This window comes from Andrographis paniculata, unplaced genomic scaffold (assembly GCF_009805555.1).
Source record: "Andrographis paniculata isolate CXL003 unplaced genomic scaffold, ASM980555v1 Contig78END, whole genome shotgun sequence".
Classification (NCBI taxonomy): Eukaryota; Viridiplantae; Streptophyta; class Magnoliopsida; order Lamiales; family Acanthaceae; genus Andrographis; species Andrographis paniculata.
Window position 1 is genome coordinate 4,612,504 of NW_026137615.1, and position 269,649 is coordinate 4,882,152.

Sequence of the window (269,649 nt, forward strand, 5' to 3'; positions counted from 1 at the left end):
AAAATATATCTCCAAGTACCTATCACTTTTTTAATAAAATATTATTTTTGTCTGACCTAAATGAACTAATTTTAATGGATAAAATTGAGTAATAAAATACTTCATCAGTCTCGTAATAGCGTGTCTGCTACACTGTAGATACAGTATTTTATGAGATGTGTAATTAGTAGATAATTAAAAATGTATTAGTAAAAATAATTATCCTATAAGATAACTAATTAGTTTAATTAAAATTAAAAATTAAATAAAATAATTAAAAAGTTTAAAATGAGATTAAAATGTGTAATCATTTTTTTTTTAAAAAAAATAATATGGAATATGTGACGGATAGAAATAACAACGTGGACATGATATGCGGGACGAAGAGAATACTACTTGTATAAGTAATAATGGAATATAAATATATATATATATATTAAATAAAATATATTAAAGACAAGTGTGGTGTGGGTAAAGCAAGAAAAATAATGGGGCATGATTTTACCACCTGAAAGAATCTTGTGTGCAGAGAAGAAGAGGATCTTCTGTACACCACAAATTCATATTTTATTTTCCAGTATTGGATAAGTATTTATATTTTGCTCTTATAATTATTATTATTATTTGTACAGAGGGTTAATTAGGGCTTTGTTTGGAGGCGAGGGAACAGAGCAATCGAGTCGAGTATTTATTTATTGTAATGGGCTTTACACAACTTTTATTTTTGTTTCTGAATTAATTATTTTATTAATATATGTATGTATGTATGTATGTATCCATGCTGTTGCATAATTGAGTTTTGTTCTTTTTATTAAAAAAATTGGGATTAGAGAGAATAGCTTTGGCATTAGTAGAATAGGACTGCCTAAATATTTATATTAATACTTTTGTATTAAGTGAGAGAGACCAAAAACATGATTAGATGCTGCTCATCTATTCTTTTTTTAATTCTTGGATTGTTAAAAAAATAATAAAGAGAATAAATTCTATCACAATAATTCAAAATATCAATCTCCTTTTGGAAATATTTTAAATAATGAATAACAATTAGTAATAAAAAATCGATTTGTCTCTATAAAAATGTTTCAAACATGAAATAATAACAAAAAACAATGTGACATTCAATATCTTGATATTCTAAGTGAGCATCATTTTGTTATAAGAAAATTTATTTACTATAACTATTTTCTTGAAAAAAATAGTAGCTTAATGAATCATGCATCAAATTACAGTTTAAAAATAAAATAAAATAACAAAACAAAACAAAACCCAAACCAAAGTTTTATTACATGATGATGAGTTTGTTTACTCGCTGTCTATTGACGAAAATTTTTTCTATAAATATTATTAAAAAATACAATATATATATATATTAATACAATTTATCAGCTCATAAAAAGTTAATAATTCAATGTAAAATATTATTTTTTATATTAATAATACAAATTGTCATATTAGAAAAAAACATTCATTCAGTGTGTTTGTTTGAATTTTGAGTTAGAAATTTGAATAGTAAAAACTTAAAATTGAAATAATTATACGATATCATATAAATAGTTGTTGATGTGATGTTTTAAATATAAAATTAATTTTTTTTATAATATAGAAAATTAAAAATAAGTGTTTGATGAATAATATCTTTATGGAAAAATCTCTCAAACGTTACACACAGTAAAATTAATTTAAACGGCTGCATAACAAATAATTATACTCGAAAGGCCAATTTCAATTCCAATAAAAAATATCAAAGAAGAGTACAAAATCAACAAGCACTGGCAAATAGTGCTCATTTCATACATTATTATCGTAAAATTGTTTCATGATCCCAAATAAAAGAAGAGACCTGGAATCCACTGATGCGTGATAAGTGCTAAAAATGAAAAAAAAATAAAATAATAACAATAATATAATTTTTTTTAAAAAATAATAATAAATAAAAGAAAAAGAGTGGGGCATGAAAACATGGAGCCATTTTGAACGTGGATTCTCCAACAAAAGCAAGCCACGCCTCCAAAGCTACCATTTTTTAATTAATTAATCCATTAAACAAATCTACCATTATCATAAATAAATGAAAAGTAAAAACTATAAGTTAATCCCCACTTTGTTGCCAGCACTACATCAAGCCTGCATCGTCTTCGTCTTCTTCTTCTTCTTCTTCTTCTACTTTACACACAAATACTACAATACTTATCATATAATATGTATATATTATCACAAAGAAAAAGAAAGCAAAAAAGTGGCAATTCAACTCTTCTTCTTTCCCTTATTATATGGAAGAATGTAATTATTTCACTCCTGACCACTTTCTAAATTAAAGGATCCATTATCAATTTCATTCTTTCTTTTTTGGAACTGCTAACAAAGTGCAACTAATTAAACTGCAAATATTCACAAAAGCAAATATAACTAGAGTTTGTTTATGTTTATAATTAATTAATTTATTTTATTGATAATTATGAGAATTATTCAATTGCATTCATTTAGTTATTGATTGATTTGATCAAAACTCCCATTCTTTAATTTAAATTTTCTGACTATACTAGTCCCGCATGACTGATGAACGATGTCGGGCCCATCCAATTTATTAAAAATGAATATTTTAAATTAATTTGTACATTCTCTTTTGCAAGATTAGAAATTTCAACACAATTTTCCAAATAAATCACCCCAAATGCACAAAATAAAAGGAAATAATAATAATCATAGATTTGTGAGGTTAGAAAACTGAAGAGCTAATCTCCAGAAAATTAAAGAGAGGGAGAGAGATGGATAATAATTAAGGGTTTGTAAATGGGAGTTACCTTGGTTGGGTTTGTGTGTGTTTATTTGTTAAAAATTCAATACAATCATCAATTAATTAATTAATCAATCGCATTAATTATTTGAGTTGAGATAATAAAAAAAATTAATTAATTCGGCTGTTAAATTTAATTAAGGACCGGCGCGTCTGGCTTGTTAAATTTACGAGTTCATTTTATTTTTATTAATATATTACAAATTCATATTTATCTAAATTAATTTTATAATATCAATACTATTAATAATTAGTTAATATTTATTCTCAATTGATATTTTCTCATTTAAAAGTTTTTAAATTATATTTGATATATAATTTGTGGCATAATATTAATTTTTTGCATTCTCATTAAAATTATTGAAACACTTATTTGATAATACAAAAAGATATTATGTACTACAAATATAGTCCATCATCTTACGGTAAAGATAGTTTCTCAGTAATTGATAATATTTGTTCAAGGCATAAGGAAAATGCATGATCTCCATTTTCTGTTAGAAGTTCTTAATTGTAGGATGAAACTTGACAGAAAACAATTGTTGTCAGTTATTTGTTGTAGGTGAAATATAAGTGATTGAATGTATGATTGATTACAAAGAAATCTAGTTGGTATTTTATAAGTTTAATTGGTAACAGTTAATAACTTTTAAAAATATCATTATCGTCCATTTTAATTAGTAGGGAGCTAACGTTCCACACAAATATTTCTACTGTCAGCACAAGTTACCTATCATAACATTTGGAGAGAAAAACGGCGCTCCATATTATTATCAATTAATTATTAAACCCAAAAGCAAAAATCAATATTTTAAAAAAAATACAATAAAAAAACCACACCTAAAAAATCAACGTTTTATTTGGTTTTGATTTCGAATAAGTTTTTTTTTTTTATTATTCAACTTAAATAATTTTCAATAAAAACAAATAATTTTTTCTACAAAATATTAAATTTATTATGTTTTAATTATAACTTATAAGTATTTTAATAAAATTTTTATTTTATTGAAAATATAAACTAACTAATTTTACTTTTAAATCAAAAGTAAGATCATCTTCAATGCAACTTAAAAAATGAGGTTGCAGCTCCAAATATGAAGATTTACCTCTTCAATTCAACTCCATACCTAACACTATTTTTTGTGTTTGTTACAGTGCAACATCAAATTTAGAGTTTTTTAATTTTTGCAAATTATAAATTGGTCTTTATAAGAATTAATCTGTAATTTTTTATATTTTAATTGTATATATTTATATTTTTTAATATAAAAAATTATATAAAATAATATATAAGATAGAATATTTAGGAAATATTCTTTTTGGAGTTGAAAATAGAGTTGTGGATCAGAGTTAAATTAACGTAACAACTGTATATTTAGAATTATAAATGTATAATTGAAGTTGTCCGGTTAGAGATGGTATAAACAAACTTATTAAATCAAATATTAATATTAAAAAATAAATAAATTCAAACTCAAACAAACACCAACCAAATCTAAATGAAGTGCGCAAAGTGACATGATCCGACCAATCTAGATAGACCCATTCATCAACGGTCTACAAGAGCCCAAAATAATTAACCGCGGATTACGAATCACATCCGTCGATTAAACATTAGATCTGACGGTGGATATTTGTTTCCGGTTCCCAGCTTTTCTTTTATATTTCCGCCACCAGTTTCCATCCTCCGCAGTCATCTTTGCTCAGATTGACAATTCACGAGAATCCCATCCAAGTTTCTCATCAGCAGCTCCCAAAAATGTCGGGCCGTGGCAAGGGTGGCAAGGGTTTGGGAAAGGGAGGAGCCAAGCGGCACCGCAAGGTGTTGAGGGATAACATCCAGGGAATCACGAAGCCGGCGATTCGCCGTTTGGCTCGGAGAGGAGGCGTCAAGCGTATCAGCGGTCTTATCTACGAGGAAACTCGCGGCGTCCTCAAGATCTTCCTGGAAAACGTGATTCGTGATGCGGTTACTTACACGGAGCACGCTCGCCGGAAAACCGTCACGGCGATGGATGTCGTCTACGCTCTGAAGAGGCAAGGCCGGACATTGTACGGATTCGGTGGTTAGGTCTTCGTTTGTGGTTCGACCTTTGATTTAGCGCTTCTGAATGTAAATGTCGTGAAAACTTGGTTAGAAGGATTGGGGTTTCAGTTGTCCTTCGATGCACTTGTACTCGGATTTATGTTTTCATGAAAGCAGAATTGGATTCTTCTCACATTAGTTTTGTCTGATTAACCTAATTACTTTGAATTTCACCTCGGTTCTGTTTTATTGACAATATGGATTTACTTATGGGTGATTTGAGAATGAGATTTATCTGGTGAATTTGTACCTGTTACCTATCTGCATTGATGAATTTTGTATGTTCATCACTGTGTTGGTTCCATCAAGGTTTCGTCGATTTCATTGAATTCCATGTCTTGCGTTTTGGTTGCCAATGTAAGATTTCATCCACTGTTTCATTTATGAAGTAATTTTAGATATTATTCTCAATCAGGGAGAGGAATTTCTGTCATTGATTGATTATTGCTTCTGGTCTGTAGAGTGTGATGTTGTTATTCTTCATGGTTACCTTTTTGAAATTTTGCCTCCATTCTTGAACACGGTGCTGGTTACATTCACAGATGCTAAGCTTGATTGATAAGTGCTTCTATCTATGGCATTATGTAAGCAGTTGATGATTTTGCATATTTCACATATATATGCAGAGAAAAGTTTGATTATAGCTGTCTGTATTAATATAATGCAATTATGAACGACTCTTTGATATATGCAGTTGGAATCTGTTTGATTTGATGGATTTATATTGCAATGTGTAGGCATACATATACATAAGTGATTGATGTTGTAGAAATTCCTCTCATACATATACATTCATAACCGACTAAGTGTTTGTGAATGATTGATTCTTCAATTCAATTCTCTTATGCTAATCTCGATCTCATCAATTTCTTTCATGAAAGCACTAAAGCAAAATGTTGCTGCACTCAGACATTGGATGATTCTTTCTGTAAGTTCTTTATCGCACTCACTGTCCCCTTCGTTGTTTATTGCTGCTGCACTGTTTTCTGCGATTGTATTGCTTTGGTTTTCATGATCTTGTACCTTCCCCATCTCAAGGTCCCTGAGCTGATCCGGCTTTCCTTGGGAGTCTTCACTGGATTCAATCGAATTGACCTTCTGCAGATATTGCAATGACAAGGTAATCGTTTCCTCGCATAGTTCCAATTTCCCATTTATGTGTTGGTAGAACTCTTTGATCATGTTGCTGCTCTTTGATTGTTCTGCAAGTAGTTCGAAATTGTGTATGATAAAGTACAATAAATCTGTTGTTTTGGATAATGATCCGGCCAACTTCAGGTAGGAAGAAACCCGGAAAGGCGAATACCAAAAATCAGGCTCGTTCTCTGCATCTGCAATCACTTTTTTTAGTTCATTGACTTGGTAATGAAGGTCTCTGTGCTTCTCTCTCAATTCATTAATTTTTGAAACTGTTTGGTTGCTCTGTGCTAGGCAAGCTCGTGTTTCTTTCGTGCAATTGAGAAGAGAGTTTAGTGTTGTGCAGAGATGATTCTTGGCTAATTCTGCAGCTCGGATTGGCTGCACACAAAGCTCGACCAGAAGGAACGCCGACAGGCCGATGAAAACCTCTGTCACTCGGGCAAGGGCGAATTCATTTGGAGACCCGTAATTCTTTCTGCCTAGGATTAATAATGCTCCTATGGCTGCAGAGATTCCACCGCTTTGGCCGAACATTTTGCTGTATCTGAGAAAACTGGAGAATATGACCCAGGGGAGAATTGCCAAGAACTTCAGTACTTCATAATGAAACAGAAAGCAGCATATGACACCGTAGATTGATCCGATAGCTGTCCCTTGTGCTCGTGTGTTTGCGACCGTAAAGACCGCCTGCTTACCAGTGACAAAGCTGATGGCGATTGTGAGACCTGCCCAGCGTGAATTCCGTCTGTCAAATATCAAACCGAACAGAACTGCCAGGCCCAAAGAAAGCGAGCATTTCAAGGCGAATTCAAGCTTTTCCTTGCTGAGAACTTTCAGAACCGAAGCTTTAAGTGCTGCAACGATGCTAGACTTGGCCTTTCCATTGTGATTCTGTTGTCCTGTTGAGGCTCCAGAATTATCTGCATCGTCTTTCAGCAGCATATCTATGCAGGAGAAGTAAAAAAAGACCCAACCGTGTTTGGCTGTTGGCTGGAATAACTCGCTCGGTAATTGCAGCTTTTCTACCCTTCTTGTTTCGACTTCTTTTGTTGATTGAAATGGTGAAAAGCATCTAATCTGCTCTATTTTCCTTTCAACCTGTGATGATACACTCTTTAGGAAGTCGGAGAGCATTTCTTGATGGATTACTTCAACAGTCGAATCAGAAGTGGAATCCAGGGAATGACCGATTCCTCTCAGCTGTAGATCGATGGCATTCAACTTATCTGCCAAATCTGCTTTGGAATATTGCCTCCAAGCTAGTTTCTCCCACTGCATCCCTTCCTGAAATCGCAAAAGTTCTTCCTTGGCTGTTACAGATTCTCTACTTATGATAATCACTAACCAATATTCTTGAATTCGCAGGATATATTACCTGTAGATTTCTTACACTCTGTAGAATCTTGGCTCCTGCTTCTGCCAACGGCTTGGCTTGAGATAGAAGCTCCCTCTTAGTACGAGTCTCCCGAGCACCTAACGCCCTCAGGTACAAATTCATTCTCTGGGAAGCATTGTTGCCGTATACACGGCCTAGTTTTTGCATCTGCGAGTAAAATACCAAACCATTAAGCAACTAGTAATGGTGTCTTTGCACTTGCAGCATGGCTAGGATCTTAATTCTTGCCGTATATACGATTTTATGATAAAGAACATTTAGAACCTTTTGCTTTAATAATACTACTTCTTGCATCTAGTTGTTGTTCCCTTTAGATTTCGGACTCGGATTTGATGGGACTATACAGTGAACTTAGAGAATCTCTTATAGCAATAATTCAGTTTTAGTAGATAGAAATATCGAAAGTATTATATTTTTGTAATTTTAGAGTTCCGATGGGATCCGGTGCGTTAGATTTCTATGGGTTATGTTAAAAATATTGAACGTTACGAACTTTGAGATTATATCGGATTGTACCTTGTAACAGGTGAGGTCGGGATACGGTATGAGCAACGCCAAGGTTGAAGCCACGGCGCCCAATGCTGTGCTGGCGGCGACGTACACGGGGCGCATGTAAGGAGTGTGGTGCTCGGGGCCGCTCTGCACTGCGTCCGTACACACGATCACGATCTGCCCGAACGCTATCCTCTTGGCTGTGATGTGGGTCGACTCCGGCAGCGCCACCAGGAACGCCGCGATCGCCACCGCCACCGCCGCCCCGCCAATGCCCATCTCCCGCCCGGTCACCGCCCACCGCCCCAGCATCGACAGCGGCACCACCTGCACCGTGGCGATCAACGTGTGCCAGAGGCCCCCCAACGTGTCCCCAAGCGTCGCCCCCGGCAGCACGATGATCACAGCCGTTAGATACGAGAAGGCCGCAAACTTAATCTGGTCTGCGATTGGTTTTGGGCCGTAGATCGCCACTGCCGCCACTATGGCGCATGCCATCGCCGCCCTAAAGGCGGAGTGCACCCGCATCCGCCACGCTATTCGATTCCAGCCCCAGCCCGAGCCCGAGCCCGAACGGTAACTGCTGCAGGTACTGCCATCCATGCTCTAAAAAAAAATGAGTTTAAATGAAAATGAAAGATTGGAGTAATGTAGTGACTAAGTTAGGAAAACACTTGGGAAGTATTTCCAAAGGTTTTGTTGGCATTGCTAAAGGCCATAATATTATGTTATTTATGCTTGGGGGAATTGAGGGAAACAGTAGCCAAAATAAATATTTAAATAAATAAATAAATTATTTCGATGTGGTGCCTACGTAATGAAAGCATTTAATTCCAGAATATATGTATATAAATTTAGATTTTATTATGTGGGTGTGACAGACAGCATTATTCCAGGGACTTAGGGGCATGCATGGATTCATCTAATCGTCTTGTATTATGTATCGACAAATAGTATCCTACTAGTTCATTATTTTTATTATTATTATTATTAGTATTATTTTAAATTTCACTTTTTAGTGTGGCATATATGTGAGATATTTTGTATAACAATATATATTGAAAACTATGGAATTCTATAGTAAAAAAATTAAAACAATTCAATAATAAACCTTGCAATCTTCTCATATTCTCACATTTATAGATAAGTAGAAATATGTGAATAGTGACTGTTTTTGTTGTAAACTTTGTTAATTTATATTCGGGAGATGGTTATTATATACTGTTTCGGTTCAATTTTACTTTTGGTGTGAAATTTAAAAAATAATAGTAGTATTTAATTATAGTAGAAAGTTTTTTTTTTTAAAAAAAAGTAGTATAAAGACAATTTTGTCTTTAATGTAAAAAATAATAATTTGATGGTCAAGTAGGGATACTTAAAAATAAATGAGGTATTTTTGAAATAATTATTTTATAATTGAACAAAAAATAAAAAATAAAAATATTTATACTTTGTAAGTAGACGGAGATAATACTTTTTATATTTATGTAACAAACCAAATGAACAAAATTTTAAATGTTTGTGTTGATTTGTTAATGTTTGCGCACAAAGCTTGTGCTTATTTGTCATTCGAACTTGTTATTTGTAATGTTCGAATTCAGTTCATTAGCCAATTTTATTTTTCGAATGCGTATTAGGTTTGATTAAGCTCGTTGGACCTTGTTTAGATAATATTGATACTAATAATTAAAAATGTACCAAAAGAACACCATAGTATAAAACCCCCGTTTATTTACTCTTACATAATTATCAATCATTTACATATTCATGAACAAATTTTCATTATTATTATTATTCCTAACAACAAAAACAATAGTAATTAAATAAAAAATAAAAATTCGAGAATAGGGTAGATAGATAATCAATCCCATTAATAAAAAGCTTTTATTAAAACGAAATGAAGGCAACAATGCAACCATGGGCGGCACTTAACCCACCTATCATATTGATGACGTGGACACTCTTATTCATTCTAATAAAATATTTTAAACAAAAAATCTTCAAATTTATTCTCCATTGAAAATCCTATTGTAAATATTTTAGATGCCTTGGTTTACAAAAATCTTAATTAAATATTTTACAGTTTACTTTTAATTATGCAATGTCGATAAATAAAATTTTATAATAATAGTATTATTTTATATATAGTATTCATTCTATTAGCTAGAATTATATAAATTTGATTAGGTATATAAATTAAAAAGTTAATAATATTTTAATATTAAAGTAGAACAAATAAAATCATATAAAATTTTATTATATAATTAATAAAAATAGTGACAAATTAATTATTAAATATTTATAAATAAATAAAATTATTTACTATAAATATATTATGTATAAATTTTTAATTTATGATCAAAAGAGAAATAAGGACATAGGGAGGAAAGAAGTACTAATGATCAAGCATGGCTTGAATTTCTATTACATTAATAAATTATTTTAAACAATATATAAATAAATATTATTTCAAATAAAACACAAAAAATCATTAAATTAAATAGTTGACTGATAATAAGTGGCTGACATAATTTTAAATTTAATTTACATCTCAAATCAAGTGTATGTGTGTATAATTAAATATATTGTGATAGAAACATCAATCATTGTAGTGAATAAACTGTCAATCATTGTATGTAAACTTAGTATTAGTAAGATTTCAATATGGAATGCGAGACTAATTAAGAACCAATTAATATATTGTGTAACAAAACTATGAATATATATATCTATTTATACAAAATAAAATAAATTTATATGGTCAGTTATATATTGTTTTTGTGTATGTTCATTCAATCATTTTTTTTTGACACATTTTTCTATTAAATTTACTAAAAAAATACAATATATTCACATAAAATATATAATATATATTTATAAAAAAATCAGTAATTTAATATAAAAATCATTTCTTCTATATTGCCAACATATGTTTTTTTATATTTAACATTAAAAAATATATCAAATAGAAAATTCAAAACAAACAGAGTCTTTATATTTCCATTTTTGCTATTTATTTTTAATATTTATTTTATTTTTCTTTCAAAATATCATTTTCTCGTAAAAACACTCCTAAGTATAACAAAAAACCTTCTTTTTTTATTTCCGATAACAAAAAAAAAAAAAAACTTGTGTGTGTTTAGCCACATATTTTATAGAGTATATTTTATTTGTATACACTACATTTGCTACAAAAATTAATAAGCAAATTACCATTATGTACAGAATCTGCTTAAAAGTCACGTGTGATTAAAAACACAATTCGTCATTATTATTATTATTATTATTATTATTATTATTATTATGTAAAAAGACTTTTTTTTTTTTTTTTTGGGTGGAGGGGGGCATAAATGTGTTAATTTAATTTAACGAATGACTTTATTTAATTAACACTATAACTTTTTAGTGTAGATAAGGAGAAGATAAATAGCATAACAAACTTAGCCTTAAAATTATAATAAATGAGTGGATATATAACTTCATGATATCATGAATTAATTATGCATATTTAAATTTAGGTATACATATCTAATTCATAAAAATTATTATCAATATGTCTTATTGATTCGGTATAACAAAATTTAACTAAATTTAGTAAAATCTTTAGTGTTAATGGTAAAATATCTTGAAATATACTTGACCGTACAATAAATTTAAATTATTGTTCAACGTCAACAATATGTTTGATACGTTTTTTTGTTTTAAAAAAGTTGGTGTGTGTGTGTGTGTGTTTTTTTTTTTTTTTTTTTTTTTTTTAGTAAATTGGTGTTGAAGATGTAGTAATATTTTGTATAATAAAACTATGTATAATTCATTGAAAAATGTTTGAATTGTAAAAAAAATGAGAACAAAAAACTAAATTAAAATAACTCCCATCAATAAACACACTAACACTTTTCCAATTAATGACATTAAAATAAAATTAAAAAAAAAAAAAAAAGAAGAAGAAGTTGTGCATAACTTAACACACTTCCAACAATAATGATATTACATCAACAAAAAAAATTGAAAATGAACTAATTAAGGGTTTGTTTAATTGTGCTTCAACATTGATCTTGTTTTCTACATTATTAATCAAATATTCATTGCCCATGGAAAAGATTATATTAAAATCTAATCCATATTCACCATATTTTACCAAAAACATATTATTAACTCAAAATTTTCACCATTGGGAAACACTAAAATGTCTACAACGCAGATCTAAATTAACAAACCCTAAGTTTGCTATAGAGTCGAGTGGACAAATGAATGCACGCGCATAAATACATACATATATACATATGAATATATAAATGTGGCATGTAGTGTAGGGTTTTCTAGAAATGAATATATATTTGTATAAAGGTGAATTGAGTGTATGTAATATAGGGTTTTCTAGAAATAAATAAGTGATTCATCAAAAATGAATTAGCAGTGAGGGCAATACATGAGGCCTCCCTAGCTTGCCTTCTCTACATGCAAATTATTATTTCCACAAATTAATATATATATATATTTTTAAAAATATAATTAATAAACTTCAAAAATATAATGCAGTACCATTATATATTTATATACACAATCAATTCTGCTATATGTTGCGCAAACGTGCAATGGTTTTTTTGTTTTGAATTGATTTTGAGTTTTCATATTATATATTGAAGTGAAAGTAGTTATTTAATGTGATTTTGAATAAAAATAAATAAGTATTGCATATGACACTTTATTTATTCTATCTTTTTTGCTATTATTTTTAATTTAAGAGGTTTCAAAATTTATATATATATATATAATATTTTTAATTTACGCACAAATTTTCTTGTTTTATCGTTCTATATAAAATTATAAATTCATTTTTTAAAAAATAAGTTGGAGGGATATGTTCAAAAAATAATCAAAATTAAACCATCTAAAATTTTTGTAGAAACGTTGCAAAAATCGTTTGTGGAAAGGATTACTAAAATAAAGGTGTTAGCACAAAAATGATGGATAGGTTTTCAGGGAATGGGTCTGCCAAGATTAGGTTATTTGAAACGGGGCTTTTTGAAAGTTCAAGTATGATTGCAGTAACCGGGTCGGATGAATTTAGAGTCTGATGTTAAGATTAAACCTGGTCGGGTAAATCCCCAAGGTCGGACGGATGATGAGATTGGACCTGGTCGAGACCAAATAGTTCGGACGTTAAAGTCGGACCTAGTCAGGACAAAGTCCGAGGGTCGGATGTAAGAAAGTCGGACGGATGATGAGATTGGATCTGGTCGGGACTAAATAGTTCGAATAGAGAAGTCAGACCTAGTCGGGACAAATTCCAATGGTCGGGCGTAAGAAGGTTGGACATTGAAGTCGGACCAAGTTCAAAGGTCAGGTATTAAAAGTAGTTATCCCGCAGGTCGGATGAAAAGTAGTTTCTGATAGTGAAGGGTAGTTTCAATTGGCGAGCGGTTTTCAAAAGTCGGACTTGATAGGATGGTTCTCATACGTGTCGATAGAAGAGAACTTTTGGGGGAGTTAACAGCGGTTATGGTAACCGACCGGATAGCGGTTCGAACCGTATTTTCAATGGGTTAATGGTTTAGGGGTTTCTAATTCCAGACACTCATCTATCAAATTCGGGGACATTTCTTTATTTTCGAATTTTACTTTTTTATTGTTGAAAAAACGCATCAACAGAATAAATAGAATAATGCAAAAATATATGAAAACAATTAAATACAATACAATTTGTTTATTTTTATTTTCACATTATACCTTTTACAGTAAAATACTAATATAATGCTTAAAATTTATTTTACATTAAAATAAATTCACCATATATTATATATATATAAAAATAATGTTCAAATTAAACTTTTGTTTATTTATAATTTTAACTTTGTGGTCATATTATATATTGATCAATACTTTTTTTTTTTAAATATAAAATTAAATACATAATTCATTCGGTTACAAAAGAATATGCTTACTTCCTTTATGGTTTATAAAAGAAGTTGTATATTTTTATTGGACAATTTTTTTCTTTAAATATTATATATTTTAAATTTTTTATTTAAAAATAATATTGAATACTTATTTACATTTGGTCAAGTATTTATATTTATTAATAATTTAAGACAATCTAATTTAAACACAACCGTATGTTTTTAAAGACATGAACTCACGAGTACGTTGTATTAATTGCAGTCGGAATTTCACAATTACCAACTTGCCAAGTGTATACATATATTTTACACTCGCCACAAACTACTCTATCTATGTCTCCAATTTTAATTAATTGAATTTTTAATAAAACATGTCAGTCTTCCAATTTTATAATCAAACATATATGCACATATTTTTAATAAGAATGAATATATATATATATATATATATGATAAAAAAAAAAGTTACTAAAAGAAAATAAAAATATTTTTATGACAAAAAAATAATAATATAAATTTGCAGAGGAAATTGATAATTTAATTTATATATAGTATATATTTACTTCTAACTTTTTAATCATATTTTATTATTAAATCTCTTAATTTTTATATAAAACTAAATTCAACCATTATTTCCTTTTAAAATTATCAAAATAAAGTATTTGATATGTTAGAAGACATTTATTTTATATATATATATATATGCATTCAATGAATGCTGTGGCGTAAATAAATACATTAAATATATGTGAAATTTCTAAAACATTCTGGAGCATATTTGTTTTTTAATTTATTTTCACAATTCATACTTGTATTGATAAAATATAATATATATTTTTTTACAAATATTTTATCAATAATTTATTATTATTATTTTATTTTATTTTATTTATAAAAACAATATAAATATTAAAGGAAATGTACCATCAATAGATGGTTTCACTGAAATTTATTGTGATATTTTTTCGATATATATATATATATATATATGATTATGTAAGATTACCCACAGAGTAGACATGGATTCCTAGCTTTTTCATTCATATTAAAAGTTATAAAATTACAATATATTTTTATGTAATAATGATTTCTAAACATATTTTTATGTAACAATGATTTATAAGACCTTATAGGTTTTTGGCAAAAAATACTAATAATTCACCCGCGATTTAAAATTTGCATTATATTCCCTCTTACGCTCTTTTATGATTTAAAATTTGCATTATATTCCCTTATTTTTCAAAATATTTTACAAAATTATTTTTAGAAGATTATGTGTAATATTTGTGAAAATATTTAAAAATATTTACGCAATATTTTTTTAAAATATGAAAAAATTTTGTACAATTTTTAAATTATAAAAAAATATGATGTCAACCTTATAAATCACTAAATTATAAGCAAATTTGAGTTACCGAGCCCACAAACAAATAGATCCCAATAAAGTTTTGCAACTTTTGAAAATTTTTAGAAATGATAAAGGTTGAATAAAAAGTGTGTATTCAATGTGATGTAAATACTAGTTGAATATACTATTTTTATATAATATACAAATTATTAATAAAATATTTTACATAAAAATAACTATTTGATGTGATATATATTTTTAACAAATAAGGATTAATAAATACTCTCAAAATTTCTAGAGTGCATTTGTTAAAAAAAAAATTATAAAAAAATAAATAATAGAATATAAATTTATAAAGAAATTGAAAGTTCAATAGAGAATATGAATTAGCTATTCTATTTGATAAAGTAGAAATTCCAATTGAAAAAATATAACATAGAAATGCGACAATATACACTATTCGATATGGATGAGGTAATATTTTGTATTCTAGGAGAGTGAAAACAAATACGATGAATCAGATAAGACAGTTTTAATTGAGTGGAAATTCGTGGAGAAATATCATTTGTTTAGTTTGTAATTTTTTTGCTTTAATTTTTTATTAGATTGTAATTGAAAGTAATATTTTGTTAAAAAAAATAATATTTTTTATAATAAATTTTAAAAATCAAATAGAAGCATAATAATAATAATAATAATAAAATTATCAAATGAACACATTTTACATTTCTAAATTTTCACCTCTCTCTCAATTTCTCTTTGCAAAGAAAAATAATAAAAACCAAAAATAGAACATCATTTATTTTTCAATATTGATAAATAAATAAAAGAATAAAAATATTTTTATTTCTCCATATCAAATGCATCCTTAAAAATGTCTATGTAAATAGAAGTATAATTTTATTATGAATTAATTATACATGGCAAATATATACTTCCTTCGTCCGTACATATTTTCTATTTTTGTCGTCTCAGATAGTTTATTTTTTTTAAAAAAGTAAAAATATAATCATATACTTTAATCACATTTTTAATTTTATAATTTATATATATATTTTTTTAAAATTTTAATTAAAGTATTTAGTTGTCTATCTTATTAATTTATAATTTTTTTTACGAATATACTTATTAACGTATCTTCGTGCACATATTATCTGACATATGAGGGAGTAGTTATTGAAACACAAACAAATACATGTATTTTCTTATTTTAAAATATTGTCTTTAATATTTTAAATTAAAATAATTAATTACTGCTATATATATTTGATGCAATATTTAAAAAATATTACATGCATATTAAATATAAATATAATATAGTAGTACTTTTTAGGGAGAAAAATACTATAATCATTTGTAGGTTTTGAATCCTTGATATTTGTATAGATATAGATAATTAATAACCCAGATTCATTTTTAGGTTTTGAATCCTTGAATATTAATGAGGCGTATCTCGACCACTTGTGAAATTTAAAGCCTAATATTCCATAGTAATTAATGGTTCAACACTTCATTTAATATTCAATGTATAATTAATATAAAATGGGCCTGAGGAATTGGGCTTCAATTTCTTTGGATTGGGCTTTATTTATTTATTCATATTTTGAAATCTGAATTGGCCACGTCATACAACAAATTATTGACAAATACGCCAGCGAAGGAAAACTACCGCCAAATCAAAAAATTAAATAAGCTGTGAACAAAATGCGAGTTGAATCTGCACCGTGTGTGTTTGAGCCAACGGTCGCGGTTCATCTAAGGTATCCGAACGTTCTGGAACCGAAGCCATTTTCTTCTACCGTATAAATACCTGATAACTAACTGGCTAGGTAGAAGCTCGTTGGAGCAATGGAAGGAGAAGAACAAGGTTAAGCGATAGGATATGTCGTCGAACGATCACGTGTTCTCTGGTCCGGAGGTGACGCTGCTAAGAATCAGGTTGCCATGAACCCGAGGAACAGGTTGGGGTAAGATCTGAGCTCCTGGTATTGCATTTTTACATGTTTGTTTGAATGCGTTTTACTTCTGACATTTTGCGTATTTGTTAGATTTCTTAGTAAGGATTACTTTTAGATCTTATAAGTACATTTGTGTTTTCGATGCTTTTTTTGAAAATATGGAAAATCTTCTCATACGCTCTTCCCGTAGGATTGTTAACGAGTTTGTTTCTGCTCTGTGTATCCATCTAGATTTGGGAAAGAGTTGTTAAGACTTATGGCATCGTGTACATTCATTTGGTACTGTTTCCGTTTACTAGTTGTTTAAGATTCATTAATAGTGCTTCTGGATATGCATTCTGAAGCATTTTTATAGGAAGCAGTGAGGTTGTCGATGTCGATGAGCAACACTTCTGTGAATATTCATGAATTTCGGCTTCTTATGAACGCATAAAAATAGATTATGCTGATTTCGGAGGTATCAATAAATTTAAACATGAATCATATTTCTTGCATCACTAGATAGTAGAATGAAAGGTATCTTGTTTCAGTATTTTGGCTATCATTCATATTACATTGAAGTAGCATCACTAGCTAGTAGAATGAGTCATTGTCTCGGTAATTGTTCATATACGTTAGTTTCTGTTCCTATTTATACCTAAGCTGCTGTAATCATATGTCTTCATATGTTGTTATTGGAGTCTCTGGGCTTTCATGGCTAGTTTAGTTTCCGATTCAATGATATGCAATGATCAAATCGCTTTGAGTTATTCAAATCGATAATCGTGATCCTAGTCACATGATTCCATGATAACAGCCATTCTTTGGCCCATACAATAATTCTAGAGAGAGGGGTTGATTATATCCAATCGAACATAATAGAACTTATTGTTCAGTATATGCTCTAAGCAAATACTGTGAAGTTAACTTAAAGGAGAATTTTGGATGCTTCGGTGCCTAGTCATGTCAAGATACGTTTCTTATCGGTTATAGGCAAGGCCCAAAGACTAGTTGATAGTTGTTAACAAAAAGATTGAAGAACACAATTTGGAGCTGAGAAGATCTCATCTCATCCATGGTTTTTAGGAGAGGCGTATCTTGTTTACATCCATATCTTGCTGCCCCAAGCGGTCTAATTTACAAGCTGTGTTTGGTGAGAAGAATTTGTTAATACACTGATTGCATCCCTTCTTCCAAATGTAGGAGGTGTTCTTTTTGAGGTTAAGGCCACTTTAGTGACCCTCAACAAGTCTATGGCCATTAATTGTGTTCAGGAATCTAAAAGTAAGTGTAATAAGAAAGACGTTAAGTGTTAACCCTAGGGTTCTAGAAGGCCGAGAACTTTTGTGAGGGAACTTGGATCATTCTCGTTAGGTTTTGTTGCAGATGTACAGAAATATTAAGATAACACATATTTATGTAGTTCATCAATAACGTGTTTGCTATAAAAACTCACGGAAGTGGTATATTAAGGCAAGTCACACTGGGCGACCCGTGTGTGACAAATAATCTAGAAGCATCGAATGAATTTATGAATTTACGGTCACGAATCCAGTCCACGCCACCGGACCTCTTACTGCATCTTACACTCATAAGGAGTGGTCGAATTGGTATAGGTGTAATTTTAAGATTCACCGATGTCTTGCATGGGTACTATATATAATTTTTTCTTATTTTATTTTTCAACTATCTAATAGAAAAGAAAAGAAAAAATCATAGAGTTTATACTCTCCAGTAACATTTATCTTTTAACATTAAAAATATTTTTATTTTTATATAATTTTTTTTACAAATATCTTTCCATTAATATTATAAGATATTAATAAAAAATATTTTTTGTAATTTTTTTTAATTTGTACTTAAATTTTTTATATAATAATTAATATTTCAAAATCAATACTTAAAAACTAAATTGACCCTTAGAGGCAGTATAAAATTTCACATCTAATATTTATACTTAATTTTCTTTTAAAAAATTAAATTAAAACAATCCAAAAAAAAAAAAAAAAAATTCTCAAACCATAAGTAACACAACCTTGATTATCTATGGTTACAAACAAGATTACCCAATAATTAATGCTATATTTGCAAATATACCTAAAAAAGTTATTGATGTCACTATTTTTATTGCTTATAAACTAAAAATTCAAATCCAATCATTAAAGAAAGACACCCTAAAACTTTCAAAAACTAAATTAAAATCTTAAATAAACACGACCTAAAATTTTTTTTAAGAAAAGCATATTAAATCAAAGATAACCAAGTCAAATTTGCCATCAACTAGATTGCTTCAATTATTGCTTAGTGGCACATTCACACATGCGTGGGGACCCGGCTTTACCAAACCAGGCTTAGATATGTGATTCTATCTGCCCCCACGTATGAGTTTCTCTCGACCGTTGAGTCGATCAAACCCATCTGTCCATGTTTTAACATATTCTATTTCATATCATTATCCAAGTTCATTCCCATAATGGGGAACTCCCACCACCACTGAAAACCACATCACCAAAAGGACACAATAACTGATCACAAAAAAACTTTAAAAAAACGACACGAAGCAAAGCATACATCAATTATATTTCCTTATCATAAAGCTCAAAACACTACAACAAAATAAAATTAAAAAAAAAAAAAGGACAACATTTCAGTACTCCGAATAAGTATTGCACATGAAAGTCTGATATCAATGACAGACAACCTTCCTTCCATTCTTGTAAATCACGTTTTAGGTTAACATAAGATCATTAGCTCCATGGTGAGGGCGGAGGCATACCCGAACTTCGTGCTCTTCGGGTCCTTCTCCCGGTTTCGGCACCAATATTTCGAGCAATGTCCCTTGTCCGTCGTAGTAAGCTTCTATATTAGCATCTTCGGGGATTCGTGTGGAGAGTGGGATCTCTCTGAAGAATTCCCCCGGAGGACAGTGCTCGGATGAAGGATCCGTGAGCTTGAAAGCTCGGTTCTGTCTCGTGATAAATGGCGCGCGTGATGTGCTCACACAAGATACTTTGATGATGCCGTGTGTAGGAGTGTTTCTCCAAGAGACTTTGACCCTCTGAAGATCTACAAAGGGGAGGCTGATTACGATCAGGTAGCCCTGTTCATCCTCGTAGATTGTTTTGGCTGCTGTAACAGGGCCATAAACATTCCGCAGCACCCCACTGAATTCATTTAGCCAGTGTGGCTGCGCGTCTAAGTCAGGGACTCGATCGGGAGCATTCACAGGCAGATAGCAATCATCCTCGTTTCCCTGCGAGAAATAATCTTTTTTTCTCTTGTTGCTGACGGGAGACAGCTCCATTGCATCCCCGTTGCTATGATTGGCCGGCTGAGTCGACAGATTGAGCACCGATCCGTTAAGCAACTTTTTTGAGTGGGAATGTGAATTGCCCTTAACTGCAGCAGGCGGCCTTTCGAGTTCAAACTCAGTGTTTGGCAGATTCCTCCATGAACTGTAGTCGCTAGCGTCGGGTGGAATCGTGAAGTTGAGATCTCTCCCGGTCAGCTCTGCCCATCTTTTCTTGTCTTCTTCGTCAAGACCCACAAGATTGGGGGCTGAAACGACCTCAATGCCATGAACACACTGAGGATTCGAAAGCCCCCTGTAATGCTTCCGTTGCATTCTGTGAGAACGAACAAACCCTTTATCGTTGCTAAAAGGGAAGGGACGTTCTCCTTGACGAGAATGCCCGTTCATATAACTCCTTAGCTGCATCTTCCCCAGAGCATTCTCAGGTCTTTCCTTGAAAACCCACATGTACATATTCTCCATGTCATGTTGAACCATGAACGTGTCGAGCTGCAAGTCAGATTTATCGAAACCGGAAACGCCACTACTGTCGCGTACAATTTTTGCCTTCGACTTCTCATTCAGCACAGGCTTAAAGTAGAAACTGAAGAAGAACCACGCCCCCCATATACTATCAACTCTCTTTGCACACTTCCTCCCAACCTTCGGCGCGCTAAGGAAACTCTCGGTCTCGTACATTTGAGTACTTAGCCCAACATCAAGAATGTCACAATGGTCGGGGTTCCATGGCTGGGGAGGGGGGCTTCGTTCGACCGAAAGGGGTAAGTTGATATCGGGGGGTCGAGTCAAGACAACTTGGCGATTCATTTCGAGGTCCAATTCGTCGTGCGAAGAAGAGGCACTTGAATCCATGGACAATATGGTTGAAGGGTGATGGTTTTCCATTGACAAAGCAGTCAGTAGGCTATCTCCCATCTCAGTAAATAACCCCTTCTTTGGTTGTTCTTCGTTGGGTTAATACAACCATTTCGACATCAATCAAGGTTTAAGAACAACTTCTCATCAAGTCAATCCCAGCAACAAACTCCCACCTCCATCAACACTCTAAACTTATTCATTTCCCCAATTCAGACACTTACAATAAATCCCAATCCCCAAAAAGATTGATTCACAACCACTTAATAGTTAATACCCAACGCACAATACAAGGAAAACAAAATGAATAAGAGCTTAGAACCCTAAAATAAGACATGAACCACATCCAATCCTAACCCAATAATCTTCTTGTACCCAGACCATCGAATCCATATGGTTTCTACAGATTTCTTGTCCTTTCGTTTAGATACAAATACGAAAGTAAAGAAACAGGAACCTAACCAAATTGAACTGAAGGGTAATATATATATATTAGTATTACCAATCTATGAAACCAAGGCCTAAGAAAAGTACCAAATCAGAAGGGATCTTGGAGGAGTACCTTTTGGGATAAGCTTCCACCACCAAAAATCCACATAATCCTGGGCAATCAGAAGAATCAATTGTACTCACAATCCTCATCTTCTTCTTCTTCTGATCTCAATTAACCAATCTATTACCCTTCCAAAAACAAAGAAAAAGAAAAAATAAAAAATAATACCCACCCAAATCTCTTCTTCCTACTGCCAAATCCCTAAACTCATTCTTTTTCGGTGAATTTCCACATAATAGTAGATGAAATCTTTCTACCAAAGAGGGACAAGCAGGGAAAATAATTGTGTATTAAATGCCTGTGAGATAAGAGGAAAGAAAGAAGGATTGATTTGGGATTAGTAGTGCGATTTATAGAAAAAGAGAGATGGCTTTGTATGTATGTATGTATGTCCCCGTGGTTGAAGCCTTCACCAAATCAACCTGCTTTGAAGGGCAACGGTGCTGTTATGTTAAGAGTTCTCTGGGAGTGACGCTCTTGGGATTAATCTTGACCGTTAATTCGAGTGAGCTGTCCATTTTATGGATGGTTACGATTCTTTCCGGAGTTGGGGTCCTGGAGTGTTCAAGAAATGGCTGGGGCTTGGTATGACATGGTTGGGCTGACTTATTGCCACTTGTTTGCTTTAGCCTCTCTTCATACATCAGATCAGATATGAGTATTTAATTTATTTAAGGGACTTTTATTATTACAATGTTTGGTGACCAATGAATTATCGATAAATAAGCTAAACTATCACCATTTAAGTGTGAATACAGAGTTCACATCGTTCTTGCCTGATTACAATTTTCTTATCGCTTTGTTGAAAAGTTGGGAATGATATGAATGAATGACTTGACGCACTGTTTCGTGGGTTTTATTTATTTTTTTCCTGGTCTTCTTTTTGGGATTTATTTATTTATTTATAATTGATTTCACTTTCCAAAGACATTAAAGATTGATGGGTTATGGAAATTGGAGGCTTGTAGTCCGTGGAGATAAGTCAATAAATGTAGGAAATATATTCGGCATGGAAAAGGAACAGAGTTCCCAACAGGACCCGTGATTCCTGTAGGTGAATCTGCACCATTCACTGTGAGTGGAACCCACGTCATCGACGGTGCCGATCAATTCTGGAGTTGGACTACCGGGAGTTGGTGAGCATACCGGCATATTAGGTACTCCTCTAAAACGCGTTTTCTGCTATATATTGGGAAACACGGTTCTTTATTTTAATTAAATTTGAGAGAGAGAAAAGCGCTTGCTTATAATGGTTGATTTTTAACAACCTACTTGAATTATCACTATCAAGCTAAATTAGTTTAGAATATACGGGTGGATTTATTTTTTATTTAAAATCAAAATCAATATTTTCAAGTAGGTATGATTTTAATAAAATATAATATATTTCTTTTAAAAAGTTTATATTAAAATATTATTTAAATCAAAATTTAAATAAAAAAAATTAAATTCAAATCAAAATCAAAGAGACTAAATATATATTATAATATTTGAGATAATATTTTATTTAAAACTTTTTATATTTTTTATGAAAAAACATTAATGTTAATAAATAATATTTCTTTTGTCTCGGCTAAGGTGTTATTTTTACTGTAAACACGAGAATTATGAGAGTTATAAGTAGTATATAATTAGCTTTAAATTAATTACTAAATATTAAAAATAATGATTTTATAATAAAAATAATTTTAGATTTAGATTAAGATAACTAATTAATTTCAAAAAAATTTTAAAAAAATATAAATTAAAAATTTTAAAATAAGATTAAAATGTATAATTTTTTTTTAGAAAAGTATAAGTGACAAAATAAGTGAGACATACGAAAATAAAAATATAAACAAGTGAAATGGGAGTAGTAAAATTTTTAAAAATATGTATTAACAGGGTCTAAATAGTTGACAAAATTATGAATTGTTTGATAATTTTTTTATGAAAGTTAGGCAGAAGTCACAACACACAGTATCAACATTTATGCACGCAAGGAAATATATTTTTTTGCTTGCATTTGGATTTTTTTGCAACCAAGATGGTTCAAGTTATTTGGCGTGTCGGCTCGGATACGGTACAAAAATTTTCGAACCAATTTTTGGAGTATTAATAGGTCGGTACTAATTAATCACAATAATAACTAAAAGAAAATAGTGTTATAATTTAAACATAATATCTCGAATCATTATTTTTTATGGCAACACCACAAAGAAAATATATATTGATTTTATAATAGTAAAAATTTTAAATTCGAATAATTATAATGTGATATAAATATATATTGATGTTATATTTTGAATGTAAAATTAATTTTCAAGTATAATATAAAAATAAAAAATAGGTATTTACTCGAAAAAAAAATTTGATAAATAATAAAATTTAATATTTAATTGGGATATACATATACATTTGTGTTCTTGTGTGAATTTTAACAAATATTTTTATTATTCATATTCTATTTTTCAAAAAATTATCTAAATAAATAATTATATTTTTTAATATTTAAAATATTACATCAAAATTTATGAAAAAAAAAATCACCCGTATTCTCGTAGAACACTCAAAAATTTGATTTTATTTAAATAAATATTTTCTACATTTATGAAAAAATACACCCTTATTCTCGTAAAACCCGCAATTATACTCTACGCATTCGTGGTTGTACCATTCCGTGTATAAAAACCCTAATAAATAAACCATAAGCCATCTTTACTGTTCGCTTGCTATCGAATTCCGATGAACGCACACTCGAATCCGTCCTCATGACCAAGTTCATGCATACTGCACTCTCCACGGCGGCCGCCGCCGTCAGTGGTCAGAGCCATCACCCCGTCGGCCCGCCGATCTCTCTAAAGCAAGAAAGCAAGCCTGCTTGTTCGCACCACGCGGATATCGTGGACCCGTCGCGATCCTCTTCTGCTGGTCCAATTCGCATCGACGGAGTCGAACAGGATATTGCCCTATCCAAATCGGAGTTCCTGACGCAGCCGGAAGTTCTTAATCGCCGTTCCCGCAGGCTCAAACAGCTCGCTCGGATTTACCGCGACCATTATTGGGCATTGATGGAGGAGCTCAAATTGAAACACCGAGAATATTATTGGAAGTATGGAGAAAGTCCATTTGTCAAGGATGAGGAGAATGAAAGGAGAAATTCGACTCGTGGCCGTGGTGATTCCGTTGCTGCCGCTGCGGAGAATGTTAATAATGGGAATTCTGGTGTTAATGGTGCGTGTAGTAATCCTGCTGGTCAGTGCGAGGCTCTTGGGTGCAAGGCCAAGGCCATGGCATTGACACGGTTCTGTCACATGCATATCATGTCCGATACCGAACAGAAGCTCTACAAAACTTGCACTTTCGTCATAAAAGAGTATGTTTTATGCAATTTTTCCTGATCAAAAATATTATTTGTTTGTATAGTATTGATATTAATCACTATGTTAATTGCTTTGCTTCACTCTATTGTGTGGACATTTCTGAACTAGTTTATGTTGCTGTTCCTCTACATATAGCTAGCATGTAGTTAATCATTTTACTCAGTCTGTGTTCCTGGCTGTAACTGATTGGCATCAAATTGTGTGTTTAGGTGGTAATTATCGACTTCCCTTGTAGGAAACATGGGATATATTGCTAGTGGATTATGTTAAGTTGGAATTTGGATTATGTATATATGTTTCTGTAGCTTTGCATGCTACTATTGAAGAACTCTAATTATGTTAATGTTTGACAAGAACTATTTGCCTTTCATAAAAGTGGCTTGTGTTCTAAGAGATTTGATACTGTGCTGTAGACTCTGTAGTTTTTGCTGCATCATATTTAAAATTCTTTGGGGATAGTAGGTTCATCTTTGTGTAATATTGAATGGTTTTTGTTAAGTGATCACACTTTTAGCTTCTTTAGGAAGTTGCGCTTTGACTACTGCCCATAAATGGTGTTGAAAGGATAGGCTGGTTTTTTTTTTTGTCACTTAGTTGAAATTGGATTTTGTGCTCATCTTGGCGATATAGGTAGATTGTTTGTAGCTTTGTTTGGTACTAAACTAGAGCAGAAGTTTCCACTTGTATTAAACTTTGACTAACTAAAATAGCTCCATCAGTTTTGAGTTTCGTTTCATTGAACTTAAGATTCTATTATAGCTTGTGTTGCAAAAGACTAATCATTTGTTGTATTTTAACATAGTTGTATGCGTACTTAAACTAACCCATTTATAATTTTATTCTGTATCAATTTTGAGTCCGTGCTTTAATACTCAGGTGTGGATTCTTTTCTCTCTTATGACTATTTTTGGTTCATTTAGTAGGAGACACTGTTTCTTATCAATAAAAGATCACCGTATAACTTGTTGTGGCGTTGCTATCCTTAAGTCACTCTGTCAGATTCTAACTTTTTTGTGATATTTTAGATTAATTGGTTACATTGAGTAAAGATTAGACTATGGTGTTGCAAGTAGCAACAGAGTGATAGCATCAGTTTGTTGAACTGTCTTGCTTGATTAGACATCATTAGTGATTGGCTTGTAAAAGATCAAAATTAATAGAATCCTTACCTGATATTGATCTATGTGATTAATAGATCCAATTATCACTTTTCCTCAATTACTGAATATATTGCTTCTTAAATGTGATGCTTTTGTTTTTTCTTTAAAGTATCTATGTATTTTATAGTGCAGTCGTCCATTTTCTCTTTAGGTATTTTTGGTATAATATTTTAAGCGGCAGGACCTTTCTTGTGTACAAGGTATATATCCTGAGCTACACTGTCTATAACACCAGAAATATTTGTCTGTATTGCTGTAATTACTAGTAACATTTGGTCTTTTTGCTTATATCGACAGCTTAGCTAGTAATTTAAGTACGTTATCCTTCTCCATTGCTTATCATCCTTGAAGATGAGCTCAAACACCTTATACATGAAGAGGTTTCTTTAGTTTTCTTCCGGAAACTGCTTCTGTGTAGACAATTGGGTTTTGTAATTCTGCTTCCTCGTGGCAATGCCTGCGAAGGATCTTGCTTGAGATAAATTTAATGTGATATTGCTGTTATTTAGTTGTTATTTGGCATTTGAACTTAAATATTAGCAAGACTTTACTTAGTTTTTTATTATTGTATTTGTATGAAATTATTTCTTTTAGATGACTGTATGTCCAAGTTATGCAAATTCGACATCATATAATCATTTCAAAATGATTAATTGTACGGATCATAATCATTTTAAAGTTCTATGAAAAGGCGTAATTTAGTCGGATGATATTGGCCGAGCTTGCTCTTTGCATAGATGGATGTTATTTGTATTGTATAGGTACGTTCCCTAATGTTATGATTAAAGTTTACTTTCCGAAACTTAAATGTCTCCTTCTATGTTTCCACTGCAGTGCTGCTACCTCACCTATATATTGCAGAAAGGTGATACTGAAATCAACGGTCCCTTCTTATTGTAATATTCACTTCCAGAAAGCCGAAAAGCATATGGTACGAGCATTGAAGAAGGGCGGTCTCAATATTTCCTCAACAGTTAAACTCACTCCCAAGCTCCATGTCCTTATTGCCGAGTATGTCAATCAAATCCAACAGCAAAGGAGAGCAGCGCTGATGGCCAATCTGAAAAATGCCAAAGTTATGGAGGAGAAAAAGTGTTGATACATGCTACTTGCTCGATTGTATGAATTCCTTTAGCAAGGTGACACAAAGTTGCAAATTGTACATCAAGAGTTGAACTTTGCTAGGATCTATTGGGTGCATCTACACTACCAAATCAATCAAAAATTTAATGTTGATGATGTGGATATTAGAGGTACAATTTAGTTAACAGTGCAAGTGATAATGCTTAATTTGGCTTTAAGTAAATAAATTTTTTTGTGATGTTAATTCTTTTTGTTAAACTTGACTGTTCAAATGTTAATAATACTAATGTCAGTGGGATTATGGAAACTCGAGTAAAACAACACTAAGGAGATCAATTGGGTATTCACCATGTTGAATTTATAAATAATACATATCTAATTTATTTTTCAAGAAAGTAATTAATTAATTATATTATAATGACAATAAGATTAGTTAGTACATAATAAATAAGAATATTATTATTCTTATTATATTTTTGTTTAAAGAAGATAAAATTTAAGAAACTACTACTTTCTTTCGTTGTAGAAGTCCTAGTATATGTATATATAATAAAAAAATTCTGTACTAATATTAGTAAACGTATTTTAGTATGAACAGATGTAAATATATACATTTTGGCCTAATGATTAAACCAAACAAAAGCAATTATTTATTGGTAGCTAAGTGGAATGCAACTAAGGACCAACAAATGCGGTAACTGAAATTTACTAAAAATATATATTAAGAAAAAAATACAGAAAACAAATTGAAGCGAAAAATAAAGGTGGTTCTCTTCTCCGTCCGCCATCTGTGATTTTGATCCTGTTTCGTCGCATCCATGGGCAGAAGAAATTCAGAATTTGCGGTAATTTTCGCAGCAATCGAGCACTCAGCTCACGATTTTCTCGTTGATTTGAAGCGAATTAAGGTCAGAGTTCGTAAATGATTCGTTATAATTTTTTAAAATTTCTGGAAGCCAAGGCGTGATTTGATGTGATGTGGTGTTAACGACGGAGATTGGGGGAATGTTTCTGGTTTCGGTGATTGTATTCATTCATTGATAAGGTTATCTAATTTGTGGAAGATGTGATTGATGTTTACGGCGAGGATTTGGGGGAATGTCTTCGGTTTGGGTGCTTGGCGAGATTCATTGATAAGGTTAGGTTAGGTTATTTACGGAAGAAATGGGGAAGAGCTTGTATCTTCAAGGATCTCAGTCATCTCCGGACTTGCACAACTCTGGAAAGATGAAAGGAATATTACGCCATTTTCACCACAATCCATGGCATAAAGTGAAGAAGAAACTCCCTCACAAGAAGCACGGTACGGTTCGATCTACATTCTGCTCTACGGCTTTGCAAATTGCTTTCATAATCAATTTATTCTGCTTTAGACTATTAGCAATTTAGCAATGCAGGTTCGTATTTCTGCTGCATCATTTCGTGTTATTCCAGTATAAAAATTCATTTATTTATTTTTATTTATTCATCAAAAATTTTAAAATATATTTTTCTATAATCTATAAATTTATTATTTAATATAATACAAATATTACATACTAATTCTCTTAAAAAAATTTATTTAATATGAAGCAAATAATATATAAAAATAATTAATAATTTTTTATGTTATAAATATTATTTTATAAAAAACAATTAATTTATAGTAGTATATAGTAGTAGAATTTAAAATAAAATTATATACTCCCATTTTTATCCATTGAAAGGTTGTTATTTTTCATTTTCATCTGTCCAATGTTACCGTTTTCTAATTTAGTAATTGTACGTTCAAAAAGTAAACGACAATTTGCACCGGGATGAAGGGAGTATTAATTATTTTACTCTCATAAAAAAATACTGATAAATTAATTATTAAATTAAAAACAGTAAATTATAAGTGTATAAAATTATAACCACTAAAAAAATATGACCTAAGAAATAATTAATATTGAAAATATCATATCAATCATCTATTTATATCATGTTATACAACTGTTTTAATTCAAAATTTTTATAGTTCAAATTTCATCAAAAAAATTTTAATTTTCACACCAGAAGAATCATTCTTCTATTTCTTTTTTAATTTTATTTTCTTTTTTATTGTTAACTTTTATGTGACTTGAAATTCGGAAATTTTCCATGGAAAAGAACCTCCACTGTGGATGGTTTTAGTTTAACACTTTCAGTAGAGAAACGTATTGATATCTATTTTCATTTGATATGTGCGCCAGAATTCCTTTAATGTTTAATGTGGATGGATGGATATTAATTAGGTTTAGAATTTGTTCGACTTTTGTACTGATTGCAGATAAAGAGAACAACAAAACTACTTCGGAAGCTGCTCAAACGCAAAGAAACAGTGATTCCGACGTTGATAACATTGTAGTATGTTTTCTGTTCTTCATTAAGATTTATTAATGTGCATCATATCTTGCTATGCAATTGTTTTGTACTTTCATAGTTTTCATACGTATTTCATGTTCAGTTGAAGTTTTATTATACATGCTGAAAATCTCTTGTAGATTAGCGGTGAAATTGTGAAGAAAACTTCCCCTCGCTATCAGGTTGTGACTAAAGGCATGGAGCTTAGTCGATTAACTAAAAGCTCGATGAAATCTCGACTAAAATCTTTGATTACTGAAGAGATGTATAGAAAGAAGAGCCGCCATCGAAGAACTACATCTTGCCCCGAAAACACAGATCAGGATGAACCCATTCCTGCTGGTAATCGAAAATCCTATGATGCAGAATCAGCTGCTGAGGACAGTAGTACTGATGAGGTATTGAAGAGTAATAATAGGGTGAATCCTGTTGCTTTATTGGATCCTGTCCTTCCTAAAATCGGCAGGAATTACTTGAAGCAAAGTGAGATTCAAAAGATAGTTCGACAACCAGTTAGAGATCATACTCTTCTTAAGGATGAGTCGATATTTGCAATAGAGCCGAGCAAAGATGCTTCGCTTCAAGAATCGAAGCTGTTTATGGATGCTCTGGACTTACTCAACGTGAGAAAAGAAATGTTCCTGAGAATTGTACAAGATCAAAGTTCATCGTTAGCTCAGCAGATGCAGACTGTCCGGAAATCCAATCTCCAGTCTAGTTTAACTAAATCCTCGACATTTCCAATGCCCGGTTCGTCAGCCAGGCAAAATCATGAGCAAGAGAATTCCATCGACAGTCAAGAAAATGGTTCCTCTACAAAAGAGGAGGAGGACAAATTGCAGCAGTCGGAGGAAGATGACAAGCAGTCGACATTGTCTAGAGGTTCGGATGTCGAAAATGGTGTACCCCCACAGGAGCTCAAACCATTGAATAATTGTTCTTCACCTTCATCCAACATGTTAAGGAAAATGCACAATAGTAAAGTTTCCCTCAACCATTTCAAGAAGCTTAGGGCTAAACTGAAGGTTGTGGTTCGGGGTAAAACTCCAAAGAAGGATCATATTGTTTGGGATGCAGTACAGCACAAAGTTCCTTATGGTCAGCACATTGCTCCGGAAGAAACGGCAGAAAAGCTTAGCAAATATGCAGCTGGCATTCGCCAACCAGGTTCTGAATTTGGAAAACCCTCGCTGCGAAGCTTCAGAAGATCATCGTCGTTTAATGAATCAGTCGATAAATATAATCGGCTACTTGACACTAGCTCCGATAGAGATTCACAAGAAGGTAAATCTAGGAAGAATTTGCTCACTTCCAGGGAAGATAACGGATTCTCATCCCTTCCAAAGAGGCTTCCCGCCACTTTGCAAAGGAATCTTTCGCTCCCGACTCTCAGGCCTTCCTTTTCAATGCGAAATCCAGAGAGTGCTCCCGACACAAATGCATCCAGAAACACATTTGATGGTAGTTTTGATGCAACTGAACATAACTCATTATGTGTTGGTTTAGAAGACAAACTTGAACCATCTTCTTTTTCGGAAAGTGAAATCCAACAGGAAGTGCCGGATTTTGGTAAGACATCTTATGATTTGGTTAATTCCATGGCTTGGGAGAGTCCATTGCCCAAGGCCTCCAATGTTGAACACCATCCAGTTTCTCGAAATGATCTTAACTATCAGGAAGGAGAAAGTTGTCGGGACCCTACAGTATTAGCTTCGAAAGGTATGCTTCATAATTTATATATCACCTCCATTTGCATTTGGGTGGAAAGTTATATATCTTCTTGATGGCAGATTTGAAAGAGGATTCTTTAGCCATTCAGGAGGAGGAGGAGGATGATACAGTCGACATTGATGCCATGGAAAGTAAAGTAAAGCAATACTACGGAGATCAATTACGTATTCAGGTGGATGCAAAGAACGAAGCTGAATTTAACTACGTGAAAGAGGTTCTAGAACTGTCGGGGTTCAGCAGGGACGAGATTTTAGGGAAATGGTACTCGGAAGAGTACCCTGTCGATCCAACGGTGTTTGATGAAGTGGCAGGGTGTTTAGTTGATTGGTCTGGGAATGAAGAAGGTGAAATCCGCGATCATATGCTTTTATTCGACCTGATTAACGAAGTCTTATTAAGTATCTACGAACGGTCATGTTGCTACTGGCCAATGCCCCTTACTAGCCTGTCTCTCGTCCGTCAAACCCCTAAAGGCCAACGTGTTCTGGAGGAGGTTTGGTCGGAAATAAACTGGTTATTGTGCTCAAGACTCCACGTTTATGAATCTGTCGAAGATCTTGTCGGCCGTGATATGGCGAAATGGGATGGATGGATGAATCTCCAATTTGATACTGAGTGTGTGGGACTTGAGTTTGAAGATCTCATCCTTGATGATCTTCTTGAAGAGATTGTTTCTACCTAAGCTTCAGGTAATTTTTATTTTTTTGTTATGTTCTGTTCTTGATATGGAATTAGTTGTCTGAAAATGTGTTATGTAGTTTAGAAATTGGTAGCATATAGGAAGTGATGATATATGTATGAATTGAAATCATCAATGATTTTACAAAAAAAAAAAATAATAATAATAATTAAAAAGATACCCTCATTCTTTAACCGGAGATATATCATTGGCTATTTATTTATTATTGTGTGAGAATAATATAGTCAACTAGTGTTTTAGAGATATTTTCATGTACGCAATTATGCATTGTTTGAATATAATTTTGTGTCATGTGTCGATTCTTTCTCTGACTTTATTTTCTCAATGATCTATTGATAGAGCTTTCTTACTCTTCTTTTCATCTTTATACTTTATAAAAAATAAAATAAAATATATTATATAGATAACTCAATTATTGTTGTTCATATCATATCACATGTAAAGGAAGGTGAAGTGGAGGAAGAACAATTTTTTTTGTACATAAAGCTGCTGTCTGTTTGCCACATTAAAAGAGATTTATTCTTCATTCTTTCTTGGCCTTCCATGATGGAGGATGTTCATTCCTTCAAACCCCACCTCTACCGTGCTGCTATTATTTTACTTTCTTTATTATTATTATTATTTCAAAAAAAATTAAAATTGCCAATATTAACTAGTAATAAATAGGTATTAAATGTTGTCTTGAATAAATAATGGATTTTTAAAATATATTTTAAATAAAAGATAAGTATTTAACCTATGTATTTTTAAAAATGACTCTTGCAAATAATTTATAAACAAAATCGAAAATATAAATAAATAGATTCTTATATTTTAAAAAATAAAATCAAATAGGCAGAGCAAGCTCAAATTAATACTATTTATCCGTTTTTAATAAAAGTATATATATATATATATATATAGTTGTGACCTGATTCATTGATTATATATATTCTTAATTTAGGGTTTGTTTTTGTGCTTGTTTATTTATTTTTTATAGTGTGATTTTTATACCAAATATTTAATTTTTTTTTTATTAAAACTTAAATTTAAACATAAAAAATAAAGTACAAAAGAAAATAAACACACACGCACAAATAAACAAATATAATATCCGAACTATTTTATTCATATTGAAAATATGATAAGCCAAAGTATGAAATCTGAATCATGATTTTGCTGATGCAAACTGCATCTCTTTTTACAAAGTCTTGCACCCATTTATTGAATTTAGCCACTATGAAAATTGACATTATGTTGAATGAAGCAAATTAGGGAGAAAAAAAAAAAGTTCAAGTTACAATAAAATTTTGTATGTATTGTTACTTGGAACTTCTCAACACATTCAATCTTGTATTATTACAAGTCAACCAAAAATAGTTTGTGAGGATAAATTCAAACATACAGGAAAATTGTCTATTGTCGCTCAATTATAAATAAATTAATCACATTCTTGTTTCCTACTTAACTAGCGTTATTTTAAAGACAATATTATAAAATGACATATTATATTATATCAAAAATAGGATATATTAGTGACTTAAAAACTCTTCCAAAAAAATCGGACCATTATATTATACTATATTTCCCATTAATCTTCCAGACAAAAAACCTATGCCTTGGTTTCATTTTTTCTTTTTCTTCTTTATATATATATATATATATATATATATTAAAAAATTACCATATAGGCATAAAAAATAGGAAAAGGATGGGAAAATAAATAAATGAAAAATGGAAAGAAAAGAAAAAGTATGGAGTATTGTCTATTTGTGGTGGCATACATAAAGTGTGACCAGTCAATTAAAAGTCCACTTACGATTAATATATGAAAATATACCCAACACTTTTTTCTTCTATGGCCCATTCCCATTTTCAATGGACCAGAATTTACACAAAATCTATGCATTATGATATATTACAAATTAATAATTTATTTAAAATTGCTCAAATATTCTACTATTAAATATTATTTTCATGTACAAAAATATCTTGAATGAAATTTTTATTTTTAATTCCAGTCTAATTTATTTACATCGAATTGTTTTTATATTTATTTATATAAAAAGTCTAAAGAATAGACTTGCAACGGCACATACGTGGCTAAAGACATGGCGTTACAGGCGTGAGCCGAGTGACGAGGACCAACTGCCCCTTGAGATCTTGACACGTGTACGGTGGGATCTCTGCCAGTCTCCACTCCTGCAACCGCTATAAATTCAGGCCATCGCTGCAGTTTCGGGAATCAGAGCCGTCAATTTCGAGATATCACATCGCCGTTTCATCCAGAACTCTCTTCTCGGAAAATGTCTTGCTGTGGTGGAAACTGTGGCTGTGGCGCCGGCTGCAAGTGCGGCAACGGCTGCGGAGGGTAAATCTTCCATTATTTCTTCTCGATTTGCTGATCGATTGCAGTCGCGTTCACTCCGATGTTAATTCTTTAATTTTTTTAATTGTAACCTAATCGAGATGATATCGCTAATTCTCTACCGAATTACCTTCAAGTTTTGTGGCTATTTTCGTGATTTTCCTGCGTAATTGGCACTGATCGTCAATTCTGTCGGAATATGATCTGGATTGCGAAAGTTAATTGCGACAATTGATGATCTGTTTCTAAATTCGTGAAATGATTGTCTCCAGGTGCAAGATGTACCCTGATTTGAGCTACTCGGAGGCCGCCGCCCCCGCCGGAACCGTCGTCCTCGGCGTCGCCCCTCAGAAGACGTATGCATCATCTGTTTTTCAATTTCCTTCTTCTTAACAATTATTTTGCCCAAATTTTCCATCCATCCCATTCAACTCAATATATATGTACAGACACATTGATGGAGGCGAGCATTCTGAGAGCGCTGCAGAGAACGGGTGCAAGTGCGGCGACAACTGCAACTGCAATCCCTGCAATTGCAAATGAATTGGACTAACGGGGCTCCAAAGCAGAGATCGATCCATAAGAAGTTAGTTTTATTATTATAACCGTGTGTGTTGGGTGCAAAATTATGAGACGGCTCCATCTTCAAATGGTGGATTGTCAAAAACTAATTTTGACCCAGTTGCAATAAGAGCAGGCAGCCATGGATGGAATGGTGGCTGCTGCTTTTGGAGTGTGTTTTGTAATGGATTAGTAGCGTTATATGGTATCCATCTCTGCCTCTTCTTCTGGAGTTGTTGTGTTGATTGTAGCAGAAAGAGAGATGAGTTGGGCTTTATATTAATGGAAACTCCTTTCTTTCTTTCTGTGTTATGTTCTGCTGCACTCTTTCTGGTGACATTATAATGTTTTTTATTATAAATTATCATGAACCATAATTGCATCATTTTTAAATAAATTATTAAGTGATTTAGGATGGATTTGGATTGTTTCGGTTTTTTGTTTTTTTATTTAAACAGCGATTTGAATCTTATGATGGATACGAGAAATATTGCTCTATGAGATTTTTACAACATTTTATTATTCATCAAAATTAAAAAATAAATCCAGACGAAATCCGTGTTCTTTGGAGGATTTTTTCCAATTTTTACTCTTCATCAATTTTTCTTTTTCCCTTATGAAATATTAAATTAAATATTTGTTTTCAAAATTTTATATTATATTAAAAATTAATTTTATTATTAAAACAACAAAATAATGTAATTTTCTATATCGAATATAAAAGACACATCAGTCAAGTGAACATACTTATTTAATTATTTTTATTTAAGTTAGAGACGATTTTGATAAGTTCAATAAATTATTTCAAAATTAGTGTATGGTAACATTTTCAATAGAATGGAAACATATTAAATAATGTCAAGGTCTACTTGGCAAGTTTTGTTTTGATGGATAGTTATAATCTTTTACCAATTAATTTTATTCAAGTTAAAGACGATTTTGGTAAATTAAATGAATATCAATAAATTATTTCAAAATATGTGTACGGTAACATTTTCAATAAAATGAAAACATGTTAAATAATCAAGCAAGCCTAATACTACTATTTAACCAAAAATAAGTCTATCCTCCTTCCTATTTGATTAAAGGACTAAAAGCTGGGCTCAGCAAATTGAAAATCTGATCTGGGTCATTGAACAACAATAATACAAATCAATAAAATTTTATTTTAATATAATATAAATTAATAATCAAATTATACTATTATTAATTTTATCAATTAAATTATATACATTTATATTGTTATATTCATTACATTTACAAAATAAACAAACAAACAAACACACCTAATTGATTTATAATAAGACCGAGATTGAGCAATCTAAGATGTTTTTTCAAAAATTTGAACCACCCATGTGGGACTATTCACACAAGGTTTAGTACATATATTTGGTAGATAAGATTGGGAAACATCAAGATTGAATATATATAATTTTACAATTTACGAGTTCATTTCATTCCATATATACATCTTTAATTAATAATAATATAATCTCAATAATACTTAACAACTACACCACTCGACATTCTATATATGTTATTTTGCAATTGAAGTCAATTCATCAAAAATCAATCTTAACCAAAATCAATTTATTTTATCAATCAAACTTGTCTTATGAATTTTAAAAGATTCACAAAGTTGTGACGTGAAGTTAGAATACTCTACCTTATTTTTTTACAAATTATTCTCATTTAATCTTAATCTCAACGGTCAAGCACTTCTTGTAGACGGCTGACCCCATCTACGGCGCACATCGACGGTCTTTGACGTTTCACTCCATCGATCTGGACCGTCCATTCACTTGTACGGCCCGTGCGCCGCGAAAGATCAGCCGACTTGTGGCTCTCAATTTTATTTATTTATTTGATCTTAAATATAGAATTTATTAAGATATAAAATAATATTAAATATAGAATTTATTTTTTAATATTTTTCAAAATATTATATTTTAAATTTATTTTAATTATATATATTACATTGTAAATAAAGAGATTAACAAAACCAAATCGCTAGGGCGTTCGGAGACCTAACGTTCACGTGTTCCGTCATTCGCCGTTAATTGTGATCTCTGTGTTTAAGAACCCTTAAATTAACGGCGCTGTCACTTAACCCTACCATTACTATACGTTACATACAAAAAAATATATGAATACATAAAATAAAATAAAACAAGCGTTCATTTTAGTCTTTCCTCCCTTCCTTCAACGGGCAAAGGTCCTCGCAGCTCGGAATTTTTTCTCCCCCGAATTGGGGGGTTTTTACAGTTTTGGCGCTCGTGATTGATGAGCTCGTTATCTCAATTTGTAAGGTGTGCAGGTAAATCTTGTTTCAGAAGATCCTTGAATAATCGATTATTGTAAAATTTTCGTTTCTTCAACTCGCTATTTGATTGTTTAAGCCCTAATTTTGTCTTTCCTCTCTAGCCTTAAATTAATTGGGAATCTATCTGAGAAAAATTCCTGTTATTTCGTGCTATTGAAGTCGTAGAAGTTAGGGCGCGGTGATTTCGCGGTGTTTTGATTAATTATCGATTGTTTATGAGATCTGGAGTAGTGGTTCTGTATTAGCAGATGTTAGGCCACTAGAAATTGATCTTTACGTGGTGTGTGGATTATTTTGATTTATTGGAATGGGTTTTCAGTTTAGGGATTGATGGATGGGGTGAAATCTAATGCCCGTCACCTGAAGAACGAGGATAATGTTGGTGCGAGCTCTTCTAGTCTGGATCGTAGTCAGACCGTCGCACTAAAATCAACTGGGACAAGTACCCCTTCTAGTATCCGTCCAGCGCCTAGGTATTGCTTTCATTACATGTTCTACTATAAATGTTCACAACAAGTTTGGTGGGCGTTTATTTTGCTCTTCCTGTCAGGATTCAATTTTTATATTTAGGTTTCTGTTATATTTATTATTTGGTTTTAGATGCTTACCTTGTATCATTGTATGTTTTTGTTTATCATGATTGATATGTATTCCATGCTACATCATGTATGTTCAGAAAAGCTTCAAACCACGATAAGAAGGGTGCTCAAATTAGCATGAATTAAAAAGTTTATGCACTTTATTCTTGCTAATCCTGCCCTATCATAGTTATAGTTTGGAGAGAACTGGTATTGAAGTTACAGAGTTTCAAACTGCTATCTATGTGTAGCTGATATGTAGTGGTAAAAACTTGGTATCGTGTGTCTGTTTATGGTTCTTTTGTTGTTTCACAGGGACCCATACTCATCAATTGGACAGAGGATGAAATTGTATTGGACAAATAAATAATAGTATATGTACTTCGAAACTTCACTATGTGCTTAGTGTTGAAACAACCTGGTTTCTTGTATGGCTTGCCTCTAGTTTTGTATGAAGCATACCTCTGGCTTTTATATTACCGGAAGCCAATTGGGAAGGACGTCTTTTGTTTAATTTATCTATTTTCAGAAAGTCCTAAGAATATAAGTTAATGATCTAAAATATTTTGCTACTTTTATGGTTTTACAGGAGAACTTCTGGCCCAATTAGAAGAGCAAAAGGAGGTTGGACCCCAGAAGAGGTAAAAAAATGGATGTTCGTTTATATGGCGCTCAATCTAGATATGTTTTGTGGTTTTTGACCTCATATATGATCTAGAAGAGTAGTGTCTAATTGTTGCCCATAAAAGAATTTGAGTAGTTTAGTGTTACAATTTTTTTGACATTTCTTTATATATTCTGCTGCCAAATATGCAATATGTATGTAATTAACAAGTGTAAATGGGCTTTGCTTCAGGATGCTACATTGAAAAGGGCTGTTGTAGCTTACAGGGGGAAGTGTTGGAAGAAAATAGGTATATTTCAGTCAAAGTATCATCTCATTTATATGATATTTAGTTTTCTTCTGTCTGATTTACTAGACCAGATAGAATGCGGTTGCTTATAAGATCTTTGACTGGAATACTGTTCTTTAAGTTGAAATATGACTTAATAATCCAATTATAACCATTGTTGTGCTTAGTTTGACTTATCTTCTCAAACATTGGCATTGATGCAGCTGAGTTCTGTCCGGAGAGAACAGAAGTTCAATGTTTACATAGATGGCAAAAGGTTCTGAATCCAGATCTTGTTAAAGGTCCTTGGACTCCCGAGGTTGGTTGCTATTTCCTCCAAAAACGTGTATCGATCATTCTAATATTCTAGCATAGCAAATATATGTTTGGTTACACAATTTATGTTCTTACAGGAGGATGAGAAAATAAAAAAACTAGTGGATAAATATGGACCTAAAAAATGGTCTACTATAGCAAAATCATTGCCAGGCAGAATAGGGAAGCAATGCCGTGAAAGGTAACATCACATGCTAACTGACCAAGCAGTGCGTTGTGTTTATTTGGTGACAAATTGATTCTCTCTCTGATGTTTGAGATTGACTAGTAGTTAGCTAATAAAATTGACCTCTATAATTGGTCATGTGGTCACTTTTGTTGTTAGAGAAACCAACGACACAAATTCTTTCAAATTTTGGAACAGTAGATAATTAAAAGTGTCCTTATCGACCACTCTTGCTCTCACCTTATAAATATATATATATTTGTTAATAAAACTAAGGGAGACTTGATGTGAGAAATTGAGAATATTATAGGTAGGTTTGAAAGCCTCATTAGCTTCAGTATCACTATGCATTAACTTTCTTCATTTTATACATTTAAGAATATTTAAGGCTATTTATTCAACATTATTGTGCAAATTTTTTATTAGTATTATATTATTATATTTATATATTTCATATTTAACATGTATTATTAGAGAGATTCTATGGATATAGTGTTCTTTTATTAGACTTCATTCAAATTTTACTATTCATCAAAATTTTTCCACTAAAAACATCAAGTCAAATACCTATTTTTTATTTTTTATATTACACTAAAAATCAATTTTATATTCAAAACGTCACATCAATACATATTTATATTTTATATCACATCATATAATTATTTCAATTCAAATTTTTTACTATTTAAATCCCAAACCCAAAATTCAAACCTTCAAACAAACACACCACCCATAGTGTGTACTTTATTGTATAGAAAAATATTCTTTTCATATTGAAAATGTATTGAGCACTAATTTTGAATGTATTATTATTATTATTTTAACTTTCAGATGGCACAATCATTTGAATCCTAATATTAAGAGGGATGCTTGGACTTTGGAGGAGGAGCTTACTCTTCTTGATGCACATCGGGTTCATGGAAATAAATGGGCCGAGTTAGCTAGGCTCCTACCTGGAAGGTACCTTTCTTCTGTTTATGTCCCAGTCCTCTTCGATATTTTTGAACCTTTTTGCCACATTTTAAACTCATAGGAAAAGTGTGACATATATATTTTGTATTATACTTGTGTGTGGATATATACAAATATGGTTGTTGCTTCTGTAGAGCAAAATAACAAAGCTAAGCTAAGAAGAAAAAGTAATATTGTGGAGGGTACAACACATGATGGGACAAACTCTATGAATATGACATTATTTTATAGATATAAGGTTTCTAGGTTATAACTAGATTCTGAAGGAGAAATATGTGGTCATCCTACTAGTAGATATCATTGACAATAAAACCTGAAATTAGGGACTTTATCATGTTAAGCTCTAAATGATAAGGATGCATGGTCCTGGTTGCTTTGATTGCCTAAAGAGTATATATTCCACAGAAACTGTAATTGTCTTTAATCTATGCAGGACTGATAATGCAATCAAGAATCACTGGAATAGTTCTCTGAAGAAAAAGTTAGAGTTTTATCAGGCTACAGGGAACCTTCCTTCTGTTCCTAGACTTGTCTCCTTAACTGTGAATACCTCCTCAGTAGAAGCACTACATGATGATCAAAAGAAAGGATCAAAGTTAACCAGCTTGGGTTCATGCGAAGCTGCTGATTTGTGTGAAGTTGGAGATAGGAAGGATAGTTCAGAGGATAAGTCCGATGATCATAATACTGCCACCCTTCAGCAGACTGATTCCACCGATATAGGGAGCAGCAATGAGGTGACGATTTCAGAATTAGATACTGTTAATCAAAGCGTGGAATCTGAGTTTGAGAGACTGAAAATAAGTTGTGAGGGTGATCAATATCATCTTATTGGGGCATCAGTGCAGGATGATATGTTAGGAAGGACGCTATCCTATACACCCCATAGTTATGGACAACCACATTTGACCCTTGAAAAGATTTCCTCAATGCAGGATGATACATTAGGAAGGTCGCCATCTTATAAGCCCCACAGTTATGGACAACCACATTTGACCCTCGAAAAGATTTCCTCAATGCAATTTCTGTCAGACACTAGTCCTCCCAGAGTACCTTTGTTTACTCCACCAAGTGTAAGAGGCAGTAGCTTTTCCGAACAATCGCCTGAATCTATACTGAGGGTAGCCGCAAAAAGTTTTCCTAATACTCCATCCATACTAAGGAAAAGGAAGTTGGAAGTGAAGTTTAAGGAAACAGTTGAATCCAACGATGAGAAAAGTCACAAGACTAGTTCTGAGAGTACTGAATTAAATAACAAGAGATTATGTGCAGATCTTACTTCAGATTGCAGAGATGAATCAAGCAGCTCTAAGTCATATGATTCATCTCCTCCTTATCGATTAACATTCAAGAGGAGTTCAGTCCATAAATCTCTTGAAAAGATGCTTGATTTTACTACTACCATGGAGCAAGGATGTTGTGACAACAACAAAATCTCTGAAGACTCTAAGATCAAAAGAACTCTTCCTGTGACAAAGTTCTACACACGTCGAAGGTGGCGGTAATGTCTCACAGCCTATTTCTATGTTTATAATGTTCAGTTGTAGGCAATAATTCTTCCAACGTGTTAGTTTCTTTTCTTTCTTAATGGTAGTGTGCTTTTGGGTTTTGACCACGTGACTTATATTTGGGACTCCTCCTTCATTCTCGATTTGAACACCCATTAATGGTGTGCGTTAGTTTATTTGGAAAAATACTGAATTTCATGCCTCATTTTTCACAAAACATGTACAAGCTTATTCAAATCTTGTCCCAACAAACATCTTTCTGAACATTCATCATCATAACTCATGGATTGCAATGTCATTTCTAGATTATTTAGCTCATAGTTCATGGCTAATAGGATTCTAAGTACTCATATTTACTAGTATTACTTTGCATACTGCCTAAACTCTTTGTTGCCACAAGTTCTTCACTTTATTGTTCTTATCCACACCGCCAACTCTGTTGCTATTTGAAAATATTGCTTAAATCATTATCTTATGGATTGTTCTGTATTTCAGTTCAACATCTTCTTGGGGTACTAAATGTAATTGAAGAGAAGCGGAAAGAACAGAAGAGACCTGCCTCCATCTTTGCATCAGTATCAGGCCAAGGGAGAATATTGTTAGTGGATGCTAGGGTAAATTATTAGTGTTGTGTTTTTTTTATTTATCTATCAAGAGTTGTGCTTTTAATTAAGCTGTGTAACTGAATTGTATAGAGTTCTACATCTACTCGGGCAGAGAATGTTCCCTGTTTTGCTATTATAAAAAAAAAAAAAACAAAAAAAAAAAAAAAAAAAAAAAAGAAAAGGAAAGAGAAGGAAAAGAAAAGAAATTCATTGCAGTTGCTGTTTATTTACAGAACTTATTATTGGTTTGTTGATGATCCCTTTGTAGGAGAAGATGTTGACCAATAAAATGGAATAAATGATCTTCGCAGAGAAGATTACTGTAGTTAGGCATTAGGTAACCTCTTTGTTACATTGAGCCCATAGTATATATATGTAGAGTTACAGTTTAGGCCCGCTTGGATGTTCATCTATGTTTGGGCCGATTAAATTTGCTTGGACTGGAAAAGCCAACATTTTGGCCCATTTATAATGGTCTACACTGATTAGTTTCAAACTGGGCTTACTGAACGTGGGTTGTTGAGTATGGGCCAATGGCACGTGGCCCTGATAATGGGTTTACACTACAAGGGCCCGTTTACTGTTCTTGGGTCGGCATAAGTTTGGCTTATATAGGTCTGACAGCACGTGGGCTTATCTATGGGTTTGTATGGAGAGGGCCTGGAAGCAATTAGGTTTGCTTAAATTCGGCCAAAAGAATATGATCCCACTTATATTGGGCTTCTAAGGTATAACCATGGGTTTTGGTGTTGGGCCGATATGAGGTGAGCCACTTGGATTGGGCCACATTGGTCTGACCGACAGGAAATTGTTGTCAAATCTGGGCCGACAGCAGGCTTAACAGGCCATAGTCTTGTCAAATCTGGGCCGACAGGAGGTCCAACAGATTTATTGTCTTGTCGGCTATGGGTCGACAACTTGGATTGTCTGGCCAGACAGACATTGTCTTGTCGGATCTGGGCCGACAGCAAGAAAGCCACATGTATTGGGCTTCTCAGGTCCAAACAGAATGCAGATGGGTTTGAGTTGGGCCGACAGCAAGCAAGCCACTTGGATTGGGCCAGACCGATTTAGGCCGACAGGAAATTATTTTGTCAGCACTGGGCCAACAGCAGGCCTGCCAGGTCATTGTCTTGTCAAATCTGGGCTGACAGGAGGTCCCACAGATTATTGTCTTGTCGGCTCTGGGTCGACAACTTGGATTGTCTAGGCAGACCGAACATTGTCTTGTCGGCTCTGGGCCGACAGCAAGAAAGCCACATGTATTGGGCTTCTCAGGTCCAAACAGAATGCAGATGGGTTTGAATTGGGCCGACAGCAAGCAAGCCACTTGGATTGGGCCAGACCGATTTGTCAAACCTGTGGCGACAGCGAGGCTTCTCAGGTCGAAAGAATGCACGTGGGCTTTGGCAGTTGGGCCGACAGTAAGCAAGCCACTTTGATTGGGCCAGATCGGATTAGGCCGACAGCATGCGTGCGCTTGTCATTGTTGGGCTGACAGCATGTCCACCCAAAAAGTGAGCCGTTAAGACTATCTGGGTTGCCCTAACCTTGGGCAGACTCTCTCATCAATTTGGACGTGACATTTGCGTCAGGCCCAGCCCAAAATTGCAGAAGAAAGTAGCTTTCTATCTATCAAGGAAGAATTCTTCAATCAAGTTCACACCAAGTTCGTTGATTCATTCTCCAAACACACATCCATCAATGATCATGAACAATAATATTATATAATATAAAAATTTATACATGAAGCTCCGCTCTCGCAGGGATGGGATGGTAATAGTAGAGCTCTGAATCTGAATCTGAATCTGATGATGGGATGGGATAGGGACTCTCGCCAGACAGACAACCATCTCGGAGAAGATCCTACTGCAGAAACGTCAGATGACATGGCAGGCATAATTAGATCAAGATCAGACTACTAGTATAATGTTCTGGTAATATCTAATCTAATCAAACAAATACCACACATGCCCCCCTTACACATAAACCAATCAGCAATTGGCTAGTAACCATGCACCCAAATATACTTCCCGCACATTGTGGGATAGATAGATAGTAATAAAACGAACTTGATCAACAATAATATCCAAGACTAGAGGGTAACCACCTTTATGAAGCTGTACAGCACTCCCCCCTGCTTCGCCCATTGTTCGAAAGTAGACATTTCATCTTTCAAGTTGGAGCTGATAATCAGAAAAATATAAAACCCGGATATTTTAGTCGGAAGCTAGTCAACATGAACTTCTGAAGACAAAAGGAAATAAAATAGAAACAAAAATTGAAAGTCCAGCAACTGTGATTAAAGTTTAAAGCCAGACCCTGAACAGTAGGAAGAAGCTATTGGCTTTTGTATTAGCATAATATCCTAAATAGTGAAGATTGAACCAAGTGTTGTCTGTCGAAGCACCTTTGAACTCCTATCAAGCCCATGACTAGCAACCTATATGACAAAATTACAAGTCAAAATAAGATCAGTAAAACAGCTGCTTTATTTGTTTTCTGCATATAGAAAATTAGCTATAAATGAAAATGTGGTTCTCCCAACGTAACCCTCAAGAGAGACATCTAGTAGTACCCCACATATATCTTGATGCAATTAGGTATGGATTGAAAAATAAGGCTCTATCCTCCTTGAGGATAATTTGCAATATTTATAATGGCAGAAGAACATCAAACATAATAAGCAGCCAAATACTGCACACAAGCCTGAAAGCAAGTCGAACACTTGATTAATAAAGCTTCCCACAAACTGTCCCTCACAAAAGTACTTTGGCCTCAATAACATAACAATAGCCCACTCGATATACCAAAAACAAGTGCTTTACTTAGAGATCTAGCACTGCAATCAAATTATGAAGTCATGAGATATCAGAGACAATATCCAAACACAGACTTTTTACCATATGAGTTAAAGTTGCATATCGTTCTTCATTTAAATATAATGGCTTTCCCCTACTCCTCTCAATGTCCTCCTGCAAAACAGAAATAAGATTTAAAAAGGGTGACATGAAATAAAGACACCAAAACATGTGTGAGTTAATAAGGACTACAATTCAGTTCTGCTCATTACTCTCAAATTCACATCCTGGATAAGACAAATGCATCCCCTATTACTCTTAGGGTGTGCTTACTTAGGGTGACTAGGGTTGGATATATTATATTATCCAACCTAATCATTTGTTTACTTCAATTGATTAAAGCCTGTCATAATAATACACTTTAAGGATAATTAATCCAACCTAGATGGGTGGAATTAATTTATCCTAAGTAAACATAATATAAATTAGTATAATGATTATATAATCTATTGATATTGAAATAATACTATAAATTATGTTCACATCATATAAAGTAAATACATCCCCCTATCACATCAGTTACAGTTTTCAAACTACAAAGAGAATATCTTAATTCAATTCAAACATTCATGATCACACAAAAGGTAATCCAGCTCAAAGCACTAGATGATTAAGTTCAAACTGAAATACTTCAAGTCTAAGGAGATAAAATAAAGGGAGAGGCTACCAACTGCATCACATGCAGGTAAGTAAAATACTCTCTCCGTTCTGAAACACATACCCATTTGTTCTGGGCACAATTATTTAGGTAATGTAAATACAGTAAGGGTGTGTTTGTTTGGGGGATTGGATTGGATTTACACTATTCATCCAATTTTTTCCCCCAAAAAACATCAAATCGAACGTCTATTTTTTATTTTTTATATTATACTAATAATCAATTTTACATTCAAAACATCACATCAACACCTATTTATATCACATCATACAACTATTCAAATTCAAAATTTTTACTATTCAAATCCCAACTCAAAATCCAAACCCTCAAACAAACACACCCTAAGTTATTAATAATAAATTATGATATTATTTTATTATTTTTATATGAGTTGTATTAATGATATTTTTAAAATATGAATTAATATATATGATTAAAAGAAATTTAAAATATATTTAAATATTTTTAGCATTATATCTCAATAAAAGATATACAATATGAATATTATTTTGTAGATAATAAAATTTCATGTAATACAAATAAATAAAAAACGTATTTATCCATTTATAATTAACTTAAAACTAATTTTATAAAAAAATAAAGAATTTTAAATATAGATAAAAATATTTAATTATTAAAAAGTCAATTAAATATTTATTTACATTTGTTAAACATGTTTAAAATGAATAAATTTATTAAAAATAAAATAAGTAATCATCTCTACCGAGACGGAGGGGAGTACATAAATACATATATAGTATACATAAATACATGCAGTACACTCATAATAATTGATTTATTTCAATTTTCTGTTTTGTTTAACACTGAGTACTCTTACCATTGAGTTAGAAACCTGAAGAAAATATAAATTAAAGCAAATATTAATGCAAAACATTCTTGAGAAGTATTAATTTTTTACCTCTTCACCAAAAGCATCCAAATATGGAGATGGCCACGGTGACTGGCGTGCGACTCTTTGAAGCAAGATTGTAGTACTCTGACCAAAAAGAGAAGATTAACTATCACATAGAATGTACTTCAAGAAAGGGTACAATGAATCGTGTGGGGGGTACTGGGGCAGCATAACAAGTTAAAGATGTAAGACATACTCTAACCAATAGGAATACGCCAATGCCAGCACCACAAACCATTGCATGAGCCTGACAACCGCTTTCCCTTAAGAACAGAAGAGCCACAGTAAAAAATTCATAAATAATAAATAAATAAATAAAAAGATGATTCTTGTGAATAATGAAATAGAGCATAAATCAGTCACCACCTGCAACATGTTTTCCAGTTTGGAGAGCACAATTTACCACACAGCAAACACAATGCGGGCTCCTTCTTTACCTTTCCACAGTCAGGGCAAGACTTCTTAATATACCTGGTGTTCAGATGGCCCATGCAATTAACAGATTAGCACAGGAAGCGAAAGTAGGAAAAACAAGAAATTACAGCCAACCTTTGCAGAAGATCTTGGTAAAGATAAGGCAAACTCATCAACTTAAATGGGACTGCAGGATTACATCTCAATATATGTTGGGCTTTATGGGCTTTAAACACATCAAGGAAATGACCCAGCCATCTAGAAGCTGTCAGCCTTGATTCTTCATTACTAATGACAAGGTCAAATGGGGGGATCTTGAACATCTTTTCCAGCCTTTTGACCTCTGGAAGCTCCTCCATAGTATCTGTAACAAGCTGTAAATCATCAGCTGCATACACAGATTCACTCCAGGAGTCAGACCCACCACCAAATAGCGCTTTTTTTGAGCAGTTTATAAGTTTCCAAAATAGAGCACATCTCCGTAGATAAGGAAAAGTTAAGCTGCGAATTGCATCATGTATATCACAAGCAGAACCAATGCAATATGATTCAAAATACTGCGTAGCTTCACCACATCCTCCAATTAGTTTGTAAATATCTGTTATTAAAGTATCATCAAATCCCATTTCAGTATCAATGGGCTGTCTTTTCTTGAGATATGTGATTATACCCTGCAAAATAATATTAAAAAAGAAGTCATTTACACCAGTAAATGTCTTTGAAAGTTTAATGAAGGGAACTCTTATTACCTGAGTCACAGTAACAACATAAAACACATGCACAAGAGATATATATGATTCCTTGCAGGATAATATTGGCCAGGGAAGACAGAACAGAACCCACATAAATGATGAAAAGGCATCATGAGCAAGAATTGGCTCAGATGCTCTATTCCACAGCTCAATATCTGGATATCGCAAACCCTGCTCAGCAGTTTGCAAGGTAGAAAGCAAATCACCTGAACATCAAATTTTGAAACAAGTTTTCAACAGCTTGAACCACCAAATGTTTTAGATAATCAATCAGATGCTTTAACTCCCTGCTCTCTAACTACAAAATTCTATCATGCAGGACGGAGGAATACTTTCTTCCATCATGCCAGCATGAGTAAGGATGTGCACTTACTATGCAACTCATAGTCAACGTGCAGTATAATGCATCAAAATGGCAGCACAACAGTGAAGTAGATATACACTTTAAACAGAGACAAATTCATTGAAAGGTCTCAAATTTGAAACAGAAAATTGAATTATGTATTGAGATTAAAATTAAATGGGCGCATATAAAGATCAATCGAATGGGACAGAAATCACAAGATTAACACACTAATTCTAGGCACTAGCATTCTAATCTAGCACTAATCTTTCAAATTAATACTAATAAGATTTGTGAATTAATACTAATATCACTAACAAAAGCATTTACTAATGTTTTTCAGTGCTAGGAGCAATACCTTCTATCCAGCTATGGGATTTAGATAATTTGAGTGGACAAGTTCCATGGCATAAAGACCTCACAAAAAGCTGAATGCCTTGATATCTTAGCAGAGCAGTCAGCGAATCTGTTGTTCTCATGCTCTGAATAGCATCTAGCAGCAGGGATAACAAAGAACCACTAGAGGAATTAAGCTCCTTGAACAATGCACCAACACTGTAATTGGGACTCAATGAGCTCTCTTTTGATCGAGCTGCAATTTCAAGAGACATGAGGGAGTATTTAAGCGTGTCCCACAGAATTGCTGAAGGGCTGGCTCGTCCAGTCTCAAAAAGCTTATCCTGACCCGGGAAGTACATTCCACATAATAAACGAGTAATTGGTTCCATTTCGGGCTTTATTCTTGAATTCCAAACTGGTAAGGCTTTTATACTCCCGTGATTTCGAGCAATATCTGCTGCCCTTCGCAGTAGAGACAAAGCATATTGGAGACAAAGAGATCCGTCATCTAATGTGGTTGAAGGGCTACTTACATCCATAAGATTATTAGTTGAAATGGTTGGTGGCTGCGGAGCCTTTCTTAGACCACCAGGCAATGCCGGCAGGACAGCATTGGCAAGTCCCCGGCATACAGGACAAAGGAACTGACCCTGCAAACATATATGAGCATTATGTATTAAAGGCATACGGCAAAAAGTCAAAGATTCAAAACCAGAAAAGTCTACCTGATCTGGATCAACAATTTGTCCTCCTTCAAAGACGAGCCTTCTGATGTGCCTGTGAATAGTAACATTGCAAGATTTAGGCATTCTTCTTTCAACTCGGGAAATCAGAAAACAAGTAACCAGTATCAATGCGTGTGGATGTGAAACATGCCCACTAGCAGAGTTCCCTTCAGGGACCCAACTAAATCTTGACTAACAACAAGCAATAAATGTCCATGTACTTTCAAAATATTCAACTAAGAACCTCAGCCTGCTCAAACATACATAGGACCTTGTAACAAGTTGAAACCAGAAGAGATGCCCCCAGTGATACCAAAATGAGTATGAACCAAGCTTACGTTTTATTGGAAAATAGAAATAGAATAATTAATAGAGAGAAACAAAGGTAGTATAGTCCACAAATTACAACCTAGATGGATATATAAATATTTCTCCTAGCATCCATTTAAGATGATACATCAGTATCCTCATTTTTTAAAAATGATACATAAATAATAAAATATATTAAATCTGGGAAGATTATCAGTTCAATAAAAGAAAATGATTGATCAGGCAGTAAGACAAGATTCATGGAAAGAGCAGGACATCTGATAGTGCAGGATTCTAAAATACAAAAGGGAAAGTCAAAGTTTACAGTAGATAAGCGAAGCTTTTAGTAAAGCAGAGATACATTAAGAATCTGTGATTGTCAACGCAATTGAAACTAGCTGTGGTGGAAAGCAGTCAAAGAAGAAGTCCAGCAGCAGTAATGCTATCAAATAACATAAGTTGGCAAAGTTTGAAAGCAGTTTGTTGCTTGTATTAGAATAGTACAATTGGCCATTTTTTATTAAGTAATAAATAGAGGCCAATGGTGTCAGAATGAGAATATATCTGGCACCTACATTATGATGGAAATAATGAACTGATCAGATTCAACAAGTTTTTCCATTGCAAAGAGGTGAAATCTGAGCATCCAATTGACAATGCATGCATGCATGCCAAATTACTATTTTAGTTACAAAAAATAGCTACCTAGATTTTAGTTATTTGAAATATGTGATATTATCATGAAAACAAATACTATGCACATATAGTGCCATATAGTCTATAAGGCAAAATATTTATCCATGGATGAAATCTGAAGATTCAGTTCCAAGTCAAACTCACAGCAATTTTTAAGCAAAGAAAATGGGAAGGAACTATTAATCAACAGGACAACTTTCATTTTCTCCATTTTCCTATCTTCTTTAGTTTAATTTTTTATATGCTAAGAAGAAAACAACAACATCAAAAGTTCAGGTTAGACAAATATCCTGGCTTTTTTTATTGCATGTCAAATTTTGGATTGAGTTTTTTGACATATAATCAAACTCGTCACTATAACAATGCCCACATTTCTACTTACATACTTCTTTTAATATCTTTTAATACTCAGCACAAATTACTACCAAATCAACTGGAATTTACACTACTTAAATTCCGTACCTGCTAGAAAAAAATAGCAGAACAAATGCCTAAGTTCAGTGAAAAAAGCTCAACTACCCCTCAGTTAAGGTGCCTAACTTCTAGCATCTACCTACACTCTGCTTTTGACAAACCTTTCTGCTAAAAACGTGTCTAATAACGTAGTGTTGCTGTACCCAGGAAGAAGTAAAAGCATTAACAAGAAGATCTACCTGTCTTTAAGTGATACTAAATAAAGATTTAGACATTCATGATGTACTGCATGTCCACAGGATGAAACATATACTCCATCACAGCCAGAAGGACCTAAATTTCCAGATCCTACAGGCTGCACAGTGGATGCTGGTACCATCCTAACACTGCCAGAACAGCTGGCCTGTGAAGCTGAGGGGTAATTAAGATGTTCTTTAGGCAGAGCAGCAACATATTTACCTACCAAGAGAGATTCAGTACAGTGGCTTTCATTGACTGAAAGCTCTTCTTTGCATAATTGAAAATCTAAATTGTTGAAACTAGACGGAAACCCCCTCATCGACCAATACATATGCTTTTCCAAAACTTCCACGGAGACTGCCATCCTCTCCCTTGCATCATTTGTCATGCAAGGAAGTTCAACATTCTTAATAGAAGGGAATCGAGCTTTAATAAATTCTATAAATTTATTCACTTCCTGAGGCTGTCCTATGGAAGCAAAGTCATTTACAGTACTTTGAGCCAAATTTTCCAACTGTGATGGCGAGATCGTATCTGAGCTATCTGACGTCAGGATAGGAGATAGATCATTACTTGGGGCCATCTCATCCGAAACATGCTCTTTGCCTGATTGGATAACTTGCTCCCATGAGGGAGGCCCACGGTCAGTTAAACTCAAAAGCCTGGATTTCTTCATTGAAAAAAAAGTAACAGTAAGAATGATATTATGAAAATAGGTCGAATGAAGATGCAGGCATGTAACCAACTGCATGACATCAAGTGGAATGGAGATTGACAAAATCATACCAGAAGAATCACTTACCTGTAGAAGAACTACAAAGGATACAGGACTTTCGGAATTTGAATCACGGCAAAGTGAGCAAATAACTTGGGCAGAGTCTTCTGTTTCGTTAGAGATTTCAGGACCAGATACACTTTGCTCGGTTTTGAAATCAGCCATCTCATCATCGTCACCGGACTTAAAGCTCTCCATAAATTTTAACTGTTGGGCTCTCATCTTTTCCTATGCATTACAATCGCTAAATGGTGAGAAGAAGAGAAGAGAGAGAGAGAGAGAGAGAGAGAGAGAGAGAGAGAGAGAGAGAGAGAGAGAGAGAGAGAGAGAGAGAGAGAGAGAGAGAGAGAGAGAGCAATTCATAAGCTCACAAGAGTTCAAAATTTGAACAATGTACCTGCATCTTGCTATTTGATCATATTGAATGGCTAAACAATCTGATCACACTAGGTTTTTATTTCAAAAATCATAATCAGTGTTTCAAATAAATAAGATCCAGCATCTACAAAAGTGCACAGCAGCAAACTCGTATATATTCTGTGCACCTGTTGCCCCCACAGAGTTTATTGGGAGAAAGCAAATACATAAGAATAATAAAATACTTTTGAAATAAACCACGACAATTTCATTAAAGCAATTAAGCAATATACATACAGTCCACCAAATCAAATATCTCAAAACAATATAAAGTAGAAATTTTACCAGTATAGCAGCTTGTCTTTCACGAGCCTTTGCTTTGTGCATTTCTGCATTGGAAACTAAACCCGTGTCTCTAGCATTATCGCTTGAAAGGGATTGCAAATACTTACTAGCTAACTGAGGAGCAATTTTCTGCAATTTCATCATGCATCCCTGATCAAGCTCTACCAATGTCTTGATTAAACTTAAAATTAATGATGCCAGGTCAAAATTGCCGGGTTCTGTGAAATTTTGTCCCTTTTCTGTTTCATGCATCCTCATCAAATAGACAAGAAGGGACAACAGACATTGATCACCACACTTTCCCATGGTTATATCTTCACTGGCAAATGCCAGGGTTGGGATTACACCATCTACATAGCATAATGTATCACCTGACTCCTTGTGTAATCGACAGACATCTAGTGCCAGAGCTAATAAATGCAGTGCAGTCAAAAGAACACCATCAGGAGCTCGTGATGCTGTGCGATTTTCAGTAAAAACTGCATAGAATAGTACTGCACGAACAATTTGGAGCAACGCTTTACAAGTAGCAACTTTGGCTATCCCCCTCAGAGGGGGATATATCTTTGTCCATTTAGGAAGTTGCATCGTCAGTGCAGAAGCATTACAAAATCGCAAATATCTTTCTTCTGCTGTTTGTAGATCCCTTGAGTTCCAGCGAGGATGATACAAATCAAGTTCCTTCCAATACAAGGATCGCAGTTTATATTTACCCTGTGATACAAAGTTGTTAGGATTGCAGAAACTGTATTTTTGTACTGAAGAAATAAGAGTTTGTCACTTCACAAATCCCAACCTGAACCATGCCAGATGGCCTCGAATATTCTGCAACTTTATCCAATACTTCTTGGAGCTCATCAACTTTGGAAAGATCACGAGTAAGAGACTTGAGTAGCTGACTACGAGTGGCATCTCCAATAGAGAGTTTGTACACCAACTCTCGTTGCAAACACTCTGTGGTGGTTAGCCCACAAAACCTTCGTTCTTTCACAATTTGTATTAGAAGTGATAGCATTTCCGTAACTAGAACTGGTTCATACCTGATCATCCAAGGACATGTTCACTATTAAATATAGTCAAGCTTTTGCCGTTTTGAGTTTCATTTGTTCCTTCTTGTTTAAAAAGATAAAAAATAAGAGCGCCATGCACGGACACTAGAAAGAAAGCAACGTGGACATGCCACATGGTCATTGTAGGTATCAAACACAATTTTGGAGACTGACACCCACCATATGATATTCATGCTCATAAGGTTTTCTTGAAAATAACTTAGCCTTTTTCTATAGCATGACAGATATTCAAATCATTAGCATGGTGAATTTGAAATTAACAAGTAATCTTTACAGGCATGCCCACACCACACATAATGAGTGAGTTTTTGGATGCAATTTGTTCACTAGTAGATGGAATATTAGTTATCCCAATGATTTCAAAGTTTCACGAAATGGTGCTTTTACATACTAGTTCTTAGCGATGCTCTACACAGATTGGTATTATCTTCTAAATAATGGTTTCAAAATGTAGAGTAAACTTTATATAAGCATACAAAGAAGTTCTGCATAAAAACAAAAATAAAAACAATCGACAACCACTGATCACCATCATATGGTCCATTCGACCTGGAAACAGTTATGTACATTGAAACCGATAAATCAATAGGTGATTATAGCAATAACATTGTAAGGAAGTATCAAGTTAAAGAAGAAATTACATACTCACTAGGCAGTTCAAGATTAAAAGACAAATAGTTTGATAGCCCAAAACGTTCCAGGATTCTCTGAACGTAAAGATCAGGTGGAGCTAGTGCAGCACAACATTGAAGTAAGAAGAGATCGTACTCCTGCCCTTGTTCCGACCTGCATCAACAAATCAAAGAAAAAATTTCCAGGAGTGCATATTAAACCCAGGATAATTACGTGTGTCAACCTGCATTCTTTTCTAATAAATGAATAACTAAAACACAGACAATCAAGCACATACCAACGAATTGAACGATACCACTCCCTAAGCAATATAGGAGCATCCCCATTTCTGCGCCACATTCCAGCTCGAACCTGAGCACAGAAAACCCTTAATCGCAGAGGATGCTCCAATAAGAAGCCAGAAAACCCATAGGGATGACATCCATCTAAAATATGGCCAAGGAAGTCATCATATCTTGAATGATTAGTAGTGCCACTTTCAATATATGACAATCGTGATTCACCATAACATTCTTTGAGAGCCCTCCGCAAAACCATTGCAAGAAGGTGATGAAGAGGAATGTGAATGGAGATTTCCTGTGAACTAACATCAAATTTAATGTTAGGCCAATTGGATAAAGTCAGTAATCGCAAGCCTTCAACCTCACAATTGGTCTCTCCTTCTAACATAATGTCATCACCGCCTCCAGAAGCACCTTGTCCCACAGGTTGCCGACAATCCGACCTCACACCAGCATTCAAGCAACCCTGTCGGTTATTAAGAACCTCATGTGAAATGGCTAATTGACCTTCAACCACGGTGGAGCTTTTAAACATATATCTGCCCCTTCGGATTTTAGAGAGAGTTCTTTTTAAAGCCGAAAAATTATTGCCAGAGCCTTCGCTTGTTTTCAGAGATGAGGGACTGATAAGACCCAATGTTTCATCCAGTCCCAACCAACAATCAATGGATCTCAAGCATTCATATGTTAGCCACAAAGCAGATGATGGAACAGAAAAACCATCAAAGGTCTTGGCCTCATGATCCACTATACTTTTTCCTGAGGAACTACCAATGGAGCTTTGCTGAGATAGCCTTCCAACTTTTGCATGCCTGTGGCTGTCTTGGTCTTCGCAATCTACTTTCTGGGTGCTGATGAAATAGTTTTCAATATTATCATTACTTTCAATGACTGAAAATGCCCCACCCACTAAAAGAGAGAGAATGTTAGATATGGAACTGCATAAAATGAAAGGCAAATGGGCATTCTCATTTTCATCTTCTAAGTGACTGCCTGCTTCTCTCTTTTGGGCGTTCATTCCTTGCACAAAGGCCAAAATTTTCATCCAGGTTTTAATCAAATCTCGCCTATGGTGGCATAAATATTTAGGCACAGCAGAATGGCTCATTACAAATCTAATATCTTCAATCACCCGAAGAGTAGTTTCATAGAAGCTTGCCCATTTGGTGACCTGCAAAGAAGCTGAGTTCAGTTTTTGTTCCTCAATAGGCTTACAGACTACATAATAAATGAATTTCATCAAAATTTTTAAAATAGCTAATTAAATAAATAAATAATGAATGAATGAATCTGAAATTACAACATCAAAGTAAATCCTAGAAGCTCTGAATACAAAAGGCAATTTAAAACCATAGGAACTCCGGGTCATGGAAGAAATGGATGTTTTAAGATAAATAGGAAGAAATGAAGAATATTTTCAAGATCAGTCCTACATAACACAGATACTTAGACAAGCACTTGGTGTTGTCAACATAAAACTATCACTATTAAATAATAATAATAATAACAAGGAGATGCTAGTAAATGTACGCTAAACGCTTATCACAGATGTACAGAATGTACTCTAAATGCCTATCAAGGAAAAGACAGCACTCCATCAGGTTATAGACTTATAGGGGCTACAGCATAAAGCAAGCAATAGTAATGCAAACTAAACACATATCAAAAGAGAGTGCATAATCAGCTTGCAAAATATGTAATGTGAAGCTTGACAAAATCCTACAAATCATATATCCATCCATTTCACATGCATCACTGCGAACACTTAATCAGTCACAAGTTGAATCATATCACTTCATCAAACTTGAGTACAAAATGAAAACCTGTTACCAACTTACCATCCTATTCTTAAATCAATTAGACAGAATAAGTTCACAGATTTCAACCTCATTAAGAATCCTATATAACATGACAGACTTAAGCCACCACCACACATTCATCGGTAGCTTGACCCCAAACTACACAAGTTCAATAAATAACTAACATGATCTATAAATAGCTGCAATCACATGTCATTGTCAATATTGTAATTATTTTAGTTCATATATAAATATAAATAGGTGTAGCCAGTCAAGTTTTTAAAATCTAAGAGGAAGCAAATACTACCAATGTTACTTAACTTTGACTGTACTAGGTAAGTAAATAAGTGAGTTATATATCACATCACAGCACATTCTATCAGTCCATAAATGGATGATTATGTGACGCACACAAGTATCTTCCAAGGTTTCTATGACGAAGACAGGACCCCCAAACCTAACCTAAGTCAAAACATGCCTCAACCAGGATGAAGACTGAATCTCAGAGGCTTAATAAAAATTGAGATATCGAAAATATATACAAACATTGAGTGACAGAAGAAGTTAGTGATGAACTGTGGGGAAACCAAACTAATTTGTTTGCCATTTTAGAGGACAACAGTTGCACAGATAAAGAAATTACCAATGTAATATAGATACAATCACACAACAAAAGCTGAAAATTTAGTAACTAGTACGAATGCAAGGATTGAAATAAGAAACAGCACACTGAGGTATGAAAAGGAATAGTAGTACCTCAAGCCTACCATCATCTCCAGAGCAAGAAAAGAACATGCTTTCTAAACACTGAAACATCATACCAAGCATATTCATTTCCTCCACAAGTCGCGGTGTAATGGTTGGCACAGTAAAAATTTGGACAGAAAATGTTGACAGGAGTGTATATTTTTTTAAAGCAGTATCACCACCACCACTTATGGCTGCATTTACAGTAGTTGGGTAATAAAGAACAAAGACTTTTGCAAACTCATATTTAAAATTGGGTTCGCCCAACATTTTCAAAAGTAATTCATGGAGTTCGACAACTGCGTTACTATCCATGAACCTCTCTGCCCTCAAAAGAACATCCAATAAACCAGGTGAGGAATATACTCTCTGGGAAATAAAACTAAGCAAACTTTCACTATTTTTACAGAAACCCAGTAGCATCTCCACAATAGCAAAGGTCAAAGCATCTGCAGAGTTTTTTAGTTCAGCAATATGACTACAAACCCTAGGACTTTCCTCTGGAAAGCTTTCTGCAGAGACTATCTTGTTTTTCCAGTAACTTAGCAATAAATCCAATACAGGACCCAAAGATTCTGCAATATGCTTGGGAAGCGGCTGAATCTGCTCAGCACCTTTGTGCTTCGAACAAAATCCTTCACGTTTCCAGGCAGTAATATCCCCACAATCACAGCACCCACCACCTGTATATATCACAGAGTAATCATGGTCCTTGTGGTTTCCATTCTTGAAACAAGGAACACAAATTGCACAAGTTGGGTCATGCTCGCACGTCCGGCAGCGGTATGCTATATCATTATTCCCCCAAACAGCCCCACAAACCCCTTGCTGATCAGAACTCATGCTAGCCAGTTGTTGTAGCGAAGCTCCAGGATCACCTTCAAACATTAACCACTGCAACCAAACTAAACAGTCACAAAATAATGAATCATCCACCTCCTCCTCATCTGTAGGCAAGAGAGCAGACACCAAGTCGCTAATACGGATTCTATTACTCTTTACAAAAGCAATTAAACCACTTGGTCCTTCATTCAGCACGTCGTCAGGAATTTCGAGCCGTGAAAGTCTCTGAAATAAAATTTTACACTATATTTGAGTAGCAATCTTAGTATCCACACACATTTTCAGTGGAAAAGGAGAAATGATTAACTCCTTAAATTAAATAGTAAAAAACATTAGTTGCAAATATCCATAAGCAAGAATCAATGTATTTAAACTCGTTGGCTCTTGCATAGAAAGAACCCAGAATTCCGAACAAAATAAAACTTAAACTTTTCAGAAGTAATGTATTCCAGTTTCACGCGAAGTCCAACTAGAAGGGAGAGCACTTCTGCATTCAATCTGTGCTCCCTTGAAACAGTTCATCCCAAATTAATGAATATGCCCACCTAAATCTTTGGGAGAGGTCACTCTAAAGGAGATTTTATTCCCCTCGCTTTGCAGTGTCTATTGAGATATTTTTATTCAAAAACACTACGAACCAATAATAAAGATTGGGAAATTTTGGGGAAGGACAGAGGCTTGAGTCCCTAAAACTATCGAAAATTCTTTCTTGCGAAACACTAACCTGGACAACAAGATCGTAATGCGACGGGTCGACCGCCTTCGGAGACGAATCCACCTCCATCCGAAACATTCTACGAATCCAATCGATGCAGGACCACTTACTGATTCCACAACTTACACTCCCCAGGGTTGAAGTTCAGTCTCATCCCACACGCGACGCGGCGAAAGGTGTAAGTGCAGAGGACAACCATACAACATCAAATTCCAATCGGAATTCACCAAAACCCTAGAAATTCTCTCGGTTTTCAAACCACAGCAGCAATTTATCTCCACCTAAGTTGATCCTTTTTCCCCTTCCCAGCCGAATAAATTTTGCTTTTCTTGGGGTATAAATGATGCAGCTGTACGCATAGCTATCGCTGTTGTACCCTCCTCCAATGACGGTTTCGCGTATAGAACGCTGGAATCTTCCTTACGTATAAATAAATTGTTTTAGTATTATTTATATATTTTTATATAATATTATATTAAAATATTATTTTAATTATATTTTAATTAAAAATAATTTTGAATCCTAACCAAACAAATCCCTAATTTTAAACGTCTTTGAATTTTAAAATTTATAGTAAGACTATATTCATAAAATAGTGTATTAACGTATGTTTGCAAAAGGTAATTTGTAGCTGCAGACACTAAAAATATATGTCTAAAATCAATTAGATATCATATATTTTAGAAGAAAATAAAATTCCAATAAAATAAATATATGATATTTAATTATGCACATATGTTAATTTTTATACAATAAATATCAATCATTAATTCAAAAATATGCTTAAAATGGAAGATTTCGTACAAATATTACGTGCATAAACAGAGCCATAAGCAAAATAAATTAATCTTGTCATTAAATGAAGTATATAAATTAATATCTTCCAAAAAAAAGGCAATGATATAAAGATCTTGTCAATAAATGAAGTATATAAATTAATATCTTTCAAAAAAGACAATGATATAAAGATTTTGGCGAGGAAGGTGCGCAATCAAATCCGTCAAGAATGGAAAACAACATCTAATGGAAAAGGGAAGATTATAAAATCTTTCCATCCACGTGGCACCATCCGAAAAGGAAGCCAATGCCACCCTCCCCTATAAATAGGAGCCATGGTCAGTTCATTTGAAAACTCGCGCAAGGGTAAGTCTCTTTAGACTCTCTTCATTGTTCTTCATTGTTCTTCGTGTCCTTCGAAGCGTTCGTCGAAAAGTCACTGATGTGGACAAATGATCCAATATTGGTTGACGAATCGATGAAGGATCAAAGCTCTCAAAGCCATCGAGGAATCCATCAAAGTCAATGAAGAGCCTCCAAAGCTCATCCCAAAGCTTCGAGGTGTTCATAGCATTCTTCACCAAAGCAACCACTCGGCCCTCTTCGATCCAAAAGTCAAAGGGACACGACGCCAAAAGCGTTATGGAGCACCAAATCCACCTTCTTAAAGATCAAAGCTGCGGATCGTCCAAAGAAGACATCAAATCCAAAGTTGAGGATCAAATTGCCCACACGGAGACTGAAGCTCTCTAAAAGGCGGAAAAGACAAATCAAAGATCAAAGCTGCGGATCGTCCAAAGAAGACATCAAATCCAAAGCTGATGATCAAATCGCCCACACGGAGACCGAAGCTCTCCAAAAGGCGAAAAAGACAAACTAAAGATCAAAGTTGCGGATCGTCTAAAGAAGACAACAAAGTCAAAGACGATGATCAAATTGCCAACGCGGAGACCAAAGTTCTCCAAAAACGGCAAAGCCAAAGCAAAGGTCAAAGTTGCAGATCGTCCAAAGAAGACAACAAATCCAAAGACGATGATCAAATCGCCAACGCGGAGAACAAAGTCCTCCAAAAGCGGCAAAGCCAAAGCAAAGGTCAAAGTCGCGGATCGTCTAAATAAGACAACAAATCCAAAGATGATGATCAAATCGCCAACGCGGAGACCAAAGTCCTCCAAAAGCGGCAAAGCCAAAGCGAAGGTCAAAGTCGCGGATCGTCTAAAGAAGACAACAAATTCAAAAACGACGATCAAATCGTCAATACGGAGACCAAAGTCCTCCAAAAGCGGCAAAGCCAAAACAAATATCAAAGTTGCGGATCGTCTAAAGAAGACATCAAATCCAAAGCCGACGATCAAATCGCCAGCACGGAAACCAAAGCTCTCCAAAAGCCGGCAAAGTCAAACCGAAAACCAAACTTCTTCGGATCAAAGAAGCCATCGAAAACTAAGTTGAAAAACAAATCGACCCGGAAGGAGAATCAAATGACCAATTTAGATAATAGATACTGCTTTGAATTCAAATCAAATATAATTTATACAAATTTTGTGTTTATTAAAAATAACACAATTTTTTTGTTGAAATGTTGGCATGGGATGAACTCATGATTTGAAATTACATATATTCTTCTAATATAACTTATTTTTGTCAAAATTAGTTATGTATAGTATAATGATTTTACTAATTTAATAAAGGTTAACACCATAATCAGTTATCTACAAATATGAAACCTATTTATTTCTCTATCCTAGTTTTTCAATATCGAACACACATACATATTATATATATATATATATGTATTAATACTAATAAGCATGTCAAAAATCTATATATATATATAATGGGTTCGCTATTCCAATCATATTTATACACGTATGATTATTAGAAAATATGTATATATTAAATATAAAATATTATATTTTTATATTAATAACATAATTTATTGTATTTTATATTAAAAATTAAATATTTCAAAACAAAATACTAAATAAACAAATTCATACATTAGGTGAATATTAACCTCCTGTTAAATTGAATAATTTGAACATGTTTAGTATTTTTCTGTACTTATTTATACGGGTTTAGCGCATGAACTTATAATTGGGCTGGTTTAATAATTTATTTTAATTACATCACTAATTTTCCGAACCTTCAAAAATGGGCTGGGTTTGCAAGCTATCTCAATAAAGGCCCAATTATTTAGAAGAAAATTTGGATCCGAATTTGTTTCTTTGCTCGTAGTATTTGTTTTGAATTTTAAATATAATTTTTTATAAAATATATTATTTTTTCAAATATTATATTAAAATGATATTTAAATTTAAAAATTCAAATTAAAAAAACAATAATTTTATTTCTTAAAACTAATAAATATATAATTTTTATTTTTATTTAGAACTAAATCATACTTTAGACACCCTTCTTGCCAAAAAATAATAATAATAATATTTGATTCTAAATAAATATTTAAATTATGGAAGTTTTATACAAATAAATTTTTTTAATATTTTAAATAATTTTTTAATACAATAAATAATTAATTAATTAATTAATCCTTTATTTTATAATTTTTGCTTATTTTATTTTTATAAAAAAATAAAAATAAATGGTTGATTAATTATTTATTTATTTACTTTATTAAAAAAAATATTTAAAACATTTTGCATTTTTTATTTTTATAAAACTTGCATAATATCTTTATAAACTTTACAATAACACAAAAAATTTAACGCAATAAATAAAATATAATATATATATTTTGTGTATTTCTACTGATCAAACAAGAATATTATGTAATTTATCCAATTTTAAATTAACATAAATATGTGTATTTTTATTAATGGAAATATTATATAATTTAACTTTTTTTAAAAAATAATAAAAATCCTTAGAGAACCTGATCAAAACACACCCCAATTTTTCTTCTAGAGACACCACAGAGACGCACCCGAAAATGCATACACTAGACGATAGATAACTACGTTATGTAGTGACTGGCTGATTGTTAGGCAGGCTTTCATTTTGAAAAGTAGCAAAGCGTTGGTTTCCTTCTTCAAAATTGTCTGTCCTATGAAAGACATGGCAGGCAGGCAGGCAGAAGACGTTTCAACCCCAATTGTTGATTATTAACAGAGATAAAGGAATACTACCAAGTTGCAAGAACGACACCTGTTCCTCTTCATCAACCTTCGTCTTTTCTGTCTTAAATTCATTTGTAAGGGATAGAGAAAGGAAGCTAGCTACGTGCGGTGGGACTTGGTCGGTGGCTGACACCTAATAGCTTTAATTCCCATGAAAGAAATTCAGAGGATTCACATCGGATCTGGTTTGTAATGAATACAGATACAATAGAAATGGAATTTCACTGCTAGCTGTGCCTCCTCTTCATAAAATTAGGGTTTCATTTTTGTAAGAAATTTGGGGATTTTTTTTTTGTCAAATGGGCATTTGCTTCAGCAACCAGATCAAGGCTGAGAGCCCTTTTCCCAGCGCAATTGGTACTGCTCACAATCCATATCATTCAATGTCTTTAATTTTACATATATCTTGTAATTTCGACATGATTTATGTGAATACACTTTCAGGAGATGGGACGGATCGCTTATCATGTAATTCGAGCAGCAAGAATTCTTGGATGTCAATACCTCAAACTCCTCGAAGCGAAGGCGAAATACTGCAGTCCTCAAACCTTAAAAGCTTCACGGTCAGTGAGCTTCGGGCAGCCACCAGAAACTTCCGTCCCGACAGCGTTATAGGGGAGGGCGGGTTCGGGTCGGTTTTCAAGGGCTGGGTTGACGAGCACTCCTTGACGGCGTCTAAACCCGGGACGGGTATCGTCGTCGCCGTTAAGAGGCTGAATCAAGACGGGCTTCAGGGACACAGGGAATGGCTGGTAATGGCGGATTCATCACATTACTTTTTCTTACATCCTTAATTAAATTGACAGAATTTATGTATGTGTTGGGACAGGCGGAAATCAATTATCTGGGACAGCTTCGCCATCCCAATCTCGTGAAATTGATGGGTTACTGTCTGGAAGATGATCACAGGCTTCTGGTTTATGAGTTCATGCCCAGGGGTAGCCTTGAGAATCACTTATTTAGAAGTGAGTTCATATGATTTTGTTACTATTACAAATTTACAATAGCCTCTGTAATTTCTCTCCAAGAATTTAGTGAATTAATCCATTTTGTCCGAAACTAGGAGGTTCATATATCCAGCCGCTTTCGTGGCGCCTGAGAACGAAAATCGCCCTCGGCGCAGCCAAAGGGCTTGCATTTCTCCACAGCGCCGAGGCGAAAGTAATATATCGGGACTTCAAAACGTCGAATATTCTGCTCGATTCGGTATAACGACATACCTTACTTTCAGTACTTTTCAATCATGCTTGTGGAGGTTAGTATGTAAGCTTAACTGAATTCAATAATTTACAGAGCTACAATGCCAAGCTTTCGGATTTTGGGCTGGCAAGAGACGGCCCGACCGGCGATCAAAGCCATGTGTCGACCAGAGTCATGGGGACATATGGATACGCTGCTCCCGAGTATCTCTCCACCGGTAAACACGAGTACTAAAACTCGAGTCTTTGACGATGTCCTAACAAACAAATTGATTCTCATTACATACAGGGCATTTAACCACCAAGAGCGATGTGTACAGCTTTGGCGTGGTTCTTGTAGAAATATTATCCGGTAAGCGTGCAATAGACAAGAACCGGCCATCGGGCGAGCAAAACCTGGTCAAGTGGGCAAAGCCTTACCTGACGAGCAAACGAGGGATTACCCAGGTGTTGGATAGTCGCCTCAACGGTCAGTATTCAATGGATCAAGCATCGAAAGCGGCTAAACTTGCGCTCGAATGCCTGCACGCCAAAGCCAGATTGAGGCCGGACATGGATGAAGTCGTAGCAATTCTGGAGCAGCTTCACCACCGTTCTTCCGACTGCACCCTGAAACCGGATCAGAAGCACCACCATTCAAATTTAAACGGGCACAGTCGGGCAGTTGCGAGACCCAATTCCCGCCGGTCGAATCCCAGACCGTACGGCGGCTCGTCTCCTTGTGCATGAGCCGGTCGGTATGGTTGTGGTCTTGAGCCGTAATTAATTGATAGGTGCAACGGTATGTGTACTCTAATTGCCTCTAATTGCCCTATGATTGTGCATAGTGTTCTTCTTTCCTTCAGTGTCCCAATTTGCATCAACTAGTTTATAGGAAATGGGATTAAATTTCAAATAGAAACGTACACACACATTACTTCATGTTAATATATAAAATTGAAGCTGCGGGCTACATGTATTTTCCATTTCTCCTGCAGCCTCTGCAGCCTACACAAACTTTGTTTGTTCTTCTAATTTACTTCCTAAAATAGCACCACAAACACATTTTGGACAGTCCCTAGCGATATGACGACGAATCATTTTTTTTTCTAAAATCCAACAATTTTTCTTTCCCAGGAAAAAGGGGAAAACAATACACACAAATTCATCAGAGCCAAGCCCAAGGGTAGTGAAAGAGAGTCTAGACCCTGAAATTCTTGCCCATGAAGGTCTGCCCGAACTGCCAATTGGGAGGCGCCACGTTGACGGAGGTAGAAGTGCGACGGTCACTGGCGGTGACTCTAAAGGACAGTGATTGGCCTACGAGAACGGCGTTGGATTGCCAGTTTTGCCCCCAGTTGCGGCTCATTGCCAGCCACTGCGTATTTGTACCTTTGATGCTGACGCGGGTGATGTCCCCTGCGCCTGCCACGTTGGTCACCAGAACTAAATTGAAGTAACGGAATCCGTTGATCGTGAAACGGATCCCCCCTTGCTTCCTGCACGCAACCCTGTACCCAAAAAAAAAATGAAATAAATAATTAAAACAAACCAACAACATAAGCCCAAGTCTGAATTATCTATCGTGGGCTGTGCAGAATGCTTCTGCAGCAGAAGGCTGTTGGTGTTGGTTGCCACAATTAAGGTAAAAGCAAGAAGACAGCAATGGAGGAGCATTAATAACGTAGTGGACCTAAATAAAGTCGAAAGCGTATTTAAACAGGGCAGCAATTAAAGGGGAAATGGGAGGGGTATTTTGGTCAATACGGAAGGGCAGCATCGCCCACAACGGTAAAGCAGGAAAAGCAGGGATTCTGTTAGTTAGGCGACACCAAACGCAGCAGATTCCGGCAACTACCACAAATTAATGGCCCTACACACCTATGCCTTCTGAAGAATTTGATAACTACATTTATGGAGGATTAAAAGCAATGGGCCTTCAAATCTGGGAAACAGGAAAATGGAAAAGATAACATGCTTAAGCGAACATGCTTTCTGTAATGGAGAAATCAATTTTGACATGGAATGACGTTTCGAATGTACAGTGACGGTGGTTTTTACTCAAGCGGTGACAGTTACGGTTCGTGTTTATCGAGGAGATAGGTCATCAATGGAGTTACGATTATGCATATTAATTAGGTATGTAAAAACTGCGTTTAGTGTAGGATTTTACCGGCGGAAGTTGACGGGGACAATGCCGGCGCGGTACTCCGCGATTTTAAGGAACATAGGCATGGCGAGGTCGAAGTGCGGCCGGGGAGGGTTACACCAGCCGCCGTCGTCGTTGGGCAGGGCGTAGTTGGGAGGACAGAAATTGGTAGCGGTGACGAGGATGGAAGGGTTGCCCGGGTTGCACCACTTGGAGTCCTGCGCCGCGTCGCACTTGATCTCGAAGCAGGCGCCGCAGCTCAGGCCGTTGTTGAACAGCGCGGTGCTGAGCGCCGCCGTGCTCACGCCGTAGCCTTGGCTGTACAAATTACCGTATCCACAAGCACCGCCTACATTAAAGTCAAAACACAACAAACACCATGAGCAGAGCTCAATTTCAACAGACTTAGATTCGAGCTACAGTAATCTAAACAGAGGAGGGGAATTTATACCCATGGTGCCGGAGGCATCGCTGCCGCCGTAGAATGTGGCGTGCGCTGTTTCCCAAGGACCGCCGGAGTACACGCCGGGGATTCTGGCGGAAGAGAGGGCGGCAGAGCATAAAACGGCGGCAATGCAGAGGAGCAACTTCATTGCAGCTATAAATTAGGGTTTTGGTGTGGAAAATGTGAGAAGGATGAGTAAAAAGCGAGGAAGTAGTTGCAGGAGAAAAGGCGTGAGTGGGGAGAATGGAGGGAAGGGTTTTGGAGGTATGAGGAAAGCGGGAGGAAAGTGGGGTGGGCTACTTATGGTAGGAAGAAGGCTACTGTGTAAGTGCAGGGGGTGGGGACGGGGGGGCGGGTGTGGGGGGTTGGGGGCCGGGGCCCCTAATAATTTGACCCTAGTTAATGCTTTCCTTTTCGTTTCTTGTGATTTGAAAATTTATCCGGCAAGGCATGAATTTTATTTTCTAATTATTATTTTTTCATATGTGGATTTAGTTCATGTAGAATTTGTTATGCTGAATCACAGACCAGTCATTAAACTAATTATTGTTAGTAAATTACTCCAAATCATTCTTTAAAAATAAATAAATAAATAAATGATAACAAACAGTTGAGCCTATAACCTCGTATTGGATCTGAAGGGTTTGTTTATTTTGAAAAATAATTTGAAATAGTGTTTTTTTTAAAAAAAATATGCATATATGATATAAAAATAACGTGTATAATATATTATTTTTTTACAAAACAAATAAACCAGAAGTCTTTTAACTACTAATAATTGTGTTAATATTATAGAATATTCAATATACTATATTGTATAGTATATTTTAATAAAAACAATAATACTTTTAAATAATAAACAAAAATATATTCGTTAGTTAATAGTTAATGAGTCTTCGTATTTTCAATGTTAAAACTCGCCGGGGCAGTTAATCACACTCGTAAGGTTGTTTGGAAGCTGTGGACCCCAACTCCTACAAAACTGCACAATAATTTCAAGATTGCCTACGTGTATATATGTATAGCCAGTTTAGAAGTTGTATTGGACACCTTATTTTCGATATAAATTCAAACATTTATCGAAACAAAGCTAGACTTTAATAGAATATAGTATATCGGTTTCATTTTTATTCTATAGTTTACTGGTTTTTATAATGAATTCAAAAAATTAAATATTCAATTATTTCGTACAAGTGTGACTACAAGAGCATTTGTTACAATTATCTCTTTCGTTATTTTTTTTTAGTTTTTACTATAACAAAAACTCATTACTTTTAATAAGAAATACAATTATCAAAATTTATTACCTAGAATTTATTACCTTCAACAATAAAAAAATAAAAACAAATTAAAAAACTATCCAAATTTTTTTGAAATTTTAAATTTTTAAAATTTAAATTAAACATAAATTATCTATAAATATATTTAAATTTCATGAACAATTCTCTATGTTTTCGTATTCAATTAAACGAAATTACTAGTGTTTTAAATTAAATTGTTAGACATAATTTGACAAAAAAAATAATATTTTTTAAGTTTATATATTTATTTTATACGTTTATATTATGTTACAATTCTTTTTCATGTTGTTTTTAATTAATATATATGTTGATTTTTATATATATTAATATTAATATTCAAAAGTTAATATATTATTATATAATAAGAATATATAAAAATATGTATAAATAAATAAATTATTTATATATATTACTCAATAGTGAAATATATAGAAATAAATAAATTATTGTGAAATTATAAAATAATAAAGATAATGTGTTATAGGTGATTTTTATAACAAGTAATAAATAAAATAGTTTAAATATTTAGATAAATATAATTAGATGAGTGAGATAATAAGATAAAGGTAATAACTATAACAGATGCTTTAAGAGATAAAATCCGGGATGACACAAAACTCACCTCTAAAAAAATTACCAATAGTAAATAAAATAAATAAATAAGTGGTAATGGAGTTTGGTGAATTCCTATTATTATTCATGTGTAGATTTGTATGTATATATACATATCTGGGCTTTACAAGTTGTCCCCAACAGTAATATAGGTAGCAATATTGGAGGGCCATTAAAGCTATTTAAGCCCTCCCACTTTTATATATTTTATTTTATTTCTTATTTATTATCTACACTTCAAATGCAACAAGAAGTAAGGGGAGACACAAAATGAATTCTTTTCGCTCTCTATATAGTTTTTTTATCACTTGGACTTTACATTACAAAAATATATATATATATATATATTATATCTAATATTATTTAAATAAAGAACTAAGGTTACGTTCTTTTGTTGCTTTTACTACAAATTTTTACTATTCACATTATTTTTTTCTTTCACAAATATCATATCAAATAATTACTTTTTTTTATATTATACTACAAATTTATTTTACGTACAAAATATCACATCAACTCTATTTATATCGCATCAAATAACTATTCATATTTAACTTTTTATTATTAAAAATTCAAACCCAAAACCTAAAACCCACAGACAAACACTTTCGAATTAATCGGAAACACAACCTCTTGAATGTTACGGATGGAAAAGGCAGCCACAAGCTTGAAGTCGTGCATGTCTATGCTACCTATATCATATTTTAATCATTTATGTTATATTGTTCAATATAATTGCAAGTTCGAAAATATATATATATATATATATTACTTAAACTACTTAGTCATTTTAATAGTCAATCAATAAATAAAAAGGGTTACAAACTCAATTGGGACGTGCCCTTAATTCTACACTATCCCCACAATATTAAAATCATAAGAAATTTGGAAATTTTGTAGTTTTTGAGAATTTTAAAATACTAAAATTTGAAAAGTTAATATATTTGTTGTGTGTGTGTGTTTTTTAATGTTAACATTGTAATTGTATAGAAGAACTTTAAATTTTAATAAAATAAAATTAAAAAAATGACCGTTGAATAATGTTAAAACTTTAAAATACAAATTGTATATTAAAAAAAAATGTATATTAAAAGTCGACTAAGGATGTGTTTAATTTTAATTTCATATCAAAACTATTAGTACTATTCAATTCATAAGGTTTTAAAAAAATATAGGAGTATGATATATTTTTTTACAAAATATTTATTAAATTTAATTCAAAATATGTAAGGTGTGTTTGGCAATTAGCTGATAGTTGTTAGTTGTTAGCTGATTCGATTAGTTGTTAGCTGATTAGATTAGCTGGTTTGACTAGCTAATTCGATTCGCTGTTTGTATTAAAATGTTTGGTAAAATAACGGTTTGATGTTAGCTGTTTATATGTAAAAAGATAATTAAGGACAATTTATATTTTATTTTCAAAATATTTAATTAAGTTTTTTTTATGGCTGAGACCTTTTTATAATTTTATTATTAATTTTAAGAATTAGAAAATTTTTAGTAAGATAATTGTTTTTATTATTTTAAAAATATTTTGTAAAGAATTAATTCAAACTTATTGAAAAATATACTATATTTTTTTCATTAGAATTAGTATAAATATAAAAGAACAAAAAATATTATTATATGTATTTTTATTAGATTAATTTTAAATTAATATATATTTACATTAAATTTATAATTTTAAATAAATATATTCATTTTTACTAAAAATACTATGTAATAAAAAATACTATATAATTGATTCAATAATATTAATATTTTTATATTATCTTTATTCTAAAAAGTTTTAAAAAATTATAAATAAGATAATTGACATATAAAAAAAATAATTATTTTAAATTCATAAATATAAATTTATAAGTTATTAGAATAAAATATATCTAAATAATTAATAAGTAGTGTAATAAAAAAAATATATTCCCTCTGTCCCATTGAAAAGTTGTCATTTTTCATTTTTCGTCCATCCCAAAACAAGGTACCATTTTCTAATTTAATAATTGTATAATTTACTTAACATAATAAATATCCTTCCAACTTACAATATATTACACAAATGTCATTATTTTTATATTACACTATACTAACAGAGGTATTTTTGTCTTTTTCAATCAAATATAATATTAATATTAAAAAATCTACGTGCAAAAAGAAAAAGCCACTCTTTCACGGGGACGGAGGGAGTATATGAATATATACAAAAGGAATTAATTAATTTTCAAAAAAAATAAAAAATAAAAAAAATTAAAATGAAAAAGCTAATTTGAAGAGTTCGTATATACAACTTTTTCAAAATTAATTTTTTTTTTACCAAATAAGTTATTTGAAAAGATTAATTTACCATACATCAAAATTAACTAATTTATTGGTCAATAAACTAAAAATTCTTTTAAATAATTGATTACCAAAAACCCTCCTAACATAAACGGACCCATTTATTGATAGTTTCTGAGACTGAATTTTGATTGGCCAACCGGGACTGCACGATTATTTGGGCCCCACTCTCCACCAATCCCAACTAACACTTTGCTGCCTCTGCCCAACCGAAGCAATTAATAAATTTTCTTAATTGTAGTATATATTTTTATTTTTTACACCTATGTCATTTAAAAATAAATAGTTCAAAAAATTGAACATGTACATGTAAGCGAATTAATTTGGTTATCGGTTCGATTGATAATTGGAAATTAGGTTTTCTTTTCTTTTTTGCATTAATATAATATATTTTATTTTAAAAAATTAAAATTATACTATTAAAATATTTAAAATTTTATTTTTAATGTGAAAATCATGAATTAATTCTATAAAAATTATATATATTTTTTAATGGGGATAATTTACTTTTTATTTAAGAAAAAAGGATGAAGATATAATATAGTATAGGTATAACATTTTTACAAATTTAAAATATATTTAAGATATAAAACAAAATAATTAAAAGTACAATATCAACCACCCAACAAAGGAGTAAAACGAATACTTAGTTGGTGTAAACTTATTCAAGTTTGACTAATAATAATAATAAGGGTTCGCTAGATTAAAATTTTATTTTTAAGTATATGTAAACATATTAATTAAATTTAGACAAATTCAAAGACGTTCCTATTAAATTTCCTATACCATTTTAAATTAATGAATTAAAAATATATTTTTTATTCATTTTTTTATTTTTATTTTAAATTAGATGTATCAAATTGCATGGTATAATTCACTTTTTATTCTACAATTTCAAAATATTTTAATTCTTTTTTTGGACAAACATACTAATTAACAGTGTAGTATTATTTTTAAAATATAGTAGTATTATTTTCGTCCCATAACAAAAATAATATTATTTTCATTTTAATATGTACGTAACAAATGATATATTTTTATATTTGATAGATTTTACTAATTTAATTTATACTTGAAAAATACAAATTAATTTAATTAATTTTATAACATATAACATCATACATTATATACCACCACTCAAAATTCATTTAAATCTATATTTTAATAAACAAATATTTTTATTTTTATTTAAAACTTTCTATCTTTTATAAAATGAATTTATATTAATTGTAAATAAATATATAATCTTTACTTGTATTTTATAAAAATATATTAGCTATAAATAATATCTATATTATATAAATTTTATTAGGATATAATCTTTTAAATGTTTAAATATATTTTAATTTTTTAAATTATATAGATTATTTGTTATTTTAAAATTATTAATAATATTCCTTACCTAAAAATTATAAAACAATATTATAATTTATTATTATTAATTAATTAATTATCATCAATTTAAAAATTGTCATAAATTAAGTGTATTATTTAAAATGAGACAAAAAAGTATCAAAGATTTGTTCACCCATCATTTTTTTTTTCCGTCAAGATTTCAATATATATTTTATATTTTTGCAAAAATCAATATAATTTCTTATATCTTCCATAAAAGAAAATTTTAAATCAAAACACTAAACAAACCACCCAAAAAAATATTGTGATATACACTCACAATGTTTACATATTTATATTTTGGGACGTTTAATTACAAAGTTAATATTTCATTAAATATTCTATTTTTTTTCCCAAATATCCTTACTTTGCATCACATCATTATTTTTACATCAAAAAGTAAGGGCAAAAATATCATTACACTATTTTTAACTACTTATTATAATTAAAATACTATTATTTTTTAAATATCGTACCAAAAATAAATATAAATATTGTAAGTTGACGGAGGAAGTATAATATAAAAAAAAAAAAAAAAAACCAAAAAGAAAAACGAAGAAAGCACATGGGCGCGCTGAGTTGGCAGATGAGGGTTTGAATATTTATTAGAGACATAAAAAAACCTTATTTTATTTCACCCTTTGCCGTCGCCCACATGGCCTTCAATGCAATTCAAATGATGCACTCCCTTCCTTCGTCTCATTTACGTTTGTTCATTTTTCTTTTTCTTTTTTTCATTTTTGTATATCCTATCTTTTTCTATTATTTTTAATTTTTTTATAAAAATTATACATTTTAATTTATTTTAAATTTTTAAAAATATATATTTTTTTAAAATTTTAATTATACTGATTAATTATCTTAATGTTAATTAATATATAATTATTTTTATTAATATATTCATGATTATTTACTAATTATACCCCTCTTAAATTCACCGTAGCCGGAACCGAAAAAGTATTATATATAGTATAACTGCAACTTTGGGTGTGTTTTTTCTTTTAATTTGTTTGGAAAAATTTTTGTTTGATTTTGATATTAAAATAATACTTGATAAAATATTTTGTGATAAAATTTTGAAGAACAATCCAAATAATAAAAAATCATAAATTTAGTGCAAAAAATAAAAATAAAAATACGTCCGTTTACTATTTATTTGTCTATTTTTGTATATATATCTTTTTGTATAGACTTTTCTTTATACTTCCTTTTTAATTTGATGTAAATAAAATATAAGTCTGATGGTATTTATAATATGAAATTAATTTGGTCAAATTTTTATTTTCATTTTTTTTAAGTACTCACTTTATCCACTTATAAAGTAAATTTTTACACAGAGTTTAAAAATATTATTTCTTCTGTCTGGTTCTAAGGATTTTATTTATCTTTTACGTCATTGTACTTAATATTAAAAATATCATTATATTTGTATAATTTTTGCACAAATATCATTATAATAATATTATAAAACACTAACAAAAATATTTTTGTCATTTTTCTTTAATTTATACCATATTTTTATATAATAATTAATATTCAAAGATCAATATACAAAAATTAAATGAGACCCTTAGAATCAAACAAAAGTAGTACTATTTTAACGATAATTTGTGATGATTTTGATATATAAATAATATTTTACCTTGATGATGTGTAAAATTAACGTAAGAATATCAATGTAAATAAGTATAAATATGAAAGTCTAGTACTATATAAAGAAGTTCATACATACTTATGTGTCTAGAAAAAAAAAAATAGTCATGCGTATACTTACTAAGTAGATCGGCGCAATACATATTTTTTCATGGACAAAAATATTAAAATGAATATATTTTGGTGGAATGGATAAAACATTCTATATATAAGTAATACAATAATATAATTAAAAGCAAAATACAAAATCACCACTACTACTCCATTTGCTTTTTATATATATAGAATTTTTGTAAATTTTTGTCAAGTGTAAAAATATTTTTTATTATTTAAATGAGAATCATGTTTACTAAAATGAATCGATACACAGTGTATAAATGGACTATTATATATATATATATATAATAATTACTAAATACAAGGCTGTCATTAAAAAGGAAAAAAAGTAATAAGATACAAATCTTAATAATAAGAAGAATTGTGTGCATATAATATGCGATGTTATAAGGGTTAAATGGATTTATTATACTTCCTCCGTTCCAATACAATAGTCTTGTTTATCATTTTTGTCCGTTCAAAAACAATAGTCTTATTTTCATAAATAACCATATCACTACAAAACTACCCGTACTTTTTCATTTTTATTACACAATTGTCACTACTTTTTACACTAATACACTCACAAGGGAAAAAAAAGTTTTTAATCCATATTTTTACTAACTACTAATATAATATCAATATTTCTTAAATTTCGTGTGCAACCCAATTAAGACTATATTTATGGGACGGAGGAAGTAGTATTATATGTGTGTTCATTTGTTTGCTTATTTTTATAAATAACTAAGCAGATTTTATTTCAATAAAAGTTTAGAGTTTTTAATTTTTAAATTTTTAAAAGGATACAAAATAATATTTAATTTAATACTAATTTATTATAAAAATATAAATATATTTTTTAATATTATATTTTAAAAAAATATATCTATATTCTATGCGTAAATAATTTAAATGAAATATAAGTGTGCTTTTTCTGTTAACTTTTTTTTCTTTCTAAATTTACTATTTGAATTCTCTTTTACAATAAAAAATTAAAAAAGAATCACAGAATATTTATCAAATATTATTTAAATACTAAAACCTAAATTAGTTTTTCCAAACCTCACCCCAAAAAACACGCTCTAAAGATTCGTATCCAAAAGCCAACACGAAGAGGCAGCTTAAATGTTTGGGTGGTAAAACCGTTGGCCACCTCATAGGCCGGCTGCGGCTATTCAGCCATCAGATGCGCGCCACGTGTCCACAGAAATTTATTTTTATTAAATGTAGATAAGCAGACTTGTTTTTTGTCCAATGGTTAGAGCCGAGGTAATTAATCAATTAATTTAACTGATAACATTTCTGTACAAAGATTCCTTATGTTTCCGTACAACAAAGAATCTCTGCTGCGATTTAAATTTAATTATGATTATTGTTATTCTAATTTATGCAAACAATTGTATAATACGTACAGTTTGACTTTCAGATAAATACTCTTACTTTAACGACCCTCAACTTTTGCCACAAATTTTATTGCTAATGACCACACATATAGCACGTGTACATTTTTATTCTGGCATTTTTGGGCGTTATAAATTTTAAAAATATTTTTATATAAATATAAATAAATTTTATATGTATCGTTTACAAAGAATGATATAAACAAGGCCACACTTGAAATTTCTAGTTGACCAATTATTTGATTCTTAGAATGCATTTCATTTATTGAGAATAATTTGATTGGTAATTATCACTGACAAAACTGATTATGAATATATTATATTCCTGATCTTGAAAATACACATTCACATGGATGTGTATTGGCCCATATTTTGTTAGAGATGGATTTTATACATTTTGTGGGCATTGTTATCATGAAGGACACAAGCAATGAAAATGACCTTCTCGAGGCAACAATTAGGATAACTTAAATTAAAATTTCATTAAATCAAAAATATTTTTATTTCTTTCAGTTTATTAATATTCATTTCAAAATTAAGTATATTTTGTTATGGAACCGTTTCAATATACATGACCTTTTGAAAGAAAAAAATTAAATAAAATCATAATGCAAGCTAATAGATTGGTTTCGTAACTTATTTGTGGTATTTTAAAATTTTTTTGGTAGGTTTAATTTCAAGAAAATTGAATAATAATAATAAATTACAATTAAAATGTTAAGAGGTTTAGTTATGTTTCATTTGATACTAAAAAGAATTGTGATGACCTGGTACTGTAGATAGTGAACTTGTGATTGTAAAGTCGTCGGTTAAAACTCTGATGCCTCCAGGTCACCTGCAAATCCATGTTATAAAAAATAAAAATAAAAAAAGAAAAAAAAGAATTGCAATAGCCAAGGTCTGTTCTTTTAAAAATCATATTTTGAATAAGAATAATATTTAACTTGATATATATAAATAGTACTTAAAATAATGAATAATACAATAAGAAATCAAAATATTAATAAAAGAACTCACGGCGGACCAAACTCACAGGCACTACAGTTAGATGAACCGTGTATATATTTATTCGGTGTACGATTATCCATCCATCCATCCATCCACCCACCCGGCGGCTGTGCTGTGCTCGGGCAGCTACACTTACACTACACATGTCTTGTTGTCTACTGCATTAAATCATTTATTAATTATTTTATTAATTGCTTTGTGGCATAGCCTTTACGCCATTACTCTTCCCCTCGCATTTATTGCATTCCTTCTTCATAAATACTTCTTGTTGGACTTTCATTTATTGCTGCATCGCCTCTCCCTTCCCATCTTTTCCTTTGCACCCACTTCGCTACTTTTCTTGACCATTTTTAGTATTTTTTTTTGTTCTTACTTTTAGTTAATATGTTTGCAAAATGTTAGAACCTTTTATCCTTCAGTTATTTTTCATTCATCCTATTATATTTATTATAAATTCATATTTTAATCACACTTGAATCTCAATGTAATAAAACGAGACTATTAATTGTATTTATTAATTATCTATTATCTACAAATTTTAGGTTCTAAAATACATTAATAATATAATATTTTATGTTATTATTATTATTATTATTATTATTTTTTATTTTTAAAAATAATTCGGTAAGTATGTAGAGTATATGGGTGCATTTAGTTTATGTTTCAAATATAAATTAATCCTATTCAATTCGTACAATTTTTAATAAAAATATACCCCATTCGTCACAATGCAAGGTTACCGTTTACTTTTGCACGTAGATTTTTATATATTAGTATTATAATGGATTATTGTGAAAAAGACGAAAAAACCCATATTAGTATTGTATAATATAAAAATAATGGCATTTGTGTAATATAGTGTAAATTTGAAAAATATTTATTATGTTAAGTAGGTAGTACAATTACTAAATTAGGAAATTGTAACATTGTTTTGTGGGGATGGATGGAGTATCATTTTTTCTCATATAATATCATATTAAAAATATTATTTAAACTTTAAATTCAGATAAAACCCAAACAAATCTTATATATTTACTCCGTCCCACCTACCGTGTTATTTTTACCGTAGACACGAGAATTTAGGATGAGTACAATTAGTAAATAGTTAAAAATATAGTATTAGTAAAAATAATTAATGTATAATAAAAATAATTTTAGATTAAAATTAATATAAAAAATTATAAATTTAAAAATTTAAAATGAGATTAAAATGTATAATTTATATAAAAAAAAATGAGACAAAAAAAATAAAAAAATGGATATGTTAAAGGGGAGGGAGTGACTATTATATATAATTTATGAGTTTATACGCATTATATATATTTTAATAATATTAATAAAAGCTTTGTCTAGTATTTTGTTGGGTAAACACAAATGTATGACAAAGAAAAATGTTTCTAATATTATACTTATTTAAAAGTAAAATTTTGAAAAAAAAAATCCATATACTCTTATTAACAATAAATTAATTAAAGTGTTGGGCTCAATAGCCCACGATAATTGGGTAAGCTCTTAGACCCAATTTTAATATATGGGCTCAAATAATCACAATGGGCCCAAAAATCGACGCCACCTCAGAAAGTGGCTGAGGAAATGAAGGTTGAAGGAGACCGGAAGGTCGTACCGTACGTCTTCAACCAACCGCCATTGTTGACTGTTTCGTTAAGCGCGTATACGTAGGCAGAGAAAGCGAGAAGTATCGAATCCATTATGACGTCGTATATTGACTTTCAAGAGCAGCGACCCGCCATAACCTCAAATACTTGCCTTCGAAGATTTCTGCGTACCGGAATTTGATATATCGATACGTTTTATTTCTCTTTGCAGAGTAGGGGTTCGTTTTAGGGTTTTGCAACCAGTAACATGGCTCCGATCAGCGATCAGACGCAGGGGACCGGGTTTTTCGCCTCCATTGCTTCTACTCTTTCCACTTTTAGCAGCGCCATGTCCAAATCCGTTACTAGGTATCTCCTATGTTGGAAGAACTAAGATCAGTTCTTGTTTTGTTTAAGCTTTCTTTTCGGTTTTACTTGTATTGTTCTCATGAATTTTTCTTTCTTCTAGTTTGATAGGTTATGAAGGGCTTGAAGTGATAAATCCTGATGGAGGTACAGATGATGCTGAGGTTGAAGCTCACAAAGGAAGATGGAAGCAGGAGGTATTGTTGCTATTCATCTGTCTCCTTCCTTAACTTCTTTTTTGTCATTGCTTGCTAGTCAGTACGTGAAGATGTTACTAATCTTTGATTAGCTTGTGGCTGTATCTCGTAGAGCAATATATATTAACTGAAATTCAATTTGATTTAGCTTACGCAGCACTTTGTGTTTACCTTATCAATCATAGGCTGATCATGCACCTGTTAAGGAATTGGTCACATCTTGTTCTTCCTATAACTAAGCTTTCATTTCGATCCCGAATAAACACGACATCATGCTAAAAATTTTGATTGCATGCTAAGAATTGAATACTCTTTACCTATTTGGGGGGATGTGTGATGGCACATCCTGCATAAAAGTGAAAACTATGTGCTTTATCCTATTAGTTTCATTCATAGTTCATACTTGCCATTCATTCAGCTGGTGTCTATTTTTCAGGATCGCGATAGTTACTGGAGAATTATGCAAAAGTACATTGGCTCTGATATCACATCAATGGTAACTCTACCTGTTCTCATCTTTGAGCCCATGACGATGCTTCAAAAAATGGCAGAGGTTTGTGTATTCTTAGTTCTTAACCTGACCCTTTTCTATGGTGTGTGAAGCCCATGAATAAAATTGAGGTCGAATTATTTGCAGTTAATGGAATACTCATACCTATTGGACTTAGCAGATGAATGTGAGGATCCTCACATGAGATTAGTGTATGCAGGTAATTTTTACGCATTTCTTTTGCTTCCTGAATAATTCCTAATCCTTAAATAAACAATTTCTGATTAACATTTCATTTCTTGCAGCTTCTTGGTTTGTATCTGTGTATTTTGCCCTCGAAAGGACATGGAAGCCATTCAATCCTATTCTTGGTGAAACATATGAAATGGTCAACCATGGCGGTATTACATTTATTGCAGAACAGGTGATCAATAAGGAACCTTATTGAGATTTTATGTCATTCCGAATGAGCTTAATACTGAGGAGTGTCATGTTATCTTTGTTGTTATATTCAGGACATGATGCTTTTTACCCTCTAAATGCGTAGTACAAACTTCTACAAGTTTTTGATAAATTATTTTGTATCAGGTAAGTCATCACCCTCCGATGAGTGCAGCACATGCAGAAAATGAGCATTTTGTATATGACATTACTTCAAAGTTGAAGACCAAATTTCTTGGGAACTCAGTTGATATATACCCTGTAGGAAGGTACATGTTTATCATATCTTATCTTTTCAAAGCTATTTCAAATAATTCCATGGTCCAAATATTTACAAACATGAAAGCACATGTTGATGTAGGATTTATCTCTGTATGGTGACTTTTTTATTAAAGCCATATGACTTATTCTATATACTGTTCAGGACACGGCTTAGTCTCAAACGAGCTGGCGTGGTTCTAGATTTGGTTCCTCCTCCCTCAAAAGCTAACAATATAATCTTTGGACGAACTTGGGTTGATTCACCTGGTGACATGATCTTGACAAACCTCACCACAGGAGACAAGGTTGTCTTGTATTTCAAACCATGTGGATGGTTCGGGTATGGTTCTTTCCCTATATTTTCATATCCTTTTCTCAGACCTCTTTTGTAAATACTTCTACATTAAAAGGATTTTGAGTTTGAGACCTAATCATAAAACCCATGCCTTTCTACAACCTTGATGTTTAGTATTTATGCTTGACTGCTTGTCCAGTGCCGGCCGATATGAAGTGGATGGCTATGTGTACAATGCTCAAGAAGAACCTGAAATTTTAATGACGGGGAAGTGGAATGAGTTTATGAGCTATCAGCCCTGTGATTCTGAAGGAGAACCACTGCCCAGCACTGAACTAAAAGAGGTCAGCAGTGAATAAAGTTTTGGATACTATTTTCGAATCAAGTTTTTGCTTCAACATTCTATGTTTATTGTCTTTCTGGGGTCTCTCAACCAACACTAACTGTGAAAAATATATGTAGGTATGGAGAGTGGCAGATGCTCCCAAGAATGATAAATTTCAGTATACGTATTTTGCGCACAAGATAAACAGTTTTGACACTGCACCGAAGGCTCTTCTGCCATCTGATTCTCGTTTGAGATCAGACCGTTTGGCGCTTGAGAACGGTGACCTCTCCAAAGCCGGGCTGGAAAAATCCAGGTTTGTTTGATTTCTGAACAAACTTTGACAGATTGAAAGAATGGTCATAGTAACTGCTGGAGATGATAATAGAAAAGAATGGTTTCATTTCTATGTAGTTTGAAACTTATATTTTCTTGTTTGATTCCCAGGCTCGAGGAAAGACAACGAGTAGAAAAGAGAACAAGGGAGATGAAAGGCGACCAGTTTAAGCCCAAGTGGTTCGATCTAACAGAAGAAGTTGCTTCCACGCCTTGGGGTGACTTGGAAGTGTATAACTACAACGGAAGATACACACAGCACCGAGCAGCCGTTGACGACGACGACAGCAATGGAGAAACTGAAACCAATTCTAAAGAGTTTAATCCCTGGCAGTATGATGACCTACAGACATCCTAAGCCTGAGACTTTCATCTGCCATTTATTTTAGTGTTTGCTCTTCACTTCCCTAAGAGTGTTTTGCTATACTGAGATATAGTAGTCTTGACAGGGTATATGTAATTTAGTCATACATGGCACAAATACACGTATCTCCAACTACAGTTAATGTTTATGTGTGTGTATACATACTAGAACTTGTAATTTATTTTTTTTCAGAAACAATATATATACAACCCTAAATTCACACAAACTGTCACCTTAGAAAAAGGAGTTCAGAACCAAATTTAAATGCAGAAAAGATCAAAGGTGCGTTGAATGTAAGTTCCAGAAAAACACATGCACCAGACACCATATACAGTTGATCAAGAATTGTTTTCCCATATCTACATTGACAAAATTTAACAGCAAATCAATGGAGCACTTTAGTGACAAAATTTAACACAAACTCAGTTGATCCAAGAATTAATCCACAGATATCTACATTGACAAAATTTAACAGAAAATCAATGGAGCACTTAATTGACCCTATAAAACTTCATCTGCAATGCCACACTGATGCATAAAATCTGCATGAGCTGTAAAACACAAAACTGAAACAGGAAATTCATGATTAAGTGTATATGCAGACCTTTTCGTCCTTAGCAAGCGCATGCAGAAGCATATTGTAGCTGAAGCTATCCAACTTGTATCCTTTCCTGCTGATTTCTCTATAGATCTATCCAACTCGTTGGCTCTCAAATAAGGCCATCAACTCCATCAAAAGCACCAATCAGTAGATTAACAGTGGAGATGTTTCCAGTGGCCCCTGATTTCTCCATTAGACTGATGGTTTCAGTAATCTTATCAATTCTGTCAGGAAGCGACGAGTTTGAGAGGATAAACAAAATGCGGTTATAAGTAAAAGCATCGTGCCGGAAGTTGGGGATTGTGGAAGGACAGTAGTGGAAAAACTCAAGGGCTAGAGCTATGGACTTTAGGGGTTTGAGAATTTCAGAAACTTATGTTGAAGTAGGTGCAACGGTCAGCGACTGGAAGAACTCGGAGAGATCGGCGGAGGGATCCGGCGATGATGCGGCCGCTTTTGACTGGAGGATATTCGTTGCTTTGCCGATAAGGTCGCTGCGGGGAGAGGATAACCGCGAACATCGTAGGCAAGGGCGGGACGACAAACGGATACTTCTATTGCTGAGACGCGGCCATTGTCGGTCGCTGCCACAACTTTCCCAGTGTATTTCATAGAATATGAATCTCGATCGGAGGCGCCTGCAGCAGCTTTGGTAGCCACAGCTCTTAGACTCTCTGCTACTGCGAATGCTTTCACTGTTTCATGACATGCTTGAATGAATTAGGCAATGAAAGTTACGAGCTATAGATTCTGTTCATGCAGTCTTACACTTACAGTAACGGATTCGACGCGGTGAAAGTGGCCATGAAAGAGAGCTTTTGGAGTGCTTCTGGCAAATTGAGGTTGGTTAATTTCTACGCAATAAAATTAAGATGAAAACTTCATCTACAAGTTTGAACAATGTAAATTGAAAGATTGAGGAATGGCAGTTAGGAGTCAAATTCAATTAAGACACAGATTGAACAAAAAGGGCAATTCAAACGAAGACGACGACGTAGATTAAGATAGTCCTACCAATAAACCCGGCCCGACCCGTACCGGATCCAAGGCAGGGTAAATATGATCTGGGCCCGGGTCAGAGTCGGTCAGGACTGGCACCCTCGGGTATTTGTAAAATATATAAATTGGGCTTTCTACCACATAATAAAAACATGCCCCCATGTGTTTGTTCTGGAAAAAAGGCCCAATAAGAAAAAAATCAAACGGAACACCCAATTTCTACGGGTTATGCGTAAAACGACTTTGCTTTTGAGTTCAACAAAATATCTGGAGCCATAGGTCGATGATTGAAATGTCAGCAAGTGTGAATCAAGAACCCTCTTAAGGAGTCTTGTGTGATTTGTGTGAAAATTTGAGGGCGGGCCTTATGAAAATCGGTGTGTAATCTGTGCGAAGCAAGAAATCGTATCATTTTTGCGATATCAATCTTTGCAGGTGCTTGATTGATTGAGAAATGGCGAAGGAAGGTCCTAATTGGGACGGCTTGCTTAAGTGGAGTCTCTCGCACTCTGATGGCACTAATTCCTCTCGTAATTTGAGGTACGTTGAAATTTCTCGTGGGTTTTTTTTTTTTTTTTTAATTCGAACATTTTGATGTCGAGTGTTGGAAAAGGTCATGATGCTGCTGGTTGTAAAATCTGAGTATATGAAATTGTTTATACGGTGAGCGTGGGTGTGTGTTGGAAGATGGGAATCATTACAGGTTGTTAATTATTGTTTGGTTTCAGCGAGGAGGATAGAAGATGGTTTGTGGAGGCAATGCAGGCAAACTCAGTTGATGTAATTCAACGAATGAAAGAGATAACCCTGGTTATGCAGACGCCGGTGCAGGTTTTGGAGTCTCAGGGTGTTACACCTCAAGATATTGAAGGTGTTTAGTAATGAGCCTCTCGAATTTGCAATTTTATAGGTGTTTTATTTTGTTTAATTTGATTTTTCGTTCAATGTGTGGATGTTGAATTTTCTAATTCTTGGCTTGCTTTCAGGGATGTTGGATGAGCTACAAGAGCATGTGGAGTCTATCGACATGGCCAATGGTGAGTTTGTTTGTGATCAATTCTAAATTCTTTCATTATCAATGCAACATTGGATGGTTAGAAATTAGAATTTAGCTAAGGATAATGAAGCCTTTTTCTCCTACATAGATAAGTTGCTACTATTAATCATGTTGGGGGTTCTGTTCTGTCATACTTGTTCTTATACTGAGCTTGTTTTATTATATAGTGTAGGCAGGAGAATCATGGTAGTTATAGATCACGACTTTCTGATAGGGTCCTTTACATTTTGCATTTTGTCCTTTTGTTCTCAATATACAAGGCGGGTCCGAAGTACCAGTTTTCCGCTGGTATTCATCCAAATTGTGGCGTATTTATAAGACTTTGTGTTTGTAGAGCACATAGATTCTCTATTTTCAGTGACTCCATCCAAGTATTGGCACATGGCGTGCAAATTTATGTTTATATTGTTGACTACTAATCAAGATTGTCTTTCATCTTTCAATAGTGTTTTACTAGAAAACTATCCTCAAGTCTTCTTAATCGATTTTGTGTTTTGATGATACCTAGTTTCTTCGACATAAGGAAAAAATTCTAAGTCCAAACATGTATTGAGTGTCATATGATGAATGTGTGTTGGATTTTGATTCTTTCACTCTGTTTCTTTCTACTAATCAAATAATATATATGTATACACACGAGCAGATCTTTATTCAATTGGTGGCTTGATTCCTCTTCTTGGGCATCTGAAAAGTTCTCATGCTAACATCCGAGCAAAGGCAGCTGAAGTTGTTAGCACTATAGTCCAGAATAACCCAAGGAGCCAGCAGTTGGTCATGGAAGCTAATGGCCTTGAGCCTCTTCTTGCAAATTTTGCTTCAGATTCTGATGTTGTAGTTCGTACCAAATCACTCGGTGCAATCTCATGTAAGCAAGCATCCGGGGAAATGCAAGTAGTTTCCCCTTTCCTTGATCTCGTTTCTAGTTATCATCCTACATTTAATGTTTTTTTTTTTTTTGTTTTAAACAGCTCTAATCAGGCATAATAAGCCTGGCATTGCTGCTTTCCGTCTGGCTAATGGATATGCAGCTCTGCGAGATGCTTTGAGTTCTGAGAATTTGAGATTTCAAAGGTAATTGCTATTGTCACAAGAATTGCAGTATTTTTCTCAGGATTGTGACATTGATTTCCGTGCTATATATACGATCAAGCTACTTGAATTCTATTATCCGGTTGGAATATGATTTCCAAATGAATTCTATTATCCGGTTGGAATATGATTTCCAAATTAAATATAAATTACGGGCAATGCCATAGCTTTTTTCCCACAGATGATGCTTACAAACTATAAGAAATTGAATTAGAACATTCTTGATCCTTAATTTGGAAGTTTTTTGCTGTGACCATGCACAATGTGTATCCTGTTTCTATTTATTTTAATTTTGTATTTATAATTTTCAATCTTAAATGCATGAACTGCAGGAAAGCTCTCAATCTAACCCACTATTTATTGCATGAGAATCGGGCCGACTGTTGCATCGTGTCTGAGCTTGGATTCCCTCGCATTTTGATGCACCTTGCATCAAGCGGGGATGTTGAGGTCCGTGAAGCATCACTTACTGGACTTCTCGAGCTTGCTCGCGACCGGTTGGACAATCCAGATGGTGGAACAAGCGAAGAAAAGGATAAGCTGAAACAAATTTTACAAGACAGAATTAAAGGGATCAATGAAATGTCTGCTGAAGACCTCGACACTGTTAGGGAGGAAAGGCATCTTGTCGACTCAATCTGGTACACCTGCTTTAACGAACCATCTCCACTTCACGAAATGGGGCTACTTTTTCTTCCAGGAGAGGATGCAACCCCGCCGGACATTGCCAGCCAGCATTTTCAACCACCACTTAGAGCATGGGCTGCAAATCGGAATCCAGACACAACCCCAAGCCAGAGAGATAATGAGCCTCCATTGCTGTTAGGGCCGGGACCTTCGCAGTAGAGCGACCGCCCATTCAAGAGGGATGAGAGGTAAGTCTAGTTGTATGAATGTCAGTAGAGTATTGTTGGTTGTTGTTGTCATTCATTCGATACAGTTAACTATACTTATTTCGAATTTCGATACATATATAGCATGGTATGGTTTCCAAAAGTTTTTCCTTCTATTCATGCTTGAATCTTGTTCGACTCCATCAGCTCATGAGTTTACATTAAGTGCACAAACTACACTTGATTGGATATCATATACATACATAAATAGCCTGTGGGATTTCAGAGAGGAAGATCGAGGCCTTTCCCGATCTCCAACCCGAAGATTTCGAGCAATCCCTTGTTCAGAATCTGAATGGATTAAGAGGTTTTTTCTCAGGATAAAAAATGAAGGAAGAAATCGACAATTAAGACTTACCAATTCAAGAATGAAAACGCTGATTATGCCGATCATACAGGCCCTGGAATTCCAAACTTCCGCCGTTCTGGTGAAGCCCGCCACCGGCGGCTGGAGCTTCGGCAGCTCCTTGGGCAATTCCACCTGCATCAGATCCATCCATTCTCAATAGAGTTCAATTCAACCATTATATATATATAGACTACTACTTCTGGTATAACATACGCCGGCCGGAATCTTGGCCGCGTTGATTCTGAATTTCGGCAGGCGGCGGTGGCGGTGGTGGTGGCACAGGCGGGTGGGGGAGGTGATCGTTGCCGTTAGGAATAGAGATGAGAATAGTTGTGAAGTAGCCATAGCCAAGGAGTTAGCAGAATAGAGCAAATTGCTGCTTTTGTCCAACCTTATCTCCAAATGAATGAGGCCAGCATTTTTCTAACATTATAAAAATTCAATTATATATGTGGTGCTAAAATACAACAATTCTAAGGCAATAAAGGGCCTCGATTGATCAATCAATTTCGTGAACAAGAAAAATGATGACAAAACAATTGAAAGAAGAAAGAATGAATCAACCTAACTAAGCCAACACAACCGAAATTCTGAAATCCCTAATTAAGCTTAGTTGTCCCTAAATCGGCCGGCGATTCTCGAATCTGAAAATGCAGCTGAGTCCGACGAGCACCTCGGCAATGGCGGCCTCCGTCTTCTCCTTATCGGCAAAGTGCAGAGTCTGCACCAGAAGCACCGAGGGTTTCTCATTCCCATTATCACTCTCACTCGTCCTCGCCCCCATCTTCATCTTCTCCACGTTCCTCTCCATCTGCCACGCCACCGTGTCACGCGCCACCGGCGCCAGCCACGTCATCATCTCCACCATAGCGTCCCTCCACCCCTCCGCCAGCGACAAGTCGGCGCCGGCGCCGGCGTGCCTCATGTTCCTGCTCAGCTTCGCCCCAACCACCGTCTTCAGATTCTCCGGCAGCATCTGGTACAACGATTCCCGATCGTCGTGGCTTATCGCCGCCGTGGAATTCAAATACTCCTCCGCTAAAAGGATCACGTTGGCGTAACGCAGCGCCAATCCCGATCCGCCGACCGTACATTCTCCGGCGGAGTGGAACACCTTATTGGTCGCCGGCGCCGCTACAGCCCTCGGCTCGTCCACGCGCCGGCTGTAAAACCGCACGATGGTCCTCTTCGAAGTCGGCATAATCGGGCCCGAATGAGGGACGAGATTTTCCCTAACAGGTTCAGAAATTGAGAGCTTCCTTCCATGGCCGGAAACCATGGAGATCCTCGAGTACACAACGCAGACAATCCTTGCCATCATATCAACGATTTTATCAAAAGATTTTGACCAAAGCGAGATCTCCCGGAAATGTCGAACTTGCCGGCGCTGATTCTGCAATTTCTGGTAAAAAAGAAGGATGCTTTCGTTCTGCACAGTCTCCGTCGGTCTGGTCGTCGTCTTCTTCCACTGGTTCAACTTCCTCTCAGAAATCTCCATCTCCGTCAGAGTCTCCAGAGCCGAGTGCAAAGACGACGTCGTTTCGACCAATTTCTCCATTTTCCTGATCTTCTTATCGGCTGCTTTGGATCCATAATGCAGTTTCCGGAAACGCAGAAACCCTAATTTCAAATCCCGGTAGAAAACGTCGAAGCGGCTGAGGGCGAAGTCGTTGCATCTCTTGGCGATTCTGGCGACGGCGGCGGCGGCGGAGTCGAGATCTTCGAGGCGTTCGGCCCAGGCGAGGGTGAGGAGGAAGTGGTGGTCGGAGGAATTGAGGAAGGCGAGGCCTTTGGAGGTGAGGAGGTGGTTGGTGAGCGTGGAGATTTGGGGGTCGGAGAGGGATTTGTAGAGAGAGATCAATCTGGACATGGTTTTGGCGGTTTCGAAAGCGAGAATCCCAAATTGGGAATCTTTGAGGTTGTCGGGGTGTGGGGGGCGGAGCTTGTTCTTGATCAGTGCAACCATGGCGGTGCGTCTGCAACTACTGCAGGTATAATTCTGACAGAGGAGGAAGAGGAGGAGGTAATGCTTAATAATGCAATGAAGAAGAAGACGAGGAGGATGGGAATCGGAATCGAATCGATCCCATATAGTAATTGATTATAGATGATTGATCAGGGTCGACGCGGTTTGGGGATTGGAATATGGGAATGTGTTGACATGTTCGTAGGTTTTGATTTTTTTGATTTTTTTTTCTTACAGGTAGGAAAGAGGAGAAGAAAGAATCTGACTGGGGAGGTGGAGGTGGAGGTGGGAAAAGGGTTGTAATTAATGGAGATGACTGACTGTTTTAGTGAGAATGCGACGAAATGCCGACCTTGTACAATGATGATTAAATAAATAAATAATTAATAATAATAATACTCTGTATATACAAATTTATTTATTTGTTTGCAATTAATTAAGTAGATCCGATCCAAGATGGATTATAATATATACCTATTTGAGTAGTATGAATGAATGAATGTGAGACATCTGGCTGGAATTATGTGATAGAAAGTCAGCTGCTATCTTTTTCATATATAAAAAGAAAATCATTATTAAATATAGTATATCTATGATAGTAATAAATAAAAGTAGTAACATATTTTATTTTTATAAATAGTCAATAGAATAATAATAGCATCATCAAAACTTTATATAGAGATACATATAATTAAATAGGTGAATAGAATAATGTTTGAAAGGCTGGCCTCGGAGTTTGGCGCAGTAATGAATACTCCATAGACCACAGTTTGTGATTATTATGACTGGTTAAAAGTATAAGCATACAAACAACCGATTAATGGTTAGTGTGACTGTGACTGTGACTGAATGTGCGTATGGTGAAATTTTCAAGAAACTGCTGCAACGTGCTTAACCAAACCCCATATGTCACGTCCGCAAGAAAAAGAAGAAGGAATAAGTCAGTAAGAAATGACCTCAAAGTACAAGCTCAACTCTAAGTTTAAACTTCTAAAACACTTTCATCTTTTGTTTATTATATATTCGGTCTTATTTATTTAACAATAATTATACTTATTTAATATTAAAAATATATAATAATATTATAAGACACTAAATAAAAGTATTTTGTCTAGCGTAATTTATTTCGTCAAATCGAAAATTTATTTAGGTGGGCAATGTAGGATGAAGTTATAATTATGAATGCATGAGTTTAGATTTCAGTACCTTAAAATCATGTTTGGTTGAATTACACACACTCGCTTTGAGAGTAACTGCGGATTCCAATGATAACATTAGAAATAAAAGAATTAAAGGAGTACCAAAATTTGCTTCCTAATTCTTCACTACTCTTGACTTTCTCTCTCTCTCTCTACAATAATACATACATACATACATACAGCGAGCCACATGGCCATGGCCTCCCAATATAATAAAACCAAAATAATATTAGTATTTTTCTTCTCCTCAAGCACATCAAATTCAAACCTAAAAATATTTTATGAATAATGAAATGCATTAGAAAACCAAGTATGATATATATGGGCTGGTTAAATTTTTACTTATCGTTAACCATTAGTAGAACTTGTACCGGGAAATGGGCTGCATCGCTCTAAACAAACTCTGTTATATTCTCATTACGAATTTAAGGCGTGTTCACATTTTTAAAACCCAGTCTAATCTTGAGCAGGTGAGCTTAGCCCATCAAATATATTACTCTGTTTATTCCATTTAATTTGTTTACTCTTTTTATTTCCGTTCAATATAATTTGTATTTTTTTTAAATACAATTATATATTTTAAAGTTCATAATTTATAAATTTTTTTATTTAATTAAAATTTTAATTATTTTAATCTTAATTTAAGCTTTTTTTTATTAAATCATATTTATTTTTACTAATACACTTGTTAATTAATCACTAATTATACAATATGTAAACCTTGGTACCTAATCTATTAGGAGTAATTATGTCATGCCTGACCCAGTCTATCATATCAAAATTAATATCTCTTCATATATATATTAACTAATAATTAATAATAAAGTATTAATGAATGATTTGAGGGTGAAACTCTTATTTTATCTAGATACGGTTGTGAGTGCCGGCGATCTATTCGGAATTTCTTGCCAAAACAAAAAAGTTAATGAATTGAGACAAAATTTTTAGGCTTGTGTTCTATAAATCAAACACCCTGAGTTATTTCGTAGGCTCTCAGAGGATCTAAACAAAAGTAAATCGGAATGTGTGTTTTTCAATAACTGAAATTAGATCAGCCCAACATACTTGGTTTCCATGAATTAACATGCAAATTGTATTTCCCATTAACTTTCATTCTGAATATAAAATGCTATAATTTCATACACATTTAGTATTTTATTTAATCCGAATAACTTGATTGTGCATCAATTGTTTTATAAGATTTTACAAGATGGAAATATATTTAATTATAATCAATCAATTTATTATTATATTTGAAATGCTTTCCACTTATTTGGTCGCCTAATAAAAATGACTTTTTAAAAAATATATATTAATAACATCTCAACCGGAGAGTAAGTATGATTTATATATGGTGTTTGGGAACTAAAAAAAATCCCGAATTTACTACCAAAATATGCGTAGCAGCGTATCTACTGGTTTCAGGTTTACCAAACAGTCTCCAGCCGTTTCTCGAGCCGTGACTTACGGGAGTGTTACCGATTCCCTCGGCTTGCAGCCTCTTAGTCGAATATGTACCAAGCCGGCGGCTTCATCTGGACCGTTGAGCAACTCAGCGCATTGTCGACGTGGCGCCTGCTCATATTCCAAAATTAAATTAGTCAAGCAATAAATTTGGAGTAATAATAATAATAAAAAAGGACACGTGTGACAATCTACACCATTCATATCCCAACATTCAGCCAACGGTGGAGATTCGACAACAGACTCCGTCACTCATACCTTGTGAAAAACCAGAGGATCAAGCACCGGCGCCGTCACGTTAAATCCTACCACCGAATGCGCCGCCGCGAAATTATCCCGGTCGCAGCGCCGCCGGATATCGAGGCGTGGCCTGGTGTACGTCGTCATGGTGTCTCCATTCTCCGTCTTCTCGACCCGATCAAGATAAAAAATAATTGGCCTCAGGCAGGGCTTCATGCTGGTGGACCTCGTGTTGAAGGTGAAGGCCTTCCGGTTCCAGGACCACGTCAGAAACGTCTGCAGCGGGGTCCTGAGGTCCCGGGCCGTCATCGGGAACGGGTAGAGCTGCACGTTGTAGCCCCAGGCAATTGAAACCGACCAGTTCCTCGTCGGGTCGTAGAAAAAGCTTTGCTGCAATGTCCGGCTAGGATCACGTCCGTAAGCCTGGAAGAGCTTTTTCATGGAGTTCACCCTGTTCCGACCTGGGAACAGTGGCTGGACGTAATCGAGGTGGTGCATTGACACCAGCGGCGCCAATGGATGCGCCGAGAGCAATCCGAATGCGCTTCCACGTATGTCCATCTGTCCATGTTCCAGAAACACCAACCGGCAACCGCCATTAATGGAGTCAACAAAATTAGGTCAGGTAAGTAAACCCCCAATCTGCAATTACTTCTGCCTCGACACGAATCAATAATTCAATAATTCGGTAGGTAAATTTAAATGCAGCGACGGTGATTATGAAGATTGATGGTGCAATTACACAAGGATTAAGATAAACTACCTGGTGAAAACCTAATTCTTTGGTAAGTGGCACGCCGATCTCGCTCATACAGCTCCCAATTTTGTGATCGGAACCGTACGCGGCGGCGTAGCGGTCAATGCAGCCGTCGAGGAGGGTGACGAGCTCCGCCGCCAAGGGGTAGCTGATGGCGAATCCGGCGCCGCCGTAACCCATGGTGTAGGAATGGACCAGCGCTTGATCGACGCTCTCCGACACGGCGCCGATGTAATACATCTGGTTGTGGTCGTATCTGTTCAGCACATTCACTAAATTCTCCGTGAAGAAGACAGTATCGTCGTCGCCCATTACGAACCACCGCACGTTTTCTAACCCTAACTCGAAGCTCTCCTTCACAATCCGGGCGATCCGAATGGCCGACCTCGACCCGATCCAGTTCGTGTACTTGAACCGGGTTGTGTCCTCGGAAATTCTGTACGGAGGCGAGGTTTCCGGCCAACCCTTGCCGGAATCGCTCGGTTTCTCGTCGAGCCAGACGTAGCCGCGGGTCACGTTCGGCTTCCACCAGAGCTCGCAGTAATGTCGGCGGCGGCCCCAGGTGTCGGACGACCCGCCGATTCCGAAGAGAATGTGGGAGATATTCGTCTGATCGTCACCGGCGGTGAATCGCCGGCGCTCCTGCGAAACGTTGATTAGGTTGTGGCCGGAATCGGAGAAGTTAGGGCGCAATCGGACGGTGGGGAACATGGAGAGATAACAGAGTGAAAACACCAAGAAAATGCAGATTGCAAGCAAGGTTCTCATGAAATTGATGGCCGACGGCGGCGGCTTCGCCGGCGGGGGGAGGAGACCCTTCCAGGTCTTGGCGACGGCGGAGTCCGGCGGCATCTGTTATTGAGGAGGATTTGTTTGTGTGAAATGACTGCACTTTGGTCATAACATATTTATTCATATGGGATTTCTGGTGGCATTAATTAGATTTGGGTCAAATAGAGTAAGCCAAATCTAATTGATTTTATGGAGATTATTTTTTCTTGTTGACTAATTATCCTTTTCTTTCCTATCTAATAAATATATTTTTATTGAAATACTATTTGCTATTAATCACTGTACATATTTAAAATATTGCATATATAATTAATTACGAACCACATCTGCCGGATGCGTGTCAATTTGGGTATGGTCATATATGTCGAGTCGACACGTAAATTTTGTTATGATGGGAAACAGATTAGGGGTCCGGGAGTTGGAACTCCAGACGATCTGAGCCGTTGCTACTGAGGGATCCATGGAGCCGGGCGATGATAAGTCCCGCATAAGACGGTCCGTCAATTAGGTTTGGCTTGTCGGGCCCTGGAGGGCAAAACTGTAATTTAAAATCTTAATTTTGGAGAATTTTAGTTAAAAATGAAAAAAATCAAGTTAAAAATAACGATAACAAGATATACACCCTTTATTTTAATGGTTCTGATTTTCAAATGATATATTCTTATAATTCACTAATTATTAACCAACAAGAAATGAGCAACCAAGTCTTTGTTATTATATATTATAGCGATAATCGCAATGTAATCCTGCTTTATTATTATTTATTTTTGTGTTACCTGTTATTTGTTGTAAAAATAAAATTACCTATGCGTACATGCTATTATTGAGTTTAGCAATTCTTGTTGATTACTTACATCTGAATCAAATCATCATAATAACTTTTGTTGAATTTGCTTATTGAAAAACACAAGTGAAAACGTACATGCTAGTCGTGGGAATTGAACTTACGACCTAATGTAGACAATATAAGAATTTCACAGTTAAATAATATAGTGATTTTTATTATTATTTCATCGGCTAATATGCATAGAAGAGTATTAAATTTTAATAAATTAAATCGAACTGTGACCAGATTTATTGGACCTATTTTTATAGGTTTATATACAATTTTTTTTATACAGATTCAATTTTTGCACAATACCTATTTTTGTGGCGTTGGATGTGTGAAATACCAATTTGTTTGAAAGATTTGATTAATTTCTATTTTTTATAAAATAAAATTTATAAAAAATAATAAATCAAATATTTATTTTTATTTTTATATTCAAAATATCAAACAATAATATCTGTTCATATTATAATATGAGTAATCGTTCTTCTTATAGTCTCACTTCACCAAGTGAGAATAGTGTATTATGATTGGATCTACACGCTTATGGATTGTCATTGTTAGGTTGGAAAATTATATGTTTGTGGGCTGCCATGATTGGACCCTTGCTTATAACAGTTTCTCTCTTTACAGTTTTAAAAATAAAATTTTATGAATTGAATGTTTAAAATGATAGGTGTGATATAGGGAATATAAATATATAGAAATTTTTAATTGAATAAAACATCAAAATAATGAATTTAAAGATGTAATATAAATTTACAAGCCAACATTGATGGTGAATTTCTTTCAATAAAACTTTATATGTAATTCATCCAAAAGATAACATATATGGTGGATGTGTTTGTTTGTAGGATTTTGCCAAAAATCAATTATTTATCCAAAATTTTCTCCTCACATATATCAAATCAAACATCTATTTTTTATTTTTTATATTATACTAAAAAAAATTATCATATCAACTCCTATTCACCTTACACCATACAACTATTCTAATTTAAAATTTTACTATTCAAATCTAATTCAAAATCCAAACTCCCAAACAAACACACCCATTGTATAATTATTTTCTCATGTTGATTACAATTAAATAAATACATTTATTCTACGATGGTAAACGGACATAAAAGTAGTCAACGACAAATGTGACGTAGTATGCGCACAATTTTATTCTTTTTGCACTCTAAACCAACTTGTTAGTTGTTACGAGAGGCGGATAGCTACATATTGTTCTTTATGAATAGTGACAAAAAAAAATATTTCAAAATGGATATACAGATGAATTAAAGACTAAATAACTGTCGTTTATTACATAAAAGAATGAATTCGTGTTGATTTATTTATTTATTTTTATCATATCAAATAAATATATTTCTTAAAATCATTCATACTATCCAAGAGATGAATATTTTAAAATAACTTCTTTAAAATTCTTTCCTTTTTTTCAAGGTGAAAAAAATAAAAAGATTACAACATATTAAAGGCAACAATAAAGGAAAAATTAGTTGTTGCAAATATTAAAATCAATCTTTGTTTAAAAAAAACATTACCATCCATAAAAGTGAGTTTGGTATTGTAAAAATAACACTCAGTGACTTTATTCCATTAATTTTATTTTTATTTTTAATTCCATTATTATTAAATAGAAAGATGATAACAAGAGATACCTAAAGAAAATTAAAATAGATTTATATATCAAGTTCTTAGCTTTATCATGTATTTTTACTTTAATATTGTATATATCATATATTTTATATATAAACATAAAATTGTTATTAAATATAAAATTAAAATAAATAAATAAAATACACATTTTTTTAGTTTTTTTTTTTTATTCCGGAAATATTGGGAGGTTTTCGCATGTGGATAATTCATTTAAAAAGAAAACGGGCTGTAGCCTCAGCCAATAAAGCTCCGCCGCGTGTCCCCTGGCAACGTTGGCTTTTATGGTAGCTGTCGCGACCAAATAACACCGATGGGCTGCACTGCACGCCAGACGGGAAAAATTAAAAACCCACACTCCTTTAATCATCATCGTCAAACTGAGAATGCTAATCACTCGCCATTAGTTTAATCTTGTAGTTTTACAGTAGAAGATATCTTCTCCGTCTCCATAATCATCGTGACCAATGTTCGCTCCAAGAAAACCCTAAATTAAGATTCCCTTTTCGTCTCCGCTTAGTTCCCAAAAGAGGACGCAAGAAATAGGCCCCGGAACCCATAGTATACTATTCTATTAAAGCCCATAAGCAAACCCTTTTCAATCCCTTTATTCTGTCTCGTCTTTACTGGTTCGGGGAGGATAATCGAGGTTTTGCAATGGCGCAGTCGTCAAGGAGATATTATACAGTCGGGGATTATGTGATGGGAAGGCAGATAGGGTCGGGATCGTTTTCGACAGTGTGGCACGCCCGCCATCGCGTCCACGGCACAGAAGTGGCGATCAAGGAAATCATCACCGCTCGATTGAATTCCAAGTTGCAGGAAAGCCTCAAGTCTGAGATAGTTATCCTTAAAGGAATCAATCACCCGAATATTATCCGTTTGCACCACATGATCGAGGTCCTTACTTTGATTCTCTTCTTTTGTTTATATATTTATTATTAATACTGAAATTTTGATTGAGGAAAAATAAGATGCGAGGTCAAGGTGTTGGTAATTTATTGCGTGCTTTATTTATTGTTGCTTTTAACTATGCTGGAGTGGCGAAATCTGGAGTTAATGATTGCCTTGTTGGTTGTGGCTTTTAAACCTTATAAGATTGGCTTCTGGATTGTGCATATGTTGCACATGGATACAGCATCTTTAAATTGCCTTTAGTTGCTTCCTTTACTGGGCTCCATGGGTGTGCCAATTATGTAGTTTGAAGCGGAAGATTTCTATAAATTCTAGGTGTATTGGTATTTTTGAAACTTCTGCTTTCTTATGGTTTGCATTTAGATGTGCTGTGTTTGATCTAGAAGCGATTTCGGAATGATGAATTTTTTTCTTCCGATATGATAATATGTTTTATTGGTATTTTGTGACACTTATTCTTTCTTATGTTCTGCATTTAGATGTGCTGTGTTTGATCTATAAGTGATTTCGGAATGATGAATTTGTTTCTTCCAATATGATAATATGTTTAGGAACCTGGGAAGATTTTCATAGTGTTGGAGTACTGCAAGGGAGGTGACCTTTCAATGTACATTCAGCAACGGCAGGGGAAAATCCCCGAAGCAACAGCAAAGCACTTTATGAAGCATCTTGGTATCTATTTTCTTGTTTTTTCCTGTTTCACTCACAGAACATATCATGTGATGCATAATATATTACTCTTTCAGCTGAGGGTCTGAAAGTTCTTCGTGATAACAACCTCATACATCGTGATTTGAAGCCTCAGGTTTGCAATCAAAACTACAATTCTACTGTTTTCGTTTTGTAAGTGTATCAGCTATTGACCTTCTTTCAATGACAGCCAAGTTCTATAAGAGTGGTCGTTTGTCAATTCATTTGTCAATTGCTAGCCAGCCGAAATTTCGGTTTCATAATCTTTGTGTTGGAATACTAGATGAAATAATGAATAAAATGTTCAATGTTGATAAATCCAACTAAAATTTCCGAGATACATTGCGTTAGTGAAATGTTACAACCATTCATACACACATTCACTAATTCTTCCTATATCTTCCTTGTATTGACTCTTTATTGATATGCTGTCATATCCTGGTATCTTCATTGACATGTTCCATATGTATGGTGTCTAAATTTGGAACAGAATCTTCTCCTTTCCACTAATGAAGATAGCAGCATTTTGAAGATTGCTGATTTTGGCTTTGCAAGGTGCAGTTCTCTTTTCTGAAACACTTACATTTGTTTGCTGGCTTATATTGTTTGGTTTGTGGTAGCACACATACACGTGCTTTCTATGTCGACTCAAAGTCTGATAGTGCTGCTCATCAGTCATGCAAAACTTGACAAAGTTCTATTTGTCTTTGCTGGTTGGGTAGTAGGAAATCACTTTTTGAATAGTTGAAGACTATTTTAAATGGAAATACAAAGGTTTAGGGACGCTGGAGATATGGAGAAAGACATAAAAGAAAGATGGGAATTTTTTGCCACAATGGATGGTGTATGTTAATGCGCACTAAATTTGTTGGGGGACCCAAAATTAGTGTGCCTAGAAAGTCTAGAAGACTAGAACTGATAAATAACAAATATCATGCTAATATTTACTCAAGAATGATCGGCTGTATAAGGATCGAAATTATGGGTTCAGAACTATTTCTTTATTACAGATCTCTACAGCCTAGAGGCCTTGCTGAAACCCTGTGTGGTTCACCACTGTATATGGCTCCCGAAATTATGCAGCTCCAGAAGTATGATGCAAAGGTGAGATATGCACATTACATTTTTACCAGCCTCCTTTGTCTAATTACTTTATCATATTGCAGGCAGATCTCTGGAGCGTTGGGGCCATTCTTTTCCAGCTGGTCACAGGAAGAACGCCTTTTACAGGAAGTAATCAGATACAGGTGTTTTCATCTTACTCAAATAATAGTGTATGCTTCTTACAGCTGAACTAATGATTATTTTGTAGTCGTGTTAATCTGTATATTGATTTATTTTGCAGCTGCTTCAAAACATCATTAAATCAGGAGAGCTACAGTTCCCGCCTGAGGCCGTAGGTTTGAGCCCTGAATGCATAGATTTGTGTAGGAGACTGTTGCGGCGTAACCCAGGTAGTTTCTTTGTATAGAATATGCCTCTTGCTTTGTAGTTTAAGCACAAATAAGAAGATGAATGATTTTTTAGTGCCTTTTATCAATGATATTTGATGCAGAAGGGCTAATTATATGACTCTTGTCTTAATTAGTACAAAAAGGAAACCTATCTATGAGCACATCATAATAATTGAGGAAATCATTTCTTGAAACCTTATCTGATAAAGTAAATAGCACAATTACCAATTAAGTCTGTTAAGGGTAAAGTAATCTTGTGATTCAGAATAATCAACCTCGTCTCAACAATTTGTAACACATACAAGCTTGCACGAGGCATTTATCTTGTCCTATTTGTTTATATCTCACCATCAATGACCTTACTGAAACGTCACTGTGCTTACGCAAACCATTGTGTAATTTATTGCGCTTCTTTTGTTCATTTATGTTCCTGGAATTCCTGCTTTCCACAGTGGAGCGTTTGACATTTGAAGAATTTTTCAACCATCTATTTCTTTCTGGGAGGAAGCCAACAGAGTTTTCCAGGTAAACAAGATTAATGTGTTTAGATAATCCACGGCACAAAAGTTTTTGTATTTCTGAACAAATTAAGCTTATGTCATGTGCTTAGGAATAGACAGTCAGAAAGATTATTGGATGAGTTCTCTTCGTCTGGGAGGACTGCAGATGAAATTACACAAGAAGATTGCTTGCCTTTTAGTATAGATTATGATTCTAGTGGACCTGATGGCAACCAGTTGTTTCTAAGTAAATCTTCCAAGAGATCCATGCATGGATTTTCTCTCGATTCAAAATCCGAGCAGAAAGCTCTATCGACTCTTGCCAATAGAAGAGATTCCTTCAAGGATAATATTACTACACATAAAACAGAAATTGAAGGGTCTAGTCTTGGCAGCCACCAACTTTCAGAGGGAAACCTTAAAGAATCTCTTAAAACCATGGATCTCGGTTCACTAGATAATCTTCCAAAAGGTGATCTTCTGCATTCTTAGTATTATTGTGCAGGTTATGATGTTGCTTATGATATATGTTTTTGTAGTCTAATTTGCATCAACTTTACAGTTGTGGATTCTCTGGAGTCCATCGACCAGGATTATGTCTTTGTATCAGGTCCTCCACTAGACTTATCGTCTTCAGCATGCCCTTCTAAGACAAGCCAATTTCTATCTAAAACTGACAGTCCACTTATTGATTCTGGAAATATGACCTCAGCAAGGGGTCAAATGCCAGCAATAGGTCGAGCAACTGGTGAGGTTGATAATACTGGGATTCTAGAAAGTCGCCCTACTCCTAGCGCCTTGCAAGGATCGATGGACATAACTAACACTCTAGACCAGCCGTCAACAGACTGCATGACACGAATCAAGTCATTGCAGCATTATGCATCTTCCATAACTGATTTAGTGAGTGATAAGGTAACTCATGACACTTAATCGAGACATATATGTCTGTAAGCTCTAAAAATTATGAAATTGTGAATCTTTTCCTATAGTGCAACTTATTTGTTCTGACACTGAACACAATAATTTTGAAGAAAAAGGTGTCTGCAGGTATATATAATTTGCAAATAAATGTTGTGTTCTATCATGATGTGTAAACTGACTAAATTCTGTGGGTTGCTAGATTCGGGGAAGAAAGCTATTAGAAGCATTTTCCATTCAGCTGGTACTTCTTGCTCTATGGAAGCAAGCATTGCAAATTTGCCACACTTATGCTGCATCTGTGAATGAAGTGAGTTCAAGTGAGGAGACTTCAGAACTGAGAGAAGCCTCTAATGTTCAACACATCCCAGATGCGCGAGAGGGTCTTGACATTTCTAATTCTGAGGGGATGCAGGATATCATCTCACAGATAGAGAGAACATTTCTTCATGAAGTTGGAAATGCTGAGGAACTTTCCAAAATGATAGATCCTGGTATGGCTGTGTGGTCTTTTCCTTCTTTTTCCGAGGTCACTTTTCTTGATTGTGACTTGTTCGTGTTGGCAATGCCTGTCTTGGATTGTGCATCTTATGCTATTGATTTTGGGTGGTGCTATACTTATTAATAGTTTTCTTATGTGAAAGTTACTTATAGAAAGGAGACAAAGCTAGATGATATAGTTATGTAAATGTCTTGTGCCATATGCTAGATATATGCTTATATACGGAGACTGTGCAGAACTGTGTTTAAGGAATACAACATACTGATGACATACATGAGCTAAAAGCTTCATGTGTTTACAAAATTATGGAAACTTGACAGTTTTGTAAATACCGTTTTCTTCACAGGAAATATGGAGATGCCAGATGCAATGGATCTGATATATCAGTCTGCCCTTGCCCTGGGCAAACGTGCAGCGGTGAGTTATTATTATTATTTGCAGTTGTTAAGTTCCATAAGCAGATCATGTTGAGCCGATTGTTTAGGGTGTGTTTACTTATGATATATTTGTATTTTTTGGGTTTTTATGTTCTTAAAATGAAATAGTTGTCAGATGTATGTTTGAACGAAAAATTAGTTTTGTTTGTGATTTTTTTTGAAGGGAAATTTGTAGATTGAAAAGTTGAAGAGAAAAAAAGAAATTGATAGAAATCACAAGTAAATATTCCCAAAATTTCTCACCATATGCTCTTTTACTGTGCTGGTACAGGTTGATGAATATTTGGGGGAGATTGAAAATGCTGTGCATTGCTATTCAAAAGCAGTGTGTTTACTGATGTTTATTCTAGTGGAAGCATCTTGTTTGATCCTGAATCCACCATTTTCCCTCACAAGCTCGGATCGGTACCGTATTCAGAGCTACATTGATATACTGAATAACAGACAAAGCATTTCACAGTCTCAAATAATGGCTATTTTCAAAGCAGATGAAGATCGGCCTTGCCCTTCATGAATCTTTGTGACATCCCACCCGGGCTTTTCTGTATAATTGTGTACAGTAATTCATTAGTTGGGAACAATTACTTATTCCTTTGTTTATTTTCTTTCTCATTGAAGTGGTGAATGGATGGGAATGTTTGGCATGTGCTATCAAAACTGTATATATATTTATGGGAGGGTGAAAGTTGGGGAGAAGTTGTCCCATAAGGGATGGCCTGATTGTGTAGGGTTGGATTTGTGACCGTGCCTCAGGTCACCTGTCACACATGGTTAGCCTAGTGTAACTTGTGTGTCGGGCCTAGTTTGCGGGTTATTAGCTTCTTGAAGCAAGTTCTTTTGTTTATTTATTTATTTTGGTGACATTTGTATTGTGCTCTTCTTTTATCTCATGAATTTGAAGGATTGAAGCTTGTAAAGCAATTATATTTTGTTGGTGGTGTCAAATTTGATACTTGTCATGCGTAGCTTTACTCTTTCAGGATATGGATTGAGCTATTTTGCTGTAACAAAAAGCATTAAACCGGGCTCTGTCTACAGTTTTGGAACTTTTGGTAATTTCTCAAAATAAATACAAACTCTCGATATTCTGTAAAAATAAAATATAAATGCCTAAAATAATTTTATTATATAATATAAATATAAAGATATTTGTATAATATGTTGTAAATTTTTAAGATATTTGTTACTAAAAAAAAAATTAAGAATTCGTTGTGGGACATAATGTTGTAAATTATTAAAGATAATTTTTATAAAAAAACCATAATGTTCCAAAACATAAGTCGGACACAATCAACACTATAAATGAAAACAAAAACGAGGCTCCACTAATGAACTTGATTCAAAGAATGATATTTCTCGTGAAAAAGATTAGACACCAATCAGCTTGATGACATTCCTACAATCAAATCTGAAGCACCTCACAAGCTAAATGTAGCAGCAACCACAAAATTTTCTGCCACAGAAACGTTCCCAAAATCGCATAAAAGGAAACGGGCTACCTATATCCAGTTGCAGTGTGTTTAAGCCAAAGTGGAACCCATTAATGCTTTCCATGGCCATAATAAAATTGCCTCATCGATTAACTGAATGACCCCTCTGAAAGTAGCTTCTTAAGTGTTTCATAGGTCATGAATGCAATTCCTACGCCGGGAACAACCTTGTAGTATTCAGGCATGATTCCTCTATATAAACCACGGAAGCCTTCTGCTCGAATGATGTGTTTGAATGTCCCAAACAAACCCATGTCATACACATTGGCACGCCCTGCAGCACCTTCCAATTGCATTCTTCGTCGAACAAGGTCCAAAGGAAATGTTGCTGCAGTGAACCACCACAGGAATAAAAAGAGGATCAAATTGCAGAACAGAAAGAGCCATTGGAGCCTGCCCTAGTGATTTCAGAAGCATACCCAAGCAGGTAAAATATTACATTCCACTGACCTGTTGATGACGCGATACCAGAAAGACTGCCGCATGCCAAGCTGACCAGAACTGTGGAATCATCAGGCCTGATGGAAAGATGAAGTGTTATCTTCACGTACTTTATTCAGAGCCAAGATCATATGATACAGATATTTAACTAACTTATCTTTTTGTACCTTCTAGAGTGCCAATAAGATCTCAGGCTCTCATAAACCGTAAAGCTTATAGCTATACTGGGTCCGACGCCCTGCAGCCAAAGGGAAAAATGGAATGAAAGATGTTAAAGAAAACTTCAAATAAACACAGATGATCGCTACTCTCAAGTTTTAATATAAGAATGAAAAGAGAAATACCAGTAATGTTGCCCCCAACCCTTTGTACAAGCCAAGAAAACCTTCATTTGTGCAGATGGTAGTAAAAGCATGGCTTATCCCATGATAGTAGGCGACACTCCTCTGCATGGTTAAAGAACAACTATTATGTCAAAATAGGATATATCGCAGCATAAGGCACCATAAACAAGTAAACAAACATGTCAAGAACAGAACCTAAAAACATATCATGATATGTAGAGGCGATGATTCAGTATTGAAAAGGACAAAGAAAAGGCCCCACAAACTATCCCTCTTTACATTAAATTGTTCATAGAGTCAGGGGATTGTCAGGAACTTGAAGGAAACAATTTCATCAAGCTCCCTTAAATTAAGTTCAGCAATAATGTATTTTTAACAGAATACTAGTCTCGCACCTGTGCAGCAAGCCGTGTCCTGATAAGATCCAATGGATATGTTGTAGAAGCGGCAGTTATTCCTGCCAAGCCACCACCTACAAAGTGCACAAAAGCATCTGTGTTTGCATTGCTCCTGGGTCCATCAAGACCCGGAATTGACTTTAGTATCTGCAAAAAAATTTGAACTTCCAGTTAAAATGGCAGTGATGCATGAGAAAACCTTCATGAATATTGCAATAAACCAATCTTTTGGCAGTGCTAGAACAATACCACGTCTTAAAAAAGACTCACACTCTTATATTTTTCGTAGGCATAAAAGTTGACTGAAGAATAAGGAAGCCGATGAGCTATTGTAACCAAATTTCCTTTCCAAAAAGCTCTAACACCTTCTTCATTAATTATCCGCGATGCTTCATGCCATATGCAGGGCTTACTCATCAAAGCAACATCTGTGTGCATCCCTTGAATCTACAAAGAGTATTTATGAATATGCATTTAATTAGGCGTCCAGATTAGAAACAGGTATCAGCCATAAATATAATATACGCAACAAAGTTGAATTCTTGATACTATTTGTGACGTTTGGACCTCAGATGTAGAGCCAAAAAAAACAAGATACAAATAGAATAAACTCATCCCCATTAAATAAATTCAGTACGAAATTGTTTTATGATTGAGTAACTATAAATCTACAAATATAAACTAAAAATCAGTGCAAAAGAATTGCTTCCATGTTCATTACGTTCTTTTACCAAAAAAAGGTTTTCTCAAACCAATGTCGAGCGTTTAGAATATGTACCACCTCCGATAAGACGGAGAGGAAGGGAAGAATGAGAAGAGGAAACCTGAAAAAGAATGGTAAGCCGGGCAAGCGGTGCAGTACAAGTCTTGCTAAAAGCTCCGGCAATGCCGCCGGCGAGAAGTTGCGGCACAGTCCCAATCTGCGATATCTGCGGTTGTTGATGCTGCTGCGGCGTCGATGGAGGCGGAGACCGCGCTTGGTGATGCTGAATTAACTTCCTCGCAGCAGACGCACCGTCCATTCCCACTCTAGCCTCCATCAATTACTAGCAGCAGTATGGCCAATCAAAATCCAACTCCCCTTCACCGCTCAAACGCAGCTACCGATGGACCAGACCTCCCGAATTCCGCGGGATCACAGAGTAAATCCAAATCGAAATCAATGGCGGCCAATATATCACCGCGTTCATACTTTGAATTATTCTTACTCTAAAGTCGGTCCGTCAGTCCTCCACCTTAAACCCCCAAAACCCTAGAAGTAGGTTCATTCCAATCGAATATTCTGACGCGCATATATTAAAGTCGCGCTTATGCTCCAGCGACTTTAAGAAGCCTGTTTGTGGCCCACAACTAATTGGGCCTATTTTGGGCTGAAATCGGTCCAATCTAATTAAACCTTACCATCGGCCCATTATAAGTTGGTCTAAGAAAATCAATACAATTTAAAGCCCATTAATCCCATTGACCTCTCTCTCTCTCTCTCTCTCTCTCTCTCTCTCCCAACTTGTTGATAATCAAGCAGGCAAGAAATAAAGAAATGGAAGGAGAAATGTAGTGAGTGTCCAACAGTGCGACAGGACAGTTCCTGGCAATCAAAAACATCTTGTAAGAGGGTGGGAGGGCAAGCTGCTTTAATCTAATGGCCAGACCAGACATGACAACCATGCATTTTGTTTATAGTCGATAATATCAATCAATCTTTCTAAAAATATTCTACTTAATTCTCACAGAACATTTTCAATAATATACACAGAGATACGGTCTGATTGATCCTGCTGATTTGTCCCTGTTCCTGTTCCTGTTCCTGTTCCTGGGGCATGGATTCTTGTTTGTTCGATTATTTTCTTGCAGAACTATCATGAAATAAATCAACACAAAGTATATAATTATTGTTGGATCATGTCCCCTGGATTCTTGATCCAGCTGTAATTGCAAACCCTCTGCTGGAAAATGCATTATATAATGCCTCTACACGTGCATCGCCTCAGCTCAGACAGCACAGCCCCGTTTTCTTCCCTCCTTCAAAATATTCATTTCATTCCTCAAATCCAACAAAATGAACTTTCCAAGATCCTCCCTTTTTCTCTCTCTACCTCTCTCCCTCTATAAGTAATTGTCCCATCGACACTCTACAGAACAGATCCAACGTCTCAAAAGAAAAAAAAAAAAAGAAACATAAATATGGCTGCTTTTCTTGCATCCTGCTGCATCTGCTTCATCTTGGGCTTAAGTTTATCAATGGCAGAAGAAACCGTACCAACCGCAGGGATTCCCACTGCACGCAAACTCGGCCCAGCCCCAGCGGAGAGTCCCGGAGCAGAAGTCCAAGTGCCGGAAAAAAGCCACAGCCACCGTCACGGCATAGATAAATCGGTGGCCGGCGGCGGCGTGATTGTCGGCGGCTTAGCCACCACTTTTTTAGTAGCCATTTTCTGCTACATCAGGGCCACAAGCAGGAAAGCTGCTGCTGAGCCTGTTTCTCCTACAATTTCAGATCACTCGTCCCCTCCAACTTCCAAAATCAATATTGTCCAGATTGCTCCCAAATCTTAATTAGTAGAAACTAATAAGATATACACACATTCTATTCTGTATTTACTAAGATTTTTATGTGTAGTGTAAATGTGTAATGTACATAAATAATAAAATATTCGTTCAGTACACAAAAATTTTATTAAATTAATTAATTATTTTAATTTTAATATAGAATAATTTGTAATAATTATGGTAATGGTATACAAACAACTAAAGTGACCTCAGCAAGTATTATCAAATCAGACAAATAGTAAAACTGGGCTGGCCCAGTAATAATATCCAGGCCCAATATGTTAAAAGTTTTGATTTAATTTAATTTTATAAAATAATTTTTGATAATTATACGCCGACCTTCGACGGTGAAATTTGTAGCGTCGGGAGCACGCAAAACTAGTAGGAACTGAGGAAGATCTCGTCTATGGCGACCGAACAATCGATGTTGGCAGTAATTCGGGCGGCTCGGCCGTCGTTCCGGAATCGATACGACAAGGCTGCGTTCGCACTTCACGCGGCGTTTCTATCGGCTGGTTTTGTGCTGAATGCGACTGGGGCTGCTGCGTCGGGCGATGATGCTCTGGCGTCTTCGTCTTCCGGTAATACCAACGATTCAGCTCAATTTAGTTGCGTTGAACTATCTTGTTCGGAAACTTATTTGTGCGATTAACTAATCTATTCAATAGATGGAGCGTTGTTTTCCTTTCATTTCGCGGTTATTGTTACTTTTACATTTTTTCATATATGGTTCGTACTGAGATCCATGGACCTCTACAGTTAGGGTTTTCGTGATTATGTTTATTTGGTGGGCCTAGTTTTTATGAAAATCTCGTGTTTTATGAATAATATTTCATGCCTGCTTATGCTCCTGCTTTTGGAACTTGAACAGATGAAGTGGGGTTGGACAACTGGAATGAGGTTGAAGATTGCTATGCATTTGTATATTCTAGCCCTCAGAAACGCTCCAAAAAGGTTTTGGTTAAGTGTCTTGTAATGAATGACAAATTGTTTGTTGATGCTTTAGAGGAAGGTGACAAATCGCAGCCTATGCATCTTGAAATCAAGTAAGAGAATACATCTTTATTCCCGTTTTCTGATATTTGATGTGTTATCCTGGTCTTGATCAACTGAGGAACACTTATGATGTGGGTATACAGTGTTGCAGAGTATGTAGGAGATAATGGAGGTGGAAATTACAGTTCACAATTCAAGAACCTGGGAAAGCTGGCAGGTGATATCAATAAGGAACTTTTGGGTAAACTGGATGGTATTTCATCTGCTGGTTCTTCTTCTCAGCCATCAAGGTAAGTTTATCTGTTTGTTGTGAGGTGCATAATCCTGAATTTAACTAGAAATGTTGGCAGTGAGGATCTGTTTTAGGAGCAGTAAAGCACATGGCCATTAAAACAGCGACAAAACATAGTTAAAAACATGTGTCAATATGTTGGTCTCTCATTCTTACATTATATACCTTGTTAGAATAAATTAGCTCTTTAATAGTGTGGCTGCTTAGATGTTTTTGTTTTTGCACCATAATTTTTTTATAGTTGTGTGTGTGTGGCCAAGATTTAAGTGTATCTTTTGATATTGGTTGCAGTTCAGAGGCTAATTTGAGAGATGATAGAGGCAATAGACCTGTTGCTGATGTTAATACAGAAGATCCTTACGTTTCTCCTTTGCTTTCTCGGTAATGTTTTATTAATCACTGAATTGAAGCTACTGATAGACGTGAAAGCACTTCAACAATGTGTTCTGTGAACTATATTTATTTTTCAAAGTTATTGTGCTTGCATAATGATGACTTGCTTCCTTTTTTAAGCTTTGCGGATATTATTTGTCCAACACTTTCATTCTCCTTGATCAACTGTGACCTAATTTGTTTTTAATGCTGGATGTAGTGTCCATTAGAAGGATTATAACAGTTTTTCATTGGTAAGGAATTATGTGAAGGATTAGTTGTGTTCCCCCACTCTGTAGCTTAAGTTTTATGGAAGGTTTCATGAAATGAGACTTTTGCTTCTGTAAGATGTCCATGGTGCTTTTTAATTGGGAGGGTGGTGGGGGTGTCTTTATTTCTGGTTTCCTCCATTGCTTGTGTTGTGGTGCTAATTGCCCAAAAGAATTTTCGTTTTGTTTTATAATTGTCTTTCTCATATTTTATGCAGTATGGTTCCTCCAGTTTATGATCCAAGACATAGTGATCTCCTTCCTGGGCCTGGTGCTGGAATGTATCCTACTAGGTTTGTCCTTTTGTTATGGTTTTTCCACTCGATGGTTGCTGATTTGCAGTGCAGTCCAAATTTCATTGTCTCATTTGTGATAGTAACGGATGGTTTATTATAATTTATGATGTATCTATTGCAGGGGTGATCTTGGTGGTGGAAGCAGTTTAATAGGTCTGTATCTTATTATCCCATAGCTTCTTGAACCTAGTATATGCATGCTACTACTGATATTCTAAATCTTGAATAATTTCCATGCAGGTCCCCATGATCCAATGTTCGGGATAGGTGGTGGCAGGCAGCCTGTATTCCCTGGAGGTCAACCGTGAGTCCCCTCTCCCCCTCCTTTTGTATTGTAAGCACATCCTTGTTTGCTCAATCTTGATTATTTTTCTTGTTAGGGGTGTGCCACCTGGTGCCCGCTTTGATCCATTTGGACCGCCTGGTGTTCCAGGTTTTGAGCCTGGTCGGTTTGCCAGGTATTTTACCACATTTCTCCCCTTCCTGGTTGATTCTTACTGCGCGACACACAATCTACATTCATAGACTGCAAAATAGCTCTAAAAGGAAGTAAAGCTAATAGGATCTTCGGGGAGAAACATAAATGTAATGACGCCTGTGTTCCCAATTCCACGGTATTCATGTATTTTCCTGTGCAGAAATCCACAAAGGCCCGGTGGAGGAACACACCCGGACCTGCATCACTTCCATGACGGCGCAGATTTCATATGAAGGACCTGTTCTTGTTATGTTTATCCACGAGTCTGAGTCAGAGAATGCCCTACTTTTTGTGGTAAGTTGGATGTGGATAAAATGTATTTTGTTTTCTCACCTGACCTACTACTTACTTACTCTATTAGCAATACTTTCCTCATCCTTGAGCTCAATCTTAAAATCACCTTTGTGCGAATCCTGTTCCTGTGGATCAATAATATATATAAATGTTACTAGGCTCCCTTACCTTTATCAAGGCGTTATCTCATTTCATTGTCTTGTAGTAATCAATCTCAAGTCTTGCCATTGCCCTCATCCATCTAGATTTATTGGATCATGCATACACACTGCTAGAATAGAAAGGATTGGAGATGCTTTTGGCCACCCCCAACTCAATATTCTCATCAAACCATCTCGATTGCAAATGTGTGACAATCAATCAATGCAAGTGAATAATGCTCCAAAACATGCAAGCTCTGTTTTTCTCTTCCAATAAAAGCATTCAAAGAAATACAACATGCAAGATAATGTTAGAGAAGATAATGGCCAATAATAATAATAGTGATTTGATAGCTCTGCGCTACAACTGCCTCCAGCCTCCTCAGTCCTCAACTGTCTCTGAATTCTCAACTTTCAACAAAACAAAAGAATAAAGAAAAAAAAAGACTTTCAACAATGTGAATTATTATTATTCGTATGAACGGTACACTGATTATAAAAATTAATAGTAACTAATAAATACCTAAATATATAATTTTTATATATATATATATACAGTATAATGCCCCATGCAATGTGTTTGTTAAAAAGATTTGTGGATGATTGGGAATATTGATTGATTCTTCTCTCTAATAAAAAAAATGATGACTGGAATCTTTTCCCAAGTAGTAATAACTATTTACAAGCTTATCTCAATTTGTTGTTACCTGCCAAATAACTATTCACAAAAATCTTATCCCAAATTGTATTATTATTATTATATCCATGATATAATGCATTGTTGTATTGACAAACTGTCTGACAATCTTATCACGTTTTGTAGTGCAGGCAGCAGATAAACATACCATAGCAGTGCATGTTAGAATAGAATGATAAAGATTATTTTGGTTTGATTTGATGTGCAATTTGATTCTTCCATTTGCAAGAAACAAATGAAAATCAAATAGTACTAACAACAGCTTCAGCTCATTCTTATCTTCTTTTTTTTTTTCTTTTTTTTTTAATATTTAAATAATATATACTCCCTTCCCTTCCTATCCACTCAACTTATTCTTTTTTAAGTAGTAGTAGTACATTAAAAAATAACAAGAATTTGTTAATTATTAGAATATATAAGATAATTTTGAATTTTTTTTCCTTAAAAATATAAATATAATGAATACTTTAATATGAATAAAGAAAAAGTAAGTAAAAATGTTTTTTTTTTTTTTTTTTTTTTAATTTTGACTTGTCAGGCATGTATATATATATATAAGCAAAGAAAGAATAAAATAAAATTCTGGTTGATGCATCAGATCGATCGAAGTGGTGGAGCAGCAATCATGAGTGGCACAAAAATGGAAATGGAAATTGAAATTGTTTATTTTCTTATCAACTGCAGGCAGCATCATAATCAATCATTAATCGCGAATGAAATAATTATTATTATCATTATCCATCTGTGACAGAAACTTGTACCTCAAATTAGCAGCAGGAGACGACTGAGACTTGCTACATTCATTGTTATTGATTGAATGAGTACAAATTATAAGCAATACAAAGATGGTAGTAGTAGTAGTAGTAGTAGTAGAAGCAATGAAATATAATGGTCATAAATAAGATGTACGAATGAAATATAATGCTATAACAATTAGGATAAATCATTCGCATACCAACATGGAATGATTACATGTAGTTTCATCAACACTAATTTTGTGTCAATGAACTCAATATCTGATAAATGTAGTAAAAAAGAGTTTGGGAATATTGAGATTTTCAATTTATTTTAAATAATTAGTCAATAGTTAAGGCAGATAATATATATATATATTGTAACTAAATTAGAACATTAATTTAAAATAATTAGTCAATCATGAACGAGATAATATATATTGTATTATATAAAGGTGCTATATATATTATATTAATATTTCTTTCTTCTTAAATATTTACTAATTGGATCAAATTATGCTAAGGTAACCAGAGCTTTATATTATTATTGAACATAAATTATCAATTTCGATGAATCTCTTTCTTTTATATATATATATATATATATGAATCATCACAGTTTGTCATTTTCAATTCATCAATTTTATTTATTTAATTTTAATTTTTAATATGCAGTTATTAGAGTAATTTTAATTCAATCGTAACTCTATTTTTTTTAAAATTTAGAAAAATAAAAAATAAATTTAAAATTAAAAAAAAAAAAAAAGATGGCTCACAATTAAGGGACGCCAAATTTACCAAGGTTGGAGATGGGCTTATATTCAACTAAATACACATGTGCAATATGTCGATTAAATCACTATAATCACTTCTCTTTCTTTCAAATCTACTGAAAAGATATAGTGATAAAATTTGAATATAATAAAAAGAATATTAAATATTTTCCTAATCGGCGCACTGTCTGTCTGGATAACTGAAACCGAAAACGAATCAAATCCAAGAAAGCAAGAGAAAGAGAGAGAACGTAGAATTATCCAGCATATGTTATATATAGAGATAGATAGACATAGCCTGGCTCAGGCTCGGAGTCGGAGTCGGAGTCGGAGTCGGATGTAATATAAGTCGAATTGAGGAAAGTTGGAGCTAGTCTTGGCAGAGGCGACACACACACACTCTCTCTCTCTCTCTTGAGATTTGAGTGCAGTAATTGATCTGGGCTTTCTTTGGTTCATTTGTGTACTTATCATCATCTATCATTTCTCTAATTAGTTCATTCATAATTATACTTATTAACTAATTCTAATTCTGCTGCTGCTGTATAGTTGTTGAAGGTTTAGGGTTTCAGAAAGAGAGATTGAGAGAGAGGTCATGGAAGGAAGGAAGCAGACGGGTTCGGGTTCGGGTTCGTCATTTGCTTCCGATCTTTTCGGGGCTAAAGATTCGCCCGCAGCAGCTGATTCTTCTTTTTCTTCTTCTTCATCCTCGGGGGCTTTTCGTTCAATTTTCGCCAGAGTCAGTAATTCATCCAAATCATGCATTGCTACATACATACGATGAGTTTTGATTTCGTTTCTACTTAAAGAAGTGGATATTCTTACTATACATTATGAAAATGAATGTGAATCGTGTCGTGTCGTGTCTATTGTAATTTGTTAGGAGCCTCAGCCTCGGCCTCGGCCTCAGCCTCTGCAACTGTCTGGAGCTGACATGAAGAATGCATCTGTGACTGGGGGGATCTCCAGTTAAGTATTTTCATCAATGCCCGCCATTATATATATACTATTATATACCCTTCCTCATTAATTCAGGCAAGTTACTCACTCATCATTACCAGATTGCATTAATCATCCTGGGAGCTCGACAAGCGACAACTTTAACCCTTATTACCAATTAGAGCAAAAGGTGCAACAGCAGCAGCCGTTTCAATGGAGTTCGTCCATATATTATGGCGGTCAAGAGGTGTATTCTCAGCCTCAGAATGCTGCTGCTAACAACAACCCTGCTCCACTCACTACTGTCAGTCCCCTCCCCTTTCTCCACATTGAAATTAAATTGCAGAATATGTTTGTAGCACTGTTGGACCATAAGACACAAATATCTGTTTTCTGTGAAGATATATGTTCTTGCCTGATTTGAGGGATCTTGGCTGATGACTTTGTGAATCTCCATGTTCAGTTCAGTAAGGAAATCGGAGAAGATGACAAAGGGTCAGCTTCACGGGGAAACTGGTGGCAGGGTACTTACTTACTGTCTCTACTCATCCAATGCTCTTCCATTGATTCATTTCTTTTTTTTTTGTCTGTTTGTTTTCTGCAGGATCACTTTACTACTGAGAAAGATCCTACATGAAACCTGTAATTCACTATGGTTTCAATTCAATTCAATTCCCATGGACTCAAAAAAGATTTTGCCAATTTGTCTGTATGATTATAATAATACTGTATATATATTATGTGACGTTTGTTACTGCTGACTGTGTGGTAATGTATACCTTCTTCTTTCATGTCTTGTCTTTGGGATGTAAAATGGATAATGAATATGTGGCGTTGGTTAATGAACATATACTTCCTTCGCTTCATGTTCTTTGTATATGTCCGAATCTCTCTGTTCTGAAAGTTGTCTGAACTGAAGAGCAGAGTAAGCTTCAATTGAATGAAACCAAATGAACACAGGGAATTGGGAATGATTGAGAACCCTTTCGTTGTTTAATTAGAATAACTTTTAGTGTTCTTTATGCACATTCACATACAAGGAAAGAAAAAACAAAAAAAAAAAGAATCAAATTCCAGACAGGTTTGGCAATAAATTGAATTCTTCATTCTTCCAGGCCACTGGATGACTCCTGCGATGGCGACGCAGAGACATCCTGAGTTTGAGTCGAGCATGTGTCCGAACTCCTCGTCTCCTTCCCCTTCGTGTCTGTGCTCAAGTAATCCGTCAAGATCCTTTTCAAACCGAGCACGCCGGAGGAAAGCTTCCGGCTTTGGATGTATGGCGAAGTATCTCCCTTTGCTGGACTTATCAGCTGCAGTGGTAAGAACAACTTAGGTAAAACAAAAAGGTTGTCTGAAGCTAACATTGTCCGAGGGGATGATGAATTCGATAACTGACCCGAGAGAGTGAGATGAGTGGATCTGAATGCTTCGACAAGTTGTCCACGTACAGAAGATCATCAATGCGCGCCACGATGTTGAACGCGAGGCTCTCCAGCACCCTCGAATAACTCTCGAGTATGGACTTCCCAACATCCTATATATTTTCCGGTTCGAATAAACTCTTACATAAAAAGTTAATGCAAATAAGTGGAGAGGATCATCGACCTTGTTGTACTGGATTTTGCTCATGTCCAAGGCTGTCTGAGGCAGACCAGGGAACCGCTGCTTCAGCAAGAGTAGAAGGCTCTCGGCCCTGTCCGCCTGCAGCTCCCTCTTGTCTGCGTCGCTCACCAAATCCTTAACCATTTCCCACGATGACTTGGAATTCATGCGGCGACTGCTACGCAAAGGCTTTGCGGTGCTCGGTCTTCTGCGCCAGACTTGGACAGCAGCCTCCACTTTATTAGCAATCTCGAGAGCTTCGTGATCGGACGACAGGTTGAGGCAGTCGAGCAGATAATCTGGCGAGAATTGATCAGAGCTTATGCACCTGTGGATAAGATCTCCCAAACTCATCCTTCCATTCTGCAGCAGCAAAGCAAACGAGCCATGTTGAGATATTTTAGTTATTTAGTTTTAGATTAGATTTAGTTGTTTTATATTCATTAGGTTTGTTTGTTATGCCTATTTATCTTTATTTTCGTTGTGAATAACAATGCAATCCAAACAAAAATGGACGGATAGGATTCGACACTACCTTGGGAAGGGCCTCTAAGTAGGAATCCGGGACGTCCATTTCAGCCAAGGCAGCCTCGTTGATCGCCATTGCAGCTTTGAGAATCTGGTTGGCGCTTTCCCGCCGGTGTTGCAGTGACTTTCTATCTTCGGGCCTCAGGCCGCCGGAAGGGACGCGAGGAACGGGAAGCCACCATTTGTGTTCTTGCCGGAGAAGGGCTTTCCCGAATGAGGACGAGCCATCGGTTACTATTCCTTTGTCCACGTACCAAAACTCTGAGCTTTCGAAGCTGTCTAAAATGTCCTGATGAAGAAAGAGGAGTTAGTTTCGAACAAATCAAATTAAGAAACATACAGCAATATTCTTACAACTTACAAGCAGCATGTTGTCTAGTTTTTGCAGGGCGGGGAGGTTGATGTACAAATCGGAGCGAGGCCTGAGAGTCATGACCTCGAGTTTTGATCCGTCGGGGAATGTCTGGGAAGAAGGGAGGAGTTCGACGATGTGATCACTGACGCAGAGGAGCCATTCCATTTCTCTTTTCCACATTAGCTTCTTCTCTGGTGGCAAGGGCTCTAATCGCCAGACTTGTCCGAAGAGTGTGGCTAAGGAATCCATGGATGTGAATGTTAGAAGACTGAATTAGAGGAATGAATGGAGAAATTTCGTAAAAGATACTGAAAATTGACTGACCGCAGAGGTTGGTGATGGCATTCGAAATAGCAAGAGCAGTGCAGACTCCATTGCCGCAGCCGGACATGTCTTCACCAAGCAGCAGCTTTGAGAATCGTTCTTTCATCATATCAGATTCTTTTAGGGCACGCACAATTACAGACAGAGGAGACATTTTCAGACATTGGTACTGCTAGTGAAAACAATTAAATTAAAGAAGAATCGAACTCTACCTGTAAGATTCTGCAATTTCCGGGCATCATCGTCGGATACGTGGAGATCAGAAGAATGATGATCATTGGAGATGACAGTGTTGCCGTCATTCATTAGTGTATCGGATGTGCAAGAAGTACTTCTTCCCTCAAGAACATCTTCGTTGTCCCCCATTTTCAGCGAGAGAGAATGAATGAATGAATGAATCCCTAGGAATTCGAATTGCTTGCTGTTGCTGGTCACCACCATTCAATTTCCATATCCATCTGGGCTTCTCTGCTAAATGATGGCCGGGGTTTTGTTGGGTTCTGCTGAATGACCACAATTTGATGTGACCTGATGATGTGCTGTTTCTAGATATCGAGAGAGAGAGAGAGAGAGAGAGAGAGAGAGAGAGAGAGAGAAAAAGAAAGGGTTTTGGTTTTTTATTATTCTTAGCGGTAAAGTTGAAGGTGTCGGAAGTTTTTTGAACGCAAGGAGTAATGGAAACAATAATTATTCCAAGGTAATTGCATGAATGAATGATGGGTGAATAAGTGCCCACAGAGATGGAGATGAAATGAGCATTTAGAGAGAGAAAAAAAAGGGAGTCTTGAATGCTGGAATAGTTTCTTTAATTGGGTGTTTCCTCCACATTAAAAACTCATTTCTTCAAGACAACCAAACTTGAGCGAGGAGGTTGAGGTTGTCACCCTCACACTTATGGCCATCATTGCCCTCTAAAAGTAATTGGAATTCATTCATAAAAACCCTTTTTTTTTCAAGTTTTACTGCCCAATCAATCACTTGAAATTTGATCCAAGATTAAAACCACAGTAACAAGACCACCTCGTATTTTTACTTGTCAGAATTCAGAAATGGCATTCTTGGCGAACCATTATCATATAACAAGAGACAAAACTCATCATGTTCACTGGCTGGTCAGTGCCCATTTCTTTCTTTCTATCTACAGACTGATTAGGACATCTGAAGACGACGTAGGTACGTCTTGTCCCTGTAAAAAAAAAAAGCCAATTCCATTTCCCCCAGTTAATGGACAAAAAGAATTACTACTAGTTAATTGATTAATGGTGTGTAATCAGTACTTGTTCTTGCTTCAAATGACAACACTTTTTTTCTGTTCTCCATTGATTAAATAGGCCTCATTGATTGGAGACTTCCCTTGTAAGGTGTCTATATGGGTTTGCTTATGCAGCCATTAGTGCTGGTAGTTCTAACTGAATAAATACAAAGACAACACCCTCCCAACAACCATTAATTTGTTAGGTCACTCACTTTCATTTCATTTTTTTCTTTAATTTTTTTTTTTTTTTAAAAAACTAAATAGGAAAGGGGAAAGTCGTTATGTACCGTTTGATTCAGTGATGATTGTTAATGTTCAGTGTGTTATTTTTTACATAGCCGTTGAAGCTTTTCTTTGAATTTGAATACGTTTGGTGGTCCTTCAAAAGACACGTGACCCATATATAATAAGTAAGGATTGCTTTCCTTGGTAAAAAGTTGCACTACTTTTAAATTTGTCTTACTCTGGGCTTCCTAATGGGCCTATACAGGTTTAGCCCGTTTAGAAAATCTCCATTGAGATTGGCCCAAACATGATCTATCCAAAGTCAATTTAAATTGCTAACTTTTTTTTATTAGTGTTTTGGTTGTAGGGTTTTTGCGGCTTTTTACCATATCAAAAATATTTTCCAAAATAAATAAATTATTTATATTAAATTGAATGTATATTTTTTTTCTTTATTTTAATATTTCAGGTCTGAAATAGCCTATGAAATATTTAATATTGATCCAATCCAGTAACACAAGTCACACGATAGCATTTTATAAATGTAAAGCAAAAAAGCCAAAAATAAAATAAAATAAAATAAAATCCAGTTCTGCTGCTGGTATTAAATTAAAAAAATTAATTATATGTAGTGGAGGCAGTTTTGCTGAATTTTAAGTAGTGCGAGTTAGTTGACCAAAAAAGTGAAAATTGAGGTGGTGCGGGGCGCCAAAATCTTTGAAAAGAAAACACACATTTGGGTCCAAATCAAATCAAAACAAAACGTTTACTAAATAACATATTTGGATTTCGTATACAAACAAACAAACACACACACACAAGTTGAAAATGTTGATATTTAGGACGAGTCGAGTCGAGACTGAAATTAATATATAAATGAATACTAGTATAATATATGTCTGCCTGCAAAATTAGCTGATTGATTATTCCACATAATCGTCACTCCAAATGCACACACTCTATATTTGATTAATTTAATTTAATAAGTTGTACGTTGATTAATTAGGTCGATGCTATGTAGAAATTCATGTTAGATTGTCCTTGATTTCATTTCTTTTAATCTTTTCTTTTTTACAATTTAATTACTGCAAATATAAATATATATATATATATCTCTTTGAATTTCTACAGCGACCATATTCCTAATAAAAAAAAATTCGTTATTATATTATTAGATGCCGAATTTGTGATAAGTAGTAGTAGTAGCAGTAGTTAGGTTGCTCTGATGTCCCATTGAGTGCGTAATATGTTCGAAGAAGCTTATAATAAAAAATAATCAATAATTGAAAGAGGTCACCAAGAAAAACAAGGGCAGTTTCGTCACCCTAATTACTACTTACTTGCATGCTAAGGCTAAGCACAACCCGACGGGATGGATAAGCACGTAATAAATAACATCACTATTTTAATAATAATCACTACAAATTCAGGCAATTATATCATATGAAATTCCAAGAAGATAAAAAAAAAACACAAGTTAATATATTTATATAATAACAAATTGCAATTTAGTATATAAATATATTTCCGTATCTTCCAGACCTGCCGTGAATCGTTCTTCCACTAGTACTAGTACTAGTACTAGTAGGCGCTAACACGTTTTCTCCACGCTATTGACCATTCATCTTCTTTTAATCCAAGGAATTTGTCATCTTAATAAAAAATATATAACAAAAAAAACAAACAGATGGGTCGCAGTCACAGTCACAGGGATGTTTGAAGCGGGTCCCACCAGCCTGATCTGATCTGGCATTGCCGGGCCGTTTTCCAACAATTCCTGCCTGCGAGTGACAACACGCGCCCCTCGACCCTCGTTGATGCGTGAATTTATGACTAGTGCTGACTGCGGAACTGTGCAGACTGCAGACTGCAGACTACTGATGGTGAGCTCTGGCGTTATATACAGCCACTCCCCTACGCATTGCTTTTCTGCACACCAAGCGTCACCTTTTTCATTCGTTCTCTCTCTCTCTCTCTCTCTCTCTCTCTCTGTAACTGCTGCTGCTGGGTCCGATTGCTCTGCTCCACCACTTCTGTGGTGGTTATAATTGCACAGCAGCACGTCCCACCCCTCAATCCACGCTACTCCACTTTTGGAACGCCCGCCTTCATATTTTAGGGCATCGTGTGTGTGTTGAACGCTCTCTCTCTCTCTCTCTCTCACTCTTACAAGGAAGAAGCACGTATTGTGATGGCGCAGGAGTTGGATGATGACTTGGAGTTGTGGCTACCGTCGGAGTTTCTTACGGACGAGGACTTGCTAACCGACTTCAAAACCGACCGTTGTGGATCGAAGAGTACGGACGATGGTAGGTGCGGACTCGGGAGTTCGTTTGGAGGCGGTTCGAATCTCAGTTCCCCCGTTCTGTCCGCCGCCGGGATGACGGAAACCGAGAGCGACGAAGACGACTTCATGGCTGAGCTGAACAGGAAAGTCGCTCGCTCTACTTTGCGAGACGACTCCAGTTTGCCCCCCGAGAAAACAGCAGAGGTATCTATCTATCAATGATTCCTTCCGTCCTAAGCTTATTTGATTTACAGTGAAATGACTATTTGGGATATATTTTGTTTTCATTTTTGAAGGTCTGGAAACTGCCGGGTTCGCCGCAATCAACTCTTTGCGGTTACCGAAAACCTGTTCCGAAGGGAGACTCGAACTTTGTGTCGCGTGCTTGCTCACCTCCGGATGCGAAAGATGTCCAGCGATGGGAACTTCTGTGTGCAGCAGCAGAGGAGGCTGCAAGGATGCGGATGATTGAAGAAACGGCGGTGTTTTATTCGACGAAGCTCTTCGGACAACCGTCCAAGCCCAGGTTCATCCCTAAATCGCAACAAAGCCCTAGTCCAGTCCCTAATTTTTACCGGAATCAAAATCAGGCACCAACGCACCATACTTATCACCAGTTGCAAGCAGCTCGTGTAAGTACCATCTTCCTCCTGCATTTCCTCTCGTTAATTTTAAGTCGACAAAGGAATGACGACGACGTCCTAATTTGTGCTTGGCTTCCTATATATCCAGTTTCAGCAGATGAAGAAACAGCAGCTGATGAGGAATGCCGAAGTCATGGGGTTCCAGAGTGGAAGGAGGAACGGCCTGTCAATGTCCGGTTGGACTAGTCTGCAACACTCTCAAATGCAGCAGCAGCAATGGCACCATCCCGCTTCAGGGACAACAGCGGTTTTTCTGGGAGAAGTCGGGCAGAAAAAGGAACGAATAGGGACGGGCGTTTTCATGCCAAGAAGATATGGCTCGAACTCCAGTACTGAGCCACGCAAGAAATCAGGTCCTCCACAATCCTTCCTCGACTGCGCAGTCTAATAATATTGTTAGCAGTTGCATTAATGTATGGAATAATGTTGTTCTTAATTCGTTGATGATATTAATTCGCTTTGGCTGCTGATCACATGGGTGTCTTTTTATTCTTGCCATTCAGTTCAATGCTCTGTCTGTCTGGTTCCTATATATGTTCTCTTTTCCCATTAATGTTCTACTCCCCCCCCCCCCCCCCCCCCCCCGATTCTGTTTGTTTTGTTGTGGGGTTACTTTCTCGTTTTCCTTTCACATCTGATCCTGATAGAATTCGTGAATTCCTATGTGCAACAGGTTGCTCCACTGTTTTGCTTCCGGATAAAGTGGTCCACGCCCTGAACCTGAAACTGGACCCCATTGATGCCAGGGGCCATCCCAAGCCACACGGACATTTCTCCACCGAGCTTGGTAAAGAATTTCTGTATGAAGCTGAATTTGACTAATAGATATATGTCGTGTCTTGATAACACAACCCACATTATTCAGATGCTGCTGCATTGAAGCAAACAAGTACAGCTGCTATGCCCAGGAGCGTCGGACCCCCTCACCAGCCTCAGCCAGTGGTGAACCAAGAACTCCAGCTACCTCTAGAATGGACTTACTAGCCAAGGCCTATGGTCAAATTTCAGACCGGTGGTAAGTCAGTCAAACATAAGTGGGGTAATAATTAAGGGTAAAGTAAGATAGAAAATGGGCGTAGATTATTATAGTAGATGATATAGTATTAGTATAGTTAGTAGGTGATCATGATGATCCTGAAAGTAGTAGTAGGGAGGATTATTAATCAGTGAATAAAGTTGCATTGGGGCAAGAATCTACCCTCCTTTTTATCTCAATGCCACCAAACAGATTAGGTTGTTGGTGCTATTTTGTCGCGATGTGCAAGAAAGTGTAGGGTTGGCTTTATCTGTGGTTTTTGTCTGGAAGCAAAACAACTGTTTGCCTACTTTTGTGTACTATGCTTCTTGGCCGTCATTGCCATTGTTATCAAATTTTATTATTCTACTACACTAACGGTGCGCTAGGAGACAAGTGAGGAGTTGTTACACGTCAATATTTAAATAGCAGAAGCCGTTCTTGGCCTTAACTTGTTTTTTTAGTCCACAAGTCTTGTAATAAAATGCTTGTTATTAGTATTACCTCCCCAAATATGAGAATAACTTATTATTATAAAAAAAACTTAAATACACATGTGTATGCTTATTTACCAAATCAAGATAGCATAGCAGGGCGTGGTAGCTTACCCAACTCATCAACTTATCAATTACGTGCATCAACCGAAAATAATCTCTACTTCCATTTTACCAGCAACATTCCTATTGTCAATTACCACCACATTTGTACCTGTCGATAATATGAATACTATAGCTATATATTCAATATAAAAGTTGTGTTTACAATCTCACTAAAAATGATTAGTGTATCAAGAAAAAGATATATAGATAAGATAGATTATATGCGTTGGCTTTGGGGCTGTCTATGATAATAATGGGCTGTATGTCTTGGTTGGGCTAGATTGAAACTACTTACGAGAATGGGCCGGGGCTGGGCTTGCAGCAATTAAAGCATGTGTGTTCTTTTTTGTAAGAAAGTAAAATGGGCCTGGCCTAGGTCTGTCTCTACTCTAGTGACTAACGACGAACAACTACAAGTGTGGCAGGCAGAACAGAACAAAAAGAGAATCGAACCCTATTCCCCTAAAGGATAGCAAGAACGAATATCATATCATATGAGATGAGTCGATGATAATGTCTCGAAAGTGACCCCATCGACGGAGAATAATAGTAGTCGTACTAATATGGATATTCAAGACTTGCCTCTCGAGTTTTAATTAATTCGCAACACAAAAGTGTAATATAATATTAATTTATTATTGATCATATGAATGTTCAAAACTTATATACAGAAACCAGAAATATTCAAGGATGTAAGGACGGAGACTGATTGGAGACGTAGTAAAAATTTATATATATAGTTAATTAATCGGTTCGGGGCAAGGCAACAAATCAGGGGCTGTATTCCGCGGCCCTAGCGACCGCCGTCAGCGCCCTGAACTTGATGAGGAAGCAGCCGAGGGCATGGCCGGCCACCGCCGCTATAAATATTCCGATATTGAAAGACATAACGGCGAGCATAACCAGGTAAGCTAACCCCATACGGACGCCGTACACGGCGGCGTGGACCAGTGCTCCCGCCGCCGGGCTTATCTCTCTGGGCTTCAGTCTGGGGACCACCGACAGGACCTCCGCCGCCACGGCGAGCAGGAACACGACTGCGAGGGCCAATACATACATGCCGAGGCGGCCGGAGCCAGGCCAGCCGGCGAGCAGGACCACGACGTCCTTCCCCCAGAAGAAGCTCATGTGCATGGCGGCCATCATCCCTCCGCCGTCGTGGGCCGGTGGAGACATGGGCATTGGCATCGGATCGTCCTGTGGCGGCATATATATCGATATTCCTTGTTCAGCACAGCACAGCACACAAGAGAAAATCTGTTGGATTTTGTTAATTTCAGATTGGGAATGAATTATAATTGAGAGAGACGTAGAGGGCAGGGCAGTCCCCCTGTGGCTGTGGAGGATATGGTGTCGTGTATGTATATAATACAAATACAAGGATGGATTTGGGAAACGAAAAATATATGAGTGCCAAGGATTCCAGGCTGTCACTTTGTTTTCCTCGTCACTTGAGTTCAGACAAGCTAATAGTTTCCAATACTGAAATCGGAATATATGTATTTGATTAATTATTCAAAAACACGCCATATATAACAATCCATTCTTACAAGAAGTAGATACTAATTATTATATAGTATCTATAATAAATAATAATTAAGCTGGTATGTATATAGCTAGCCATGGACGAGGATGTTCTTGGGATCCTTCTTGGGCAGGGTGACGGTGAGGAGTCCTCCTCCATTAATGTCGAGGTCGAGGGTATAGTTGAGATGATGGGCATCGGAATTCTCCGGCAAGGAAATGGCCTGGAAGAATCTGGCCTTGCTCTGCTCCATGTGGTACCAGCTGTTGTTGTGGTGGTGGTCGTCGTGTATCTCTTCCTTCTTCTCCGCCTCCTTATGTCCTGTGATTTTCAGAACCTTGTGATTGTTGTTATCTGATTGGACTAGTGTGAGGTTGATATCATCCTTGGTCATTCCTTGAGGAAGACTGGCCGTGAGGATATAGGCCTCCGGGGTGTCCTTCCAGTTCCGGTAATTATGAGGCTGCTGCTGCAGCCGGCGGAGGAGCTGCTGCTGCTGCTGCGGCAGGGACGACGGCGGCCTAATGGTACTGGGGATCATGAATGGAGGAGGAATAACATGATTGTGATTATTATTATTACAATTGTGTGGCATGGGCATGGGCATGGGCATAGGCCTCATCAGCTGTTGCTGCTGCAGGTGGTGGTGATCATCGTCGTCGTCGGAAAAAGGATACCAAGCGTCCATGGAGAAAGATCCCCCCTGGACATGATGATGGGGTTTGAGGGTTGGGGGAATATGAGACATCAATTTAGTTTGTTGTTGCGGAGATGAAGATGAAGATGAGGTGATGAGAGAGAGTTGCTTGTTTGTTTATAAAAAAGAGGTGTTACAGTCAGTCAGTCAGTCAGTAGTGTGAGATGAGAATAAGAATTTGGGCTTCTGGAGACCTTTTAGCTTTTACCCAAAGATGGTAGCTAGCTATTTAGCATACACAGCAGAATGCAGAATCCATGACACGACGTCTTTAATAAAGATAGATGCTGAGGATGACGATCAGAAATACATAAATAAATAATGCTAAGTGTTTTATTATTATTATGATTATTAGAAACATTAATGGAGTATAACAGTAACAGTAATAGTAATAGTAATAGTAATAGTAGTAGTAGTATTATGATATAGTTTATAGTATTTTTATGTATTATACGAGTTTGATTGGGTATAATATAAATAACGTTGTTGGGATATACTGTCATATCATATGCATGGCAGTAACTAATCCTATATCTGTTATACAGATAAGAACAAAATATTATCATTTATAAGAAATTATTACTATTACTATTATTTTGATTATCCAATGCTTAGAGATTTCAAATTTCGAATATTAATATTAATAATTTTTGTGCTTGTGCTTGTGCGGTGCGAGGCCCAACTGTCCTCCGTCTTCCACTCGGGATTGCAGATCGTGGCAGAGAGCTAATTGGAGTGGGGGGTGAATCCATGGATTCAGATAGACATCCACACACACACACACACACACAAACACCTACACCGTAGAGGAGCAGGACGAGAGGTAAGAAAATCACAATTATTATTGTTATTATTTACTGCCCCATTTCCGAATTTTAATCCACCCAAGCCAGACGGGCATTTCATAGTTTTCCCTCAACAAACTTGGAGAATACCTCGCATTCATCTTCCACCACCACTGCTTTCCAAATTCCCTTCTGCCTCCCTGGATTTGGTACCATTGGAGGATTTTCATTCCATTCGTTTTTTTCGTTCAATAATATATGATACATGCATAGAGGGATTTGTTGTTTGAAACTGGGGAGGATTGTTATATATATATAAGGATTACGACGACGATCATTATGATTCTCGAAAGCATGTCTTTTGTGATATAATGGCATCATTGCTATTGGCTGTTGTTGATACAAACGATGTCGTTTTATGTTGGACGCGAGGCTTCAAAGGTTCGACTTTTCTCTCAATACATACGTACATACTGCCTGTGATTTGCTTTATGACGTTTGTTGTTTTTATTCTTCTGTCATTCTGAATTATGAAAAGTTGTGGAAGAGAGTTTGTACGGAGACCACCATAGAAATCAAACTCCTTGCAGAAAACTGGAAATATATTTTAGGGGGTATCATCTGTCAGGTTTGTTCCTTCCTTCATATTCTAAAGACTTACTTTCCACAGATAGTTTGGCAATGATATAGTGAGCCCTGAGAAATTAATTGTTCACTTATCAGATAGCTTTCTATGCCTTTCAATCAACCATTGCCTCTAAGTGCCTTCTTAAATGTTTCTTGCTGTTGCTCTCAGTGAACGATTTTCTTTGTTGTAGGCATTAGATTTATTGTCTACTGGGATTTAACTGGGTTCTAATACATTCAAAATCTGTAATGTCTTTGATCATCAGTACATCCATGGGCTTGCTGCTCGAGTAGTTCACTATTTACATCGACCGGGACCTATACTTCAGGATGCTGGCTTCTTTCTTCTCCCGGTATAGCTGAAACTATGAATGATAATATGTCTCGCATTCCTTTGATCTATATGTCTTTTTTCTTAAGCTTTGTCGGATTAACTTTAGGAACTTGGGCCGGACAAAGCATACATCAGTGAAACTGTATTCGCCACTATTTTTATATCTTTTGTCTTGGTGAGTCCTCGTCCTGCTTGACACTTGTTTCATAATAATTTATTTTTAGTTCATGGATAAATCTCTAGGTATTTGCTTAATTCTACATGCAGTGGACTTTCCATCCCTTTGTTATGAAGAGGAAGAAGATCTACACTGTCTTGATATGGTGCAGGGTTCTGGCATTCTTAGTTGTACGTACAAATCTTTTATCTTCTCTTTGGTCTTTGATGGTTGATTGCAATGGTTAAAAATCTTTTATTAGTGAAAAAGGATTTTCGATTTGATAACATAATCAAAAACAGGACAAATGTACTGATTCTTTGTCTTTGTGGTTCCTTTGTTTGCATACTTTGTGTAGGCTTGCCAATTTCTTCGAATCATCACCTTCTTCTCTACCCAGCTCCCCGGTCCAAATTATCATTGTCGAGAGGTAAAAAATTTCAATCCACATTGATGTTGGTTGTTGGCACTTTACTTCTTTAAGATTGCTGTCATCATTTATATATATGTAGTCTTTGTTAGCCGCTGTGTAATTTATGCTTGAAAATTTGTTCTGAATGATGAAGGGATCAAAGCTTGCTCGGCTGCCTTGCCCTGATAGTATTTTAGAGGTCCTGCTAATTAACTGTAAGCGACAGTTACCTTGTTAGACCCCTGTTAGGTGTTCTTATGCCAATGAAACATCCGACACCATGTTTATTAGAACTATTGTGGTTTTGCAGTCCCTAAGGGAGTGATTTACGGCTGTGGCGATTTGATATTTTCTTCTCACATGATATTTTCACTGGTCTTTGTTCGGACATACGGCAAATATGGAACTAGAAGGTACTTCCATTCTTAGTTCGCGTCTTGACTTGAACTTTGTATCTTAGGCTTTGATTAAAACATACACACACAGGTTTGTCGAGTATTGCGCCTGGCTATTGGTTGTGATGCAAAGCTTGTTGATCATTGCATCCCGAAAGCACTATACTGTTGATGTGATCGTTGCATGGTAAGTCATCTTTCAAGTTTTCGAATCTGCATTTTCCAAGAAAGAAAAAAACTTATTGATCATCTAGCTAATATTTTCATACGCAGGTACACGGTTAATTTGATAGTGTTCTGCATAGACAAAAAGTTGCCAGGTTTGGATAGATTAGATTAGCAGCCTTATCTGTTTTTCTTTTTGGCTACTGAAAGCCTGACCTGGATTACATTTGTTGCCGCAGAGCTGCCTGATCGTTCGAGTGGTTCTGCGTCGCAGCTGCTCCCGTTGAGCAAGGATAATAGGGCTAAAGATGACACTTACAAACTCCTCAATGGAAACTCTGTTGAGGTATGGTTTGTATTCTGTCGGGGTTCTGTTCTTTGGAGGGACTAAATATATATATATATATGTACGTATGTTGGTTTATTTTAGGTTCAGAGAGCAAGAAATCAGAGCAGCAACTCAAAGCTTATAGAGAAAGGAGGAAATGTGGTGCACGATGGTGTTGGCAATGGTGTGTGATTTGCAATTGGAATTCAAAGTTCATTCGTTCTCTCTCTTATATGTTGTGTCTGTCTGTCTTGTCTTCTTCCTTCCATTGTCTGCCAATTTGTGTAGATACATACATAGATAGAGACAGATAAATTACGCTAACACTGCATTACTCGATGCCATGCCAAGTCCAATTGTATAAATTTCCTTATTGTGTCGAGTAATAACTTCGAATTTTTGTTTTCTTGATCGATACACTGCTGCTGCTGTAAATCCAATTTCAGAACCAACAAATAATGATAGATAAATAATAAATAAATAAATAACTAGTATTATTATTACAACTCAAAACCATAGGAATAGAAAGGATGACGAAGAGGCCGCACAACTTAGGAAGATAAGAACACATATATCGTCGTCGTCGTCATCGGTGTAATAATTAATTAATTAATTAATAAACAATGAACTCTGCCAAAAACAGACCAAAGCAATTCCGTGTTTATTATTATTAAAAGGCAGAGGGTGGCGGCGCCGGAGAACCGAAGACGGGAGCGGGGGTCGGGGCGGCGGCAGTGGCGTCAGCAGAGGCGGCGGCGCCGCTGCTCAATATCGCCAGCATCTCGCGGTGGGGGTTGGACCTATGCTTCTCGCACAGCGCCGGCAGAAACACTCCTGAAGATAATTAATTAATTATATATGAGCACTAATTAATTATGCAATAATTAATGAGGTGATTATATATACATATATATGAATTTATTAAATGGTACGCACCTTCGCCGGCGGCGAGATTGAAGTAGAGATCGACAATGTTGCGGCAGTTATCGTAGCAGGGCGGGGAGCAGAGCTTGGCGACGAACTCAGGCTGGAGGAGGGCGTCGGAGGAAATTCCGACGGACTGACGGTCAACGCCGCAGGCGGCGACGCAGTGGTCGGTCTCTATGTAGGCGGCGAGTCTCTCGACGACGACCTCCGACGAGGTGCAGGTGTACTCCAAGTTCCCCTTGTCATTCCGGTAGTTCTCGAGCACACACCTCTTCCCCGACGACGCAACCGCCAGCGTGCAGAGCCCCGCCGGCAAGTTGTCGCAGATCACCTCGCCTGCCATATCCACAACATACATAAATATAAACTATATTAAATACTAATCTTGAGCAACATAGAATAATAGACATGCAAAATTATATGGTGCTTAATTAATTACCTCTAATTTGTTGAAGCTGCATCAGGAGAGAAGAGAGGCCGAAGAAGACGATGAAAGCTGGGAGCTTCATGGCAGAAGGCATGTCTTTCTTGCTAATTGTAATTAGCTTAATGAGTTTGTTCTTGATGAAGATGGATGGATTTGTGTGTATATATGGAAGCACGGCACAGCACAGGTACCCACCTAATTTGAAGCAAAATTGAATTGAATTATATGTGGTTTTTAATGCACAGAGGCTAACGTACGTAAGTGGAGGGAGAAGAACATCAGCTTATATATATATATATACATGTACATATGTCAACTAATTACGGATCGGCGTTGCCCTTGCCCATTCCGACTGGTCTAGAAGGTAGGCCTAGGCCAGCTAATATACGTACGTATCATTTTTTGTCCAATTTCCTATTTTTCAGTATGTATGTGTTTGTGTGTATGTAATTTGACCATTATCAATTAATTTGTCGGTATTTATTTAATTTTTATACATATGTATATGTTATGTAGGCACCGGCAGGCACGTCCATTCTAATTTTTCTATAGACGCGTAGTTGAAGTTTCTACACAGACGTTTACATTCTAATTCCATAACTAGTGAATTAATTACGCGTAACTATTCTACTTTTCGTCTTACACACACACACACACACATACACGTGGTTTGAATGATAATATTATTATTATTATACGGTAAAAGAGAAGTTTCTGAATAGAATAGCTTGCATCAATCACACTACTAGTATTCGTTTTTTTATTTTCTTTTTCTACCCAGAAACTTAAAGAAATAATAAAAAAAACAAGAGTTGCATTGGGAAATTTATTAATGGACAAAAAGCGAGGACTTGGTAAGCCAGTGAGTCAGTCAGTCTACGTGCAAAATATTGGAATGGGGTCTAGGTTGACCTGAATGATATGTGAATATTGGAAATCCACAAATTAATGGGAGAGGCTCCTACCTACAGACTACAGTCCCCCACGTCACAAATTAAAGTCATGCACGTCGTAGAACTAACTGTATACATACATGCATACATTCGTTGAATAATTCTTCTTCAGTTTGTTGGAGAAGAATCCTCCTACTATTTAATATTTATTCATTCTGACTTTGCTTTGAATTCATCATCTATATAGGTAAATGTAATATTAATTAATATAATATAGTATAAATTACAAGCTCGATTCAAATTTCAAATAGGGGTGGATTATGGTGCTGTATATTAATGTTTTACTACTGCCGTATATTTAAGTGGCGCTGTAACAGCAATAATATGTAGCGCTCATAATTTAAAATAACAGCTGCTGCTGCAGCTGCAGATATACAATAAACAATAGTGAAGCAGCCCAGAATTGATTGATTGGGATAATTAACTATATATAATAATGTTGGATGGATATACAATATACTTTACCACTATATATATATATATATAATTTCAATTCCATGCATGCCTGCCGTCATTCAACTATGCATGTATTAATTAATTAACCAGTTTTTTTGCCCTTTTCATTGATCTGCCTGCATTTATATATATATACTCATTGTTTAATTATCTTATTACCCATCTTCTAATAGTAATTAGTATTGTGCTCAAGAAAACGAATCAATCAAAATCTCTAACTAATCATAATGTTATCCATCTGCTGCTGACTACGTAACTCATCTCTGCACTTCACAGAAATTAAGAATCAAAAAGTACAATAACAATATTAAGTAATTAATTAGTGGTGGTGGTGCTGTCCTCGTCTCGCCGGCAGAGACAACCTGGATAAGGGTTGGCATAGAAGTTCTCCTCCAACCGCGGCGACTCGCCGGGCCGCCGCAAGCTGGGCGCCCCGAGCCTGTCGGCGTGCAATCTCTTCACCTCCGCCGCGAATTCGTCCCACGAAATCGACCCACTGTCCAGCATGTCGACAACCCTGACGAAGTTGAACCGGTCCGGTTTTATGGTCCGTCGGAAACCCTGGAACATCCGGTGCCCCTGCACCACCTTCGCCATGTTCCCGTCGTACGTGTACACAAACACGTCGCTCTCCAGCGCCACCACGTGGTCCACCGCCGCCAGCCGGTTCTGGTGGCGCCGCAGCGGCTCCAGCTCCTCGGGAGTAGCTAGGGTCGAGTGGGTGAAGACGTTGGGGAACTCGGCCTGGAAGGCCTCCATGCTCCGGGGGGCGCCGTAGATTTCTCCGGCGACGATGTACACGGTGGCGGAGGCGGGGTAGCCCATGGCCTTGAGGAACAGGGCCGCCTCCCGGGGGGTCATCGGGCAGCCGCCCTCGAGGCGGCGCTCGCCGGCGTCGATGTCCTTCTCTTTCCAGTGCTTGACGCGGTATCGCATGTCCCGGAGGTCCCGGGCCTCGGGATCTGAGAGGTTGTGGGTGCAGCCGGTGAAGGCCAGCATGTCCTTCTCGTAGCGGAGGTGGAGGGCGATGTAGTGGGGGTCCGGTCCGGCGGCCCGGAGCCTCCGGACGAGGGTGTCGGCGAGGCGGTGGATGGGGGGAGCGTAGCGGAGGGCGTGGTAGTTGGTGCGGCAGCGGAGGTGCTGGATGGAGGGGGGGAGGCCGTTGTTGGCGAGGCGGGAGTCAGTGTGGGTGAAGCGGAGGAGCTTCCGGCGCCGGAGGAGCCTGAGGAGGTGGCCGCGGTAGTAGGTGGGCTTGGACCAGGAGACGGGGGCTCTGCTGAGGGGCTTCAGGGAGGCGTGGTCGGCTGGGAGGTCCTCCGCCACGGCGACCCCGTCTTCCCGGAGGACTTGGATGAAGTGGCGCCACTCGAAGATGTCCTTAAAATCACTAATTAGACCAGACCATATATGATTGTTGTTATAGATTAATGGAGAAATTAAGAAATTGATAATCTGATGTGATATGATCATCCATGTATTGGATGTATAGGGAGGGATTACTACTACCTGGGGTCGGTCCAGAAGCTGGAGTGGTCGAGGGAGGGGAGCACAAGAGTGGCGTTCATAATCTTTGCCACTGCAACCATGTCGCATATCTGCAGCACCACATCCAGTTAATTATCATCAATATTGATTAATTGAATTGGATTGGATTGGATTGGATTGGACTGAATGTTAATTATTACCCCTAGTCGCATCTGATTAAGCCCTCCATTGGCATGCACTAGAATATAACCATTCGTCTGTAAACCACCACCCCAGTCTGCATTTCCTGCACCACCACCAGCGATACACGTATCATGTATATGTATAGATATAGATATAGATATGGATATATAGAGATAGACAGACAGACGTACCAGTTAGGTGAGTCCTGGGGCGACCAATACATTGATAAACATCGTGATCGCTCTTGGGCTTCATCCATATCTCCGATGATGATGATGTTTCCATCTGCTCCTGTTCCTGTAAAACACATGATATCCATCCCTCATGAATTTTCATTGGTTGATTAATAAATGAAACCCTAGTTTTCATTAATTAATTAATTAAGTAAAAACAACCCAATCATATATATCGGCAATTAATTGATGGCATGCATGATTAGAATTTGAGATTGCAGCCGCAAACTGGCCTGACTTTCGATGCATTCTAATTAATTAACGAACCCTAATTTTTGTATGTATATAGTATAAATAAAATGAAATGAAATGATCTTATCTGATGTGAAACTGAACTGATCATATACATACAAAGCCCCATCACTTAATTAATTTATAATCAAATCATTTATATGCATTTGTTTACCGTAAGATAGCTTCAAACTGATTATTACAAATAATAATTAAAAAAAAGACCCAATGAAGAAGAAGAGGAAGAAACAAGGGTTAACCGGAATTTCCTTAATATGATGCCTCGCGGAGGACGAGTCAGAATCGGAGTCCAAAACGGCGTTTTCCGACGAGCCGTCGTTCTTGAGATCCTGATCATCATTAATCTTCACAGCCTCCTCCTGTTCCCCGGCCATCACAGCTGCATTCTGATCGACCTCGCCGCCGAACAAGAAATTCTTGGAGAGGACCGATAGCATCATCATCATCAGAAGAATCGCCAACACCCGGCGGAACAGCGTGGCCGAAGATTTCGCGGTCTTCCTCAAATGAAAGAGGAACCCCTGGACGCGCAAAACCAGACTCTCTGGCAACCTCCTACGTAGCAAAAACCACCGCGGGTGATGGGGAATTCCACCGGCGCCGTCATTGCCTCCTCCCTGCAAGGCCTCCAAGTCGACTTCGCTAATCTTGCTATGGTCTAGGGCGGTGGAGAGAGACGAATAATCTTTGTCGGCGGCATCGGCAACCCTACGGCGTTGGTGCGTGAACGTGGGCGGAGGTGCGGTTGTGAGTGACATTATTATGGGAGGAGGAGGATGAGGAGAGAAGATGATGGAGAGGAGAGGGATGGCTAAGATTCATATTCGATGGAATCAGATAATAGATGAAACACAAACGGATCCAATTAGAAGCTAACTAATTAATCAATTAAAATTTGATCAATCGGAATGGGAATGGGAATGGGATTCATGGGGGATTAGGTCATGATTAACGATGGATCGATCATTATGTGGAGGAGGGTATTGTATTCATTCGCAGAAATCATATGATTAACGATGGATGCGATCATATATGATAATAAGACGATCATATATGATAATAAGACGATCATATGATATTAATTAATCCAGTCAATCCAAGTTGGGTTGGATCATGGATAGGATGGTTCCATCGGTTCTTTAATTTTGGGTCCTTATTTTTCGGACCAGAAAAAACTGCTCACAGGGCCGTGGAGTGGAGGTGGAGGTGGAGCAGCAACTAATTGAGTTGAGAGAGACGGCCAATTCATGGGATGGATAATGGGACATGGGAATCAATCATATATGTTAATCAATAATCTACTGCCAAATAAAGCACAAAATGTATATCGACAAAATACAATATATGACTTGATTTGTTGGTCTGACTTTACCAAAAATACATTCGATTTTACTGTTCTATAAGCCATAATTTTACCAAAAAACAAACATCCATTCAATTCAAGTTTTATGATAAAAAATATATTTATTATTGGGTACGGGCCCATTTCAGTTTCTAGATTATTTTCACCCAATATGTTAGGCCCATTTATAGCCTACTGAATATTTAAGGACAAAAGCTAGGGTTCTAAACGGTCTTCTTCACTCGTGCGTCTGCCGGAGCTCTCATACTGCAGGCACAATGGTGAAGGGCCGCCAGGGGGAACGCGTCAGGTTTTCGTTTGATTTTACCTACTTGTGGTGTTTCGATCATGCGTGTGGAAGCATATTGTGTACACTTCTTCTTGAAATTAATAATCTTTTTGTTCCATCTTGAATTTTGTAGATTGTATGTTCGGGGAACAGTTCTTGGGTATAAAAGGTGGAAAAGCTACTCTTTTGTTGGATTTCTGGTTTGGTATTGATTGTTTCTTAAAATGATGTCGCTGATGTTGATGATAGGTCTAAGTCAAATCAGTATCCGAACACGTCGTTGATTCAGATAGAGGGAGTGAACACGACTGAGGAAGTGGCTTGGTACCTCGGGAAGCGCTTGGCGTACATTTACAAGGCCAAGGTTAAGAAGGATGGCTCGCACTACCGATGCATTTGGGGCAAAGTTACGCGTCCCCATGGCAACAGCGGGGTCGTCCGTGCCAAGTTTAAGTCCAATCTTCCCCCCAAATCCATGGTATGATCTCCAAAATTAATATATATTTTGTACTGATATCTTTGCAGTCGATGCTGGATAGATAATCCTTTATTATTATTATTATTAAATGTTCAATTTTGGCTGTGCATACATTGATTTAGACATTGTTGGAATTCTGTAAGACTCCATAATAGATAATCCATAGATTTTGCATAGCTTCTGCCAGGCGAAATACTTCTTCCTGTTACTATTATTATTTTTAAGTGGACTTTATGAAGAATGCTTCCATTAATACTTTCAAATGCATTTGAAAGTTAATAGGATTTTATCTGATCTGTTTTACCGAAGCATGTATCATTATGGATTTTTTTATTAGAAGCCGTTTTTATTGACATTTGCAATTTTTGTGTGTATACAGGGAGCTAGAGTAAGGGTGTTCATGTACCCAAGCAACATTTGAGGTAAAAACTTGAGCTTTGTCAAAATTGTTCAGTATGTATCACAATTAACTAAAACAATAGAAGAAGATTTTTTGAGTATATTTCCAAGAAATGGATTCTTGTGTTAGTTGGATAGATTGGTGGTTTGAGCATTTTGAGGTGAGATTTCATGCATAATCCTTCTCAGAAGCTTCATAGCTTCTTGGAAGTGTTATGATTATTGTTTGTATTCTGCTGCATAGATAAATCATCACAATATTGTGTAGCATTCATGCAGCTGGGAAAGCACGATACACCGACTCATCTTCTTTTCATAACCAGTAACTGAGTAGCCATTTCAGTGTTTTGTCTATCGACAAGCTGCCTTGCTGTAAAGATGCTTAGGTAGAGAACTGCCACCCTGTTGTTCTAACCTGGCATTCTTGCAGCCAGGAACTTCAAGTTAACAATATGTTAGTCAATTATACGAACGATCCGCATGGTTGGAATGTATTTGTTTATAACAAACTACAATTGAGCATAGACCTTGAGTTTCAAAGCCGTAATTGATTCTTCTATTCTCTAGTTGTCTTATACAACCTGTATTTCTTGTTTCGTGCTGCAGTGATTTGGGCCGGGCCATGGATCTTGTGTTTTGTGTTCCAGAAGAATAGCGGACTTGGTTATGTTAGTTATCTCGCTCATTCAATTGTATTTGGGAGTTTTGGTGCTTCATGAATATTTTGGGATTTTCTTTCTAGTCAGTTAGTTACATGGTCTGATTTGAGAATTCAGATTCAGATTCAGATTAAATAAGGATGATGTGCTCTATGAGTGAATTTAAGAGTCAAGTCAGATGAGATGACATGGCATGACTGACTGACTAGACGCCAGCTGGGAATGGAAACTCAATTCATATCCATCCACTGCAAATTCAATTCAACTTAAATTAATTATTAAAATGTTAATATTCTTCCACGTAAATTAATGATTTGCAAGAATCATGGCAAATATTTTATATTAAGTCTTCAATAATTCATACTAAATTTACCATGCGACCACAATCTATAAATATGTTAATAAAATTATATATCATTTCTTGTTATATATTTAAAAAATATATTAGTATATTAAAATAATTAACAATTAAATAATATATATGTATATTTATACGTGTAAAATATGTTTTATTTTGTAAATTTTTTAATAGAATATCAATATGGTCAAGGTCAATTCATCCAATAATACGGAAAAACTTAACATTCATATAAAAAATTTAAAAAAAAATTAAAATTATAAGTTGAAAAAATTAATTATAAAGTTAGTATATATTGTCCAGTAATTATGTAACAATTTTTAGTATAATTATTACATAAAAAATATATGATATAATTAAATTATTTATATAAATTAGAACAACGACTAAAGTAAAATAGATAATTTGTTTTAAAAACTATTTTTTTTATTATTTTTTTAAAAAATTAATATATATTCATTTATCTTAATTTTTTATTACCAATTTAATAAATAAGCAAAAAATAATGTAATTTAATAATTAGTATTTATAGTCACTGAAATATCAACTATAATTATTCAAACTTATTTTTTAAAATAAAATTAGCCATTAACTTATAAATAAAAATATTATATTAAAAAAAATCATTTAAAATTTTAAAAATTGACTAAATTTTTTTAAAAATTATTCAAATATATATTAATTGAATATGATATACGTGATAGATAAAACTTAACAATAAATTTACATATTAAACACAAATCAATCATTCGGCCCCCATATATGATTCATTTTCTTTTTTTGTGATATTTTCTATTTTTAAGTAAATTTATCAATCTTAAATACACTTGAAAAATATAAATCAATTTAATTAAATTTATAATATTTTACTCTTCCCAATCCTATATATAATATTATAGGAGCTCAGGGGTCCACTCATGCAAAAAGCTTGAATTTCTAGCAATTTTGCATTTCTTTTAAAATAATTTGATTGGTCTTTACTTTTGATCGTTGGTTATAAAAATATGAATTATATATAATAATTGTTATATATATTTATTTTAATGATTATTTTTAAATGTATATATATTATTATAAGAGTTTATTCTATAGTTCACTTATATGTAATGTAATTGTATTTAATGGTTATTTTTATATACTTAATACATTAATAGAATTGTAATAATTTAATAATATATTTTCTAATATATTAATATATAAATAATATTATAAATGTAGAGATAGATTTTAATTGTATATGTATAAGTTGTAAATTATAATTTTACATCGAATATTTTTGTATGCTTATAAATTTAATTATATATAAATTTATCTTATCTTATCATATTAATATATGTGGATTCCAACTTATATAAAATTTGAATTCTTAGTATTTTTACATTTTTTTATTTAATTTTTATTGATTATAATATTTAATATATATGTTTTAAAATCATGTGCATCATATATAATAATTATTTGTATAGATATCTTTGTAATTATTTGTTTTAAATATATATTTACATGTGAGATAGATGTAGTTTATTATAACATTAATTTTATTTTGCATAGATATTGTATTAAATTTATTTATATATATAATTTTAATTATATCATAATTATATGCAGATTTAATTGACATGCGTGCACGCATGTATGTAATGATGAAAATGGGAGCTTTTTCTTCGGGGAAACTTTTTCTAAAAGGAAATCCAAGGGTGGTTTTTTGGAAATAACTAACAAAAATTTGAATCGTTTCTTATTTTAATTATGCAAGTATTTTTCGCGTGTGTGTATATATAAGATAACCTATAGCCCTATGTCTTCTGAACGTGTCACGCCACTGTCCGCTGAGTCTTCTTTTTCTCCGCTTGGATCTTAGACGTCGATATGGAGTTCTCCGGTTGAATGGCCAAGCCGTTGCTGTCCGCCGGCGAGGATTCCGTGCCGATCATGTTCTTGCACGTCGGTGTTGTTCGGTGGAGGAGTACCACGTGTATCTGGACGAGAGCATCTTTCGAGCGCTGCCGCCGGTGATACTCAATTGATGATCATAAAAAATCATCGCTGAGAGGAGTCTTCTACCTTGATTAAATCAAGAAGATGAACAAATAGAAAGTATTTTGTAGTATGATCTCCGCACTGCTTCTAACGGCATGGTCGTTTTCAGATTTGTTGCTTCTGTAGTTGCACTATAGTAATAGATGATGGATTTGATGATTTATATTTTGCGTTTTTTTGTATTTTAATCTTATAGGGGTTTGATTTATTAGGATTATGACTCAATTTATGCGTATTGATTCTTTAATCTCCTGTTGTCTTCACCCTAAATGATATATACGGCCGTAGGAATTACATTATTTGGAAAGAAGTAAAAAGAATGTGGGAAGCAGAGAAATTGAAAAGAGATAAAGAAGACAATGACCAGGGGCTAAGCGGAGAGAAGGAAATAGAAATAGAGAGAATGAGTTGAGGAATGAACTAAAAAACAAGTTGAAAGTGGAGATGAAAGATTGTTGTCGGTATGTTAATTAATTAGGATTTTGAGCTATTATTTTTGTATTAGTGTATTTCAAATTTAAATTTTATAAAATATTTTATTGTGTTATTGTTATATACAATGTGTGAAAAATTTATATAAACAACTATTTTAAAATAATTTTTTAATTATTATATCATAATTCTTTATTCTTTTTTATTACCGTCAAATTATGTTACGAAACAAATCTTCTAAAAAAATGTTAACATAATTTCAATTAAGAAATCAAAAATTTTAAAAAACAAAAATAAATTTACTGACCTTTTTTAAAATGTTATTTTAGCAATATAACAATTTAATTCTCATATCGCATGCAATTAGATAAATAATTATATATATTTAATGTTTTGTAAATTTAAAATTGTACTTATTATTATTATTATTATTATTATTTCCTACTTAAATCAAAGCTATACAAATAATTGTGTTAGCTTATTTTCTTGAATTTAAAAGTGTTAAATGTAAATAGAAAAAATGTTGTAAATATAGAATTGAAGTTTGTTTTTGTTTATGAGATGTAGTTAGAAAGTTGATATTGATAACATATTTCATAAAATATTATTATAAGTAAAAGAATAATATAATTTGTTAAAGATTTCTCAATTTCATATATGTTTTTTAAAATTTGAATAGATTATTTTATTTGTCTTTTTATTTTTTAAATTTTAGTCAATGTTATTTATTTAATTATTATCTTTTATAAAATATTTTATTCTTAAATTTATGAAACTATTAAAATATTTGTATAATAAAAAGAAAATCAATAAAAAACTTGAATAGTGTTAGTGTATTTTGAAATAGAGAAAATTGAAAAAACAAAAAAAACTTTGGTAGTATGTAGGTTCAATTATTATTTTCAAACATTATTTATTTATTTTTGCAACTTAGAAAATTATATGTACTCCGAATATAATTTTTGTCATTCGGTGCCAAAAAACGCACTTACGCCTTTGTTGTACGACCAACATATACGTGGATGTTGTCGCCCACGTGGTCTTCAGACAAGTAACGTAAAATTATAATTTGAAAAAATAATAATTTATTTACAATTTCAACTTTGCTCGATTAGATCAAATTGCAAATAACATATTTGGATTTTGGTCCAATTGGACCAAATTGAAAAAAAAAAAAAAAAAAAAAAAAAAAGAGGCTAAAACAAATTATTTTTCCATCTGGAGGGCAAATATAATGTCAGGAGTACATATAATATCTTACATTACGAAATGTGAAAAAAGATAATTTCACATCACATGTCCGACAACTACGCGAGCAATAACATAGCAACGGCGACATCCACGATATGCACCGGTCATACCATGAAGGTGCATGTGACAGTCATGTGCGTTTTTTCGGAGATGGAGAGTAAAAATTAATATCCGGAATATACATAATGTCATGGAAAAAAAAAATTATTCGAAATTAATAATTGAGCCTAATTCTAAATACAAAGCATTTTTTTTGAAATTTTTCCTTTAAAATAAATGGCAAAATTTCATATAGATTATTAATATTGCAATTTTTTTAGTTAAATGCATTGGGTTTGGCACGGGCCTTCCCACCAACATATATATATATATATTTGAATTCAATGTGGATGCCATCCTTGAAAAAAACATGAAGTTTAGCTATTTTGAATTTTTTTTCTTCCTTTTTGATTATTACACAATTGGATTGGCTATTGCAAATAGTAAATTTTTATTTTATTTAAATAATATGTGAGAAATACCCAATGATTATTTATATATTTTTCTTTTTTTTTTTAATTGTTGTTTTCATATATATATACTATATTAAATTGTTTATTTCATAATATACAAAAAAAATCATATGTGATGTAATTGTAATTTTACTATTTCTAATTAGTTTTTGTATTGAAAAAAATGTAGTTATAATTAATAGTTATTTTTAAATATGTGCTACATTAAAAAAATAATAATATATATATATGTAGTATCTTTATATGTATATAGTAGATATATATATAAAATTATAATTTACAACTTACACATATACAATTAAAATCCATCTCTACATTTATAATATTATTTATATATTTTCATATTAGAAAAAATATTATTAAATTATTACAATTCTATTAATATATTAAGTATATAAAAATAACCATTAAATACAATTACATTACATAAAAATTCTAGGAATATAATTACATTACATATAATTTTTAATATTTTAAAAAAATATATACAACAATTATTATATAGTGACTCATATTTTATAACAACCAATCAAAAGTGATGACCAATCAAATTATTTTTTAAAAATAATATAAAATTGCTAGAAATTTAAGCTTTTGCATAAGTATATCCCACAACGAGCTCTTATAATAATATATATAAGATAAGATAAGATATAAGATATACAATATATGGCTTACATCTCTTACATTTTTGTTTATTTAATTTAATATATATTTTTGATTAATTTAAAGTGAGTTAGTATAGTGAAGTATTAATTTAAAATTTAAATATAAATTCATATACAAAATTAACATTGCCTCTGTCTCATGGGAACAGTAACCTGAGTTTTTTTATGTTAATATTTGAATATTAATGATTATATTAATATATAGTATAAATTTAAAAAATATATATAAAATAATTTCTATTAGTCTCTTATAATACAAATACAATACACTTGTGGAGTAAATTACACAAATATAAATATATTTTTAATATTAAACACAAATGATATTCTTTTATGGGATGAAAATAGTATTACAATTTTGTTATTCGTTAATGTTACCGTGCGTAGCACGGGCTTACCACTAGTTAACAAATATTCTATATACCTTTAAAACTCTCCATTTTTTTACAAAAATAATTTATGATAATGATAAATAAATAAATATTTTTTTAAATTTATATTATAAAATTTTATTTTCTAAAAAATAGTATTCATATTGTATATATATTTTATTGAGATATATAATGTTTAAAATATTCAAACACATTTTAAATTTGTTTTAATCATTAAATAATAATACCCACTATTTAAATAATTAATTTATACTACAGTAATTCTCATGTCCAAACAAAATATTGCATCGTTGTCGGGACGGAGGGAATATATTTTAATACTTATCGAATTCAATATCTTGTGAAACAAAAAAAAGATAAAATTGTAAAATAAATAAGATCTTGCAAAATATAAATAAATATCATATAAATACAATATGAGATTTGAATGCTTCCGGAATTGACACTAAAGCAATACAGATTAAATGAAATAATTATAAAATATAATCTATAAAATTAATGATTTTTTTTAACTTAAAAAAAAATCAAAATTGTAAACCTTCAATCATTCTCTATCTTCGTCTTTTTCTTAAATTAAAATAAATATAAAGGTAAAATTTGTTAAGAAATATGCAACAAAAAAATTAGAATATGGATTTCAACAAAATAATAATAATAATAATAAAATAAAATTAAACTCTATAAAATTTTAAAAATGGATATATATCCACCGACACTATAGAAAAACTGTAAAAATTATATAGATTTTAAATATCCTACTATCATGATAAAAAACTGTAAAAACAAAAAAAAATAAAAAAAAATTCCAAAAATGTCAGAATGAGGAATTAAGACTGATCTCAAATACATAATATATAAACTAGAATTTAAACCCGATGTACGAGTATATATATAATTAAAATAATATTGTAATGTAATTATATATTTGATAAAATTTGCATATGATTTATTTATAATATATAAAATAAATATATATAATAAAATTGTTTTTATACTATATAAATAAAAGTAAATAAAATATTGTAGATGGAATCATATAGAATATAAATTATACCCCCTTGGTACCAGAACTATAGTCTGGGTTTGGATTTTGGATTGATACGAGATTTAAGAATATTAATATTATATTGGTAATGGATAAAAAATACGGATAAAAGATTTTTTTGCTCTTGTGAGTATATTAGTGTAAAAAGTAGTGGCAATTGTATAATAATAATGAAAAAGTAAATGTAGTTTTATAATAATATAATTATTTATGAAAATTAGACGATTGTTTTGGAATGGAGAAAAATGGTAAACAAAACTATTGTATTGGAACGGAGGGAGTAACATTTAATTAAAAGTTATTTTATAAACTACAGAAAAAAATATATAATTCAAAAAAAAAATAGTTATAATTGTGAAGGTCATTTCAAAATGTGTGAATATTCTTCACACTAATCTACGGTCATAATTTGAAACACCGGAGATGGAGGATCTGATCTTGCAACTGTTGGAGGCACATGAACGATGAATGTAAACGCTCGGTCAATAAATGCAGCCAAATAACTTTTTAGCATTATTTTTCTATTTATATAAATATAAATAAATAAGAAATATATATTTACTTATTAGAAAAAAATAAGTAATTCAAAATTTTTAATTGATACATATGCATTATCTTTCTAAAAAAATTTTAAAACTATTAAAAAATATATAATATATTTAAATTTTTTTCTATAAAACTATTAAAAAAATATTAAAATAATAACAACCTTAATACTTCATATATATATATATATAAAAGCAATAATGTACCAGATAAATTATTAAAAAAAATTATAATTATTTATTTATAAAAAAATTATTCCCATTATTAAGATCAAATGAAATAATTATAAAATATAATCTATATAAAAAAAAACTGTAAAATAAAAAAAATAAACAAAATCTCAAAAATATGATAATATGAAAACATTAGACTCATCTCAAATATATAATAACATGTATCGCTGTAAGTTGAGTATGATTGCGATGTCATGGAATGGGTTGGGTCGATGAGGAATCGTGTCAAGGTATAAATACGGCTGAAGAGGGAGTGGGCAGACGCTGACAATGGAAGCATTAGCATTAGCATAAGAATAGCACCCAGCAGTTGCAGACACCCAATTGGGCAAAACCTGCGATTCGCTGTCTGTATCATCATCCTCATCACCCTCTCTCGAGATTCTTCTCTTCATCGATTACTCATAACTCGTTTCCCCCATTCCTTCCTCTCTTTCTGCATTTGCGGAAACCCTAAGTGCGCTGCTGGTTTGTTTTTGTTTTGATGGGGGATCACGGAAAATCTAAATCCGACATTTCATTTGCTGGCACTTTAGCATGTAGTTCCTTTGCAGCTTGCTTTGCTGAGGTGAGGTGTACTGGCTTCCTCTCATTTTCGATTCATAGCTTTGTTTAAATCTACTGTTCTGGTATTGATTGGATTAGTTGTGCGTATGTATTGAATTCTGGATGCCAAAGTTGTCTTTCTTAGCAAATTTCGCTTGTTGATCCGTTGCTATGTTCTCAAAAGCATCATTCATGGTAAACTAGATTTTTTTATTTGGCCTGAATTCTCTTTTCATTGTTGATGATGGAAGATTGGTTCGGAAATGTTGATTTTTCTTTGGAAGTTGGACTCAAAGTCAAAGAGCCCTTAGTTTTATTTTAATGTGTTTCATTGGGGTTCTTTCATTACCTTACTGTGTATTTGATGGTTATTGACAATGGCGATTGTCTATAACTGTGTGGTCGTCTTGCTTAAGAGCATTTTTTTATTACCTAATCTAATTTCTTTCTCTGTAGATATGTACAATTCCATTAGACACTGCAAAAGTCCGGCTTCAGTTGCAGAAGAAAGTTATTGCAGGGGATGCATTGACTTTACCAAAATATAGGGGATTGATTGGAACTGTTGGGACCATTGCCAGGGAAGAAGGGTTGTCTGCACTGTGGAAGGGCATTGTGCCAGGATTGCATCGTCAGTGTCTATTTGGAGGCTTAAGGATTGGCTTGTATGACCCTGTATGTACGTTTTGATAAATTAGTTTTAGATTTTGTGGTCTGAATTTAACAGTTGTGTCTTGTGCATCGGACAGGTCAAGAACTTGTATGTGGGCAAAGATCACGTTGGGGATGTGCCATTGTCAAAGAAAATTCTTGCTGCACTGACAACAGGTACGAGCATGTTGCTGATGGTTTACCCCCATTTTTGGCCTTACTCTTGAGAACAGTTTACAAGTTGGAAGGGATTGCTCTTTTTTTATGTATTAGGCACATATTTATGAACTTGATTTGTTTGGTAATCGGTATGTGAAGAATAGAAAAATGTTACTTGTCTGTGTCTTCTGCTTTTGAAATGCTTTGTGAACATTTTAAATAATCAGGTGCTCTGGGAATCACCATTGCCAACCCTACTGATCTTGTTAAAGTACGACTTCAAGCCGAGGGAAAACTTCCCCCTGGTGTGCCCCGGCGATATTCAGGAGCACTAAATGCTTATTCTACCATTGCTAGACAGGTTGCATATCTAAACTTTTTGTTGAGTCTTCCTTGCTGCATTATATAAATTGAGTGTTTGAGTTGCCTTCTTTTCGGTTTTCCAAATAATAGGAAGGAATTGCAGCCTTGTGGACAGGAATTGGACCAAATATTGGCCGTAATGCTATCATAAATGCTGCTGAACTTGCTAGTTATGATCAAGTGAAGCAGGTGTGATAAGTGTGTTTACAATTCCCATTATACATACTGTAACATAATTTTCTGTCTTTTGATCCTGGTTCATCATTGTTATGCCTCGGTTTTACCAGACTATTCTGAAAATTCCCGGTTTCACCGACAATGTTGTAACCCATCTTTTTGCTGGGTTGGGGGCTGGTTTCTTTGCAGTCTGCATAGGCTCTCCAGTTGATGTGGTAACCTCTTCACTTCAGATACACTCTTTGAATATATTCATATTACTGAGATTGATCTGAATGAAACTTATGGACAACACTTTCTTGCATCTGGATTGTTCCTGTTAATTTTTGTTGGTCCTTCTGTTTCCCAGGTCAAGTCCAGAATGATGGGAGATTCAGCATACAAAAACACATTTGATTGCTTTGTCAAGACTTTGAAGAATGATGTAAGTTACTTTCCTGCTTTATCACTGTTTCTTTTTTCCCCCATGGCTTGGGGTCTTGTTAGGAGGACTCCGTCATTGGTTTTTTTGTTTTTTTTTGACCGGAGAGGATTCTGTTATTGTTGTTTACATGTGCTCTAGAGTCTTGTCTGCTGTGGAATCAATTTAGGGGTGAAAGGAAAAAAACTTCCCTTGCTCCTCCTCACACACATGACTTGTGTCATTTTAGAGTAAAAATGTATTACAACAATATTATTAACTTCCAGCCTGTTCCTCATTCCTAAAATTGTATATATTGTGAGGAAGGGAGTAATAAATAGAAAGCCAATGTTTTTCTTGAATTGGATAAGAAATTTCAGTATGTTCTTATGAGTATTGGGATGCCTCAAAAACATATTGTCCTCAAGTGTTAGTGGCAATGGAGTAGCTTATGGCAACAAATAATTTTATTCTTGGGATTGAATGTAATGTGGCACGCTGATTCAAACTTCTTTGTTCCTTAAGATGATTTTTCCCTGAACGACTGCTTGCTTCTTAAAGCTTGGATTATGTATTAGCCAGCTTACTTCTGCACAACCATGTAATGTGTGGTGCAAAGAAATATCATCATCACAGATTAATTAAATTATGAGATGTAATCTTATGCAGGGACCTTTGGCATTCTACAAAGGCTTTATCCCCAACTTTGGAAGGTTAGGGTCATGGAATGTGATCATGTTCTTGACATTAGAGCAGGTTTGTACCTAAAACAAAACACCCTTTGCTTCGAACACCAATTTCATATAGAATATATCCTTGTTTGCTGATCCTTAGACTTGAAATTAATTTAAGCCCACATTTCTTGTTCGTTTTCAGGCTAAAAGCTATGTCAGAAGTTTGGAGTCTTCTTAAAACAGAGTTCACAGCTGACAGATATCATCAAAAGGGAAAAGGACATCATCTTTATTGATTTTTCACATTTTTACAATAAATCATGCTAAACAATTGAGGTGGCACTAATCCGCAATCACCTTCCCTTGTTTTCTTTAACTATCCTTTTCCGGTCTAAGACCTCGAGACTTAATCCAAGCAGCTGCTGATTGTTATTTGTTCTGTCACTGTGAACTGCCCTCAAATGCAGTTGAGGGGTGGGAATAATTAGAAATAGCCAGTAATAGATTTAATTAATCAACTTCTTTTTTGGGTGGATTGTGGCTTATGATGCAATCTTATTTCATCCCACCCCTTATTCTGAATTTACTATTTGGTCTGTTTATGGACTACCCATACTTTATTAGGGCAATCCTAATAACAGAAGAGAAATTGTATTAATCACCTAGTGTGATGCATACTTGCACACAACCAAAGAAGAGCTTGTGCCTTCCCATCACCTTTGATACTGTTTTCCTTCCTCTAGTGCCTGTTTATGTCTATTATTAGAGCTTTCAAATCCATGTCGATCTGTCTCAAACATGAACATACCCCAGCTGAAATCCTGCAAATAGCCAAGGTAGGTAGTTGAGAGGTGAGCTCCTAATATATATAATACCAATCTCCATTCGCTTCAACTTATACAGGCCTGGTCCTTTTAGTCTGTCTTTTACACAATTTTCAGATCATTTGGACTCTAAGTATGCAGCAACAAAAAGCATAGGTAGGTTCCGAAATATTCAACCTATTTAATGCATGTAAAGCTACCTTCTCAGATAAGCAGATCATAGTGGTTGTTGCCAGAGTAGAGCAGCCTAACAACCTTCTGAGGCTTCTCTTTTCCATCTTTCAAACCTTCATCGAACTCGGATCCATATTCTTGAATAGGAATAAAACCAGACCTCCACCCACCTTGCCCGCACTGCAACTTCATAGTGAATTACCAAAAACATCAATTAGAGGTTTCACAAGACCATTCATCTGTGGCAAAGAAGCAAGAAGAAAATTATTCTGCTAACATATACTGTATTCAACTGGAGGGAATATTTGGGATGTGGCCAAATTTTAATGTGTTTTAAGCCTGAGACAGGCTAACATGATCTATCATAAGATCTGTAACTGTTTCTCGACATTGCATCTCAATCAACTATTCAAGTAGAACTCTAACTTAAGGTTACCTAGTAAAACCAAGCTCATTTAATCAGTGTTTTATTTGATCATTCACCCCCGTTGCAACCCACTTGGGTCACAATGGATATATATTTTATTGCATTGGTTTTAAACATCACAACCTCTATAAATTTCAAAATACATATATCTTATGTATGAAAAACATACCTCATGTTCAGGAATGTATACAACTATTGGCTGCTGGCACAACTTGGACAGCACCTAAAGTTGAAGAAATTCATAAATTCATAGTCAGTTGAAACAGTCAAAGGTGAAAGTTAATCAACAAACAAACATCATATATAGTAATTTCAGATACTAGGAGAAGAAACAAACTTGAACTCACAAGATTATCCACCAGTTTAAGATTACAGCATTGAACACGGTTATAAGTAGTGTGTTTGTTTGGGGGATTGGATTAGATTTCCACTATTCATTCCATTTTTCCCCCCCAAAAAAATCAAATCAAACACCTATTTTTCATTTTTCATATTATACTAAAAATCAATTTTACATTCAAAACATCACATCAACACCTATTTATATCACATCATACAACTATTCAAATTCAAAATTTTTATTATTCAAATCCCAACTTAAAATCCAAACCCCCAAACAAACACACCACGAAGCCACTCCACTCCCCTCACTCATTATCAGGGAAATGAGAAGACTAAAAGATAAAATCAATTGCAATTTAATCAGCTGAGAAGGGTGATAAAATTATAATGTTAGTACTAACCAGAAGCTCAGCCTCCCCACCCCAAAAATCAGGCCTTCCAATTCGCTGGCAATAACTGCAGAGACACATTAAATTGTAAACTAAAGTTTGCAATAACATTCATCATTTGGTGTGCTAAAACAGTTGGGGAGTACTGTAACCACTGGAGAAAATGCAAATATCACCGTCTCAAAGATTCCTCAACAGTTATTGCAACCAAGGCCTCTTGGTGTTGTAGACGCTCTTTTTCATTGTCACATATAACTTCTTTTACAGCCATCCGTAACTCATCTGTCACTCGCATATTAACAGTGAATAAACTTTGAGACACATTGATAACATAACTAAATTTGCTTAATATTATTGGTATTCTATTCTGAACGCAGGTATCACCACTGTCCGGACACTGTTGTTGACTGAAGTTATTAGACCAATATGAAAAACATCTTAGAAATATATCCAACTGTTTAACATGCCTCTTTTTTTATTGTTCAGATCACCAGACACCACCATATAATGGTAGTGCTCAGTGTTGATTACTTACCAGTGCTTGGGTATTTACAAGCGCAATGGATTACTGATCAAGTGTAGGTTCTGAAGGTGGGATATTCTTTTTGGCTTCTATTCATGATTTAGTGGGAAATAAAACTGATAAATACTCAAAAGATTTGAAGTGTAATGGAATATAATACTAGAGTACAGTTGACTGAGATCCTGAACAAAAGTTTCCAACAATATCAAGTGCCCACAACTGTCTATGTGTATCCCATTTAAGACCTACTTCTCATGACTTGATCAAAAGTTGTTAATAAATCAAGGTTAATATAAGGCGGACAGTGGAATGACGTGGAGCACATCAAATTCAACACTCTATGATCACAACACACCACAACACAACCATCGGATCATTTAATGGTCAGATTACATAGGTTGTTTGTAACACCCTGGCCGGCTCAAACCGGAGCGTCACCGTCACGCCACACCGTAAGGCTCGTTCATCAACCAATTAGCCCTACGTTGTGGCGCTAAAGCTAAAAAATAACCATTACAAAATAACTATTTAGAGATTTAGAATTAAAGCGCACTGACTTATCATTTAAATAAATAAAGTTCGAGTCAAAAGCATAAGTTGGAAATAGTTCAAAAGACATTAGTTATTAAACATTAATAATGGATTTCAAAAATATTTTAGAAGATAAAGTAGTTATAGTTCCCTCGATGGATCATATGACGTGGATGCATCATTTAGGTATAACAGAAACATGATCACCTACAAAAAGGTTGTAAGAAGAGGGTCAACACAACGGTTGAGTAAGCGCAATTAATCGAAGATAAATAAATACGATATAATGCCACAAAATCATTTGAAGAACATAATTTGAATAAGATGACACATATCACATAAGGATAACTCACACACACGAATCTTTTAGCGCCTCCCTTATACCTCATTTTCATTCTCAAATAATAGTGATGAGCACATCACGAAGAAAACTCCACTAGGCCTTAATCAGGGCCGGCTCGACCCGGTTTTCCAACCTTATTACTTCGTATAACACGTCACGTAATTTCACATAACAAACATAGGGTCACAACCCTCAAAGGAAACTCCACAATGTGTACATAAGGGTTCGAAACCCAAAGTACACGTAAATCAATTTATTATTAGTTTGCGAGGGGCGCCATACGGCCCACAACCCTCTAGTCTCCAATATAACATACCAAGAGGGGATTGTACGCAATCCATCCCTCCATTACGGATGACGGTCTAAAGACCTTTTCATCGTGAATGACGGGCACCTCGTAATCACCCAAAAAGGGAACCCGCCATCTCGATCCCTCGACCTAGCCCATTCGGGATCTAGTTCAAAGTTAGCTAGTTATCCTAAAATACCGGTATATCCTCACGTGTTTGCAAGGCACAGAGGTGGAAGGCTATGCCTTATCATCCAAACAATCGACGAGTTGATCGGACTCGACGGATAGTTTCAATTACCAATTTGACCAAATACTCAACATGTTTTTAAGCAAATTTCAAAAAGAGTGTTTTAAACTCAAATATTTTAATTTTCAACATTTAATCAATCAAAAGTAGGATATTAGACCCAACAAATTCATCATAAACACACTTTATTTCGCCAAATAAACATTCGAAAAATATTTCAATCACAATAGGCATGGTCTAATCCCAAAAATCATAATATTTAAATATAATCGTAAATCTTTTTCCAAATACCATAACTAGGTTAGGGCAAAACTAGGGTTTCAAACCTATCCCATAAATTCTACGATTTTCAATTTACAATTCAATAATAATCTTCACATAAGCCTTAGATGACATTATAATCAGTTTCCTAAAAGAAATTGGCAAAACTTAATACTTTTAGGGCAAACCCATTTGACAATAATTTTGAAAAATATATCAATAGAAGGGGTCTAGGGATTAGAACATAAAAGGACTCCAAGGAAGAAGGGGGTTGGCTGGCAGATATATAGACACTCTAACCTGGATATGTTATATCTTAACAAAATATAGATACGCTATATCTTATCAAATCTACACTTAGATATGATATATCTTAACAAATTATAGATAAAGATACCTAAATTAAGAGATACTGACAAACTAAATCTAATTTATTATTTATTTTAACCTAAACTCAATTTTATTCCTAATTTACAGCCAATTCCTTAATTTCTTACACCAAAAGCTCAAAATAAATTAGGCCTAAAATAATATTGTCCTACTCCGGCGTCGAAGTCCGCAATTTCCGGCAAACTTCCGGCGAGTATTTTTACGGGGTATTACATCCTCCCTCCCTTAGGACATATCGTCCTCGAAATTTATCTCCTAATTAAAAATGACTAGGCCTAATAAGCTCTCACTAATCAAATAGCATAACCAATGCACATAAACACTAATCAAATAGCATAACCAATGCACATAAACACATGGAACGAACATTAATCAAATAGCATAACCAATGCACATAAACACATGGAATGAACATAAAATGCAATGCATGCCATGAATACACCCAAACCCGTCTAAACCCATGATCTAATTGATTTTAGAAATTCCGAAATCTTCAATTTTTATTAGCCAAGAAGCATGAGCCTTTAACCTAGGCTTTGACACCATCTGTAACACCCCGGCCGGCTCAAACCGGAGCGCCACCGCCACGCCACACCGTAAGGCTCGTTCATCAACCAACTAGCCCTACGTTGTGGCGCTAAGGCTAAAAGAACCATTACAAATTAACTATTTAGAGATTTAGAATTAAAGCGCACTGGCTTATCATTTAAATAAATAAAGTTCGAGTCAAAAGCATAAGTTGGAAATAGTTAAAAAGGCATTAGTTATTAAACATTAATAATGGATTTCAAAAATATTTTAGAAGATAAAGTAGTTATAGTTCCCCCCGATGGAGCATATGATGTGGATGCATCATTTAGGTATAACAGAAACATGATTACCTACAAAAAAGTTGTAAGAAGAGGGTCAACACAACGGTTGAGTAAGCGCAATTAATCGAAGATAAATAAATACGATATAATGCCACAAAATCATTTGAAGAACATAATTTGAATAAGATGACACATATCACATAAGGATAACTCACACACACGAATCTTTTAGCGCCTCCCTTATACCTCATTTTCATTCTCAAATAATAGTGATGAGCACATCACGAAGAAAACTCCACTAGGCCTTAATCAGGGCCGGCTCGACCCGGTTTTCCAACCTTATTACTTCGTATAACACGTCACGTAATTTCACATAACAAACATAGGGTCACAACCCTCAAAGGAAACTCCACAATGTGTACATAAGGGTTCGAAACCCAAAGTACACGTAAATCAATTTATTATTAGTTTGCGAGGGGCGCCATACGGCCCACAACCCTCTAGTCTCCAATATAACATACCAAGAGGGGATTGTACACAATCCATCCCTCCATTACGGATGACGGTCTAAAGACCTTTTCATCGTGAATGACGGGCACCTCGTAATCACCCAAAAAGGGAACCCGCCATCTCGATCCCTCGACCTAGCCCATTCGGGATCTAGTTCAAAGTTAGCTAGTTATCCTAAAATACCGGTATATCCTCACGTGTTTGCAAGGCACAGAGGTGGAAGGCTATGCCTTATCATCCAAACAATCGACGAGTTGATCGGACTCGACGGATAGTTTCAATTACCAATTTGACCAAATACTCAACATGTTTTTAGGCAAATTTCAAAAAGAGTGTTTTAAACTCAAATATTTTAATTTTCAACATTTAATCAATCAAAAGTAGGATATTAGACCCAACAAATTCATCATAAACACACTTTATTTCGCCAAATAAACATTCGAAAAATATTTCAATCACAATAGGCATGGTCTAATCCCAAAAATCATAATATTTAAATATAATCGTAAATCTTTTTCCAAATACCATAACTAGGTTAGGGCAAAACTAGGGTTTCAAACCTATCCCATAAATTCTACGATTTTCAATTTACAATTCAATAATAATCTTCACATAAGCCTTAGATGACATTATAATCAGTTTCCTAAAAGAAATTGGCAAAACTTAATACTTTTAGGGCAAACCCATTTGACAATAATTTTGAAAAATATATCAATAAAAGGGGTTTAGGGATTAGAACATATCAATCTATCTAAGATTAATCCCACTTACCTTAAGAGAAAAGACTAAAATGAAGAGTTTTGGAGAAAAAGGACTCCAAGGAAGAAGGGGGTTGGCTGGCAGCGTGCATTCTGCTATGCTGCCTCTGTTCTTTTTTTATTTTATTTTATTTTATTAAACATAAAAGATTTAGACTCATCCTCTCTCTCTCTATATATATACAGACACTCTAACCTGGATATGCTATATCTTAACAAAATATAGATACGCTATATCTTATCAAATCTACACTTAGATATGATATATCTTAACAAATTATAGATAAGATACCTAAATTAAGAGGTACTGATAAACTAAATCTAATTTATTATTTATTTTACCCTAAACTCAATTTTATTTCTAATTTACAGCCAATTCCTTAATTTCTTACACCAAAAGCTCAAAATAAATTAGGCCTAAAATAATATTGTCCTACTCCGGCGTCGAAGTCCGCAAGTTCCGGCAAACTTCCGGTGAGTATTTTTACGGGGTATTACATTGTTAGCAAAGGGATTTTCCTTGAACGTGTTGGTTGTCCGGTGAATACTAGAGGTATGTGATGAAATCTTGTATTGTAAACACACAGTGGCTATGATGAGTTAGGTAAACTATAATTAGATTTCCAAAGATTTGACCACGTCGATGCAAGATTACTTCAACATTAATTGATCATGATCTTAAATGCGAAGTACTTCACAACAATATTGACGCCTCCATAAGTTGTGTAGATGACAACTAACTTTTAATTGTGTATAAAGTCACAGGGAATTTTCACTTCAAGATTGAGATGTAATGGATTATAGAAAGCGATCAGATATAGTAAAAATTTGTGGTTGTAGACCCTGAATCGTTATCATAATTATTTATACTCTTTGACTTGTGACTTTTCAGGTCGAACACAGGGATTTTAAGTCACGAATTTAAATCAAGTATGGATCTCATGAAAGCGGCAAAAATGCAGTAAAAGGGACAGATGGCACAACGTATATTTATACTTAATGGCTAGGTTTTCCTGTATGAGATGAGCGAGCGGTGTTGGTGTTTAAACGGACATATATGTATAGTACGGAAGCAGGAAGAGGAGATAATGTAAATATATAAACTAGATTATAGAGAATTATTATCGTTGGTATTTGACCTAAAGGAATTTACAACAAGACTTCAATGACGCCCATAATCAAAATATTATAAGAAAGAAACCTACTGTCACTAGGAGTTTCTGTGACCTAATAGACCACCGTCTATGCCCTATTAATTATCCCAAATTCTGCCTCGTTAGTGGCTTTACTTTTCTGTTACGTCTTTTTAATCAAAATTGAATTCAAACCAGTAGTTAAGCAGATCGAAAAGGCTCCCACGTACCTACCTTGAATATGTTTGTGACAAAAGACAAGGCTTTGATAATCAATCTTTCTGTGCTCTAAACCAGCGAAGTGAAATTCTTTACGATTAGGGTTTATATAAGTGTGAAAAAGTGTAGAAGAAGTGATAATGAAGGGCAAATGATATTTCATTAGTTACTACCAAAGCTGGAAGTTCTAATTCTACAAAGGCTGTAATTAAAGCAATAAACTAAACTAGCCAAGGGAGAAGAGGAATCTCAACTCCCTTGGCCATTCCTGTGGAGAACTCCCTTACAGAATTGGAGCTCTCAGGAAACAGGAAGACAACTAGTATGCAGGAAAAGTAATTGCTAGTATAGCCCTCTCGAAGTATATTTTACATACAAAGTGGTTTCAACCGCTAGGCAGTCAGGCAATTGGTGACGGTTATTCTGTTGAAGCAGTTGCTGGCCATAACTCCCAGGGTGCTCGCTTCGCTTACGTGGGCTTGTAAGGGCGCAGATCTTTGTCGTTTTCCGGATGACTGGAGGGCATCAGCGCAATTAAACGGATTTGCTTGTGCTGGCTGGCAGTGGAATGGCTATACCGCTGCAGTTTGGACACTTAGGCAATATTTGAGTTGAGTTGCCATCGCTTCGCTGCAGTGGGTGTCTGGTCGCGGGCTCGAGCGCTGGAGGCTATCGCTTGTGAGCGGTGAAAGCTGCCGCTTGCCTCACTTGCCTTAGCTTTTCTGGGCGATGGAGTCATCGCTTGTGAGCGGTGAAAGCTGCCGCTTGCCTCTCTTGCCTTAGCTTTTCTGGATCTAAAACACCGCTTAAAAATGGCGAAAATTGTTAATAATCTCAACAAACCAACTCTGGATCACGATAAGCGAGATAGATCAATAAAGTATGCCATAAATCAGTTATTATGATAGTTTTTATACAGAAATTCAAGTAATACGTAGTTTTGTCAAGCGAGGAATATATTCATATTTGGAGTCATCAAACCTTCTCACACTAAACCTTTGTTCGTCCTCGAATAAACTAAATTATGAGATCAAAGAGTTATTATGTTCACTGCAGTCAAGTATTGCTTGAGATCAGTGTCATGATTGGGAACAAGGTGAATCTCGGATAGAGACAATTGATCCTTAAGCCTTTAAACTTGTCATTTGATCTAACATGAGCGAAGTTATCCCGGTATTATCTACTTTGTTCGCTTAGCAAGGATTATTTTTTATTAAGGAAGCCTTCGGCCGAAGGGTGCGGAGAATCATCATTTTTTTTTTTATCAAGAGTTTCAAACAAACATTCTCTGTTCATGGTCTTATTTGATTTTCGCGCACCTAGGCCTTTTCAACTCCTTTGTAATGATAAGTCCTCCTTGCTTTGCGTACATCGTGTCTTAAACCATATTTAAGGATTTCTCTTTTCAAGTCATTTTTTGTGAACAAAGTCGATAGGCAGAAGTTCGCTTGCCCTACTGAGTATGGGAAATTTGAAACGAAGGGGGCACTAATCCTCATAAGTCCTATCCGCTGTTACTTAGTTTAACATCAATATTTGCATTATTGAAAAGGGTCGAGGGACGATTACTCGGTTTTGTGTTTGCAAGTTATCTAACTTTACTTTAAAACATATTACAAGGCTAATGCAGCGGGGTATTAAAAGTATCTCAAATAAAAACACATGCTTTAGATTATGGTAGACATACAATAAAGATAAATTTCACTTGTTACCAAAAATTTTTGTATCGTTGATCATTTGTCCTTTGTACAGCCCTTACCATTTTCAAAAATAATATACACGGGAGAGGACCTTTCTTTATTTTCTTTTCTCGTCTGTGGGTCCTCGTCCCGCAGGTAAATTCTTTGTTAGCTGCCGCACTAGCTCTTCCATTCTTTGGAGACTCTTAGCTGTATCAAGTTGTTGTTCCATAAGGATCGCGTTCTGCTGGGTGATGGCCGAAAGTGCCTTCAGAAGCTCTGTTTAAGATGCACCCAGGCTTGCAGCTTGAGTCTCCAGCGCCTCCACGCGCGCTTCTAGTGCGGAGCTCGCCCTCTTGCCAGTAGCGCGGGAAGCTGATGTGCTTGCCTCCGCGGTGCTGGTGACTGTCCCTCAGACTCGGCCAAACTGATGTCCACTGGCTCATTCTCCTTTGTGGAATCGGGTGCTGGCTCGGGAGTAACGTCCCTCAGGAACACAAGTTGTCTCGCTGCCTCGTACTCCAACTGCTCTGCTTTCTTTTGCTCCAAGTACTTCCTGAATCGCAACTGGATTTGGGTCAGCCGCTTCCAATATTTTAGCAACTTGGCCAACACCTTCATCTTCCTCTTCTTCTGTCGCTTGCGCTCCCACTTTTGTTGTACTTGTTGCATTGCGGCGAGCAGCTGAGTTTGCTCTTCCCGAAATCTCATTTCCTCTTCCTCATCGAAGATTGTTTTATCAGATTTTTCTTAAGCTGGAGTCAGAGTTTCTGCAGGTGTTCCAGTTTCTACTGGTGTTTTGGGACTGTATGGCATCGGCTCTCCTTCTGCCGTCCCCGGTGTTGTCCCTGTCACTTGCGGAGACACCTGCAGAATGGGAAGAGTTGTTATGACTGCTTCAACCTTCTCGGTTTCATTGGCAGCTTCAGCGGTTGTTGTAGCGGGGACCTCGGTGGGTTGTTCGTTGTAAGACTCTACTGTGACATCGATCCCGCCGATGGTTTCTTCAGTAATGACAGTCTCCCACTCCTCCTCTGGTCCAGCAGCAGTAGGCTCCTCCGCTCCAGTTAACGGGTGTGATTTCATTGCCTATTCCAGCAGCAATTGGCTCACTTGCCCTCTGCTGGTTGACGGGGGCAGGTTCATTGCCAGTTGGACTCAGTGGCTCGGGTGCCACCCTCTTTATTGTTGGCCTCGCTGGTGAAGGTCGTTCGGGTTTAGCGGTGGGTTCTCTAATAGTGATACCATTCCTAAGTCTAGAGAGCAGAACCGTATCCACATTTGCTTCTACTTCCACCGCTTTACCCTTCCCCTTCTCCTGCCTTGTCACTCGCCGAGGGGGTGTTGGATTTTTTCTGAGTGCTACTTTCACCCTCTGCTTCTTCTCGATAGGCTCCGGAGTGGGGTCTTCTTTCCGCTTTGACCTCTTTTCACCAGCGGCTGCCTCTGGGGCTTTTCGTCCCTTATCCCTCATGGCCTTCTCTGCACTGAATAAGTTTTCCTCTATCTCCCGAGCGAAGCGGAGGGACTCCTCTTCCTTGTCAACGGGAGTTTCATTGGAGACTGTTCGTTCTGAGTCTGGTCCTGCAGCGGCCTCTTCTGGATCGACCTCGGGTGCCACCTCTTCTCAAATTATTTCCTCCCTGCAACTTTCATTCTTCTTTTTGGTGGAGAGGGAGGAACAACCGCTTTCGCCTTCCCCTTTTTCTGTCTGGGGATAAGGGTGAACCCCTTGGACTCCGGCAATGCTTTGTGAAAGGCCGCTGGGATCAGCGGCTTCATTTGTAGATCTGGGGCTGAAGTGGGCAGATTGACGCCCGCACGTCGGCATAGTTCCGTAATCAGGGTCCCATAACCCAGTGTTCGTTCTACCTTTCTTCTTGCCTAGATATCTATGCTGATGATTTCGCCCAAATCAATATCAGTTGTCTCCTCCAAAATTGAGCGCAAGACAAGAAAAAAATCAAGACGGATGTCTTTGGTGTGAGCGGTAATCATTATTCAGCTAAGCGACCACTTGACCTATTCCTTCTTCTCTTCGTCCACCGACCCGAATTTCAGGTTTCTCTTATCATATTCTAGGGTGGTGGCGAAGGTCCTATAAAGTGTCTGCAGCTCAAGCGAGCTGCAGTCCTTCAATGCCTGAAGCCTCTTCTCCATCTCCTGGGTGGGGTAGTGGTGTTCCCAGTTCAGGACCAAGTTGATTTTTCGTGCTGTGCAGTCTACCCATCTTCCTCTAACATATACATTTCATAGACTGTCAGCTTGGCTCAGATTTGCATAGAATTCCCTCACCAGTGACACATCCACTGGGTCATTGGGGTTCTTGATCAACCAGGTCAGGCCCCGCTCCCCCAGCCAGTTGGCGAGCGGGCCCGAGATCTTTTCGGGGTCAAATTCTCTCTCATAGAGGATCTCCATTGCTTTCGCCTTCTCATACGCCCCCGCTGCCCTAATGTTCACAAAATGGACAGAGTCGAACTGCTTAGATCTCAACACGTCCTTGGCAGCATCGGCGGCGTTCTTCTTTGAAATCTTCTCTCTCCTGAAGGCTTTCATCATTTCTCCAATCTCTTGGCGAGCAAATTCTTCTCTTAGCTCCTTCGACTGGAAGTCCTTAAGTTCCTTGTAATCTAACCACCAGTCGTTCACCGGATACCTCTGTTCAGTTTCGTCAATGTATTCAAATCTGAGGTAATCCTCCGGGAACTCTGGGATGAATTTCATGAATGGAATGGACTTAAGTTTTCTGAGCTCCCACAGTCCTCAGTCAATTCCAGTAGCCTTCTCCTTCTGTAATATGCCTCTGGCGGCGCTGGTTCCATAAATTCAGCCCCCGAGGTTATAGTTACAACCTTCCGCCCATCTGTAGATTTGATTCGTTGAATCCTCTTTTAAATTTTCTCTTCAATCCTCTTGAACTCCTTGCGTGACGCTTCTCACTTCCTTTTTTTTATTTAATCAAATGTTATATTTATATCATATCTTATTCAAATTCTGATTTGAATAAGAAGATTGACTGACTAATATAAAAGTAAATCTTCGTTACGGAAAGGTAGGATATTAAGCGGACGAAAGAAAAATTATGTTTGTTTGGATCTATTTTGCTGGCTTGTTCTAAACCTAGGGTTCTTTTTATATCTATATTGTTTGATTTGGAAAATTTATGAATCCTGCCTTCTTAGTTCCAAAATGCTAACAATATTCATATACAGGCAATAATTTCCTAAATCTCAGTGATTTGAACCCTAACTCCTCCCCCTCACAAAACAGAATACTCCAGTATGTGTTTTGTTGCGAAAAAGGGAGAAAATCACAGAACAACGCCAAACATACAAATTATTGAAAAATTGATCCATACAAAGCAAGTATATAAGTTATTATATCTAAATCTAGCAGATAAGAGACTTAGATTCACAAAAATCGAAGATATAAAAAAGTTTCGCAACTGTTGAAGAACAGACAGTTTTCGCGAAAATAATATTTGATTCTGTATTATTGTGCGTCAAATCAGAGAAAATCAACCATGAAATCGAAGTTATTGACTAAGGTTAGCCTAGATCTTACCTTAGATTGAGCTAATTTTGGATGAAGAATCGAGATTTTTGAATATTTGTGCGCGGAGAAATGACAGTTAGTGAAGCTTCTTGAGGAAGTTACCGTAGGTTAAAAGTGAAAAATGGTTGTGAACTGGGGTATTTATAGAGGACGTTTATATAGAGGGGTGAGCGAAGCGGTAACTAGTCCTACAAAAAATACCCCGCCGAGATCCCCGCTGCCACAACCGCCGAAGTTGCCAATGAAACCGAAAAGGTTGAAGCAGTCATAACAACTCTTCCCATTCTACAAGTGTCTCCACAAACGATAGAGACGACATCAGGGACGGCAAAAGGAGAACCAATGCCATACAGTCCCAGAACACCAGTAGAAACTGGAACACCTGCAGAAACTCTGACTTCGGGCTCAGAAAAATCTAATAAAACAATCTTCGATAAGGAGGAGGATGAAGAGGAAATGAGATTTCGGAAGAGCAAGCTCAGCCGCTCGCCGCAATGCAACCACTACAACAAAAGCGGGAGCGCGAGTGACAGAAGAAGAGGAAGATGAAGGTGGTGGCCAAGTTGCTAAAATATTGGAAGCCGCTGACCCAAATCCAGCTGCGATTCAGGAAGAACTTGGAGCGAAAGAAAGCAGAACAGCTGGAGTGTGAAGAAGCGAGGCAACTTGTATTCCAAAGGGACGTTACTTCCGAGCCAGCACCCGATTCCACAAAGGAGAATGAGCCAGTGTACATCAGTTCGGCCAAGTCTGAGGGACAGTCACCATCACCCGCGGAGACAAGCACATCAGCCTCCCGCACTACACTTGACACTTTAAAGAAGCGACTGGACGAACTCGACGAAGCCATGCTCAGCCAATACCTACTACTCCAATCAATGATAGATACACATGCAAGGAATTTGGTTGAGGTACTGACCACTGGCAGAAAAGCGAGCTCCACACTAGAAGCGCGCGTGGAGGCGCTGGAGACTCAAGCTGCAAGCCTGGGTGCATCTCAAACAGAGATTCTGAAGGTACTTTCGGCCATCACCCAGCAGAACGCGATCCTTATGGAACAACAGCTTGATACAGCTAAGAGTCTCCAAAGGATGGAAGAGCTAGTGCGGCAGCTGACAAAGAATTTATCTCTGGGACGAGGACCCACGGGCGAGAAAAGAAAATAAAGAAAGGTCATCTCCCGTGTACATAATTTTTTAAAATGGCAAGAGCTGTACAAAGGACAAATGATCAACGATACAACAATTTTTGGTAACAAGTGAAATTTATTTTTATTGTATGCCTACCATAATCTGATGCATGTGTTTTTATTCGAGATACTTTTAATACCCCGCTGCTTTAGCCTTATGATATGTTTTAAAATAAAGTTAGATAACTTTAAAACACCAGACCGAGTAATAATTCCTCGACCCTTTTCAATCATACAAATATTGATGTTAAACTAAGTAACAACGGATAGGACTTGTGAGGATTAGTGCCCCATTCGTTTCAAATTTCCCATATTCGGTAGGGCAAGCGAACTTCGGCCTTTCGATTTTGCTCACAAGAGGTAAGCAGTAAAGCGGTGGCCAAGGGAGAAGAGGAATCTCAATTCCCTTGGCCATTCCTGTGGAGAACTCACTTACAGAGTTGGAGCTCTCGGGGAAACAGGAAGACAACTAGTATGCAGGAAAAGTAATTGCTAGTATACTCCTCTTGAAGTATATTTTACATACAGATATCTGGCCCTATTTATAGCAGGTAGAAGTAGCAGCAGCAAGCAGTTACAAAGTGATTTCAATCGCTAGGCAGTCAGGCAGTTGGTGACGGTTATTCTATTGAAGCAATTGCTGGCCATAACTTCCAGGGTGCTCCCTTCGCTTGCGTGGGTTTGTATGGGCACAGATCTTCCTCGCTTGCCGGATAACTGAAGGACATCAGCGCAGTTAAGCGGGTTTGCTTGTGTTGGCTGGTAGTGGAATGGTTGTACCGCTGCAGTTTGGACACTTAGGCAATATTTGAGTTGAGTTTCCGTCGCTTCGCTGCGATGGGTGTCTGGTCGCTGGCCTGAGCACTAGAGGCTGTCGCTTGTGAGCGGTAAAAGCTGCCGCTTGCTTCTCTTGCCATAGCTTTTTTGGGCGATGGAGTCATCGCTTGTGAGCGGGGAAAGCTGTCGCTTGCCTCTTTTGTCTTAGCTTTTTCGGATCCAAAACACCGCTTAAAAGGGCTCAACAAACCAACTCTGGATCATGTCAAGCGAGATAGACCAATAAAATATGCCATAAATCAGTTATTGTGATTGTTTTTATACATAAATTCAAGTAATACGTAGTTTTGTCAAGCGATGAATATACTCATATTTGGAGTCATCAGTGGATTAATCCAAGATTTATGGTTCATGAGATAATTTAAAATTGCTAATGTTTCAAGGCAAGCATGAGGTAAATAAATAAAGCATATGTAGAGAGAGTGTATTAGCTTCAACAGCCAACACTATGATCACATCAAAAGTTCACAACCACCAAATCACCATCCTAAGGATGGGATTGGATAGTTGGTAAAAGAATTCTCTTGGCAGATTGGGCTGTGTTGTTAGAATTCTCGAAACATATTATGATGAGATGAGATCAATGTGAAGCTCCCCAGAAATTGAAGGTGTTTGCCAAACTAGGTGAACAATAAGTTTGTTCTTTGGCTACCATTTATTCATGGTATATCTTTGAGCAGACAATACAATCCCCAGATATTCAGTAAACGCTGTCAAGTCATCAAAGACATACCTGCATTTTCTCTTTCTTCACCGGGGCGTAGTGCCATGCCCTTATTGCGAGCCATACCCTTTACCTGTTTCCAACCAATAGAGTCAAAGCTAAAAGAAGTAAAGTGATTCTCTTCGACAATACTGCGGGCATGATGCTTGCCACAAGCTTAAAGATAGCACCACCAGGATACAAATACAATTGAATTTCAGTGCAGCCGATGCAAAGTTTTGCTTTTAACAGCGGGAGGGAGACATCACAAATTTCAAACCTCTGAGGTAGAAGAGGCAGATTTGATGCATACCAGAGCACGAAACAGGCATCGTCCATCGCCAGTGACTTTCTGAACAGAATACCGTTCCACTTTCTTCATTGCAGCAGGCAAACCTGCACCAGCATTCCTGTAGAGGCAAAACAAGCAATGAGTTTCTGTCACGCTTTCACGAGTGCTTACTTCATCTGGCGAAAACTCCCTTACTCTGGCAGCTGAATTCTAGCGAAAAATCTTTTTCCTGGGCTGCTGAAGAATGGATTCTGTCGAGTGATCAAGACATCAGTTTGTTTGTTTAAGCGATGATGCTGTGCAGTGGAAGGTAATATAGAGCAGGGGAGACGGGCATACGTTGGAGAAAATGCTGCCGGCCATAGAAGCTATGCCCACCAAGTGTTTGACGAAGTGCCGCACCGTACAATGAGTGGCTGAAGTCGATGGAACGAACACTGGTGTCGTGTCGCGTATCTGCCTTCCTTTCTGTTTATCAGTATAATATTTTTGTTAAAAGTAATAGTAATAAATAAACGCCAAAAAATCACAACTATAAAGCCCAAGGTATGACTATGTTTGTAAATTGAGACACGGAATTCAAAATTCAAAGATAAATTATCAAATTAAAAATGTAATTAAAAAATATAATAATATATTTAATATATTTTTTATATAATTTATTATTTTCTAATAATTCATAATTTTTTTCAACTATCAATATAACATACTCCCTCCGTCCCAAAAAGAAATATTTATTTACTTTTTTACACAAATATTAGTAGAAATGACTAAAATAAGTATGTGTGATATAAATGTAACGTCATCTGTGTAATATATTGTAAATTGTAAGGGTATTTGTAATGTTAGGTAAATAGTACAGTTAAAAAAAAGAAATAAATACGTGACAACGGACTAAAATGGAAAAATAGATACTTTGTTACGGAACGGACGTAGTATTTTATTTATGCCTCAGTTTTCATTATCTACTTAGTTCTTTTTTATCTGTAATTTCATTATTTACTATCATTTATGTGCATTCAATTCTCTGTACCAAATATACACTAAGTTTAATGATTTATATAGTATTTAGGGTTTGTTTCATTTGCCTTCAAACTCTAACTTTTTACTATTTTGACTATGTAGTTTTTGAAAAAATATTTTTTTTTCTTTTTACAAAGCATTTTATTGTATATTATTTTAATATCAAATTCAAACAATTTTTTTTCAAACCCCGCGAATATGATTTTACTAGTTGTTTTTAACGTCACTTATAAATTATTTAACTTATAGATATTCATTTCTCTTTAAAATATTGTAATTAGTCAATCACTTGTTTGTTTATTTACAAATCTCTAATTTTAAACTTTTAAAATTATAAATATATTTATTATTTTTATATTTAATCTCAAAAAATAGTAAATATAACAAATAAATATTTTTTTTACTGTTTTTAGAATGAATATATTTGTAATTTTAAAAATTTAGAAATAGAAACAAACATAATTAAATAAGGACACAAATTTATGAAATTACAAGCGAAATTGACACACAATTTTAAAAGTACTAAATTTGGAGCAATTTGTAAAACCATATGTAAATTTTGCCAATAATTTTAAGCTTAACTATTCTAGTAACCTACCATTCAATCTCATGTCTATGGATGTATACACATTTAATTATATATATATATATATATTGATAACTTATATGAATATTTTTGTTACGGTCTAAAATTAATCGTTTGAACGTTTCAAATAGTTAAGACGTATAAGTATTTTAATAGCGACCAACTCTCTAAAGGCCACCAAAATGTGTAAGTTAATATAAATAATAATTATGAAATAAAATGAATATGGGGTGGAAGGAAGATCTATGTTACCGTTTCCATGAAAAAAAAAAGCAAGTAACATGGAAAAAAGAAAAAAAAAACATATTTTTATGAAAAAAGTTGAATTTCATGGAAAAAAAAAATAAGAAATTCATGAAAAAGTTAAAATTCATGGAACAAAAAAAATATATTTTTTAAAATTTGGTGTCATAGATAAATTGAAATTCATAAAAATAGAAAAGTTCATGAACAATGTTAAATTCATAAACAATGAAAAAAATATATTTTTCAAGAAATTAAATGGAAAATGGTGGAAAAGTCAAGGTTAATATTTGCATTGACAAATAAATATGTACATAGACAAATAATAGAGGAAAACTAAACTACAGACACGACTGAAAAATTGTAGCGACAAGACAATAAAGAAGAAAAAATTGCCGAAAATTGATTATGACTGCAAATAAGCGATTGAAAATATGATTTTGATATGATATCATATTTTATTTTGATTATAATATATTGAATTTTGTTAACAAATATCAAAATTTGTTACAAAAATCTCAGGTGAAATTCAAAAATTAAATTTAGTTAAAAAACTAAATATAGTATTAATTTCTTATTTTCTATGCGAAGAATTGCGTGCCTCCGTATTAGTAAATAGTAATACATTAGAATGGTATTATTGTTTATATTTTATAAATAAAATATATTGTATTTATTGTAATTCAATTTATACTTAAAGCATATCACTTTAGTAAATATATATTATTTATCATATTAATTATATATTTTAATAAAAGTTTAGACATAATAATTATTCATTCTATATATTAATTTTACTTTTTTTATTTAAATAATAATAATACAGTAATAATTTTGATTTAAAATTAAAATAAAATACAATAGACATATTTATACTAATTTGTTTGAAATCTTAAGATTTCTCAATAAAAAATTTATTAAAAAATAGTATTAAATTAAATATTTATTTATTTATTACATTATATTATATTTAAAAATATATTAAAATACTAGTACTAGTTATTTATATCACTATTATTTACGTATTAAATTTAAAAATTCATTATTCCCGACCCAAGCACATTTTCCTATCTTATAACCAAACACAAACAGCGATCTTTTACGAAGTTAAAACTTCCCGTCCACGTGGGGCCTGTGAGCGGCAAGGCAACCTTGTAATTTGTAACACTGTAATTACCGAATCACCCCATCAGATGCCGTGATTAAAACATGGAGTAGTACATACATTACATATACCTCTATGTACTCCCTATTTATATATATATATATATATATCTCAACGACTTCATGTATGTATGTATATATACACTATTTTTTATTTTATTTTTTTAACTAAGCACGACGCCCTTTTTCTCATCTCTTCCCCTCGTCGTTGATTGAATTGCACCGCCACCCTAGCAATCTTGCTTCCTTCGGAACCACGGGATACTTGTCGCCCCGCCCGCGCTCTCTCTCTCTCTCTAGGGTTTTTGTTGAAGTTGGAGCCCGATTTTCGTTTCTGCTCGATCCTAGGGTTTTAGTCGCGTCCACAATTCAAGGCACGCGTTTTACTTAATTTCTTTCATTCGCACTTGGGGGTTTACTGATACCTCGAGTCGTTTTGATTCGTGGCGTGCGTGCTTGAGGTTGGAGCTCGTTCATTTGTTTGGAATCTTTATATTTATTTCTACATCTTATTTGAGGGATGGATGTGTTGACTTCATTTTTTTTGATATAGTGTAGGAAGCCTTCTGCCAATTTTTTCTTTTTTCATCTTTATTGTCCCTGTAATTTGGGTGCTAAGTGAACCGAATGGGAGGGAAGTCTTTGGATGACTATTTTAGTTTTTATTGTTACAAATTTAGAGAAAACAAGAAACCAAACAAGTTTAGATTGTTTACTTATTTAATGGTGTTTATGTTGGAAGAATTGGAGCTATTTTAATTAATGGTTTAATTGTATTCTTCTTTTGATACGTCAGGGTTTCTATTACCCTTATGTTTTCTCTAAGTATTTAGTTGTCAGTTCTAAATGACTATTTTAATTTATTCAGTTTCTGGACGAATATCATTATATGTTGTTGTAGCTTATACATGACCTGTTGGTTCCTTTAGAATACATTATTTTAGGAATAAATTTTATAATAATTTCTTTGGCAGCACCGCCGAGGTGCACTGGGAAATGCTTCTTATTGGACTTGAATGATTGCCAGCATGGACTTGAATGCTTCCCCTGAACCTGAAGAGGACGATGTATTTCCTGTTCATTCAGAAGGTCGGGTGCCCGAAGAACATATTGAATATAATGACCATGCTGAACATGGGGAGTCTGCTGTTCAGATTTCACGCCGGGTATCTTTCGTCTTGTTGAGTCTATCAATTTGTATTTGTCTCCTTATAATGTTGGACAGCAGTTGCTTGTTGGATGGATCGAATTAAGATTACAAAGTTCATATATCAATTAAAATAGAATAATATTCCTCTCTATATATGCATGTATATATCTAATTCTTTCAATCCTATTATTTGGGGGAAGCTCCAGCACTTATGTATTTGATTTACTTGATAACATTTACTTAAGCAGATTGCAAGTACACAATTTCAAGATATTTTGGATATACTTTTGGATATATGCAGTAAATTTTCGTAAACTAGTGATACAAGTGCCTGCTTGACATGCTGAAAAAGAAACATGCTGTCATATATAACTTCAGATGGCTTTTGATGCCTACAATGTGTTTGCTTTATTTGATTCTTTTATTTAAACTGATTACAATATTGTAATTGCTTTTTTTGGTGTTTGTCTTCTATATAACATGCATGTTTCGGAGGGAGATCTTCAGCCACTCTACACTTTTGGGGGGAGGGAGGGGGGGTGGGGTGCTGTTTGCTTCTTTCCTTTTTCCTCTTCAATGCACAAGTCCTCTTTCCCCTTCAATGCACAAGTCACTGTCCTCCTTATACCATGGTTCTGTTTATCTCTTATCTTCAGCCAAGTGTAAATACTTTCCATACTTAGACGCAATAACATGAGGTCTGTCCACTTCAGGCAACATTTGCTTTTCTCTTGATAATGACATTAATGCAGCATAAATATAGCGAATAAGGAATACCTTTAAGCATCTAAGCCACACATGCAAGTGATGCACTTCAAAGGCTTCATAGATTATTAAATAATGTTTACAATGAGTTTTGCTGGCTTCCTAATGGTGTTTAGTTTGTTCATTGGCATTAGGAGCGGGAGGAAAGGATTCAACGGATTCGAAAACAACGGCCTGATGATAAACCATCTTATGGATATCAGTCCGGACAGCGTGATGATGTGTATCAAGTAAAAAGACATCGGCCTAATAGTAAACTACCTCCAGGTAAATTTTTGGTCACTTATGTTTGTCTAATTGTCGATAGGGATGGTTAGATTATCTAATCATTAACACATAGTTTTCTTCTTTTTTTTGTGGAGAAGCATTTGGGTCTGCCTTGGGATGGGTAACCGTAGACATTCTGGATATTACAGTTTAATTATTTATTTATTTTTTAATTTTCTCAGTTTTGTATGAAGTATTAGGAGTTTTTTATTATTAGTATTTTTTAACTTTTTAACCTGGTCCAGTGATTGTTGTACTTGAGTTTTTGATATGATTATCTGTCCAAAGTAGGTTATGATTGTTGATTCAATCAGCATGTTTGAGGCTCTTGTTATATATTATAACTGAGTTCCTAGCTTTATAACCTTTTCCAATGGATTTTGTAGGAGTTTGTACTTCCACCTTGTGACATGATATTTGGTTTTCGGCGATCATTATATGTCTTGAGGGTCTAGTGTTTTTGGGGTTCTATATATACAGATGTATGTATGTGTATCATTTTTGTTTGGTTGCCACTCAATGAGTGCTATTTATCAGTTATAATTATTGTCCTTTATGACCCTCACGTGCTAGGTTGGTTAGACTGCCCCTCCCATGGACAAGAAATCAATGGCTTGATCCCTTCAAAAGTTCCTTTAGGTGAAGCATTCAATGACTGTGTCCCTCCTGGTCGGAGATACTCATTTAGGCAGGTGATCCATCTACAGAGAGTTCTAGACAGAAAGGTAAGTCAATGCATTGCTACATATGAATATTCATGTTTGTCTAATTTCAAGCTATGATGTTTAAGTGCCATGGTAGTGACTGGTGGCAATTTGCATGTGCGACTTGTTTGCTTGGTTTGCGAACATCTACAAACTGATGATTTATATATCTGTAAATCATTTAGGCTTTTCAGTTGTTATCTCAACTCAATAGTAGGGGTTGGGGGTGGAAGGAGATTTTAGGAGGTTGTGTCAAGAGGGAAATTTGAGAGCAGTTATCGTAATTGTGATTGCGCTTATAATAATTGCTTCAAATATTTCTCGCTTTTAACTAAAGAATGGTTATTCTTATTGTCTCGTATACGCAAAACAGAACTATCTGTATTGGTCAAATAGAATTCTAATTGTAACATGCGATTTGTGTGGAGGCTAAACATTACTTTGCTGCGGACTGTTCATGATTCTCCTTTTTGCAGTTTTAGAGAAGTGACGGTACAATAGTTGCTTCTTTTTGTAATTTTAGGTGACTTTTCTAATACCTATTGCGTGATTTGAATTTTCTACCAAATACTTTCAGCTTGGTTTGGTGATTGATCTTACCAATTCTAGTAGATACTACAATCAGTTTGAATTGAAGAAAGAAGGCATTAAGCACGTGAAGGTGTGTTATTTCTAATATTTGCTTCAGATAATATTTTCTTTTTTCAAATTGTTTTCAATTATATTCGGATTTGATTTCCTTCAGTTCCTGATAATGTGCATTGTAATTCAGATTGCTTGCAAGGGGCGTGATTCAGTTCCTGAAAATGAGGCTGTAAACAAGTTTTACTATGAGGTATATGCATCTGTAGACCTTCTTGATGGAATCTGCGAATGTTTCTAAGATTGGTTTCTACATCCTTTTTGAAGAAAGTAGTTTTAGGACTTTTCAAATATGTTGTTATTGAAAGGGCTTTTCAAATTACCTTACTACAGTACTGAGTACATACTTGAAATAGAAAATGCCTTTTCTTGTGGCCAAATGAAAAAAGTAAAAACTGCTGCTGTATAGGTATCACTTTAAATTTATGTATCAGCTTGATGCTTGATATGTGTAATGACATTGGTTTTTATTCTATTTATAAGCAAGCTTAAACATCCAAATTCCTAACAAATTGAGAGAAACTCCACATGCTAATGTATTTTGCTCAGCAAGTTTTTTATTTTTTTTTTTATTGAAAAAGATAAATTACATATTTTAAATTTGTTGGGTAATTTAGTGCAACAAAGATATAAATAGCATCAAAGGAAAAAATGAACTATCTCACTATGGTGATTGTAGAATCCTGGAAAAATATGCTTTTCAGTTGGCAATTGGTGTGGGATCTTCTTGGAGGTTTTAAAGAAGCTTCACCTTAGAAGAATTGCTGTTCTATACCTGACCTAAGCAACAGTATTGAATCCTATAATTTATTCGTATGATCATCACGTTTTATTTATTTATTTTATAATTCTATACCTCAAATTTACCCCCAATCCTTTCTTACATCCAGTTTTTTGAACATAGGATTCTTTGACTATGTATTTTCAGTTTAAATTGCAAGTGTGTGTGTGGTTTATTTTATGTTATTTTCCAGGAGATACATAAGATCTACACAATATGAAATGATATCTATATTTACCAGGTTGCACAATTTCTGTCTCGCCAAAAGCAACAAAAGAAATATATATTAGTTCACTGCACGCATGGGCATAATCGTACAGGATATATGATTATCCACTATCTCATGCGAACACTGCCTATATCTGTCACTCAGGTCAGGTGGTTGCTATTGCATCAGAATTACCACCAGTTTGAAATTGAGAATGAGAATGTTTGTTCTGATTGCTGCTTTCCTTGCAGGCAATTAAAATATTTTCTGATGCACGCCCACCTGGGATATATAAGCCAGATTACATTGATGCCTTGTACACTTTTTATCATGAGACAAAGCCAGAAATGATAGTTTGTCCACCGACTCCAGAGTGGAAAAGATCCTCTGATCTTGATCTCAATGGTGATGCAATGCCAGATGACGATGATGATGATGGGGATTCTGTAGCTCCTCCAGATGTATGCTTGCCTCCTTTTCCAAAACAAAACATTCTTTATCTGCACACTAGTCTTTGCAGCACATTTATACATTGAGTCTTGAAGTCAAATATTCATTCTGAATTGCTAAGTGATTCATATGTGTTGGCTGATTCATGTTCATGTTTGTGAACTTCCTTTCTTGATTCACCCCATTAACATGTTAACATTCGCCTTCCAGGAGAAGCATGAACCACAGTTAGTCATGTCAAATGATGATATCTTGGGAGATAAAATCCCTAGTGATCAAGAAGCAACAATGCGGCAGCTTTGTTACCAACTTCTAAACCTACCAACAGGGGTAGGTTGATTTGATTTTCTTGAAGTAGTCTGACTGTTTGAAGATTTTTATTTTTTATTTTTATATTATATTATGGTCTGATTATTTATATGGATGTTTAAAATTTGCAGTTCATTCGCACTTTTCATTCTCTTCTGTTGATTCTTTATTTCTTCTTTTCCTTTATTTTTTTGAATCCTGTGCCTATTTTATCAATCTACAGGTTAGAGGACCCCAGCAATTTCCTGGTTCGCATCCAGTTTCTCTTAACAGGTCTCACTCAATTACTTAGCAATTTGTTAAAGCTAGTTTGACTTGGTTATTTGTGTATAATTGTTTGATTCTAGATTCAGCGTGTTCTTCATATCCTCTGGGGCCCTAATCTCAAGAGTATATTTATTACCTATCTTTTAGGAAAACAGCACAAAATATCTGAAGTGTGAAATAAGAACGTCATGAATAGCTTAAACTGTTACCTATTATAGTAGTAGTACATAATTACTGCACAGATATCACCGTAGCTCTCATTATTTAACAAGATTATCTGGGTTATGTAATTATCTTCAAAATGAATTACACTTGTAAAGATGAATTTATTTTCTGTTAAATTCTAGAGATTGATTTAAAATTTTTAGCTGCCTTAATTATATTTTGGTATATTCAGGGTTATTATCTGTATCGTACATGAGATTAGTTAACGCTACTTTTTATTGAATTGTGATTATAAAATTTCCAGGGACAACTTACAGTTGTTAAGGCAGCGATACTATTATGCAACATGGAAAGCGGATGGAACAAGATATATGATGCTAATAACTATGGATGGTTGCTACTTGATAGATCGACATTTTACCTTTCGTAGGGTTCAGATGAGGTTTCCTTGCAGGCATTCAAATGAAGTATGCGCTGTTTTTCCAGCTTGGAAACATTTCAGTAGTATTATATATATTTAGTTATTCTTTTGAATGACTTATATATACATGTGCTATTTGTGTTTCTCAGAAGGGAATGACTGACAGATTGTATCACCATTATACTTTACTTGATGGGGAGATGGTGATTGATACCATGCCTGATTCACATAAGCAAGAAAGGAGATACCTCATCTATGATATGATTGCCACTAATCAAGTTTCCCTTGTAGAGGTAATATATGGAAAGATCACTTGAGTTCCTCCTTGATCGATGGTTTTTAAGTTAGTGTCCTTCACTATTTCTTAATGTTTTGGATATGAGGTTGAAAGTTGGCATACTGTATATTGTGGAGGTATTTGTGTTAACTCATGTGATTTTGTTTCTTTCATCCAGTGGGATTTATTGTTTGTGATCAGTATGCTTCTCCTCATAAATGATCTGTTTGCATGCAGCGGCAATTTCATGAACGATGGAAAATGATTGACAGGGAGGTGATAGAGCCTAGGAATACTGAAAGGCAGCATATATACCAGAGCCAAAATCCTTATTATAGATATGATTTGGAGCCTTTCAGGGTTTGCAATTTTCCTACTTCATACCTGTTCATTATGTTATTATCTGTCCTCAATCTTCCTCTCCATCATTCTGTTCCTGTTTTCCTGGTTATTTATCTATATATTCACTAGTGTTATATGCCAACTGAAATTGTCAGGTGAGGAGGAAGGACTTTTGGCTGCTTTCTACTGTTACAAAACTTTTGCAGGATTTCATTCCAAAATTGTCACATGCAGCAGATGGTCTTATCTTTCAGGTGCTTGGAAAATTTCTAAAAATTGATGGAATTTGCCCCTTTAATTGTCATTTTGTCTGTCTTATTACTACAGTGGCAAGCTACATTTCTCTCATGTCTGTAAGAGGTGAGGGTTGAGTCAGGTAGTATTTCAATTTAACTAAATAACTAGTTCGAGAAGTGATTTCATGAATGGATCTGAGTCATTTGGGCCTGAGGTTAATCTAACAGTATGCACTCTTTTCTGTTGGATGTAAAAATGTAGAGAATGTGATGGGTGAATAATTAACAGGTTAATAATTGATGTCTTTGTGTCTTCAGTCCTGGTTCTCTGTTGCTTGATATATGTCACTTGAGCAATTCTGAAGTTTCTAAACTGCTTTGTGTCTTAAAACATGCGGGAGAATAATATGTTTATTAAATCTGTGACTAAGGAATTGTGATCTTTGTATTTAGGGTTGGGATGATCCATATGTTCCTCGAACTCATGAAGGACTTCTGAAATGGAAATACCCAGAAATGAATTCAGTGGATTTTCTCTTCGAGGTTGCTGCTTTTTTTTTTTTTTTTTCCTATACTGTTTGTGGGCACACTTAATAAGCTGCAAATATTTTGTTTGTCCTATGTATTGATCCCTGTCATCATGTGTTTTATGTATATATTATCGGTTTTATGCTAGCAGGTAGTTGACAACCGTGAATTACTATATCTCTTCGAGCGGGGGAAGAAGAAATTGATGGAAGGGAATAGGGTTGTCTTCCCTGGTTAGTCAGTCATTCATTGCCTGTTTATGATGCTCTTATAGTTGTGTAGTTTTGTTGAGCATAAATAATACCGGCTTTTCAGTTGATTAAAAAACCATTACTTATGGCTAGACTTCTCTAAATACACAAAGGCAACTATAGTTTTGAGGGATCTGTGAGAAGCGTAAGAGATTTACTTTGAGGGATTTGCTACTTGTTTATTTGTTAGCATTTACCCAAATGTTTAACTAAAATCAGATGGAAATATGCCGCCCAGTGACTTTTTCTTACTAAAAATAGGCATTGTCAGAATCAATTCAATTCAGTAGAATTTAATTCTAGTTTCTTTTTTCTTTTCCATTTTTAGTAGTCCTAAATTTGAAGATAACAAAATTGCTAGTGTGGAAGTAATCATCCAAGCCACTGTTGTGTGTTCAGTTTTGTCTCCCCTTTGCAAATACACTTGTATTCCCTCCATTTTGTGGTTCAGCTTTTGCTTCATGATGTTTTCCCCTGTTTTATGAAGGGATTCGGTTGGATAGGTTTACTGTGATCTTCATGCTCTGCTAATTGTTCCCTCAAATGTTTGTTTTGTGAGCTGCAGATGGGAGTGATCCCTCTTCATATTCAGGTAAGATAATCGAGTGTTCCTGGAATTCTGAGGACGACGTATGGGTGTGTATGAGGGTGAGGATAGATAAAGGAACCCCTAACGAATTTAATACCTACAAGAAGGTACCTTCTCTTCTCATGACCCTATAACTATAAGCAACATTTTTATTCGCTCAAAACAGTGGCAGGACTGGACTGTGTATCAACCACTACTCGTGTGTGTAATGACGCTAATAACTTACTAAACAGGTTATGAGAAGTATACGGGACAATATCACTGAAGAGATATTGTTGAATGAGATCAAGGAGATCTTATGCCTGCCGATGTATGCTCATAGAATAGAGAATGCAAGCAAAAGCCGCCAACACAACCACCCACAACGTCGAAGGTGACAGACAGATGGACAGAGTGGAATAATATCCAGACAAGCTACTTGTTGCTGAGCCTTGATATAATTTTCTGTATTCTGTTATAATTGTGAGTAGATTGAATTGGTGGCCGAGGGGAATATTTATATATATATAGTGATGGTGTCGTCTTGACTACAAGGTGCTGTTATTGTCTGACTGACACCTTTTCTCTGTCTCTTATCTCTCTCTCTATATATATATTATTGATTATTTATATAGCTAGGAATAGCAGCAGCAGCAGCAGCAGCAGCAAGAGGAGGAGGAGGTGGAGGAGTAGGAGTAGGAGGAGCAGCAGCAGATCAGAGATGAAAATCATACAATACATACATACATATGGATAGGATCATACCCTACCCTGCCCCGTCCTACCACCCACCCCTCCTTTGTACATTCAATGTTTCTCAAAACTGATTGCTACTACTACTTACTGTGTTGCCTTTTCTTTGTTCTTTTTTTTGCTTCTTGAATAGGGAGAGAGAGAGAGAGAGAGACAGTGATGTTTGTTGCCAAAGGATGTAGATTTTAGGGCTATTAATTAAATCTGAAGTCAATCATTTCATTTTGGTGTGGATATTATTCATATACTAGTAACTTTTTAGTGTTCTTTTCTTCTGCTTGAAATTTATTTATTTATTTTCTTCTTTATGTATGCAGAGTGATTTGACAAATGTATTTGTGAGTGTAGGTGTAGTCTCTCTCCCTCTCTCAAGAAATATAACCAGAAACCAGTTGCTTTTGTCGTGTATTCCATTGCCATTCATCCATTCGCCTGGATTTTTTTTTTGTTTGTCTGAATTTGGAATCCCAAATGCTTATTCCTACTCGAAATCAATTATCCCTAACCATCAAGAGTTCTTCGTTCTTTTTATCTATCCACATTACTCACTCATCAACTCAATGTAATAGTTCCAAGTAAAAAAAGAAAAACAAAAAAGGGAAAAAGTAGGTAAGGAAAGAGCATAGTTGGTTCCATCTCTTTGCTTATTATTATTATTATTATTGGCTTTTGAGAGTAACAGTCAGTCAATCACCATTTATCTCTCTCTCTCTAACTAACTATTAGTACTACTGCTCAAAACTCAGAAATTTAATTTGACATGTGATGCATTTTCTACCACCCTCTAAAATAATCTTCTACCTTCCTTTTCTTTTTTCTATTCTTTAAATGTGAGTGATTACAAGAATTAAACAAGAGAGAGAAAGAGTATGTAGGTTGATATAAAAGAGTAACAATAATAATGACAAATAAGAGACAAGCATGCATCATTATTATTTGTTTGCTCTATAATTTAATATATATAGATTATATATTATTAATATCATATAAATGGGTATACACACAGTCTGGTTAATTTTTTATCTTATTATTATTCTTTGGTGGACCCATTATAATTCATATAGCGCACGCCTTCCCACCCCTCTTTTATCAATTATTATTTCTCATTTCATTGAATTCAATTAAATGTCACTATGCATACAAACATATACCAAGTTTTTAATTTCAAAATATAAATAATATATATACGGATTTGTAGGGTGTAACGGGAACAAATAATGAAAAACAGAAGAAAATTTCACAAGGTTGGAGTTGGGACCCCTCATAGACTACAACCCAGAATATTTTTTGTCCCAAAATATAAACAACTATATTTATCCAACACCAGAACGACAAATATCAAATATACTTTGTCATCGACATCCCTTTTCATTATTTAATTAATTTAATTTAATTTTATTATTATTTGTTTCTTTCAAATATTCTTTCATTATTTGCCAGGTAAAATAATAATAATAATAATAATCATCATCTAAGATTTGTTTTTTTATTTGATTAATCTAAGATTTATTTTTCCTAAAAAAATAGTAAAGCAAACATGTTCTTTAAGAAACTAATTAGAATTTAATGGGCTCACTAGTTAACAATTATGAGAAAGTGGGCCCATCATTGTTGGATTTGCTACTTTACATATCAGCTTTTTATTCAAATCCACCACTCTATTATTTATTTTTTAATGAATATATATATTTATTTTGTATTTTAAATGTAATATATATATAAAAAAAACCTTATATGTAAATTTTTATTTCAATATCAATTCATTATGATTATTATATATATTTTTCAAACCATTATACGATGACTCATGTACAAAACAAATAAACTCCACAATAATAATTTTAGAATAAGAAGACGGGCCTTTTATAGAGACATGACAGACAGCCAATTTGCTATTTATTTGGAAAAAATGGTTGGCATTCAATTTCAAGGCATCACCAAATGCATAATAATGAATAAACACGTGTATTTTATATGTATCTTTAATTAATTAATTAATAATAAAAACTAATACATACGTACGCACCAACGATGATGCAACAATTAGTAGTAGTAATTCTGACTGCGCCCGTGTGTGTGTGTGTGTCTGTAATAAGAGTACGGACGCCTAACTATTTAATTCAATGTAATATTCTTTAATATTATACTAATACAATTCTACTGTAACACTGTATACATAATTAAATCGATTTTTTATTGTTTCTAGTGTGGGCCCACAAACGCATGGGTTAATAAATAAATGAATAAATATAATACTAGTATTAATTAAATAAGCGTACGTATGTAGGCAGGCAAGGCAAGGCAAGGGTCAACCAGCCAGCCAAATCACACTAATAAATTATCATACTGGAGTAGTATTTAATTAATTCGACTCATTCATTAACCAACTTTTATACTCTAATTAGTAATAAACAACTTAACTGGATTATTAATTATTAATTAGCAAATCTCCGTTTTCATTTATACATACATATTATTTCAAATCACAAATCTAAATTCAATAATTCATTTCTCTTTTCTTTTTCTTTTTTTATTACATGATACAAAAATGTTGCATTTGCCTTTTCTTGCCAATAATTATAATTAAGTGGCAATGTTAAATAAAAATACTATATTTTTGTCATTACAATAAGAAAAAGTTGAGACTGTATATCTATCTAAATTATTATAAATACTATTCAATTGAAATAGCCATTTGTGATTATTGCATGATCTATTATACTAAACATGGCCATTCAACACGAATTTATCAAAATGAATCAGAAAATAAAAAAACAAGAAAAAAGAAGAAGGAACTATTAACTCCAATTAATATTTAATATTGCGTATAAATTTAAATGGTTTGAATTTGGAGGGTCGTAAGATGTTAGTATAAACGAGTCTATTTGATGATGACTTGTTAGTGGTAAATATATAGTTTAACTATGTTGTTTAATCCTCTAGTAAAATTGTATGCATGTAGGTAGGTATATCAATATAGCTAGCATGAGCACACTTTATATAACAACAAGTATGAATAATAAAATTGTATGCACCAAGTAAGTCTACATTATTTTTATAAAACATAACACACACATAGTGCGAGTGCGAGTGCGAGTGCGAGTGCGAGTGTGAGTGTGAGTGCGAGTGCGAGTGCGAGTGCGAGTGTGTGCAAATTATAAAAACAAGACATGAATATAAGAGTAAAAATAAGATAAACTAGAAAATGAAAAGAAAGAGGCAAAAGGCATAGGGAGGGAATCAGTAAAGCAGAGAAGAGAAAGAGATGTGAGAATGCAAGGCAGGCCCGGTTCATGTCTCTAATGTCTCGCGTAATTAATTGCTTAATTTACACACACAAGAAATCTAGCCAATAAATTACAAGGAAGAAGAGGTATCATCGCCATCCAACTAATACCCGCCTCCGCCTCCCCCCACTTTCATTAATAACTGAAATCATATCTCCCACCCACACCCACACTGCTGCAGATCAATTGCAGAATCCAGATTATTGCATTCGCTTACGTACCAAGACATTATTCCTATTATTATTATTATTACAATACTAATATAATGTGGTGGTAATACTAAGTAATACTTGTATGAATATCAGCAAAATCGGGTGAATATAATTAGCAATAAATGTGGGCACGGCGGAAGTCAGGGGTGACACGTGTTCCGACGGAGGGGCACAACGGTAATTTCGACTCCACCGCACATCCCACAGTCACCCTGTACGATAATAAAATAATACTAATTCTAATAAATAAAGCCAGTGTAGAGAAGCGGAGAGCAAAGCAAAGCAAAGCAACGCAACGGAAAAGCTGAAGCCAGAATTTAAAGCGGTGAAGCAAAACCATTTGTTTTTTTTTTATTTTTTTTATTTTATTCTTCTCTCCGTTTCACACCTCGATTTGCACCGGCAAATGCCTCCCTCCTCGCCCGCCTTGATTGCAATGCTGCACTTTCCGGCGTAACACCAGACAAAAAACCGACGCACCGGAAGTTACTGGACTTTGTGTTTTTCTCCGCTCCGCTCCTCTCCCATCCCATCCCAAGGTCCTCCTTGTTTGTTATGAATCCCGTTTCTGCAGACCCGACGGCGCCGCCTCCGCCGCTGCAGCCGCCGAGATCTTCCTTCAGCTGCGACCGCCACCCGGACGAGCAGTTCACCGGCTTCTGCCCGGCCTGTCTCTGCGAGCGTCTCACCACGCTGGATCAGTCATCTGCCAACACTCCTTCCTCCTCTCGCCGCCCTTCCTCCGCTTCGGCCGCCGCTGCCGCCGCCATCAAATCCTTCTTCACCTCCACCTCCAAGTCCAACAGCAACGCTCCCCCTCCTCCTCCCCCTCCGCCACCGCTTCCCAAGGCCTCAAAGCCAGCTTCGTCTTCGTTTTTCCCCCAACTCCGTCGCACCAAATCATTTTCCGCCTCGAAAAACGAGGCTTTAGGCCCATCGTTTGAGCCGCAGAGAAAATCCTGCGATGTCCGGGGGAGGAGTACTCTCTCATCTCTCTTTACACTCGACAACGAGAACAAGAGCGGTGCCAGTTGTAACATACCTTCCTCCATTTTCCTCTCCGTCCCCGCCCCTTCCTCCTCTCACCAAAACCATCCCAATATAAAAAAGATTGAGCCTTCCGCAGTTGGCGAAATTGTTGTCGAGGAAGCGGAGAAGAACGAGGGTTTTAGAGAGAGTGAGAATGTGGGGGAGGGTGGCGTTGTGTACGATGATAACAGTGACAGCAACGGCGACGAGATAAGGCCCGTTAGGGATTCTCATTTGGAGAGTTTGAGAAATTTGGAGAAATCCGCGGCGAATAGTGACGCTATTGTGGAGGAGCAAGTGGTGGGTGATGCCCCTAGTTTGAAGCCAATGAAGGACCACATCGACATCGACGCGCAGGAGAAGAAGAGCAGTGGCGGGGGGCTTTGGGCTGCCGCATCTGTTTTCAGCAAGAAATGGCACCAATGGAGGCGCAAACAGAAGGTGAAGAAGGAGAACAATGGCAACGGATATGCTACGTCTACATTGCCTGTGGAGAAGCCCATCTCTAGTCAGTACAGGGAGACACAATCGGAGGTTGCCGACTATGGTTTTGGGAGAAGGTCCTGCGATACCGATCCCAGGTTTTCTCTTGATGCTGCCAGGTTTTCACTTGATGCTGCAAGAATCAGCTTTGACGATCCTCGCTATTCGCTGGATGAACCTCGAGCATCTTGGGATGGTCATTTGATTGGGAAAAGCTTTCCGAGAATGGCGCCTATGGTTTCTGTCATGGAGGATGCCCCAGCTGCGCAGGTCTCGCGCCCTGATATGCAAATTCCAGTGGAGGAGCCACTTCTGAACTGTGCTAATGAGGTGGATGGTGAGCCCGGTGGGACGGCACAGACTAGGGACTATTACTCCGATCCTTCTAGGAGGAGGAAGAGTCTTGATAGGTCTAGTTCAATTAGGAAGACCGCAGCTGCTGTAGTGGCCGAGATTGATGAAACAAAGACAGCTTCTAATGCGAAGGTGTCACCTGCAGCTGCAGATCCTTTTCAGGGATCGAGAGTGATGGCAGGGGAAAGAGAGAAGGACGGTGGTTCCGAGACTTTCGAGTTGGATAATGGATATAAGGATAGAAGCAACTCTGCAGTAGGGAATGGAGAGAAGGAGCCCAGAAAGTCTAAGAAATGGAGTTGGAAACTATGGGGTTTTATGCAGCGGCGCAACAGTGGGAGTAAGGACAATGAAGAGGACAAACACAATAAAGCAAATGGAGTGACTAGGTCATACTCCGCATCGTGGCAGGACTCGAGGAAGGAAGTAAATGGAGATGTGAGGAGTGGATTCCATATGAATATGTTTCGGAGCAATAGCAGTGTGAGTTGGAGAAATTCCAATCACATTGGAGGATCATTTGGGAGCATGAGGAAAGCAGGAGTTGACGTTAATGGGCATGGAAAGAAGAGCAAGGATGGTTTTGTGTTGGAGAAGAATAGGAGTGCAAGATTTTCACCCAACCATGTCGATAATGGTCTTCTGCGTTTGTACCTGGCACCATTGAGGGGGAGCCGAAGAGGAGGATTGAACAATAAAATCAAGTCCAATAATTCCCAATCAATTGCAAGGAGTGTGCTGAGGCTATATTGAGATTCAAGGTCCTTTACTTGCCCTTTATTTATTGAATTAATGCTTGCTGCATGTTTTCGTGTAATCTTATCTGCCGACTAGATCTAGTTCGATTGCATTGCCTTAAATGTTTTGATCAGGATACCGTTATGATTATTACAATAACGACAAACGAGGTATCTTTGTCTCTGATTCCATTATGGCGGGCGCAATTTGTTTTTATGGTAAGAGCTTTTCATCTCAATCCAAACAATTTATGGTTGCCAAACATGGCGCCGCCTCCTCCTTCGTCATGGCCTTTGTAGATTCCTTTTGTTACTATTCCACTTCTGCTTCATATTGATTGATGATTGTTTTGTGAAGCATTTTATTGTTCATTACTCATGAATTGCGCTTGAATAATGTGCTGTGTGTGTCGCTATCGATCTATCTATCTATCTATTGTAATTGCATGATTGCCCATGCAGTTAAAATTTGTTGCTGATTATTGACATTTGACATCTCATCCCTTTTAAGCTGTCTGCTTTTGTGTTGAGTGTGTGTGTATCTGCTTTTTGTGATTCGACGAGGGACGTGAGATACAGTTCCTAGTATAGACGAATGCATTCATGAGTTAATTTCAATGCACAGGAGGAGGGGCTAAATTTACTATGGTTTCTTTCTTTCTTTCTTTCTCTTAATTTGCATAAAAGTTGGAAAACTTGTTTGAGGGTGTAGCTGGGTTTGGCTATGGAAAATGAATTTGGTTGTTGTGTGCTGATCAGCAATGATTGTAACTCTAGTCTTTGTCGGAGTAGTATCATTGTCTTGAGTCCTTATCATTGAAACAAAGCAAAGTGGATCATCCACCAGGAAAAGGGGACGCAATAATGTGGTCTATGAATCTATACAGACATATCTATACTAATATATGTATCAAAGTGGACAGATTTGTCTCTTGAACTGATGATGCAGCAGCATGGTTCAAAGTGCACTTTTTTTCCTTTTTTTTTTTTTTATAATGTTCTGCTTGTGCGCACACATGCCTGAATTCTTATGTCTAATTTTTGCAGCGCCTTAATCGAATTTGTTCTTCCCCATGTGATGGGATGAGACTTGTCATTATTCTGTATGTTTGGGTGGTGCAGGAAGAGGAAGCTGGATTCATGCAGCGGTGGAGCTGTTGAAGCAGTGTAAAGATTGTTAGCATTGGAAAAGGAACTTGTTATTTGTTGGGCTGGCATCTCCATCCACAACCAGATTAGATTGATTTGGAGGCCATCTAGATTGCGATGATGTCTGAAATACCTGGTATACCTAGCTAGTGTGTAGTAGTAGCAAACATAAGATAGAAGAAGAAAACGATAGTGATACCCCACCCCCATTTCAACATTATGTGAGAGGGATATTATTCTCTTCCCAGTATTGACTTTGGAATAAGAACAACAACAACAATATTATTAATAAATAGAGTTGAGTAATGTCATATTGGATTTGGAAGCACCATCTTCATCTTGTTGGCCAAATGAAATCCAGCAGCCCTGCCTTATAAATCCATATCTGTTGCAGGTAGAGGAGAAGTACAAGATGAAGTAGTAGGAGCAGTTTATAGTTACAGTCCAAATCATACATACATACAGCCAAAGATTCAGAATCCAAAGCCTATAGCTAAAGAGCAGCATTTGGATTGGATTGGATTGGATTAATTGGTATGATGAAAATTTGAGTGTTGCATGAACTGGCAATTCCAATGGCAACCCCAAGTCAAGGTAGCTGCTCTGCTAGCTAAAAAGCAGCTTATTGGTTGGCGCTATATTAAATACTGCTAGTGCATTTTAGATATGGAATGAATAATAATAATAATAATGAAAGGTCATAATTGAGTCGAGGGGGAGGCAATTCATTCATTCATTCATTATCTTGGTGTTCTTTTTAGGGGGCCTCTTTTGTCAAAAAGGTCGTGCACTTGATTGCCTCAATACAGACAATTCTATTTTAGTTAGTGTGTGAGCGTATGTATGTGTGTGTCTGTCCATGTCTGTGTCTGTGTCTCTGCCTGTGCTTCACAAAAACAATTGAGTAATGTATTATTACATCAGATCCGATCCTGGGGAGAGGGCTACTTATTTAGTAAAGAACTGGGCCTGGAATCAAAACCACCCACCCCTGGATTCCTTGTTGGGTCCAGGTCCAGAATATATATATATATATACACCATATCATCTATCTATCTATCTTCATCATTCCTCTCCCTTCACTTCATCAGTTTTCAATGCTCAAAATTCAACTGGTCTTTTCTTGATTACACCCACTCACATAACACAACACAAGACAAGACAAGAGAGGGAGTTGATTGATTCATAATTCCTATATGCGTATCCATTATTCTCTTTTTGGTGGAAGTTGGGATAAAATTTCAACTACAAAAGTAGATTTTGGTTACACCAATCGTGAATTCACAAATCCAGCACACAAACATGCACACCCCATCCACCTAACCCTAAAAAACCACAATCGATCCCACCATGCACCCTCTTGCGGCTTCGGTTAAACATCCCACAAAAAAATTAATTTAATTATGAAATTAATCAATGGCAAATTGACACTAGCTATATATTAGAATTAGAGAGGAAGAAAGAGTAGATGAATATAATGGTAGCAGGGCAGGGCAGGCAGCATGTAGTCATCATAACGATAAAGACTGATTCCAAATTAGATGATATCCTCCTATCTCATTTAATTAATTAATTAATTAATTAAATTTGTTTATTGGATGGATGGATGGATGTATCTGAAAAGCAACCAGCAACATATGGTGCTGTAAAATTAATCTTAGCTTTCAAACAAGCTAAGACTACTAGTCGTCCGACTGATCCATGTAAGTGTGTGTGTGTACGTGGCAGCAGAGCATTTCTTTTCAGAATCATGAATTCTTGTGTACGTGAAAGCCCTCCTCCAACATCTATCCTTCCTCTCTGATTACTTACCTTTCTTATTACTATTACTAATCTTTTCATTTTTTAATTTATGTTATTTTATGCTACAACAATGAGAGTATTACTATACATATGTTACCCCCCACTGTTTAATTAGCCCGCTGGCTTCATGGAATTAAATAAATATATCATTAACACCTAATTTGGTCATCTGAATTAGGTTGGGTTCAATTCAATTCAACTCAACTCTGCTGTTATATTCCGAATTAGTTAGTTATAATGCTTATTACAATCATCACAATTTGACCAATCCGTGTGATGCTTGCTATAGGTTTTGCAATAATAATAATAATAATAATAATAATTATATATGTTAATGTAAACAAGAATGCAATTGATGATGAGAGAATAGAAATAGAAAGGTGATGAATATAGTAGTACTCTACTCCATTATTTAATGAAGTGATTAAATATATAGGAATAGGAATAATTAAAAAAAAAAAAAACAAAAGGGAGGGAGAGAGGCTTAAGGTTGAAGGGTGTACGGTTTCACCTAACGGGAGAAAAACGACGTCGTGACAGCAGACGACCGGCTACACCCACAGATGCAGATGCAGATGCTGCATATCTCATCACATATATATACACATACATACATACATAGAAAAGAGAGTGTACAATTAAGTATACTTGGAAGAGGTAGCTAGGGGCGGGCAGGTGGACTCCCCTCGGCCTGCAGCTGTAATGGATTTTAATTCGTGCACCACCAGCAGGGTCTCCAATATCCTCTTCCTGTTTCTTCTGCTTCTCCTATGCTGCTCTCCTCTTCTCGTCCAATCCCGAATTCGACATTACAAGTTCAACGTACGTACTCGCTCATTTCTTCAATTTCTTCCTTTCATTTCGTTTCATTGCAATATATTCTATCCTATCCTATCCTGCAGCTCTCTCTCTTTATCTGTACCATCTACATAATCGATTTCATCATTTCATTATGCATTTATGTTTAGCAAACGAACTAAAGTTGCATACTTCTGGAATTTCAATTTAGTTGCCCGTCTTCTGCTAGCTAATTTGTTCATTCATAATCCTGCATTTTCTTCCATGCTGATCGAATTTCATATGCATTTACATACATACATATATACGGTTCATTTGTATAAATATTGAGGTTTGAATTAGGTAGTGAGTGATGTGTTCACAAATTATTAAGATAATAGTATTTGATGAAAAGAATGCTTGCTTGATATTAACAATGGCAAAACATTGGCTGGCAACTGCTAATTCCGATGTTGACATCAAAGCTGAACTGCGTCTGCGTCTGCGTCTGCGTGTATACCATTACTTAATTAATTGGATTAAAAATAGCGCTTTAGTTAAGTTAGATGGCCTAATTATATACTCCATATTTATATATACATACATACATACATACATATATCCCATTGCCATGCATGTTTAATTTATGGTTTGTGTATTGCATGCAGTATTTCATTATAATAATAATAATTTCAATGATGACGATGATGATCTAATGTAGTACTTATAATAATAATAATGATGATGAACATGTGCAGGTGGTTATGAAAAACTACACGAGGCTGTGCTCCACAAAACCGATCGTGAGCGTGAACGGGAAATACCCAGGGCCCACCGTCTACGCCAGGGAGGGCGACACAGTGCTCATCAAGGTCGCCAACCACGTCGGCTACAACCTCTCCATCCACTGGCACGGCATCCGCCAGATCCGGACCGGCTGGGCGGACGGCCCCGCCTACATCACGCAGTGCCCCATCCCCCCGGGCCAGAGCTACGTCTACAACTTCACCGTCTCCGGCCAGCGCGGCACCCTCTTCTGGCACGCCCACATCCTCTGGCTGCGCGCCACCGTCCACGGCGCCCTCGTCGTCCTCCCCAAGCTCGGCGTCCCTTACCCCTTCCCCAAGCCCCACCACGAGCGCGTCCTCATCCTCGGCGAGTGGTGGAAGTCCGACACCGAGGCCGTCATCAACGAGGCCCTCAAGTCCGGCCTCGCCCCCAACGTCTCCGACGCCCACACCATCAACGGCCACCCCGGCCCTTCCCCTGCTTGCCCTTCTTCTTCCTCCTCCGGTCCCCCCTCTCTCTCTATCCCTCTCTCTGAAATGAATAAATAAATAAATTCATCCTATTTTCGACTCAATTGAACTAATCGATTGATTGATTGCAGGGTACACGCTGAGCGTGGCGCCGGGGAAGTCGTACCTGCTCCGCGTCATCAACGCGGCGCTGAACGAGGAGCTCTTCTTCAAGATCGCCGGCCACAAGCTGACCGTGGTGGAAGTGGACGCCACCTACGTCAAGCCCTTCAAGACCGACACCATCGTCATCGCCCCGGGCCAGACCACCACCGCCGTCCTAACGGCGGACAAGCGCGCCGGCAAGTACATGGTGGCCGCCTCCCCCTTCATGGACACCCCCGTGGTGGCCGTCGACAACGTCACCGCCACGGCCATGCTGCGCTACACCGGCACGCTCTCCTCCGCCCGCACGACCTTCACCTGGGCGCCCCCACGGAACGCGACCCCCATCGCCAACGCCTTCACCGCCGCCCTGAGGAGTCTCAACTCCGAGGAGTACCCGGCGAGAGTCCCCCGCACGGTGGACCACTCGCTCTTCTTCACCATCGGGCTGGGCGTGAACCCCTGCCCGACCTGCAAGGCCGGCAACGGGAGCCGCGTGGTGGCGGACATCAACAACGTCACCTTCGTGATGCCCACCTTTGCCCTCCTCCAGGCGCACTACTTCAAGGTGAAGGGAGTCTTCACCACCGACTTTCCGGCGAACCCTCCGGCGCCTTTCAACTACACGGACAGCGCGGCGGTGGCGGCGATGAATCCGGGGACGAGCAAGGGGACAAGGCTTTACAGGCTGGCATACAACGCGAGGGTGCAGCTGGTGCTGCAGGACACGGGGCTGATTGCCCCGGAGAACCACCCGGTCCACCTCCACGGGTTCAACTTCTTCGTGGTAGGCAGGGGGGTGGGCAACTTCAATCCCAAGAAGGACCCCAAGAGCTTCAACCTTGTGGATCCCGTGGAGAGGAACACGGTTGGAGTGCCCTCCGGGGGGTGGGTGGCCATACGATTCCAAGCTGATAATCCAGGTAATTAGTTCATCAATCAATCGATCAATACCCCCTCCATTTCATCACTTGAGACTTATCCATCTGTCTATCTATTTGATTATGATAATAAACTACTTAACTTAAGTTTGGGGGGTGGTGGCAGGGGTCTGGTTTATGCACTGCCATCTGGAAATACACACAACCTGGGGGTTGAAGATGGCCTTCTTGGTGGAGAATGGAAAGGGCCCCAATGAATCACTTTTGCCACCTCCTAAGGATTTGCCAAAATGTTGAATTCCATTGATTGATCGATGCTGAAATTCTTGATTTCTTTTTGGGTTGAAGAGAAACATATATAGTGATTGAGTGTTGAAAATTAAAGCATGGATGGGTGGGTGGGTGGGTGGATCGAGTTGAAGAAAGCAAGGCAAGGCAAACAAGGAGGATATTATTATTAAGTTACCAACCCACATGCATACATACATACATACATTGAATGCATTTGTTTAACAACATGATGAGATGGGCGATTTGTTTCTTGAGTGAAGAAGATTGGAAGTTTTGCTCAAGTTGGAGGTCAATAATTAATTATTTTTATTAGTATGCATTATATTGGTGTTGTAAATGTATGTGATTGTGTTTCTTTGGGTGGGTCGATCTTCAATCAAAACTGCTGTTATGGTATGGTATGTTATGTTATTACTTAACTTGGTGATGGTTTGCATGCTCAAGGCAGACAGGCTTGGTTTTGACAAGTCTGTCTGTCTAGCTTCCATATCTTCTTGCAATGAGGTCTGGCTGGTTCAAACCAAAATACATGGCCCGGGATCAGCAGCTCTAAGGAACATTGAATTGTATGTAGTAGCATAATAATATACTACTAATAATTAAGCAAGCAAATTCATGTTGACGATGATCATAACCAAACCATCCTTCCTAATTTCCTTTTTGTTCCGGAGGCATATCATATCTATAAGTGGAACGCGTTCTCAGGTTGGGCAGTAAGGGTTACCCTGAAGAAACAAATTAATTGATGATACTAACAAGTATACTAACAACAACTGTTACTTCAAGAATGAGAAGAGTACGTAGAATCAATAAACCAGGGACAAACACTTGTACTAGTATTAGTAGTAGCAGCAGCAGAAAGAGTAGGCATGCATGATCGGATGATTGGCTTCTATCAATATCATATCAGCCAGCCAAACGATAGGAGCAAAGCAATGCTTTCCAGGGACCGACCACCGGCAGACAGACAGAGATGCAGTGCAGTAAGGTGAGGCAAGGAAGCAGCTGGCAAGGCAAGGCATGGCATGGCATCTCTATTCTCATCTTGCCATTTCCAGTAGCCAGCAAGCAAGCAGAGGTACCAACAGCACAAGTCTCTTTCAATAAAGGTGGGGTTATATATATATATATACTAAGGGACCATTGGGAGTAATGGGGACCGCCCTGCAGTGCAGACAGATTTAAAGAGAATTGAAGAACAACACAACATAACACAAAGAGGTGGTGGTGGTGGTGGTGGTGGTGAAAGGTTAAAGTTGCATAAAAAGGTTCAAAATAAATAAAAATAAAAAGTACGTGTGGGGTGCATTGCATTAACCATGGAAGAGGAGACAAGAGTTTGATGAATGGGGGTTGGTTTATCTCTTTTCTGCCCAAGCAAGCAAGAAGATGAATCCCCTGGGCTGGGGGGAGAGTGATCAGCAAGAACAAAGAGCATCCAAATACAATCATCAATCATTAGTTCCACGGAATATAATTAATTAATTAAAGGAGGTGTATAATGTATTTGTGTATCTGCAAGTGCAGGTGGAATTGCATTGGGCTACCAAGCATTCAAGCAAGAATCTTTAATTATCTGCCACTCCCTCCATCATGGCCATCTCACTTTTCTTTTGTGAAAAAATAAAATGAAAATTGAAAAAAAAGAAAAGAAAAGAGCGAGCACAGTTAGTAAGAAAGAGAGAGAGCCATTCTAAAATCCATCTATCCATCTATCTCTATCTTTTTTTCTTTCTTTTTGACCCAACAAATTCATTCCTTCCACCACCCCTTTTTCTGTAAGACTAAGACTAAGACTGACCAGCCATGGACGATGACGATGACGATGGTGATGACGTGATATGTTATAGTATATGGGTCTCTCCTTTTGCTGTACTTTGTCATTTACGTTGAGTATCGATCGGTTAATAAATAAACAGTTTGGTAAGAAAACCAAAAAGCAAACAAACCAATTAAACTAGTAGTAGTAGCAGTTGTTGAGGTATGGTACGGTGTATGTATAAAAAAGTTGTAACTTGTACTGCAACCTTACCTTAATCATTTTCCCAATCAGTGAATGAATGGATGGTTCTATTGATTAGGAAGCTTTTCTTCTTACCCGAACCTGAACCTGAACCTGAACCAGAATCTCCATTGCCATTGCGAGCCATGTGATGTAATCACTAAGAAACCTCTCCTCGCCTCGTGCCTTGTTTTTAATTCCTTAACCTACCTAGGACCCGTAGCGTAGCCATCGATCTTTCTTCCCCTCACTCTCAGTGGTCACCCTGACCCAGAGGAGAGGACTGAAGTGGAGCCAAGCCCTTCAATGGTGGTGGTGGGGTTGGTGGTCTACGGAGTCGGACCCTCCCAAGAACCACTCACTCTTTCTCAACTCTTTTTCCAATAAATACCAACAACAATAATGCCACCATACCAACCGCCTGCCTGCCTGCCTGCCTCTTTTCCCGATAATATTCTCTCTCTCTCTCTCCCTCCAGACTGACTCTATAGTCGATACTGTCTGCACACACATATATACTACTACGTATATATATATACTCTCTCTCACTCAGTTTCACACAGGAAGGAAAGGAATTAAGGAATCTGAAGGAAGGAAGGTGTTGCTTTCACAGAAGAGAGCAGAGAAGAGAAAAGAAGCGAAGAAGGTAGCTAGAATGAGCAGCAGGCGAATGGTTGGTTTCAGCCCCGAGGCCATATACGCCAAGCACCGCGGCGTCGGCGCTGATGATGCCGACAAAATTGGAGAACACAAGGCGGAGAGATCATCGTCGGTGCTCAAAGTTTGGATTTTTAAAATCCCTAGACGCTCGAGTTTCTCGCCGGCGAGTTTGTTCCGGAAGGTGAAGGGAGCTCTCCCACCCTTGACCACGGGCCACAGCCCCAGTCCCAGTCCAAGGAGAAGATGCTCCCGGAAAGTCTCTTCTGCGAGCTTGGTCAGGTCGCAGTCGTACGCGGAGACCCCCGCCCGCCTCGACTCTCAGAGGGCTGAAGCCATTGAAGATTGCATCGAGTTCTTGAACTCCTCCTCCTCCTCCTCTTCTTCCCTCCTGCAGTTGCAGAGATCCAATTCCATCTCCAGCTCCTGCTAGGAAGAAATCCCTTGCCCCCCTCTGACAGTGACAGGAAATATATCCCCTCCCCTCCCCGTCAAAGGAACATTCCATTTCACTCAAATCACCACATGAGGCGCAGTGGCTTTTTTCAGGCGAACCCAACACTCACTGCACTACTACTATAATTGAACTTTTGACTAAGAGTGGAATTACTGGTGGAGATGGAGATCTTTTCCACAACAAACAAGTGGGCCGGGCCGGGCCCTCCAAAGAATGATCGGCAGCAGCTATTCAACAAATACAGACTGTATGTGAGATTAAGAATCAAAGGATTCATAGTCATAATCCTGGTTTTTGTTTAGTGTTTGTACATAATAGTAATAATAATAAAAATAATGCCCCTGATCTGATCTGATCTGATCCGATCCGATCTGACCCAGTTTCGAACCACAGCCCCCATTTCTCTTCTTTCTTCTATATTTGGTTTTTTAGCTAGCCTAGCCTAGCCTATTGCCTAGCATGTACGAGAATAAAATACTAACAGTGAAGCGAAGAAAGGATCTTTGTGGATGTCTGTATCTGTATCATCACATCATACCTAAGTCTTTTTAAGGTAAGGTAGTTTGGATTCCAGAGAAGGAAGGAAGGATCTTTGTGGATGTCCTGTTCTAATTTCATTATATTGTTTATCGTTTTCGGTGAAGATGGAGTCGCCAAATGCCATGTGAAGTGACACCACAACTGGATTGTTTTTACTATTATTTTAATTAACGGCGTCGTATTAAATTAAAGCCAAATTGCAGGTTGCCAGCCGCAAGCATTGTCATCATCGACTCGGAAAAGATCACATCACATAGATTAGAGAGAGAGAGAGAGAGAGATGTTTTGTACTGGTATCTCTTTTCTTCTATTGCCGGCTTTTCCGGTTCATGTAGTGTCTTGTTTCTCTTTGTTTGTGCATCCCTGTGTAAAAATAATAGTCTTCTTCCCATCCGGATTCCAGTCTTGGAATGAATGGCTTCTGAGATCACAGAGGAGGAAGGTGTTGATGATGACAAGGAGACACAGAAAATGAGGATAAGGCAGATTATACAACACCAGAAGTCCCTCTACTATCTTTCATCTTCGACTTCTTCATCCGCTTCTTCTTCTTCTTCTTCTTCCTCCTCCTTTTCCTCGGCAGCGGCAGCTCCTCCTTCAGGTTCATCGACATGGACGGATTCTCCCAGCCCCAGGAAAAGCAGCAGTTTGGTGGGGCTGATGAGAGAAGGCAGCGCGTCGTTGGGAAGGCTATTTGACATGGAGCACACCAGCTTGGGCGATTACTTGGAGGATTACAGCGGCTCGCCACTTGTTAAGCCTATACTTCTCTGGGGCAGCGACTCAGATGAAGGTGCTGTAATCCATGATGACCCATGGAAGGAGGTGAAGCAAATTGGAGCAGGTGCAGGTGCTTCTCAGGGAGGCAGCAGCAGCAGACGTTCTCATAAGAAAGAAGAGCTGCAGCAGCACAGCAGGAGAAGCAGAAGGGATAGGAGGAGGAAGGGATCAGGCAGGCAGAAAGTGATGAGGAGGACCAAGTCTTACAGGAGATTGCCAAGACTCGGTTTTTGGAAGTGCCATTTGGTGGTACTGAGACTGGGATTGGGATTTATTAGGCTGATCAGGTTCAGGTTCAGGTTCAGGCTCAGGCTCAGGAGGTTGAGAATTGTAATCAAGGGTAGAATTAATATGTCGTTGTGATTTATGACCGAACTAATCATCATCTTTGTTTGGCTAATAATCATAATAATCACTGTCATTTTACAAATCAGCATACGCTGAAATATATCACAGCTTTTAATTTTAAATTGATCATCTTTAAATTAAATTTTAAAATTAAAATTAAGGGCTGAGATTAAATTCAGCATATGATCGCTAATGATAATAATCATAATCATCATTACTATATATCCATAGAGAATCAAGATTAATTAGGGTTTAAAGTGAGATGCAATTATTGTCAATATTCAGTCCCCCAAGCAAACAAAACACCACAGAGCAAGACAACTTGTTGAGTGAGTATTCACAATTTATGAATGAATGCAGTTGAGATCGAAAACATTTACAGACCAAACCGTAGCCAAATCCAATCCAATGCATGTACACAACACTAAAGTCAATTATTCTATATACACAAAGAAAAAAGAAAAATTATAGTGTCATCTGTTCACCAATAGGATACCACCATTGGATCAGCTGGGACAACGAGTGGCAGCTTGTCGATGTACACGAATAGCCTCTTCAGATTCTCCCGTGCAATGGCAGATAGATCAACTACATCACAATTGCTGGTGTAGATCCAGAGCTCCCCAGAATTCACCCTTTTTAGGCTGTCCCTGCAGAATGGGCAAGACTCCGATCGAGTTCGCCTGTTGCAAGTGGGAACAACCAAGTATATCATATCATATCATATCCTATCCTCTCATCAAATGGGAAGATATACTGGAATACAACCATCTTGACACTGAAAAACAACAATCAACACATTTAGCCTTGTGCTATTCACAATCATAGCCAAATCAAGGAATCAGCAGGGTTGAATTCAAGATTTGAATTATCTATTAAGTTTTTGTGACCAAGTTCAAGTTCGTGTTCATGTTAAGCAGCACCATCCACTCACCAGTTTCTATAGCACTTGATACACAAGGAGTGGGTGCAGGTGGGGAGGACAACTTTGGTATCCATCTCCATGCAGATCCCACATTCTTCCTCCCTCTCTATTTCGATTTCAGACAGCTTCCCCTTAACCATCTCATCCCTTCTACTGTACTTTGCTGCGCAGATTTCTCTCTGTTTCCGCTCTTCAATATCTGTGATTCCTTTATGAAGTTGCAGCAACGAAGGGAATATCACCCCTGCCCATATCATATGCACGCACATAACTTGTGTAAGCAACCCAAAAACAACTCCCTTAACACAACCAAGTGGAATTAGTGTCTGTTTGTGACTGCAAATGAATAAAAAAACTCACCATAGAACTCCCTTAAACTCGCTTTTCTTTCATAAATAGACATGGTCGTCTTACCATCCTTGTAAGCCTATAATTACAAGCAAAACCGCAAGAGAAAGTAAAATCGAAAGGATTGTATATAATGCACACATAAACCAGACGAGTACCTTGTATATAAGTATCCTAATCAGCCCAAATGCGCCAGCAAGGTGACAATCCGCCCATTGAACCAGGAAAAGAAAGATATGAGCACAAGGACTGTACGATAGCCTCATCTGGAGGCATGCCCCGTCAAACTCCCAAGGATAATCCGACGCCCTGTAGCTCGCAAAAAAGAGGAGACCTCAAAGAACAGAACCAATAAAACAGTAATTCCAACTAATATGCATGTCCGTCCAAAAAGGCTTGAGAGACTTGGAAAGTGGAGAAGGGACATGATCCACAATCTGTCAAATCCAACAGACATTTGCTACGGGAACATTAGCTAGCAGACAAACATGCGCCCGCCCGAAAGCCCTTCAGTCATGCTTTAATTATTAGCTATAAATGGAATGAGTTCTGACACGAGGCACTGAATCCTCTACTAGTAATAAATACTACTACTACTACAGCAGTACTTTGATTTAGGGTTCTGACAAACCACCCCTGAACAAGTCCAATAAATAATTCTTCCAGCATCTTGAGTGAATACATACATGTGCAGCTCGGCTGCTGTTTCAATCGTACATATTAATTCTCTAGAAACGATCCTCCACATATACGTATGAGACATCTATAATAACCATTCCATTTAACAAAATCAAATATTTTTCCAGTTACTTTGGTTGGTTGGATGGAAATTAAGGAGTTCAGCTCGATTAATAAAACAAAACTGATTTTGATTTCCCGTGAATCTCGCAGTGCAGAAAGAGGATACAGATCGCGCAGTGCCGAAAATTAAAAATAAAAAGAAGAAGAAGAAGAAGAAGAAAGTGAAGAAATTGAGGGATAGGAGTGGAGAGAACTAACTGACAGGGTGTTGGCGTGCTGAATATCGGCTTCGAGCGCTTTAAGAGAATCCTTGAACGACTTCCTCATCAGCTTCCGATCCCTCCTTTCTCTCTTCTGCTTCTGCTGCTTCTTCTTCTTCTCTCCTCCTGCTGCTGCTGCTCACTCCCATTCAATTCTCACCTACAATCGTTTCCCCCTCCTCCTCCTTGCTTTTCCCAGCGGCTTTTTCACACAACACGAACAACCTCTGGAACCGAAAAGAAACCCTGAAGCATATAAAAATGAAAAGAGGAGAAAGAAAGGCAGGGGGAAATGATTGATAGAGAGAATTGACGACGTTGTTAATTTGGTTTGGGAAGAGGAAAAGGAAAGGCGAAGGTACCTGAAACTTGTAGGGGGGAGGAACGGGGCGCGTGGCGACCTCCAGATTCACCAAATGCCTCTGTGTGTCTCTCTCACTCAGCTTATTAGCTTGGATGGCGAGTGCGAGCTTGCTTGCGTGCGTGTGCCCTGCCCGACCCTCTGCCCGCCCAAGATTATTTGTTTATTTATTTATTATTATTAATTTGTTTGTTTGTGTACCAGGGGGATGGGGATGGGGATGGATTTTGTTTCGCATGACGGCATCCTTCTGTTACTGCAACTGTAACTATAACTTTAACTTGGAAGGAAAACCATAATTCTATGATTCATTCTTCATTGACTCAATCATTTGCAAATATATATATATATATATATAGCTTTCTTATGCAAGCCAACAAGGAAGTTAAGGTTAAGGGTTCATCAAATGAATGAGTGAATGTAGGAATATTAGTGGCGGTAGTTGCTTTGCTTGTGTAGTACACATACATACATACGCTCACTCTTCTTACTCATAACTTGTTTCCCCATGCATATTTTATTATCGCCAAATTCCTTCCCGCTCTCATTTGTTTATACTTTACAAAAAAATCACTATTGCACCGCCTGCTCTTGCTCTAGTGAAAATTAGAGCAGAGCAGAGCAGAGCAGCCCAGATGGTGAGAGAGAGAGAGAGAGAGAGAGATATAGAGAGGTGATTTTGGGTGAACAATGGTGTAATATATATATATAACTCGCTACTCATCAATTAGGCTTAGGTGTGTGTGGAGGGTGGGCATGATGACAATGACAAGGACACACCAACCAACCCCTATAATTGCCCTTGTCATTCCCAAAATCAGGGGGACTCAGATGACTGCAAATCAAATCAAATCCAACCCATGCAATGGGAACTACCAAATCCCCAAAACAATAATAGTAATTCCAACCCCCAAGGATGGATTGGACGGGGGAGGATCACTGGAAGCCAGCCACCCCACCCCAGCCATCTTTAGCACTAGAACAACATCCACTACTTTCCAAGCTTCATTTCAATACAACTGTGTCATCATCTTCACTCCCCCAATCATCTTGCCCTGATACAGTACACACGCGATCCAATATGCTCGACTTGGAGCCCAGCTTCTTCACACCCGCTAAAGAAAATCGACTCCTCCTCTTTCCCTATTCTACGCCTCCAACTCATCAAGAATGCTGCTCCAGTACCTGGTTGAGCCAGCAAATGCAGCACAAACACAAAGACTGAATCTAATATCTACAAACTAGACAAAAAAAAAAAAAAACAATAGAGGTCAAAGCGATGTTACCATCATTACCCCCACTAGCTTTAGTCTTGGAAGATTTGAGAAGAAATGACAATGACTTTATTAGGTTGCCGTACTGCTTAACATCTGCAACAAAACGGATCAAGGGAGTATGGCATCAAAGAGACATACACATATGTCAACCAAACCCCCACCAATTTTCCCTCGATCTAAAATGATATAGACAACAGAAACACAGCACTTACATAACAAAATATCACTTGCTATTATTAGGTCCCACTCTGGATGTGAAATTGGAAAGATATCTCCCCAGGAGTCTACATGAACAGAAGAGGAGAAAACATATGGACCTTTCATAAATATGAGACAATGTTTTGTGTCAATATCAACGTCATACACAATAGTCTGTGCAAGGGAACTAACGTCTTATATGTGGTAGGGCAGGAGTAACACCATTTATCTCACAATTATGAGCAATATTCTCTTCAATTTCAGCATCATCATAATCAGATGTAGTTATGTCTAGTTGAAAAGTTTTGGCCAAAAAGATGGCCAAAGCTCCAGTTCCACTGCAATGAACTCAGAAACTCGTTATAAAAAATAAAAAAAAATAAAAAAGAAAAACTAGAAGGCATTGATTTTGGTATCTCTAAAACTAACCCTTCAATGCAAAAAAATGCATATAATATAGATTATAGGGTCCCTAACCAGTTATCTGCTCTAACAAACAGAATATTAGGAATCCATTGCACATCAGCTGGGAACAGCATGTCTGCAATGCTACATTTGGTGGTGTCTTCTCTCTTCAGGGACAAGTTCACCAAATATCTTCGGGGAGGGGGAGGACTCTAAACCCTAAAGCCCAAAATAGCACGTACTAACGAATCATGGAAAACCATACACGTAGTGAATATTTAATGGTTTTCTAGTGTTTGGAATGTAAATGTAGATTTGTCAATGAAGACAACTGAGTAGGTGCAGGATCACAGAGATCATGAACCGTAGTGATTAAAAAAGTCAAAGGGACAAAGGCTCAAGGTCAAAAGGTAGCATGTCTGTGAATTATCAAACCAAAGTTGAATTGCAGTCTCACCACAATCTTCACCACAAGCAATATTCTTTTGAAGAACTTTAGTAATGGAACCAAAACATGACATGAATTGCGAATTTAGCACCCACTAACACTCTGCACCTCTAAAAGTCACCCTCAAGAGAAGACTCTCACATAACAGAGAGGAACTACGAGAAAGATGACCAACCCCATAACATATTTTAACTTCAAGGAATAATACATCAACATAGACAGTTTACTTTAATATATTCCATAGCCATACAACTGCATGAAAATATCTGAGAAAATATTTTTACTACCTAAACATACTCCAGGTGATTGGTTAGATGAACAATGCAGAGGATTGTAACCGAAACCAATAAACATTCATTTATAAACCGATGGTTTATTAACTACATTCAAGGATCATCCCGTGGTAGGAAAGCGAAAATTCAGCTAAAATCATGCTAGTTGAGGTGACAAACAGAAGTATTAATACTGTAAAGACTAACCTGCCCAATTCCAGTACCCTCCTTCCTTCAATCCATTGTCGATGTTGAACCAACCATTCAGCAAAGGCGAATGTGCCAGGCCACAACAAATTAGCATTCAACTGGTGGAAAGAAAATTCCCGGATAAGCAGCTCCTGCATTTTTGTCCAGCCATGCATAATTTAGCTTCAAGAATATGGTGTTTTCTGAACACACAGAGACATGGTATCATCACATGCTTGCAGTCCTAAAGAACAATGATACTTTTCAGAAAGAAAAGCTGCTTTATTTTTTGGCAAGTAAAACATTCATTCATCCCCTCATTCTTCTATGCATAATATACCATTTGCGTATTGAGCATATTAGTGGAGAGGATGTTGGACATTCTAAGAGAAATAAACTGCATTCACCTTATTGAGGCAAAAATCTAGAGTCTTGTTCCCATTCAACAATGGTTCATATGCCTGCCTGCCAACCAGGTGCAATGAAAAGACAAAAAAACTTCACCTTGAAATGCCAAATCACAGGTTTTATCTAACCAATTCCTCCATCTAGTCAACAACATTACGCCTACTCAGTTCTCCAATATTACAAATAAAGTTAAGGCAACTGCTTCGCCCCTAACTGTGTGCGTGAATGAGGGAAAAAGAATTGCAAAAAGACGTACCATCCCAGGAAACTGGTGTTTCCTCTCCTCGAAGCTGTCACGGGCTTCATCAACCCCTTCATCCTCTGGAAAAAATAAAAGTTATAATATGAATTTCGATTGCCCGGTTCACAAGAAGTATGTGCTGAATATTATTAAAGGGTGAACTTGGGTAACAAGGGTGGGTACCTGATGAGCTTCCATCGGAGTGGGCAAACAGCGAAGAAGGAGAGAAAAGAGCGATGTCCATTAAAAAGATTGAGGAAATTGACTGGTTTTAAGGAAGAGCCGGGGATCGTTGGATTTTCACAAATTACAACCTCTGACTCTGCCTGTAGCAGATTAACGAAAAATCAAACCTTCACCTTCGCATTCACCTTACGTTGGTTGGAATGGAATTGCTAATATTTCTTTCTAGGGTTTTTTAGTCTATTCCAGTCTAGTCATTTATTTATTTATATATACATATATATATACACATTTACTTTATCTTCTACTGTATCCCCAATCTTCCTCTCCTCCATTCAACCAACTACCGACGCCATTGCTATCTGTTACATACTCCTTAGCAGCCACTTTGAACTTCAAGACATCAGTCTCAGTAGAGAGAGGGGGAGAGAGAGTCTTAAGAGAAAATGGTGGGTCCGGGCCGTCCCCAGTTCGTGCTGTTCGGATCATCCATGGATCTGATGGGGTACAATCTTGGAAGCTGGGCCGGTACTCTTGCAGATCTCTACATCCGCAAGGCACTTTTTTTGCTTCATTATTTTGCTTGATTTGCTATTCTGTTAGTTATTTTGGGCATCCTTTGCATCATCGTCATCATTATTATCATGGTTAGTAATTACGTTAGTATGCTGCTGCTGCTGATGATGATGATTGGGTTTGACTTGTAAGTTATGGCAACAAATAGTACTTATATACTAGCTCTGGAATTGATAAAATGGTGTCTGAAAGATGCCACACCGTTACTCGATGAGGAGAAGAGACTTAGTTCACATTGGATTCCTACTGCTACTTACTAATGGAATGGAATGGCATGGCATGGCATGGCATGGCAAGCCTCCTTGAAAAAGATGAGTGTGGCTCAAACAGAATGAAAGGGGGACGAGCCTCCTTGTATGTATGTATGTCTGAATACATTTAACAGGAGATGACTGTGTATTATTGTAATCAATTAGCATTTACTCATAACTAGTTGGTTTGACAAGCTTCCTAACCGACCTGTCTGCTAAGCAGAAAGAGTAATGCATCAATGCAACAGGGGAATTCAATTGCTCATTTTTGTCGAGGGTAGTGTAAGTTCATTTATATCTCACCCCAAATCTAAAAGTTTCCTGAGACCTGCAAATGGAGACCTAACATAACATATATGGAACGGGCGTTGCCCAGAAAGTACTTGGGCCGAGCTAACATGTACAACGGGGAAACAACAAATGCACACACTTGGGCGCAGTAAAAGCTATAGTATTATTGTAATCATATTTTCTGTGGATCATGTTTTCTGTTTGATAGCCCCTGGAAGATGTTCACATTAATTATGTCCAATATAGCTCCCAGTTATATCGACATGTATTTGTCTTTGAAATTTGTGAAGGCCGATGTATTGCTGCGAGAGTACCCTGGTTGGAACACAAGGATGGCTCTTCAAGTGTTGGATCAGGTTTTTCCCAAGGTATGCATGTGATTTTAAGTAGGTTAAGTTACTGTTACCACTATCTAGTAAACTGAATATATAATTCATTTGTCTATGTACAAAACATCTCATGCTACTGGACCAGTGATTACAAGCTTTTTCTGATTTGGTGTTTCCTTTGAGTGTTTTGCATAGAGATTGTGTTCCTCTTTAGTTTTCACTTTTCATGTATAAACAAACATAAATGGCCCCTACTATATCATAGTATTTGTTGCTATTGTGCATAATTTAATAGTGTCTTTTGTGCAGGATGCAGCTGTTCAGCCTTCGTTGGTAATCGTATATTTTTGCAGTAATGACGCAACAAACTCGCATCCAAGTGGCCCGGGAGTTCATGTGCCCCTCACTGAATATGTTGAAAACATGAAAAAGATAATACTTCATCTCAAGGTTTGTTCCATCCATGATAGAGTTTTGTGCTTGCTATCATTGTTATCATTAAAGAAAACCCCAATCAATTTTGGGATTTGTTGTATCATATCGGAGGTGGTGTTATTTAAGTAGGAATTCTCATACAGCAGCTGTCTCCTCTTTCAGAGCCTGGGGGACGTGACACGGATAATATGTCTTAGTTCTCCTCCTGTGAATGAGGCTAAAGAAGCGGAGTTATACAGGTGTGTATATGTATATCCTTGGATGAGTTTGAAATCGAAGCTGCTAGCTATACCTTGCATTGCAGTCCATGATGCTTACTGATCTTCCACCAACACAGGAAACCTGTTGATGGTCAAAGCCAAAGCCAAAGCCGGACAAATGAAGGTTGCCGTGCGTATGCTGAAGCCTTAATAGAGCTGTGTGGAGTAATGGACGTTGAGGCCATCAATCTTTGGAGTGCGGTCGGGAAAAGGGATGATTGGGCTAATGCGTGCCTTGTGTAAGCAAGCAAGCAATTAAACAAATGTTGCATTAATACTGCGGAGCTGTTGCTGTTGCTTTCTGTTGGTTGTTGATGTGTAGTTCTTTTCATACATTTATGTGCAGCGATGGGATCCATTTGTCGGAGCAAGGGTCCAAGGTTGTGGTGGAGGAGATACTCAAGGTCCTGAAGAAGAAGGATGAAGAGGTCCAGTGGGAACCAAGTCTCTACTGGCTGTCTATGCCAAATGAGTTTTCCGAGGGTTCTTCCTTCTTTGTTGTGGCTCCCGGTGGAGAAACCGTGAATCCTGGGCTACACCCTTCTTCCTGGCAGTTGGAGTGGATGAATACCTAACACACCACGAGGGTGAGGATTTGGGTGGAGTGATCGGGTTCTGGGAATGCATTTAACCGACTATATACACATTAATAACCAGAAGGAGAGGCTTTGTTTTCATGAACTCCAGTGCACTGGCAACAAATTACTTTCAGCTTATGCTGCTTCAGAAGCAGTGAGAAAGCTTTGCTAAAGCCATCTGGAAAAGTGACTATGTTCCTGCATGGGTGTGTATTGTTGGTGGATCATGAAATGTTTGTTGTATTTTATCTATTATATAAAATAATAGGGTATGGTTTTACATTGTGGCAGAAGGGAAGCTACAACACAACCAACAATAGGAAATTACACATCATTGAAAAAGTACTCATCGAATTCTCAGACCCAACCCCTCGCATACAAACACAGTATAATTGAAAAGCATATACTCGTCCTAAAGAATAGAAGAGAACATAATAACAACGTAGAAAAAACCTGGACTCACCACAATGCACAATACAAACCCATGATAATGCAGATTCCAGGCTACTTCTCTACCCTTGCCAGTCTTTTTCTCAAGCAACCAAAGCCACCAAACCACACGCCACGTGACGACATCATAAATGACACATTCAAGAAATCCAGCAGATTCAAACTCAGATACGATCACAATAATTACGAGGAAAGCTGGAACCTGCCACTAGGTTTTTTTCTTCTCCATCCCTGAACAATTTGCAAAAAAACAACTCCTCAATTCCCACGTACAAAAGTGCAATACCAAACGGACACAATGTTTGAATACTTACAAAAGCTGCATAATATACAAATGTCAGCCCCGCTAAAATGATGAATCCAATTTGAAACACATTGTACCTGGAAAAAAACATTTTTTAGTACACAGCTTCTCATTTGGCATAATCTTTGATTATCACACATTTAATGGTAACTAACTTGTATAAATATTTGATTCCACGAAGAGATTGCAACGTGTGTCCAAATATTTCTTGCGCTGCGGTCGCCTGGGCATAATAAGCAAATGCAGTGGCGCAGAATTGAATCACACTGCAAAATATAAATGAGATTAATTAATTAAAATGCTTGCTCGGAAAGCAAGTACCTAGGAACATCTGTAAATGATAAAAATGAGACGACCTACAAATGCATACAACATATGAGCAAAACAAATAGCACAAAATCAGTTCCACAGCAATCAATCATCATCCTTGCCAAATGATACAAGACAACTTCAAAATATATATAGATAGATATTTATCTATCATGTATCACATATGGTAACTATCCCACCACCACCACCACCATACCAGTAAGTGTTAGTGCTTGGAAAATAAAAGTGGCCTCAAGAAAGTCACCTGATTGAGCAGAGAAGAATGAGGCCCACATTGAATAGAAATGAGTTCATAAGCGTAGCTCCCCATCTATAATTGAAATTCCAATGTCAAGTAACGACATAAAACATGCGAACCCAGAAATAGAGATGATAATAAAATACAAAATGTAAACTGGTAAACAAAACAAGAATATGAAACCATAGATAAAACATACTTCATAGGATGGATTGTTATAAAAACCAACTTAAGGCCAAGCATCATCGCGCCAGCTATCACAGCAAGCAGAAGATAGAAGCAGAAGAATGCAAATGCTACAGTGCCAAGAAGACCTTGAAGTAGAGAAAGACCAAACTCTTATCAAACATACACCCAATTCAAAAGGTAAATAAAATACAGACAAAGTGGTCAGCTAACCCCAAACATCATCCAGTTTGATGAAAACCTCGTTGAGGAATGGAGAAAGTGGGGGATTAATCAGCAAGTATATTACAATATGTGCCACCCACGCAACTGAAACAATCAACCTGGTCGAGGCAAGAAGCTTGTTCAATATTATTTTTGATCAAACCAGGAACACAAAAAAACATGAAGAACAAATAATAACAGTTTAAGAATTGAGCAAAAAGTGGTGTCAACTTTTTCAGGAATAAGAAATCAATAATTCTTTTCTGATCCATGGCCCAGTCCCAGAGGAACAAAAGATCACTGTGTTCTGTAAATGTGCACACACTATAAGAATTCCAAGAGCGTTCCTCAAAGAACCATTACAAAAGTAATACAGAATCAAGAACATACCCTAGAACTCCAAGTACTAATTTGGCAAGGTAACCAAGTACAGTCATAGCCCAAGCTGTTTCAGCCTGCATAAATTTCAGAAGATATATCTTTATTACGTACTTGTGTCATTTTCATTTATCACAATTTTCTTTATAAGGCTGGGGAATGTTGATATAAAATAATATTACATAGTAACCATGAGTTGGAAATTTCGAATGGATTTGGTCTTATACATATACGAGGAAGGTAATCAAAGAAGAAAGAAGATGAAATTGATCCTACTCGTGTATCACCTGTTCACCTTGAGGATACATCTCTTCCAAAGCTTTGACATCTTCTTCCAAGAGTAGTAACTCCTGCATAACAATAATTCTCACATAGATCATTCATGAACACTGAATAAATCTGAGAACTGATTCACCTTTACGGATTAGCTGAAAGACAATAACCTGGTGACATATGGTAAGAGAGTGAAAAAAAAGAAAAGGAAAAAAAGGAAAAGGAAGACAATCACACCAACTGAAGTCATTTGCATGAGTAAGAATGTAGGAAGACCACATTTCAACAACACAATAGCACAAACTAAATAACAACCTTTTCTACAGCTTTCACATTTTTGCGCCACTTCCTCCCCTTATTGCCACTCCTTTCTTCCTGGTGAAGTGCATCAGCTGCCTTTTTAAGTTCTCTTGCCTTTTTTCCCAGTTCTGTTGCTTCCTACAGGAGAAAAATTTTGAATACCAATTTGTATTTCAAGACTATGATTGCATCACATAACTTTCCCAGTATGAAAAAGTTGTTGGCACAAAAATACCTTAATATACTGAGAGCGAGTGATAACAGCCTTTGGGCGCCGAATAAATGAAAATATAAGGCCCAATGGAAGGCAGGCAATTCCAACACCACCAAAAATCTGGGGAGATCAATATACAGAGAGCATGAGCATGTTGTATTAATATAAAAGGGGAAAGGCAGCTAGTTTTAAATACACATACTGTGAAAAGCACAGATCCAACAATTGTAGCTAGTGCAACAACATATTCTGGGAAGGTTGTGCGCATGGTCCAAGTAGTCTCAGATGAAGCACTTGCAGTGTACGCAGAGCACTAAAACAAAGGAGATAATTTAGTAAAGATGTGTAGTTTCAGGAAAACCAACTGCCAAAAGGAATTATAACATGTATCCCACCTGTCTTACTCCACTCCCAATACATTGCTGGTTGCGGGAGAACTCAAATGATGTTGGGAAGGGTGTGGTGGAAGACGATAGATGCCTAACAGTGAAATCCACCTTTCCAACAAGCCCTAGGACATAAGCAAAACGAAATTATCAAAAACCCAGCATGAACTCAATTAGCTTTTGCTCTGATCACTATCCTAACTACTACACCCACAAATTATTGAATGAGCTTGATTAGGAAAGCTTAATTACATTCACAGTTTGTTTAATCAGTTGTGCAACCACAATGAAAAATGAGATGAATCACAAAAGCAAGCATATAATCATCATTCACCATAAATGATGGACTAGTAAGAAGATATTTGAAAACAAGGGCACCAAGACAATTTGATCTGCACAACCAACTAGAGATAATGCGCCTAGGTGGGATGGTTATTTTTAACAGCGCCTGGGAAAGAGGAAACAGCGGGTATCCACACCAAATGATTACATCGAGCATCAGCTGGTACAGGACAAGCTAGATGACTCAATTATCACAAGACACAGGACAACAGACCGGTTAGATTTACTAGCAAATTTTCCGAGTTAGAGAAAAGGTTATTCAAGCTCACACTTGCCATTGAGAACCTTATTGAGCAGATATCATTCTACGTCAGAAGCAAAAGGATCAAAGCACGAACTAAGGAAATAGGATTCTACCATATAAAATTCCCAGAACAAGCGCACAGACAATAACTGTCATGATCACCCACAGCAGTGCACTCCTCATCCTCTTCCACACGCTCCTGAAATCCACAAAAGAAACACCAAGCCACGTCCACTAAGAAATGGCGCCCAAAACGAAATTAAATGCCGTTGGAAACAAACTGGGGGAGCGAGAAATACTTGTCCTGGTCTCCTTCGTAATAAAACATGGCAAACGGGATGACAAAGAAAACGAGAATTGCATCCACGATATAAACAGCGAGCCACAGATCCTTCATCGGCAGCGTGAGGTTGCAGGCGCCATTATAAATGGCGTGTCGACAGGCCTGGCGATTCGCAACGTCGGCCGGGAGCATCAGAATAGAGATAGCGGCGACGGAGAGGCCCAGAACGACGACGAATTTGGGGAAATAGGCCTGGTTGACATCGTCGGGGTGCTGGTAATTGACGAGGAGATAGACGTTGAAGATGAAGACCAGCACGCAGACGACAATCGCAACGATGACTAGGGCTAGATTGAAATCCCCCATTCCGGATGAGGGGTGCGGATTCGAATGGAATCAATGCGGGAGTGATTGGAAGGAATCAGATCTAGGTGTTACAGATCCGAATGCAATTGATAGATGGATCAGCTCCCGAGGAGGGATTGAGATTGAGTGGGGCGGGGACGGGGAGGGAGGTGCGAGGAGGAGCTTCCCCTTCACCTGTTTACCTTTCTTTCTTCTTCTTCTTCTTCTTCAGCTTCAGCTTCGGCGGATAGGGCTTCTTGGCATTTTGAATTCCATTCTACCCTCGATCGGACCCTTGAATTTCTGCCTCTCTGTCTGCGGGTGTTGTGTGTGTGTGTGTCTCTCTCTCTCTCTCTCGTTTTTCTTTTATATGTATGAATATATAATATTTTATATTGATGCGCTGGAACTAATTCATATTCATATATAATACATACATATATTATTATTATTATTATTATTATTATTATTATTATTATTATTATAGTGGTATTGTTAATATTCATAAATGATGGAATTGGAATAGATTGGATAGCAATGCCGCCAAATCATTCACTTTTTTCTCCGTGACAGACCATATATACTCATACAAAGCATGCAACACACATGACATGACATGGATCTTATTATTTTTATTCTACTGCATAAGGATACTAGTAATGATAAAAACAAACACATACATGCCTGCCCTGCCCTTGTCATTATTTGTTTAATTAGATTGTTTTGGAATATAATGAAAAGTATTTTACATAAATAAATTAGGTATTTCATGTAAAATTTAGAAAATTTATATACATATAATGTTGAAAATAATGATAAACAAACAATCAAACTCACCCTAAAAATGTAAAGAAGATAATAATAATAATAATAAATTGCATTATACATAGTTTAAGTAGAAGCTACATATACAAATGATGACAAAAATTATATATAAAGACAATATAAGAATACTGCTGTGACATAGATGTTGCCGTCATATTAAGGATTGCTCGTACTAATTTGTAGGATATTAGGTTCGGTTCAAGGTTTATCCAATACACGCTTTCAGGTAGCGATTGCGAATTCTCACGTCATAAAATATATATATATACTCTATTTTTATGATTGAAGCTCTTGTCAAACTACCGAGAGTATAGGATGCAATTTACCACTAGTTGTTATGCAATCATTGACATTTGATCTTCGGTAATTATTATTCTTAAATTTAATATCTTACAAAATAAGTTGAACAAATCAACTCTTATTAGGTGAATCATGTGTAATAAATAAGATTTAGAAGCATCATAATTTTAATTTATGATTTTACAATCACAAGTCCATCTCGTACCAATCTAGCATTTTTTTTATACCCTTTCCCTTACATTTTATTTGTTAACTATTTCTTTTGTATGCCCCACTTTATTTTTTCTTTTTTTTTAATAAAAATTAATTATATATTTTAATCATAATTTTAATTTATAATTAATTATATTATATAACAATTATTTTTATTCATAAAATCGGCATAAGAGCGTGTTTGACAATTAGCTGTTAGCTGATTCAATTAGCTGATAGCTGTTAGCTGATTCAATTATCCGGTTTGGCTAGCTGATTCGATTAGCTATTTGTATTAAAATGTTCGATAAAATAACTGTTTAATATTAGTATTATATACGTAAAATGACAATTGAGAACATTTCTATTTTATTTTTGTTTCTAATATATTCAATTATGTTTTTTGAGTTTATAATGTTTAAAATTTTTTGTTATTAGTTACTGAAAATCGTAAAAGTGTTATAAAAATATTTATTTTGATTACAGTTAGATTTAAAAAATAATATATTTTTATTAAAATATATAAATAGTTTTTTTATTGAAAATCATGTAAAATATAAAATAATAAATTTTTCGTGTATATATTTATTATGTTAGTTATCGATTAGTTCATTATATTTATAATTTTCAATAAATTTAATTTATTTAATTTATTTTTAGTATAAAATTTATACAATGTAATTTTAATAAAAAAATAAATTATTAATATTTATATTTTTTATTTTATGTTGATTTTAATAAATTTATATATTTTACCATTAAAATAATTTTTATATAAAAATTAATTATTGTAAATTTATAAAAGTAAAACTGTAATATAATAACATATTCTAATATAATTAATAAATAATCAAAATATATTTATTTGTGTAAAATGTATAATAAATTTTTAAGGGCATATAAGGAATAAATTTTTTTTTTGAAAAAGTTGTTTTAAAACGCTGGGTAAGTTAGTTTTTGATCCAAAAAGCTAATTTAACACCTAAATTAACTTTTTGACTGATCAAACAGCTAAAAACTCTTAAAAAAAAACTAAAAGTTATTTGCCAAACACCACAAAAAATTTGGACAAAGAGAAAAATAGCACAGCCATTTTTCAGTTTTGAAAGGCTCTGGACAAAAATAAATGGGCCTCTTTGGTTTGAGCTCTCGGGGGAAGGAAGAAAATACAAAAAAAAAAATTATTTTTTATTTTTTATGTTTGGATCAAGGAATGATAAATTGAATTAATTTTTCTTTCCATTCAATTTGTAAGAATTTGAAGGGAAAAAAGTTTTTATTAAAAATATTGTTTATTGAATTACTTATTATACCCTCATATTTTATTATATCATTTAAATTTATACATATTTATTTATTTTATTTTTTATTCTATCGAATATTAAAATTAGAATATTAATATATTGTACATATATTTTTAATTATATATTTTAAATATTTTAAATACTTTTAATTATAATATACTTTTAAAAAAATTATTAAAACAAATATAATTATAATTTACAATAAAATATTTATATAAATATATTTAAATTAACTAAATCTTAAATTATTAGAATTAGTATTAATAATTAATTTGATAGATGTATTTCATATATTTTTCTATTATTGTTTCTAAATAAAATTATGTTCATTTATATTTTAGTTTTAATAAATATCTTCTTATTATAAAACAAGCTATATTATATCGGAATAGATATTTTACTAATAAATCAAATTTCACTAAATACTTTTATTTATTATTTTTTCTTTCCTCTCTTATTTAACTAAAAATAAAAATATTATTTTGCTCACTTCGTTCTTAATAAATCAAACACAATGTTACAATTTTTAACCCCGCTCTCTTCCCCTCAAATTCCTAACCTCCGTTCACCTTCCTTCCGTTGAACCAAACAAACAACATTTAAATTAAAACAAAAATAAAATCTAAATGGAACCAGGAAATTTTGATATATATTTGCAATATTATACATATATCTATTATATTTGTTTTATATATACATTGATTATTATTTATTGTTATTATTAGCAAAAATAAGATCCTAAAGAAGCCCAAAAATTTGAGACTCTACCTAGTAATGTTGTCTCTTCTACTCTTCTATCTCATTGTAATTGTTCATGTTCTTCTATACGTGTGCTTGTGCTTTTCGCATAGTCAAACGAATTTTGGGTGATTGAGTGATGTGTATATATAGATTAAGATGATGTTTGACAAATTTTTTTTAGCTTTTTGAATAAATTTTAATTATTTGACTAATCAAAGAGTTAATTTAGGTGTTTTGTAAATTAATTTTTTGGACTTAAAAAGACTAATTTTTGAAAAGCTCATTTATCATTTTAGAATAATTTTTTTCGGTTTAAATTTTTTTATTTCTTATTAAATTAATAAGCATTTTACACAAATAAATATATTTTAATTAATTATTTATTTATTTATTATATTAGAATATTTTATTATATTATAATTTTACTTTTATAAATTTAAAATAATTAATTTTTATATAAAAATTATTTTAATTGTAAAAATATATAATTTTATTAAAATTAACACAAAATAAAAAATATTAATATTAATAATTTAATTTTATATTAAAATTACATTATATAAATTTTATACTAAAAATAAATTAAATTTATTAAAAAATATAAATATAATGAATCAATCGATAATTAACATAATAAATATATACAAGAAAATTTTACTATTTTATATTTTACATTATTTTTAATAGAAAAAATTATTTATATTTTTCAATAAAAATATATTATTTTTTGGATCTAACTATAATAAAAATAAATACTATTTTAAAATTGGGATTCATCTTATTAATTCACCAATGGAACAGCTAGGAATACAATGTCACATTGTTCATAAAATCAGAAATCGAATGGCAAAAAATTGGGAAGTCCGGCTACAACATACTTACCGGGAAGCCAACTTGGTTGCGGATCGTCTAGCTCATTTTGCAACGAGACAAAAAACTGGCATAAACCACTTTGTTAGACTACCAAAGGAGATTGGACAGTGGCTCCTTCATGATGTATTAGGGATCTTGTATGATCGAAAGATTTAAACTTAAGTCAATGTATTACGTCATTGCCTTTATTTTCAAAAATAAAAAATTAATAGATACTATTTTATAACACTTTTACGATTTTCAATAACTAATAATAAAAAATTTCAAATATTCTAAATTCAAAAGAACAATAGAATATATTTAAAAAAATAAAATAAAAATATCATCGATACAAATTGAATTAGGTAACATCTAACAGTTAATTGCCGCCCTAAGACTCTATTTGCATGCATTTTAAAATTTTCCATATTGTATTAAAAAGAATTATATTAAGTATGTATTTAATTTTACAAAATACCTCTGTCTCCGTTTCTATTTATATGTCCACATTTCCATTTCAATCTATCCTAATTATTTTGTCACTTTATACTCAATTTTTATTATTCTAATATGTTTTTTTTTCCCAAAAAAAGAAAAACCAACTTTGGTAACTCTTAGTATAAACAAAGACTAAATTATACGTCATATAAATCTTCTCAGATCTGCACCCAACTAATTAAATAAAAGCATATTCTATATAAAAAGAAATTCACTTGAATTATTTTGCATTTATGTATCGATATACATTAGCCAGCCACATATTTACTCTAGCAAATAATTCCTCTTTAATTTAATTCTAATTGAAATTGCAAACAAACGAAAATGGGATTCAAAGGGAAAAAAAAGAGAGGAAAAAGAGAGAGGCTGTAGTAATACTAATTAATTAATTAATTAATTAGGAAGAGCGTAATAAGGAAGGATAAAAGCGGGGCGCGTGTGATCGTGAACGTGAACGTGAATGTGGTAAGAAAAGCAAAATAGGAAGCTGAGATAGAGGAGGAGAGAATCCATCCGTCCGCCCGTCCATCCATCCATCCTCGCTTCCATCCAGCCGTCCATCACAATTCGCATCGATAGTTGTCCGGCCGATCCGGTCCGCACCTCAAACTCCAAGGAATAAATACGGCGTCGTTTTGGTTTGGCCCTGCCCCTGTGTTCATCTCCACTTTCTGCCCCTCGCCCTCGCCCTCGCCCCCGCCCCCTCTGGTTTATTGATTCTCACGTTACATGCACACACTCCCCTTCCCTCTCGTCTCACCGCCCCGCCCCCTCCCAATTCTTTCCATTAATCCCCTGAATGAGAATTCCCGGATTTCTCTTTAAGTTTTAGATCTCGTCTTCTATATACGGAAATGGCTACTCTTTCTCCGAGTCCTCGAACTGTGGAGGAGATCTTCAAGGATTACAGTTCCCGTCGCGCTGGAATTGTTCGTGCTTTAACTGACGGTATACGTCCTAATTACACTCTATTACAAAACAACGCCCTTGTTCCTATCTAACATACACTGATTCATTTTTTCTTTCGTCCCTAATTTTCAGATGTGGATGAGTTTTACGGGCTCTGTGATCCAGGTATTTTCGTTTTCACTTCAGATTTAATTGGATTCAATATGGGCTCAGATTTAGTTTAGTTGACTGCTAGAAACTTCACTTCAGGTATTTGTTTGATCTTGTCTTCATAAACTTCGCCTTTGACTTGATTTAAATTGGGTAAGCAACTAAAAATGAAATGGAATTTCGATGCTCCTGTTTAATTTCAGTGATGAGATTCCTATTCATTTGAAGGTTAATTAACTACTTATCTAGTGAAATTGCATCGTTATTATACATTTATACCAGATGATTGCCACGAGTTTTGACTGTATCTTGGCTTTGGAGTTTGGTTGGAATGAGGGTCTGTCTAGGCTTTGGAGTTTGGTTGGAATGAGGGTCTGTCTAGGCTTTGGCTATATGGTTACCACTAAATCCAAGAAAGCTATTGCTTTTCCTCTCATTGATTTTTGAGAAAGTTTCATGTTCCAATTTGCATTGTAATCCACCTTTGAAAATCTGTATAACCATGTTTTTGTTTGTTGCAATTTACAATTTTAGTAAAGTTTTATTTTTTATTTTTTAATTGACACTTAAAATACAAGGAAAGGAATTTATCTGCTGCCTTTCACCCACGTTTCTCTATGCAAAGCAGCACTTTCGTAACGTATTACCTTGTGTTAAATATAAAATTCCAAGAGCCTTGAGTAGTTAACTTGTTTTAATTACCATGTTAGTATGCCTATTTACACATTGAACTTTTTTGTTATAAATTCTACTTCCAGAGAAGGAGAATTTATGTCTATATGGACACCCAAACGAAACTTGGGAAGTAAATCTCCCAGCTGAGGAGGTTCCCCCTGAGCTCCCAGAGCCAGCCCTCGGAATCAATTTCGCCAGGGATGGAATGAACCGAAAAGATTGGCTTTCGCTAATCGCTGTGCACAGTGATTGTTGGTTACTTTCTGTGGCCTTTTATCTTGGAGCTAGACTGAACCGCAATGAAAGGTATAGATGAGATATCCATGTTCCGAAAATTCATAAATTATTGTAGGTTTTTGTTGGTTGCGTATTTTTTATCCCCTTCAATGTATGTTTCATGAGCTAGAGATTAGGTAGTGCTCCACAAAATCTTGCAGTTTTGCTGGATGATTTGGTTTTAATCTATTATCTATTAATTTTATTTTTATTTTTATTTTTTCCCCATATTGTTCATTTCAAGGAAATGATATAATAATTCAAGTTTAGCTGGTATTCAAGAAACAAAGGCAGTTAACACTGTGAGTGAGAGTATTCATATCCTGTGAGCTTACAGGGAAATATTTGATATAATACCATATTTTCAAGCGATAACATGTACATTCCTTAACAATTACTCATAATAATTTCTCCTGTTCCTGGCATTAAATCTGTGAGATTTGATGCGCCAACTTGTGACTAGAGAAGCTGGAGTTCCATTTCAGCACTTGCTCTTTGCTGTTGCTTAACATTCTTTGAAACTCATTATGATGCTTATTTACTGGTTTGTTGCAATTTCTTACAAGGGTTCACCTCAACCATAAGGTGTTTTGAGATGGATTTCTTTTTGTTTGTGTTGTTGACTCATTATAGACTTCCCTGTTGGTATGCTTATACGTGGATACTGGACATCAATTATGGAAACATCGTATTTCGGAAATACATTTTGGTGTATAATATTTTAACCATCCTTGCAGAAAGCGACTGTTCAGCATGATCAATGATCTGCCAACTATTTTTGAGGTGGTAACTGAGAGGAAGCCTGCAAAAGATAAATCCAATGCAGATAGTGGAAGCAAATCTCGCGGGGCCACAAAGGTAGGATCACCTCCCATTTAAATTTTTTCATACTATTATATACATATATATTCTTGATTTTAATCCCTCCTCACTAGATACATGGGTCAGTTGCTAGGGCTCTGTTTATTTAGGGTTTGGTTTTGATCGGACACTATTCATGAAAAATTTTCCTTCAAATCAAATTGAACACCTATTTTCATTTAAAAATATTACACAAATAACCAGTTTTCATATAGAGCATCATACTGACACATAGTTATATCACATCTAATTCAATTTCATAGGATTCTCAGACCCCAAAACCAAATCCAAACCTTAAAAGGAACCCCTTGGTTTTTTCACAATGGCTGTAGATGTTGAACTTATGCTATTGAAGAATTGAAGTCAGTAATATAATCTAATTTCTAGACCTCATTCAAAAGGTGGTGACTTGCTTTAAACCTGACCTAAATTTACTAAAATGACTATGCTTATACTCTGAATTAATTGGTTTATGATACTATGTTTCTTGCAGAGAACTAGTGATGGACAGGCCAAAAATAACCCCAAGCCTGCAGAGGAAAGCTATGAAGAGGATGAAGAAGAGCATAGTGAAACATTATGTGGAAGCTGTGGTGGAAATTACAATGCAGATGAGTTTTGGATTGGCTGTGATGTCTGTGAAAGGTGGTTCCATGGAAAGTGCGTGAAGATAACTCCGGCGAAAGCTGAGAACATCAAGCAGTACAAATGCCCTTCCTGCATGAAGCGTGGCCGGCAGTAGCAGTCACTGTGGCACATCAGAGGGAAATAGTATTCATCCAAAACCTGACAGTTATAACAATTGCTTTGCAACTGTTTGTAGTGGATATTTTTGTGATGTCAATAACAGCCTATTATTGAGATGAGGACAAAGCCAGTGTTTGTCTGTACCAAATGATTTATTTCTATGTTATAGCTTTTTTATATAGGAGTCTTTGATTCATTCCGGTGCTATGATATTCTATTACTCTAGACCATGTACTTGAATTGAATGTATTGCTATGAAATGGGAATGTCTGCTGCTCTTGCTGTGCATCTGCTTCTCTTAAATGGGTGGTGATGTTTATATTATGAGTAGTGCAAAAGGATATCCTAAGATAGTGACCTGCACTTCGATTGCTAGACCCCAGCAAGTGTGTTTTGCTAGAAGTCCAGTGTTGGAAGCTGCAGGTGTTTGGAATTTGGGTTCTAACTCTCTCTTACTTTGTCTTGTAACTGTTGGTGTTCGCATACCTACAATATTGCAATCAACAAGCATGTGTAGCTAGCTGTCATTGATGATCTGTTGTTGCTGTTGCTTTTAGATTTCTTCACCAGGTGATACAAACAAGGGAGATGTTTTGTTGAATTTAGGGAGTTTGTAACTCCATTTCTCTTGCAGACATATTATGGTATCTTAATTATCTACAATATATGTACTTAGTTCCCATCGTTGGCTCTTTCCTGGCCATTGTTATTGGGTAACTGTTGTTATCTTAACCCCCTCTTTCCAGCTGAGCAGTATTTGCTGCTCAAGCCATCGCCTGGCAGGGCTGGTGACAGCATGGGCTCCAATCGCTGCACTGGTGGTTCTTCGAAGGAGAGGCTCAAGTGGACCAAAGAGTTGCATGACTCGTTTGAGAAGGCTGTGAACCAGATCGGAGGCCCAGAGAGTAAGTGGATTATAATCATCATGAAATGATGATATTGCACTTGCAAAAAGGCTCTGCATTTACTGCTTCATTGTTTTCTGTTGAGCGGATTTCAGGGGCAACACCGAAAGGTATTCTCAGGGCTATGGCAGTTCCAGGATTGACCATATATCATGTCAAAAGCCACCTGCAGGTCTCTCTCTTTCTCCTCTCTATCTGATCTGATCACAGGATATGAACACATTTCTGTGTATATTATTACCGGATGGATATCTTTGTCTCAACAGAAATACAGGATGTCAATTTTCACAAGAGAGGAAGACCACATCAGTAAGTCTAATTGCCCATTTAAATAATTCAAGTCGAAGCAATAGGATCTCCGACTGGGGGACCGCTTTGTAGCATCTCTACTCCCATGAACTTGTCATCCTTGATGCCTGCAGAAAGGAAGTTTGAGAAAAGAAGTCTATCAGAGATGCTTCCAAATTTCAGTGCAACGTCGTGAGACCACAATGAGCTTTCTTTGGCGTAGTAAATGTTATTGCTTGATTCAGCAATATTTAATATCCTTCATGCATGCAGGGGTGCTCAGCTAAACGAAGCATTGTTAATTCAAATGGAAGCACAAAAACGGCTGACTGATCAACTTGAGGTAGGTAGATGACTGATGACAGAATCAGTTTCGGCGACCGACCATTTCGGCCCTGATGACATGAGCACCGGAAAAGGTCTTCATTTTCATTAGCATTTCATTCATTCCTTTGTGCAGGTCCAGAAAAGCTTGAAAATGAAGATTGAAGCGCAGGGGAGATTTCTTGACAAACTGATGGAGGAATTCAAGAGCCGCGGACCCTGCATGAAGCCCATCAGGCCCTGTTCTCCAATCCTGTCACTGCCTTCTCTCAGCGAGGAGTCGTCCGATCAGTCAAATGGGATGGGATTCGAATCAGATTCAGAAGAATTGGAGATAATGTCCAGGGACGAATTCCAAGCCAAGAAGAGGATGAAAATCCAGGATAGTGGTGTGCTTCGGCGGGGACAGAGTCTTCCTATGTGCCACCCCGGTCCCCCCCAGAGCTTGGGCATGTTTCCTATAAGCAACAGCAACAACAACAGCAATGATGATGATCATCATCATTTGTATGGAGAAGGAGAGCACGAAATGGAGTTGCCATGGAGTTTCTGTGCCTTTCAATTCAGTCTTACCAGTGGAGCAGCCAGCCAGTCAACCCTTTATCATCATCCCATGAATTAGAGAAAATAAAACGCACTCTTGCAGTAAAATAAGTGGCAGCTGCTGCCTGGCAGGGCAGGGCAGAACTACTGGTGGTATGGTATGTGGTTTGATATGGTCGCCCGCGTTGTGCTTTTGTGTGTCAATAAACTCAGGAATAAGCTCTCGTGTCGTGATGCCTCCCATCATCATTTGTCATGTTGTATTTTCTCTTCTACCTGGTCTCTGTCTCTGAGGAATTTCTGTATCAGAAGATATTAGTATTTCATAATCTTGATTTCTCACCACCATCACCCTAATTATTAACAACGACAGCCACGTACTTTGTATGAATTGGAACTACCTAATCATATTTTGTATGAGGGGGGTGAATCTTCCTTCCTTCCTTCCTTCATCCATCCATCCATCCATCCACCCACCAAGGTAGGCCTACTCATGTACTGTGTGAGACAGTGAGAGTGAGAGAGAAATTCTGCTGCACGAACATAGATACCTCTCTATCTATCTATATGAATCTACGCTAAGATCCAATCAGGAACCGAAGCTATAACGACCTTCCTTCCTTCCTCTTCTATTCTCTCACCTCACCTCACTTCACTTTTAGTGCAAAACAAGCTATCTATACTCTCTCTCTCTCTCTCTCTCTCTCTCTCTCTCTGTATAATTATATTATATATTGTATATATACCACTTCCATCTTAATTATATTGGTACCCCATCAATTTCCCCACCTTACCGTTTCCATCCTAATAATATTATATACATAAGTTAAAAGAATCTGTTAGAAAAAGGAAACTTGTCTCGAACGGATGCTGATAGAACTCCCACGTTTGTAATTTAAGTTGTCAATATCACTCACGTAACACAAACACAACACCGCACCAAATAAGTAATATGCAAAAGATTAATCTTGGACAACCTCACCCCACTACACGTCCCATGACAAATGATCTTTCAACCTTTTTCCCATTAATGAACAGAAATAATACACATTCCGCAGAGAGAGTATACTTTTCAGCGTTCAACTTTGCCATTAAGCTGCTGTTCCAGTGCAATTAATAATTAATAGAGTAGTAAAGCAAATTCGTGTCGGCATTGATTAATTAATGTTGTTATGTGACCATCCACCTTCACTCTTGCCTCAAAGTGGGTATGTGAACTGTTTAGTAAGGAAACTGTAATTGCAAGTCAGGCAAAAAAAAAAAAAAAAAAAAAAAAAAAAAAAGAAGAGAAAAAGAAAGAGGGGCCAAACATTTGACTTTGTCTCAACCCAAAATGATCTTTCCTCTCCTCTCCTCTCCTAGCTACCATATATATATATATGTGTGTGTGTGTGTGTGTGTGTGTGTGAGCTCTATATATTTTGATCATACAGTATGGTGAATGTGTTTGAGTTTGTGTTTGTAAAGAGAGGATAAGGGGCCCGGATCGGAGGAGATATTTGGAACATACATATATACAGATATATCCATATGCATATGCATATCGTGGAGATATGAATAAATAATAGTACATTGATAAATCATAGGTTGCTTTGCCTTGAATCCTACTCAACAAACACCACATAAAAATAACCTGCAAGCTTGATTGCTTCCTTTCCTTTTGATTGTTGTCCTCATCATTCTGTTTTTGGAATTGGAGGGCTATATTGCTGCTTCTTGGTCCTGCCCTTGGTTCTTGTGTACAGGGCAGGGCGTGATCTTTTCTATGCTTATGGGGACGCCCAAGGGCTTAAGAGGAAGGGTACCCCTGTCCCTGCTGGCCCTCGTAACCTGCGCCCTGGCCTTTCTGGTGCTCCTGCTCACCGAGAGAATCAGTTACCTGTCTTCCGGCAGCATTTTCAGGTTCAAGACGTCCTGCACCAGAACAAGGAGGCCGGCCAACACTGCTGCTGTTAGAGGTAGAGGTAGAGGTAGAAATGCGAGCATCAGCAGCGACGCGACAGATGACCGGTTCCTGTTTGATCCGGAGGAGTGCACGCTTGATCAGGGAAAATGGGTGTTCAATGGGTCCATGAAGCCGCCGTACACAGACAGGACGTGCCCGTACCTGGACAGGCAGGTTTCCTGCGTCAAGAATGGGAAGGTGGACTTGGAGTACCAGAAGTGGGAATGGCGGCCGGACGACTGCATGCTGCCCAGGTGAGTGAGTGGGAACAGGAGGGAGAGGGAGAGGGAGCCTCATCATTCATTTATTCATGTATATGATTGATTAATACTTGTTCTCTTCTCTGAGAATTGAACGAATGGCTGACTGACTGATCCATCCATGTCCATCCATCCATACGGGCTAGTCCAGATTTGATCCCAAGAAAGCTCTGCAATCGATACAGGGGAAGAGGCTGATGTTCGTGGGAGACTCGCTGCAGAGGGGGCAGTGGCAGTCCTTCGTGTGCCTTGTGGAATCTGTAATCCCAAGCGAGCACAAGTCCATGAAACGAGGGCGCATGCATACGGTCTTCACAGCCAAGGTGTGCCTGCCTGCCTGCCTCAATTCGCTGCATCATTAATAATTACATTATTATAATTAGTTGATGGGATGGATGGTGGTCATTTGATCACTCACACTTCAGGAGTACAACGCAAGCATCGAGTTCTACTGGGCGCCCTTCCTGGTGGAGTCCAACTCGGACGTGCGCATCATAGCCGACCCCAAGAAGAGAATCCTCAAGGTGGACTCGGTTGCCAAGCACGCCCTGCACTGGACGGGGGTCGACATCCTCGTCTTCAATACGTACGTCTGGTGGATGAGTGGCCTCAGAATCAAGTCGCTGTGAGTCCCCCCCCCCCCCCCCCCCCCCCCTCTCTCTACTCCATTGCTTGCTTAATAGTGAGTGAGTGAGTGAGTGAATGAATGAATGAATGAATGTATGAGAATGAGTGAATCAAGGAATCATCATCATCATCATCAATAATTCATTCATCGTCATCGTTATCATCAATAATTCGTTCATCGCAGGTGGGGGTCGTTCGCCAACGGGGCACAGGGATATCAAGAACTAGAGGCGGCGGTGTCGTACACCCTGGGGCTCAAGACGTGGGCCAACTGGATCGACTCAAACATCGAGGCGAGCAGGACGAGGGTGTTCTTCACCACCATGTCGCCCACGCACCAGAGGAGCGCCGACTGGGGCAACGAGAGAGGGATCAAGTGCTTCAACGAGTCGAAGCCCATCGCCCGGAAGTGGCACTGGGGGACGGGCTCCGACCGCAGGATCATGGGCGCGGTGCGGAGCGTGCTGTCCCGGATGGCCACCCCGGTCACCCTCCTCAACATAACCCAGCTCTCCGAGTACCGGGTCGACGCCCACTCCTCGATCTACACCGAATCCGGGGGCAGGCTGCTCACCCCCGAGGAGAAGCTGGACCCGCTGCGCTACGCCGACTGCATCCACTGGTGCATCCCCGGCGTCCCCGACACCTGGAACCGCATGCTTTATGCGCATCTCTTGCACCCCCCCAAACCCATTTTACCCAATCATCCGATCAGGAACTCCAATGCAACCGAAACGAATCGAAATGACACGAAACTCGATTGAATGATGATTGACTGATTGGCGCGGTGCAGCTTAGCTTACTTTAGCTTAGCTTGCTCTGTTACTTCCATCTACCAATTACTTGCTGCTACTGCACCGATAACCAAAATCCGTCTCATGCATTCTTTGTATTGATTAGATAGACAGGTGGACAAATAGAAATAGGTAGATGGATACGGCATTGTAACGGTATCCCTTTCATTGACGCGCGCGCGCTCTCTCTTTCTCTACTCTCCTATAATATGCCTACGAAATGCTTTTTTGTTTTGTTTTTTTGATCTAATGTTGTTGTATTCCTAATGATCCCAAATACTACGAGATATTCTTTGTAATATATACAATTCCTGCCTTATGTTTTGCAGGTAGGTAGTTTCTATATGCGGCCCAACATCTATGTTGAGAAATGGCCCAGCCCATCCCAGCCCAGCCCTATAAATATGTACTATACTAAAGTCTAAACGCGCCCGTCCGACCCAAGTGCCTGCCTCGCCTGTCGATCTTCGGCCGCCATTGAAGAATCTGGCACAAGGGCTTCTTAACCTCTTTCTGTGATCGTCGCTGCTTCATCTTATTTTTACGCTTTCCATTCTTCTCAATTTCTTAGCCTACGGTTTCAACAAATGGCCGCTGGTGGGAATTTCATTCATCGAGTTATCTCTTACGTCGCTAATGAGCTGATTGTGAATGGGCTTGCCAACAGGTGAGGCGATGCGATCTAAACTTGATTCCTTTTCTGCATGTACCATTTTTATTTGTTTATTTCTTTTATAAACAAATTCACTTTCGGATTTGTTGTTGACCGAAGGATGTGAATTAGGATAATTTGACATGTCTAGGGCAACTGCCGATGATAACTTTCGTAGTCTTGTAATGATTGTGGAGATGATCGCTATCTTTCTATCAAAGTTTCTGTTCCTTTTAAAGAAATAATAATAATAAAAAATCGGAAGGGGCTTCCTCTTCGTTCAAGAAATTGCGGTGCCGGTTTCGACTTTTGTTTTTACCAGGGTATTTGTTTCCTGACTTTGTCACGGGCAACTAACAGTGTTTTGGGTGGAATTGCCCTATACAACGTGACGACCCCTGATGCATTCATTTTGGTGTTGGGGATCGTGCACTTTATTGCAATTTTATTTATGTTTATATATTTGATCCCTGCTTCTTTCAGTCCCAAATTCCAGAGGTTTGCAGTGAGGACTTCGAAGAAGATGGAAGAAATTTCTGATCTTGGTACATCAAAGGAGTCCTGAACATTAGTTGATTAATTTATTATTTTTCTGGCTTTGATAATGTTATGGTCTGTGATTGCAGCTGCTGAGAAGAAAAAAGAAATAGCAGAGCAAATAAAGGATGCATCCAAGAACTTCGAGGTTTTTTTTTTTTTTTTTTTAATCTAATTAGAAACAGAGCGTGTTATGAATTATGATGATACTTATGTACGTGTGTGTGCATGGTTGCAGTCATTCAAGAAGCAGTGAAGTGTTGTTGATCAATTGCGGGAAGGGATGAGCTGATAGATTGGATCCAAAGTGATTCCAGAGATGATAAATTAACACTGCACAAATATGAGTATGATAATACTTTAGTTATAATGCCTGTGTGTGGTTTTGGATTGGATTGGAGAGGATGACATTGTCCATTACCCAACTGAAACCTTGAGATTCCTCCTCCCATCCTATGATTTCTCATTCCGTCTTAGTAATTTTCCTTTTCCACAGTCACCTTCGATCCTAGAGTCTTGTCTTGTATTTTTTATGAAGGAAGGAAGTTGTTGAACTTTTATTGTATTAGATCATATAGCCAAACTTCTCTCTTCTTTATTCCATTGTATTCAATGGACAAATATGTGACATATTTAGTTCATTTGTTGCCAAATGGATCGATTAATTGGTTACTCCTCATTGTTGTTGCATTTGCTCTCATGATTTTCAAATTTATTCTGTTGGGTAGGGAGAGATTTGGCACGTCGTGTATGGTTTTCGGATTAGATTAGATAGTGATAGCTCACTCAATCCTTGGAACTGGGAAATGTCATACTCTCACTAATTTTGTCTGCTTAATGTGTGTGGTTACGTATATAAATAAAAGTAGGAGCGTTTTCTCAGGGGGAGAGATGAGGCACAGCACAGCACAGCAGTAGATGAGATGATAAAAAGAACATTTTCTTTTACTGGCGGGCAGTAGCATGTAAAGCAGCAGTATCATCTAACTAACTAATTAATGCAGCATGCACCAACAGGTCGCATGCCTCTCGGGAGGATGGCCTCTCGGCTGGTGCAGTTTTTGTGCAGAGCAATGCTATTTCAAGCACTCGGACCATAGCCTTCTTACCACCACCAGCAGCAGCAGCAGTTCCTTCATCGCGTAATGGTCTCAACATGGGGTCGATGAGCTCCTCCACCTCCTCGGCTTGCATCTCCAGGCGTGACTCCACCCATCTGACCATGTCCATGCCCATGTCCCCCCTGAATCTCCCATCTGTAGGCATCCTTCCTGTCACCAGCTCCATCAAAACGATGCCCATGCTGTAAACATCGCTTCTATCGGTGGCCTTCATGGAGTAGGCATATTCTACATCATCAATTAATCAAACAGGAAAAGACTCATGTAAGTAAAGTGAGAGCCAGGCCAATCAGGATCAGGCACCAGCACTAGTTTCTTTTCTTTCACGAGAGTGAAGGCAAGACATGGCCATACCTGGTGCAATATAGCCGTAGGAGCCTGCAAACCACATGTTGGACTCGGTGTCTAAGGAGTCGGTGAGGGGTTTGGCTAGCCCGAAATCGCCCAGATGCGCCTCCATGTTGGCGTCCAACAGGACGTTGCTGGACTTGACATCCCTGTGAAGTATCTTTGGCACACAATCATGGTGAAGATACTCCAGCCCCTGGGCCAATCCCACAGCTATCTTCAATCTCTCCTCCCACCTCAGAATCCTCTTCCCTTGCCCTTGCCCGTGCAGCCAATCCCACACGCTTCCGTTCTCCATGTACTCGTAAACCAACAGATTGGAGCCCGCCACCCCTCTGTTGTCGCTGCAGTACCCCAACAGTCTCACCAGATGCCTGTGTCTAATCCTGCCCAACGTCTTCACCTCTCTTGCAAAGCTTTTGTCCAACAAGAAATCGTCCCTCCTCGCCACACTCTTGATTGCCACCGTTTGTCCGCTATACATTTCAGCCCTGTATACTGTTCCGGAGCCACCTGACCCAATTATGAACTCCTCGCCCAGATTGTTTGTGGCCTTCATGATGTCAATCCACTTCAACTCCTTACGCTTGGCCGCATTGGCAAACAGTAACCTCCTTTGTGCTTGGGAAGACGACCTTGAAGAACAAGCGGAAGGAAGAGGAGAAGAAGAAGAAGAAGAGTATGCGCACCCCCTCATATAGCCCTCTCGCCTGCGTTTAAAGAAAATGGCAGCTGCAAGCAACAGCACAATGACCGCAAATGTGGCTGATAGCGCTGATATTACAACCACCAGTGATTCACTGAGGCTGGACCGCCGATCATCACCAGACCTCATGCCTTTGCAGCTCTTCAGTGGCTGGCCTCCGCAGAGATCCGAATTCCCTTCAAATGCAGCGGCCGGCCAGCGCGCTGCAGGTAGCTTGTCCAATTTTCCCTGAAGCCGATTGAAAGAGAGGTTCAGCCTTCCTAAACTGCTCATTTCACTGATTTGTGGGGGGATTTCACCACCTAGTTCGTTGTGGGAGAGATCCAGTGCTTCCAGCTTGGACAGTTTGCCAATAGACGACGGGATGCTTCCGGAGATGTTATTGTAGCTAAAATCAAGGATGCTTTGCAAGTTCTGGAGCTGGGCGATCTCAGGGGGAATCTGTCCCGAGAAACAGTTCCGTGACAGCCGTAGTTCGTAGAGCTTTCCCAGCTGCCCGATGGCAGGAGGAATTGGACCAGAGAATCTATTGCTGTCAAGATCCAGGACGTTGAGCGCCACGAGCTTACTGACATCCGCAGGTAGGGCGCCACTAAGGGAGTTTCCACTGAGAGACAGGACCAGTAGGCTCGAGCAATTGAACAGTTCATGAGGAAGAGATCCGGACAGGCGGTTGGCCGAGAGCTTGAGCTCTCCCAGCAGAGGAAGACCTCCGATCCAAGGGGGGATCGTCCCAGACAAAAGGTTATGATAAAGATCAAGATGAGTCAATCTCTTGCACGCAGACAGCTGAACTGGTATATTCCCCGTTAAAGAATTGCCGGAGAGGTCGAGGAGTGATAGATATTGGAGTAAACCCAGCGCCCGGGGGATTTCCCCGGTAAACCGGTTATTTCCGAGCCTTAACCTTTCCAGCGCAGGTGAATTGCCAATTTGAGGGGGAATGTCTCGTTCAAATAAGTTGCCGGTGACATCAAATGAAAGCAGCTTATGGGAACTGCAGAGCGGAGCAATGCTCCCAGTCAGGTTGTTATGCGACAGATTCACCCTCGTCAAGTTTGCAAGATTAGTAAGATCTTCAGGGAGGCTGCCTCGGAGGGAATTGTTGTACAACATAAGCTGTTCCAGCGACCAAAGACGCCCGAAGGTTTCAGGAATGCTGCCGGCCAACCGGTTGTCCGCTAAATCAAGTATAGTCAGTAGACGGCAGTTGCCCAAGCTGGCCGGAATCTCACCAGAAAGATCATTCTGCCTGAGGTGAAGGAAGTTCAGCTGCCCCAGCATTCCGAGGGTGATTGGGATCCGGCCTGCGAATTTATTTCCATAGAAATCAGCCATCTGCAAGCTGGAGCAATTGCCAATCTCTGCGGGGATCTCTCCTGAGAGCTGGTTGTCGTAGATGTACAGGATCTGAAGATTGCCAAGCATCCCCATTTCTTTGGGTAGGCTACCCCGAAAGTTGTTTTGGTACAGCGCCAGAGTCCGCAAATTGGTTAGGTTTGCTATTGAGGGAGAAATGGCGCCGGACAGTGTGTTGTTGTTAAGCAGCAGGTCCGTCAGTTGGGACAGCTCATAAAGCTCCAACGGGATGGGCCCGTCGAGTGTATTGTTGGACAAATCAAGTTGCTCGAGCGACCTGCAGTTCCGCACTTGTGTTGGAATGCGGCCAGAAAGCTGATTCTGTGCCAGCATCACATGCTCCAAACTGGTGGTATTGGAACATATATCCCCGGGTACGGCGCCTGAGAGGTTGTTGTCTGAAAGTACGAGGTAGACCAGCTGGCTCAGGCCTCCCAACGATCCCGGAATTTCTCCGGTGAGCTCGTTGCCAGACAAGTCCAGGTTCTGAAGATTGGTCAAGTTTGCCAAGGAGCTGGGAATGGGGCCCTGGAGCTGATTGCCGAGGAGATTCAGATATTGTAGCCGGCTCATCGCACCAAGCTGGTCGGGGATCTCCCCTGACAGAGTATTGTTGGCAAGATTCAGTAGCTGCAGATTGACGAGACGGCCGAGCTCCGGAGGGATGGATCCGTTGAGCTGATTGAGGGCGGCCGTGAAGACGAGGAGGCCGGAGCAGTTGGAGAGCTCGGGGGGGATGGGGCCCTCCAGCTGGTTCTGCTGCAAAATCAAGCTCTGGAGCCGGGACAGGCGGCCGAGCTGAGGCGGAATGGGGCCGGTGAGGCGGGAGGAGGCGAGGCCGAGGGTGACGAGGTTGGGGAGGGTGGTGCCGAAGGAAGGGGGGATGGGGCCGGTGAGGTCATTGTCGCCGATCCGGAGGACGCGGAGGCGAGGGAGATGGAGGGGGGGGATGGGGCCGGAGAGTTGGTTGGAGAAGAGGAGGAGGGATTCCAAGGAGGAGAGGTTGGAGAGAGCAGGTGGGATGGGGCCGGAGAGGCGGTTGTTGGAGAGGTCGAGGTGGAGCAGGTGGGGGAGGAGGGCGAGGGCGGGTGAGATGGAGCCGGCGATGGCAGAGGCGGAGAGGTTGAGGAGTAGGGGGGGGTGCTGGCCCTGGCCCTGGCAAGAGATGCCCGGCCAGGAGCAGAAGTTGGGGTTGGCGAGGGACCAGGGTTGCAGAACGTTGAGGGGGTCTTGAACGAAGGACTTTTTGACCTCCAAGAGGACTTGAAGCGTGGTGGCGTCAGGGGGTTGATGCTGCTGCTGCTGCTGCTGCTGGCATGACATGGAGGGGAGGAGAGCAAGGAGGAGGAGGAGGAGTGCTGCTCTAGCAGCTTCCGCAACCATTGCAGTTGCAGGACTAGTGTTTAGTTTCAGCAGCATAAGGGAAGGGAAGGGAACAAAGGATGATGATGGAGGAGGGGTGGTACGTATCCCCCTCTGTCTGTCTGTCTCTTTATCTTAGCAGAGACTGTGGTGACTGGTGAGTTGAGGGCAGGAGGAGGGTGGTGTTGATTTTGGAGTTGGGTTCATGTATGTATTGTATGTATGTATGTATGGGTATGCGATTAATAGCTCTGCCCTGCCCAGTCAGGAATGGAACGAAAGCAGTTGGTTGGTTGGTTATGAAGGAAGAAGGGGGCGAAGAGAAGAGAAGAGAATGGCGATGGATGATGTGGATTGATTGCAAGAAGGGGGCAGGGCAGGGCAGAGTTTAGTGCATCTGTGTGTGTGCCTGGGGGATGGGATACAGAGCAGAGCAGAGATGAAGAATCGCTCAAAGCATCTCATCATCATTATCTACATGTCTATATCATCATTAGCAGCAGCATTGCTGCATTTGTATTTGTTATTTGTTTACCTACGGCAGTCAATAGTAGAAATAATAGCGCAATACTACCCACTCCAGATTTGATTATGTATGTCCGTGGGGAGGGAAGGTATAAATGGAAATGCAACCGCTCACTTTCAAATTCTTAGAGAGAGAGAGAGAGAGAGCGGATTAAGTGGGCAGTGGCAATATTATAGTATAATTAGTGGAATAATAGAAGAGCAACAATAATAGTACTACTACAGTAGTAGTTATAGTTGTTGTGGTGGTGGAGCAAGGAAGCAATGTAAACAAGTTTGAACGAAACCACCATGTAGCTCCAGTTCCGACACCAATGCAATACAAAATCCAAATACATTCCTCTCTCTTCTCTTTTACTTCAACAAGTAGTAATGCTGCTGCTGCTATATAAGTTGAGTTTGCATGTATGTATGGATGTATGAAGGAATTATATAATATAATGCTAGTTGTTGAGACAGACAGGGCAGTATTTGTGTGTCAGTGAAGTTTATGGTGGTTGGTTCCACAATCGGTGCCAATTAATGCTCTCCTTCCTTCCTTACTTCGCTCATCCCTAGCCAGCCAGCCCGCCCTCACCCCTTTGCCTTCCCATCTCTTTCCTTCCAAATAATAAGTACAATACTCATCATCCCATCCATTAATAATTACTGCTATCTACTTGCCCAAGCTCCCCTGTTCCTGTTCCTACCTTCTACTCGTACATGCATACATATTTGAACAATTCTAACTCACATAATACAATATTATTATTATTATTATTAGCTTAGATTACATAATGCAATATTATTATTATTATTATTATTATTAATTTAATAGTTTTAAATATATATATACTACCTTTGTAATAAAAAAAATAAAAAATAAAAAATATTTTCAATGTTACAAAAAAGGTAAATGACACTTACAATGTATTAAAAAAAAAGCATAGAAAATTTGTACATATTTCTTTTATTGATTTTTTTTTTTTTATTTTATCACTGTGCCTTTCTTTTTTTCACTCGCTCACCGCCCGTCCTGTGCTGTCCCCACCGCAAAAACCCTAAATCTATTACTCATCATCGTCGCCGATCATGGCCGCACCAATCCTGCGCAACGCCCGCCTCCGTCAAATCTACAACTCCCTCCTCCGACTCCATTCTTCCACGTTTCCATCTCTCCCTCCCCGCTGCTGCAACTCAATCCCTACCTCCGACCCTAACCCCCTATTCAAATTATTATTATTGCCCTCTTCTTTACCTATCACTCATCGGGCCGCCTTCTGCACTACTCCTTCCCACCACCCTGCTGCCAATCATTCCTCAAACTCAACTGTGAGTCACGCCGCCCATGGGGACAAGAATTACGGTGCTGGTGGTGCCGGTGCTGGATCGCAGGAATCATCTCAACAAGGAAAGCCTGTTCGAGGAGGGGTATATCTTCGTTTCTTTCCTATTTCCTTTTTTAATATATCTGGCATCGATGCCTCTTTCCTTTTTTCCAAGTTTAGAGCTACCAATTTCGTTTGTTTTCAACGCTCGGAATTGGTAGTGGAATAACACCCAAAATCACTCTCTTTATTTTTCAATAATATTGAATATACTAGTTCGTTCTAACATTAAAAAGTTGTGTTTTTTTGTAAACGGTCGAATGTTCTGGTGGTAGCCGGTTTCATGGATGAGCTTCTTTTTGCTTCTTTGTACTGGAGCAGGACTGGTCTACTACTACGACAGGGAAAAGAGGCGCCGCATTGAAGGTTATATGACTATTTTAGTTCGATGTTTGTTTAGTTTTATTTTTCTGTGTGAAAATTTGATGTTATGAATTCAGAGATGTTTATTTATTCCGATGTTTCCTCCTCCACATTCTATTGCATCTCATTCCTTACAGGGTAGAATGACTGAAAGGTTAGCTCCAATTACGCGGCTATAAAACCTACACGCAAGTGCTTGTCTTGTTATCATGTCTAGAAAATATAATTTTATGATGGGGAGGTTTTACAATCCATGTAAATAATTTGTGTTGATTCAGCCAGTGCAGTTTGCATGCTCATGCGGTCCATAGAAAACCTGTGATGGGGAACCATGCTTAATTTTGGGTACACTGATTTGGATTTCTAGAGCCTTTCTCTATTTCAGCACTGGGGTTGTTTGTGTAAGAGTCCACGTACAACTATTTCGAGACCTTCCTTTAGACTAGTTCAATGTGGTGCCTATATAGTTCCTGCGGTGCTGTAGTTTTTATTTTTTCCGTTTGCGTGATAGAAGCTCAGCAGTGATGTATTGCAGGAATCAGTAGGTCTTCGAATGTGGTAAAACAAGGCCCGGCTGTTGGAAAGGCTGCAATTGGCGGCCCATTTGATCTCATCGACCATAATGGGAAACCGGTCTCTGATAAAGACTTCTTGGGGAAATGGACATTAATTTATTTTGGCTTCACTCACTGCCCTGATATATGTCCTGATGAGCTGCAGAAGCTTGCATCCGCAATTGATAAAATAAGTGAGTTTGATTGAGTAATATTTCCAGGTTGTAATGTAGTGGGTAGTGTTTTGTGTTGCATAATACTTGTTTATTCCTTTTGCCCTTTTAACATGAGCTTACTAGATTGTTTTTTTTGCACTCTCAACAATTGCCAGAGGAGAAGTCTAAGCTTGAAGTGGTTCCAGTCTTTATTTCAGTTGACCCAGAAAGAGATACAGTTGAACACGTTCGAGAATATGTCAGAGGTGAATCTTGAATTGAGACCTAAGTGAACTATAGGACAGACAAAAGACTGAACTCCTCTCCTCTCCTCTCCTTTTGGTGACTGCGCTGCTCTGCTAACCCCGATGTGTGCTCTATGATGTAGAATTCCATCCCAAGCTCATCGGCCTCACAGGCTCCCCAGAACAAGTCAAGAATGCTGCACGTGCATACCGTGTTTACTATATGAAGACTGAAGATGAAGGTTCTGATTATCTTGTGGATCATTCTATAGTTATGTAAGCTCTCTGTTGGTAACAATAATCACACACTTAGATGAGTAAGAGTAGTCGGTCTCTCTTACCAGCAAGCAATGCAACGCAGGTATTTAATGGATCCAAAAATGGAGTTTGTGAAGTTCTTCGGGAAGAATGTGGATGTGGTGGAGCTTGCTGATGGAGTAATTCAAGAGATGAAGATGCACATGGACAAGGACAAGGACAAGGTGGGAGCGTAAAGGAGCTTCAAGTATATATAGCATTGAAGATCACAAACCTATTTTTAATCTCTTGCAAATCAGCAACCATTTTTGAGAGTGTAAAGCAGCGTGGCATTCATGCAAAGTATCGGGGACAGACCTTACATACCAACAATCAATAATTGCAACGTAACAGTAAAGCCTATTTCATAAGAAGCCCTTGGTTGAATATGTGAAAAATGTATTGTAGTTTGTTTTTGGTTTTGGTTGATATTGTTTACAGATGGTTTGATCGACCAATGAACGAATTCTGATGAACTGACGCCGTCCAATTTGACTTGAGCTTAATTCTCGAAGGAAGGCCAATTAGTGGTGATTCATATATCTAAATTAATAACCTAAATATTAGATCAGAGAGGAGCGTTGGTTTCTATTATCATTGATGAAATTAGAAAATTTGTTATAACAAAGAAGTTGGTTGAAAGATTGTAGAGAGCTGCCAGAGAATACTTTTTGAGAAGGGAAGGAGGATAAAGAGCGAAGAAGAGGAGTGGATATAACATAGCAAAAAACATCTGTGCTCCGAAGAAAAAGGTAGGAGTGATTTTAGAGAAAAATCTCTATACAATCGCGAGGAAGAATAAAATATCTGAGAGTTCTATGAATTGAGAAGGTTAGGCTAGGAAATTTTGTGAGGTTGCGTGGGGATTTCTGAGGGCAAAATAATTTTAGATTTGCAACTTTTGTAAGTTGATTCCGATTTTAAATGAGATAGTCATGCTTGGGTTAGAACTCTCAAATGTAGGTCATTGGTGATAGAATTGAGTTATTAATTTTGTGTATTTTGTTTTTGTTGCTTACAGAGTTTGCATGTTGTTTGATCGTCTCATGAACATTTGTGTAAATTTACTTTCATTCGTGTTTGTGTTGTTTGATCATTACTGCTATTATTTGTTTGTTGTTTGGTTTTGAGATAATTTAGTGTCAACAATTAGTATCAGAGTTTCATTTTTAACATATTACAGAAGAGTGATCCAAAGTTATGTAAAAAAAAAAAAAAAACCAAATAGTCTAATCCGAAAATCTTCGCAAAATCTTGATTCGAAGAACAACTAGATTTCTAGTCTAAATAGCAACTGAACAGCTGACTGACAATTTACACAAAAAAGCATGCAACAACTATGAGGAAGGATAAATAATTGCACTTACACCACAAGACAATGAGGATGTCACAAAAAATGATGACAACAACATCGTCGAGATGAATATAGAGGAGTTGAGTGAAGCTTATCAAGAAATGGTTTATGAACAGAAAATATTGATTTCAAGAATGAATACCCTAAGGCTGTCTGGGAAGATTGGAAACAAAAAATGACTTGTTGATTGATGAATATACAAAACTAAAAGTTGTGAATGGTGAGCTGTGTGCTGAGCATGAGAAAACCTTTGACGAGGTTGCTTATATAAGGAAGAAAATTGAAGAACTTGAATCTGAAAGTAAGAAACTCACTGAAATTAATGATGAACTTGCAACATACAATAAGAGATTGACTCAAGTCAGATGAAAAACAGGAAATGATTAGGCTATTGAAAGGAAAATCCAAGCTTGTCGAAGTATTATTGATTGGAAAACCTCATGAAAAATATAACGGAATTGGCTATCATTATGGAGCCTTGAGTTTTCAGACTGTTTTTGTCAAAGGTGGCATGTTGGAGGGGTCGGAGAAAGCGATGCTAAATCAAAAATTTTAAAAAAAAATCAGAAAGCAGAAAAACATTAGACGAACCGGAAGTCTTCTAGACAATCCACTGATTGCACGTACCGCTGGCGAACAAGACATAATGCAAATCAACGTGCCCAAATTATACGTAATATACTCAAGGCAAAACAGATAAAATGGCCATTGGAAGAGCTCAAACGGAGAAAAAAGAAAAGATGTGAGTGGAGGCCAAATGTTTCATCAAATCTCCATAATGTTACACAATATATGGAAATATCTAATGGAGATTTTTCCAACTCACAGGTAGATGCTACTGATGTCATTCAGGCCATTGATGAGTTATTTTCCAATCATATTGAAATAAAATCTGGTGTAAGGATGAGGTCTACCATTGATGAATATCACTCTATAAATGCTATTGTTGACAATCCCAATAGCAGAAGAATCATAAGAGGTAAATGCATCAATTCTTACGAAGACAATTGACTGATTTATTTTACCTAAAAAGTGATTTCAAAGAAAATGGAAGAGGCATTGGATGAAGAATAGCAAAATCAGTCATCACGATTCAAGCACAATCACGTTTAGAGGTTGTTCGGACGAGCGTAAGACAGTTCAAATGAAAGAGATGCAAAATTATTTTCTTCTTTCCCTTAGCTCTAGTCAAGGTTAAATGATGATTACAACCTTTTTGGTAAATCGTTTGCCATTATCTTTATTTAGTTAGATAATGGATTGATGAATTGGATGGATTGCTTGCTTGTGTGCATTACCCATTGTTGCTGATTGTGATGCCTAATCTGAATTGCATGGATTAACGAGGAGTTCCTTATAATTTTGAACGGCAATCAAAAGAGAATAAGCAATCTTCAGTCCCTATAACGACGGATAAAGAATTTTTGTTTAATGTTTCCCAAATGAGGAAAAGAATAATACTTGCATATTGCTCTTAGGAAAAAGAATTGTTAATTTGTGGTGATGCTTGCTGAATTTTAGACCTTTTATATGGTTCGGTAAACATCAACAAAAAAATAACGAGATTGTTAAAAAATAGATTATAATTTGTATTAAATTTTGATTGATATTGTTTACAAATAATCTAATCAACAAACGAAATCTATAGACAAATGCGACCCAATTTGATTTGAGCTCAATTCTTGAAGGAGACCCAATTTAAGGTAATCCATATCTCTTAAATATCATAACAGAGAAAAGTGTTAGGTCCCCATTATCGTTGATGAAATCAAAAAATTTATAATGAATTCTAATAATGCTCGAATAGAGAAGCAAGGAGTTCGTTGAAAGGTTTGTTGAAAGCTGACAGAAAATGTAAAGGAAGTGAGAGAAAACAAAGATAATTAACCAAGAAGAGGAATGAATATAAAAAATAAAAAATCTATGCTCCAGCATAAAATTTGATGTATATCATTGATGACCTAACTATTTTTGTTACTACAAACTCAACATACTATTTGATTGTCTCATTAACGGTGGATAAATCTACTTGCATCTATATTTGTGTTGTCTGATCATTAATGTTGTTTGTTTGTTGTTTGTTGTTTTGTTTTAAGCAAATTTGGGGCTAACGGAATAAATAATATCTTCTTCGATGCATATGACAGACAAATTTGTGCTAATTCCATGACAGTAAGGCCGTTTTATTTATATGCACTTGTACATAAATATATATATATATATATGTATGTCTTCATTTCACCGCCCTAGTATACACTGACCACAGGTAAGTGTTGGTTCCTGCTTATCTTCGATTCAAAATTCCCCGACAACAACCAAAACATCACCAAAGCCAAGCTCGTTCACCACTCTCCATATCCAGTCCCAAAATTGGCCCCTCCTCCCTCCTCCCAAGTAGCATTAGTAGTTCCTGCAATTATATCCCCCATCCCACAATGAAGACATCATATTCAAAGAAGCAAAGCAGCTCAACAAATCTTAATTCACTAATGCATTGATTACCTCTCAGGGCATGCCAGTGCGCAGACTGGATATTAGCCAGCCAGCCAGCCAGCCATGTCATCAAGGGTCAATGAACTTTGGAAAGTTTGCCTTTCCCAAGTACACCTGCTGCATTTCCTCTTTCCATATCTGAAGCAATAAACACAAGTATAATCTGTCAAAGGTGCAATGCTAGACTTGATTGAGAGAATAATATTCCTCACACACCATATCACGAAATTCAAGCCTTATATGAGGCACATTTGTCTTGTGAATGTCATTTCCATCTGGTCCATGTCTGAAGTATTCCTTACCAATCCAGTGAGACTGCAGACAATTGTAGCCACATCAACCAAATCAAAAGGGAAACTTGGAAAATAATAGTAACAAGAGAGTTTCTTAACCAAGGATGCATTTGTATCAAATGACCAGCTTAACCAACAATGGGACAGATACACTCATGTTTGGGTGCAAATACTGCTGCATACAGGGTATAATAGCTTTAAGTACCCAAGTTAGTAATGGCAATTACCAAAAACAAATGTAGAAGGACCACATGATAATCAATGCCAACCAAAAAAAACCCTACGATGTATGAACATTTACCAATTATACACAACCACCTAATTTCAAGTTCATCTGAACAAAGCAGCTAGACCACAAAAAATAAACAGGGGGGGGGGGGGGGGGAGGGTGGTGACTACTTAATTTTTGGCATCTATCTGTCTAAGTTTGACCTGAATACGAATTCAGAATCAAGATGTTTCTTGTTCAATATGAATTTACGCAAGGTGATTTGTGTCAATATCAAAATGAAGATAACTCCTAAGAGATAATGCATACCTTTAGTGCATGAGAAAAACCAGACTGATACACTGAGTTGCGAGCAATCTCGCATAGATCACATGCACTTAGCTTCCACACCTAACAAAATGAGCAGATGATCCATAAATATTACAGTAATCCAAGTATACAAAGCAAAGATACCAAGATTAGAGATAAACTAACTGAAGCAGCAATGCTGTATTCCTCCACAAGGGGCTCTTTGGTCAAGTGAATTTGTAACGGATCATCAGTTGAAAGCGAAACATTGAGACCACGAAGGAAAAACATAGGAAACGGATTGCGATGGTAGTCCAAGAACAATGAGTTGTTGCTCAGGGGAGACATGGCCAGACCAATCTAAATTTACCAGTCAGTTCAGACACATTAGGAACCACAGGTTAACCAAAAAATAGCTATCTGAACCTTCTTCTGCTTGCCTGAGCTAGGTAGTATAGATACTGAAGAACAGGAGATTTTCTAAGATTGATTCCATGAGCAATGTTATGAGATGTGAGAAATGTTGCCGCCAGATGGTCTATGTCACCAGCCTAAACAGGTAACAAATTTAAAATTTTATACAGCCCACACAAGAAAGCCCAAATAAATAAATAAATAATAATAATAATAATAAATCGAAGAACAAAACTCCATTATGCACCTCGCCTGAATGGGGCCGGAACTTAATAGTTGTCATGCCCTTTGACTCGCGGAGCTGAAATGTACAACACAGTTTAACATTTATATTTTAGCTAGCCAGAAACTAGATGATGAAATATAAATCAAGTATGCAACTATGCAGTCCTTTATCACAAGGGCACTAGAGTTCCTCTCTACAACTAGTATAAATAATTGCCCCACATCATAGGTGGGCCATGAGAGAAGTATGCTATAATGTTAGAATATTGTGCACGAACAATTGACCATCTCAAAGTGGGTATTATATTCTCTCTACTACCCCAAAATCACGATAATAAGGGTTACCCATTAACAACCACCTTGGAAAAATACTAAAATGAATGACTGAAGGTTTAAACAATGTATTATTTTGTTTCCAGAAGAATCCCTACGCTAATGCTGAAATTTACAGACTAATTTATGTGATGCATACCTTATTAAGAGTGTAGAGGTTGGCATAGCAATAGTATGCATAGTATGAAAATGCAGGATTGAAAATATTGGTCCACTGAGAAGGTGTAGGCATGTGTTTCGTAGGTCGTCTTTCAGGCTTACTCTCGTCATCAACAAGGTCTAGTCCAACAACCTTCAGGCCAAAGAACCAACAGATGTTCAAATAAGTTCAAGGTGATAACATTAGAAGAAAAGTTTTATCTGAAAACTACACAATAAATAATCGATTAATTTCAGTAGTTTTGTGCACATATATTATAACTGATTAACATGGTTCAAGGCCAAAAAAAATGGCTAAAAAGTAAATACTAACCAAGGTAAAGAACGAATTAAATGATCAAAGAGGAAGTACCATGGAAGGGTTCAATCAGTCGGGGGGGGGGGGGGGGGGACTGCTGATAATCAAAACTTTGCACAAGGACTTTACAACTAACTGATTGTTGCACATGAAAATGTTAAAATAAAGATGGAAGTATACAAACCTGCTTTAGGAACACATGCAACTGTGGATGTGAATCAGGATCAACAGTAACCTCAAACAGTGGCAAAAAGATGTTGTCAAGGATGTTCTGAAACGAGGTCACAATTCCCATTTCCTTGTACACATTGTAAAGTCTTGGAAGCTAGAAGATAGAACTTCCACAATGAGAATATTGGCATGCACATTTTCATCCATAAAAATAGTGTATGGTAAAACAGAGGCAAAAGAATGGAGTTTCGAGAAGGAATTCTGTCAACAAATTAGACGCAATCATGCTTATTTGAATGCTAGAGAACTTCCAATTTTCTAAACCTAAATAGTTTTTCCAACAATTAGTTAAGTTAGACCATGTTTGCATATAATCCATTTTATCTATAAATCATTTCAAGTCCCAAAACTCCTGAATCAATTATTCATAAAACAAAATAAAATAACGTTCCAATTTCTATGGCTCAAGAGACTCATCAATCTGATATGTATGTAAGCCTAAAGGAAAATTGAGTTCCACTCTTACTAAAACAATCACTCAGACACAAAATCAAATTACACCTAACAACCTTTTTTTTTTGGTTCTTCAAAGTGATAAGATGCAGATAGTGCCTGTTGAAGAATGAGCCAGCAACTCATAGGCAGTGGCTTGGTTAAGGGAACACACTGGAGCCTATTTCAATGGGAACTTGATGAGTTGGACCATCAAATTTGCAAATTGTAGGGAACTTTACACCAGTCACCAGATAAACTTGTGATGTTTCAAGATTTCCTTCTCACATCTCATAATCATAAACTCTCACACCAAGAATGGACTATCTGGTTGTTAAACATATAGAGGTCATTAATCATGATACTGGAGAATCTGATCTAAGTTGATAAAACCTCCACTCTCAACCAGCAATATGTTCAATAGCTAACATCAAGTTGATCAGGTAACTTGATCAGGTTTGTTTATGATAATAATTCCAAGAAAGCAACATTCTGTTGATTATATATAGCAACATCAGGTCACACTACATTCCTTGAGGCATATGAACAAGTGTTTTTAAGAGGTCAGCGTTCGTTGATATAGTAAATGGAATATTTATGTTGGTTGCTTTTACCTGGATCAGCCAGACAACATTCTCACTATATAGGTCATTGTTTACTATCCAACTTGCCAGCTGGTCCCATTCGCTCATTTTCCTGCCGTATATTGATATTCGATATTCAGCCATCTGCACGAGAGAGGGGGAGAGAGAGAGAGAGAGATGTCTCAGAAGCTAAATTTGGAACATTAAACACAAGAATTATAGCAAAACTGCAACAAGATTCTACCTACAGCATGTAATTATCTATATGCCATAATAGAACTTCTGATATTTCAAATTAATTACAGCGTAGATCGCCATTCTGATAATATATATTGAAATTTCACTTCTGGAATATTAAGAGCTATATTTTTGAAATACAATTGTTATCACAATCATCTAAAGGTTACATACAAAACCAATGAAGTACAAAACACAAAGTAGTTGAAACAAAAATAACATGAAATGACGAAAAAGATAACTTGGTAATTAACAGGACATAGCAATAGCATAACTCAAAACCACAAGTAACTTTTAAGTGACTGCCACCATCTGCACATAAAATTAAGTTATAAAGAAGTAACATGCATGGATACACATGCTTAAGAATCTAACAACATATAAATACACAAAACAGATTACTAGAACCATACTTGATATTTACTTGCAGCTAAATCCGAAAAAACTTGCTTGGTCAATTCAGCAAGGAAGCGACCTATAAAAATAAGAAGTTAAACAAAAGTACATAAGAATAAAATATTCAATCATATGTAAACTGGAATAAGAAACATGATGAAACAGTTCAACAACTTTATAGGAAAAATATTAGTGATGGTGGGAAATTTAAGTGGCTGGCAAATTGCATATTGCATCTTTCCTTGTAACCATTTTCTATACTGCTTTGTAGAACATAAAAAACTGTACCCTGTATGAGATTATCCTGCTTCAGAAAGATCTCTCTCAGTCTACTCTGACCACAGGGATTATACTTTAAATTAAATTTGTCAAAGCGATGGAAGGTGCTTTTGTCAGCATGAACATCCAATAGGTCCACATTTAGATCATACCTGTCAATTTGTTTCCAAACAGAAATAAATTTTATTCAGCACAAAATTATATTGCATAGCTGCTCATGAATATATCAAAAAAATTAATGGCCTAGAATGCTGTATTTTTACCCAGTTAAATCCAAGCTTTCAAACACCTCTTTCAATGTCAAATATGTTCCATCTCGGAATATGACAACCTGAAAACAAATAAATGAATCTTCATTTCATCAGAATTCAGCATACAATCAACAATCACTCCAATATCAGTTATAAAACACTAGCCTATAATAAAATCCCTAATCTTATGTAGTAAAGTTGATCACATGAAAACATGAGTAAAAAATGAAAAAAAAAAAAAAAATGTGTTACCTCATCCGGTTCCTTCCTCAACTTTGATTTTATAAATCTTAATAGATGTTTCTGGTTCATGCAAGCAGAATGGTGAACATGGGTGTCAACTTTTCTAACGTTATAAAAATCTCGATGTGGTGCACTTTTCTGTGCCAGGAACTCCCTGTCCGCATTAAGCATCAGATGTAGGTTGAATTTCTGGGGGAATAAGGTTAAAGAGATATTAGATAACTCTGTTATTTCAAACTGAATGAATCAAAATCCATTGTTTTTGAACAAAGTGATGTGTCAACCTGTTCTAAAAGAACAAGCCTGTGATGGCACAGAGTTCGGATATTTCCAGCTGCTATAACCTTAAGGATATGATGCAGATCGGTGAAAAAGGCAGTTGCATCAGCAACAGGAAAAAGTTTCTCTGTTGCTGGGGAAAAGAAAAGGGAGCGCATTAGCAAGAGAAATATACATGTTGGAAATGAACCTCTTAGGTAAGAATAAATCAAAATAATAGCATCTTACAATCTCTGTTTTCATAAACATGAACAACTCCATCTTCCATTCGAAAATAGTGCTGCAGGATTTACAAGTAAAAGATCAATTAGCAATTCATTTCATAAGGACACTGAAATGATAAACTTAGTTACTCATGATATATACATTAGACTTCCCCTCTGGAATATGATCAAATGGGTTCTGTATGGGCTTTGGAGTGCTCGGATCAGATATGATTTCTTTCTCCCAAGGAGTAACAGCCTCGCGAAAAATGTAACGTTTCCTCATTTCTAGGCAACCTTGTAGTGTGAGATATACCTCCACTTCATCTGGAGACGGTATTTCTAACACCAGGCATGGAAAAAAAAAAGTCTCAAAATAACAACATGACCAATCAACACTTTAAGAATAGAAAGTGAATACAATAATATCAGATACCAATGCCATAAGCAAAAAGAAGAGATAAGTGTATTATCAGAAGCTAAAGATTCCCCTTCAAGCAATATCAGCAATAACTTAAACAAGACAATCAACAGCTGAAATTTGTATGAGAAGGGCAGCAAACAATACCTCTGGGGGAAATATTCAGTCGTACAAATGTCTCTTGCTCAGGCTCTTTCCTCAAAATATCAGCAGCGACAGGATCAGGTTGAACACCATGCAGGTCACCAGACACACTGTGAGAGCGAATCATATTTGTTGCAGTCATGGCTATTGGTTCTCCTGTTGCAGTGACATGATCTGGTCCATTCTGAATGATATATTTACCGTAGGAATCCAATCAAACTATAGAAAACATTCAAACAATCTGAGGAAGCATAAACCTCACCAATAACAAACAGCAAAAAGTATCAACAATTTACTTGATGAAACATGTGGGCTTCAGTAAGGCATTACTTTGGTGTATGGGAAGATTCACATTTTTTTTTTTTTCTTAAAATTTGTGGTTTGTGGTTGGGTTTTTGCAAAAAATGGATATAGTATTTGGTGTAGAAAATAGTATATTAGGCTGGAACAGATTTACTGTTTCAACATAAGATTTAGTATAGAAATGCACCAAATTTAGCGCAGTTCGATGTAGATTGTTTTAAGTAGTCATCATTTTCACTCACTGCATCTCCATTTGTGCAAAGATAAGTATTGTCCAGCTTGGTGGTTTCGGTAATATTATCTTCCTCATCTGAACCTTCTACACTTTCAAATGCACTTGCACTAGCAACAGGCGATTTAGGCGAGGTTGGCCGAATAAGATGTCCTGATCTGACTGATGAGCTCAAATTGCTCGATTTTCCTGAAACAAAACAATTACAAGATATTGGCAGTGGGATCTTGTCAACGGAATAAATCAACCTTCTATAACTTTCGCTGGAAAACCATTCAGAAAATTTATCCACGGACATGCTTGAATTGAGTATTAAGATATAAAAACTCTAATGCTTTGTAATCCACAAATCAAGCTTATCATTAAATATTGCCTAATGCCACAACTTGATTTAGCTTTTTAGGTGCTCTGATGTCCAAAGTGACAAATAGATACCTTAAAGATATCCAAAGAAACTATGTGGCAGTAGTTAATATATAATTTATACACAAAATTAATACTAATATGGCTATGACAGGTAAGAAAAGGTAGGTGGATAAGGTAGCTTAATGTTACAATTAAATTATCAATAAAAATATATATATTATAATGGAACTCCATAAAAAATTTTATTTTGCTATTTCTTGCAGCAACGAGAGGCTTCTAAAGAAGGAGCAGATGTATTTGTGCAAACTATAAATGAATCATTTAGTAAGTTAAAAAAGATGATTTTATATATGTCAATTATAGCTAGAAGCTACACCATTTCATAATCTTCAAGTAGAAGGTCCAAGTCGCTTTAGATCACTTTGACTGCCCACAAGAGCTTTAGCAACCGGTGGGATTAGAGCTGACCAATATCAGTCCTTTTTATTACGTAAGCTTTCCCTTTAGGTGAAATATGTTATAAAAGCAATTAGTAAATAGCAAAATCTGGAAACTTTCAACTAGAGGAAAATCACATTGCTTCCTGGAAGAATCACAAGCATACGACACATTTGCATCGAACAGTTGGAATACGTAATCTAACAATATATTTTATCAATTGTCATAAGTTTCCCATACTATTCCAACTTCCAATGTGTTAATACCAGAATGTTGTAATGACGAAACTACTATGATCTCAATTCACTGTAATTTATGAATACCGACAATGACACGAAGAAACAAACAAACAAAGTCCTTACTTTTCATGGTCCAAGAGTATGTGTTGCCCATAAAATATCAAGGAATTTTAAACTCATTAGCTTTCTGGTAATACAAAAGCTTTGTGCAATTCCCAACAAAGGCAGGTACGAGATTATATAGTTACAGGCAAATTATAGCTGCCAGAGGGCTATATTGTATATGGTAGAACAAGAATGAAGACTTTAGCGAACTGATTTTATGGCTACAATCAGATATAGAACTGATAACATAATTCATGGCCGCACTTCAAGTCTTCAATCGATGCCAATGAAGGCAAATTCACCTATACAATGTATACTTCTCAATGTGTCAACATATAGTACCACACAAAGGCAACCGTTGGAAGTGATGAATACCATTTCTGGGGATCACAAGTTGAACCAGTTGCCAAAAAATAAGCCTTTTTCAATTTCCAGACTGATCTGGCATTTCTTTTTAAAAGCATCGTATCAATCAAACCATCATCTACGTTCCATTCTCCAAGTACAAATAAAGTAAATTTACAAACAGTAAAGTTGCTTGATCAAAAAGGCAAGAAAGAAAAGAGAAACTGGGCTCGGCGTATGAATACCTTCGAGGAGGGTGTGAAGTCTAGGCAAACCAGCCGGAATGGCATCGAGATTTACAGACCCGTTACTCCTTTCGTCGAGCTCCCCGCCGGCGGAGAAAGTGGTGACGTCGGGTAAAGATGCCGAACCGCGACGGTAGTAGGCGGCGTTGTTTCCCCGGGTTCGCCTGCGATTAGGGTAATGCTTAAGGTGATCGAGCGCGTCGGCGGATTCCTCGGCAGGGGCTGCATCATCGCGGTCCCTCTCGATGGCCTTGGCGAATTCAAGGAGCTGGTTTAGGGTTTTCCTGTGCATAAAGTAAGCAGAGACGGCGACAAAGGAGGCCCCAAAGAGGGCGGCCAAGGCCAGTTGCAAAGAATAAGCATCCATATATGATAGGGAGGGGAGCGTGCCGGTGGTGTATGCTTAGTCTTGGTCAGTCGGGGAATATATCTGTGTGTGTGTGACTGTGAGGTGAGCGGCCGGGGATTGGGAGGAAATCCCTACTGCCCAGCACGAGGAAAGGAGCAGTGAGCGGGGCAGCCCAGCGACGACCCAAATCCAATTATTACTTCTGGCGGCGGTGGTGGAGGAAGACGAATGTAGTAGGGTTGATTGTGTATCCGTTTTTGCAGAAGAGAGTGAATGAGAAGGGAAGGAGGGAGGGAAGAAAGGGACGAAGGGAGGCGGTATTTATAGACAACACAGCACAGCACAGCACAGCAGGAGAGTGAGAGAACATGCGGCGGCCAGGCCACAGCCCACAGGCGTCCTCGATGGATCATTACCATGATCATGGCCATTTTTACCATAAATAAATACATACATAATATGATTGTACACCCTAACGTTTATGCACGCCATCACCATGGAATAAAGAAAGATAAAATAATATAAAATAATAGCGGATAAAGAATGATTCCAGTAATAAGAATAAGAACAACAATACAATAGGAGAATCATGAGCATATTAATCATTTAATGAGCTAATTAGATAGATTTACAAACTCACTCTTCTGATTACTAATTAGTAAAGTCGAGAGTAGAAAATAGGCTTTTTCTGTTTTTTTTACTCAACAAATCTTGAAATTTTGTTACTATATTTTTTTAAAACACTCTCATCTAAACAAAAACCAGTTATATGTAAATATATGTATGTATAATTGAATACTATTAATGTGCTCCTCGTTGTAGATGAAGTTGTTGGCTGGGGCTGGGAGGAGAAGCATATTCAGGAGGAGTTGTTGAAGAATATCTTCTTAATTATCCATTAATGATCTATTCTTGTTCTCGAATGCACGGCTCCGGATGATCCAGGCAGGATAGGATCATAAGATTTTGATCTAATGGAATAAATTAAGGAGAAATAGGAAAAAACAAAAAAGAGAATGACAGAAATCATTTGGCTTGAAGGGTACTCAATTTACGACTAATTAGTTTTAAGTTGGAATCTCGGATTTCCGTATATCACAACGATCGTGCCTTAATTGAGTATTGATCCTATATAAATTTTTGAGATTATGGGAGTATTGAATATCCCACGTTAGATATAATCTCAGGATTCTCTTATATTGGGATTCCCCTATCTTATAAGGGTGAAAGACTATTCTACTTACCAGCAATTGATTTTAAGTTGAAACTTCGGATTTCATCTTTAACATAAAGACAAAAATCATTTGGCTTGTTGACGTTGGATGTTGCTAGCACTCCCTCCCTCGTCCCAAACAACTGTTACTAATAGAGAGAGAAATATATATATTTATTTTTTTTTATTTGAATGATACGATAAAATAAAGCTAAGTGTATATTTATATATATATAATTAATTATTACCAAATTTTAAAATATTGCAGTGAATTTAAGATAAAAAAAAATATATATATCTTAAATAGTATCTGGGAACATTAATTATATGAAGTATAATTATATTAACTAGTTAGATCTCTGTTGTTTCCCATTAATTATTACTTAACAGAATAAATAAATCAATATTCCATCTTCCCCCTCGATGCTGTAATAATACTAATAAGAGAACAAATTACTTCGAGTCCCAATATAATAAAAATTAATTATTTTTTATTTTAATATAAGAAATTTATTAATTTTGGTCTCAATATAACTAATTTTAATTAATTTCAGTCAACCTCTAAAAAAAACTAGCGAAAAACGTGGACATAACGGAACTTACGTGGCATCCGCGTCAGCGTTTCCGCTAATTTTTTTAGAGGTGGAATTGAAATTAATTAAAATTAGTTATATTCTAACCGAAATTGATAAATTTTTTATATTGGGACAAAAGTGATTAATTTTTATTATATTGGAACTAAAAGTGATTTTTTCCATGATAATAATAATAATAATAATAAAAGAACAGGCAGCAGAGCAAGTCTCCCTGCAATGCAATGCATATATGCATATTCCATCCAGCATGTGTATATAATTAACTAATTTCCAAATCCAGCATAGATTATGAGCGAGCAGGCAATAAGCTGACGACATTGACAACCCTGTCCATTTATCTCCTTAATTTTTCCATTTCCATGTTGACTGTGCGTGCAGAAGAACACACACTAGCCAGCCAGGCAGGCAATTGTGCAAGTGTAGTTGAAAGAAGGAAGGAATCATTATTATTATTATTATTATTATTATTATTATTATTATTATTATTATTATGGTGCCAGTGGCAGTGTCGTCGTCATAGTAGTGTAGTGAAGATGAAGATGATGAGAACAAAATGGAATAGAATAAAATGGAATCGAGGCAGGGGTTCGCACGAACGGGATCGGATCATCGCCATCGCATCACATTCACGTGCTAATCTTATATGATGATGATGAGATCGGCAACTTGTATTATTAATTTGTTGCATTTGTTTGGATGTATGTATGTGTGTATGGTGACTGTTGTTGCGTGGTGGACTGGTGGTAATGGTAACACAAACACCAACTAGATGCCATGGGATCATCAATCTAATATTATCAAGACTATTCAATCAATCTCGTAAGACATGACCTGGTGGTGCGGGGCTTGGACGTCTAACCCGTAAAGTCATGGGTTCAAATCTTCGATGATGCCTAGTAAGGGATGATCTGATGGTGTGAAGGTTGGACGTGTGACCGTAAAATCATGAATTTAGTCGAAAAAAACAAATATCCATAGATTATTGAGTACTTGGCTACGAAAAAAAATATCCACACACACACACAAAAAAAAAAAAAAAAAAAAACACTGAAAATATGGTGTTTATATGTCAACAATTCTCTACTCTTGTCACATTAAGAAAAGAAAAGATAATAGCTCAAGAATTAAATAATAATTATGTCCTGTTAATATATTACAAAATTATTTATTTATTAAAACCGAAATAGTCCGAAAAAATTTCGAGCCTATTTTGAAACCATACCTATTTCGAGCCCTTTCTGTACCTGCAAATCAACCACTTTAACTAATACTATTAATTAACTACTTATTCATTGAGCTGTCTTGTGTCTGTAAAATGTCTCTCTCACCAGTGATCAAGAGGAACTACGGATCGGAATGCGAATCGGACCCTTCCTTCCATGGTCGCTATACAACTACTGGCGCACACATATACATACATGCGGAATCAAGACCGGATGAGAGAAGTGCTAATTTTTTAAGTTTTAAGTTTCAAAACTATCTTTATCCAATAATTTTATCACTATATTTTAAAAATTTTACAAAATATCAATTAAAAATTTTACAAAGCGACAGCATATTACTAGATGAATTTTATATTATATAAAATTAATAAATAATAAAAATATTTATTAAAAAAAATAGCTTTTAAAAATATAGTCTCTTACATATTGGTTAAAAAATTTTTGAAAATTCTTTTTTTAATTATTTTTTATTACTTTTTTGTTCATATGTATTTTTATAGTATTATGATATAAATTTTTTTATTATTCAAAATTTAAATTAAATTTAAAAATTACATAAATAGTCTTATCAATTTTTTAATTTATTTATTATTTTTTATATTATATATTATAAAATAAAAATTAAAAGGGGTAGGGTGGGAGACTCCCTTGCCCCCACATGCATGCATATATATTCTCCACTATCAGTGTACAATACATACACATGACCAAACAAAAGGCAAGAGACATATTTACTGCTACCATTTTCCATTATTAATTTATCAATAATCTACTACAGCAAGCTAGGCAGACAGCAGCAGGAGCTCGATCGACCGGCTAGGCAAAATTACACACTTTTTCTGAAGAGACCCAACACAAGAGACCCAACACCCCCAACAGTACGCGAACAACTAACGAGAATTATATGAAGATAAATATATTATACTACATATATATATATATATGGGGATACAAGCACGCAATGCAAGCAACCAAGCGAAGCAGCAGATAGTGGATGCGCATCCCGATATGCCAAAAGACGGCAGCAGCAGACGACGTCCAGGTCGGAAGCAAACATACATATATATGCATACACTACTCGTTAATTTGTTCGGATATGGATGGGTGGGCGGACATTATTTATGATTCGAGTATATTCGTATATATATATATATATATATATGAATTAATTGAGAGCGGATGATCTGGCCGGTTTGGTCCTGTACTTGGACTCGTCGATGGGAATGCCCTCCTCGGCAGCTCGCTCCCCACCGGACTTCTCTGCGGTGCTGAGGCCCCCCTTCCGGCCCATCTCCTGGTACCCCTCCCTCCCTATCTGCTCCTTGCGGGTCTGCCCTCCCCGGCTACCTATCTCCTGGTACCCTTCCGTCCCCAGCTGCTGCTTCCGAGTCTGCCCGCCTCGGCTCCTGCCTGCGTTAACCAATCACTCAAACTCAAACCATTATATAAGTACAGCTCACACCACTTCTGCACTCCATGCATCTTCTAGCGAGCCAGGGCCGAACCGAGCCGAGCCGGCGTAGCCCCACCCATCCCCCACTAAGAATATTATATTAATTATATTCATTAAGTTATTAATTAGTAGAGCAGCAGCATCAACAACAGTAGTGTTAAGTATTATTAGATGATGATGATAATAATAGCACGTAAATTTATGATAATTATATATATATATATATTGCCTTGAGCCAGATGCTCCTGGGCCTCCAGGCTCTTGCCGCCCGTGCCGCCGGGGATAACTGTCTCCCCCTGCCGCGCCCTGGCGTCCAGCTCGGCGCGCTCCTGTGCCGTTGCCATTAATTGATGATGTTTAATGAATGAAGTCTCTCTCCAACCTGCTAATTACTACTAAAGCTTGCTTCTTTTTTTTTTTAATCTCTTATCTCCCAGATCTATCTAGCAACAAAGACTAGCTAGCTAACTTAAATGTAAAAATTTGAGTGATCGTTGATGATACGACGCAGAGAGGAATAAGCAACCAAGCACTTGGGTTGCATGTATTAGGTAAAGATATATAATTTAAATTTGTGCCCGGGTGCGGAATTTATTTGATCAATAACCATATCATATGACAACCTAAGAGTAGAGGAGTAAATTGAATTGAATGGAATGGAATAAATACAATAATAAAAACACGCGCACACTATTATAATGAATGCGAGGAAGAGGCGAGAGGCATGCATGCAGCACGACACGTGTAGCTGACGCGGCCAAAGAGGCACCTTCACAGCGACACGCAAGTGCATACTCAGACGCCCACGACACGACGACGCGACCGACTACTACTACTACTACTAATATCTGTGCTGTGCTGTGCATGACATCACTAACACATCATCGCATCACGTGAGGAGGGAGGGAAGGAGGATCCGATCCGCTCTACTACTAGCCTGTTCTACTCTCTCTCTCACCTTAGCTTGGCACGAACAACAAGCCGGCCCATCCCAGGCCCATCACATAATTTTTCTTATTTTTGTTGTTAGGCCGGCCAGCCGGCCGTGAAAGAGCATCAAAGGTAAGTCCATCCGGCATGGCACGTGGCATTGGCATGGGCATGGGCGGAAAAAGGAGTGATACCCAATACCAATAGGCCCTTGACTCAATCCTCTACCCTACCATTCTACCGCCAACAATCAAGTGAGAAATGACATGAACCCACCCTACCCACTTCCATGAATACAAAGAACATTAACAAGAACACCATTCACCTGCTGTTTTCAGGCACATGATTCACAATACCATTTGATTGATTGATTGGGTCTCAAAACGTTTCATTCTGGAAAATCCCCAGGAAAGTAGCAGCAAGTAGTAGGAAAGCAACACTCCCAACATCAACCTCGCAATACAATCTCACCCCTCATGCCTCAAAAATATGACATGAAAGGATCACACCGTCTAAAATGCTCTTCTTGTGCTCGAGTGGAGGAGCGAGAGGAACCAATACCACTTCTCGAACTCAGGAGAAACAATTATGGAGAGAAACCAAACAAAACCAAAAGAACAACCTCTGTGGCAGCAGCAGCAGGACATCTCATCATCATTAACAAGTTCAAGGAACTTAAATATCTCACCTGTAAAACAAGGTTGATAACACAGTCAACTTTCACATATGCATCCATACTTCACACAACAACAGGAACAACAAACATATGGATGGGTGTACTACAATTGCTAAAATTTATGGTCAACAGAATGTGTTTCGCGTGTGTGCATAAGGAACCTCTTGCAACCGGCAACGGCACCTTCTGCAGAACCAATACTATGTTGCAAACAAAATAAAACAGCTTACCCTCTTTCTCATTACAAAGGACTCACATGAATGCCCAGCAGCCCCTCACACCACCACCAACACAATTATCTGTTGCCAGTTGACACTGGCACTTCATCTTCATGGCATATTCAGTGCCTGTTTCAATTGCGCCAATGCGGCAGGATGCATTCTAGAAATGGCAGAATTAAATAATTCACCATGGAGAGCAGAACATGTCTGAAGATTGTCCTTCACTGAATTCTCTAGCGAAATCTGGTTTATTGGATCAGATAATTTGATCTGAAACAGAGAAAATTAATAATTGACCAAAACTTCTTGTGCAGATTTACAAAATTCAGAAGCAGGGCACCTGTCTTCTCCTGTATTCTTTGCTGGGTACCTGAAGCCTGCTGGACTGCATATTGTCACTACTGGTCACCGACAAATTGATATTGCAAATATGAGGTCATTGTGCATGGATATTTAGAAAATATGAAACTAAAAAATTATCTGCCATAACAACAATGCTATCAGAGTAAACCTTGATTCTTCATCTGTTTCTTCGTTCCCACCCAAAATTATGCTGGTGCATGCACTGTCAAAAACAAAAAATGCCATTATTATGAAATTGTAAAAGTCAGTTATATAATAAGGATAACTCATGTAAGTTGATGATGTACCTCAGGATCTGATCAAGCTTATCAAGCACTTGAGGCAGCCTGAAAGTCAAAATAATAGATAGAGCCAGGCCCAATATTTTCCTTTGCGTCGAAATCACAAAATCAACCTACACAAATGTCAAAGAGTAAACCTGCTATATTAACATAGTCTGGAGAGTCAGGATCAGTACACAGTCAGTGCTATTAGTTAAAATGTTACAGCAGACTTGAGTCAAATTATCCACTTCCCAATTGTAAGCAAGGCACCCAAATAATCTTTAAAAAAGGGTTTAAATCAGTACTTAACAATGAAAAATTACCTTCACAAGCCTTAGAGAGTGTAAGAAAACAAATTACTATCTAAAAGACGGTAGCATGTCATTTGACAAGCTTAGGTGATCAAGCATTTGCCCGAAATATAGACATCTCAATGAAATCATAAGGATTGTAAAGGACTATTTCCAAAGAAAGGAGAGGGAATCATATACCAGTGACTTGTGAAGATCAGCATATTTATATCCGGTGGATGGAGAACAATCACAAAGATAATGCATAACAATACTAAAATACTAGGAGATGCTTCACCTTATCCACCCATATATCAACCAGGCAAAGTAGTATATTTTCATCAGTTGGGACGCCATTATTCTGGAGATGCACTAATAGTGATGGCTCCGATGTCATTTGTGCAAGATAATTAGTATTCATGACCAAAATCCTGGCAAGTATGGCTGCTGAAGTTGTTTTGACAGCTGTCTTGGAAGGGTCATGATCATCTCCTCCACTCAAGCATATGCCAATTAATTTCTATCAACACATTACAGGTTGAATTTCAAAATTCAAAATCGGTATATCAGAAAATCCTCTACAGCCACTTAAAAAATCTTCTTGGGCATTGAGAGAACAGAAAGGCTATTGACCTGTATGGTGGGGGTGATTAATTGAGGCACTTCTGCAGGAAAACACTGAAATATCACAAAAAGAGACATGTTATTTTACTCAACACAAACTAACAGAAGAATCCCATGCAACTCATCTTAAAGAAAATGAAATGGATTTGATCGCCCAATATGGGGAATAGATGCCCTGCATGTAAAGTTCAAGTCTTATGAAACAATATCCGGGAGTATTGCAGCAGCTAAAAATCATTATTCACATGGAACATCACTCTGCACATAAACTGCAAACAGAATGGCCTTAATACCGTAAATATGAAATTGAAGGTTAACATCCTGCTGTTCAGTGAATTATAGCTTTAGCTATGCAGCACTGAGTCCAAAGTAAAATACCTGAACTAGAACATCAACGATTGGCAGAATTGATCGCAGCCCTCTGTTATTGACATTACCAACAACCAAATCAAGAACCCTTGCAAAAGTTGATGCATGCATATTGAGAAACTCTAACCCACCAAGAAGAATGTAACCTTCAATGATACTTGCAGCTACCTATGGATCAAGTTGGACAATAATTGCCATGAACTATGTTTTTGAAAAGGAACAAAGAAAAGAAAATGCAACTGCAAATAGACTTTCTCCATACATCTAGGTGATCAAAACTTCTATCCAGGATTTCCACTAGACATGGAAAAAATTCCAACAGCTGAGGCACCATTGAAGTAGCATTGGAAACAGTAGCTTCCCATAACTGCTTGGAAAGATACAGGAGAAGATTCATTTTTGACAGTTAAGAGTTTCCGCAATCCAATATATAATGCCAACAACTCGTGCCTACAGACCTGCATGCTATCCTCCAAAAGTTCGTCAGGGCTATGTATATTAAGCACACTTCGTAAAATAGGCAGAAGCATGTTGTAACAGATCGGCGACTGATAACCAAGTGCAACTACAAAGTTCTTCAGGGCTGTAAGCAGTTGAATCTGCAAAAGGCTCTCACCAGACCATTCTTCCCACGCCTGTTATAATATCCTGGTAAATACTAATAAATATATTGTATCTTCTATATCTCTTGACTTCTACAGCCTAGAATCAATTAGAGAAACATGTCTTCTAGAACTTGATATGCTCCTTATTACTATAATGCGACATATCATTCCACTGTGAAATTGAAACAGGTGTTTGAAAAAATAAAAAGGAAAAAAAATAAAATAAAATCTAAAGATCTTTTCTTCTAACGTTCTGCAACTTGAGTATATATAGCATAACTGTGTTAAAAGCCAATAAATCACATGTTTCCTACAAGAAAACCATTTTCATAAATAAGCACAAAATGCAGTACCTTCCTCAAAAATTGTTCCAACTTGTTTGCATAAGGAATAACCTCAGTGAGACGAGCTATGAGACAAGAAATAATATTCAACACCTGAACCTGAAGATGAATTGAGAAGTATGTTAATCAATTATTTTGGCCTTGTAGGTTGCAGGGGATGGGTATGGTAACTAAGGGCACACAATGCATAGGAAACATCAAACATAATAGGAAATGAATTAAGGAAAGAGAAGAAAAATGAGAAAACAGTAGACTAGACTATCAATCAGTTTAGTTTTAGAATCAGTACCAAACCCTAAACCACTTCCGGAAAATAAATATCTAATGCCACCTTATATATATATATAAACATCTATCATATATATATATATATACATATATATAGTGTCGTCTTATACAATGTACTAACTTATGGTGGACTGGTATTAGGCTCACTCAAAAAGCCCTAAACCACAGTATGTGAAATAACTAAAGATTTCATTTTGTAAAGTTGGGACCAGAGGCAGTGTAACACCCCGGCCGGCTCAAACCGGAGCGTCACTGCCACGCCACACCGGAAGGCCCGTTCATCAACCAACGAGTCCTACGTTGTGGCGCTAAGGCTTAAATAATAAATACCAACAACTAATATGAACTTGGAATTAAAGAGCACCGGTTTATCATTTAAATAAATAAAGTTCGAATCAAAAACATAAATTGGAAATAGTTCAAAAGGCATTAGTCTTTAAACACAATCAATGAATTTCAAAACATTTTAGAAGGTAAGGTAGTTCTAATTCCCCCGGATGGATCATATGACGTGAATGCATCACTTAGGCATGACAGAAGCATGATCACCTACAAAAAGAATCGTAAGAAGTGGGTCAACACAACGGTTGAGTAAGCGCAATTAATCGAAGATAAATTAATACAGTATAATGCCACAAAATCATTTGAAGAAGATAGTCGAATAAAATGACACGTATCACATAAGGGGAACTCACACACACGAGTCTTTTAGCGTTTCCCTTATACCTCCTTTTCATTCTCAAATAATAGCGATGAGTACATCACGAAGAAAACTCCACTAGGCCTTAATCAGGGCCGGCTCGACCCGGTTTTCCAACCTTATTACTTCGTATGACACGTCACATAATTTCACATAACAAACACAGGGTCACAACCCTCAAAGGAAACTCCACAATGTGTACATAAGAGTTCGAAATCCAAAGTACACGTAAATCAATTTATTATTAGTTTGCGAGGGGCGTCATGCCGCCCACAACCCTCTAGTCTCCAATATAACATACCAAGAGGGGATTGTACGCAATCCATCCCTCCATCACGGATGACGGTCTAAAGACCTTTCCATCGTGAATGACGGGCACCTCGGAATCACCCTAATAGGGAACCCGCCATCTCGATCCCTCGACCTAGCCCATTCGGGATTTAGTTCAAGGTTAGCTAGTTATCCTAAAATACCGGTATACCCTCACGTGTTTGCAAGGCACAGAGGTGGAAGGCTATGCCTTATCATCCAAACAATCGACGAGTTGAGTGGACTCGACGGGTAGTTTCAATTACTAATTTGACCAAATACTCAACATGCTCTTAGGCAAATTTCAAAAAGAGTGTTTTAAACTCAAAATATTCCAATTGTCAACATTTAACCATGCAAAGTAGGATATTAGACCCAACAAGTTCGTTATGATCTCACTTTATTTCGCCAAATAAATATTCGAAAAATATTTCAATCACAATAGGCATGGTCTAATTCAAAAAATGATAATATTTAAATATAATCGTCAATCTTTTTCCAAAAACCATAACTAGGTTAGGGCAAAACTAGAGTTTTAAACCCTTCCCATAAATTCTACGATTTTCAATTTAAAATTCAATAATAACCTTCACGTAAGCCTTAGATGGCATTATAATCAACTTTCTAGAAAAAATTGGCAAAACCTAACATTTTTAGGACAAACCCATTTGACAATAATTTTGAAAAATATCAATACAAGGGGTCTAGGGATTAGAACATATCAATCTATCTAAGATTAATCCCACTTACTTCAAGAAAAAGGACCAAAAGGAAGAATTTTGGAGAAGAAGAATCCCCAAGGAAGAACGAGGGTTGGCGGCGGCGGCGTGATGGCTGCTGCTGCTCCTTTTCTTTTTTTTTATATTTTATTTTATTCTTTTATTTAACATAAAATACTTAGCCCTTTATTAATTATTTTATTCTACTTTAGCCCAAACTCAATTTTTACTTCTAATTTAAACCCAACTCTTTAATTTATTACACTAAAAGACCAAAATAAATTATGCCCAAAATAAAATTTTTCCGACTCCGGCAAACTTCCGGCGATTATTTTACGGGGTATTACAGGCAGGCTTCTGTTATGGAGAATCACTCTTTTACATTTCAGCTCGTGCATGCTACTGCTTGTCTTGCTAAATTAGTTTGGTTATGCATCTGAGCTACAGTGGGCTTGTCACCGATTTTGACTTCGTTTATTTTTCCCGGGTATGCGCGGCGTAAATGTAAATATATTCTTTCTGGTATATATACACTTTCATCTTTCCAATAATAAAAAAAAAAACTAAAGGCAAGACAACAGAAAGGGCAAAATCTGATCTATAAACAGCCCTTCTGGAAAGGGGAATAGTGCTGTACTTTGGAGGTAAACTAACCTGAGAGATCATGTCACATTAAGGTTGATTATGGTAAAATAGTGTTAGGCTTGTGCTTAATGAGCCCTTAACCACAGTATATGTAAAATAACTAAAGTCAAGATGACAGAATGGATAACATGTCATCTTGAAATAATCCGTCAGGAAAGAGGAATAGCTCAGTATTTTGGAGTTAAAACTAAACATACATTTACATAATGTCACATTAAGGCATACAACAACTACAACAACAACAAAAAGGACAATGATTAACTCTAGAGTACACTAAACAAAATATGCATCCAATATGTTTGATACCATGAGTCAAAACACAATAATTTTATAACACTCCAGCTATATATTAGTTCCACTCCCAGACAGATAGATAGTAAAACACGTCGTTACAGTATAATAAGTGGTTGGTATTCATCACTTTTATCGGTATGATAGTAGCAAATACTATGCAGTTTCATTGACACAACTTAATTATATTTATACCACTATCAAAATTTTTACATCACTAAAGAAAGTCAAAATCAACAATGATGTCAAAGAAAAACTATTTACCAAATTAAAATTCTATTGGAGCAGGAGCTAAATTATTCATATAGAAAGAAAACATTAAACAATTATTAATTAATTTATTTTAACTTTTGAATGGTATTCAATGGTTGTGGACGGCTACTAAGAAATAAAATAGATAAGCCCATCAATAACTACCATCTACAATCTGAAAAATGGGATTCGTAAGAGGCACAAAGGTACTGTAAATTACCTTTGAATCAAATTCCTGGACTTCTTCTAAGAGTTTGAAACATGAATCCCAACATATTGGAAGAAGATCCGCAAATTCCTGCTCTGAGAAATTTGCATCTTCAATATGGAAATAAAGAGATCGTGATGCTGCAAGCTGAAACAAAGAAATATCCTCAACAGCAACACGACCAGGTATGCTTAAACAAATTCTAACAGAACACATCATACCCTAACACAAAGGTCTTTCTCCTGAAGCAATTTCATCAGAGCACAATATACAGGTTGTCTCATGTCATCTTTAATCTGCGAAACAAGTCAAAAAAAAATTAAAAAAAATCAGGAATCATATTCTGAGCCATAAATCTACTAATCCCATAGCCCCACCTCATGTTTCAGGTACAAAAACAGTGTAGCTGATAATCTTTAGTGTGGAAGGTATTACAATCATTTATAATTTGTCCGCACCATAAACTTGATTTAAAATATTTGACGTGTTATTAATTTCTTTTAACCATAAATTTGATGTAAATCTTTGGCATGCTATTTATGTGTGTTTGTTTGAGGGTTTGGGTTTTGAATAATAAATTTTGAATTTGAATAGTTATTAGAGAATTTTGAATAGCAGAAAATCTCCAAAATCCCCCAAAACAAACACAGTTAAAATCTTTGAAATTATAAATATATTTGATTGAGCCTAGAGCTAATAGCATGTGAACATAAATTTCAGCTGGACTGAACAGAAACTATATGCCCAACATGCTACTAGTACTAGTGAGTCAAAACTCTTGTTACATGTATCTACTTGATATATACAGCCAATGTTACATCGATCTGGTGTGATTGGACCACTTGTGATTTTATTGCCAGCAATGCAATCCAATCACCTCTGAAAAAAATAGATGAACGGCATACTATCCCCATGCATAATTCATGCATGGTATAAAGTGTTCATTTATTTATTAGTACAAAATGCATTAGAAACAAAAATTTCTTCAGGTCTCCATGGTTAAAACAACCATGTATAACTTTGATCCTGGTCAAACATCTCTTTTATATACTCATACAAGAATTTAGCTTCTGATATTTGCTCTATTTAGGAGGGGGAAATTTCAAAATGAAGTGCATAAGTGGAGAATTTGAAGAATATGAAAATATAAAAGTTTATGAAATGTTAACTTTTCTAGGCTATATGCAAAAAAAAAGGGGCAGAGTTCATTGTACCTCTGAAACCCACTGCCCCAAAATCAATGCAACTTTCCTATGTATGATCTGTGTGTTTGGATGATCATTTGTGAGTTCAACAGATAATGCACCATTGAACCTACATAAGAGAAAAAAATGTATGGAATGAAAAATAGAGCACAAACAGAGCTACAGACTAAAGTAGAAACATTACACAAGCACTAAACAAAATAGATACATCAAGATAACCATGAGCACAAGCACTAACAATGTACAGAATGAAAAATAGATGCGTTTCAATTGTGGCAACATTGAAATGCATCTTGATCCAACTGTTATTATATTGAAACGTAAGAATAAGCTCACCAGTCTCCAAAGCTCAAATAATTTGAAAGTTCATAGTAAACATAGGCAGCAGCACCATAAGCAGCCTCCTTTAGAAGGAAGGAAGGACTTATTTCACTAACAGAAGGAGGGCAACCATTCATTGCTTCTTGAAGAATGGAAACCACAACAGGTCCTAGCAGCTGAAAATTGCAAGATAACCATGAGCAACATACAGCCATTTCCAAATGTAGAAATATTCAATTAAAGACAATGCAAGATTCATAATGCTGTAAAGTCGCCTACTTGGCTTTGATTCTCAAATAGAACAATGTATAGAGCTTCAGCACAAGGCCTTAATCTCTCTGACCACAAAACTGAATCCTGCTCATGATGAAAAGACTCAGGATGCTGGTACCATTCTTCTATATCACTAGCCGTTAAAACAAAGTACCTACATAAGGAGTAACAACAGCATTTACAGAAATCCCAAAAAATCAAAGCTGGGCAAAAGAAGGAAATATTATCCCGTCAAATTCAAAATTAGTAGCATAATTAGGCATCCCATGGATGCAGATTATTCAATTTCCTGTACAAAAAATGCCAACTGAGATCAGGTCATAGATTTCCATCAATCCACTCAGAAGGGATAAAAATTATAAAATTTCAGATACAAAACAAGCTCCTTAGAAACATTTTCAGGCTACCACTTTAAATTATACTATATGCCATTATACACATAGTACAAGACTCAAGAATGTATTAACAGTGTCAATACATCTACCCATCACATGGGAAAACAAGATGACACAATCAATTCCCTTCACCAGATTCAAAGATTGGATGCTAGATACTATCAATGACAATAATACCATCAAAACTTAAATTAAGTTTCTGGAGACAGTAATCCTGTTACAAGTAAATGGTAAAGGTACGATGGCAGGAAAATACCGAGGGTAGAAAACAAGGGACTAAAACAGAGGAATAAAGTGTAATGATTAGCACCAGATAGCATTATGATTAACTGGATTAGATAAGTAAGAAGATCTGAAGCTACATAGCTTTGTTCTCACCTCCTAATCAGTACATTACACAGAAGCACCACACGCTCATTAGGAAGCAAGGAAGCCAACACACCAGCAACAGCGCTAGATACACTCTTCTTCATCTCTTGAATGGTAATGCGGTTATCATCCATAACACGACCAGTCATGATTGGTTTGTATTCTTTACATTCCAGAACAGATTTCACCATTGACATACATTGAATCAAAAATGCCTCATATGAAGACATATCTGCCTCAGGATTTGTGATCTTATTTAAGCAGAAATCAACAATGGGACAAAGAACACTTTTGTCACCAAATGAGTAAGGATGCCTACGCTGAATTGCAATTAAAATCTTCATAAATTTGGTACATGCTTTCTTCAGGAAAGACCAAAATTTCGGCTGTTTCTCTTGAAAAGAAAAAACTGCATGTAGATTGTAGGTTAGAATTACCTATCCACTATAAATACACACAAGAAATTCACAACAACAAAACATATCTCTTTCAAATCAAACTTGAACTAAGATCTTAATGATTTCCCAACAAGCCAAGACCCACTGGTATCAAATTATAACTGATCAATGTTTGAGCACATCAAACATGACAGTGCAAGTTACAATGTGTGATGTAAACAATTAATATGGATTCATGAAAGGCAGTTTATAATAAACAGATCTTTCAGATCTGGCATGAAAGAAACAACCACATGCCGAAGTTGTAAAACTGAAAACTGAATAAGTATCTTACAATATGGAAGAAAAGATTGGATGGCATCCAACATGGCAGGACCAACCTTCTTGATAGGTTGCACTTCCTAAATATCAACGTAACTTCATCAATGCTACCAAGTCATTTTAATCATAAATAAACACAGCATAATTTTCCAAAAGGAGGATGGTAACGAATTTAATTTAGGCCTGTTTGAAAACAGACGTTTACCTGTATAGAAATTGCATCACTTGGGAAACCAGAAACTATTAGTTGACGTATGATCTTCGAGCACAGAAAACATCTTTCACAGGTTAAGTAGATATCATCATGATTCAAGTCAGAAGCATCTTGAGCAAGGATTGCAAAACCATGTAATATATTCTGAATGTCATTCTGCCAGAGGTGCCAGCAGTATTCAAAGAATTGAGATGCAATCTGCCAAGTGAACACAAACATACCCAATCAAGAAGTTCATGTATCTATTATGTCAGACATCAGCTTATCATATAGTCAACTAATGGCTTCATATACAAGTATCAATAAGAAATACATATTCACCTCGGCAAATGTCCGTTGATCAGAAGTAAGTCTTTTAGTTGATAGTTCCTTCAAAGTGCGAAAAAGAATCATGCATATTCTCTGTGAAGATAACGTATCGGCTGACTGAAGTTGCTGTGCTAATACAGAAAACAAGTCTGGCCTGTATACCAAGTCACAAAGTCAAACACATGGCGACTATATAATAATATTGATTTCCATGCTAAATAAAATCATGCATAAGGTGTCATTTTCACTGTTACGGAACCAACTTGCAACCACATCTAGCGTCTAGAAAAACAGAAAGTGGAACAGTCCAGGGCAAAAATGACAAAGTACACATCTCCATGGGAAAAAGCCTTTTCTAATCTGGTGCCAATTTCACTAATATTATTATTTATTATTATTAATTTTATTTTTATTTATTTATTTTTTTGAATTTACCATGGAATGCAAGAAATACAAATGAAATTTTCTTTGATGTTGGTATGTTGCTATTGTTCAAATTCCAAACAAGGTCCCAAAACTACTGCGCATAAATGTGCTTGAACCTCTAAACCAGTAAAAAGTTTTTTCTAAAATCCAAATGTGCCACATCAAGAAAACGCAAACATAACCCATATTTGAATACAATGATGGAAGATGGCTCCATTACAGGTTTATTAAACTACTGGACAAATCAATCCTTGCCAGGCCCAAAAGACAAACTAACCATTTCAACAAAAATCACATAACATGACACTTCCATTGTGTGCTCTATTGCTCCAAACATTTTTAATATACCAGAAAGATAAATGTTATCTGACAAAGTTCCCTCAAAATGAGGCCATTAAATAAGGTAAGAATAGTACCATTCCCTTGGGTAATCGATGCGAGCAATTTTTGAGATCAGAACAGCCAATGTAAGAGCAATCTGTAACAACATTACATCTGTAAAACGTAAGGAGGGGAGCACTAGATGGTTATGGTTAGAAACGAAAAGGTTAGAATACTCTAAGCATGCGATCAAAAAAAAACTAAAAACAATAAAACAAGCATCAGTACTCCAGTAAAACATAGGTGACAGTACATTTAAGTGTATTCCGGTGAGGAAAATTCAGGCATTACCTGATAATTTTCTTCCCGTAGGTGTGACAACAATTTTTGTCTTAAATGCTGTTTTTCTTGAAGGTTTATTCCCCTGCAAAGCAAACAGTCAGATCTAGGATCAAAATATGTATCAGTCATTGCCCCAGGGATTATATTACAAAAACGTCATTCATTGCTTCACATTGGAAAAGAACATAAGTCACTGAAACCATAAATTAGACTTCAAAGGTTCTCTGATAAGTAAACAAGATAGTTACTGTAAGATGGTGTGAAGGGAAGGCTCCAGCAAATGGAAGAAGAAGAAGATGATGATACACGCAAAGAAGAAGGGGAAAAAATCACTAACGTAGAATCGCGCCTGTTCCTCCAGTAACGATTGATGCAGTTCTTAAAATATACGGAGGCCATTAATCTGACATCAGTCTGCGACACTAAATCGTTGGTTGTTATGACTTCCTGCAGCATATGGTCAAACAAATCGATTTTCTGCAAGTAATCATAATCAGAAACACGGATGGGTGACGACACGAACAAGAGTGTTACCATAAGGCAAGAACAAAAACCAGGTCTGGATTCCAATTGAGCAAGGGCATCCTCGGCAGGCTTTCGCACATTCAGATCGCCACTCAGGGAACTGGTGAGCAAGGTGTAGACAGTGGGCAAGTCTGAGACAGAGAGCGCCATTTCCGTAATCAAATAGAAAAAGAAAGAGATGCCCGCAAGGACAGAGAAAACGATTAAAACGAGTATGCCAACAATGGAAGATAGAGGTGGGGATGGTGTTGGAGAGAAAAGGAAAATCAAAAGAGGAGTTTAGGGTTTGGAGGAAGAGTGAGGATGGGTGGGTGGGTGGGTGTGAAGACAGTCCCCGCGGAAACAGACGGCGCAGCCGGAGATGGAGGAGTGAGTGCCTCAGGACTCACAAGTGAAGAGGATGGTCGTCAGTAGTCAGTCATGGGATGGATGAAATGGGCTTCCTCGTAAATCTCATCATACATATTCTGGCCTCCTGCGGTCATCCATCCGATCCAATTTCATTTCTTCTTTCCTATCAAAGAACAAGAAAAAGGGATGGTTGGTGTTAACCTATGAGTACGAAGACACGGGTTTAAAATTTAGATGTTTTCGAACTTTTTTATCACACAATTCGTCTAATGTTATCGTATTACGGTAGGATTAACCAATAAAAATATTAATTGTTTTTACCGTTAATATAATATAATATTCTGTATATATATATATGGGACAAGATCTATGTGTAATATTTATATATGTGTGTAATATTTATATATGTGTATATGATATGTATATTTATGTATAATTATATATATTAAGTTGGAGTGTACGAAATGCAACTGAGATAGATGTGATTGATGGGGTAAATTTCAAACATTCTCATTCACTTTTATATATATATAGGCAATCATAAATATATATTTATGGTTGTAAAATGAAACACATAATGTCGACGTAGGCATCCACGTTGTGTACACCAATATGACATGTGTACAACACTCTCTCTTAGATATTTTTATATAGGAAATGTGCTTCGTTAAAACCTTACTATGAAAAAATCCAATGGGAAAAAATTCTAGTGAAGGAAAAAAAGTACAATATTCCTATATTAATAAGCTCCCCCTATTTTGGACCTTATTTGATGTCTTTTACCCAACGCATTCCAATTTCTTGTACCAGTTTGTTGAATGTTGCAGTCGATAGCACTTTCGTAAATATATCTGCAAAATTTTCAAACGATCGAATTTGTTGCACATTAATTTCACCACTTTTCCGGAGATCGTTAGTGAAAAACAATTTCGGAGATATGTACTTTGTCCGATCGCCTTTAATATACCTTCTTTTTAATTGAGTTATACAAGCTACATTATCTTCAAATAATATTGTAGGAGGTAATATATCATCGGTAATCAAGCCACAATTTTTTTGAATATAGTGCGTCATGGACCTCAACCAAACGCATTCACGACTGGCTTCGTGAATTGGTAAAACCTCATCATGGTTTGAAGAAGTAGTTGTTATCGTCTGTTTAGCAGATCTCCAAGAGATCGCGGTTCCACCACAAGTAAATAAATAACCAGTTTGAGATTTTGTTTTGTGTGGATCAGACAGATAATCAGCATCAGAATAACCAATTAATTAATTTCGAGATTCATTCGAATAAAATAGACCGAGGTCATGAGTCCCCTGAAGATAACGGAAAATGTGCTTGATACCATTCCAATGGCGCTTTGTGGGGGATGCGCTAAACATGGTTAGTAGACTTATTGAAAAAGATATATCTGGCCTAGTACAATTTGCGAGGTACACTAATGCGCCAATAGCGCTGAGATATGGTACCTCGGGGCCAATTATTTCTTCATTTTCTTCTCTTGGCCTAAATGGATCTTTACTATGATCAAGGGATCTAACCATCATTAGTGTACTCAGAGAGTGAGATTTATCCATGTAAAATTGTTTTAATACCTTTTGGGTATGTGTGGATTGATGGATAAATATTCCATTGTTCATATGATCCACTTGTAATCCCAAACAATATTTTGTTTTTCCAAAGTCTTTGATCTCAAATTCTTTCTTTAGATATTCAACTGCAATTTGGATCTCTTTTGGAGTTCCAATTAAATTGAGATCATCATATATTGCAATAATGACAAAATTTGATCCATTTTTCTTTATAAAGACACATGGGCATATTGGATCATTAGTATAACCTTCTTTTATTAAACATTCGCTCAGACGGTTATACCACATTTGCCCTGATTGTTTAAGTCCATATAATGATTTTTTCAATTTGATGGAATATGATTCCCTTAGGTTTAATTTGTATGTTTCAGACATATTGAATCCCTTATGAACTTTCATATAGATATCAGTATCCAAGGAGACATAAAAATATGCAGTAACTACATCTAAAAGACGCATATCGAACTTTTCTCACACTGCTAGGTTCATAAGGTATCTAAATGTTATTTCATCAACAATTGGAGAGTACATTTCATCAAAATCTACTTGAGGCCTTTGTGAGAATACCTGAGCTACAAGATGAGCTTTATATCTCACAATTTCATTATGCTCATTTTTTTTTCGTACAAACACCCATTTGTATCCAACTGGTAATATACCATGTGGTGTTTGAACAATTGGTCCGAAAACCTCCCTTTTGTTTAATGAATCAAGCTCTGATTGAATCGTATATTCCCATTTTGGCCAGTCATTTCTTTGCCGACATTCATGAACCGATTTTAGCTTTGGATCCTCGTTTTCTTCCATTGTATCAAATGCTAAACTGTATGCGAAGCCATTATCAATAATTGCCTCTTTGCGGTTCCAAAATTTTCTTGAAGTAACATAGTTAATTGAGTTTTCAATAGTCTTATCATGTTCTTCAAAATCATGCTCTTCTGGAGCAATTATTTCATGGTTGACTTCCTCGTTAGATTGAGGTTTATCAATGTCATTCCTGATATTTTCATGATTATCATCATTAATTACTCTTTTCTTTCGAGGATGTTTGTCTTTGGAACCGAGTGGTCTACCACGCTTTAAGCGTGTCGCTGATTCATTAGCACTTGTAATTTGTCCATCAGGGACAATTTATTTAGCCGGAGCATTAGCAGCTTGGATATATATGATCGAGTGACTTTGCTCGAGTTACTGAATGCATCCGGTAACTGATTTGCAATATTTTGCAAATGTATAATGCGTTGAACTTCTATTTCACACTACTTTGTACGAGGATCATAAAAATTCAATGGGATTTTCCAATTAATATCCCTTTCCGGTTCATTTCTGTCTCCCCTAATGTCGGAATATATAATTTATCAAAATGACAATCTGCAAATCTTGCAGTGAATAAATCACCCGTCATAGGCTCAAGATATTTTATAGTTGACGGCGATTTATATCCGTAAATGTCCAATCTACGTTGAGGACCCATTTTTGTACGTTTGGGGGGTGGAATAGGAACATAAACAGCACACCCAAAAATACGTAGATGAGATATATTTGGTTCGTGACCAAATACTGACTGCATTGGGGAATAGCTATGATAGCTTGTCGGCCTCATTCTTATAAGTGTTCCTGCATGTAAGATTGCATGCCCCTAAGCTGAAACGGGCAACATAGACCTCATCAGTAATGGTCTAGAAATCAATTGCAATCTTTTAATAAGTGATTCTGTCAAACCATTTTGTGTATGAACACAAGCAACTGGGTGCTATATAGTAATTCTAATCGACATGCAATAATCATCAAATGCATTCGATGAATATTCACCAGCATTATCCAGACGTATAGTCTTAATTGGATTATCGGAGAATTGTGCCCGTAATTTAATAATTTGGGCAAGCAATCTCGCAAATGCCACATTGCGAGTAGATAATAAACATACATGGGACCATCTCGTAGATGCATCAATAAACACCATAAAATATTTAAATGGCCCACACGGTGGGTCTATTGGTCCACATATATCCCCGTGTATTCTTTCCAAAAATATAGGTGATTCAATACATACTTTAGCTGGCGATGGCCTGGTTATCAATTTTCCCTGAGTGCAGGCAACACAGGTTAACTCATTTGAGTTTAACGCTTTTTGACCTTTTAATGAATGGCCATGCGAATTTTCAATTATTCGCCTAATCATTATACTGCCAGGATGCCCAAGGCGATCATGCCATATTTGAAAATCGGCAATCTTTTGATCTACCGTGAGGTGTGTTTCAACAACACCTAATCTGGCGTAATAGAAACCAATAGAGAGTGAGGGTAATCTCTCAATAATGGATTTCCTTTTATCAATGATATTGGTGATCAATAAAAATTCACCATCGGTATCACTCATAGTTTCAATGTGATAACCATTTTTCCGAATGTCTTGAAAGCTCAGTAAATTTCTTCGAGCTTTAGTGGCCATCAATGCATACTGTATCACAATTTTCGTCCCCGCGGGGAGAAATATAATGGCTTCTCCAGAGTCTTTAATTAATTTTGCATTGTCACTTATTGTATTGACATTCATTCTTTCTCTTTTCAAATGGGAGAAATATTTTCGTGTTTCAATATAGTATGTGTCGTTGCACTATCAATGAAACACATATTTGTATCGTTTTGTTTGGCATCCATTTAACCTTCAAATATAAATAAACGCAGTATTAATAAAGACAGATATAAGTATTACAAAATGTATTACAAAAAAGTAGTATGCGATAATTTGAATATTACAAAATATAAAATGACATAATATGTCTATAACTAGGGGTTTGTTGGATCTACGACAAAATCCGCTATATCAAGATGCGTTGTATCGTAATCCAGAAGATCATCATCGGGGTCGTCATCATTATCAACGTGATTAGTCTCGACCATCATCATCGGGGTCGTCATCATTATCAACGTGATTAGTCTCGACCTCCTTCCCCTTTTTCTATAGTGAGGCTTGATAAAGATCGAAGGTGTTTGGCTGTTCTGCAGGTATTGGCCCAATGGCCTTCAATGCCACACCGATTACAAATGCCGATTTGCCTCTTTCCCTGTTTAGCCTTTTCGGCTATATCCCCATGTTGGGGTTTATTCTGCTTCCTATTAATGTCAATACCGCGGTGATTGTAAGGGGTATATCGACCAACGTTGACTCTCACGACCGCGACCATGTCCACGTCCTCGGCCTCGTTCAGAAAATGTCACGTTCGCTTCAGGGAACGGATTGGAACCAGTGGGCCGAGACTGATGATTTTTCATCAGTAACTCATTATTTTGCATAGCTAATAAAAGACATGCTATGAGCTGTTAGTATTTTTGAAAATTTTTCTCACAATACTGCTGTTGCAGTACAACATTAGAAGCATGAAAGGTAGAGAGAGTCTTCTCCAATTTATCATTCTCAGTAACAATTTCTCCGGAGAGTTTCAACTGAGATGTAATTTGATGGATAGCAGAGTTATACTCTGTAACAGTTTTAAAATCCTGCAATCGCAGGTTAAGCCAATCATGTTGAGCTTTCGGGAGAGTGATATATTTCAAATGCTCAAATCTTTCCCTTAATTCATTCCACAAATCTAGTGGATCTTTCACCGTCAAATATTCAGACTGTAAAGGAATGTCCAAATGATGATGAATGAAAATAATAGCCTTAGCCCATCTTGGCTTGTAGCCGTATTTTCACTGGAAATTGTATGAACAAGGCACATAGAAACCAGATGCATTTCTACATCCAGGGACCAAGTCAGAAAATTATTGTCGGTGAGAGATAGAGGTTTAAAAGAAAATTTTGCAAGATTTTTCATAGTTTAAAAAATAGATAATATAGATAGTATGAAAATAAAACTTATCAAAAATAAAATAGGCGAGAGCCTTCGTGCTGATAACGTGTTATGATATTATGATAGGATTAGCCAATAAAAATATTAATTATTTATACCGCTAATCAGTATTATATAGTATATTGTATATAATATAATATTTTGTATATAAATATGTATGTATGAAATGCAACAGAGAGAGAAAGAGATGTGATTGATGGGGTGAATTTCAAATATTCTCATTCACTTATATATATAGGCAATCACACGTATACATTTATGGTTGTAAAATGAAACACATAATGTTGACGTAGGCATCCACGTTATGTGCACCAATATGATATGTGTACAACATCTAATATGATTTTATTTTTTTGCATTTGAAAAAAATAAATTTCTGATTCTATTACAAGTAAAACAAATGATTATGAAATGAGCTGTTGGTTCAAAATATTGCTCTGTCTAATTGGTTGGATATAATTTGATCCCCTATTCTCCCACGCTCTTCTTCTTTGTCATGCGATCCTCACTGATTACTCAGACGAAATCCAATGCTAACACGCCTCATCCATTCGACTTCTTTGTTGTTGTCTTCCTCTTCATTTCAATGCTCTTTTTATATTTCTCGTAGCTTCAGAATCATGGGTTTCATTCGTGTGTATGTATATATATATATATCTAAGTCATATCTTTGAAACGTATGATATAATGTCCCTAGACTTTAGGATATCCCAACAAAAGGAAATTATGTTTGTCACTAGTTAGAAAGAGGGTGCATGTCATATATTGGAGGTCCCGTAAGGATGACACGGCGGTGTAGAGATTGGGCGTGTGACTGTGAATTTATGGGTTCAAACCTCTAATGTTTTATATCACTTGCTACATATAGTTCATCTAGTGTGTCTAGTTTGCAAGGTATTAGATTCGACCGAAAATTTACCGTGCAGATAACCACGTCATAAAAAAAAAAAAAAAAAAAAAAAAAAAAAAAGAAGAAAAAAGAAAAAGAAAGGAAGGAAAGAGAAGTGAAGAAAACAAAAGAAAATTATGTTTGTCACTCGTTAGAGAGAGGGTGCATGTCAGAAAAACAAAAGAGAGAAAAGAAGGGGAGGGAAGAGAAGGAAAACAAAGGAAGGAAAGGAAGCCAACCCCACCGCCTACCAATGAAGACGAAAGAGGAAGAAGAGTTTAGTGCCTGGTAGCTAGCTGACCTCGAAAGCCCATCCGTCCAATTATCTTGTGTATGTCTGTATGCAAGCAAAGTAGAATAATTAATTATTGCTCTCAAACCACACCACACCACCCAAACAAAACGCGTTGAATTCATCACATACTAATACTACTAGCATTGGTATTTCTTAATAATCCCACCCGCCCGCAGTTGCAGCAGCAGCAGCAGCTGCTCTAGTCTTTCTTCCAACTAACCCGAAGACAAGGCATTGACATTGACATTGACAGAGAAACCAGGCATCAGACATAGTAGACAAAGAGAAGAGAAGAGATCCTCTTCCTCTTTCTTCCCAATCAAACCTCCAATCTCCAATCTCAACCTCAGTGCTTGTTTATGTATGTATGATCTCAATCAAACCTCCACTTACTTGACGACGTGACGACAACCAGACAAACAGACAGCCAGACAGGCTGCTAATTGTCTCATGGAATGGGCAGAGGCGTTCCTTCTTACCATTACTATTTCTACTACTACTACCATTTAGTATGATGACAGCCCGCCGCCGCATCCTCTTTCTTCTCTGGATTTCCTCCTCCTTCCTCTTCGCCAGCATTCGCGGCCGGTGCCTCGACGATCAGAGGTCATTGCTGCTGCAGCTCAGCCACAGCCTGGACCTGCGCCAGCTGAGCTGGGACCTCAATGTCGATTGCTGCAGCTGGGATGGGGTAGGCTGCGATGACGCCGGGTCGGGTCGCGTCATCCGTCTGAAGCTCGACAACCGATCCATATCCGGCGACCTCCGGGATGCTCCCGCCCTCTTCGCCCTCCGCCACCTCCGGTCCCTCAATTTGGCCCGCAACCTCTTCTCCAACGCCCCAATCCCGAGGGGGCTCGCCGATCTGACCCGCCTCGAATACCTCAACCTGTCGAATGCCGGCTTCACCGGGCAGGTCCCCCTCCAGCTCTCCCGAATCACCAGCCTCCTGGTCCTCGATCTCTCCACCCAGTTCCAGGATGCCTCCTCGCCCCCCCTCCAACTTGATCTGGGGACTCTTGTCCGGAACCTCACCCGCCTCACCGAGCTCCACCTCGACGGTGTCAATATCTCCTCGTCCTCAGGCTCAGACTGGTCCCGATCTCTGTCCTCGTCTCTACCACGCCTCAGGAATTTAAGTCTGCGCCGCTGCGGCCTCTCCGGCCCTCTGCACCCTTCCTTATCCCGCCTCCGCTATCTCTCCCTGCTTCAACTCGACGACAACGATCTGAGGACGGTGGTTCCAGACTTCATCGCAGATTTCACATACCTCACGACCTTGACTCTCAGCTTCTGCTCTCTGCAAGGGACTTTTCCTGATGCCATCTTCCAGGCACCCACCCTGCAGCATCTGGATTTGACCTATAACGTCAATCTCACCGGCACCATCTCCCGATTTCCTAGTGACGGATCGCTGAGGTCCATCGCACTTAGCTACACCAACTTCTCTGGTCCTTTACCGGCCTCCATCGGCAATCTGAGCATGCTATCCAGGATAGAGCTCTCTCATTGCAGCTTCACGGGCACAATTCCGTCCACTATCGGCCACCTGACGGAATTGAGACACCTCGACTTCTCCTTCAACTCCTTCACCGGCTCAGTCCCTCCTTTCCCCATGTCCAAGAAGCTTGCTTACATAGACATCGGTCGCAATGCTCTCACCGGATCCCTTTCCCCTTCACATTTTGAAGGCCTCGGGAATCTGTCAGTCATTAACTTAGGGCACAATGCACTGAACGGAACAATTCCCGCGTCTCTTTTTGGCCTACCTTCACTGCAGGTGCTTGATCTTTCTAACAACAAATTCAGTGGCCAAGTCGGTTATTCTGCTTGGAACCCCTCCTCCAACGTGTTGGATACCCTGGATTTGAGTAGCAACGCGCTGGGAGGTTCTATTCCTGAGGCTTTCTTCAACCTTGAACAGCTGAAGGTTCTCTCCCTTTTTCACAACTCCTTCAATGGCACTGTCCACCTGGAAAGCATTCAGAAGCTTCGCAACCTCTCACGACTGGAGCTTGGATATAACCGCTTGTCAGTTGATGCAAGTAGCAGCAGCAATTCAAGCCTGTCTCAATTTCCCCAGCTAAGCAAGCTGAATCTGGCTTCCTGCAACCTGAACAGTTATCCTCATTTGCTGAGAAACCAGTTCAAACTGGTGGATTTGGACCTCTCCAATAACCAAATCACAGGACAGGTCCCTAGTTGGATTTGGGGAATCGGAAACGGAGCTCTGGCTCGTTTAAATCTTTCTTTTAATCTCCTGGAGGATTTCGAAAGGCCTTTCAGTATGCCTTCTTTATCTGTACTGGACCTGCACTCAAACAGACTTCGCGGCGAGTTTCCAATTCCCCCAGCATCAGTTATCTACGTGGACTACTCTAATAACAGCTTTCAGAACCCCATTCCATCCGACATTGGTAACAACATTACCTTTGCTATGTTCTTTTCTGCTGCAAGCAACCAGCTTAACGGGACAATCCCTCTGTCTCTCTGCAATGCTACTTATCTTCAAGTTCTTGATCTATCTGGCAACAGACTCCGTGGCAGTCTGCCCCCTTGCCTGGTGGAGAGTATCACAAGGCTTGGGGTATTGAATCTTGGGAGAAACAGCATCAATGGTGACATTCCCGACACATTCCATGTCAACTGTAGTCTGAAAACGCTGGACCTAAGCAGAAATCGCTTGGGCGGGCAGATTCCTACATCCCTGGCCAACTGCAGATCTTTAGAAGTTATGAATGTTGGGAACAATGAAATCCAGGGAGGATTCCCTTGCATGCTGAGGGCTTCATCCACCTTGCGCGTTCTTGTTTTGCGGAAAAACAGATTTCACGGGGACCTCGGATGTTCTGGGGCTTATCAAAATGAGAGCTGGACTAATCTCCAGATCATCGACGTAGCTTCCAATTTCTTCAACGGAAAGCTGTCTGAAAGTGGCATCACAAGTTGGAAGGGAATGGCTGTAGACACCGATGCAGAGAGAAGTTTAAACCATCTTCGGTTTAGCTTCCTCGATATGAATAATTTCTACTATCAGGACAGAGTGGGTGTGACCGCCAAAGGGCTAGAGGTGGAGCTTGTCAAGATCTTGAGAGTCTTTACATCCATTGATTTTTCTTGCAACTACTTTCAGGGCGAAATACCCGACACCATCGGACATCTCAGTGCTCTTTATGTCCTAAACCTGTCAAACAACCACCTGAACGGTCAGATTCCAAAGTCGATAGGGAACTTGACGGAGCTTGAGTCTCTGGACCTGTCGCATAACCAATTAACAGGGGAGATACCAAAGGAGATAAAAAATCTGGCATTCCTTTCATTCTTGAATCTCTCCTATAATAAGCTGGTAGGAATGATTCCAAGGGGATCCCAACTTCAGACATTCTCTCCATCAAGCTTTTCCGAAAACAGCGGGCTGTGCGGATTCCCCTTGAGCACTGTTTGTAACTCTTCAGCACCACACTCGGTGATGATGATGGATCAAGATATTGATTGGAAGTTCATTTTCATCGGCCTGGGGTACGGGGTGGGAGCAGCATTGGCCATTGCCCCTCTTGCATTCTGCAAGCAGTGGAGGGAGCAATGCAATGAGCACCTGGATCGATTTCTGAAGCTCATCATTCCCAGATATGGATTCAGGTACGTCAGATATGATGGCGGCTGCGGCGGCAGCAAGATAGAAGGTCGGTATGCGGAATTGTACATCGAAAGGTATTGTGTGTTTTGCACAAAAGTGGACACTCAAATAAAGAGAGCCATACGTAATCCCAAATGTGCATGCCATAACTCGCTGCCGGTGACTTTCTCCTCCTCCTCCATTGCATCATCTACATCTTCTCAGCTGGTCATGCATCACGCCTTTTGATTTTGATTGATTTTTTTTCGCTTATTTTATTTGCTCGTGCATGTATATTGCCTAGCTTGAGTGAGCAAATCGAAAATATGTATAGGAACGGGCATGCTGGATTCTTTGAAGATGCATCTGACCATCTAAGAAAATATTGATTGATTGATTGGTTTATTAGTTCAAGCCACGCACAATGCATTCAAACACACGATTATCTATCTATCCGATCAGTATTCAACTGATCATAAGACACAGGAATAAAACAAATTGAGAAGTCATCAATCAAATTAGAGTATGTATACAAATGGATGAAAAATGTAAGCTTGATTTCAGCAAAACACCCCAGCCAAAACAATAAAGGATAAGGCCACCACAATCCACACGAATAATAAATGCCGTATATTTAGAAATTAAGCAGATATCTAACATCTAAAATGCAGTCAAACTAAAGGAGCACAGATAAATATTGTAAAAAATAGAAAGTTCAAAAATCCAATGAATTGTAGGGTCTAAAAAAGATCTTAGTGAATCAGAGATGTCCTGGAGATTGAATCTAAGAGATAAAAAAGATACAAAAGACTCTCAATTTATTTCAACATGGGAGTTTGAATGACTTATCACCAAATAGAACTATAATCATGGGCAATTTCCCGGTTGCCCTTCAACATAATAAAAAGATCATGCAACAACAAAAGAGATGAGAGAACAAGGGAAAAAGGCAGGTGTGCATCAGCATTCACTTGTGTTATAAGCTTCTTCAGCTATGCTGGCTTCATAGGCCTAAAATCTGCGAGGAGTCTGCAGCATAGTGGAGCAGACAAGAAGAGAATGCCATATGAAATACCCTATCACTGCCCTTAATGTCAATAAATTGAGACTCCTAAAAAGACCATACGAAATCTCCTATCACCGCCCTTAATGTGAATAAAGTGAGACTCCTGGCATTTAGTATCCAGACAAATAAAACGCCAAGTACGCATTTCCACAACATCCTCAATCCACAATGTTGCAGTACCGGAGGATCTATCTAAAGCATTGGATATACACCGGGTAAGTCGTATGATCAGTGCTCTCAGGGGCAACATAACACACACTACCATCACTCTAGCTCGTACATGGGCTAATCCCTAGTGGCCCTGCTTTGTGAAGCT

General features: G+C 36.5%; 46 protein-coding genes across 78 annotated transcripts; 26 read left to right on the forward strand and 20 right to left on the reverse strand.

The window, feature by feature from the left end:
- Positions 1 to 4,471: 4,471 nt before the first annotated feature.
- LOC127239903 (histone H4) lies at positions 4,472 to 4,995 on the forward strand. The gene has a single exon (XM_051258276.1). It carries the CDS (start codon positions 4,536 to 4,538, stop codon positions 4,845 to 4,847), a length of 312 nt encoding a protein of 103 aa, XP_051114233.1. The 5' UTR covers positions 4,472 to 4,535; the 3' UTR covers positions 4,848 to 4,995.
- A 163-nt stretch (positions 4,996 to 5,158) lies between these two features.
- On the reverse strand, positions 5,159 to 8,493 carry LOC127239902 (uncharacterized). The gene is made up of 3 exons (XM_051258275.1): positions 7,915 to 8,493; positions 7,378 to 7,545; positions 5,159 to 7,286 (listed from the first exon to the last, which is right to left on the reverse strand). Exons 1-3 carry the CDS (start codon positions 8,491 to 8,493, stop codon positions 5,691 to 5,693), a joined length of 2,343 nt encoding a protein of 780 aa, XP_051114232.1. The 3' UTR covers positions 5,159 to 5,690.
- An 11,138-nt stretch (positions 8,494 to 19,631) lies between these two features.
- LOC127239766 (uncharacterized) lies at positions 19,632 to 22,217 on the reverse strand. The gene has a single exon (XM_051258071.1). The coding sequence runs from the start codon at positions 21,301 to 21,303 to the stop codon at positions 19,804 to 19,806; it is 1,500 nt and encodes a 499-aa protein (XP_051114028.1). The 5' UTR covers positions 21,304 to 22,217; the 3' UTR covers positions 19,632 to 19,803.
- Positions 22,218 to 24,474: 2,257 nt separating this feature from the next.
- Positions 24,475 to 27,645, forward strand: LOC127239987 (uncharacterized). Its single transcript, XM_051258397.1, has 2 exons — positions 24,475 to 25,151; positions 27,153 to 27,645. Exons 1-2 carry the CDS (start codon positions 24,547 to 24,549, stop codon positions 27,415 to 27,417), a joined length of 870 nt encoding a protein of 289 aa, XP_051114354.1. The 5' UTR covers positions 24,475 to 24,546; the 3' UTR covers positions 27,418 to 27,645.
- A 448-nt stretch (positions 27,646 to 28,093) lies between these two features.
- LOC127239774 (protein TRM32) lies at positions 28,094 to 34,413 on the forward strand. 5 transcript variants are annotated; one of them, XM_051258084.1, is made up of 5 exons: positions 28,094 to 28,704; positions 29,689 to 29,765; positions 29,903 to 31,481; positions 31,553 to 32,182; positions 32,638 to 32,656. In XM_051258084.1, the coding sequence occupies exons 1-4, from the start codon at positions 28,566 to 28,568 to the stop codon at positions 32,173 to 32,175; spliced, it is 2,418 nt and encodes an 805-aa protein (XP_051114041.1). In that variant the 5' UTR covers positions 28,094 to 28,565; the 3' UTR covers positions 32,176 to 32,182; positions 32,638 to 32,656. The 5 variants fall into 5 exon arrangements, with proteins under 5 accessions (XP_051114041.1, XP_051114040.1, XP_051114039.1 ...); XM_051258083.1 differs by lacking the exon at positions 32,638 to 32,656 and adding an exon at positions 34,296 to 34,413 and having other exon boundaries at positions 28,095 to 28,704; XM_051258082.1 differs by lacking the exon at positions 32,638 to 32,656 and adding an exon at positions 34,242 to 34,340 and having other exon boundaries at positions 28,095 to 28,704.
- Positions 34,414 to 34,417: 4 nt separating this feature from the next.
- On the forward strand, positions 34,418 to 35,406 carry LOC127239776 (metallothionein-like protein type 2). The gene is made up of 3 exons (XM_051258086.1): positions 34,418 to 34,543; positions 34,813 to 34,896; positions 34,990 to 35,406. The coding sequence occupies exons 1-3, from the start codon at positions 34,479 to 34,481 to the stop codon at positions 35,081 to 35,083; spliced, it is 243 nt and encodes an 80-aa protein (XP_051114043.1). The 5' UTR covers positions 34,418 to 34,478; the 3' UTR covers positions 35,084 to 35,406.
- A 1,846-nt stretch (positions 35,407 to 37,252) lies between these two features.
- LOC127239694 (transcription factor MYB3R-3-like) lies at positions 37,253 to 42,730 on the forward strand. Of its 2 annotated transcripts, none has more exons than XM_051257957.1 (9): positions 37,253 to 37,418; positions 37,744 to 37,897; positions 38,592 to 38,643; positions 38,859 to 38,916; positions 39,120 to 39,214; positions 39,309 to 39,412; positions 40,229 to 40,357; positions 40,803 to 41,870; positions 42,373 to 42,730. In XM_051257957.1, exons 2-9 carry the CDS (start codon positions 37,755 to 37,757, stop codon positions 42,404 to 42,406), a joined length of 1,683 nt encoding a protein of 560 aa, XP_051113914.1. In that variant the 5' UTR covers positions 37,253 to 37,418; positions 37,744 to 37,754; the 3' UTR covers positions 42,407 to 42,730. The 2 variants fall into 2 exon arrangements, with proteins under 2 accessions (XP_051113914.1, XP_051113915.1); XM_051257958.1 differs by having other exon boundaries at positions 37,257 to 37,410.
- A 1,360-nt stretch (positions 42,731 to 44,090) lies between these two features.
- Positions 44,091 to 59,106, reverse strand: LOC127239693 (E3 ubiquitin-protein ligase PRT6). 4 transcript variants are annotated; one of them, XM_051257956.1, is made up of 19 exons: positions 58,721 to 59,106; positions 57,163 to 58,221; positions 54,604 to 55,778; positions 54,339 to 54,479; positions 53,420 to 53,663; positions 52,624 to 53,337; positions 51,949 to 52,149; positions 51,146 to 51,816; positions 49,488 to 49,539; positions 48,782 to 49,412; positions 48,078 to 48,286; positions 47,464 to 47,999; positions 47,281 to 47,385; positions 47,111 to 47,177; positions 46,921 to 46,998; positions 45,386 to 45,457; positions 44,893 to 44,925; positions 44,593 to 44,668; positions 44,091 to 44,348 (listed from the first exon to the last, which is right to left on the reverse strand). In XM_051257956.1, the coding sequence occupies exons 1-18, from the start codon at positions 58,787 to 58,789 to the stop codon at positions 44,651 to 44,653; spliced, it is 6,075 nt and encodes a 2,024-aa protein (XP_051113913.1). In that variant the 5' UTR covers positions 58,790 to 59,106; the 3' UTR covers positions 44,091 to 44,348; positions 44,593 to 44,650. The 4 variants fall into 4 exon arrangements, with proteins under 4 accessions (XP_051113913.1, XP_051113912.1, XP_051113910.1 ...); XM_051257955.1 differs by having other exon boundaries at positions 44,091 to 44,351; XM_051257953.1 differs by having other exon boundaries at positions 44,804 to 44,925; positions 58,721 to 59,105.
- Positions 59,107 to 62,458: 3,352 nt separating this feature from the next.
- Positions 62,459 to 65,086, forward strand: LOC127239695 (probable serine/threonine-protein kinase PBL10). 2 transcript variants are annotated; one of them, XR_007836213.1, is made up of 7 exons: positions 62,459 to 62,982; positions 63,070 to 63,377; positions 63,455 to 63,590; positions 63,689 to 63,831; positions 63,919 to 64,042; positions 64,114 to 64,605; positions 64,941 to 65,086. XR_007836213.1 is itself a non-coding variant. In XM_051257959.1 (6 exons), the coding sequence occupies exons 1-6, from the start codon at positions 62,925 to 62,927 to the stop codon at positions 64,551 to 64,553; spliced, it is 1,209 nt and encodes a 402-aa protein (XP_051113916.1). In that variant the 5' UTR covers positions 62,459 to 62,924; the 3' UTR covers positions 64,554 to 64,606. The 2 variants fall into 2 exon arrangements, 1 of the variants encoding a protein (XP_051113916.1); XM_051257959.1 differs by lacking the exon at positions 64,941 to 65,086 and having other exon boundaries at positions 64,114 to 64,606.
- Positions 64,728 to 66,545, reverse strand: LOC127239696 (expansin-A6-like). The gene is made up of 3 exons (XM_051257960.1): positions 66,404 to 66,545; positions 65,977 to 66,301; positions 64,728 to 65,314 (listed from the first exon to the last, which is right to left on the reverse strand). The coding sequence occupies exons 1-3, from the start codon at positions 66,543 to 66,545 to the stop codon at positions 65,005 to 65,007; spliced, it is 777 nt and encodes a 258-aa protein (XP_051113917.1). The 3' UTR covers positions 64,728 to 65,004.
- An 11,331-nt stretch (positions 66,546 to 77,876) lies between these two features.
- Positions 77,877 to 81,047, forward strand: LOC127239616 (oxysterol-binding protein-related protein 3B-like). The gene is made up of 10 exons (XM_051257853.1): positions 77,877 to 78,160; positions 78,261 to 78,354; positions 78,791 to 78,907; positions 78,992 to 79,064; positions 79,150 to 79,268; positions 79,433 to 79,554; positions 79,710 to 79,886; positions 80,041 to 80,185; positions 80,304 to 80,482; positions 80,614 to 81,047. The coding sequence occupies exons 1-10, from the start codon at positions 78,060 to 78,062 to the stop codon at positions 80,858 to 80,860; spliced, it is 1,374 nt and encodes a 457-aa protein (XP_051113810.1). The 5' UTR covers positions 77,877 to 78,059; the 3' UTR covers positions 80,861 to 81,047.
- Positions 81,048 to 82,704: 1,657 nt separating this feature from the next.
- LOC127239617 (uncharacterized) lies at positions 82,705 to 85,797 on the forward strand. The gene is made up of 6 exons (XM_051257854.1): positions 82,705 to 83,006; positions 83,195 to 83,337; positions 83,453 to 83,503; positions 84,167 to 84,388; positions 84,492 to 84,594; positions 84,945 to 85,797. The coding sequence occupies exons 1-6, from the start codon at positions 82,921 to 82,923 to the stop codon at positions 85,456 to 85,458; spliced, it is 1,119 nt and encodes a 372-aa protein (XP_051113811.1). The 5' UTR covers positions 82,705 to 82,920; the 3' UTR covers positions 85,459 to 85,797.
- Positions 85,597 to 86,210, reverse strand: LOC127239618 (light-harvesting complex-like protein OHP1, chloroplastic). The gene is made up of 3 exons (XM_051257855.1): positions 86,068 to 86,210; positions 85,864 to 85,986; positions 85,597 to 85,796 (listed from the first exon to the last, which is right to left on the reverse strand). Exons 1-3 carry the CDS (start codon positions 86,197 to 86,199, stop codon positions 85,728 to 85,730), a joined length of 324 nt encoding a protein of 107 aa, XP_051113812.1. The 5' UTR covers positions 86,200 to 86,210; the 3' UTR covers positions 85,597 to 85,727.
- Positions 86,211 to 86,473: 263 nt separating this feature from the next.
- Positions 86,474 to 87,820, reverse strand: LOC127239720 (protein PSK SIMULATOR 1-like). Its single transcript, XM_051257998.1, has one exon. The coding sequence runs from the start codon at positions 87,818 to 87,820 to the stop codon at positions 86,474 to 86,476; it is 1,347 nt and encodes a 448-aa protein (XP_051113955.1).
- Positions 87,821 to 90,349: 2,529 nt separating this feature from the next.
- On the reverse strand, positions 90,350 to 92,384 carry LOC127239725 (uncharacterized). The gene is made up of 3 exons (XM_051258004.1): positions 91,487 to 92,384; positions 90,742 to 91,284; positions 90,350 to 90,594 (listed from the first exon to the last, which is right to left on the reverse strand). The coding sequence occupies exons 1-3, from the start codon at positions 92,330 to 92,332 to the stop codon at positions 90,484 to 90,486; spliced, it is 1,500 nt and encodes a 499-aa protein (XP_051113961.1). The 5' UTR covers positions 92,333 to 92,384; the 3' UTR covers positions 90,350 to 90,483.
- A 2,730-nt stretch (positions 92,385 to 95,114) lies between these two features.
- LOC127239724 (serine/threonine-protein kinase ATG1c-like) lies at positions 95,115 to 101,093 on the forward strand. 3 transcript variants are annotated; one of them, XM_051258003.1, is made up of 14 exons: positions 95,116 to 95,663; positions 96,230 to 96,350; positions 96,425 to 96,483; positions 96,859 to 96,923; positions 97,379 to 97,472; positions 97,535 to 97,615; positions 97,714 to 97,822; positions 98,275 to 98,347; positions 98,433 to 98,794; positions 98,885 to 98,932; positions 99,035 to 99,237; positions 99,446 to 99,737; positions 100,092 to 100,162; positions 100,454 to 101,093. In XM_051258003.1, exons 1-14 carry the CDS (start codon positions 95,421 to 95,423, stop codon positions 100,694 to 100,696), a joined length of 2,064 nt encoding a protein of 687 aa, XP_051113960.1. In that variant the 5' UTR covers positions 95,116 to 95,420; the 3' UTR covers positions 100,697 to 101,093. The 3 variants fall into 3 exon arrangements, with proteins under 3 accessions (XP_051113959.1, XP_051113960.1, XP_051113957.1); XM_051258002.1 differs by having other exon boundaries at positions 95,115 to 95,663; positions 98,439 to 98,794; positions 98,885 to 99,237; XM_051258000.1 differs by having other exon boundaries at positions 98,885 to 99,237.
- A 418-nt stretch (positions 101,094 to 101,511) lies between these two features.
- LOC127239542 (uncharacterized) lies at positions 101,512 to 104,112 on the reverse strand. The gene is made up of 7 exons (XM_051257742.1): positions 103,680 to 104,112; positions 103,126 to 103,302; positions 102,853 to 103,002; positions 102,458 to 102,559; positions 102,281 to 102,351; positions 102,123 to 102,190; positions 101,512 to 102,000 (listed from the first exon to the last, which is right to left on the reverse strand). The coding sequence occupies exons 1-7, from the start codon at positions 103,893 to 103,895 to the stop codon at positions 101,762 to 101,764; spliced, it is 1,023 nt and encodes a 340-aa protein (XP_051113699.1). The 5' UTR covers positions 103,896 to 104,112; the 3' UTR covers positions 101,512 to 101,761.
- Positions 104,113 to 105,733: 1,621 nt separating this feature from the next.
- Positions 105,734 to 108,572, forward strand: LOC127239977 (probable proteasome inhibitor). The gene is made up of 9 exons (XM_051258382.1): positions 105,734 to 105,983; positions 106,274 to 106,448; positions 106,542 to 106,688; positions 106,982 to 107,071; positions 107,550 to 107,624; positions 107,749 to 107,780; positions 107,868 to 107,931; positions 108,008 to 108,085; positions 108,266 to 108,572. Exons 1-9 carry the CDS (start codon positions 105,809 to 105,811, stop codon positions 108,336 to 108,338), a joined length of 909 nt encoding a protein of 302 aa, XP_051114339.1. The 5' UTR covers positions 105,734 to 105,808; the 3' UTR covers positions 108,339 to 108,572.
- A 2,392-nt stretch (positions 108,573 to 110,964) lies between these two features.
- LOC127239864 (uncharacterized) lies at positions 110,965 to 112,438 on the forward strand. 3 transcript variants are annotated; one of them, XM_051258211.1, is made up of 6 exons: positions 110,966 to 111,206; positions 111,293 to 111,482; positions 111,627 to 111,711; positions 111,805 to 111,986; positions 112,146 to 112,206; positions 112,287 to 112,438. In XM_051258211.1, exons 2-6 carry the CDS (start codon positions 111,339 to 111,341, stop codon positions 112,301 to 112,303), a joined length of 489 nt encoding a protein of 162 aa, XP_051114168.1. In that variant the 5' UTR covers positions 110,966 to 111,206; positions 111,293 to 111,338; the 3' UTR covers positions 112,304 to 112,438. The 3 variants fall into 3 exon arrangements, with proteins under 3 accessions (XP_051114170.1, XP_051114168.1, XP_051114169.1); XM_051258212.1 differs by having other exon boundaries at positions 110,966 to 111,173; XM_051258213.1 differs by lacking the exon at positions 112,287 to 112,438 and having other exon boundaries at positions 110,965 to 111,206; positions 112,084 to 112,206.
- Positions 112,439 to 112,653: 215 nt separating this feature from the next.
- Positions 112,654 to 115,237, reverse strand: LOC127239863 (rop guanine nucleotide exchange factor 7-like). Its single transcript, XM_051258210.1, has 7 exons — positions 114,707 to 115,237; positions 114,495 to 114,611; positions 114,177 to 114,406; positions 113,823 to 114,104; positions 113,291 to 113,650; positions 113,082 to 113,219; positions 112,654 to 112,995 (listed from the first exon to the last, which is right to left on the reverse strand). The coding sequence occupies exons 1-7, from the start codon at positions 114,933 to 114,935 to the stop codon at positions 112,786 to 112,788; spliced, it is 1,566 nt and encodes a 521-aa protein (XP_051114167.1). The 5' UTR covers positions 114,936 to 115,237; the 3' UTR covers positions 112,654 to 112,785.
- Positions 115,238 to 117,895: 2,658 nt separating this feature from the next.
- LOC127239541 (uncharacterized) lies at positions 117,896 to 120,413 on the forward strand. The gene is made up of 5 exons (XM_051257741.1): positions 117,896 to 118,465; positions 118,558 to 118,893; positions 118,994 to 119,258; positions 119,579 to 119,692; positions 119,771 to 120,413. Exons 1-5 carry the CDS (start codon positions 118,166 to 118,168, stop codon positions 119,887 to 119,889), a joined length of 1,134 nt encoding a protein of 377 aa, XP_051113698.1. The 5' UTR covers positions 117,896 to 118,165; the 3' UTR covers positions 119,890 to 120,413.
- Positions 120,414 to 121,136: 723 nt separating this feature from the next.
- Positions 121,137 to 121,875, reverse strand: LOC127239759 (copper transporter 2-like). The gene has a single exon (XM_051258061.1). The coding sequence runs from the start codon at positions 121,726 to 121,728 to the stop codon at positions 121,291 to 121,293; it is 438 nt and encodes a 145-aa protein (XP_051114018.1). The 5' UTR covers positions 121,729 to 121,875; the 3' UTR covers positions 121,137 to 121,290.
- A 1,355-nt stretch (positions 121,876 to 123,230) lies between these two features.
- On the forward strand, positions 123,231 to 126,355 carry LOC127239760 (phosphatidylinositol:ceramide inositolphosphotransferase 1-like). Of its 2 annotated transcripts, XM_051258063.1 has the most exons (12): positions 123,231 to 123,967; positions 124,065 to 124,154; positions 124,420 to 124,506; positions 124,594 to 124,662; positions 124,755 to 124,835; positions 125,003 to 125,074; positions 125,211 to 125,271; positions 125,367 to 125,469; positions 125,543 to 125,638; positions 125,725 to 125,771; positions 125,856 to 125,962; positions 126,047 to 126,355. In XM_051258063.1, the coding sequence occupies exons 1-12, from the start codon at positions 123,935 to 123,937 to the stop codon at positions 126,134 to 126,136; spliced, it is 936 nt and encodes a 311-aa protein (XP_051114020.1). In that variant the 5' UTR covers positions 123,231 to 123,934; the 3' UTR covers positions 126,137 to 126,355. The 2 variants fall into 2 exon arrangements, with proteins under 2 accessions (XP_051114020.1, XP_051114019.1); XM_051258062.1 differs by having other exon boundaries at positions 123,231 to 124,154.
- A 29-nt stretch (positions 126,356 to 126,384) lies between these two features.
- LOC127239764 (uncharacterized) lies at positions 126,385 to 127,565 on the reverse strand. Its single transcript, XM_051258068.1, has 3 exons — positions 127,311 to 127,565; positions 126,881 to 127,207; positions 126,385 to 126,778 (listed from the first exon to the last, which is right to left on the reverse strand). The coding sequence occupies exons 1-3, from the start codon at positions 127,390 to 127,392 to the stop codon at positions 126,615 to 126,617; spliced, it is 573 nt and encodes a 190-aa protein (XP_051114025.1). The 5' UTR covers positions 127,393 to 127,565; the 3' UTR covers positions 126,385 to 126,614.
- Positions 127,566 to 128,978: 1,413 nt separating this feature from the next.
- Positions 128,979 to 131,618, reverse strand: LOC127239721 (O-fucosyltransferase 19-like). The gene is made up of 5 exons (XM_051257999.1): positions 131,100 to 131,618; positions 130,567 to 130,672; positions 130,393 to 130,478; positions 130,214 to 130,302; positions 128,979 to 130,094 (listed from the first exon to the last, which is right to left on the reverse strand). The coding sequence occupies exons 1-5, from the start codon at positions 131,616 to 131,618 to the stop codon at positions 129,023 to 129,025; spliced, it is 1,872 nt and encodes a 623-aa protein (XP_051113956.1). The 3' UTR covers positions 128,979 to 129,022.
- Positions 131,619 to 132,411: 793 nt separating this feature from the next.
- LOC127239765 (60S ribosomal protein L35a-1-like) lies at positions 132,412 to 134,235 on the forward strand. Of its 2 annotated transcripts, none has more exons than XM_051258069.1 (5): positions 132,412 to 132,512; positions 132,625 to 132,660; positions 132,741 to 132,969; positions 133,349 to 133,391; positions 133,975 to 134,235. In XM_051258069.1, the coding sequence occupies exons 1-4, from the start codon at positions 132,481 to 132,483 to the stop codon at positions 133,388 to 133,390; spliced, it is 339 nt and encodes a 112-aa protein (XP_051114026.1). In that variant the 5' UTR covers positions 132,412 to 132,480; the 3' UTR covers position 133,391; positions 133,975 to 134,235. The 2 variants fall into 2 exon arrangements, with proteins under 2 accessions (XP_051114026.1, XP_051114027.1); XM_051258070.1 differs by lacking the exon at positions 133,975 to 134,235 and adding an exon at positions 133,637 to 133,917.
- Positions 134,236 to 141,786: 7,551 nt separating this feature from the next.
- Positions 141,787 to 144,913, forward strand: LOC127239762 (mitochondrial uncoupling protein 1). The gene is made up of 9 exons (XM_051258064.1): positions 141,787 to 142,072; positions 142,507 to 142,725; positions 142,800 to 142,878; positions 143,088 to 143,221; positions 143,314 to 143,412; positions 143,511 to 143,615; positions 143,750 to 143,824; positions 144,470 to 144,556; positions 144,677 to 144,913. Exons 1-9 carry the CDS (start codon positions 141,989 to 141,991, stop codon positions 144,710 to 144,712), a joined length of 918 nt encoding a protein of 305 aa, XP_051114021.1. The 5' UTR covers positions 141,787 to 141,988; the 3' UTR covers positions 144,713 to 144,913.
- Positions 144,914 to 144,979: 66 nt separating this feature from the next.
- Positions 144,980 to 161,401, reverse strand: LOC127239763 (OVARIAN TUMOR DOMAIN-containing deubiquitinating enzyme 3). 2 transcript variants are annotated; one of them, XM_051258067.1, is made up of 9 exons: positions 161,247 to 161,401; positions 161,103 to 161,158; positions 160,929 to 161,025; positions 160,646 to 160,709; positions 146,807 to 146,912; positions 146,643 to 146,697; positions 146,069 to 146,122; positions 145,499 to 145,652; positions 144,980 to 145,295 (listed from the first exon to the last, which is right to left on the reverse strand). In XM_051258067.1, exons 1-8 carry the CDS (start codon positions 161,268 to 161,270, stop codon positions 145,503 to 145,505), a joined length of 606 nt encoding a protein of 201 aa, XP_051114024.1. In that variant the 5' UTR covers positions 161,271 to 161,401; the 3' UTR covers positions 144,980 to 145,295; positions 145,499 to 145,502. The 2 variants fall into 2 exon arrangements, with proteins under 2 accessions (XP_051114024.1, XP_051114022.1); XM_051258065.1 differs by having other exon boundaries at positions 145,499 to 145,658; positions 161,247 to 161,400.
- A 2,666-nt stretch (positions 161,402 to 164,067) lies between these two features.
- LOC127239890 (uncharacterized) lies at positions 164,068 to 173,274 on the forward strand. 6 transcript variants are annotated; one of them, XM_051258252.1, is made up of 19 exons: positions 164,068 to 164,297; positions 164,898 to 165,089; positions 165,973 to 166,105; positions 166,679 to 166,830; positions 167,387 to 167,470; positions 167,582 to 167,644; positions 168,474 to 168,605; positions 168,692 to 168,901; positions 169,101 to 169,220; positions 169,423 to 169,472; positions 169,936 to 170,098; positions 170,202 to 170,345; positions 170,567 to 170,689; positions 170,827 to 170,925; positions 171,361 to 171,450; positions 171,587 to 171,668; positions 172,252 to 172,382; positions 172,509 to 172,737; positions 172,890 to 173,274. In XM_051258252.1, exons 2-18 carry the CDS (start codon positions 164,940 to 164,942, stop codon positions 172,650 to 172,652), a joined length of 2,070 nt encoding a protein of 689 aa, XP_051114209.1. In that variant the 5' UTR covers positions 164,068 to 164,297; positions 164,898 to 164,939; the 3' UTR covers positions 172,653 to 172,737; positions 172,890 to 173,274. The 6 variants fall into 6 exon arrangements, with proteins under 6 accessions (XP_051114209.1, XP_051114208.1, XP_051114207.1 ...); XM_051258250.1 differs by having other exon boundaries at positions 164,069 to 164,384; XM_051258253.1 differs by having other exon boundaries at positions 164,069 to 164,384; positions 164,951 to 165,089.
- Positions 173,275 to 176,782: 3,508 nt separating this feature from the next.
- LOC127239892 (protein OCTOPUS-like) lies at positions 176,783 to 180,580 on the forward strand. 2 transcript variants are annotated; one of them, XR_007836257.1, is made up of 2 exons: positions 176,783 to 179,328; positions 180,232 to 180,580. XR_007836257.1 is itself a non-coding variant. In XM_051258256.1 (2 exons), the coding sequence occupies exon 1, from the start codon at positions 177,062 to 177,064 to the stop codon at positions 179,123 to 179,125; it is 2,064 nt and encodes a 687-aa protein (XP_051114213.1). In that variant the 5' UTR covers positions 176,783 to 177,061; the 3' UTR covers positions 179,126 to 179,133; positions 180,232 to 180,579. The 2 variants fall into 2 exon arrangements, 1 of the variants encoding a protein (XP_051114213.1); XM_051258256.1 differs by having other exon boundaries at positions 176,783 to 179,133; positions 180,232 to 180,579.
- Positions 180,581 to 182,679: 2,099 nt separating this feature from the next.
- On the forward strand, positions 182,680 to 185,827 carry LOC127239893 (laccase-4-like). Its single transcript, XM_051258257.1, has 4 exons — positions 182,680 to 182,883; positions 183,597 to 184,131; positions 184,229 to 185,164; positions 185,289 to 185,827. Exons 1-4 carry the CDS (start codon positions 182,764 to 182,766, stop codon positions 185,417 to 185,419), a joined length of 1,722 nt encoding a protein of 573 aa, XP_051114214.1. The 5' UTR covers positions 182,680 to 182,763; the 3' UTR covers positions 185,420 to 185,827.
- Positions 185,828 to 187,661: 1,834 nt separating this feature from the next.
- On the forward strand, positions 187,662 to 188,518 carry LOC127239895 (uncharacterized). The gene has a single exon (XM_051258264.1). It carries the CDS (start codon positions 188,071 to 188,073, stop codon positions 188,503 to 188,505), a length of 435 nt encoding a protein of 144 aa, XP_051114221.1. The 5' UTR covers positions 187,662 to 188,070; the 3' UTR covers positions 188,506 to 188,518.
- Positions 188,519 to 190,493: 1,975 nt separating this feature from the next.
- On the reverse strand, positions 190,494 to 192,956 carry LOC127239894 (E3 ubiquitin-protein ligase AIRP2-like). 5 transcript variants are annotated; one of them, XM_051258260.1, is made up of 6 exons: positions 192,834 to 192,956; positions 192,474 to 192,717; positions 191,629 to 191,779; positions 191,483 to 191,549; positions 191,132 to 191,366; positions 190,494 to 190,880 (listed from the first exon to the last, which is right to left on the reverse strand). In XM_051258260.1, exons 2-6 carry the CDS (start codon positions 192,536 to 192,538, stop codon positions 190,679 to 190,681), a joined length of 720 nt encoding a protein of 239 aa, XP_051114217.1. In that variant the 5' UTR covers positions 192,539 to 192,717; positions 192,834 to 192,956; the 3' UTR covers positions 190,494 to 190,678. The 5 variants fall into 5 exon arrangements, with proteins under 5 accessions (XP_051114217.1, XP_051114218.1, XP_051114219.1 ...); XM_051258261.1 differs by having other exon boundaries at positions 192,474 to 192,698; positions 192,834 to 192,951; XM_051258262.1 differs by lacking the exon at positions 192,834 to 192,956 and having other exon boundaries at positions 192,470 to 192,814.
- Positions 192,957 to 193,299: 343 nt separating this feature from the next.
- On the reverse strand, positions 193,300 to 196,709 carry LOC127239901 (protein N-terminal and lysine N-methyltransferase EFM7). 3 transcript variants are annotated; one of them, XM_051258273.1, is made up of 8 exons: positions 196,454 to 196,709; positions 196,286 to 196,350; positions 196,029 to 196,086; positions 195,640 to 195,773; positions 194,500 to 194,645; positions 194,322 to 194,393; positions 194,128 to 194,202; positions 193,300 to 194,017 (listed from the first exon to the last, which is right to left on the reverse strand). In XM_051258273.1, exons 1-8 carry the CDS (start codon positions 196,466 to 196,468, stop codon positions 193,878 to 193,880), a joined length of 705 nt encoding a protein of 234 aa, XP_051114230.1. In that variant the 5' UTR covers positions 196,469 to 196,709; the 3' UTR covers positions 193,300 to 193,877. The 3 variants fall into 3 exon arrangements, with proteins under 3 accessions (XP_051114230.1, XP_051114229.1, XP_051114231.1); XM_051258272.1 differs by having other exon boundaries at positions 193,303 to 194,017; positions 194,119 to 194,202; positions 196,454 to 196,699; XM_051258274.1 differs by lacking the exon at positions 196,029 to 196,086 and having other exon boundaries at positions 193,305 to 194,017; positions 194,119 to 194,202; positions 196,454 to 196,692.
- Positions 196,710 to 196,767: 58 nt separating this feature from the next.
- On the forward strand, positions 196,768 to 199,453 carry LOC127239899 (GDSL esterase/lipase CPRD49-like). Of its 3 annotated transcripts, none has more exons than XM_051258267.1 (6): positions 196,768 to 197,010; positions 197,862 to 197,939; positions 198,210 to 198,350; positions 198,498 to 198,574; positions 198,673 to 198,834; positions 198,942 to 199,453. In XM_051258267.1, the coding sequence occupies exons 1-6, from the start codon at positions 196,900 to 196,902 to the stop codon at positions 199,168 to 199,170; spliced, it is 798 nt and encodes a 265-aa protein (XP_051114224.1). In that variant the 5' UTR covers positions 196,768 to 196,899; the 3' UTR covers positions 199,171 to 199,453. The 3 variants fall into 3 exon arrangements, with proteins under 3 accessions (XP_051114224.1, XP_051114225.1, XP_051114226.1); XM_051258268.1 differs by having other exon boundaries at positions 196,768 to 196,981; positions 198,217 to 198,350; XM_051258269.1 differs by having other exon boundaries at positions 196,836 to 196,981.
- Positions 199,454 to 199,473: 20 nt separating this feature from the next.
- Positions 199,474 to 204,005, reverse strand: LOC127239896 (LIMR family protein At5g01460). The gene is made up of 14 exons (XM_051258265.1): positions 203,322 to 204,005; positions 203,136 to 203,221; positions 202,446 to 202,561; positions 202,253 to 202,363; positions 202,072 to 202,170; positions 201,852 to 201,974; positions 201,551 to 201,613; positions 201,276 to 201,340; positions 200,895 to 201,004; positions 200,695 to 200,809; positions 200,502 to 200,567; positions 200,083 to 200,193; positions 199,938 to 200,004; positions 199,474 to 199,854 (listed from the first exon to the last, which is right to left on the reverse strand). The coding sequence occupies exons 1-14, from the start codon at positions 203,669 to 203,671 to the stop codon at positions 199,807 to 199,809; spliced, it is 1,530 nt and encodes a 509-aa protein (XP_051114222.1). The 5' UTR covers positions 203,672 to 204,005; the 3' UTR covers positions 199,474 to 199,806.
- Positions 204,006 to 208,913: 4,908 nt separating this feature from the next.
- On the forward strand, positions 208,914 to 212,176 carry LOC127239900 (PHD finger protein ALFIN-LIKE 1-like). Its single transcript, XM_051258270.1, has 5 exons — positions 208,914 to 209,310; positions 209,404 to 209,436; positions 210,180 to 210,402; positions 211,110 to 211,230; positions 211,727 to 212,176. The coding sequence occupies exons 1-5, from the start codon at positions 209,217 to 209,219 to the stop codon at positions 211,973 to 211,975; spliced, it is 720 nt and encodes a 239-aa protein (XP_051114227.1). The 5' UTR covers positions 208,914 to 209,216; the 3' UTR covers positions 211,976 to 212,176.
- Positions 212,177 to 212,321: 145 nt separating this feature from the next.
- On the forward strand, positions 212,322 to 214,376 carry LOC127239897 (protein PHOSPHATE STARVATION RESPONSE 1-like). The gene is made up of 8 exons (XM_051258266.1): positions 212,322 to 212,418; positions 212,538 to 212,624; positions 212,727 to 212,885; positions 212,981 to 213,057; positions 213,152 to 213,194; positions 213,308 to 213,365; positions 213,447 to 213,516; positions 213,634 to 214,376. The coding sequence occupies exons 3-8, from the start codon at positions 212,777 to 212,779 to the stop codon at positions 214,117 to 214,119; spliced, it is 843 nt and encodes a 280-aa protein (XP_051114223.1). The 5' UTR covers positions 212,322 to 212,418; positions 212,538 to 212,624; positions 212,727 to 212,776; the 3' UTR covers positions 214,120 to 214,376.
- A 1,090-nt stretch (positions 214,377 to 215,466) lies between these two features.
- Positions 215,467 to 217,838, forward strand: LOC127239652 (protein trichome birefringence-like 3). Its single transcript, XM_051257897.1, has 4 exons — positions 215,467 to 216,239; positions 216,397 to 216,568; positions 216,671 to 216,870; positions 217,057 to 217,838. Exons 1-4 carry the CDS (start codon positions 215,806 to 215,808, stop codon positions 217,634 to 217,636), a joined length of 1,386 nt encoding a protein of 461 aa, XP_051113854.1. The 5' UTR covers positions 215,467 to 215,805; the 3' UTR covers positions 217,637 to 217,838.
- A 241-nt stretch (positions 217,839 to 218,079) lies between these two features.
- On the forward strand, positions 218,080 to 219,534 carry LOC127239653 (uncharacterized). Its single transcript, XM_051257898.1, has 4 exons — positions 218,080 to 218,333; positions 218,802 to 218,863; positions 218,945 to 219,003; positions 219,094 to 219,534. Exons 1-4 carry the CDS (start codon positions 218,254 to 218,256, stop codon positions 219,109 to 219,111), a joined length of 219 nt encoding a protein of 72 aa, XP_051113855.1. The 5' UTR covers positions 218,080 to 218,253; the 3' UTR covers positions 219,112 to 219,534.
- A 177-nt stretch (positions 219,535 to 219,711) lies between these two features.
- LOC127239651 (LRR receptor-like serine/threonine-protein kinase GSO1) lies at positions 219,712 to 223,894 on the reverse strand. Its single transcript, XM_051257896.1, has 2 exons — positions 220,331 to 223,894; positions 219,712 to 220,204 (listed from the first exon to the last, which is right to left on the reverse strand). Exons 1-2 carry the CDS (start codon positions 223,806 to 223,808, stop codon positions 219,843 to 219,845), a joined length of 3,840 nt encoding a protein of 1,279 aa, XP_051113853.1. The 5' UTR covers positions 223,809 to 223,894; the 3' UTR covers positions 219,712 to 219,842.
- Positions 223,895 to 225,261: 1,367 nt separating this feature from the next.
- Positions 225,262 to 227,763, forward strand: LOC127239918 (protein SCO1 homolog 1, mitochondrial). 3 transcript variants are annotated; one of them, XM_051258302.1, is made up of 6 exons: positions 225,262 to 225,686; positions 225,919 to 226,009; positions 226,542 to 226,754; positions 226,892 to 226,981; positions 227,104 to 227,202; positions 227,322 to 227,460. In XM_051258302.1, the coding sequence occupies exons 1-6, from the start codon at positions 225,348 to 225,350 to the stop codon at positions 227,327 to 227,329; spliced, it is 840 nt and encodes a 279-aa protein (XP_051114259.1). In that variant the 5' UTR covers positions 225,262 to 225,347; the 3' UTR covers positions 227,330 to 227,460. The 3 variants fall into 3 exon arrangements, with proteins under 3 accessions (XP_051114259.1, XP_051114258.1, XP_051114257.1); XM_051258301.1 differs by having other exon boundaries at positions 227,104 to 227,231; positions 227,322 to 227,445; XM_051258300.1 differs by having other exon boundaries at positions 225,263 to 225,686; positions 227,104 to 227,236; positions 227,322 to 227,763.
- A 2,956-nt stretch (positions 227,764 to 230,719) lies between these two features.
- LOC127239758 (AMP deaminase) lies at positions 230,720 to 240,050 on the reverse strand. The gene is made up of 20 exons (XM_051258060.1): positions 239,317 to 240,050; positions 237,589 to 237,767; positions 237,047 to 237,227; positions 236,642 to 236,820; positions 236,504 to 236,555; positions 236,281 to 236,408; positions 236,006 to 236,185; positions 235,766 to 235,833; positions 235,512 to 235,654; positions 235,241 to 235,302; positions 234,621 to 234,734; positions 233,528 to 233,668; positions 233,026 to 233,178; positions 232,576 to 232,629; positions 232,355 to 232,465; positions 232,101 to 232,274; positions 231,936 to 232,016; positions 231,321 to 231,419; positions 231,114 to 231,242; positions 230,720 to 231,021 (listed from the first exon to the last, which is right to left on the reverse strand). The coding sequence occupies exons 1-19, from the start codon at positions 239,681 to 239,683 to the stop codon at positions 231,174 to 231,176; spliced, it is 2,535 nt and encodes an 844-aa protein (XP_051114017.1). The 5' UTR covers positions 239,684 to 240,050; the 3' UTR covers positions 230,720 to 231,021; positions 231,114 to 231,173.
- A 3,377-nt stretch (positions 240,051 to 243,427) lies between these two features.
- On the reverse strand, positions 243,428 to 244,768 carry LOC127239661 (protein SLE1). Its single transcript, XM_051257910.1, has 2 exons — positions 244,380 to 244,768; positions 243,428 to 244,107 (listed from the first exon to the last, which is right to left on the reverse strand). The coding sequence occupies exons 1-2, from the start codon at positions 244,492 to 244,494 to the stop codon at positions 243,863 to 243,865; spliced, it is 360 nt and encodes a 119-aa protein (XP_051113867.1). The 5' UTR covers positions 244,495 to 244,768; the 3' UTR covers positions 243,428 to 243,862.
- On the reverse strand, positions 244,540 to 258,162 carry LOC127239659 (uncharacterized). Its single transcript, XM_051257907.1, has 24 exons — positions 257,676 to 258,162; positions 257,479 to 257,588; positions 257,151 to 257,223; positions 256,895 to 256,956; positions 256,065 to 256,206; positions 255,735 to 255,941; positions 255,543 to 255,609; positions 254,820 to 255,219; positions 254,053 to 254,200; positions 253,789 to 253,949; positions 253,462 to 253,561; positions 252,469 to 252,543; positions 252,260 to 252,394; positions 248,845 to 248,934; positions 248,345 to 248,521; positions 248,149 to 248,253; positions 247,896 to 248,054; positions 247,527 to 247,571; positions 247,192 to 247,413; positions 246,628 to 246,734; positions 246,489 to 246,542; positions 246,318 to 246,378; positions 245,987 to 246,247; positions 244,540 to 245,768 (listed from the first exon to the last, which is right to left on the reverse strand). Exons 1-23 carry the CDS (start codon positions 257,814 to 257,816, stop codon positions 246,086 to 246,088), a joined length of 3,003 nt encoding a protein of 1,000 aa, XP_051113864.1. The 5' UTR covers positions 257,817 to 258,162; the 3' UTR covers positions 244,540 to 245,768; positions 245,987 to 246,085.
- Positions 258,163 to 264,521: 6,359 nt separating this feature from the next.
- Positions 264,522 to 268,672, forward strand: LOC127239658 (receptor-like protein 33). The gene has a single exon (XM_051257905.1). It carries the CDS (start codon positions 265,163 to 265,165, stop codon positions 268,514 to 268,516), a length of 3,354 nt encoding a protein of 1,117 aa, XP_051113862.1. The 5' UTR covers positions 264,522 to 265,162; the 3' UTR covers positions 268,517 to 268,672.
- The last annotated feature ends 977 nt before the right edge of the window (positions 268,673 to 269,649 follow it).

Excerpts from the sequence above, each read along its gene's own strand:
- LOC127239903 (XM_051258276.1), top strand. The coding sequence starts at position 4,536 with ATGTCGGGCCGTGGCAAGGGTGGCAAGGGTTTGGGAAAGGGAGGAGCC.
- LOC127239902 (XM_051258275.1), bottom strand. The coding sequence starts at position 8,493 with ATGGATGGCAGTACCTGCAGCAGTTACCGTTCGGGCTCGGGCTCGGGC. Across the intron at positions 7,546-7,914 it reads CCGACCTCACCTGTTACAAG|ATGCAAAAACTAGGCCGTGT; the intron begins GTACAATCCGAT and ends TTTTACTCGCAG. Across the intron at positions 7,287-7,377 it reads AGAGTGTAAGAAATCTACAG|GAAGGGATGCAGTGGGAGAA; the intron begins GTAATATATCCT and ends TTGCGATTTCAG.
- LOC127239766 (XM_051258071.1), bottom strand. The coding sequence starts at position 21,303 with ATGGGAGATAGCCTACTGACTGCTTTGTCAATGGAAAACCATCACCCT.
- LOC127239987 (XM_051258397.1), top strand. The coding sequence starts at position 24,547 with ATGACCAAGTTCATGCATACTGCACTCTCCACGGCGGCCGCCGCCGTC. Across the intron at positions 25,152-27,152 it reads TGCACTTTCGTCATAAAAGA|TGCTGCTACCTCACCTATAT; the intron begins GTATGTTTTATG and ends TTTCCACTGCAG.
- LOC127239774 (XM_051258084.1), top strand. The coding sequence starts at position 28,566 with ATGGGGAAGAGCTTGTATCTTCAAGGATCTCAGTCATCTCCGGACTTG. Across the intron at positions 28,705-29,688 it reads ACTCCCTCACAAGAAGCACG|ATAAAGAGAACAACAAAACT; the intron begins GTACGGTTCGAT and ends TACTGATTGCAG. Across the intron at positions 29,766-29,902 it reads CCGACGTTGATAACATTGTA|ATTAGCGGTGAAATTGTGAA; the intron begins GTATGTTTTCTG and ends AATCTCTTGTAG.
- LOC127239776 (XM_051258086.1), top strand. The coding sequence starts at position 34,479 with ATGTCTTGCTGTGGTGGAAACTGTGGCTGTGGCGCCGGCTGCAAGTGC. Across the intron at positions 34,544-34,812 it reads TGCGGCAACGGCTGCGGAGG|GTGCAAGATGTACCCTGATT; the intron begins GTAAATCTTCCA and ends GATTGTCTCCAG. Across the intron at positions 34,897-34,989 it reads GGCGTCGCCCCTCAGAAGAC|ACACATTGATGGAGGCGAGC; the intron begins GTATGCATCATC and ends ATATATGTACAG.
- LOC127239694 (XM_051257957.1), top strand. The coding sequence starts at position 37,755 with ATGGATGGGGTGAAATCTAATGCCCGTCACCTGAAGAACGAGGATAAT. Across the intron at positions 39,215-39,308 it reads AAGGTCCTTGGACTCCCGAG|GAGGATGAGAAAATAAAAAA; the intron begins GTTGGTTGCTAT and ends ATGTTCTTACAG. Across the intron at positions 39,413-40,228 it reads GGGAAGCAATGCCGTGAAAG|ATGGCACAATCATTTGAATC; the intron begins GTAACATCACAT and ends TTTAACTTTCAG.
- LOC127239693 (XM_051257953.1), bottom strand. The coding sequence starts at position 58,789 with ATGTTTCGGATGGAGGTGGATTCGTCTCCGAAGGCGGTCGACCCGTCG. Across the intron at positions 53,664-54,338 it reads AATCTTGAACTGCCTAGTGA|GTATGAACCAGTTCTAGTTA; the intron begins GTATGTAATTTC and ends TTGGATGATCAG. Across the intron at positions 46,999-47,110 it reads GCGTATTCCTATTGGTTAGA|AGTACTACAATCTTGCTTCA; the intron begins GTATGTCTTACA and ends CTTTTTGGTCAG.
- LOC127239695 (XM_051257959.1), top strand. The coding sequence starts at position 62,925 with ATGGGCATTTGCTTCAGCAACCAGATCAAGGCTGAGAGCCCTTTTCCC. Across the intron at positions 63,832-63,918 it reads CGAATATTCTGCTCGATTCG|AGCTACAATGCCAAGCTTTC; the intron begins GTATAACGACAT and ends AATAATTTACAG. Across the intron at positions 64,043-64,113 it reads TCCCGAGTATCTCTCCACCG|GGCATTTAACCACCAAGAGC; the intron begins GTAAACACGAGT and ends CATTACATACAG.
- LOC127239696 (XM_051257960.1), bottom strand. The coding sequence starts at position 66,545 with ATGAAGTTGCTCCTCTGCATTGCCGCCGTTTTATGCTCTGCCGCCCTC. Across the intron at positions 66,302-66,403 it reads CGATGCCTCCGGCACCATGG|GCGGTGCTTGTGGATACGGT; the intron begins GTATAAATTCCC and ends ACTTTAATGTAG. Across the intron at positions 65,315-65,976 it reads GTCCCCGTCAACTTCCGCCG|GGTTGCGTGCAGGAAGCAAG; the intron begins GTAAAATCCTAC and ends TTTTGGGTACAG.
- LOC127239616 (XM_051257853.1), top strand. The coding sequence starts at position 78,060 with ATGGCTCCGATCAGCGATCAGACGCAGGGGACCGGGTTTTTCGCCTCC. Across the intron at positions 78,161-78,260 it reads ATGTCCAAATCCGTTACTAG|TTTGATAGGTTATGAAGGGC; the intron begins GTATCTCCTATG and ends TCTTTCTTCTAG. Across the intron at positions 78,908-78,991 it reads TGCTTCAAAAAATGGCAGAG|TTAATGGAATACTCATACCT; the intron begins GTTTGTGTATTC and ends AATTATTTGCAG.
- LOC127239617 (XM_051257854.1), top strand. The coding sequence starts at position 82,921 with ATGGCGAAGGAAGGTCCTAATTGGGACGGCTTGCTTAAGTGGAGTCTC. Across the intron at positions 83,007-83,194 it reads AATTCCTCTCGTAATTTGAG|CGAGGAGGATAGAAGATGGT; the intron begins GTACGTTGAAAT and ends GTTTGGTTTCAG. Across the intron at positions 84,595-84,944 it reads GAGAATTTGAGATTTCAAAG|GAAAGCTCTCAATCTAACCC; the intron begins GTAATTGCTATT and ends CATGAACTGCAG.
- LOC127239618 (XM_051257855.1), bottom strand. The coding sequence starts at position 86,199 with ATGGCTACTTCACAACTATTCTCATCTCTATTCCTAACGGCAACGATC. Across the intron at positions 85,987-86,067 it reads CGGCCAAGATTCCGGCCGGC|GTGGAATTGCCCAAGGAGCT; the intron begins GTATGTTATACC and ends GATCTGATGCAG. Across the intron at positions 85,797-85,863 it reads GCGTTTTCATTCTTGAATTG|ATTCTGAACAAGGGATTGCT; the intron begins GTAAGTCTTAAT and ends TAATCCATTCAG.
- LOC127239720 (XM_051257998.1), bottom strand. The coding sequence starts at position 87,820 with ATGGTTGCACTGATCAAGAACAAGCTCCGCCCCCCACACCCCGACAAC.
- LOC127239725 (XM_051258004.1), bottom strand. The coding sequence starts at position 92,332 with ATGCCGCCGGACTCCGCCGTCGCCAAGACCTGGAAGGGTCTCCTCCCC. Across the intron at positions 91,285-91,486 it reads AAGAATTAGGTTTTCACCAG|ATGGACATACGTGGAAGCGC; the intron begins GTAGTTTATCTT and ends GAACATGGACAG. Across the intron at positions 90,595-90,741 it reads ATCCTCTGGTTTTTCACAAG|GCGCCACGTCGACAATGCGC; the intron begins GTATGAGTGACG and ends GAATATGAGCAG.
- LOC127239724 (XM_051258000.1), top strand. The coding sequence starts at position 95,421 with ATGGCGCAGTCGTCAAGGAGATATTATACAGTCGGGGATTATGTGATG. Across the intron at positions 98,795-98,884 it reads ACTAGATAATCTTCCAAAAG|TTGTGGATTCTCTGGAGTCC; the intron begins GTGATCTTCTGC and ends TCAACTTTACAG. Across the intron at positions 99,238-99,445 it reads CTGATTTAGTGAGTGATAAG|ATTCGGGGAAGAAAGCTATT; the intron begins GTAACTCATGAC and ends GTGGGTTGCTAG.
- LOC127239542 (XM_051257742.1), bottom strand. The coding sequence starts at position 103,895 with ATGGAGGCTAGAGTGGGAATGGACGGTGCGTCTGCTGCGAGGAAGTTA. Across the intron at positions 102,191-102,280 it reads TCTTATTGGCACTCTAGAAG|GCCTGATGATTCCACAGTTC; the intron begins GTACAAAAAGAT and ends TCTTTCCATCAG. Across the intron at positions 102,001-102,122 it reads TGGTATCGCGTCATCAACAG|CAACATTTCCTTTGGACCTT; the intron begins GTCAGTGGAATG and ends GGTTCACTGCAG.
- LOC127239977 (XM_051258382.1), top strand. The coding sequence starts at position 105,809 with ATGGCGACCGAACAATCGATGTTGGCAGTAATTCGGGCGGCTCGGCCG. Across the intron at positions 107,072-107,549 it reads GTTTCTCCTTTGCTTTCTCG|TATGGTTCCTCCAGTTTATG; the intron begins GTAATGTTTTAT and ends TATTTTATGCAG. Across the intron at positions 107,625-107,748 it reads GCTGGAATGTATCCTACTAG|GGGTGATCTTGGTGGTGGAA; the intron begins GTTTGTCCTTTT and ends TATCTATTGCAG.
- LOC127239864 (XM_051258211.1), top strand. The coding sequence starts at position 111,339 with ATGGAAGGAAGGAAGCAGACGGGTTCGGGTTCGGGTTCGTCATTTGCT. Across the intron at positions 111,712-111,804 it reads TGTGACTGGGGGGATCTCCA|ATTGCATTAATCATCCTGGG; the intron begins GTTAAGTATTTT and ends CATCATTACCAG. Across the intron at positions 111,987-112,145 it reads ACCCTGCTCCACTCACTACT|TTCAGTAAGGAAATCGGAGA; the intron begins GTCAGTCCCCTC and ends CTCCATGTTCAG.
- LOC127239863 (XM_051258210.1), bottom strand. The coding sequence starts at position 114,935 with ATGGTGGTGACCAGCAACAGCAAGCAATTCGAATTCCTAGGGATTCAT. Across the intron at positions 113,220-113,290 it reads GCAAAATCCAGTACAACAAG|GATGTTGGGAAGTCCATACT; the intron begins GTCGATGATCCT and ends GAAAATATATAG. Across the intron at positions 112,996-113,081 it reads CACTCATCTCACTCTCTCGG|CTGATAAGTCCAGCAAAGGG; the intron begins GTCAGTTATCGA and ends TTACCACTGCAG.
- LOC127239541 (XM_051257741.1), top strand. The coding sequence starts at position 118,166 with ATGGCGCAGGAGTTGGATGATGACTTGGAGTTGTGGCTACCGTCGGAG. Across the intron at positions 118,894-118,993 it reads ACCAGTTGCAAGCAGCTCGT|TTTCAGCAGATGAAGAAACA; the intron begins GTAAGTACCATC and ends CTATATATCCAG. Across the intron at positions 119,259-119,578 it reads TGAGCCACGCAAGAAATCAG|GTTGCTCCACTGTTTTGCTT; the intron begins GTCCTCCACAAT and ends TATGTGCAACAG.
- LOC127239759 (XM_051258061.1), bottom strand. The coding sequence starts at position 121,728 with ATGCCGCCACAGGACGATCCGATGCCAATGCCCATGTCTCCACCGGCC.
- LOC127239760 (XM_051258062.1), top strand. The coding sequence starts at position 123,945 with ATGTTGGACGCGAGGCTTCAAAGGTTCGACTTTTCTCTCAATACATAC. Across the intron at positions 124,836-125,002 it reads GGGTTCTGGCATTCTTAGTT|GCTTGCCAATTTCTTCGAAT; the intron begins GTACGTACAAAT and ends TACTTTGTGTAG. Across the intron at positions 125,639-125,724 it reads GTTGATGTGATCGTTGCATG|GTACACGGTTAATTTGATAG; the intron begins GTAAGTCATCTT and ends TTTCATACGCAG.
- LOC127239764 (XM_051258068.1), bottom strand. The coding sequence starts at position 127,392 with ATGCCTTCTGCCATGAAGCTCCCAGCTTTCATCGTCTTCTTCGGCCTC. Across the intron at positions 127,208-127,310 it reads GCAGCTTCAACAAATTAGAG|GCGAGGTGATCTGCGACAAC; the intron begins GTAATTAATTAA and ends TGGATATGGCAG. Across the intron at positions 126,779-126,880 it reads CAATCTCGCCGCCGGCGAAG|GAGTGTTTCTGCCGGCGCTG; the intron begins GTGCGTACCATT and ends AATTATCTTCAG.
- LOC127239721 (XM_051257999.1), bottom strand. The coding sequence starts at position 131,618 with ATGTCACTCACAACCGCACCTCCGCCCACGTTCACGCACCAACGCCGT. Across the intron at positions 130,673-131,099 it reads ATCATATTAAGGAAATTCCG|GAACAGGAGCAGATGGAAAC; the intron begins GTTAACCCTTGT and ends TGTGTTTTACAG. Across the intron at positions 130,479-130,566 it reads CCCCAGGACTCACCTAACTG|GAAATGCAGACTGGGGTGGT; the intron begins GTACGTCTGTCT and ends GTGGTGGTGCAG.
- LOC127239765 (XM_051258069.1), top strand. The coding sequence starts at position 132,481 with ATGGTGAAGGGCCGCCAGGGGGAACGCGTCAG. Across the intron at positions 132,513-132,624 it reads CGCCAGGGGGAACGCGTCAG|ATTGTATGTTCGGGGAACAG; the intron begins GTTTTCGTTTGA and ends TGAATTTTGTAG. Across the intron at positions 132,661-132,740 it reads ACAGTTCTTGGGTATAAAAG|GTCTAAGTCAAATCAGTATC; the intron begins GTGGAAAAGCTA and ends TGTTGATGATAG.
- LOC127239762 (XM_051258064.1), top strand. The coding sequence starts at position 141,989 with ATGGGGGATCACGGAAAATCTAAATCCGACATTTCATTTGCTGGCACT. Across the intron at positions 142,879-143,087 it reads TCTTGCTGCACTGACAACAG|GTGCTCTGGGAATCACCATT; the intron begins GTACGAGCATGT and ends TTAAATAATCAG. Across the intron at positions 143,222-143,313 it reads ATTCTACCATTGCTAGACAG|GAAGGAATTGCAGCCTTGTG; the intron begins GTTGCATATCTA and ends TCCAAATAATAG.
- LOC127239763 (XM_051258065.1), bottom strand. The coding sequence starts at position 161,270 with ATGGCCGGCAGCATTTTCTCCAAC. Across the intron at positions 161,026-161,102 it reads GCTAGAATTCAGCTGCCAGA|GAATGCTGGTGCAGGTTTGC; the intron begins GTAAGGGAGTTT and ends TTGCCTCTACAG. Across the intron at positions 145,659-146,068 it reads TATACATTCCTGAACATGAG|TTGCAGTGCGGGCAAGGTGG; the intron begins GTATGTTTTTCA and ends TTCACTATGAAG.
- LOC127239890 (XM_051258251.1), top strand. The coding sequence starts at position 164,940 with ATGATTGCCAGCATGGACTTGAATGCTTCCCCTGAACCTGAAGAGGAC. Across the intron at positions 168,606-168,691 it reads TGCCTATATCTGTCACTCAG|GCAATTAAAATATTTTCTGA; the intron begins GTCAGGTGGTTG and ends CTTTCCTTGCAG. Across the intron at positions 170,099-170,201 it reads CTTGCAGGCATTCAAATGAA|AAGGGAATGACTGACAGATT; the intron begins GTATGCGCTGTT and ends TGTGTTTCTCAG.
- LOC127239892 (XM_051258256.1), top strand. The coding sequence starts at position 177,062 with ATGAATCCCGTTTCTGCAGACCCGACGGCGCCGCCTCCGCCGCTGCAG.
- LOC127239893 (XM_051258257.1), top strand. The coding sequence starts at position 182,764 with ATGGATTTTAATTCGTGCACCACCAGCAGGGTCTCCAATATCCTCTTC. Across the intron at positions 184,132-184,228 it reads CCCTTCTTCTTCCTCCTCCG|GGTACACGCTGAGCGTGGCG; the intron begins GTCCCCCCTCTC and ends GATTGATTGCAG. Across the intron at positions 185,165-185,288 it reads ATTCCAAGCTGATAATCCAG|GGGTCTGGTTTATGCACTGC; the intron begins GTAATTAGTTCA and ends GGGTGGTGGCAG.
- LOC127239895 (XM_051258264.1), top strand. The coding sequence starts at position 188,071 with ATGAGCAGCAGGCGAATGGTTGGTTTCAGCCCCGAGGCCATATACGCC.
- LOC127239894 (XM_051258260.1), bottom strand. The coding sequence starts at position 192,538 with ATGAGGAAGTCGTTCAAGGATTCTCTTAAAGCGCTCGAAGCCGATATT. Across the intron at positions 191,780-192,473 it reads ATTCAGCACGCCAACACCCT|GGCGTCGGATTATCCTTGGG; the intron begins GTCAGTTAGTTC and ends TGCGAGCTACAG. Across the intron at positions 191,367-191,482 it reads GAGTTTAAGGGAGTTCTATG|GGGTGATATTCCCTTCGTTG; the intron begins GTGAGTTTTTTT and ends TGATATGGGCAG.
- LOC127239901 (XM_051258272.1), bottom strand. Across the intron at positions 195,774-196,028 it reads TAGATTTTTGCCTCAATAAG|GAGCTGCTTATCCGGGAATT; the intron begins GTGAATGCAGTT and ends ACAAAAATGCAG. Across the intron at positions 194,394-194,499 it reads TGCCCTACCACATATAAGAC|ACTCCTGGGGAGATATCTTT; the intron begins GTTAGTTCCCTT and ends CTGTTCATGTAG.
- LOC127239899 (XM_051258267.1), top strand. The coding sequence starts at position 196,900 with ATGGTGGGTCCGGGCCGTCCCCAGTTCGTGCTGTTCGGATCATCCATG. Across the intron at positions 198,351-198,497 it reads AGATAATACTTCATCTCAAG|AGCCTGGGGGACGTGACACG; the intron begins GTTTGTTCCATC and ends CTCCTCTTTCAG. Across the intron at positions 198,575-198,672 it reads AAAGAAGCGGAGTTATACAG|GAAACCTGTTGATGGTCAAA; the intron begins GTGTGTATATGT and ends CCACCAACACAG.
- LOC127239896 (XM_051258265.1), bottom strand. The coding sequence starts at position 203,671 with ATGGGGGATTTCAATCTAGCCCTAGTCATCGTTGCGATTGTCGTCTGC. Across the intron at positions 202,562-203,135 it reads TGTTCTGGGAATTTTATATG|GGCTTGTTGGAAAGGTGGAT; the intron begins GTAGAATCCTAT and ends CTTATGTCCTAG. Across the intron at positions 202,171-202,252 it reads TTGGATCTGTGCTTTTCACA|ATTTTTGGTGGTGTTGGAAT; the intron begins GTATGTGTATTT and ends TGATCTCCCCAG.
- LOC127239900 (XM_051258270.1), top strand. The coding sequence starts at position 209,217 with ATGGCTACTCTTTCTCCGAGTCCTCGAACTGTGGAGGAGATCTTCAAG. Across the intron at positions 209,437-210,179 it reads TTACGGGCTCTGTGATCCAG|AGAAGGAGAATTTATGTCTA; the intron begins GTATTTTCGTTT and ends TTCTACTTCCAG. Across the intron at positions 211,231-211,726 it reads AATCTCGCGGGGCCACAAAG|AGAACTAGTGATGGACAGGC; the intron begins GTAGGATCACCT and ends TGTTTCTTGCAG.
- LOC127239897 (XM_051258266.1), top strand. The coding sequence starts at position 212,777 with ATGGGCTCCAATCGCTGCACTGGTGGTTCTTCGAAGGAGAGGCTCAAG. Across the intron at positions 212,886-212,980 it reads CCAGATCGGAGGCCCAGAGA|GGGCAACACCGAAAGGTATT; the intron begins GTAAGTGGATTA and ends AGCGGATTTCAG. Across the intron at positions 213,195-213,307 it reads AAGAGAGGAAGACCACATCA|AAAGGAAGTTTGAGAAAAGA; the intron begins GTAAGTCTAATT and ends TGATGCCTGCAG.
- LOC127239652 (XM_051257897.1), top strand. The coding sequence starts at position 215,806 with ATGCTTATGGGGACGCCCAAGGGCTTAAGAGGAAGGGTACCCCTGTCC. Across the intron at positions 216,240-216,396 it reads GACGACTGCATGCTGCCCAG|ATTTGATCCCAAGAAAGCTC; the intron begins GTGAGTGAGTGG and ends GGGCTAGTCCAG. Across the intron at positions 216,871-217,056 it reads GGCCTCAGAATCAAGTCGCT|GTGGGGGTCGTTCGCCAACG; the intron begins GTGAGTCCCCCC and ends CGTTCATCGCAG.
- LOC127239653 (XM_051257898.1), top strand. The coding sequence starts at position 218,254 with ATGGCCGCTGGTGGGAATTTCATTCATCGAGTTATCTCTTACGTCGCT. Across the intron at positions 218,334-218,801 it reads GTGAATGGGCTTGCCAACAG|TCCCAAATTCCAGAGGTTTG; the intron begins GTGAGGCGATGC and ends TGCTTCTTTCAG. Across the intron at positions 218,864-218,944 it reads GGAAGAAATTTCTGATCTTG|CTGCTGAGAAGAAAAAAGAA; the intron begins GTACATCAAAGG and ends CTGTGATTGCAG.
- LOC127239651 (XM_051257896.1), bottom strand. The coding sequence starts at position 223,808 with ATGCTGCTGAAACTAAACACTAGTCCTGCAACTGCAATGGTTGCGGAA. Across the intron at positions 220,205-220,330 it reads CTACGGCTATATTGCACCAG|AATATGCCTACTCCATGAAG; the intron begins GTATGGCCATGT and ends TTGATGATGTAG.
- LOC127239918 (XM_051258300.1), top strand. The coding sequence starts at position 225,348 with ATGGCCGCACCAATCCTGCGCAACGCCCGCCTCCGTCAAATCTACAAC. Across the intron at positions 225,687-225,918 it reads GAAAGCCTGTTCGAGGAGGG|CCGGTTTCATGGATGAGCTT; the intron begins GTATATCTTCGT and ends TTCTGGTGGTAG. Across the intron at positions 226,755-226,891 it reads ATCCGCAATTGATAAAATAA|AGGAGAAGTCTAAGCTTGAA; the intron begins GTGAGTTTGATT and ends AACAATTGCCAG.
- LOC127239758 (XM_051258060.1), bottom strand. The coding sequence starts at position 239,683 with ATGGATGCTTATTCTTTGCAACTGGCCTTGGCCGCCCTCTTTGGGGCC. Across the intron at positions 237,768-239,316 it reads ACTTCACACCCTCCTCGAAG|GAAAATCGAGCAATTTGAGC; the intron begins GTATTCATACGC and ends GTTTTGTTTCAG. Across the intron at positions 236,556-236,641 it reads TTCCAGAGGGGAAGTCTAAT|CACTATTTTCGAATGGAAGA; the intron begins GTATATATCATG and ends TAAATCCTGCAG.
- LOC127239661 (XM_051257910.1), bottom strand. The coding sequence starts at position 244,494 with ATGGCAACGGCACAGGAGCGCGCCGAGCTGGACGCCAGGGCGCGGCAG. Across the intron at positions 244,108-244,379 it reads CCAGGAGCATCTGGCTCAAG|GCAGGAGCCGAGGCGGGCAG; the intron begins GCAATATATATA and ends TGGTTAACGCAG.
- LOC127239659 (XM_051257907.1), bottom strand. The coding sequence starts at position 257,816 with ATGGCGCTCTCTGTCTCAGACTTGCCCACTGTCTACACCTTGCTCACC. Across the intron at positions 253,950-254,052 it reads TATTTGAGAATCAAAGCCAA|CTGCTAGGACCTGTTGTGGT; the intron begins GTAGGCGACTTT and ends TGCAATTTTCAG. Across the intron at positions 248,254-248,344 it reads TTTTGGAGGATAGCATGCAG|TTATGGGAAGCTACTGTTTC; the intron begins GTCTGTAGGCAC and ends CTTTCCAAGCAG.
- LOC127239658 (XM_051257905.1), top strand. The coding sequence starts at position 265,163 with ATGATGACAGCCCGCCGCCGCATCCTCTTTCTTCTCTGGATTTCCTCC.